The sequence below is a fragment of the Centruroides vittatus genome, unplaced genomic scaffold, assembly GCF_030686945.1.
Source record: "Centruroides vittatus isolate TY-2023 unplaced genomic scaffold, ASM3068694v2 contig_301, whole genome shotgun sequence".
NCBI lineage: Eukaryota > Metazoa > Arthropoda > Arachnida > Scorpiones > Buthidae > Centruroides > Centruroides vittatus.
This window is the reverse complement of record NW_027121927.1, coordinates 1,560,665-1,826,125: the sequence shown is the minus strand read 5'-3', so window position 1 is coordinate 1,826,125 and position 265,461 is coordinate 1,560,665. Positions and strand designations below refer to the sequence as shown.

The window sequence follows — 265,461 nt, the reverse complement described above, 5'->3', positions numbered from 1 at the left end:
AATACACAGGACAGACGACAGTAAGAATTTATAGGTGTTATAGGTATAGGTGCAATTTTTTCAAATTGCATCACAATAATAATATGTATGATGATGGGTGATGATTGACAACTTAACCAGATTAATCTTCTAATAGATAAAGAATATTGTTCGGCTTTTTACAACCTGTCCTCCTCCACTATTCCTATTTTAAGCCAGTCTTTATTCGACGCCTTGTCCGCTGAAAGAGTATTTAAATCGATTCTTTTAGTTTTAAAATATTTCGTACGTATTAAATTCATTCAGAATATTGAAGGCGGTACTTTACGTTTTCGAAAGGTTGGTGATGGACGACGGCATCCGTTATTTAAAGTGTCCGCTATTTAGAATTAAATATAATAGATGTCCTATTTGAAGAGTCTGGGGATTAGAAAAATGCCCGTTAAGTAGAGGTGACGGCTATTCGGGTGTCTGTTAATGGATGTTTCACTGTGTTATGATTTCTTGTTTACAGAACTGTCATAACTTTGATAGATATTCGTAGCCAAAAAAGATTTCCAGAAGCATGTTTAGAGTGAGAAAGTATCAACTTTTAAGTCACCTTATATTTTATTTTATTCATAATTCCACCTTATAATCTTACGAGTTAGAGCATTCCGTTCTAAACATTATTGTATTCTTATGGAGAAATTATTTATTTATAAGTAAGGTGTCAATCTAGAAATTTAACTTATTTTCATTTTTAACTAATAGTAATTACGAATAAAGGCGCTGTTTGCTGCAGCGGCATAATTTAGAACTAATGCTCGCTCAGGGTCTAGACCAGTGATTCCCAAGCTTTTTCGATCCGCCTTTGTTCCATAAAGTTATATCCAACGCCCCCTAATCCATTTTCTCTTATGTATAAAAGTCTTGGAAATATTCTTAGGAAAACTTTTCTACGAACTTCACACTTTGTGTCACCGTGCATTGTTCTCAATATCTGGAAACCATTACATACAATGTTTCTGAGACTCCAAATTTCATTATCAACAAACAACAGACAATTTATTACTTCTAGCCCATAGTATTCTGAAAATTTAGACGAAACTTACGAACGATATTTATGCCATCAGTAGCCTAATGGATAAATCCGCTGAACCAGTGTTCAGCGGATTTACCCGTCCGCGAGTTCGTTCCTTGCCAGCGGGCTGTCCACGTAGAGTTTTCCGCGTTATTTTGCGTTTGTAGGCTTAATACCTAAATAAGACCAGTTTCCCTTAAAAAGTCCCTCTCGGCAGATCGCCCATAGGATGTTAGCTCGTGTATTACGAGCATGATGCTGCTAAATTTTGGTGGTTAAAGGTTAAGGTGGTAAGGTGATCAGGTGTCATATCTCGAGAAGTAACGAATTTAAAGAAGATTTTACTCATTATTAACGTTTATGATTTTTTTTATTACAAAACTTTTCTCTATCATCAAAATGAAGCGATTTGCCATTTTATAGCCCAATAATAATAGTTTTAATGATAAAATCTCACAACAGATGGCGCCAAAAACAATTTATTTATTATTACAGTCAATCTTCTTTTCGAACTTAATTCGTTCTTAAAAGTCGTTCAGAAACCGAAGCAAATTTTCCCATATGAAAAAATATAAAATGGATCAATCCGTTCTCGACCCCCAAAACAAAGCCCTTTTATACCTTTGTAGCTGTATTTCATCCATAAAAATGACTATAAATGCAATATAATATTATATATAATAATATAATATCATGTATATCTATATTCTATAGGTATATATTAAAAACAAAATGTTGCGTCCGCGAGTCTGAAATAGCGTTAATTGCATTGATTATAGAGAAATTGTTAAAGCAAAATCGAAACGAAAGTTATGTAAGAAAAAACATCTGTAGTTATCTGTAGTTGACTCAAGTGCTTTTAAAATTTGAGTGACACAAAAAAGAAGCACGATATAACGAGGGACTAGTAATATATATATAATATTATATTATATTAATAAATTTTTATTATTTAATTTAAGCATATTTAAATACGAATTCTTGGAGATGCCATTTAAATTACGCGAATGTCAATTAACGCAGTTTTTATTAATTAATTTGATTCATGTTCGATTGCAACGCGTACCGAAAAACGGAAATAGTATCTTTTCCTCATCCGCATTGAAATCTAATTTAAATAGCAACGTCATCGATGATTCGTGTCGTGACGTCTAATGACACAAAGCGATCTCTGTGCCACTAGCTTCTGAATCTGTAAGCCTGCATTGGTTGGTCAGACCGTCGACTTTCTTTAACATAGGAAGTATAGGCAATTGACATCTGTGGCCGGCTATTGCCGAGTAGCTTGTTCGGCAAACGAGTTATCGTACGGCTATCGGTGGCAAATATGAGTTCAAAATTTTGTTCGTAAACAGAATTGTTCGAAACACGAGGTTTGACTGTATGATTAATAATATAAAAGTTTAAATAAAATTTTTCTATACATTAACTCTGCAGTAAATTCATGAAAAAATTAAGCCGATGACACACTTTTCTTCTTCTATATCAATGTTTCCCTACTCATGTACCACGGAAATATTAAATATTTCTAGAATTTTAAAATTTCATCTTTTTACCGCCGACAGACAGAGGTATTCATTAAAATGCCGACTGTTGGAAAATTTGCGGCATCAGTTTACTCCCTCTCAAAAGTTTCGTTCGTCTATGCGTATGCCGGCGTACCAGCTCTTTGGAGCTTCTACACTCGTTTCCTAATGCTAACTCCAAGCAGCGCCGGATAAAGGGGCGGGCAAGCCGGGCGACTGCCCGGGGCGCCAAATTTTGAGGGGCGCCGATATAAAAATAAAATATTTTTTTACATTCATTATTTTTTTAGATTTTATAACTTAAAATTGATCATTTTTCATGAGACATCGATTTTTTAGCAAGCAATAAATTGTTTTTTCTTTAATAATACTAAATAAAGGTCACACCGCTAATTATTTTATTATTGTCAACAGATATAAATAATATTCAAATTATTCAAAAAAAAAAAAAGATTAATAGACAAAAACAAAAATTTACTAATTAAAATAATGAAACCTAAGAATTTTTATGGCTTTTATCACACAACATTGATGCAGACAAATGCTTTTTAATCTCTAAAAAGTTTATTTTTATTTATTTTGAAAAGATAATTTGTATTCAGTATCACGTATCACAACAATCTACTCAAAAAATAGACGAAATCAAATTTATAAATTACAAACAGCAACAAAATTATGAATAGTCAAAGTGATACTGGGCGCCTGTCATACGCCTTAATGGTTAAATAACTTTGTCTTTCTGTAAACTTTGCATTAACAACACTTGCCGTGCTTTAAATAAATAAATTTTTTACACAGTTCTTTATTGTGTAATTTTGATTTTTTGCCTTTTTTTTACTTTTTTTTTAAATTTGCAGTAAATTTGTATATTCTTGTATGAAAGGGCGCCAAATTTTGTTTTGTCCGGGGCGCTCAAAACCCTAGAACCGGCCCTGACACCAAGACACTACCATTCACAGCCTAATATCAAATTTCGCAAAAAGCGACCAAGTATTTAAACTCGGCATCCTCGAAAATCCCTTAAAACACATTTTGTGCAGACTGGTAACCTTGTATTATGTAATTATCCTATTCGAATACCACCATACTGCTGGTCTGATAGAAAGAAAAGACCGTTGCGGAAGGGGTTCGAAGTAATTCGACCAAAAGTAGTCGTTGACCTCCCAGAAGAAAGGATGTTGTGTTTGTTCTTGAAGGAACGTACAGCTCGAGCGGTAAGAGCGAGGTTGAGGCCGAAGTTTTAAACGCGAAAACGTGTACGTCGGACGTTCGGTGCCGCTTTCCTGTAAGCCTAGAAGTTTGACAATGGTGTTTGGAAAGTCAGTGGAATCACGCTCAACATTCCAAATGCCATTGTCAAACTTCTAGGCTTACAGGAAAGCGGCGCTGAATGACCGACGTACTGTACACGTTTTCGCGTTTAAAACTTCGGCCTCAACCTCGCTAATAACTACACTTTATTCCACCATTATCACGATATATTTTTTTGTCACTCCCTCTGGTGGTCGGGATACAATTATATTATGATAATTTTATGTTATTATTTTTTCATACAGGTAGGGTACATAACAATGAATGACTACTAACTAATATTTGAAGAGATCCGTATTAGGCAGGTTGTGATGGCCTCGCATGTGATCGAAGTTGCTGACCTTAACATCCGAAAGGCTTCGTATGACTTGTTTAAATAAATAAAAAAATCTTGTAAAAATGCGAGAATAATTGTTTATATGTGATGATAGTGTTTATATTATTGCAACAGATTGGATAAAGTACGTGGGAAGTATGTTCTCGTAAATATAGCGTATATAAAAAAATTAGACCTATAAACTTCGACTGTTATCTGCCATTCCTTAATCTCGAGAAAGGCGTTAGATATACGAAAGTCGAGACCAGATATGGAAGGCTTAGAGTCCGGAAGTCACGTTACTTCATTCAAAATATTCCACCGAACAGAGTTAGATAGACAACTGGCACGACTCTATTGCTAACAGGAAAATACGATGTACAGGAGCAAGACACCACTAAAAGAATTGAGAACATTGTTACGAAAAATTGCAGCCTGACTTTGTGACACGCCACAATAAATAATCGCTGGTTAGAATTAGTTTGGTTTACTTGGTTACGATAACGCGACAAGGGAGCGATCTGCCGGGGGATGCATCCCAGGAAGACCTTTATGGGAAGCTGGCCCCCTATTTAGGTGTTACTAACGTGAAGGAAACAGAAAACTCCACGTGGCCAACCCGTTGGCCATGCCCGAACCCACGACCAGTGTTCGGTGGTTTTATCCACTCGGCTGCTGGAGGGCACTTATTAGAATTAAAAAAGTACCGTTCAGAAGTGGAAAAACCCGAGTTGTTAGATGTGAAAAATTAAATAATTATATACTTACTAGGCTATATGCTACCAATCGCTGTAATGATATAGCGCGTCTATTTTGCGCTATATCACTGTCGCAATAATTATGTGAATATAATATATATATATTTAAAATTATATTCTGTTTTGTAAGAATTATATTTAGTTTATTATTTTATTAATTTTTGCCAATAGATGGCGCTACATATAAAGCCAGCAACTCGAATGTAGATAGAACTTGGTTGATTTGTAAAAATCCAATCAATACTTTGGGGTGGGATATACATTATCCATGTCAGATGTATGTAAACCTAACTGCTGAGTTTCGTAGCAATTGGTCGAACGGCCTAAGAGTGCATAGCCATCAAACAAACATTCTCATTTATATATATATATATATATATATATTAAATTTAGATTCTTAAATCTTGTAAATTTACTTTTAAAAATTCATATCTGCAGAGGCTTTTGTACAGTACATTGGAGCATGCGGGTTTTTAGTGAGGGTTCTTTTCCCAATCCCCAAGGGGACCCGAAATTCCATTATCAAGAAACAACAGAAAATGCACGACTTCTAGCCTATTCTGCAAATACTCGTATAAAGAAATTTTTCCATTATCCCTTCCATGGGTGTCCCCAGAAAATTTTCGAGGCAGTAAAGCTTGGAGACAAATATGATAAGTACATCAATAAATTTGTTATTAAATTTTAGGGTATTTTTGCAAGTAAATTATAAAATACTGTATTGCATCAATATAAAAACAGATAAAGCGAGGTCTCATGGTCGAGGATGTAAGTTACATATGTCAATCAATTTTATGATTATAATTTGTGGAAATTTTTTTACTCATCTCAGAGTCAGACAAGTACTCCATTTCCCCCCTCTGCGGACGCCCATGATCCTAAGCAACTATTTTTATGTAGTTATTTCGTCGTATGTTGACCAAAACCATATTCCTTGTTTTCAAGGCCAAATTAATTCTAACAAGTGCAACCAGTAAATGTATAAGGTGAGGACTGAGCCACTCCACCATACACATCGCAACCATGCATTTACATACGCCCCAATCCATAAAAACAAGAATAAAAATATAATTTAATTAATATTTTAAAATAGGATTACTAATTATTATAATGGAAATATTATGTGCGAGTTTCAGTGCATTGCAGTGATTTAACTCTTAATTAACAACCCAGTAATGTCCAATGGAAACATTTTAAAATTGGTTTACATACAGAATCAAAGTATTTACTTTATTGTGAAATTACTATCTAATTTATTTCCTTTGATAAGATAATTTGGTAGATAAAAATTCTTTTAGTAAATTGTTTTAAAATCAATTTGCGAAAAAACATGTTCGTTGGAAACTGTCTGTGATTTTACAAGTTTTAACAGGTTCAATTTACTCCTGTGTGTTCTTGGCCTAAGGCCAAGAACACACAGGCGTAAAATTGTGTGGCAGAAAACTGAATCAAAAATCGGCTTTCGGTTTAATTTGTTTTACGCTATGCCAGAACACACATACGTAAAAATTCTGGCCGAATAGGAAACACCACTGCCACTAATAGTGCTAATTTTATTAATTTTTTTCCTCTCATAATCTATCCCTTTGTACCTTCCACTTTTTCTCTGCTATAATATAAAAAATTTAATTCAGATAAAGAACGTGTATTCCGAATTCAGATAAAGAACGTGTGATTTAAATACTAGGCCTATATATTGATTCTACTAGACCTGTTTGAAATTTTGCACCTATAGCCATCCATAAATGTTGTTTAAATAGTGTCTTTATACATGACACTGATGTGGTCGAACAGATTCGATAAACCCGTCTATTTTATTTATTTTTCGTTTTTTCGAGACCGTCACAATTATTCGCTTGTGCCAACGATAGATCTGACACCTAGTGGTATTAGCGCGAACTACATAATGGCGGCTGCTATGGGTATAAAGTAGTTTGTTAGAATAGAAAGTGTTCACCCTTGCTAATATTGTGTTGTGTCCTTTGTCAAAACTGTATGTATGTTATCGCAGACGTACCGCCAGATTTCTTCTAGTCATACCCACATAATCTTTTTCGATTCCTAACTGTTGATTTTCAAATGGAATTTTATATACCCCAGCTTTACCTTCCTTTTTTACGCTGTCTTTATCGTTCCGTAGCAAGCTACAGATATTAGGTGCTCTTTTATAGATCATTCTCGATTTTTATAAGAAAAAGAGCACTTGATACAACGTTGACAAACGACACAACAGCACAATATTATCAATTATAGCACAGACTGAAGGAGCGATTGCAAAATGGGAAAAGGCTAAAGTCATTTAAACCAGTGTTTCTCAAACTTTTTGGACCGCGACCTCCCTTCTGCACTTAAAAATTTCAAAGGACCCCCGAAGAATAAGTATGTGTCAAAAAGCATCCCGGAGGGAGGGGGTTAGGCTCGTATTTAAATATTTATATTATTTTTATTGTTTATGTGTGCAATTTATTTAAGTAAAAATTATTTTATATATTTTTTATTTCTATTATTTCTAAACATGAATCCATAGTAAATTTATAAAATATTTGAAAAAAATTGATCTGGCATCAATTTTTCAGCGACCCCCCAAATATTTTTCACGACCCCCTTGGGGGTCGCGACCCCCACTTTGAGAATCACTGATTTAAACGGTGCTCTCTCCATCCATTGCGTTGGAGAAGGAAAAGGTGAAAATTTATAAAATTAAAATGAAAAACCGTTGCCTAAATGCTATGGATGCTAATGCGCTTCCGAACAGTGTGGAAATATATAATAGAAAAAAGAATGACACTTAAAAACCCTTAAATCTTTTCTTTTTACTTAGCTTTGTTTTCTATGTTTTATTTGTTTATTTATTTATTTAATATACACACTTCTTTCAATTTATTTTAAAGTTAAATTATTTTATTGAATTTTAAATATGTAAAATATTCGAAAACGGTACGTTCCATTTTGGAACATTTATAATATTAAACCTGACGATGGCCTATATCAGATAGAGTGAAAACATTTGTATAAAAGAATAAAGTTTACCTAGGGAACCCCAATGGCCGCGCTTCCGGTAATCTCGACGGCAGGTGATGTTAGAATTTCGGTGTAGGTGGCGCAATTTATAAATAACACTATCGTATGCAAATTTTTTGTTTTTCGTGACGGCTCGACTGCTGCGAGTGGTTTTTTTTTCACCAGTTAAACATTTTTGAAGAAAAAATGCCACTTTCTGCTATTTTTAATAGTAAATAGGTAAGTTTTTATTCCGTGTACTTTTCGTGATGCAACGTGCAGCAAATTTAATAATTCTATCGTATTCGTAATTGTTGTAAGAAGTTTTTTTTTTTCTTTTTTTTGGCGACAAAATGGAAACTGCAAACATTAATTCTGAAAATTTTTCGATTAATTGTACCTCCGGTCGTTTCTTTAGATTAATGTACTCTGGTTTCGATGATTTGGCAATAGATAAGAAAATACCTAGTGATGTGAAATTTGCAATATTCTCGAATTTGCAACATGCAGAAGAGGTATGCGACAAATGTGGGAAACGTCGTAAATTAATGTATAGAGAAGATAAAAACTCTATCGATGCGATGTAATGTTTGCAAGACGAGTTATTCAGCTTTCCAAGGAACCTTTAAAGGGAAATGTGGTCGTTTGTCGTGGGAGAGTATTTTGTCATTTATCTGGCACCTACTGTGTTTAGAATGTTCGCTAACTGTTGCTGCTGGAGCTTCGGGAATCTCCAAAAAAACAGCAGTCGACTGGGTAAACTTTTTACTTTTTGTTATGATGGTTTCCATTAATAACCTATGTACTTTTAAGATTGGCGGGATAAATAAAGTTGTGGAAATAGACGAAACAGCAATTGCAAAGAGAAAATACGAGAAAGGTAGAAAATTGAAGGGGACGAGGTGGGTTGTAGGAGGTGTGTGCAGAGAAAGGTCCGGAATCGAGCCGAAATGGAAAGAACCGGAGTCCGTTCCAGCTGCTCCACAAAGCGACGAGTGTAAGAAGGGAAAAAAAGTAAGGCACATTCGTGTGGCGAAACTAAAAAACGTGTAAAAATATCAAGTAAAAAGAGAAACATCAGCGATAGGGATCGCAAATCAAGGGAAAGCGAAAAGAAACGGAAAGGAAATGTATGACAGAGCGTCAAACACGTGAGTAACAGTTTGTTTTATATTTCATAGCTAGCTGAACTTGCAAAATAATCTTAAAACATTTATTTTTTACTAATGTAATTATTATTTTTTCAAAAAATTATACATACTAATTTGCATAATTTTTTGAACATAGTACGCGTGCGTAGTACAGTAAACAAAATGGCGACCGGAAGCGCGGCCATTGGGGTTCCCTAGGTAAACTTTAACCAAGAATTTTAAGCTCAGCAAAATTAGCTGTGGGAAACTGAAGTGAATTGTTTGCTGAGAAAGAGCTGGATAGATATGAAGTTATCAGTTTTGGTATTTCCTGTCCTTCTGTAAGACATCTTTTTCGATCAGCCACATATTCTAAAATGTCACAAAGTGTAATCATAGTGACTTAAACAACTACGAAATCAACTAGGATTAATGTCGGATACAAATGCGAACAAAACGTTTTGACTACAGAGAGAAAAGTTATTAAAAAGACAACACACAGGTAACTCTCGTACATTGTCAAGCACGCTATACCCTTTGTGGCAGCCATTTTGGTCGACTCATACGCCACCTTTATTTACTGGCACAAGCGAATAGGGTTGACTTTCATTGCCGCCATTAGAATAAAAACCACGTGTCTACTTTGACGTCACAGAAAAGACTTCTCTTAAAGGAGGAATTTTGGCGTAAAAAGTAGACATGCTCTACTCTTTTTTTCAGTTCTGTTTCAGCGAAAATTTCAGAAAAATTTTTACGCATGTGTTCCTGACCTAAGTCGTGTTTTGGTACGTTTTATCAGTACCTGTTGACATTTGCAGATGTGCAATTGATGTTATTTGTGTTGTTACATATATTACTTATTCTTTAGGAGTAGGCTTAATAAGTTGGTAAGGTAAAAAATGTAATTTTTATTGTGACTTTAAAATCCATTTTTAAGACATTTGCCCATATAAAATTTCTAGAAAAAACAATGAATGTAATCTAACATGCCTGTACTAAACATTCAATAAAAAATTGTGTAAATTGTTTTGCTAAATAATTATATATTATAAAAATCATAAATATTAACAATAATAAATGAATAAATATCACGTTATTTTCTTTAATACAATATTGAAGATTTTCATGATGTGCCTATTGGACCTTACTGGTACAAAAGCAAACTAGGTTGTTAATTAAGAGCTAAAAGCGTTTTTAATTTTTTTCATGTGCTGTATTAAAATTTTAAAATCAAAATCTAAAAAAATATAATCAGAATGTTTAGTTATAAGCTATTTTAAAAAAATTATTCAATTTTACTTTTCTTGCTTGCGTTCTATGAGCACTAACAAGTAAGAGGGCCTTTTAATCAAGCCCATCATGAGTTCGGCTTGGCCAACAATGGTGCCGGGTGGTGAGGGATGGCCCGACATATCCAGGACGGACCATCCCCGTAAAATTCGTTTTCTGGATCGTCTAGATTTGCCCCCAGATCCTCTAGAGCAGTATACGGCACTTTAACCGCTCGGCCATCTGGTCATTTACGTTTTTGAAGCGGAATGTGGTGGAGTGGACGTTGAAATGATAACACTAATCATTTTTAAGTGTTCTTTAATCCAGTCGGAGAAATCTGGTAACCTACGGGACACAACGCAATGTTCAATAATTAATGTATGTACGGAGAAACTGAAAACACTATTCACTCAGTGTACAAAAGTCAACAAGTTAACACGTAAATGGTGGTAGTGGTAGATCAATCTTACAGAAATGTCATCGTTACTCGTTATATATGCACAAGATTTGCGGTTCTCTGTCTACAAGGGTCATTTAGAACGCGTTTATGCATTGCTAAATGCATTAGCAGTCTGACATTAATCGCGTTTCTTCTCAATTTCAAAAATATTATAGAAATGAATGCACAACCTCATATGACAGGCATTACAAATTTTATTAAAAGTATTCCATGATTACTTACACTTGTCAATAAATAAAATTCTTTCCCCAGTCCTATTTTTGGACTTAAATCACACTTACCAATAGCGATGCGGATCTGAGAAAGTGTTCTCATTTAAATACATAAAATATTCACTGATACTCATCGATATATTTAAACATTTCCATACTTTTTGATATCGTATTCCTATACAAACATACACGTTTACAATACTTTTATGAAATACGTTCGATATACATTATTCTCGAAATGAGAACGTACTTTACACAGTCCACAGTTTCGAACAATTAGTATTAAGCCAGCACTGTAAGGCACTCGACACTAGTGCCACTCTCGTAAGGGAAAATTATGTGCACGTTTCCAAACATAGAACTGTTCTTTTTCACCCTGGGGAATAAAAAAAATCTCTTCTATTCAAGATGGCCAGCGATGATCTGTACTTAATTTACATGTAGCTGCTTTCTTGACTAGGATATTAAATACTGTAAAAAATGGCAGTGTTGAAATTGACTAGCTGGACCATCTATTGCTTATATTCTTTCGACGGTAGAGGAGAAATAATAGATTATTCCATATAGGATTATTATTAATAATCTTAAAAATACCAATTTATAATTATGAATTAATTAAAATTTGAAAATTAACCATATATATATATATAAACAACACATTAAAATATCAATGAATTTTTAACCAATTTAAAGCAAAAAATTACTTCTAATCAAATTACATAACTCGCAATATCACATCTAGCACAAGTGTGTTTGATAATTTTTGGGCCCCACATGGATGATATTCATTCTCCAACAATCTATACCATATTACACAATACCAAAAAAATATGATTCTTTACACAGTATTCGTACCAACCATTAGTTAACAAGACTATTTTACAAGTATTTGGAACAGATATATTTTGTAACTACTTAATGTACATAGCAATCCACAGTAAGATGTCTGCTACGGTTTTAAATTTCAAAGATATGGCATTAATGATGATAATAGTGATTGCTTAAAGATATTTCACCGGAGACTAGATTCGAAGTCTTTCGAGATTTTAAAAATAGCATAAATAGCAGTTTAATTATTTGAAACCCAAGAATGAAAATTATAACTTTTCTTAAAATTTATTCCCATTTGGGATTTGTAAATCATTTTCCATTCGTTACTATTACGTTATTCAAATTAAAAATTATTTTAATTTAATGGCATTGTTCACTCGTTGAAAAAAGTTCGAATCTAACTCCAAGTTCCTTAAAGAAAGACAGCACAAACATTGAATCTACACTATTTTGACAAACTTGAAATTGTTTGTCTAAAAAGGCATTCACTGACACTTCAAATGACCAACTGTGAAAGTCTTTCGGAAAGAGAATAAATATTGAGCTATAGAGGAATATGCACGATTCTGATACGACACTTTTACAAATACTAAATTACTGGAGAATAGATGAAAGGAAATTATAAAATTAAATGTGTGCTATTTAAGAAATATACTGCAAAACAGAGATTCTGTTTGATTTGAATATGCTCAATATCTTAGAAATGCAATAGTTTACTTCACTTCCAAGATTAAATCTTTAATAATCTTGCTCTCTTTTGTAGTATATTCATAGAAATATTCTCACTGCTTTTACATCGTAACAATTTTGTAAAGCATCTACAATTCTAAGCTAGAACAATTCTAAATATTAGATTTATTTAAGTGACAAACATTTTGGAAACAATTATTAAACCTAAGGTTTGGTAACAAAAATTTGCCAACAAATTCTTTGGAGTTTAAGAAATAATTTGATATTATTTATATTTGATACAATATATGTACTATTACGACAACACTAACTTTTAATCACCACCACATTTGAAGTAAAATATATTTTTTCTTTCTTTTCTTTTAGTAAAATATGTCTAATTGGATTACATATTACTAGCAATAAAAACATTTAATGATACCTTAAACAATCTGATCTACTTCACAGCAAAATTGAATAGTTAAATATTTTTCCAAAAGAGTTTGTGATTTTGTCGCACTATTCAATTTACCTTCAACACCAGAAAATTCTTAACAGTTGTTATCCACACACCAAGAACTTTTTAAAACCAGATTTGGCCTGACACATGACAAATTTTTAAGTTTTCATAACGAAAAAACTGAAAGCCATTGTATTATATAACATAATAAATTAAAACATTAAAAATATACATAATTTTTTATATAAGCCAAACAGTTTTCATATATTATATTATTTATAAACACTTATATACATACATGCACAGAAATAAATCCTTTACATAAAGAAATATTTATCACAATTTAAAACTTCTGTTGGCAAAATTTGTCAGCTCTACAGATATTTTTTTTTCTGAAATATTTCAAATTTTTTGACAAAAATATAAAGACAGTAATCCTTTCACTAAGAACCAGGTAATTGTCATTCTTGTTTATTTTAATTCATATATTAGCCAATAATATAAAAAAGTACTTTTATATAAATAAATAGCAGACATAATTATTTAAAAATAAATAAGAAATATTGCAAAATGTCAAATTTGATATATGCAATTAGACAAATCAAATAAATAAAATTGTGCTATTTAAAAACAATGTGTATATTATAGATTTTGTTTTTGATCAAATAGTTTTTAATGAAATGTCTTGCAAGATATTTTGACTAATATCGAAGATTCCAAATTTTAGTAACCACAATATCTTTCAATAGAGATTCAACATTATAGATTTTTTTTAACATTGTTTTACACATTAAAATATATTACAAATCACACTATATAACTTCATTCTGATTGCAGCCAATAAACTCAAAATTATACATGTAATAATTTATTTTGGAATAACCATTGCTGTGAAACACAGTTTCACAGACATTTACAATAAATGAATCATAACTCTTCAGGATATTTTATGAAAAGCTTTCATGCATTAGATGCACTTACACAAGAAAACTTCACAACCAAATATTGCAGTAAGAATTATGGAAAAAATAATTTAGAAATTCTCTCTCTCTCTCTCTCATTCTATAAAGCAAGCAGTTCTTGGAACCAATATATTTTTCATAAAGGACTCTATTATTGTGCATTTAAGAATAAAGTACACACATCAATCTTTCATCCTGAAATCCAACACAGTTACAAGTTTATAAAAGTTAAATATGAAGTTAACACTTCTCATACCCAAGCCCCAAAAATCCATTGTGATGTTAAAGAGGAAGATGTTTGATTTGCTTTTTTCTTTTGTATGTTTGAGCAGCAAACTTATTGGGGCACTTGTGGGAACAAACATAGTGATCTTACTACTATTTTTTAATTTTAATAGCAACGCCTGTCATCTAGCCAATGATAACAGCTTATATCTATAATATAAATAAATCTAATATCTTTCTATATTAACCATTTAATAATAAACAATTTAAACTATCAATATCAGGAAGTGCATGAATAATTCGTTTCTTTTTTCCTAGGATAACATTGCTAGTTTTAGACTAAAGAAGTGCATTATAAAAAAAGCATAGTTAACTAACAGCTAGACATTCTTTGTTATTACTTTGCTTATTCTAATGTTTGAAAAAAATTCTATATTTACTAAAGCCATTAATTTATTAAACCTCTACCTTTAAAATAAATTTTAAACAGTCATTCTAAAGTAACATGTTAAAAATTTCTGGTTAATAAATCAGAGTATATGAAACGGAAAAAACTAACACGTTTGATATTTTTACAACACAATCACAGGCTATAAGAATCAATTTGCTCGTCCAGAACAACATCCAAGTCCATTTTATCTCCATTAAAGCACATCGGAAACGATGGCAGTGAAATAGTTGATATTCTAGGAAAGTACATCTGTAATGTTATGGAATGTTATTAAAATTTTTCTTAATCAACATTTAATATAAACAGGTAGTAATTAGACATTTTTTATACAAACAGAACAACAGAAAAATATTTACGAATACTATTGTACATTTATATATAGATAAAAAAAGTTTTATACGATCATCGAGGAAATAACAAAACATCAAATAAAGATAACTATACAATATTTACCAAAATACTATAGCATAATACTGTATTAGAAAACATTCAAATTAATTCATTTCAATAAAACGATCACAGAATTATTTTGCTAAGCTACACAATATGGAAGCACAGAATTTGCATCACATACTTCCGAGCAGTGTAAAAAATGAAATCTTTCAATATAAGACTAATCTTGGGCAGTGATCAATGATAGAGAGGAGCAAATAAGATAAAAAGTTCATTAATGTTATATTTAACTTTCACTTTATTACAAAAATATTGCCATCTGTTTATATTGCAAGCAATGAAAAAGAATTTTGTAAGTATTTGAAATAGCAATATTTGTATATCATTTGCTTTGTTTTTACAGAAATATAATTTCATTTATTTTTAATTTTAAAATTTTATAAAAAGATGATATTATTATTGTTTAATGTCAAAATGATAATGTTTAATAAAAAAAAAAAGATAAAATAAATAATGGAAGAAAAGTTTCATTAAGAATCTTAATTTTCTTATAAAGTAGAAAAATACTATTAAGAATGTAATAAATAGTTGTATTAAAATCTCATTAAATAAAACAGAGTGAAAGTTCATAATACATACAAATATGTATGTATATACTTATATATATCTCTCTATATATATATAACATCAATGAACTTCCATTTTATAGAATTGAACTTCCTATAATAAAACAATGTTAATTAATATCAAACATTTCTTCATCTTCACTATGAGACTCGTTTTCATAATCATTATTCCATTCTTTTCCATTATTCAATTCATTTCTTGAATCCGAATGGAATGAAGCATGCAATCCACTAGATGATTTGATGTTATGTTTCAGAGTATTTCCTTCCTGAGTTGTATTATTGTTACATGTGCATGGATGAAGCAGCATTGGATAAATTAGGACTTCATTATTTGGTCCTCTGTATATGGTTCCACAACAGGTTTTCTCTCTAAAATAATTAAAAATGTTTAAATAACCCCATTAAACCTTTTTATTCATTAACAAATGTGATTTTAAAATGATTATATTCTAAGCCAACTTCTTTTTTGTACTTCTTCTAGTCATATTAATAAAGTCTTTCTATCTCTCTGATTATACAGATTTCAAATGATTTCAGAGAGATTCTAGAAGAGGACTTATTGTTAGTGAAGGTTGTATTTGGTGCTCCTATAAATATAGTATTTGGAGAGATGAAAAGTTTCAAATATTAGAGATTCTAACTTGTATTTAAACAAAATTGTTTTTATTAAAATATTAATGATAAAGTTTCCAAAAATTTTTAGCATTTCTAATTTTAAAGGTTATTACTCCAATAAAATAAATTTTTGTTTGAATATGCTATATTCTGTCAGAATTTATACACAATCTATTTACCAGGTATTTTTATTATGGAAATCTGATATTTAAAAAGATTAAACATTTCTATTAACTTAAACAGTTACAGTAGAGCATCGTTTATCTGAATCAATTGGGGACTGGGGTTGTTCAGATAACTGATTTTTCGAATAACCGATTGTGTACGAAAAAATATATTAACCTATCCGATGTTAAAATTTTTCTCCATTGCATGTCGCTTCATGTTGAATTTTTGTCAATTTTAAGCCTAATGAAAATTTTTATAATAATAATCTAGGATATTGTATCGTTAAAAATTATTTCTTTATTTTGTACAAACAAATGAATATATTGAAAAATATGAAAACAATAAAATTATACTTTAGAAGTTAATCTAGTATCAAAAACGTTCAATTCAGCACAACACAGTCTGACTGGAAAGCTTTCGGTTGACCGGCTTTTGGATAAACAATGCTCTACTGTATTTATGTTAGGGATTATCATACCAGTGAATATTAAATTAAATTTCTTAAATTTATTTTATATTTAAGTTTACAAAACAAAGAGATTTTATAATAATTAAATCAGTTAATGTTACCTATGGTAGTGAACATGGCAGCTCGTCTCTGATTCCAGCAAGGAAACAGTTGAACGCACGTTCTAACCTAACCTAACCTATTCTAATAAATTACCATAATTGTTGCCAACCAAATTATTAGAATAGAGGTAATTTATTAGAATAGGTTAAGTTAGATTAGAATGTGCATCCCCACTGTTTCAGAGACGAGCCGCCAACAGGTAACATTAACCATTCGCTACCACAGGTAACATTAACCATTAAATCTAATACGTATACACAATACACCCAAAATGCATTTCAGAATCTAAAATAGTCCCTCTTCACTTGGTCTTTCAATAAAGATCACAAGATAAAAATACATAAAAATTACATTAAAAGGCCAAAATAACCATGAAAACATCACAATTAAAAAACTGATGTTATCTCACAAGTGCGGTACAATAAATTCTTTTTCATGTTTTCTGTAACCAAGCCAGCCATAGAGAGTTCTACACACAATTAATTACAATCAGTTACAGACCACTTTAAATATCAAACAATAATGTAATGGACACAATACTTACAATGCTCTAAAGGATCAACTGAAACATTACACCAAATAAAAATAATATGCACTTTTAGAATCAAATCCCGGGGAAATAGTAGTCACAATACAAAAACTTACATATTTATACTCCATTTTACATCATCAGTTTACATCAATAATGTTTAGTTTTACTAATATAGCCATACCAACTCTCATCTATTTTTAAATCCAAATTATCACTAATTCTCTTTTCTTTTTTAATATTTATGCTTATTAATATTTGTTTCAAATTTTATTGCTTTTCTCAAATGTTTTTCTATTTCACATTCATTTAAATTACAGTGTTTTGCTACTGCTGAAGTTTGTGTATTATATTTTATTGCATTAATATGTTCTTTTATTTAAACCTTTAAACATTGCTTTGTCTCACCTACATATATCATTCTGTCATTGCAATTACAATTAAATTTATATGTAACATTATTTTTTTATAAATCATTTATCTCTCCATTTAAATTATTTGGACATATATGTTTTTGTATTTTATTATACTGATTAGGTACCAATTTTATATTAAATTCTCTAATTCATTTTTTATTTTTTTAATCATATTGTTTACATACTCATTACCATTATTATTAACATTATATTCAATATGTTTCAGCCAACCCTCCAGAAACTTTTTGGATAATGGTTTAATAAATAAATTTTTAAAATGTCGATAATTTGACTTTTCTTTTTATATTCTGAAGTAGTTCTATTTATAATTTTTTGTATAAAATTAATAAAAGTGTTTCTTTTTATAAACATAGGGGCATATGATTAAAAATCTATTACCTTATCAACATTACAAGATTGTTTATAGTTTTGTATTTGTAACAAGTTAGCATGTCTTGACACTGACACATCCAAAAAAGACAATTTATTGTTAATTTCATCTTCAATTTCAAATTTTATATTATTATCTAATTAATGTTATATATAAATTTAATTGTAATTGCAATGACAGAATGATATATGTAGGTGAGACAAAGCAATGTTTAAAGGTTTAAATAAAAGAACATATTAATGCAATAAAATATAATACACAAACTTCAGCAGTAGCAAAACACTGTAATTTAAATGAATGTGAAATAGAAAAACATTTGAGAAAAGCAATAAAATTTGAAACAAATATTAATAAGCATAAATATTATAAACATATTGAAATTTTAAAAGTTAAAAAAGAAAAGAGAATTAGTGATAATTTGGATTTAAAAATAGATGAGAGTTGGTATGGCTATATTAGTAAAACTAAACATTATTGATGTAAACTGATGATGTAAAATAAAGTATAAATATGTAAGTTTTTGTATTGTGACTACTATTTCCCCGGGATTTGATTCTAAAAGTGCATATTATTTTTATTTGGTGTAATGCAGTGGTCCCCAACCCTATGCCCGCGGGCACCATGGCGCCCGCCAATCGTTTTACGTGTGCCCGCCACTGTGCGACCACGATAAAAATAAAAATATTTCGGTTTTCAATAAAATGCTATGTAAAAGTTTTTTCACTTTGAATGATTAACCATTCAAAAGTAGAAATGGCGTCCAACACAGATGAAAGCACAAAGCGAAATGCGACTGATCTCTTTTTCCCCTGCGCCAAATCTGCACCAATTCAATTTCCCATACCTGAAATGAAGTAAAACTGTCCGTTCTGAATACCGTAAAATCAAAGTAGGAAAACGTGTAGGGCCCGTAACTTGGAGTGACCTAAAAATTTCAGCAGTCGTTAACTAAAAAAATGGTCAACAGCCATCCGTGTGTCAGAAGTAATCTCCGCCACGATATCTCTCGCACCATTTAGAAATATTCCTGGGTGACACAACGATATCCGCACCGGGTGTCACCCATGCTAATGTCACATTATATAAGATTTGTTTAGAAGCAACTTATTTAAATGGGGCCCCAATTTAAATTTTGTCTAGGGCCCGCTAGAGGCTTAATCCGGCGCTGTTAACTATGTCCAAATATAAAAATTCACCTTGAAAAAATAAATGGTGCCTGTCGTCCAGCCGGTATTCTAGAATGTGCTCTTAGGTACAAAAAGGTTGGGGACCCCTGGTGTAATGTTTCAGTTGATCCTTTAGAGCATTGTAAGTATTGTGTCCATTACATTATTGTTTGATATTTAAAGTGGTCTGTAACTGATTGTAATTAATTGTGTGTAGAATTCTCTATGGCTGGCTTGGTTACAGAAAACATGAAAAAGAATTTATTGTACGGCACTTGTGAGATAACATCAGTTTTTTAATTGTGATGTTTTCATGGTTATTTTGGCCTTTTAATGTAATTTTTATGTATTTTTATCTTGTGATCTTTATTGAAAGACCAAGTGAAGAGGGACTATTTTAGATTCTGAAATGCATTTTGGGTGTATTGTGTATACATATTAGATTTAATGGTTAATGTTACCTGTGGTAGCGAATGGTTAATGTTACCTGTTGGCGGCTCGTCTCTGAAACAGTGGGGATGCACATTCTAATCTAACCTAACCTATTCTAATAAATTACCCCTATTCTAATAATTTGGTTGGCAACAATTATGGTAATTTATTAGAATAGGTTAGGTTAGGTTAGAACGTGCGTTCAACTGTTTCCTTGCTGGAATCAGAGACGAGCTGCCATGTTCACTACCATGAAATGTTTAATGAAATTAAGGGCAAAAAACAATTTAAAAAGATATTTAATTTAATATTATATATGTAATTTTTTAATCAACAATTATCACACATGTTAATTGTTGATAATTAAACATTCATCTTATTTTATATATTATTAAATCTATATAATTAATCCAAATTATGCAATGTTAATATGATCAACTAAACTTAAACTTAAATTCAATATACAGTCAAATCTCTGAAGTTCTTCTCTAAACACAAACATCCACAGAGGATAAAAGGAGCAAATTGCCCTGGCCCTGAGGAAGTAGAAGCCCCATAACATTATTTTTTTATTTAATGCTTTACTTTGATATAATAATTTAATTTGCTAGGGCTCAATATGTATTGTGCCCCAAGTGCCCATTTACTCTGGATGGCCCTATCTCTAACATGCAAAGAAGTCCTAAAACACATTTGGATCAATCTTTTATTGGTAGACTATGACCTGTGTTCATAATTTTTCTTGATCTTTGGTGCATAATTTTGTTTAATTTGTTATTTCTCGTGACTAAACTAAGAACAAAATATTTCTATCACATCAGGATATAAAAATAAAAGCAAACTTATTATTAACTTTATTTAGAAAACTAAGTCAATTGTATCAATAGTAATAAAATATGAGGATAACAATCTCTGGAGTTTTAATTCTCAATTTTGTTATAATAGAATTTTACAATCAATAGAGAATTTTGAAATAATGACAATTCAATATATAATGAAGACCCATTTAAATTTGCATATTTTCAAAGAAAACTGCTAAAGAGAACAGCTGATTTGTTGAGAAAGATTAAGACAGCTTGCTTGAACAAAAATCCACCTAGTCAAAAATAATTTACAAGACATAGTTGTTGATGCCTTAGGCAGCAGAGAGATGTTTCTCTTGCAAAAGCTGCCTCAATTAAGAATTATTGATGGAGTAGGATATTTTTGCATTTTATCCAGTGGAGACGAAGTTGTGATTCTTCATAATAAATCTTCTTTGCATACCTCTGGAGAAACCAAGCAATATTTTCTTCAGAAATCACAGGAGTTGAAAACAATTTGCATTGCCACTGACAAGATATCAGTTAAGGCATCAGATGCCATTCTTATAATTCCTATTCTGTTGAGTATGTGAAACAGAGTTTTTCCCAATGCAGATCCAGAACTACTGCTGATCTATTGAAAGTGTTGTAGGTAGAGTGAGCAACAATTAAAAGAAGGAATTTCAAAAAATTTACAATTCCTGGTAAAACAATGTAAGATGATTGTTTAGGCTTAGCAGAAATATATAGATAAAATCAAAAGAATTCAGAGGAAAATAATGACACAGAAAGAAGTACGTAACTGCTATTATTGTAAAAATCCTCCAAATCCATATGGAACAATTTTTTAAATCTTATTCTTACAGTAATATTGACCATATGAAAAATTGGCTATTAATTTTATATCAATTATAAAATCAATAGTGAATTTTCATATCTTCAAAATACTGTAAAAATAAGATAAATAAAATAGAAAATTGTTTTCTTTTTTAGATATACGTATACGTACTTAACACCTTACTCTTGCCGAGAAAAAATAAATATATTTGCAACAAACAAACAAACGTTTTCAGCCTGCTTCACAGGCCATCTTCAGGCTTGGAATACATTTGAAATTAAAATTCCATCCATGGAATACAAAAATTCAAATTCAAAATTAAATAAGGTACAATCAAAATAAAATATTGAATAACTAACATAAAGCAAAAAATAACAAAAAATATATAAAAATGTAACAAATGAATACGTAAGCATTAATAAATGCAAATTTCTAAGACATACAATAAAACCACTATATTGATTGGTTAGAGCCCTTATTAAACTTCTTAACCATAAACTTCCATGCAGAGGGAAGACTATCTGCGTCCCTCGCATTAAGACAGCCTTCTTGTAATCTACTTCTAAAAATCTGCAACTTTTCCGCTGTCAAGGCTAATGATGGAGACGATAAAGGATTTATGATGGCCGCCTGATTCCATTTGACCGTAGCTCCTGGCGCTTGCGCCATTTGGGACAAAACTGTTGCATTAGACCCCTTTCTGATATTATAACTATGCTCCTTGATTCTAATTCCTAAACTTCTAGTGGTTACTCCGATGTAATCTTTTTTAACGCCCAATTGCATGTTTTCATACGGAATTTTATAAACTCCTGCTTTCTCTTCTGCCTTTATAACATCTTTATCATTCCTGAGGATTTTGTATAAATTAGGGGCCCTTTTTATAAGCATCTTCGAACTTTTTCTGTGTGCTATTTCTTTCATGACTGTATTCATACTTTCATTATATGTAAACTTTACAAATTTATTGGGAGCATTCTTAAAACATCCTTTCTTGATGTTGTGTTCATATTTCTTAATTATTCCTAGAATTGTACTTTTTTGGTAACCTAGGGTCCTGGCTACATTTATTATTCTATTTATTTCTTTCGTCCTGTCTTGTACTCTTTCGCAATACAAGACAGGACGAAAGAAATAAATAGAATAATAAATGTAGCCAGGACTCTAGGTTACCAAAAAAGTACAATTCTAGGAATAATTAAGAAATATGAACACAACATCAAGAAAGGATGTTTTAAGAATGCTCCCAATAAATTTGTAAAGTTTACATATAATGAAAGTATGAATACAGTCATGAAAGAAATAGCACACAGAAAAAGTTCGAAGATGCTTATAAAAAGGGCCCCTAATTTATACAAAATCCTCAGGAATGATAAAGATGTTATAAAGGCAGAAGAGAAAGCAGGAGTTTATAAAATTCCGTATGAAAACATGCAATTGGGCGTTAAAAAAGATTACATCGGAGTAACCACTAGAAGTTTAGGAATTAGAATCAAGGAGCATAGTTATAATATCAGAAAGGGGTCTAATGCAACAGTTTTGTCCCAAATGGCGCAAGCGCCAGGAGCTACGGTCAAATGGAATCAGGCGGCCATCATAAATCCTTTATCGTCTCCATCATTAGCCTTGACAGCGGAAAAGTTGCAGATTTTTAGAAGTAGATTACAAGAAGGCTGTCTTAATGCGAGGGACGCAGAAAGTCTTCCCTCTGCATGGAAGTTTATGGTTAAGAAGTTTAATAAGGGCTCTAACCAATCAATATAATGGTTTTATTGTATGTCTTAGAAATTTGCATTTATTAATGCTTACGTATTCATTTGTTACATTTTTATATATTTTTTGTTATTTTTTGCTTTATGTTAGTTATTCAATATTTTATTTTGATTGTACCTTATTTAATTTTGAATTTGAATTTTTGTATTCCATGGATGGAATTTTAATTTCAAATGTATTCCAAGCCTGAAGATGGCCTGTGAAGCAGGCTGAAAACGTTTGTTTGTTTGTTGCAAATAAATATATTTTTTCTCGGCAAGAGTAAGGTGTTAAGTACGTATACGTATATCTATAATGATTTGCTGAGTGCTTTATAATATTGTTTTCTTTTTTTCTGTTACAAATTTTTTCTAGGCATCTTTGGAATGTTTGAAACAACTAACTTTTTCTCTTGATATTCTATAGGACATTTATATTCAATAAAATTTTTTTTCAAAGTTTATATAGGCTAACTTTTCATTTTGTAATTGCTTAAATATGTTGAAAATAGTATATTTTACATTAGCGAGGTTGCGGCTGATGTTTTCATCTCTAGAACATGAACATTGAACATCTCTATCCTATAAGTGGCACTTGACGTTCATGTTTTAGAGATGAAAACTTCAGCCACAATCTCACTATTATATATTTAATTTGTACACAACAATCCAAATATTTAAAAATGTATTCTGAAAGTTCAATCAGAAAAAACTGATTTTTTCCAAACACACAAAATGCAATTATAACTGCTTGATTAAAATAACAAAAATTATTATGAAATGTTTCTGGTATCATTTTGGTCTTTTCAGTGTACGAGAAAAATTGAATATAAATTAATGAAATTGATTATTTACAAAGTAAAATCCAGTTATATGACAAAAATAGAGTAATAAAATGAATAAAAATAAGTAAAAACTAAAAAAGTTTAATAAAATTTAAAATTTGTTTATTAGCATGCTACATGAGAAAGTGAAATTGAATGATTAGTATTATATTAAAAATATATAAAATTTGATAAAACTTCAATAAAATCTTTGTTAGCTCTCTTGAATCCAAAAAGCAACTCCAAGTGCAATCTATAATGCAAGTATCACCATTGAGTATATGGAGACAATGGTTTAGGAAGTAGTGGAGATTGATTTGTTCAAAATTTTACAGATTAAAACAAGAGCTAAGTTTTAATTTGTCAACAACTGATAATTTGTTAACCTTTTTGCTTTCTCTAATTATTTGTTCTTGCTTTGCCCAAATTTTCCCCTACTTGTTTGTTTGAATTTGGGAGCAATTTCTCCAAAATATAATGATACACCCACGAGCAAACATGTGAATGTTTGCTTAAAAGCCATATGTATACTTGTTTTATAAATCAAAAGCAAGAGGTGAATAATTATGTAATTCTAGAATTAACACTGATTTGTCCTAAAATACCTTGGCTCATCCAATGCTCATTGCAATAAAAAAGATAAAGTTCTGTGAGCAAACATTATATCAATGGTCCTTAAATATCTTTATTTAAAAAATAACAAACTGATCCAGAAGAACTGATATAATAAAAACTACAAAGATTTTTAATTATATTAACTAAATAAACTTCAGCTTTGTCCTTATCTATAATCTCTTCCTTTGTAAAATAAAATTTGCATGATAGAAGGAAGTCTGAGAGAATAAGCTAATTTAAACAACTTTGAGAAAAAGTTTTATTGTAAACACTAAATATTTATCTGAATAGGATAGATTACATTATAAAGATTATTATCTTGAAATATATTTCATTGGTCAAAAGCATTTAAGTATTAATAACTTCATAACCATAATTTCCTGCAAATAACACAGGTTATCTGTCAATTTAAATTTGCAATTAAGACCACACCCAACAGTTTTTCCTTCATCTAAATTTACTATGTTGAAGCAAATAAAAGCTTGTTTTTCTGAAATATAGATTAACTATTTGCCAACATTCCCTTGTATATACTAGTTTAAATCTGATTGTACTGTACAAGAAATAAAATAGTTAAATAATTACAGTCATCAATAAAACCATAAACAATATATACTGTTTGAAAGTCAAAACAATTTATAATATAGAATTTATTCTGAGTTATATTTTTTAAATAAGATAAATATTTATTATACAGTAGCCCATCATTATATCGCTCATTTGGATATCTCACGTTATTTTTTTGTCTTCCAAATCAAAACTTCAGTTATATCACATCATCTGATACATCACTATTTCGTTTGTATCCCCTACATGTGTGATCTGATGAGTGACTACTGTATTTTTATTTTTATCTTTCTCTTAATTTGTTTTCCATTTTATTTTCATATTATGATAATTATTATAATTATTTTTTGCATTTGTTTATTTCTCTTAATTACAGGTTACCTGAAAGACAGTAGCCATATGATATATATATATATATATATATATATATATACAGTAGAGCATCGATTATCCGACTTAATTGGGGACTGGGGTTGGTCGGATAACTGAAAAGTATGAAAAAATACATTATTAGTATAGTGTATTAAACCTGGTTTAAATACTAGCCCCCCTTTCATGGTCGAGCCAGTGCTGCCAGCTAAAACATGCAAAAATTTAAGAAAAATAATATTAAAGTAGCCAAGACAACCAAATATTGTAGCGCCACATCACTAGCGGAAATTTGAATTTGCCGACTAGAACATGGTCAGTTAACCGATAAATCGGTTAATCGGGGGTCGGATAATCGATGCTCTACCTGTATATATATATATATATATCAAATATTGATACTTTATATAATATACATACATGCAGAAGATTTAAGCTATATGAATGAAATAAATTAATGTTTTTGAACTTCACATGAAATGATGTTTATGAATTGCAATATAAATATCAGCAAGTCCTTACTTAATGTTTCTTTTTTCATTATTTTGTTACAACATTGTTGAGGAAAGATACAAGAGCATTTGTAATCATTTACAATTATTTTTGTTGATCTTTATAAACAGTAAAATTGATTCTATAAGGTGGAAAATATATGCTGGAGGCTGCAAACACAATCCAAAAAATAATGTTGAGTAAATTTTTTTTAAGTCTGATAATATAATTTACATTCTTTATGTGCATTCTTTTAATACAACTATAGGTTCATATAACAATAATACACCAGACATCATTTAATGTCAAAGTAAATAAACATGCCCTGTTTGCATTTACCATTTTAAATTTATAGAGAACATACTACAGGTTCATTTCAATCACCAATTGTTTGTTTTTGAACTAAATGATTATATGATGTGCTCTTTACAACTTTTACTTTGAAAAAATTCTTTATTACTCATCTTTACCATTCTCAGTGATGAGGATTTAGCTCTCCTCCTCATACCACCCATCACCACTATGACCACAGTCACTCACCAATTCCCAAAACTGGATAAATAATTATCTTACGTGTTTTCATTAATAAATATGATAAATAACACAAAATACCATACGAAAAAAATCTAGTAAAAAATCAAAAATATGTTATGCTATGAGTATGCCAACAAACATCAGTAAATATTCTCAAATATAAACTGACAGTTCAGACACTCATGAAACCTTTAAAAACAGCAAGAACAATTTAATTACAAATGTTTTCAGTCATTTTTAAAGAATACAAAAATCAACTTAGTGAAAATAGAATATGAAGGAAAATTTTGTGAATGTAGAATAATGGTTGGTTTAAATTAAAAAAATAAATAATACAATAAAATAAAATTACCAATAAACACAGATAAGTAATGAAAAAATAAACAATATAAATAAAAATTAAATTACATATAAGTAAGCAATGTATTTCTGTTCTGTCAACTGTACTCACACATGTCTCAGGCATATAACAGTTTGTCCTGCGACGGCCGGATGGCCGAGCGGTAAAGGTGGCAGCCTACCGCTCTGGGGGACCCGGGATCGAATCCGAACGGGTCGAATAATCCCCAGGAATTTTTCGGGGGGTGGTCCGTTCGGATATGTCGGGCCCCGTCCCTCACCACCCGGTCGCCCCATTGTGGGCCTGGCCGAACCCATAATGGGCCTACTAAAAGAGGCCCTCTTAGTGCCCACAGGGCGGAAAGAGTTAAAAAAAAAAAAAAAAAAAAAAAAACAGTTTGTCCTGCATCCACCATTCTTGGTAGAAATCACAATTATATAATTTTATTATTATTAAAAAAACACTTTATTCACTTCTTACAAAAAATGAAAAACGTTGTGTAAAATTGATTACGAATATAAAAAATTTTTTATGATTTTATTTAAATAAGAAAAAGACTTGTTTTAAAAATTTAATTTTCTTAAAGTGAAGAGGTGGGAAATTCAAAATAATTTAAACGAAATAAATCATGAACCCTGTGATAAAGAGAAATCACTTATTGCATGCTAGTTCTGGTACAGCATGGACCCATTCAAGGTCATTAGATTTCTTCCCAATCCCCTGAAACTTATAATGGGAGCAATGAAATTTTCACAGGGGAAATTAGGTCGTTGGTGATGAAAATTTTTGAAACCAGACTTTAACTCTACGGAGATATTTTGATATACTTCCAAAAAATGTGGCTTTTCAAAATTCCGTGTGCCAACTGAAAATGAAAATTTGCAGTTAGAGAGAAGACATGTCATAGATCATCAATCCATCAAAATTAGCAGGATTATCATCTCTCCACATACTGTATGTAGCCAACAGCAAAGAATACAATGAATAAAAAATACATGAATTGCATGCAGTTTGCTGCACAGTCCAAAACCTCCTGTACATGATATCATGTAAGCTGACTGACAGTTCTTTGCCCCACCCCACAGCATCAACTGACTGCAAAGGGTTAACCAGATGTTGCACAGGTCAAAAAATTGGGGGTTTGTGTATAGAGACACAATCACAATCATTTAAGGCATGAATCTGTCTTTGAATTATTAGAAGAAGGGTAAGATGCAAATGAATAAGGCAAGCAGTGCACTCAAAGTACTCACATTGCAGTTGACACACTTGGCTTTCTTGAGCTCTCTATACAATCTTTTCTTATTCCTTTTGAATTTTTCTTTCCAATGATATATGTTTCTTACATTTCTGTTCATAACAACTATTAACCTTAATTTTAAATCCAGCTTAATATTAAAATATTAAGCTTTCTATATCTGAAGCAGATCTATTATTAGATCAAAAATGTTTTTCAAACTTGAATTAAAGCTTGTTGGATTTAAAATTAAGGTTAATAGGTGTGTGTTGCAAACAATTCATCCAGCATTTGTATCATAATTTCTGTTCCTATTTCCTTTGCAATTTTTCCAACATTATGAAAATTTTCTTCAACTCTGCACAATTATCAGCTTATGACTACAAATTCTATTTTATTGGTTATTATTGCTAAATAATATTTTATTTTAGATCCTGTCATTCTGTACAAATCGACACCAATTTCATCATCCTATCTCTTTGTGATCAAAAGTTACACTGTCCAAACACTGTGCAGCATTGCTATTTTCAGTGTTCATGTGTAACTGCTACACTACTCCCTCACAGCTGCACACCCCACTACCCACCATTTTAAATATGGACATGAACCCCTCTATCCAACAAATTTAAATCATTAGATTCTCATTTATAGTTTATGAGATATAAGAGTGACAAATCTTGCCATTTTCTTGCTCTCTCCAGTTTTCATAGATGATCTATACCAAACTGAATTTAAAGATGCAGCAGATGGATTCTGCAATATTTGTGAATTCCCTGACTTTTGATGCCATTCCCTGCTAAAAATCTTATTGCCCGATTTTCCAGATCTGCACAGACACTGTCCATATGAATTGTAGGTGACCTTGTTTTATATACTACAGGCCTTATTTGATGCCCCATCTTGTATCTTTTCGCAAATGCAAAAATTTATAAGATGGAGAAACAATACTTTTTATATATTTCATTCAATTTAAAACACACATTCTGTCAGTTTATATTTGAGAATAAATGATGGTGTTTGTTGTAGACAAAAGAAAACATTCATAGCATAAAATATGTTTGGATTTTACTGGTTTCTTAGTGTTTTTGTGTTATTTGTTGCATATATAACCAGTGAATTGTGGTTAATATAATAAACATGATAAGTATAAATCACATTTATTTCAATCTTTTATATTAGAGAAATTTTAGGTCATCATTTAAAAGTTTAGTGATGTTTTTGTGACCAAAAATATGCCATAGAAACTTAACTCTTGTTTATGTCATTTAGCCTTTGGTAAAATTGATTTTATTTTTTTGTTGTTTCATTTAGTGTTGCAGTTTCCAAGAACCTATTGATGATGCTTAGTGAAGACTTGCTGTATAAAAATGTTTTAACTAATTTTACTAATCAAAATTTAACAAGCTAGTAATTAATTCTAATTTTAATTATTACAATTATTATTAATTCTATTATTGCAAGTATATTTTCTAAAACCTACATTAATAATTAATTGTATAACAATATAATCTATCTTCATAAAAAAAATTATTAAATTTATATAATTAAGTTTAACATTTAATATACTTCTGCAATTCAATGATACTGATTTATTATATTATATATCAATGTAATTATTTTTTGTTATATGTCTTATATAAACATATACATACATGATGCATATCCAGAATGTAAGTTCTGATGGACTATTAAAAGCAAACAACAATTTAGTTTCAAATCATGCTTATTGCAAAGGGATGTAAATATCTTACACTACTTTTTGACATAGTTTCAATTATTAGTAAGTCACTTGTCATAGTGAGGCACCAAATTTTGTATTCCCACATCATAAAATTATACTACCTTCAATGCAAACCAGGGCTTCTTTGATGGTTTTCTCTTCTAAGACTTCAGTCAATGCACTCAGATTGCATATGTATACAATGCATTAGTGATAGGGAGGAAGCTCAAGAGTAGAATTAGAGAGAAAAGGAACCAACATTATGGAGAGAACAGCAGAATGGGAAAAACAAAACAAAATGGAATTTATTCCAACTAAAACAATAGGAATAGTCCTCAGTTGCCCAGGTGTTCCACATCTTTTTAAAAGAGTACCAAGCATAAAACTTAAAAATCGTTCTATAAAGATACAACAAATAAAATATCTCTGAGGGACACTCAACCATAAACTTCTCTGAGTCAAACATACAGAAACAGTTACCAAACATATAGAATTCATCTTTCAATCCTTTTCAAAAATAACTAAGAGCACCTGGTGCCTGAACTCTGAGGCTATGAGTTCTATATATAATTTAATTTTCATGCCGATCATAACAAATGCATGCCTAGCTTGGGAGGAAGCAGTCTCAAAAACATAAAAAGCAGAAACTCCTGGTAGCCCAAAGGTAAACTCTTCTTATACTTACAAAGGCTTATAGAACATCTCCCACAAAAAGCCTGGTTCTCTTAGGGAAACCACTCTAAGAGAACCAGGCTTTAATGGACACAGTTATTACATTCATCGCACAAAAATGGACTCAAACGTAGACAAAATTTTATTAAAGGAATAAACAAGTACAGGGCAGAAGACTTTGAACAACAAATCCCCCTTTAACATCCCAAATCTGGGAGAAAAAGTATATTTTCAAGAACAACCATTTAAAGAAAACAGAATGTATATACATAGGCTTACCATAATATTTTTTTCTCAAACCTGGACAATTTTGAGAAAATACTCAACACAAAAAAACTCAAAATACTCACAACTTTATTTTCTGTTGTGAGTATTTTCTCAAAATTGCCTACTAGGATAAGTACCTATGATTGAAAAGGCTATATAAAAAGTTAACAAAAAACAATGAGTTAAAAGCAATTTTTAATAACTCATCTGAACCTACCTTATTATTAAAAACTTATTAATATTTATCACAAGTGTGAACTTTCTTTAAAAATTCTTTGTCACTTAAATTGGTACCTTTAAAATATGACAATATATTTAAGGAAGTTCCTATTGCTACTAAGCTTGCCTTATGTTTCACACGTTTCAAGTGATTTTTAATGTCCGAACACCCACGAGTACTAAAAATTCTAAAAAATACAGTTCTTATTTCACTTCCTCAATATGATCACAGAGTTTTTTCAAAAATGGATAAACCTTTTTTCAATCATCAGTAAACACATATTTTTTGGAATTTTGGAGATTAAATTAATTTAATGTACAATACAAAATAATCGCAAATGCCAACTAGCAATTTGAACGCGACTAAGACAGAACATGCGCAACAATAACATGACCAGTGTAAGTGTTGTAAACTCTAATTGAAACAAAATATCTAAAAAATGAAATAAAAGTATATGGCTCTCATAGGCTATGTGCTATTATAAATTCTGTGAAAAAATATCTGGATGAAAAAATAAAACATCTAAACAACGTACTTCACTGTATTTTACGGACTGTAAGACACACTTTTTTCTTCGAAAAGTTGCTTCCAAAATTCAGGTGCGTCTTATAGGTATTTTAAAAAAAAACTGCCTAAAAATTAAGGTGCGTCTTATAGTCTGTAAAATATGGTAAATGTACTTAGATCTAGATACAAAATATTTAGATTGGCAACAGTGACTGTAACAGAAGAGATTATTTAGTTGCCAAATCACCATTTTATGCAAGGCTACACTATTTTTACTTCTTGTATGTTTGGCAATTTTAAAACTTAACCCAATAACTGGGACAAAATGACAAACTGGCAGGGACCACATCATCAAACCAGGACAATTCCGGTCAAAATGGGACATCTGGTAAGCCTATGTATACAGACAGTTAAAAATTCAAGATTATATGTTTTGTCATTTATGAAAATGGAAAAGAAACCAAGAACAACCAAATAAAGTTGTACAAAGATTGTAATGTTATACAAGCCAAAATTCTAGCTATTGACACAGTGAAAAAATATTGACACAGAGAAAAAAATAAATTCTCTAACTCAAGGATTAACTTGTTTTCAGATAGTAGAGCAGTAATTTTTACAATATTAAACAAAGAAACACACTCAATTACTAACAAAATTAACAGGCTTCTACAAGCTTCAAATGACGACTACTCACTGAACTGGATAAAAGCACATAAAGGAGATGTGGGAAACACAAGAGCTAATGGAGCTTGCCAAATTAGCAGTGCTTGATGAAAACAGAAAAACTCCAATGGCTCAAAGTTAACCACCACACAAGGCAGTTTCTTACAAACCATGGATATTTTAATAGATATCTCCATCACTTTGGACTCTCAGAAAATAATAATGTGTACCATCTGAACTCACAGATGGAAGTGAACATTATCATTTAGACTGCTTAATAGTAGAACAAGAAAAAATAGAACTTAAAATTGTTCTGCAAAAAAAAGGAATTGACTGGCCTTGACCATGAAATATTTTGCTGGAAGAAGAGGAAACATTTCAAAAGTTTAAGAAACTTATTCATAATTACTACAAGAGAATAGAAGTATACAGAATGCTGACCCAATCCTAGGAAAGCCATCTAGGGAACACAGAACTGAAACAAAAATCTTCGATTAGACTTTGTTTTGACGAAAAGCAACATCTTCTCTAATAAAACACAAACTTGTTTATCAGCACTCTTTATTCTTTTGTTAGACATTTGTAAATCACCTTTATATTGTTATTACCTAGTTGTGCTCAGCAGTACTGGGTATGTACAGTTTGTACCACAAATAAAAGATTGACTGATTGTGGAAACTGATTAAGAAGGAACTTTTTCAAATGGAGGAACAAATGGAAATCACTTGGTGCTAGGCTGGGGTTATAGGGATTATTCCCATGATGTGCCACTGTGCTGTGTATCAGTGTTTGTTTTGTTATTAATTTGTCTGTAAAAGAGTTTTCATTGTTTGTAAATAATTTATTTTGTTGTTTTCATAGTGTACATGTTTTGTATCATTTGAATCTATGTGCTTTGGCTGCGAGTTTCTGTTTTAATGTATCAATCTATTCTATAATGTGTGTGTTGTGATGTTCATGTTTTGTGTGTGTTTTTATTTTCTTGAAAATGTTTTTGAGCTGTTTCTTTAATTCAGGTGTTATGTTGTTTTTAGTGTATTGTGTCAGCCTGCCTAATTGCTGTCTAATGTCTAATGTCATTTATTTGTGTTTCTATTATTATTATTAGCGGATGGGCCCGGCATTGTTTGGGCAAAAGTAACGATAGCGAAGATTAAGATTATTACGTTATAGTCAATCTTACCCATTTTCACAGAATGCAAGAATTGGGTCCCCCTGTTTCCAGACTAATTAGAGAATTTTTAGATGGGTCTAAAAACATCTTCAATTTCCCGCAAAAACGAAAAAAACTGCATCTGCGTCTTGCACATCGCTTTCTCTTAACAATTCCATTGTTACGTAACACTTTTATTGTTGACACTTCCATTGTTGTTGGAAGTGTTAAGCCTTATTCCTGTCCCTCTCCCCCGTGGGGAGGAATTTCGAAAAATCCCTTCTTAGTGTGCGTTCTCGTGACATACCCTAACTGTGTACCAAATTTCAACCTTCAACTCCTTACCGTTTGGGCTCTGTGTTGATTATTATTATTATCAACTCGTCTCGATTATATATATAGATTATTAATACAGTTGGATTCTTACTGAGATATAATATGGTTAATTAATTATTAATTATCCATATTATAACCAAATAAGAATCTGGTTTTTGCTTTAATATAGTTTTTAATATTTTATTAAAATGCAAGTTCTTCCAAAAAAGAAGAATGTCAATCCTTAGCAAATATAGTAGTAATATAAAATGTACTAAAGACAATAAGATAACAAAATTCAGGTGTACCCCAGGTTGCAACCATCAATGTTAAAACAAACCACAAATACAACCATCTTTATAATTGTATTCCTGCCATGATCTGACTTATCCATCTCCACCAAGAAGACTGTTCCAATAGCTTGTCCAGCCCTTGTCCATTCTAAGTGCTGCCATTTGTCACTTTTGCATCATGTATCCAGGTGTCTTGACAAACACCAAAAATGTCTGAGTTTTAAAAAAAGTGACAAATCATCAATAATTAATTATTTTTTTTAATGATATAACCGATTTTATAACCAACAAACGGAAACAGTCTGATAATTTAATTAGCAAGTCATTTATAACAACATTCCAGAGTAGGGGTCCAGATACTGAGTCTTCAGGACAGCTTTCATTTAGGGGGCATGTTTTTTAAACAAAGCCCAATCTAAGCTCAGCTGTTTTGTCTTTTAATAAATCCTTGAGCAAGTAAAAAACATTCTTTGGTACTTTGGTATCTCTGATAAGTTTTAAAACTGAGGGCTACCATGCATTGTCAAAAGCACTTTTGATATCTAGAAATATTAACAGACAACAACTTTTTTTTCTCTTTCCTTGCTACAAAATATCACACAATTTAACAAGGGCATCCTCTGTAGAATTCTGGGGTGAAAAACCATATTGGTCATTGCTCAAACACTTTCTTCAAATAAAAAAATTGTGAGAGAAATGACAATTCATTTGATGGAATGCATTATGTACTGTACATAACCTGAGGTATGCCTGTATATTTAAAAAAGACAAACAAAACTTACTTTTGCCAATAAGTAGTATCAATGAATGAAAAATTGAGTGTGTTTTGAAAGACTTTTAATTTATCCAATTTTTGAGGATTATTGCATTTCCTTTTCTGCAATGGTTTTTCTTTTTCCAGTTCTTCATCCTGTTCTTCAATTATACCAGAATCCTCAGAATAGTTACTTGGAGAAGGACTAGGTGCTTGACTATGTGACAGTGACAGATTTGATGACTCTGATAAACTATCATCACAAACTGAAAATATTGAAATAAGTTTTGAAATTAAATGAAAATGTAAAATCAATCTTTATCATCATTTCATTCAAAATATAAAATAATAATTTCACTTTTTTTCATTTTATCGTAATGCACAGATACTGTACATATAGTCTATAATAAAATTAAAAATTTCTTTTCCATCTAATTGGATGGTACTTAGTAACAATAAGAAATATTATTGTTTAGTTCAAACAAAAATTGCAAAATGGGAATTTTATACTAAAAATAAAAAAACTGAAATTAGTTCTATAGAGAAAGTAGAACCTTTGAAACAAGGCCGAATTCATACTGGAATAATTGGTTCTAGTTTGATGACCCAAATTCCAGTGTTTATGGCCAGATCATCCAACATGAGGACAAACCATTCACATTTCTGTCCAGCAGTGGCATTACAAAAAGTCAATATTGCTTCTAACAGTTAGAAGTGTATTCCAATCATAATCATTTAAATAACACCACAAAACCTTCAAAAAATTATTTAATAATCTATAACCAGCTTTGTGAAGATTCAGAATCATAATTAAGTTTTATAGAATATTTTAAGAAAAATGATGTTTTGTTAGTTGCAAAATCCTGCAAAAAGTTATTAGCTGCAAAATCCGTTACTATGTTAATTGTAACATCCAGAAAACTAAAAGGTTTTTTGTTGACAAAAATTATTATTTGATAGTTTATATAATCTGCTTATATTTAGTAAATATTAAACAATTCAAACTTTTGAAAACAATTAGGATCAATAAGTGATTTAGTTTGTAATATAAGTTTGGTATATTTGAACAAAAAATTATCTAACAAATTGAAATAAATATTAAAGCTGATAATATGATAGAAATTAAATCAACAATACTTAGAATTAGAAAAATAGCTATGGTCAACCTGTTTGTGTATTGTTTTTCAAGAAAACTGAGAAAAATATCACAAAATAAACTATATCAGTAAAATTATTTTTGAATTTCTTTTAGAGTGAATACACTAATCACAAAAATATGGCATGGCACAAATTAACACTGTAAAGTGAATTTGTACATGTAATTTTTAACAAAGAAGTACAATTTACTATAATATAATATGTTTGAACAAACAATAAATGCAAAGAAGAAGCAAAATAGTGCAAAATTAAGTCATGTACTAAAAAGTACTAAAAATCTTACCAAGTTTTTGTTTCTTTTTTTTTGAGAAAGCATTTTCACACATTGATGTTACATACTGATATAATCTGCTGAAACTCCATTCCATTCATATGAAAGAATAGTCATTCAAAAAGTTAGCTCCCACTGATAGTAAATAGTGAAAATGAACAAGAAACCAGAAAGTGAGTTTTGTTCACTTAGAAAATTAGTGTGAACATGGACATGGAAAACATGGAAAGCAAAATTTTTCAGTGTTGAATTGGAGGAATGATTTGATAAACAGAAAATTTTATTGGAAACAGTATCAGTTGTTACATATTATTCATCATTTTTTGCATTTGCTAGCAATTTGCTGTCACTGTGAACTAAGTTGAAATGAATACATAATTTGTCTTTCTACTTTTATTTAAATAAATGCTTAAAATTTTTTCACTTTAACACAAGTGAAAAACTGCTTTAGAGTGCTGAAAAATATAATGTTTAAGTACAAAATCATACAAATGAAAAAATGTATAACTGAATGGTTTTATAGTGGAGAAAGTACTGTGCAAATATGTTTTGCATGGTACTTTCTCTTTTACAAAACACATTACATAAAATATACAACTAAGAAATACATAAATGGAGTTCAACTGTACCAAACTGCTCATTTATGAAAATATTCATAAATTGTCCAAAACATTCATTTCGGGAATGAGATCTATGACAAATAACATATTTCTTGAATTAAGTAAGTTTATTTGATAAAGTCATCCTATGTATTTTCATGCAAATCCTTACATGTAAGAAAGCTCATGATAATATTGCATATTTTTGTATTTTCAATACTATATACCTGCAGTTTCCAATCTTTTCTAGCCAATGAAAGCAAACTTGAAACACTAGGGAAATGACTGGACGCTGTTCCTTAAAAAAATCAACATGCCAACACATTTGAAATATAAAATAATGGTATGCTTACATATACAGGACTGTTGAGTCAATTGGTAGGATTGGTAAAAAAAACAAGAATCTGACTGCAACTCCTTTTTTATGTACTTTATATTAACTTCTTAATAGAAGCATTAACCTCCTATCTTGCATTGCAGAAGGCTCCTATAATGAAGATCATATTTTATGACAATTCCTCTACTTCATGATCTTTCTTTGTATTCAGTAATTATTATTGATTTTCTTTCAGAAATTTATATTCAAATATATTCTGTGTTAGCTAATTCTAAATTTTTATTGCCAAACGACCAATACAAAATGGCTATGACAACTCTGGTTAAATCTAATGTTTTTGAATACTTTACTATAACTACAGCTGGAAAATGAATGTCAGTGTTTGGTTGATGATGATGATGATAGTGATGATAATAAAACCCTCTGAGAAAAGACAAGTACTTTCAGTTTTGATAGTGATGTTTGATGATTCACTTTAAAAAAGTGATTAAAAGGTAGTCTGAAGATTCTCTTGATAGTAATGAAATGCCATTCTGGGTTAATGTAATCAAAGTATATTTTAAATTACTATTTAGCAATAGGAATCTGAGTCACTCTTTCTGAAATTTTATGAGTCAGAGTTGAAGTCAGGAGGACTTTGTCTACAATTCCACAACTCTGTACTGTACATGAGAAAAAAAACTGGAACAATATATCAAAAACTTTACAAAACACTTTTTTCCTCCAGAGCCTTCATTAAGTTTCACAATCCAAACATGGAATGTTCTGTATAATAAGCATTTTGAACTAATACATTCTAGAAAAAAATCTAGATTCAATGATTTCATATAATGCCAAACTCTACCAGATTATCCATCAGGTTATTTTAAGGCTAAGATAAATAATTAAACAGAAATAAATTTGATTAGAGGTAGGCAGTTTGTTCTGATAATGTATTTTAAATGCTAAAAAGAAGCTTAAATTAAATGCTCATTACTAGCAAAACTCATTTAAACTAATGTGACTATTGAGCAATATAACAGAAAACATCTATCTTAGGGCATAATATGACATGCTCATGATTTCCCAATTGTTGTTTTGGTCTGAAAATGGAAGACTCAGAAATTATCACATTATATTTGAACAAGTATACTTAAAAAGGTGTATCTTACAATCAAAGAAATACAATGTATTTAAAATCTTATGTACTATATTTGTAAGGTTGCCAACTAGAGAAAAATCTCTTTGAGGGACAAGCTAGTAAAAAATTGGGGACTTTCATATGAAATAATTTACAATGGCACCTTGTACTTCAAACGCTTCTGAGTTCAAACTGTGCATGAAGTGAAAAAATGCACTCAAAGCATAAATTAATCGTTTGTGTCCTAGCATCTCTCACTCTTGCATTATGCTTGTATGTTTTCAGTGCTTTTTTTCACTTTATTTTTGATGTGTTTGGTTATATATTATATTGTGTGCTATTCTTCAATTTTTAATAATTTCTTCCTGCAATTTTTCTTTGTTGAAAGCTTTTTGGCACCCCCATACATCTTGTATCCTTTAGTTCAAAATTACCCAAAAGGAAGTTTTTAAACCACATTTGATATGTTCGAAATTTACAAGCATTTTTACCATACATAACTAAAAACTGTAGTGTTTCAATGGTGTTATATCATTTTCAAAACTTGTAAAGCCTGATATGCTTTTTATCTGAAGATGTTACAACTTGATTTTATTTAAACAAAATGTAAAATTTAATGAAAGAATCTAAACAAAGAATAAAATCTTACACTATCTATACAATATGCTAAATTTCACAAGTGTTATAATTAAATCACACATCTATGTTAAGATGCTAAACTTTATCATGTGGAACCAATAAATGCACAATTTTCATTTTATTATACAGTATTTATATATTTTTACTTTCCCTGCCATACAGAGGGAAAGTATGGCAATCCAGCAAAAAATGACCCCTGCAGATTTTTACATTTTGGACTTAATTTTGCAGGGAGGTTTGTTTATTAGGGGGATTAATGCTATTAAATTTTGGTGATTAAAGGTTGAAAGGGTGGGGAGATAATGCAGGTCATGTGTACCTTCAGCAGGATGGGACTTCATGATGATTTTACTGATTATTGGCATTTACAATCTACCATATAAAGCTGAAAAAATGGACACTCTCTTTCTGTCACAGTATGCCAAAAATGGCCACTAGGGGCACCCTAGCTATTATTTAAATTATTTTAAATTAACAATACAAATTATTTTATATTTTTACAGTATAATACTCAGTATATTATTATTTTTATTTGTAATTTATTATACCATCCTGCCGATGCCTGAATCTGGCCTTTCAACTTGTTTTTTTTTTATAACACCATCCCTACCCTCAAAATTAAGCTTTTAGCCATTTTATAACAGTTAAAAATAAAAAGTGTTTTAGTAAAATATGATAACAGATGGCACCACCAAATGTTGCCAGAAAAGTTGAGTAACTTGTTACTGGATTTTTATTCATAGTTTTCATGTTTTAATTTCTTATTAAGGCATTTCATTCTGTTACTTTTACCTTAAATTATGTGAATTTGCTGTTTTAAATTTATTGAAATAGGTATTGTTAAGAGTCTGGAATGGATTTACTTTACTTTCAACTATTTTTAATGGGAAAAAATACTTTCAAACTCCAAATTGTTCAAAACTGGATGACTTCCTGGAATGAATTAAATTCAAAGTACAAGACCCCACTATTTCATTTTCATAAATATGTTTTTATATATTTCTTTAATAGTATCATTTAAAAATTTTTTTGTGGGATTTTCACTTGTCTTTGCATGTTGAGGGATTTCATTTTAAAATGCATGACAGTCCTGCACAATGTGGGATAGTTGGCAATCCTATATATTTGGTATACATGTTTATGATAATGTGTGTATTCCTTATATATATTAATTTCACAAACTCAAACTTTTTTTAAAAAATATGGAAATACTCAGTCTTGTCCAAAAATGAGAAGCAGGAAAGAATAGAATGACTGCCTATGTATGACTTAAATGTATCTAACAATATTATCAAAAAATGGATCACTTGAAATCAGTTAAGGCTGCCAACTTTCTTGATAGTCTTGTTCCATATCAATTCTGAACACTCTTGTAGAACAAAAACTTAGTAATTTATTTCCAAATGTTTGCATTACCCCACAAATCTTTTGATGCTGCTAGTAATTGTGACTGAGAGATCATTCAATACTTTAGGAAGAGTGATCAATTCTGTAATCAATGGTACAGGATCAATTATCAAGCTTAGGAATTCGTTCTATGATACCTTAACCAGAAAAAATAACAAAATTTTAATAACAACACTTTGTTCAAACATTTGGCAGCAGAAAAAAAAGAAAACCTCATAATGATATGTAAGTGAAGTACTTTGAATTTACATAATAAAATTTAGATCATACTGTTATTATATAATTATTATTTTTCCAGTTTTATATTAATTCAATTTAAGTTTATCTTTGTTGCTATTATAGATGTATTACTACATTGCTCAGGTTTGCTGTTATATAACATGTGATAATCCAACTTACTGCATAAACAAATAGTTTGATCATACAGTGGAATTCACTTATTATGATCATTTTGAAACTGCAATTTATGATGATAACAACAAGCTGATAACATAAGAGAAAATAAAAAAATTTCATTATTGAATTCAATTTATTACAAACAATTATGACATTTGTACAATTTATATTTATCACAAACTGTACACTTAATACATTACACATTTATATATGCTATATTTCTTATATAAAACTGTTTTTGAAAACAACATAAAATTTATTTGAAAAACTTATCAAGTGTTGTCTGTAATTTGTTTGCATTTATTAGCTCCTAAATATAATTCTCTTAGACATAATGTTTTCTGAAGTTGCATCATATTCTATAACTTGTAGTTACATATTTAAACATTATCTAATATAAAAAGTTCTTTTTAATAAAATATCATAACAAATGGTGTCACCAAATGTTGCTGGGAAAGTTAAGCAACTCGTTACTGGATTTTTTTTTTTAATAATTTCAACACATCTGAGACATATCTATGTAAAAATAGTTAAGTATTATTAGCTAAAGTAAAACATATTCTTATTTATTTATTAATGAAGATTAAACTCCTGTTTTTGTACATAAAAATATTAAACACTTTTTTCCCTGGAGTATTGATTTTACTTGGAATTGAGGAAATTATCACAACTGTGATAATTCCTCAATATCACACAATATGCAGTTATGAGAACCTGGGCTAGCATTTTTGTATTTTAGGTAATTTAATTATTTAATATTTGTTCAAAGAGAAGGGGAAAAAAATGATTTAAATGAAGATGACAAATATAAGAGGAAGTTCACAAGATTTTCTCTTTGATAAGATTTACTTCATAAGTGACACATCTTCAGGAAAAACCTACTCATCAAAGGAGTTCCACCAAAAATCAGAGATTGGACTAGCAGTCAGCTAGCTCTGTGCACAAGTTTACCAAATTTGGGCTTTGGAATGGAGTGGGCAAGTCCCCAAATAAAAGAAAAGGTGAGAGGAGGATAAGAGAGAGTGTTCCTTTATTCATTCATCAAGGTGGTGACCCTCCACCACAGTGCTATGGCACCTTTGTCTCTCAGTTTCCACGAGTATCCATCAATTGCTCACTGCTCTAAATACAAGAGCAGGATCCCACCATTGATAATTTGAATACATGTATTTAACTCTACAAGTTTGAACTATCCAATTACACTTCCAAGAACAGATAAGTCCCAAACAGGTTCCAAGAACTCCTCCATCTAGACCTCTATGACAACTACCACCAAGACTCATATAGAGATTGCTGGATATTGAAGTGAAACAGCAACTATTTATCAATGCATGAAATATGTGTAAGCTCTCTCTCTCAGTGATAGGCATGTAAGGTAGAATTAGACTTATTTACTCGCATATAAGATGAGATTTTTATTCATTTTTCACTGCTTCAAAAACCTAGGTTGTCCTATATGTGCATCAAAGGATTTTTTGCATTTTTGCAATAATTTTTGTGAACTGTGTATTCACATTTTTTACCGGAGGCTCACCCTCTTGTGTTTAAAAACAAAAGTATTTATCTGGGTCATTTGAATCATTCTTGTGTATTATCAGGAGTAAAGATGAATAGCAATAGGAAAAGCAAAGCTTTTGAATTGAATTCCAAATTGAAATTCCAAAATCACATGGGAGCTTCATATAAGTTTTAATCCATTCCCACATGAAAACAGATGATTATTCAGAAATCAGAATTCAGAGAAACTCAAGTGTAATCGACAGAGAAGGGATTCAACTATTAATAATTGGCATAAAAGAAGAAATACTGGCATACATGAAGAAATTATGCTGTTGATTTTACAAGATTTTTTCTTAAAGTTTAAAATGCCAATAATTCCTGCAGGTCAATGTGTGCATTTATGTGCATTTGATGTTTTATTTGTGCTTAAACAAAATAAAATTAGAATCGTATTAATAAATCTTATTTTCTTTATTTTGATCTTTACACCTTGTCCTATACGCACGATTATCTTATAAGCAAGTAAATATGGTATATTATTGGTTTATGATTTTATGCATATGATAAGATTTAGTAAAAACTAGCTGTACAGGATAAATATAAGGTTATCAATAAATAAAAATAAACTTAAGAAAAATATAAAATAAAAACTATAAAAGTATAACACAAAAGCCAAATATGATTATAAAGGAATACATAATTCAGGAATTTTTATGTCCTAATCTTTTTTCAATGATGTATTTCCAAACTGAAGGTAATGCATTTGCATCCCTTGCATTTAGGCACTGTTCTTTGATCTTGCTCTTGTATCTCTCTATTTTTCCATATTCATAGCAATGGTTGGAAAATTTATCTTTTAAATAATGTTTGCTTCATCCCACTTTATAACAGAGCCTTCCATTTATTGAAAAAAACAAAATGTTTTCAACCTTTAAAAAGGCTATCATCATGTTCTACTGGTAGAATGCAAAAAATTGAACAAGTTAAATTTAAAAATGTTTGTTGCATAAGAAGTTTGCATGCACAGTAACACAGTAATGTGTTATAAATTAAAATTAATACGAAAGAACAAAATATAACATATACAAAAAAACTTCTAAATAACTATAGATAACAAAAAAATCTTATAAACAGTTCGGTCTTAGTACTAAAATCGAACTGTTTATAAAACATTATGTAGTTGTTAAATGCATTCAAATACCACCCTCCAGGCATGTGAGATAGGTGCCATGTCTCTGTTATTAATAGCCATTCCTCTAGAGATAGCATAGTATATCTCAATATTCTCAAGATATTTTAGATGTGATGGTAATGAGTTTCAATGCAGTAGGTGAGCTCTATCAAAATGAACCTCTACATCTTTGTCCATTGCATAGGCAGCCAAGGCAGTATCCCGATTATAGTAATTGAGTCCTGGTGTTCCTTGAGCTTTGTCTTAAAGGATCTAAAGGTGATGCCTATGTATTCGTATTGTCGATCAGCCCTATGGTCGTGCAAAAAAAACTGTAAATACTTCTGACAGAGACTTTTCATCAGGATGGTCCTTGTTGTTTCTAAGTAATGAAAAGACAGTCAGAGATCTCTTGTACTTAATTCAGATTTCAGATTGCTGCCCAATCTTGAAAACACCACTTAATCATTAGCTGTAGGTGACTGTATGAAAGGACTTGGTGTCTTTGTTGGTTGATGCTGCTATAGGCTCATCAAAATATTTTATACAAGTGCTGATAAATTTGCTTTGATATCCAAGCATCTAGACAATATGGTAAATGCATTGCATTCTCCCTTTGTCTAAAGATGTTGTTAGAACAATGGGTAAATGTTCTGCGACTAACGCCCTGAAGACAGCCAATTTGTATTTCGGGGGTCATGTGAGCACAGTGGAACAAAGTACAATTTGTAAGTAGCTTTACGGAAAACATCCAAAATGAAAACTGTTACTTGAATTGATGGAGAGATCCAAAAAATATACCTGCTCATTGCTATTCAGCTCCAGACATAGTGTTAGACTGTAGAGGTTGTTATTATTGGCCTCAAGGAAGTCATGTAGGGGTGGTTCACAAGAACAAACTATTAAAATATCATTGACATATCTCAAATACAATAAGATGCTGTTCTCAAAGGATGGTAGAAAGTTTTTCAAAAGATCTGGTTGCAATTTTTATATTAATTCATCACTCAGAAATTTGAATATTTTTATTTATGAATATGATGTATTTGTGAGTAATTATTTGTAAGAACAAGCTTATTAATTGTTAAATTGGTATCAATAAACATTGCTTGAAATTATATGCAAATTTCAAGTGTATGTACAATAGAGCATCGATTATCCGAATAACAATCAACGGAAACATTGGTTAACCAAAAGCATTCCAGTCGGCAAATTCAATTTCCACTAGTGCTGTGGTGCTGCAATATTTGGCTATGTCTTGGGCTAATCCAATATTATTTTTGTTGGTGTGCGTGTTTCAGCTGGAAATACTGGCGCGATCATGAGAAGGTAGGGAGGCGCCAGTATTTGAACAAGTCTTCTTTTCCCATTGTGAGTAGTGAGCTTTGCTTGTTTTGTGTGGTGTTTTTTTTCTGAAGAATGTGTTGGGATGTGTGTTGTGCTGAATCGAAACTTTTTTGATACTAGATTAACTTCCGAAATATAATTTTTTTTTGTTTTTATATTTTTCAATATATTTATTTTGTTTTTGCAAAATAAAGAAATAATTTTTAACCATACAATTGCCACGATTATTTAAAAATTTTAGTTAGGCTTAACATTGATGAAAATTCAACACAAAGTGACATGCAACAGAAAAATTTCAACATGGGATAGGTTAATATATCTTTTTGTACAAGATCAATTATCCAAACAACCCCAGTCCTGAATTGTTTTGGATAATCGATGCTCTACTGTATAATTTCTTTACAGACCTTATATTCAAGCATCTGAAATTTTTAATTCAATTTTTGTTGTTGCATCACTCTAAAATTAATAAATAAATATAAATAAATCATTTTACTTACCCATAACATCATCTGATAATCCTCCTGAAGATGGGATTCTTTCTAGTTTCTCTTTTATAAATTTTTTCTCTTGATTTTCAATCTTTTTGTTTTTTGGTTTGTTACTTGATTTAGTTCCAGGACCAGCTCTAGCATCTACCACCTAATGAAATAAAAACTGATAATTAAAATGTATTCAAATTTTACAATTTCAAGTAAAAAATGTAACTTTAATAAATAAATGCATACATGTATACTGTGTTTTCTTGATTCTAAATTGCCTTTGAATCTAATATGCATTCAAGTTTTGAGATGTCGAAACTCAGAAAAGTTAGTTTGCAAATGTAATGTGCACACTGTATTGAAAACAGCACAAAAAGTTAATGTATTTAAACAGTAATAAACATATCTTTTGTAAAGCATTTTATTTTCATGTTTACAGTGCTTCATGATGTCCACATTTTCATGTGAATTTAGTTAAGGCTCCATTATCAAGTACAAAGGATCTGCAGATCAATACAAAATCATAGTTAAATTTCTGTACAATCAATATTTTAACAATGAGATTTCATGTCAATATGCACAAGAATTAAAATTGCCAGATACATATCACACTGAAAAATCTGTAAACATGGTGTTCAGCATAGTAAATACTTCTCTGCTTAAACACAGCTTTATGGGAGATTTATCTGCTGGCATCATTCACAAAAGACCACCAAATTATTCAAAAACCAAAGTAGTGAGAGAACATGTACCACATCTATATTGATGTTTACATCATTTGCTTTTTCACTCTGTTAAACAAAGGGAAAAAGCAAATGACAAGACTAGCTTTGTGCCTGATTCTAATGAACACCTCATTTTTGAGACCAGAAAAGACCATAAAAAAGATTCATATTAGAATTCAAGTAAATATGCTATATTTATTTGCCAATTAGAAATTTTCTAAATTAAACAATGTAAAAAACTTGAAATTTCAACTGTTTTATTAGAGTCAAATTAATAACACAAGCATTCCTCAATGTTTTTGAATCCAAAAGCTATCCATATCTAAAACTATTTAATCAAAAGAGTTAATTTAAATTTTAAAAAGTTATTCAAAAACAATAATACAAATGAAAAAACAGAATTATGTAGTAATATAAAAAAACAACCAAACACTTTCATGGTAATGAAATCATTTAATACCAGATTACTTCAGGCTGTAATGTGGTTAATTATAAATTATTTATTCAAAAACAATTTGTACTAAATGTAAGCAATCAAACCATTATCTTATATATAATCTGTAACAGTTGTCCTCCTCAGTTTAGCAAACCTTTTGCAAAGCTACATTATGTATTAAATATAATTGCCAGGACAAATTTACAGAAAAATATATATTTCTTAAGACTATACATACTAAATGATCAATTCCATTTTGTCCTTTCACACGCTATTGAAAGTAATGACAATTCCATGGCGAAGTCGACCTTTTATTGTAGGCTACTCGTTCGCCATACAATGCAAAAAGTTAAAATAGTCCTCTAGCGGTGGCTTACCAATAAAAAATAATAAGTACATAAGTAAGCCACTGCTAGAGGACTATTTTAGCTTTTTGCATTGTATGGCGAACGAGTAGCCTACAATAAAAGGTCGACTTCGCCATGGAATTGTCATTACTTTCAACAGCGTGTGAAATGACAGAATGGAATTGATCATTAGTATGTATAGTCTTAAGAAATATATATTACACTATGTATTCTTTGCAACAATAAAGCTGTGTATCAATTGATTTTATTTTCAAGCAAATTGATGTATTTGGATGTAACATCTTCATAGCATCTTGATAACTCACTATTGTCATCAATTGCATGATTTCATATTCTTTATTATCATCTGCAGTTTCATTCTCTTCTAGACCACTGTTAATAAATCAGTTGTCATTAAAAAGTTCTTACCCATTGTTATATTGATTGATTTCCAGCCATTTGTTTGCTACATTTCTTAAACATTTTCTTAACCAAGAATTTCATAATTAAATCATGAATTGAAGTTAGAATTACTTGTACTTCATTTTCTACCACAATTTTATTAGGCCACAACTTATTCCAGCACGAGACAATGCAATAAATAACATTTTAAATACTAAATTTTTTCCTAAACTATTAAACATCTGCATCAGTTTTCATTATTAAATTTTGAAAAAAGATTGGTTTGTAGAAAAAAAATGTAGCAAACAAATGACTGAAAATCAATCAATATAACAATGGGTAAGAACTTTTTAATGACAACTGATTTATTGACAGTGGTCTAGAAGAGAATGAAACTGCAGATGATAATAAAGAATATGAAATCATGCAATTGATGACAACAGTGAGTTATCAAAATTCTATGGAGATGTTACATCCAAATACATCAATTTGCTTGAAAATAAAATTGATTGATACACAGATTTAGTGTTGCAAAGAATACATAATGTAAAAAAATAGCAATGAACTGAACCTCAAAAGAAATTTCAGGATATTCTATTGTAAATTCTAACGTTTTCAATCTACACAGGAGATCTTCCACAGAATTCTCTAAATTGGAATGTGGAAATGGAACATTTTAAAGAATTCTCTCAAACAATTTTTTCTTTTAAAATAATTTAAATTCTAGTGTTCCCTTTGGTATAAGGATTGCCAGGTATAAGATAATTGTCCTTCCTCTTTGAAATTAATGCAACAGCCGCTTTTTTCAGATTTGAATATTTTGAGAGCTTCCAGTGTCCTTATTTGATCACTGGAAGCTCATGCTTAGATCATTGTATGATGAAAGCTTGGTCTAGATTTATAACATTACGCTGAGAGACAATAGATTCGAGCATGATCTTGAGTACATCAGGGCGACCACGCAATCAAGGCTGGCGGAAAACAAGTATAATATTAGTAAAGGAAAATACAACACCGCCCTAGCCAGATATGCTGCAGACAACTACATTCAAGCCCATCTATACCAAGCTTCATCATACGATGAACTAAGCAAGACGATCAAATAAGGACACTGAAAGCTTTCAAAATATTCAAATCTGAAAAAAGCAGCTGTTGCATTAATTTCAAAGAGGAAGGAAAATTATCTTACGCCTGGCAATCCTTATACCAAAGGGAACACTTAAATCTCTTCAATATAATTTTTTATTCAAATTATTTTAAAAGAAAAAAATTATTTGAGAGAATTCTTTAAAAAAATTCTCGTTTATACGTTTTTCAAATAATTCTTAAAAATGTTCAATTTCCGCATTCCAATTTAGAAAATCCTGGGAAAGATCTGTGTAGTCAAAAATGTTAGAATTTACAATAGAATAACACAAAGTAAATGTGTTCTACTATTAACACTGTAGTGAGTAACACAACATCACAACAAAGCATGCATGGGCACCTGCATCAACTTTAAAGATGGGAAGACAATCGTGCATGCGTGGAGGTGTTCGAGGAATTAGAACGGAGCCAAGTGGAGGGGTGAAACGCAACATGTACTATGTTCATATCTGGGAAAACATCATTCTGGCAGTCTGGAGGGGGATGACATTTAGTTCTAAACCTGAAGAAGGCCTTGGTGAAGGCCAAAAATGTTAGTTGGTTTTCTGTCGAATACAACACTGTTAAAAGGTTTTTGTTGTGACGTTTTACAATAAAATATTCTGGAATTTCTTTTAAGGTTCAGTTCATTGCTGTTTTTTATGGTATATTCCAGGCTTGCCAAGTTTGAAATAATGTAGCTTTGAAAAAATTAGGCACATATTTTAAACAAACATGGTTAGTTGCACTGGGTCTCACAGACCCATGTATATTTTCTAAAAATGTGAAATCACAGAAATTGCATCAATAAAACAAAATTTCATTATATTTTTAATTTTTGCATTTTGCTTTTTTTCTAACAATGTAAAATACTCATGGATTGCAGAAAATGTGTGTGCGTGTTTGTTATTACTTTACTGTACTTTTGTACTTACTTTACTGTAATCTGATTGTGGAAAGCAATAAACTAAGCACATCAAATTTCACTAAGCTGTAAATTATGTCAAGTTTCATGGATTAACATCAGGTTTGTTTGTTACAGGAGATTGATGGGCTGTTTCTCAAAGTCAGAGATGTAAAACTATTATTTTAGTGGAAGGTTGTTAGTAGAGCCAAAAGTCATCCCATTTCTAATGTAAACAAACCACAAACTGTTTTATTACCCTGTAAGCTGCCTTCCCAGTTAGAAGTCTGTCAAATTTCAATGCTAATGTTTTATTGTACTAAAAAAAATGTTGTTTTTAATATTTAACAGTTGTGTCAAATCTGATTACAGGGTATCCCCTGCTTAATATGTTCTTGCTTAACTTAGGATTTAATTAACACTGCAAAAATTATTTACAACAATCCCTTTATATACATGGCAGAAGTTTAGTTAAACATGTCTTTAAATTTTCTATGCATAAACACAAGATAGGCCAGAAGATAAGACCTATACTAAACAAGGCTATATCTCTTATCTATGTTGAAAACAGAATGCATGAAATCCTGCATGGCTTTCTCAAAGGCTACCAATATACTATCTCTAACTCATTAAAGCTAATAAAGAATAAATAACATCTCAGTGATAAATACCAAGCACTTGGCAGTACTTAACTACACCTTTATGTACCCCTCTATATAGCTTGAACTGTGCTTTTGTGAATGGAGGAATGGCTTTTCTTTCCAGCACACAAGACATGGATAGGCACCACCATGTCCTAAACCTGGCACACATAATTAGTTATTCAATGTTCTTTTATTTTTAATGATTGTACATATATGCAGAAATGAAGAAAACCAATAAGAACTTCATAACTGGGTACCTCTGGAACATTGTGAACATTGGACAATTGAAATAAAGGTCCTCAACAATGAACAGTGCATAAGATTATATGTGAGATATGTTGAGGACATTACTACATAGAAAACCAAGACGGATATAGAACGTTTCCCAAACATTCCTGATTGTTTCTGAAATTTAGCAACAACTGTAGTCTAACTCTGGTATTAATCAGTCCAGTAACACATGTGTTCAATTCTTAAATCTTGATTTAGAACATATAGGCAAATGCATAGTCACAAGTCTACTTTAATCCCACACATCAAGCTGCTCTTATTCCAGCTAACTCATGTGAATCCGGAGATATAAAATTGTGGTCTTCAATGTGCTCATACATAAAGCATAAACACACTGCTCTCAACTGAAAGACAGACAAATGAAATCATATTAAGAAGAGATTGCTGTAAAACACAGATAGAAAGCTAGCCTGATTTCTAGAATATCTCAAATTTTAGAAGAAAAAATGCTTCAGCAGCTGAATTGTAAAGAATATTCTAGGCAACCTATATTCTATTACATTACAAACCTAAGCTCTGTAATCTCTATGCAAGAACAACTATAAACTTAAAATGCAAAGTTGCCTATATACAGTGTCCAATAGCATTTAAGTTGTTAACCAATAAGAAAGATAAAGTAAACTTGGAAACTGCACCCAGGTATATAAAATACTGCTAGTAATATTAGATTTAATACACAATTGACATGTGGGTCTACTTGTAGGTTGGTAGCATATAGAATTAAAGAACACATCTATGACATAAAGAAGCTTCACATGACTGCTCTGACTCAATTTGCATCAGATCCTGAAATAATATCATGCTGTGCTGAAATTAGACTTAAGGATGATGTCTGATAGAACAAAACTTAAAATAGCTGAAACTGGCACAGCCCTGTCAGTAGATTTTAACAAAGGTTGCATTAATAACAAGGATAGGTTAAATATAGCACAAGCTTGGCAAGTTATGCTGAATTGAACAAGGAGGCATAAATTAATTTTTAATATCTGCATTGACTTGTTATAATTTCTTATCCAGATTTAAGATTGACATTTGGGATTTTTTCAAAAACACATTTTGAAATACATTGAAAATTATTCAAATTATTATTGGCTGAATGATTGAAACTTTTGTGAAGTTTCAGAATGCCTAGAACAGGATATTTAAATAAGTTAAAACATATGGAAGTGCAGTAGACCATAATTCTATTGTTATTTCACCTGAAGAGGGCCTCTGAATAAAGTCAAAAATATTTATGGTTGAAAACTCAATGTATAGTACTAGAAATTGTATGGTAAGCATCAATTAGTTGTTATTCTGTTCTCACATTGTTTCAAAAAGCTTAACAGAATAAGAGGTGTGTGCACTCATTAGTGGAAAACTGATCAAAATATCTTAACTATAGTGATTACTAATGGTGGTTAAACCTGCAGAGCAAATGTTCCTCATCATGTCATCAACATGGAAATCAGTCTGTTCAATACAACAAAAACTTTGTCTCTGGCAAAAAAAGTTGTGTTCTCCATTATAATGTCCAATGCATCAAACTCTCTTAGTATCTGGAAAAACAGAATTGTTTAGATCAGTTCAAGATAATTGTACTGTACTTCTACAGCCTTCTTACTGACTAAATCTTGCTCTCAAATTTGTTGAATTTTTGACCAAAAATTCACAGACAACAACATTGTGAGCAGATGCATCATCATGGTGAAAAATCCATGATTTTTTTCCACCACAAATCAGATTATTTTCTATAAACTGCTTCACAAAAATGATGCAAAACACCTCAATAATAATATTCTTTGTTGACAGTTTGACCACTTTGAAGGAATTTGTGATGCACAACATCATGATATCAAACAAAACCATCAACAAGACCTTGAATTTTTATTGACTTCAATGTCATCTTTTTGGTCTTCACCTTTTGATCACCTTTCACTTGATTGTTAGATGTTTTGGTGTCAAAACTGTAGATCCATGTTTCATCACCCATAATGATGTATTTTACAAAAGACACACCTCCAGAAAGCATTTCTTCAGTCACTCAAACATGTTGTTTTTGGAAAAACTTCAACAGGACAACTTGAGAAACAACACACCACAAGTCCAAATGATCTTTTAAAATTGCTTTACAAGATCCAAATGATACTGGAACATGTTCAATATTACAGTTCCTAACTGTTAAATGATGATCAGTGAGCACCAAATCTCTGATTTGAACAGTACTGTTCATCAGTTGAAGTAAATGGTCTAACAGAGCATGGTTCACCTTCGACATATTCTCTGCCTTCCTTGAACATCTTGTACTGCTCAAAAACTCTGGTGATGATAATCTATCAAAAACAAAAGGCATTTTGCAGCATTTCCATTTTTGTAGTAGAAATTCCATTGCAAAAAACAAAATTTAATGCACATTTTTTTCTCAATTAAAGTTGACATTTTGAAAAAAATCACTGGTGCACAAATTCTTTACATACAAAACAAGCATTTATTTGCAAATGAAAACAGAAGATGATATGTGGATTGCTGCTAGATGTCAATGAAAGTCATAACAAATGAAAAAAACAGTGACAGCATTCAAACCTCTTGCATGTGCACAATTTAAATGAACCATGCCTGACACTTTTTGATCATTGCAGTAAATGGTACAAATGTTTGCAGAAGTATGTAGTTATCAAAGATGTTAAATTTGAGAAGTCTTCTTTAAATACTTGTATTGTTAATGTAATAAAAGTTATATTAAAGGTTTGACATATTTATTTTTGACTTTTCTGTTTTCTAATGAAAATAATGACTTGAGTTCTTTTATTCACATATATATTGAACTTTGATGTATAAAATTTAATTGCAACCATAATAATCTAATTTATTTATAAACCAGCTACTTTTAAGATATTAACATTAATCAAATGAAAACCAAAGCTTCTCTAAAAGAAAAACTTGTCTGCTTTCTTAAAAATAATATGGTAACATAAAAGTTGCATTCCTAGTTCAGTATTATCCTTCTGTGAAAAAAGCTTAATATAGTAAATTATTTTAGAAATTACATTTTTTAATTAAAGTACGTAAACATTTTAAATATAAAACATTACACTTGATGAGAAAATCATCATATAGAGAATGTAGCCTAGTCGAAATGTGATCGAGTTCTAAAAACATCATACATCAGATTTTTAGTCTCAGCACTGATTGGTTTTATTCAATTAAGGTAATGCACCATATGAGTATATGCCAAGGGAAAAATATCTCCAGAGGGTCATTTATGGAAAACTGGCTCCTATTTAGGCATTACTAACATGAAGAAAACCTGGGAAACTCCACATGGCCAGTCTGTTGGTGAGCCCAAACCCATGATCAACTATCAGTGCTCAGTAGTTTTATCCACTCTGCCTCTGGTGGTGCCTTAGCACTGAAGCATATGGATATTGGACTTTATCTATGTCTACATACTAACAAAACTCTCTTTGCATATTTGTTCTAAAATATCAATAATATTTCATCTTTCATAATTTTGTTTTTTAATGATATCAGAATCATCATAGCTAAATGGAAAATGAATTGTTCATTTATTAAAAAGTTTATTAAACAACTTCCTTTCCGATTCATTGGTTAATTTCCCATAAGAAAACAAAAATAGATACTCACATGATGCCAATTCCTGTCTGTTCCAGGAGGTAACTTTCTGCATCTCTTCACCAACAACACACAGGCATTGCAGATCTCACCTGACCGTTTCTCTGTTATGCTGAAGCATCTATCAAACTCTGGCTCATACTTCTTACTGTCAGTGAAACGAGAACTTGAAGACTTAGCTTTACAGATGCAACAGCCATTGGCTGAACGATATATCTTGGGTTTATGAAAGCTAAACATCTCTTTGCTTGAATAGGCTCACTCCAATACTAGTCAAGATTCTGAAAATGATAATGATAGTGTTAGAATCATTAAAATTATTTAGGATACTGAGAAAATAAGCTGCAAATAGCCATTATCAGTCAGTGTTAAAAACTAATATCAATATGATATTAATAAAAATCATCAACAGCATTTTAAACATGTTAATCTATAAAAAAAATTGTTGATACATTTAACCCAATTCATATTAAAACTATGCATGGAAAAAAATACTTAATAATCTTCAGGAATCCAAACTTTATTAAGATTTAGTGTTTTTCAAGAATTGTTTCATTTTCATATCTAAATATATAGAATACCAATATATAATGCCAATGTTAATCTATATTATGATTAAATTGTGTTCGCACATCGTACACATATGCAAACATAATTTTGAAGAATATAAGAAGTGATCCTGAACTAATTTCACGAGTGGATATTTTCAAAAATAGATGAATCACATTGCTCTGTAGTGAAATATGACATCAAACAAAATCTTACATGACTAAAGATCATGTAACACTACATGGATGATAATTCTTTCTTATAGTCATCAGTTTCAATAAAATTTTATGGTTGTGTTGTAGTTATTTGAACTAAAGTTCTACAAAAGCCACAGGGCCCACTATTCAGACATACTCGAGAAGTTTATGATAAAAGCTTTTCTACAACTATTAATTCTTACAGAAGACTAATTCATTGAATTTGTGGCAGTATTGTAAGGAACTGAGTCCGAACGTTATTTTTATTTTATTATTATTTCCGTTTTATTATCTTTTGTTTGGGGTTTATGTTTATTTAGGACGAAGGTTCCCCACCACTCTCTTGTTAGTAATGAAAAATGAAGATAAAACAACTCACGGAGAAATAAGCGCCGTAGGAAAAATCTAGCGTACTTGCGCTGCCCAGCGGAAGTAACACTCCGCAGAAAAAAAAATGGAGGGGGGAGTCCCCACAATCGCTAGTAGAGAAATACTTGATAAACCGTCTTAAACATCCCAGAAAATTATGATAAATATTTTGTAAACGGTTTATAAGCTTTGTCGGAAACTTAAAGCTGCCAGAAAAGAAAGTTAATGTTAGCAACTAAGTATGTAAATAAGGGGAGTAACCCAGCTCAAGTGTGACGTCACCTCACAGTATAAAACCCGTACGTTAACCGAAGAAGGAGAGGTGATTTCCAAACCGAGGTGAATTCCAAATCGAAGCGACTGTGAGAGCGAGGTAGATTCGAAAGCGAAGTATTTTCTGATAGAAGTCCAGATTGATAATTGGACGATCCAAGGTGTTAAAGAGGAGTTCGATTGACGATTTGACGATATCGAAAGTATTGAGGAAATAGTTTCTTCGTATAGTGAGGTGACGGATAGACGTTTAATTAGTAAGAGATTTTGTACATAGTTTCTAAGTATTTGATTGTCGAATTTCAAAGGGGAAATTACTATTAAGTTAAGCTAAGTAGCTGAGTTTATTGTCAGGTTGACTTGTTGATTTTCGTTAATAAATTTTGTTTGGATTATTGACATTTGTACGTAGTACATTCTAGTTGCTAATTAAATATATTTGAACTTTTGATCTGACTTGATATTTATCGTTGTTATAACTAATTTTTCGGTGCATGCTTAAAAGCCCAGGCCTGGCAAACTAATCTCGAATCCGCGTAAAGTATCCGTTAGGTTAACGGAAGTTTCACTGACTGTAATTATAGTCGGTTTCCTAAGATACTAAAAAAAATAGTACTTTACAGTATAATTAGTTAAGACATCATCTACAGAGCTTTTGTTTTTTGATTCTTGCATGCAAGAGGTTCTTTTTTTACATTTATAATTTCATCTTATCATTTTAAAACTCATTATGTACAATTTTTAAGGTGAATTTTAAAACAGTTTTTATTCTAATCACTCCATTTTTAGAAAGTACTTGTAACATTATAATCACATTTTGTATTATTTAATCTAATGTAGGTTTTAATAAAGACTTCTTAACTGAAATACACACACTCCTCCACTTATGAACAAGTTAGTGGATCCCAAGTTTTGTTGTAAGTTAAAAACTAATCTATAAAGTACATATTGTTAATGTTTGATACTTCCAATGCACTTAGAATACATTATTCTCATTTACCCACTCACTGTTGCTTGGTTTCAAACTTTTTTTTTTCACTAATACACTTAGTTTTATAATGCCAAGTTTAGTTTCCACAGTAACAGAGCCACACTTCTTGCACTTATCTCCACTGCTAGATTTACTATTACATCTTGGATGCATTTTTGAAGTACTAATCATAAAATTTATAAAAATTTATAAAAATTACAAATAAAAGCAAAAAATGCCACTACTCCAACATTACCAACGTTGATGCCATCTCACGTGTGTCATGGAACATCAGAATTCACACAAAATGAAAAATGTCAATACACAATAAAAATATATCCATAATTATTTATTATTGGTTGAAAGATTGACTTTAACACCATCACACAATCGATAAGACAACTTTAGAATCTGTCAAAATTTAAATTTCAGACCTACAGTCAAATGCTTTTGAAAATATTTCAAACTTGCATTAACATTTTTGATGTTAATGAAGTTTATTTTCCACTCTCTGTAATTAAAACAAAATGTAAAGACTGAAAATAAAATAGCAATGATTATAAGTGCATGGTGCAATGAGCCATTATATTTTAACTGTTTTTATGATAAATATCATCCAAAATGCTGTCATATTATTATGAAATGGTCATCATAAATAAATATATATACAATAAATATTATTTTTTGTGACAAAACTTTAAATTGTTGAAAATCAATTTTTAAATTCTTGATATTTTATAATGAATAATTAAAAATGGCATAAAAAATGTACATAAATTTAAAAATGATAACATTAAATTATAAAAAAAAATCTTGCATACGGTTATCAAACCTACCCAAAATCAGAAGCTCTGCATGTGACACCTTAAGTAATCATGCTATGCCATGAATTCATGAATCAGTCTTCCTTATAGGTATTAATGGTTGTAGAAAACTTTTATCACAACTTTCTCGAGAATACCAGAATAGTGAATCCTGAAGCCTTGCTAGAGTTTAAGTACAAGTAAATAAAACACATCCAAAAAATTTCATCAAAATTGACAATTACAAACTACCAGATGTTCCTTTTAAGTGAAATATTCATTCACACCCTGTTATAAAGCAAATTTACTCTGCAATATCAAATCATAACCATAGGGATATGATACAATACTGCAGAGTAACTTTGCTTTATGCAAAACTCTCATAGGAATATCACAAAATTTCAAAAATTAAAACTGCTGATTTTATCCATATAAATATTAAAACTTAAAATATTTTATGTTGAAAATGTCCACTTTTTATATTAAGTTTTTGTTTAAATAAATAAGAACATTTTTTATATGATACTAACTCATTAATTAATGTGTCACCAAAAATTGTAAGCATGCCAATAGATCAAAAACATTGATAACTATTGCAATAGATAAATTTCACACAGCAAGTTTCTGCTAAAACCAAGTGAATCACATCATTTCCAACAGACTGAGACTGGAAAGTTTTTAGATGTTCTAAACCTGAAATCACTTTTAGAAATATTTTGTTTAAGCTATAAGTAAATAAATAAACTTTTAAATTTAAGGTGGCAACATATTTACCTGTCTTTCATTAAACAATAAAATTTAACCAAATTAAAAATTATCTTAATTATTCTGGAAATAATCTTAATAGATTTATCAATTTACATTATATATATTTATTGTAATGCAAATGGCAATGAAGCAGCAACAGACAAACACAAACATTTATTGAGTTAAAGAAACAAACTAGCAATATTTCAGATTATAAGTCAAAAGGAACATGAAACAAAAGATAATTTTTTTTAACAGCATTTATTCTCCAGAAGAACTTCAAACAAAATGTTTTTACAAATGCTTCCATTTGAACAATATATTGTTCAAAGCTGAAACTTATCCCAACATTAATCAATATCATACTTTCCTTACATTTTCCAGCAATACTTTATTACAAATAAACATTTTTGGCCTAGTTTACAGGCCTGCTTCAGTTTAAAGGTTGGATATTCCAATTTTAGAATAGTCAGTATAACATTTAAGGTGTAGAAACTGAAGCAGGCCCATAAACTGAGCCAAAATGTTTGTTTCTAATAAAGTATTTCTGAAAGATATAAAGAAAGTGTGATATTGATTAATGCTACATTTGAACATAATTTTTAAAAAATCAGCACAGTCTCCTCCCATCAGATGAAGTTCCAGCTGACAAAAATCCTTTTGGTAACATTATCCTCCTTAGGATGGCAACAACAAACACTTCAAGATAACATACTGCTTCATATTGATGATATGAACTACTTCATGAGAGGTTTGGCATCTTCCAATGGAAGAAGTGGCTTCAACTTTGTAAGTGATGTTAGTAGGCTGACAAAATACTTCATAGAGACTGAAGTATCAACACAAGCTTTTCAGAACATCTTGATCTGCATAAGGGAATATAAACTTATATTAAACCACCTGAATGATCCAATATCAGGCAATAGTGAGCATCTTAATATTGAATATCATAGATTTGTATGCACTTGGACCAGATTCCCACTACTTTTCCAAATGAATGTACATAAATGCAGAATAGTTCTTTGATGTATGCACTGCTAAAAGTAGCAAGGTGTTCACAGGAGCTACAGTATGACAACTGTAAAGCATTAAAATAGTAATTATCTCATTGCTGTAAGCTAATCCCACTGTCAATGCTTGACATCCATGAACATTACTCACATTTTAGTTAGTTTTGTTAATATGCTTGATAACTGTTTGTCTAGATATAGTAGTCATCATTTTTCAATATAGTGTCAAAGATGGAAAGATTTCTTTAACCACGTTAACAAGATAAAATTGGTTTTTATTGCTGATTAACATGCTTTAGCATAAATCATAATTAAAACATCAGCTATATCAGCAGCCATATAGACAGAGCTGAAACAATCACGTGGACAAACCAGGGCAGATTTGAAGGTGGCACCACAACAAAATACTTTTTAAGATGTTTAATACTATATGATAATTAAGATAAACTTTACAACAAATAAATGGAATTAAATATATTATTGCTTATTACCATATTTTACAGCATATAAGACAACTGTTGTCCCAAAAAAAGAGTTCAAAACAAAGTCCTGCATCTTATATGTCAGGGGTGGCCAACAAGTCGATCGCGATTGACCGGTCGATCGCCAAGCCAATTTTGGTCGATCGCTAGCGATGTCTTGACTTAATGTATTATATTTGTAACCTAACGCAACTGTATGCATGCAGTTATGACTCGACTCATAATCAGTGAGTGCACTTCGTACTGAAACAGCGTATAAACATAGTATGTATTTCACACTTCTCCCCCCCCACTTAGACTATGCCTATGACAACAAGTCGATCGCAACACATTTTTCCGATAAAAAGTAGATCTTATGTGCACAAAAGTTGGCCACCCCTGTTATATGTGAAGCTGTGATTTCCCATAGGCTAATAAATTCCCAAATGGCCTTCAGTAGGTTACGGGTAATCTCTACCTAGCCCAACTCTTGAATAAAATTATTATTATTATGTTTAATTATATAATAATTATTATTGTGTTGCCAGAATGCATCTTACAAGGTGTGTTCCATAAGTAATGCAACCAAATTCATAAAAAATCATTTATTGAATGTATTCTTACAATTAGTCAAAAATCTTAAAAATAGCACCCTTCTGCATCAATACACTTGTGAAGGCGATTTTTCCAAGCCTGGAAGGCATTCTGCAAGGCCTTCTCCAGAATGTCCTTTAGAGCTGATGTAACATAAGCCTTGATGTTTTCAATCGTGTCCCAATGTTTTCCTTTCAAGGCCCATTTTAAATGAAGAAACAAAAAAAAGTCGGCGGGAGCCAGGTTAGGACTGTAGGGAGGCTAAGGAACCAATGGGGTGTGGGTCCTGGCCAGGAAATCATTGACAACAAAGGCACTTTGGCTTCGCATGTTGTCGTGATGAAATTTCCACACGTCCTTGATGTCGCTTCGGCAGCGTGCGACCCTCCTTTTCATTCTTTTGAGCACTTCCAAGTAAAAAACTGCGTTCACAGTGGTCCCGGCAGGTACGAATTCGTGGTGGATAATGCCTCTGACGTCAAAGAAGACAATGAGCATGATTTTCATCCTGGACTTGCTCATGCATGCCTTCTTGGAGCAGGGTGATGCTGAGGTGTGCCACTCCAAACTCTGCCTTTTTGTCTCAGGGTCATACTCAAAGATCCATGACTCATCACCAGTGATAACTGAGTTTTAAAAATTTTAATCATTTTCACACATTTCCAAGAGCTCTTGCACCAGAGCATTCACATGTCCTTTTGTTCGTCGGTCAACACTTTTGGGAACAGTTTGACGCACACCTTTTTCATGTTTAAATCTTCAGTCACAATGCGATAAATGGTTGTTTCCGTCATGTTTAGAGTGTCTGCTATCAATTGAAGGCTCAACTGTTGGTCAGAGTTCAAACAATCATGCACATGCGTCACATTTTCATCGATTTGGGAGGTTGATGGACATCCACTGCGAGGTTCGTCGGTGACCTCCTCTCGGCCATCGGAAAACTTGAGATTTAAACAAGTAAATCATTCCCAAAGGCCTACTGAATTAATGTAAAGGTTTTGGTGGCAGACTTTTCAAGTTTAATGCAAAATTTGATAGCATAACGTTGCTCCACAAAATGATCCATTGCGTCGTGTTACATTAACTCAAAACAGGGTTCACAGGAACGAATGTCCTCACCCGCCGGCAGCTTGGAGGCAAATGAGACCGGGTGAGTTTTGAAGCTAACACTCCCCGCCACCTAGCACAGCAGATTAGAATAAGTTACAGCATATCATCGCATCATGTAAAAATTGGTTGCATTACTTATGGAACACACCTTGTACATGCCAGATTAAATGTTTTATGTGCTCTTTGCATATAGAATCCCCCTGGCAGAAGTATTTGAACATGATGTAAAAAGTAAAATTGCTTAGTTTGTTTTCTTGTAAAATGAGCAATTTTACAAGAAAATAAAGATGTAATGTTTAAAACAAAAATATACATTTTATTCATTGGGTTATTAAATGTTTATCACTTTAATTTCAAATGAATGAACCATTTTCCCAGAAAAATATTTTTATATAAAGCAGTATAGGTAAAAAGTGTTTGAACATACAGGAAGTAGAAAAAAGTATTTTGTACAACAACAGTAATAAAGGATCACATGCAAAATAACAGAAGTTGATATTTTGTTGGTCCTCCTTTTGATCTTATTACAGCTTTTATATATCTTGGAATTGCCAAAATTAATTCACGGTTTCTGAAGTTATTTTACTCCAACTAATTTTAATGGCATTCTTAAAGTTCTTCATCTTTATTAGTTAGTGCCCTTTCAACAACCAGCATTTTCAACTTTGCCCATAAATTTTCAATAGGCTTAAATCTGGGCTATTTGTGCCAGGTTAATGTTCAATGCCTTTATACTTCAAAAATTCTTTAACTTGTTTGACTCAATAGCATGTGGCATTATCATCCTAAAAAAATGCCAGCAGCATCAAGTGATTTTTGATTGTTGGAATCAAATTATCCTAAAATTCCCTCATACATGTTTGCTGTTAGAGTCTCATCAAGAATAGGTGTATTTCAATATCCAATAGCTGACTTGCAGTCCAAATCTTTAAACTTGTTGGAAACTTAGTGTTCATATTCAGGCAGTCTTCCTTAAATATCTGTCATCTGCACTTCTCAAAACAAATTTTCCTGCATCACCACACTCAACACACATGACTCAGCTGAAAAACTGACCTTTTCCCAGTCTTCTACAGTTAAATTTTTTTGTCTTGTCTTGACCATTTAAAATGATTGTTTTTGTTCTTTGGTCCAAAACATTTTGTTTTGGCTTTGCAAATGAAAATCCCATGTCATTCAGTGTGTCCTCTATCTTACTGTTCTGTTACAAACATTTGTTTTATTTTTCTTACATTTTGCATTTGTTTGTTTGGAAGATATTTTTTGATTTTTAAACATATTTTTCAATAGGTGATCTTGAGCCTTGTTGGTTTCACATCTCCTTTTCTTTAAACTTTTGCTAAGTATAATTTAAAATTCCTAAAGGCACACCAACACACATGGCAACTTCTTTTTGGTTTTTCTATCTTGTAACACAGTGTTTTTCAACTTTTTTTTTACCTCTCAGCACATTTGAATCTATAATTAAATTTCCACAGAAAAAATCATGATTTAAAGTTATGTTTGTAAACATTCTATTGCTCTTTATCTATACCATTTAACATATTTCTTTTTGTCTATATTTTTCCTTTCCCTAATTTTGTCTGTATTGCTCCTTAAAATAGCAGCAGGTTAATTGAATTGGAAGGTTGGATTTCCCCCATCTTTGGTTAAGCAAGAGAAGAGCAAATTATCACACAGGTGTTAATTACGTATAAATACTGCCATATTTGCAAGCGCTTTCAATGTGCTATAAAATGTTGTCCTCAAGCAGACACAATCTCAAATAAAATTTTTTGAACAAAGATTTTGAATTAAAACTATGGCATTAGTCCTTAAGAACAAACTAAACTTAGAACAACTAAATGTAAAGAATTTAAATTGACACGTGCGTGGTGACAATGCACATGATGCACATTCACTATGTGTTGAATATGCTCTGAGAAGGAGATGAAGACGGTGTTTTAATCTTTTATACAAGCTGACCCACATAGCAGGCAACTCAAGTGAGGGGAGTTGCACGGATTTAGTAAAATGGTAAGGAGGGCCTCCCAAACATACACCAGGTTCCTCTGGTCGCAATACCTGAGCATTGTGACATGATCCCACAGCAGGGTGTGTTGGTGTTGTAACACCATCCCTGTTAGTTCAGTGTCACACCTGCCTGCCCTGATGGAATGTTGGTGTTCAGAGATGCAATAAGATAACATTCTGGTTGTCGCTCCTAGTGAATGCGAATACCAGATAGTGTGTTTTCTAATGGGATAGAATATATCCTGGACTTCTCTAGTATGGAAGTAACATCCCTGTCATTGCATAGCAGACAGTAAGTTTGATATTGATAGCAGTTTGTGTGTAAGGCAATAGAAAGGCCATTCTAATTAAAGGGGCTATAGCTGCATTGATGTAGTGCTGCAGATGGTATGCTGTTGCAGGGATTAAAGGGTATAGAACTAATTCACACAGTACTCTACATATGTACAGGTTTCACATATAGAACAGTTTTATATAGCTGTTTACAGATCCATAAAATTTTCCAGAGGACAAATTTAGTCTTTTTTTCTTTTTAGTTATTTTAATAATTACATAGTATTTTTAGGTTACATTAAACAAATAAAACTGATAAACAATGAAATGTTTATGACACAATTTAACCATTAAAATTTATAAATCTAAATAAATTAATATTGTCGTATACTGTAGGTCTAACTAATAATTACAAATAAAGGAGCAACATAAAGAGAAACTTATACAGATTTATTCAAAAAGATATAGTTTATTTGAAATAAAAATCTAAAATTTGCTCTAAGGGATGGAAACACATTCTGACATCATTGGATGGAGGAAGGTTAAATATTGCATATATTCAACATGAGCACTATATGTTGCATGACAAACATCAAAACAATAGTGTATTTCTTGCCACACATGAATCAACTAGATGCTACTTATTGAATTTCAACAATTCAATGTCTCAGATCTTGAAGAGTAGGAGGCAGATGGAGGACAAATACCCTTTCTTTTATGTACTCCCACAGATAAAAATTGTAGGGAATAAGGTCTGGTGACATGAGACCACAGATGATAAACAAGATCTTGTCCATCTCTTCCAATCCAATGTCCTGGAATGTTGTTGTTCAGATAACACTGGACTCCAAGTGGAAGTGAGACAGGGAAAATTTTCTTGCATGAAAATGAAGTCATTTGAATCTTTTTGAAGTTGAGAAACAGCCAGTTTTGTAGCATGTCAGATATTAAAATGCAGTCACAATTTGCTTAGCAAAAATGAAAGGTCCATAAAACTTTGCTTAGAGAAATGGTGCAAAACACATTTAGCTTTGGAAAGTTTCTTTCATGTTTGACGACAATGTAAGATTCACAGCCCCTTGGCGGTCTGTAAGAAGTTTGCCGATGGGCTGCCAAATAATGCAAAATTTCCTTCAGAATATAATAAAAAGAAAATTGATGTATAACCTAATATCATATTGAAAAATGAAATAAGAAAAATAAAGTTTTCCTATTTAGTTTTTTTATTTATTTTTTATTTCTTCCTATATACAACTCTGTTAGTACAAAAGAAATAAATGCAAATATGCTACTTACACCACAGTATTTACTTCTTTTATTCCAAAGCAATTCTAAGAAACTATCAATGCTTGGAATTTTAAAAATAATTATGAAAAATAGTAGGCTTAGTAGTAGGCTTTGAAAATTTAAATATTTTTGCAAAAGACATGCAAAATCTTTACGACAAGTTGTGGGTGTTTTAGTTTTAGCATCGACTTTGGATCGATTTATCGACATGTTTCTTATTTTATTTTTTGTTAAAAATTAATGAATTTTCGTGCTTAATTGTGAAGTTTGAATGTTATTTAAATAGATAATGAAATAATAAAGTTATGATTTACATTTATTATATAAAAAAATAAAGCAATAATAAAAAAAACAATTTATTATAGATAATTTAACAAATATAAATTATTAAAAAGGGGGGTCACAAAAAAATTATGAGATATTTGGTGGGCTGCAAGTATAAGAAGGTTAAGAACCACTGCTTTAAAACATTCTACAGATGTATTTTGCCTTTAGCCAAGGCCTCATCAGTGGAATTATATCAACCACTTTCTGGTGGCATTTTATACCATGCTATCTTATCCCAGCATGCATCCAGTGCCATCCCTTTATTTAAATTATTATTATTTACATATTTTATTATACTACAGTGTATAGTTGTTTTACTTATTACAAATGGTTAAAAGTCACAGTCTTTTGTCCTCAAAGTTGGTAAAGATTGAGTGATTCAAAAGAAAAATTCACATAAAAAGGAGTTAAAGAACATTTTTAAAAAATGTTTTAATATCCTGCGAGCGCTTTCAACGTATTTATAAACATCATCTTCAGGTAGAACCAGAATAAAATAACTTTTAGAACAATTTTTAAAAAATTGGAACAAAAATGGCATTAGCCACTTAGAGCATAACAAGTTTAAAAATAAAGTATTATTTTTAAACTTATATGCGTAACATTATCTCGCATACACCTTACTGCGCAGAGATCAAGAACGGCTAATGCTGTTCTTGATCTCTGTGCACTTGATATATTTGAGGTACGTGGATGACATTCTTCTGGCGTGATAGGTTACAGAGGACTCCTTTCTGATTTTAGAACATCCCCTGATGAATGTATACTCCTCTTTCAGCTTCAATTGGGAAAAAATCACATTTTTAGACTTGGATATCTCCAAGACCCAGGGAGGTTTGGCATTCTCTGTATACCACAAATTTGGTAGCATTTCCCCAATTAGCCCTGTCATGGCCTTTCAGCCGTAATAGTACGTTAATGCAGCCGTAGCCCCTTTTAATCAGAAGGGCTTTTTTGGTGCCTTCCACACAACATATTACCAACTCTGAATTGGGGATCATCCGCATAGCGGTATATGCGGCAGGACATGGCTCCACTAAATACAACCATATTCTAAACAGAGTTAAAAGATCCCTTTTCCCAGCTACTACCTTACATGCCCAAAGGACTGGACAGTAGTCCACCCCTCTCTGCCATTTTGTGGCTGCAATAACTGTTGGCCACGCCTGTCCTAGTAGATAATGGCACCAGTTGTCAACTGTTTAAAGCTGTTTGGACTTTGATATTTTTTATTAGGATATGTAGTAACACAAAAAGAAAAATTCATATATAAATATAAAGTTTGTTCTATACTTTTCATGGAAAAAAATAATTTTTTATTAGACCTTTGTTTATATTATGAAAAAATAATAATTTAATCACAGGGTTGTTCACCTAGTAATTGACCAGCAGGCCACACAATTGTTTATATTGTGGTTGACAACTGGGTTTTCCTTCATTAAGAACCTCACAACCTTGAAACTGTGAAAGGATAAATGAGTTCTATAATGGGCATTTTGTAGAAAATATGTACTTGAAACATGGAGTAAGTTATCTTCTAAAGACCTGACAATGCCTCACTATAGAGCTAGTGGAACTGCATTGAGCGCCACCTGTACGCAGGCAAAGGAAACTTTTTCGGAAAAACATAAGCGTCTTTGGGTTAGATACATACTGAGACACGGTGCTTGTTTTCGGCCTGTGATAATGAAAAACAGCTTTCTGCCAACAAAACTTCAAAAAATAACTGTTGTGTGGTCGGTTGTAGTGTTACCTATATGAGCCGCCAAGTACAAAGTTTTATTCGTTCCCGCATGAATAATAGGCCTACCCTGGGACAAAAGAGAAATGGCTGACTGCAATTTAATTCCTGAGGTTAATTACATAATGATGTGTTGCATTCTAACCAATCTCCAATCTCCTGTTAACCTTAGTTGGCTCTATTTTAAATTTAGTTCTCTAATGTAAAGTTTAGAAATTTTCTTTTTTTATGTTATTTTGTTAATCTGACAAATATTAAATGGCATATGATGTGATATTTGAATTTACGAGATCTGTGGAAGAAAGGAGTAAGAAGCAAAATTAGTATTTTGAGGAAATGAGGATAAGAATTTCCCTATTAATACAATATTAACTATTGCTAATACTGTATTAATAGGGAAATTCCTATCCTCATTTCCTAGCCTATTAGCTATTGCTATGATCCTTATTGAAGTTCCTTTATATATATGGTTAGTTACAAATTTCCTTATTTACCATGAAATAGATATATAGTTTACTTCTTCCACACCACCCTTTAAATTGTACAAAATTAAGAGTATAATAAATATAATAATATTAATACTGCTCAGTCCCAATGATCTACAGTCACTTCTCAAGTTACGACCATTCGCACTTATGACGAAAAATTTCATTAAAAAATTTTTTAAAATGTATCAATTTTTTACAGGTTTCGTGGAATATATATCATATACATATATATCTTGCACGCTTTTGGTGATTGATTGCGTCATCTTTAGTTTTGTTGTGTAGTTAGTTACCCTTCGCGTGTGCTTGTGTAAGATGGCTAACTGTTTTGTTGAAGTACAGTCACTTCTTGACTTATGACCATTTCGACTGTAACATACAAAATTCATACAGGATAAATTCATATGTTGCAAGAATGCTATTATTCCTCAACAACAATCAAATGAACAAAATGATGAAACAAAAGTAATGAACATGAAGTACAGAACTTTAAAATTATCACATTGAAAAATCACTGGTAAGATCATCATCATCAGAATCTTCCTCACTAGAATGTTTTTGTATGGTTGAAGCAGATGATGGTTTCCAAGTGTAACATTTTATCATTGTTGCTTTTAAGAACTCGATTTTGTAGTTTAATTTTTATTAAATTTAATTGCAAAAAATACGTTCAACTGCTGCACTTGAATGAGGAAACAATAAAACCATCTATTTACTGCCAAAGTAGAAAAATATAGAAATATAGAATTAAAATAAATGTTTTGAAAGGTACTAAATTGAAAAGAAAGATATTAGGATTTCATAAATAGTACTAGGAAAATGGTGTTGGGTATCTTGGTACTAGAACAAGTAAAAAGGTATTAGATTAGTACAAAAGTACTAGGTGAAACAACACTGGTGCTGCCTTTGTAGCCCTGATTCTGTTACCCGGCGTCGCCGCTAGAGGCGCCTCAATCTAGTTTTGCCGTTCCTTCCACTAGCTCTATATGGTCAATTACCAGCAAGTGGGCAATAAGTTTTTTCATTACCTTGAGTGAGGCAACCAGTTATTCTTACATATTGAGAAAAAGGGTCATCTTATGATGCTTCCTGCAAAAATGGCTTGCCTAAACCTGTTCCAATGAACTAATTACGCACGGATTTTGACTTACATGATTGACTACTGGAAGCGGTCAGCAATAGGCACCCCGCCCTATGTTTTTCATTTATGACTATCAAAAAATGTATTATTACACATTTTTTAAGGTTATAGATTTAACTCCACAACAGTGAGATCCTTTATCATTATCATTAGAAAAAATCAAAAAATATAAAAAAATGAACTGGTAGCAAAAGCAATAGTGAAAAAATTTTTATTAAAAATTTAATATGATACATTTATGCTAAAACTGTTATTTTCTGATTCAGTAATATCTTTAGTATATTATTACTAAATAGTATGTTTGATATTTATATCAAAAACTGGAGAGTTACACTCAATAAGAGTTTCTCTATCTGAAAATGCCTTTTCCAAACTCTTCTAAAACATTCAATGCTTTCTGTTAGAGAGTTCATTTGTAAGGAACTGAGTCCGAACGTTATTTTTATTTTATTATTATTTTTCCGTTTTATTATCTTTTGTTTGGGGTTTATGTTTATTTAGGACGAATGTTCCCCACCACTCTGTTGTTAGTAATGAAAAATGAAGATAAAACAACTCACGGAGAAATAAGCGCCGTAGGAAAAATCTTGCGCACTTGCGCTGCCCGGCGGAAGTAACAGTCCGCAGAAAAAAAAAATGGAGGGGGGAGTCCCCACAATCACTAGTAGAGAAATACTTGATAAACCGTCTTAAACATCCCAGAAAATTATGATAAATATTTTGTAAACGGTTTATATGCTTTGTCGGAAACTTAAAGCTGCCAGAAAAGAAAGTTAATGTTAGCAACTAAGTATGTAAATAAGGGGAGTAACCCAGCTCAAGTGTGACGTCACCTCACAGTATAAAACCCGTACGTTAACCGAAGAAGGAGAGGTGATTTCCAAACCGAGGTGAATTCCAAATCGAAGCGACTGTGAGAGCGAGGTAGATTCGAAAGCGAAGTATTTTCTGATAGAAGTCCAGATTGATAATTGGACGATCCAAGGTGTTAAAGAGGAGTTCGATTGACGATTTGACGATATCAAAAGTATTGAGGAAATAGTTTCTTTGTATAGTGAGGTGACGGATAGACGTTTAATTAGTAAGAGATTTTGTTCATAGTTTCTAAGTATTTGATTGTCGAATTTCAAGGGGAATTACTATTAAGTTAAGCTAAGTAGCTGAGTTTATTGTCAGGTTGACTTGTTGATTTTCGTTAATAAATTTTGTTTGGATTATTGACATTTGTACGTAGTACATTCTAGTTGCTAATTAAATATATTTGAACTTTTGATCTGACTTGATATTTATCGTTGTTATAACTAATTTTTCGGTGCATGCTTAAAAGCCCAGGCCTGGCAAACTAATCTCGAATCCACGTAAAGTACCCGTTAGGTTAACGGAAGTTTCACCGACCGTAATTATAGTCGGTTTCCTAAGATACTAAAATTAAGTACTTTACACATTTTTATACTTTAGAATCTCAAATTTATCTCAAAATTTAGTAACTCTCAATCTTTATCAAGAAATCTGAGCTAGTTCTTTGTCTACAAAACCGTTTTTCAGCTGTAGAAACATTAATTTTATGATTGCAATTGTTTTTGGCATTTACAACTTTATGCACTTGCACAATTTTGGCATTTACAGTGTTATGGCTCTAACCCTGTTTTTAAACTTTTTTTGTTTCCTTACTATCATACTTAGGTGTTTGAAATTAAACCCAATGTTTTATTCCAAAGTGTAAATTGTTAAAATAATTTTTATAGCATTTGATTAAAGTTTGTTCATTAGAAAAAGTGTTTTTTCTCTCTCCTGAAAAGTTTGTTTTTTGGCGTTTACAACATTATAGCATTGCACGCTTCATATAATAATTTGAAAACATTATTATATGAAAAATCACATTTGTAAATACAAAAACTTTAAAAACTATAGAAATTAGAAAAACTAAACTGGTAAAAATAATTAGTTTGGTACTTCTAGTGTTAAAGACATCTATTTTTTGAGTCAGTAAGTAAACTTTTTCTATTATAAGAAAAATTTTGAAAATGTAATTTTATATTTTTACATTTACAGCCTTCAATAAAGAAAAACAGACTAGACACCTTAACAGTAAATAATCTTGAAACATTTAAATGAATGATCTTTAGAAAGGTTAAGAAATGCTAAAGTAGAACAAAAATTTTAATAGAAAATTTGGCTCAAATAGTTAAATCACATTTCATAAATACATACAAAATTTGCAATAAATATTTGGGAACAAAATTTAATGTGCACAGTTCTCAAATATTTCTTGTAAGGCAAAGTTATGAGAAAAAAACAAGAATCAGTATTTGGCATTTCCACAATTATTTATAATTTTCTTTTTTGTGTATTTTGCTTCTGACAATATTTGTATGGACTGGTATCTTACACTCATAAATCTTAAATAGGTCCAATATTCATTGGAAAAATTTATCTTTTCTAACAAAACCTGCATAGTGCCCCCACTCCTGTATGAATATCACACAATTTAATTGTCTGATTCAAATTTTCGTACCATGTCCAATTCTATCTTCAATTCAATTGTTCCATATTCAATTCTATCAATATTATCTTATTCTATTTTAAAATTTCTTTCACTTGTAATTTGACAATGATTCATTAAATGGGTTAAAAAGATTTGTTTAAAATATTTATTCACTGTTAAGATATGTAATTCTTCTTTATAATTCTACCAGCAAATGTTTTTATCTCTTTTACATAACAAAAATTTTATCTTAATTTTTATTACATTAGGATCAAGTATCTAGTGTTAGGAACATTTGCTTTAATTATAATTTAATATGCTTTCAAAATGACAAAAATCTTCCTTTATTTATTATATAGCAGAGGTGGGCAAGCAAGAGTTCAGTGGGAGCCAAAATGTAAGTTTTGCAAAATGCATGAGAGCTGCAGTTCTGTATTATCATGGCAGATAGTATGGTAAGGCGGGGAAGGATAGGGGTCCCCCATCTGGGTTGAGAACTTGTTTTATAAGAATAGATTTGAAATGTCAATTTAATTTATTGCACCAACTTGGAAATAAATTACCAAATATTACATATATATAATTACATATTTTCACAAAATTGTGAAAATAAAATTGTAAAAATAATAATAAAAAGCAGAAATTAACACTTTCAGCAAGAGCCGCATGTAACTCAAAAAGAGCTGCATTTGCCCATGTCTGTTATATAGTATCTAATTAATAGTAAATTTACATCTCAAACAAATAATTATAAAAAATGTAGAAAACAAATATTCATTGTCCCATTCTTTTTTCTTTTCTTTAAAAATGTCTTCAAAAAATATTCAACTACTTAAAGAAAACTAAACTTAATGATTACTTTCTCCAATTAAACACACACATCTATTGCAGACTTTTTATCAAAAATAAATGTTTAGGTCTAAGAAGTGGTTTTGTCTTGACCCTTTTAGCACAATATAGTTATAGCATAGTGGCTGTGACAATTCACTACTATTGCTCTCAAGATTACTACATTTAGTAATTTTCTGTCCAGTTGGACTACTTTTTAATGAGATTAACAGGAATTTTTCATCTTTTATGAAATTTTTACCCAGTTTAAGCTGAATGTGTATGTGCAGCTTGAGTACGACTGTTTGACTGACTATGTACAGGTCAAAATTTTCTACTATACTTTAGCAATCAAAAAAATAACAATTCTATTATGGATAGAAAATGTCTGATACCAAAATGTCCCATTCTGTTCACAAAGCTAAGTTTCTTAAGTTTCTGTTTGTTTAATTTTAAATACTAAAAATATTCTTAAAAACAATAACATTTTATCTTTGCCAGACATCATTTGCATTCCATGACATTTTTAGTCATTCTATATGAACATAAATATAAAAAAACAACAGATCCAAGAAATATGATTTTCCAAAACTAGATGTATATAACATTCAATTTTTTCATTTTAAAGTTTCTTTGATTTTTTGGAAATCCTTCAGAAAATCTTAATGAAAATTTTAAATAAAAACTTGAAATATTTTAAAATTTCCATTTTTACAAGTGCCCCAAAAACCCATTCATATAAGACAGAGTTCACATTGACACAGGATAATCTACTGTCACATTTAGCATACATCATATCATTTACTAAATACATAATAGTACAAGGGTCGTTCAAAGTTAAACGAGACTTTTATTTCTATAGACAAAAAGGATTGTCCAAAACATGTATAAACTACATCAATTTTTCAAAATACTCTCCATCTCTATGTAGACACTGTTCCCAGTGGCAGGGTAGGTCCCTGATATTTTTCTTGTAGAAAGAAGTGGGCTGACATCATAACAGCACAGGACAACTTGCTACAGTTCATCATCATCAGTCCGGAATTTTGTTCCTGCCAGATGCTCTTTAAGGGGCCCAAACAAATAGCAATCGCTGGGAGCTAATCACCTTTGATACAAAACTGATTCAGAAGCTGCTCATATGTCTCCTTGCGTACCCATTTCTGATTGCATGTCAGCTGACGGCAAACCCATCTGGCACACGTCTTGTGGAACAGTAAGTGCTTGTGGGCGATTTTCTCAACATACTGACACTGACAGACACTTCCTCTGCAACGTGTCTCATGGTTACTTGCCAGTTCTCCAGGATAACTGGCTCAGCTTGTGCGATATTCACTGGCCTTTCTGCAGTTGGACAAACATGTCCATGTGCTTCATTTGTCATCGGCTCTCGTCCTTTATCAAATTGCTGACACCATTCGTACACTCTTGCCCGTAATAGCATTTGTTCCCCATACTGTGCCCTCAATCTTCTTAAAATTTCAGCACATTTAACCTTTTCCTTCAAAAGAAATTTGATTACACATTGCTGTTCCATTGTTGCAGACACATAACTTTCTGCCACGATCGCTAAAACTGTATGCATGCACAAAATACATCATGCTTGTTACTGAAATCATGGGATGGATAATACTACTCTCTCTTTGGTTTTATTGTGCTATAGTTACTTTTTGAAATTATAGGCCCAAAAGTCTCATTTAACCTTGAACGATCCTTGTAGATGTGTATTTATATAGATAAACAGTACTGGTTATTCAGCTATATTTTACAGCATCACTCACATAAAACAGCAAGTGGTATTATCAAAAACTTTTTAGTTACTTTGATCAAGATGCTAAACGATTCAACGAATTGTTTTTGTTTAGATAACAAAACTGGAAGATAAGAAGACACAGAAACACTAATAGAAATTGTTTCAGTTAAACAAAAATTGGTTGACATATGAAAACATGCCTGTAGATAAAAATTCCTCTTAGACACTTTTCTGGAAGGAACCTTATAAAGAAAAATAGGATTGACTATTGGGCTTATATGGTCCAACTGAAAGGAATACAAGAAAAGCAAAACATTCAAAGCAGCATCACTCCTGTCAATTAATTCACACAGTCTACCTGTCTATAGAGTGGCACCCGACAGAAACAAAACACACCTCCAAATTACAAAAACAAGGCACATCCAAAACCTAGTACGGTCCCAGAACCAAGCAACACAACACAACCAGAGATAACAGCATATCCAATGACTCGATCCAAGACCCAAGATGTCAGATGAGCCTGTTCATAATCTCTCTGGATGACTAAGTGACAAATCACCACCTCCCTGCTGAGCAGGCGTCGAAATGCTCCGATTTACGACGAAAAAATTCGAAATAAATCTTTCGGGTGACATTTTTAAACGCGGCGATTAAAAAAAAAAAAAAAAATAGAAAAAGAAAAAAAAAGTCGAAAATCGGAGATCGCGACTGTTAAATGCGACCTTCGAGTATTAGCTTATCGACACAAAAGGAACAATAATTTACTGTTTAAGAATTTTTTGTCTGGCGATCTTCGATGAACCGAACGCATCGCGCTCGGAGTAATCGGAAACTGAAAGCGTAAACGCCGTCGTCTGAATAAGGCAAAATTAATTGAAAATTTACGCATTAAATAAATTCGGAAACAAAATTTGCATTAGGAAGTAGTTAAATACGTTAATAAAATAGAATAATAAATCGCGTAGCATTTCGCTGAGAAGACATGAAAGCGATTATAAATGAAAATCCGACGGAACGCATCCCGACGCTTTAATAAAGCGACGCGATTGAAACTCGTATTACGATGCGATCGTCTCGATTATTATTAACGTTAAAACAACGAACGATTGTCGGATAATAAGATAAAACTTGGAAATATTTGTTCACCTTCGAACAGATTCTCGACTCCTCGCAGCCAGTAGTAGATGATGCTCGACGGTCGACGGTGCTGCACCACCGCAAAATACGACGCCGACTACTTTAAATATAAATTTATTCTATTAACTCTTTCTTTAGTTTTATCGGAAAAATTCTCTAAACTCGTCGAAAATTTAAAATCTACGTTCAGCTTTATTTTCCTTCGTATAATTCGAGTGTTAAATTTCTTTAAAAAATCATAATAAAACAAAAATATATATAAACTGTCTATGGTTGAACGGTAAAATAATCGGAGAGAAACAAATAATCGATATTAGATTAGCTAAAAATGATTGATTTCCCATTTCGAAACGCTGCATTCGATCCGAAAGATGCCACAATTAGCGGAAGACAAAAGATCACGCTTCCCAAGTTTTATGTTTCTTCCTATACACTTATTAAGCCAATGCTATATCTTTCGTAGAAAATAGACGAAGTTTAGTCGAGATCAAATTGGTAGTCGGCATTTACGATTATTTTATACTGTATATTGAATTTATTTAATCTCCAAAATGCAAAAAACAAAAAAAAATGTGTGTGTTTACTGTTGAATTAAAAAAGGATTATTCGGTTTTGAAAAAGTTTATGTTTGTATTGACAAAGTCAAATGTGAACTAGGCTTTTCAGAATTTCAGTAACTCGTGGTGGGCGTTCGGACATTACAAATCACTTAAAATGTGCGAAACATAAGGCAAGCCTAATAGTAGCGGAGGGAACTTCCTCAAAAATATTGTCATATTTTAAAGGTACCGATTTATTTTCTGTTTTGAGTATTTTCTCAAAATTGTCCAGGTTTGAGGAAAAAAAAATGTTATGGTAAGCCTACCTACCTATAGGACTACACAGTTCTTCCGCTATAATCAGAAAGTCCTCCCTTTTAATACGCTTTAAGTTTAACATTCTTCCGCCATCAGATTTCGCTCCGTAAAAAAAAAAAAAAAAAAAGACTCTTACCTCGTCTCCAATGCAGCACTCACTTAATCCTTGCGAAATCTCAAACATAAATCCATTCGTAACACCATACCACACCACCTGCAGTATATTGGTTAACGGCCGGATGGCCGAGCGGTAAAGGTGGCAGCCTACCGCTCTGGGGGACCCGGGATCGAATCCGAACGGGTCGAATAATCCCCAGGAATTTTTCGGGGGGTGGTCCGTTCGGATATGTCGGGCCCCGTCCCTCACCACCCGGTCGCCCCATTGTGGGCCTGGCCGAACCCATAATGGGCCTACTAAAAGAGGCCCTCTTAGTGCCCACAGGGCGGAAAGAGTTAACCAATATACTTTTTTTTTTTTTTTTTTTTTTTTATCTACTTGGCGAATTTTTTTTTTCCGGCCTGTAATCACCGTCTCCGTGAAACGATCTTGTCGGCTGCGCCAATTAGGAATCCACCTTGTCACCGTGGATACTCTCCCATAGGTTCGTCATTCCATAAAAACCATACCAATAAAACAGAACTTTCTTTAATCGACTTCTGTGCAGTTCCAGCACTGTGGGAGCTCAATTCCATTACACAAAACTGAGTCTTATTATTTCCCTATTCTCGTCGACAAAACTCTCCGATTCGTTCCTATCCGTTCTTTTTTCCATCCCATATATTTTCCCGCCTTTTCCTTTTAACCATTGTTCTAATGAATTTTTGTTTTTTAATTATCTCTTCTGATTGGTCGAATTCGGATCAAGTCATAATCGGGGAGTAAATTCTGAAATCACTACACACTAACTAATTGTTCTCTTGAACGAAATAAACGATGCAGATGGCAGACTTGGGCGATTATCATCCATCTGAATCTGCAATATCCTTTGGAATTCTCTTATATGGGAACACTGTCATAGGATCCACTCATTGGCCACTGGCAGAAAAATTACACAAAACTGTGATACTCACTGTTTTTCTGTCATAAAAGTTCTTATATGCTTTAGGTCCCAGAAGTTTTAGAGTTTTTGGACAAAATACAGGGGCAAATCCTGGCCAAAATTTTTGGGCATGCGGAAAGTTGTAATAAGAATAATAGGTCTATCTCTAGCACCAAGCAATAAGACGGCCGGATGGCCGAGCGGTAAAGGTGGCAGCCTACCGCTCTGGGGGACCCGGGATCGAATCCGAACGGGTCGAATAATCCCCAGGAATTTTTCGGGGGGGTGGTCCGTTCGGATATGTCGGGCCCCGTCCCTCACCACCCGGTCGCCCCATTGTGGGCCTGGCCGAACCTATAATGGGCCTACTAAAAAAGGCCCTCTTAGTGCCCACAGGGCGGAAAGAGTTAAAAAAAAAAAAAGCACCAAGCAATAGGCAGAAACGTTATTTGGTGTAAATAAAAAGTATGGACTATTATAAAGTCCATTATAACATGAAATATATTATAATGAAAAAGTATTAAAAATTTATGATAATAATTCAAATTTTGTAGACCCTTGAAATGATAACCGCTCAAGTCTTTTCAAATTTTGTGGTCCCAGGGCTTAAGCCCTATTAATCTCTGTATAGATCCGCCTTGTACACAATACATGTATGCTGACTGGGTACCGCAAGCTTTCGATACAATCTGGCCGTGTTAAATGCTTCGAATGACATCATGCGCGTGCCCCTGTTTGCTGCGGAAAACCTCCACATGAGCAAGCGATCGAGTTTCCGCAAGCATCGCACTGAATATTTGTTCTCATATAAAAAGTATATTGACAATCAAAACTTTCTCTTAAGCATGCGGTGCATGCTAAGCAAGCCCACAGAATTCGCCCCTGACAAAATGACATCCCTGTTTCATTTACATTGAAGATATGGGAAAGGTTTTGCAGTATATCCTTTCTGTAGTGGGTTAGTCAGATATGGTGCTATCCCTATGTAGTGGAGAATAAACGTGGGAAATTTTTTAAGTATTTTCCCACGCGTTTTTTCCCATTACCGTTTTGGAAAAAGATTTTGTAAACAGTTATATCTAGTAAAGACATTTTTAATTGTCAAATAATTTCTTTTTTTATGTGAATTGTTTTTGCGGTAGTTTTTGGCGATATCCGCAAAAGAATTTTGCGGATATAGCCGTCGTTCACAACTGTCACACGATCACCCTTGACAGATATATCCGTTCGTCACCGCAGAATGGATATCACTTGCTTGTTCTTCTCTCAAATAATTATTTAATTCTTGAAACTAATTCCTTATCATCTCTTCTGAAACTGCTGTTCGAGCTTTAGATATCACTTTTGTATTCTTTACTGCTACCTTTGTGTGCCTTTTTTAGAAAAAGTTCTATTTTTTTTTTTTTTTTTTTTTTTTTCCTGGGCGATCATCATTAAATGGGTTCTTTCGTTCCATATCTTTCATAACTTTCTGAACTGCATATTTTACTTCTTCAGAATGCATGGGAAAATCCAATTTTCCAACCAGTCTTCCTGTAGTTTAGGTAAGGTAGTTGCGAGGCCCATTTTTCGCTCTATTGGTACTTTTCCATGTAATTTATTTATTAAAGTTTTTTTTATTTAATACAATGTTAAATTCTTTGCTAGCCTTATTAGCACTCATTTTATTTTCACGTACTGCTTCTACATCTGCATACAAATCTTCTTTACTATATTGAAAATGTCTCTTTCTTTTTTTTTTTTTATTTCCTTCGTCTGCCATTTAATTTATCCGAATAAAAATAAATTCAAATAATTTTTTTAATTGTTAATTTCAAACCATTTTAATGTGCAGCAATGAATGACCACATAACTTTGAACCATGGTCACTTACTGGTACAAATTAGTTTTTCGGTCATCCACTCATGCATTAGTATGAAACATCTAAAAATTTAGAATTTTGTGCTCAAAAATGAAAGTAATGCCCACGATTTTATCACCACTAAATGACCGAAGTGTTCCTTCACTGGAGAAGAATCATTTTCAAATCCAGTGAATGATTAACCTCCCCCCGCTATCCACACACCTTTAAAGGTTAGAATTAATTTTTGTACTAAAACCATAGTTTAAATGTCTACAAAACTATTTCTTTACTCAATGCTTAGGAAAACCAATAAACAATTATTTTAAACTATTACTATTACTCTTGCCCGCTAATAAACATTAATGTTATTTTTTTTTTTTTTTTTTTTTTAACTCTTTCCGCCCTGTGGGCACTAAGAGGGCCTCTTTTAGTAGGCCCATTATGGGTTCGGCCAGGCCCACAATGGGGCGACCGGGTGGTGAGGGACGGGGCCCGACATATCCGAACGGACCACCCCCCGAAAAATTCCTGGGGATTATTCGACCCGTTCGGATTCGATCCCGGGTCCCCCAGAGCGGTAGGCTGCCACCTTTACCGCTCGGCCATCCGGCCGTCACATTAATGTTATTAAGAAGCAAACACAATTTATTTGCGCCAAGGAAATTTGTTTGGAAGTTGATTAAGCTTATTAAAGAATGTTCATAAAAAATATTAACAAACTACAAATAACAAAAATTATATACTTTCTACAATTTCACTATTTGTTTTGTATTAGTCACTTATTTGTTAAACCTTGCCTACTGTAATAATTGATTTTGTTTAATAAACTTATTTACCATCCTATCTTCTTTAAAATACTATATTATTTAAAGGAACCAAAACAAATATTTTAATTTAAAAGATTTTATTCTCTTATAATGTACAGTTGGCAATGCAGAGCAGTTTGTACTCAGAGTCTCTAGGCTTAAACACACAGTCCTATCCGTAATCTCTCAAACGTCATCTTCCTTCAAAGAATAAATATAAAATAAAGAATATAGGCGTGCCAATCTTCGTCCTATAGTGTGATTGTCCTTTCTGCAATACGTTGTTATTAAAGAAATTAACTCATTTTCATGAATGGTTCGCTTGTATAAGACAGGCGAACCAGTCATTAAATATTCATCGCCTAAAATTTATATATAGTCTGTCATAGAAAATGTCTTGTTCGTCTTGCTTTTTGTAAAAACCTACGATAAATCGATAATCGATTAACGAACAATTCGCATAGCGAACACAATCTTGGAACGGATTATGTTCGTTAACCGATCACCCACTGTATAAATATTATTTTTATAAAATAATCCTTTTTGAAATATTTCAAACCGATCGATGCTTTCACGTAACACATGACGTAAAAACGTGACGGGATCGTAACACGTCACGCGTTGTTAGAAATATAATCTAATAATACGTAGCGAATTGTTACAATGTATTGTTGGCCTTTTCTATTGTACGAGGCCATTGTTAAAGTATAATTTTTTTTCGTACGTTCCGCGTTTTTCTTTTCTTTCAGATTTCCTGGAAAAATTGCGATCAACTAACCTTCAGTAAAGAAAAGCGAAGAGGGCTCTCTGTGTTCCGTTTCTTTAAGGCCCGCTCGGGCGAGGTTAGTAGACGCCTCCCGTTGGTGTCTTCTGACTTCATCCGAGCAGGTCTTAAAGGAACGGGACACACAGACACCAACGGAGATGGAGAGGGTTATCTGTCCTCTCCATCTCCCGTATAGTAAGTAATTATAATTAGTAAATACTGTAATTATAAATATTTTCATTGTGTGAGTTAGGACGAATAAAAGTCGACAAGAGATGTCAGTCACTTGTGGAGTGACATTCTTTTCAACTCTTGGTGGAACTCTGAGGTAGCCACCTCCACGTGGTGAGTTGTCGTTCGTCTGGAAATGACGAAGGGTAAGCGAAGAGCTGCTTGATTTCTTACAATTGATTAACAACTCTTTACACACTCATGAAAAAGGATAACCCAAATATAATATTAATAAAGTGCATCTGCCATTCTCTTCATTTATCCTGTTCACAGCATCAGAGGAATCGCCTGGAAATATAGATTATTTACTCAGAAAAACATATAACTGGTTTCATAGCTCTGCTTTGGCCCACCAGTGGCGAAGTGGTTCTGTTCCCTGAATACTGGGAGTTCGGTCGTGGGTTCAGGCCTCACCAGGACGGGCTGGCCACGCGGAATTTTCTGGATTCTCTCCATGTCTGTAACGCCTGAATAAGGGGCCAGTTACCCCTAAAAAGACCCCCTGGAGGTATTTCCCTCTAGGCAGATCGCCCAAGTGTTTCGTTTCCGTAACTTTATACCCTCTTACTCTCACTCAGTGAATGGCTGGCCAAAGATGGGATTACTGCTCCTAAAAAATTAATTTTAATAAAAAACAAAATGAAAGTTTCTTTATCATCAATTTTAATTTAAATGTAATACTGTTTTAAAGTAATATTTACTCTAAAAACCTTAACGTCAGTCAAATACAGGTATAAGAACATTTATGCTACTGAAAGAAGCCATATTGCATGTTTATATCTTCAATACACTGTTGTACAGTACATAACAAAATTATAACCTACAAGCAATCATCTTTGTATACAATGTATACAGTAGATTTATATACTTACATCAATACATAAATTATATTTATTACTTTCGTTAATAAGTGACGAGCCAATTCTCTCTCTCTCTCTCTTTTTTTTTTTTTTAATATTCCGAATGTTAATAATTAAAGTTGTTTTATGTTGTGCTCTAAAATTAGATTAAATAAACGTGATAAAATTATACGAAACGTCTCGGAGAACAAAGGTATATATACCGTCGTCGTTCACCAAGCAAACTAATAGCGAGGTTGAGGCCGAAGTTTTAAACGAGAAAACGTGTACGTCGGACGTTCGGTGCCGCTTTCTTGTAAGCCTAGAAGTTTTATGAGGAATCATGTTCTTGTAAGCCTAGAACATGATTCCTCCGACTTTCCAAACACCAATGGTGTTTTGGAAAGTCGGAGGAATCATGCTCGACATTTTCGCGTTTAAAACTTCGGCCTCAACCTTGCTAATGTCATTTATTTTTAAAATTATAAAAGAAATTATGGTTTTCATTTACTTCGTATTATCATTTTTCTTTGCGTAGAAATATAAATAATAAAGATTTGAACAAATAAAAAAATTTGAGTTTATTTTTTAAACTTCAAAAAAAAAACATAAAATATGTACAGTATAACATTACAAAAATAAATATTTTTAAAAAGATGCTCTGGATCAGCAATAATCTCAATGGTTTCTTCTGAACGATAAGGATGTGGGATATAATATACACATTTACTGAATTTTCCACTAACAATGCCAAAGGCTTTCCACATTGCCTGATTTATAGATCCCATATCAAATGTTATAGCGTTGACAATTAATCCCACATCTTCACTATATTTAATTATATCAAAAATTATATTTTCAAAAAGGCATAAAAAGGGCGATAGGTGTTTTAATTTCATTTTATATCTTCGTAAACGATTTTGTTAAACCAAAATGCTTATACTTTCATATCGGGTCAGTTCGGAACCATTTCCAGTAACATAGCGCCACAAGTTCTTTAATTACAATCGCCACCCTTATGTTTACAGTTGCCATTTGTTCGGAATTTCAGCTATTTTTTAAAAATTGTTTGGAAATGTTACGATAAATGAATAAGGAGTTGTATTTATTAGCTCTTCCCTACTTCTGATGAGTTTTCCTCATAAGAAGTAGGACCATAATTGTAATCCGCATTGTTTGTATTCTCGCTTGTTTACGTCTGTTTTTGTATGTCTTAGCCAGGCTCTCAGGGGCGGAAGGGTGATAAGAGGCGGATGCTTGATATATCCGGAACGGACCGCCATGAAAAATTCCTGGGGTTACTCCTCCAAACTCATTCTCGGATCTCCAGAGCCATAGGCTAAGGCCTCGGTCACCCGACTGTCTCATCATCGTCGTCGTCATCGTTATGAGAAGAAAAAATGTTATCAAGGTTGATTTTAGGTTTTCTTTTGCTCATCAGTTTTTTCAAGTTTTTTTTTTTTTTTCAAACTGAATTTGGAATTTATTCTGAAAATTAGCAACCTACCTGCGCCATCCGGCTGGCCATGCCATAACATAGTAATTATTTAATAAAAATGTTTTTTCTGAGATAAATTTTCTATTAGAATATTTAGTTTTCAATTAGGATGTTCATGTTCTGATTATTTTTTCTTGATCTTCAATCGATATAAAACAGCGTTTCTGTGTACTCGGATTTTTATAGATATTCTTATCTATAAAAATAAACTACGTACACTAAGAAGGGAAATTACTATTTCGGAAAGCAAAATATGCGTATACAAACAAATTCATTTTTGGCGTACGTTTGACGTTTTTCACGACGAACGAGCGAGTGAATTTGACTTATTTGACAAGTTGGCAATTGGTATCGGTGTCGTCGGTTATTTATCAACAACTTGCGATTTGCTTTCTGTGTCGTCGGATATCATACAAAGTTTATTCAACATGAAGATGGCCGATGGAACTAATATTTTGAGGCGTAACAGGCCGGGAACGAAAGCCGAGGTACTTAATAATTTCCTCGTAAATCATAAATACTGGCGTTTCTTTATTTCGTAGAAGTACATCGGCAAATGCTATCTGTTTGCAATTTTACCTTAATAAAATGAAATTAAATCGATAAAATTACGAATAGAGTTAAAAACGGAAAAATACAATTGAACAATGGGTTAATGTGGTATTGATGGTGGTAATTATGCGATTAATGTACCATAATTAGTTCTAGTTAGAAGTTTTGACGTTAGTTAACTTATTGCTAGAGTGATCAACTTAGACTGTCATTTTGACAGTCAAGACCTTTTGAGTTATTGTATTCGTTTGGTTTCTTTTATATTTTTGACATACTAGAATATCTTTTTAATGGATGAATGTTTTTTTGGAATAATTATGGCTAAAAAAAGCAATATATAAATTGTGAAAGAAAAGTTAATAACATTTTTACAAGGTATTGATTGTCATCTGTTTGATGTTGTCCATAAACGATGTCATGCCCGAAGGGGCAGGGGGAATTAAGAAATGTGACAATCTATGACAAGGGATGGGGAGGGGTTTTAGGACAGTGTGTTGTCACTGCTTACTAAATTTACAATTTGGGTTATGGGTGGATGTTGTATAATAAAATTGCACAAATTAATTGTTGTGTGCCTTTGCTTGCTTTTATTCTGCAACTCTCGGTATTGATATTGCAAAACAACTTAAAGGTGTCACTCACTATGGGCATTTGCATGGGAATAATACACTTAATCCAAAAAATGGTGAGCAGTAGGCAAAAGGAGACTAGAATCTTACAAGCTTTCTTCTCAGCAATTTTCCCCACACCTTCCTGTACAGACTTGCTTCTACCTCCTGTACTTCTTTGCTTCAGACACACATGCACATTTCTTCATTTTCTTTCTGACACAACACCTTATGTTCTTTCAGATACTCTTCCACTTGTTCCAACCAAGATTTTCTCAGCCTTTCCCAGCTGTGCTTTCCATCCATTCTCCCCATGTATACTCTTCAACAGTTCTTTCATTCTGTCAACATGGTAACCATTGTAGGGTTGATTCCTCTGCCTTTTCGATCACATTCTCTTCCAGCACTTGTTCATTTCTCACGTAGTCTCTCCTTGTTATACCTCACATTCTTCTTAAATACCTCATCCTGCATGCAGTAATATGACTCCTATAACTCTTCTGCTCTTGTACATATATACAAACAAAACGTGAGGTTAATGTTACCTATGGTAGTGAACATGGCGGCTTGTCTCTGAAACAGTGGAGATGCACGTTCTAACCTAACCTATTTTAATAAATTACCCCTATTCTAATAATTTGGTTGGTAATAATTATGGTAATTTATTAGACTAGGTGAAGTTAGGTTAGAACATGCATCCCCACTGTTTCAGTGACGAGCCGCCATGTTTGCTACCATAGGTAACATTAACCAAACTGGATAATTCATCATGTCCAGGACCGGTGATAAATTATGGAAATTGATCAATTATAGAAAACTCTAGGAACTATAATTAAAACACATTTTGAAATACTTTTGTAGTTTTAATTAATGCAATATGTAACTTATAATCTATTTTTTACAAAAACTTTTTGAAAACATTTTATCTTGATTTATATGTAAGGTAACTTAAAAAAATACCTTACATACTTTAAATCTTGCCAGAATGTTAAAAAAAATGCTCTTTTGTCTTTATATGTGTGTGCATATTACATTTTAGAAAACCGCATGTTTTTTTTGCATTCCTTTGATTACTAAGTTAAGCACATGCCACATTGTGAATAAGTTTGGAATTTCCCTCCCATTTTGCTGTTTGTATCATTAGATGCATTTTGATGATGATATCATCTTTATCTGCTTCTTCATTGTTTGTTCTAGTTCATTACTCATTCTATTATTTCATTGTTGTTCAAAATTTCATATCCCAAATCCAAGCTATCCACATTCAGCTAGTCATTTACATCATCTTGTTCTATTTGAAAAGTGGTGTTATACATCATGCAGCAATAGGGTGTGTACTTTTCAAAACCAATATGTGGCACTATTATTGGGTGTATGGATACATAGCTTCCTGTTTCATTAGTTATACTGTGTTTACATTGTTTAAAAGTTTTTTTACTTATTTAGATATTATTGAAATGCCAGTTAATTATTGTGTCTTGGTGTAATGCCAATAATAAAAAATGTCCAGGTTTGAAATTTCACAAATTTCTGAATGATCCAATAAGAAAAAAAATAGATAGTAAAGATAAAAACTCTGTTTACTGTTTTTATTAGTTATGAAATGAATATTTGGTTACTATTTGGTATTTGGCCTATTCTATTCGGCTGAATACCTAAAAACAGGAGTAAGAAATAACAAAACACAGTAAATTAATCATTTTGGTATTTAGATTTAATGTTATCGGGTTAGTGTTGTTTGTTTATATTAGTTATAACTTATAACCTGCACAAAATGAAAAACAAAATAATATTAGTCACATGTATTCACAATTTATAATTACAAAGATCAGCACATGTACACACCTATTCGTTTGAGAATCATCATACATCTGAGGGTCTGACCCTGCCTATCCTTCTTTTTAAGTGCTCATCTTTGCTCTTCCCTTTCTCTTTCCTCTATTGCTCTTGTCCAGTATGCCTATGCATACATCATAATGTGTGCACACAATACTTTTGATTTGTCACTTTTCTGTCGTAGATTTCCCATTTTACAGTTACATGACTCATAGCCTGGTTATAATGGAGAAAAGAGACAGATAAGACATCGGTATAAGTCACCGTTATGATTTCACAGATTTAAGACAGCTAGGTAGCCTGAACGGCCCCAGGCTTTTGCCTGTGCATGCTAAGTGACTTTCATTACAAGCATTTAGCTTTCTGAAGTCTATGAGAACAATTATTTGGCATTGACGGCTGTGAATTTTTCATCAATAAGCTGCCTCAACTTGTTTGATTATGTTATCAACTCAATTTAATATTTATTTTCTCATTTTCACTTTGCGGTCCTTCTCTGTTCTTTTTTGTTATTTACACGTGTAGGTCATTTCATTGTTATCCACATTTGATATCATCACTTATCACATACTGCCATGACACTCATGTCTGTCCGCTACAACTGTCAAGAATTAATGCGATTGGCGAAGCGTAGTGACAGTAGGTCAATAGAGAGCAGGTCAATAGAGAGCAATCCATGCCATAATGCGGTTTGCGCGCCAATTTTCGTACGTGCGTTAATCAAGCCGAATAGTTTGGCTGAATATTCGGCTACTCGGCCACACTCCTAGCCGAATATTCGTTGCAACACTAGTTTTTTTTCATCAGACATTTATTTTGCTTTCATTAAATAACAAAATTATATTAATTTATTATGTATTTGCCACTATTATATATGACCTACTCCCATCTTCCTGGCAGTTTACCAATTCCTTCCTTGTAAAATGTGGTTGATTCGACTGGAAGAAATTTTCAACAGCTAAAATTTTTGAGAGCTAAAAAGAGTTCTTCATGTACCCAAATGTGGAAGAAATTTACTCTCTATCACAACATTAGTTGAGAAAGGACTCACTTATGAATCTGATAATGAAAAATGTCTTCTAAGAAGAAACAGACAAATTGTGGATAAAGGTTTAAAAGTTGGAAGACTGTACCGCATGCTTATGACTGTAATAATCCAAGAGGGAGAAGTACATGTAGTGAGTGCCATTGACCCTTTTCAACTGTGGCACGAAAGATTGGCACATCAGAATAAAAGACATGTAAAAGATGTATTAAAGCGAATGGGAATTGAGGTGACTAATAAATGTGAAGATAATATCTGTAAAGGCTACATGATGGGAAAAGTTCATAAGTTACCTTTTAGCAAAAGTGAAACTGTCACTCAAGAAATAGGAGAATTAATTCATGTGAAGGACCAATGGAAATTAGTTCTATAGGTGGCTCCAAATACTACATCCTGTTCAAAGATGATTTCTCAAATTTTTGAGCTGTAAAAACACTAAAGGCAAAAGAAACATCACCTGACCAAGTAAAGAACTTCATAGCATATATGGAGAATCAAACAGAAAAAACAGCTATTAGTACTGTTAAAATAATAGAATAACTTACTGGAATATAAACGTAAAAATGAAATCAAACACCTTAGTATTTCCATTTCCACCTTAGTAAATTTAATAAAATAAGAACATTCTTATTTTATTAAATGTTCTTATTTTATTAAATTTAATTTGTTGCTGGAAATACTAAGGTGTTTGATTTCATTAGTACTGTTAAATGATGTGAATTTGTGAATTAAAAATTGTCCAATTACTTAGAGGGTAAGGGCATCTGTCATCAGACAACAGTAGGATATTCTCCTGAACAAAATGGAAAAATAGAAAGAGATAATAGAACAGTAGTTGAGCTAGCAAGATCCATGCTGTATGCAACAGGACTTGACAAAAACTTGTGGGCTGAAGCAATACATACAGCAGTTCATGTCATAAATTTGACAGGAAAAAGCAATGTCACAAACAGAATCCCAATTGAAGTAGTAACAGGAAAGAGAATCTGCATTAATCATTTGTGTGTATTTGGCTCCAGATGTTTCATACATATTCCTGAAGTAGAAGACAAAAATTAGACCCAAAGAGCAAGGAAAGAATCTTTGTAGGGTATGATCAAAATATAAAAGGATACAGAGTTTTGGTTGGAAGAAAGATTGGAATCTTCAGAGATATTGTCTTTGACAAGGAACTAACAGCAACAACACAACTGAAAATGATGTGGATGAAAGTGAAATAAATAATCATCCTTGTTATACTAATGAAGAAACTGAAGTACAAGTGCAATTGCAACCAGAAAAATAAAATGCAACAAATGGCAAGAAAAGACTACAAAGCAAAATTGAGAAATAGAGAAACTTTAAAAAGTGTAAAACCATTTCAATTACATGAGCTGCCAAGTGCAAACATTGCTGAGATTGCAGAACCACTCACTTTGTTTGAAGCAGTGTAATCAAATGAAAAACAACATTGGCTAGCAGCAATGAATGAAGAATTTTGCGCTTTAATAAAGAACAAGACCTGGGAATTAGTGACTTTACCAAAAGACAGGAAAACTATTGATAGTAAATGGATTTTTAAAATAAAAAGAGAACCAGATGGTTCAGTTGAGAGATATAAAGCTCAACTAGTGGCCAAGGGATATACACAGAAACAAGGTGTTGACTATAAGGAAACATTCTCACCAGAGGCAAGGTTTGAGACAATCATCACTGTTCTCTCAATAGCAATACATCAGGGCCTCTTGTTAAAGCAGTTTGATGTGAAAACAGCCTTCTTGCATGGAGATCTGAAGAAAGAGATTTATATGAGTCAACCAGAAGGCTTTGATAATGGAACTGGGAGATTTTGCAAACTAAACAAGAGTTTATATGGTCTAAAACAAGCACCTTGATGTTGGAATGAATGAATACACACATTTCTATTTAAAAAATTATATAGGTTAAGTCAAACAGACCATTGTTTGTATATCAAAAGAACAGAAAAAGGTCTGACTGTGTTAGTACTGAATGTGATGATAGATTAATTGCAGAGGAAGTACAGAATCTAGAGAAATTGAAGTCATAATTTGAAATAGTAGAAGGAACACTTGAGCATTTTCTAGGAATTGAAATACACATCAAAACTGACAAAATTATATTGAGACAAACTAATTATATTGAAAAGATCTTACACGAATTCAATATGGGTGATTGTAAGTCAATAAGTATACCCATGGAAAGGAAAAGAAAAGAAAAAGGAAGGAGAACAAGTGCATGTATCTTACAGAGACGTAATTGGTACACTACTTTATCTCGCAACACAAACCATGCCTGATCTATTCTTCTCAGTGAATAAATTAAGTCAGTTTCGTGAGCATTCCCGTCTAGTACATTGGACGACTGTTAAACGTATTTTTCGCTATTTTAAAAGGGAACTGTGAACCATGGATTGGTGTTGATGGGCAATGGAAGTAAATTACTTGAAGTATTTAGTGATTCTGATCATGCGGGAGATCTAGGTGATCGAAAATCCACTACTGGATATGTAGTTAAAGTACTGGGAAACACAGTGGGTTGGGCAGCTGAAAGCAAGCTACTGTTTCAGTGTCCTCAACTGAAGCAGAAGTGATAGCTGCAAGTGAATCGACAAAAGAACTTCTGTGGTTCAAGCGCCTAATTGTCGACCTGGGATTCGAGTGCAATAAAACCTATATTACATGTGGATAACCAAAGTGCCATATGCCCTAGCTAAAAATCCAGAATTCTTAATGAGGACAAAGCATCTGGACACTAGATATTACTTTGTTCGGGAAAAATTTCATGAAAGAGAATTTGAAATTAGATGTTGTCAAAACAATATTCAGCTGGCAGACATCCTAACCAAAGCTCTGCCTAAAGCAAACTTTGAGCAGATCAAGAGCAGGTTGGGAGTGGGTTAGAAAAGATTGTTGCTCAGAGATTCATGTTCTCTGGTTTTTGACTTAAGAGAAATTGTTGGGAGAATTTAATTTAGTAAGTAAAAACCAGAGAGAATGTGACGGGGCGCTGTAGTTAGTTGGCAAGTTAAAGAAGCTAAAGTGGAGTATGTTAAGCATAACTAAGTCTCCTGTATTGGTTTGTTTAATAATTTATAAGTAAAGGCTGTTAGATTATAACTGAAGGTTCTCTTGTGTGGAGCAAAGTCTAACATTAACACATCTACAAGGTAAGCAGGAGTTGTGGGTTTGAGTTTGCTCTAGGCTGATTGTTTTTTCCATAATATTCTAAATTATTTAATAAATTATAATTATTAAATTTAATAAGAGATGGCACCTAATGCCTACCTTTAGTAACAAATTACTTAAAATTTAAATAATAGTAGTGGAAAAATAGCCAGACACATTACAGCAATCGTTTGGTATTGTTTAATATCAGATTTTGAGATGTTATATATATGAACATTAAATTTAACTTTTAAATAGTTAATTGATAACTAATCAGTTTAATTTTGATGATTATTTTAATTTTCTTAAGACTAAATTATTAAAAAAAATATATATAAAACCCATAAGTTTATACAGTAGAACCTGGATTATTCAAATTCCAAATTAACTGAAGTTCAGCATTATCTGATACAAATCTATAAGTTCTGTACATAGTGACTTGACCAGTGATTGACCAATTAAGGTTAAGATGTAGTTCATTATTCTGTATGGTTACTATTTTTTCTTAATTAATGAGAAGTAACTTGCATGTATGCAAAAAGTATATAGTATTGTTTTATGAAAAGATGACAAAATCTAAAAAATGTGTGTGTGAATATTAAGCATGATCTTGTGAAGTAAAAAAACCCAGTAGATGACCATTATCCAAGGTCCTTTTCCTATCAACCATTGGTAGGAAGCCATATACAGTCTTTTTCTGATATAAAATGTCATCCATTAATTTTGTTCATTCACTGGCATGATTTGACATGTTAACTTAGAATTTCAGTGAATGACTTTGGTAGTCATTCTCTGAAATTCTTGTTATTGTGTCAAATCATGCATGTAGCTAGTCATTTCTGGTTGAGTCATCCTAGGCTACTTCTCTTGTAATATATAAAAGCTTTGCCATGAATTCATTGAGTGCTTAATTACTTTCAATGTTGACTGTACTGAGTATTGAAATGACTGCAGAATGTTGCAGCAAAAAGAGAGGAACTACTACAAAACAAAAATTACAGGCTTTTTAAAAGTTGGAAATAACCTATGTTACAAAATGATTGATTTCTATTGCCTTTTATCATTTAACTTTAGTTTCAGACAAACCATTCATATTAAAATATAATAAAACTATACATATTTTTATTCCTAAAACTAATGCTGTATAATAAATGATGTAAATGAAGACCAACATTTAAAACCAGCAGAAATTAACACAAAATACGTAAAGTAATAGCCTTTTCCAGCAAAAAGTTTTTATTTATCTAACATTTTTGGCTATCTGTGTAGCCATCAGGATCAGATACTTTTAAATAGAATTCTTTAAAGTTTAAATACAGTGTTCCAAACAAGAATTATTTAAAATATAAAAATTTGAAAAACAAATAAAGCAAAAACATTATAAATTACGGATATGGATAAAAGTGTACAATAATCATGAAATTATACAGAATAAAATAAATAAATAAAATAAAACTAAATATTTGTTTTAATCTTTGGAATCATTGTTGCTGGAAAAGCTATTACTTTATGTATCTTATAATATAATAGAGATGGGTTAATAATAATAATAATAAGCAGAGAGCCCAAATGGTTAGGAATTAAAAGTTGGATTAAAGATTACCCTGAAGAACTCTGCTTCTACTGTAGTATTTTAGATGTGGTTTTTTTGCACTTTTGTGGGAAATCGAACATATTTTTAGACCCATCTAAAAATTCTCTAATTAGCCTCAGAAGAGGGGGGACAAATTCTTGTACCTGGTGAAAATGAAAAAGTTTGGCTATGTTAGATAACCTTTGTAGTTATATAAACCAAATTCTATAATATAATACAATAGAAGGGTTAAAGTATGAAATTAGCTAATCTTAATATTTCTTCTTATTTCTTGCTCAGGCAATGCCGGGCTTACCAGCTAGTTTTACAATAATCCAGTTCAAGATTAACATATGTAACACAACATAGTAATTTTACTAATGAGTAAAAGTTTTTTCGTTTAATAGTGAGACTAGTAATCTGTATCATGTCTTTCTTAATTATCTGCAATAAACAGAGACCAAGATTAAAATGATTCACTTTATTCACCTATTTGACAAAGCATTTTGGGTTAGTATTATCTAATCCTTTTTCAGGCTCATGTCTCCAGTGTCCAAGTTGTTTAATTTGTCTGTTTATTGCAGATAATTAAGAAAGATTTGATAAAGATCGCTAGTATCACTATTAGAAGAAGAAAACTTTTACTCATTGTTATATCTGTTCCATTTTAATAATAATTTTATTAAACAGTTTATGAATTTTACTAATGTTTTTGTCTTTAACAGCCATCTTTAGGTAAAATACATAGAAAGTAGAACAAACAAAAACTGTGCTCATTTCAGGTGTTGGTCTTCGTTATGAATTCTTCCAGTTTTTGAAAAATAATTGAATAAATGATGTAAAAAAAATGTTTTTGATTCAAATCATTAAATTCACTAAGGGATGAAAAGGGGCTTCAATAATGCTATCATATGATTTCTTTTTATTTTTGTAATTTTTAATCTAAAATGGCTGTGGCTATCTATTTTATTTGAGTTTGGTTATCTGAGGTAGCATCAGTTCATATTACCTTGGCTAATCAGGGTTCTACTGTATCATTAATTTATATAATTTGAATAAATATTTGATATTTATGTAAATCTGACACATTATTATATATCTTTAGAATTTCTGTCATTGGCCAGAAGAGTCATTTGAAGAAATGGATAGTACTTTAGCTGTTCAACAGGTATTTATTTTTTAATAAGCATATAATAATGAAAATAAATCATCTAGTTTAAACTGTACTTTTATGAATAAATATTGTATCAAATTATATGCTAGTCAAATTATAAGAAATGTTAAATTTAAAAATCAATTTCTCAGATTTTATGAAATATTATTATTAAACATTGGATTAAACATGTTTAACAAATGTTAGTTTAATTAATGTGAAATTAATTTCTGCATTAATATTTTAAAAATAAAGCAAAAAGATAATGCCATTTTTAGTTTTGATTTCATTGTTACATAATGCACTTACATAATTCTCTACTGCTGTCACCTGTATTGGTGACAGCAGTAGAGAAATGACTTTCAAAAAGTCAAAAATTCTTTTAATTAATGATTTTGGGAATCTTATATCCAGTTTCAGAAACAATTAAAATTCACTTTGTATAGATATTTAGCCCATCAAAAGCAGGAATGACAGCTAATTACCATTCATAACAAAAATAAAAATATAAGTCTGAAACAAAAATAAGTTTGAATCTAAGACGTATATTACTTAGACACTATAAATTTTTTTTTTCTTTGCTACAAAAATTCTCAAAGCAAATTTCAGTTGAAGCTGAGTCTGCCTCTGAAACTCATATCATTGGATATTATCAACATAAAAAATTTAAAATTTTTTTAATGTTATTTTCAGAATTTCAGAGGGCCACTTCTGTTAAGGCTAAGTACTATACCATACAAGTAGAGTCTTCAAATACACCTTTAGTGAAGAAAATACACAAGCATGTACTTGTGTGTACAGTACATCACCATCCTCAGCTATTTTCTTCGCTGATGTACTGTACACTTGGATTAAAAGTTGTTTAATGTTTTAAACTTGTTTATGTTTAACAAATGTTAGTTTAATTAATGTGAAATTAATTTCTGCATTAATATTTTAAAAATAAAGCAAAAAGATAATGCCATTTTTAGTTTTGATTTCATTGTTACTTTGAATTGTATTTAATAATTATTAAATAAAAATGAAACTTAATTAATTAATATTGTTTTATTAATGTTAGACTATTATGACTATAATGTATTAATAAGATTTAGTATACTGATTATTAGTTTATGTATAAGATAGCAGTCTGTCTACCTTCAGAAAAAATTTTACACAGTTGATCCTCTCTAATCAATCCATGTTTGTTCTCAGGACATATATGTGGTGACAATTAGAAATATCAACAAAAGGATTTTTATTGTGCTGTAATTTTCAAATTGCAGCACAATAAAAATTCTTCATCTAGCCGTGTTCTCAGGATAGTGGCAAATGATAGTGGAAATTTATAAGTCTACAGTTTTTAAATTTAAATTTCTGCCAAATAAATAATAATTATTATATTATATGTAGAATATTATTGAATCATTTAATTAGCCTTGTTACAGCCCAATAAATAATCTAGCAGTTTGTTTGGCATTAGTAATTGAATTTGGTTGATGTATATGTTATTGCTATGAAACACTTCAGAAATAAAAATTAATCCTTCTGTTATCCAAGGGTGGAGATCCTAGCATTGGATAATGTTTTTGTAAATACCCCACCCTCTTGTAATGTGTTGTAATGATTACTTTCATACTCACTCATCTATGTCTACATTATGTAATTTATGGACAAACCTATGTTTGTGAAAAGAATAATTTTAGAATAATTGTGTTGATTGGCAGTGTGCAAGAAAGATACTTGAGATAAAATTTTGAAAGGCACAATAGAATAGCCCTGTAAAACAGAACCGGATATACCGCCCTTCTTATTGTCCAGAATGGAATTCATTTTCATCATAAACAATTATAAAACAGAAAAATAATTAGGAAAATATTTAATAAATGAATAACTACTATCAAAATATATGCATAAATTATAACAAGCTTTTAAATTGAGAAGGGAGTGCTGTAAGGACTTTAAATTTTTTATTAAATCTTCCGAGAGAAACAGTGGTGGCACTTTTGGTTTGTAGGAGTGTGGTATTAGATTTGTATGATTGGCAGAATATAGATTGTTATAGTTGAAACTCTGATTTTGATTGGCTCTGTGACATTTTTTTAATGCTTATTCCTTTTTGTATATATAGATGGTATTGGTGAAAGTTTTTTCCATCGTGTATGTTTATCTTGAGTAAGCACAAAAATACTTTTGGTAAAATGACTGCTTACTAGCATTACTAAGCGTATGTTGTCATTTTAATTTGACCAACTTTTATACTGAAAATGCCTTCTTGCTCAGCTTTTGGTTGCACAATGCACTCAGGAACAAAATTTAATGAGTCATATTAAGTTTCATTATTTCCTGAGCAATCCAGAGAAGAGAAATTTATGGATGGCATCAATTACTGTAGCATTTATGAAACTTTTTAATCCCAAGGCTCAGTAAAATGTCTGATAAAATTCTATGAATCAGTATGTTAGATAGGCCTAATTTTTTAAAGATATATGTGAGTATTGCCAACATTTGGAACATATTGTACTATTGCAGTATAATATTATAAATTTAAAAGCATGTTTTGAATACATAGGGAAATAGAATTAAATTGGAAGAAAACTATTAAAAAGTAAATCTTGAACAAAGTTTCAATCTTTATTAATTTAAATCTGCCTACAGCCCAACCTGTCCCATCATAACAACCACAGGTTGAGAAACACTGCTCTATTACAAATAGCATTTCAGCAGTATGACTGCATACCTCTCCAGTTGTGTAATAATGAAGTAACTTATTTAAAAAAGAACTTATGCTTTCATATGCTTTACTTTCTACTTGTGAAATGTATGTTCCATTTGTATTAAACAATGACTTACCCAGCCATGGCATAAACAATGTCCAGCAAGAATTTTGTCATCCTTTTCACAGGTGAACCAACACTGATAGCTATCTGTTTTTTCATTGATCATTGGCCAGGCTCTTCTCCTCCATGAAACATCTAAATTCACTTGAATATGTCAAAATATCTCAAATTTTCCTGCTGGCAAAATAATTGTAAGCATTTAAACTTTGATATGCTTTTAATGACTCAGCAGTGTAAATTCCAGGAGATGTAATCAAATCAAAAGGGTGATAGTTATATAAATTCCCATACATTATTTTTTGTAATGACTCATTTCTGGGTTTCTGGAAAATCTGGAGTTGTAAAATATCAAAGGGATTGGGGAGAGAGTCAGTAAGGCACAAGTTTAATTTCAAGAGATCTGATTTTTTTCTTCATTAGGGAAATTATTATAATAAGAGCCAAACATGGTAGATCTTGAAAATTAGAAACTTTAAAAATACTTGCTAGAAAAATTTAAACACTAAATTCTTTCATTAATAAATATAAAGGACTTACAACACCAGTTTGCTACTAATCTCACTAAAATTAGAAACAAGCAGACTGGTGTCATCTTAAACTATAGATGTTCTTCTGCTTTATTAATATTTATTGATAAAGGTCAAGATCTATAGTTGTAAATTCTTTAAGAAGTAACAGATCAGGCAAAATGCATATAGTACATTTAATACATTTTATACATTTTAATTCTGACTACTTAATCTTGACTACTTAAAGACAAGATTTAAGTAGAAAAGAATAAACAAAAAGGAAGAATGTGTCAAATTGTATGGTTGCTGTGGATCGCGAGTTTAATTGGAAATGTAAAGGAGTTCGGAAATACAGAAGTTAAAGTGTCGTTTAAAGGCCTGCTGAGGAGGGACGAACAAGTCCGAAACACAAGTTTAAAGTGTACGTGTTCAGGTGAACTAAATAAAAAAACATTATTTTTGATCTGTAAGACTAAATATCTGCATCCATATTTTCCAGTATAATAAGTCCTGTTAATATATAAAAAGTACTAGTATACAAATTAAATTTAAATTAATGCATATAATACAGAATAAATGCAAGAAATATTCATAATAATAATAATTTTCCAGTGGTCATCACTTGGTCAGGGTGGGACATCCCAGTAATTTTACTGATTCATAGAGCAATGCCAGCTGGAACACAAGCTCCTGGTAGGGAAAGGTCTATGGGAACAAATGAAGCTAACAGTGATCACACGCACATTCTGTGGAGATACTTCCATTGTAGTAATCAGGTCTAACTGTGATACTGGCTTGGATGTCACTTGGGTTAACCACCTAGGTACCATACTACAAATATACTCTACAGCAATGTTAGAAAATGACACACACAAAATATACTATATTCTTCTTTATCTTTGCCCTTTCCCATGTTTAAATGGGGTCGATGTTTCTTTCACTAATAAGTTTCCTCTGTTTCTCCCTGTCAAGGGTTTCTCTCTTAAGTCCCTTCTGATTCAGATCTCCACCTTATCTTTCCAATGCAGTCTTGGTCTTCCTCTTACCTTATACTTCCTCTTTCCAACATAATATTCACTACTTCACTCTACATGGCCAAACCACCTCAATCTGCAATCTTGTATCTTCCTGCTTAAGAGACCCACCTTAACAGAGCCTTTAATAAAATTGTTCCTTATTCTATCCTTCCTTGACATTCCACTCATCCATTTTAGCATTCTTATTGCCACCTCCATCCTTCTCTCTTTGACTCTCATAAATGCCCATATCTCTGCCCCATATGACATTGCAGGTTTAACAACTGATTTGTACAATTTACTTTTCGGTTTGCAGCTAACTTTCTTGTCACATAACACCCCACTCAACTTCCTCCAGTTCAGCCATTCATACTGAATTGTATGTTGCACTGTGAGTCCAGTCCTCTGCTGTCTCAACAATGGCCCAAAGATACTTAAAACTTGAAACCAAAGGGAGTTGCAGATTTTGGATTTTAATATTGCACTCGTCCCTGCCATTCAGAGTCATATAAGCTGTTTTAGTTCTGTTAATCTTCATGCCCCTTTCTTCCAAAACTTTCCTCCAATCTTCCAGTTTTTCTCAGCCTTGGTTTGGGAAGGTTCACATAGCACAATAAAATTTGCAAACAGCATACTCCACAGAGCCTCAGACTTCATGTCACAAACCAACACATCCATTATCAGGTCAAACAGATAAGGGCTAAGAGCCGATTCCTGATGTAAACCGACATTAACAGTGAAAGTAGTGCCCATGCTACTCCTGTCCTTCTGTAGTGCCCACATTACTCCTAACTTCAGTCTCCACTCCCTCATTAATAAATATATCCCTCATACGTTTCCTTGATGAACCTAACATATTTTTCTGGAACATTCTTTCCCTCAAACATCTCCATACCCCTTGCCTTGATACCCTATCATATGTCTTTTCTAGATCTAAGAACACAATGTGCAAATCTTCTTGCATTTCCCTGTGTCTTTCCATCAGCTGTTTCAAAGCAAAGATAGCATCAGTCATACACCTTCCTGGCAAAAAGTCAAACTGTTCCTTTCCAATCTCAGATTTCTGTCTAATCCTTCTTTTGACAATTTTACAGTTTCTCTCTTCATAGTATGAGACAATCACTTTATACTTGTGTAGTTTTTTCAATTCTGTACATCCCCTTTGCCTTTAACCTGCCCTGTGTTATTCCCAACATATCTGGGAATCATGACCTCTGACCTCAAACGGTTGACCCAAGATATCTTGTTTCAGCATCAGAATGTTTTTGAAACCAGATGTCGCTAGTCATTATAATTTTTATATTAAAACTAACTTTTGAAATATAATTTTTTTGGTTATTACATTTATTAATATATCTATTTGTTTGTGCAAAATAAAAAAATAATTTAGGACAATACAATAGCCACAATTATTCTTTTCAAAAACATGTCTGTAATTTTCATTAGGCTTAACATCAATGAAAATTCAACATGGCATCACACACAATGGAGAAAACTTTGAACATCCAATAGATTAAAGACTGGCCCAAGAATACTTTTCCTCCATTCATCTAGGATCTTCTCTTGCTGCCAGAGTTTCTTCATAAGGTCTGAGGATCAATCCCCTCCTTAACAAAACCTTTCCAAGCCTCAACCGGAATCTGATCTGTGCCTACTACTTTCCCCATCTTCATTTCCCTAAGCACCCTTTCCACTTCTTCTCTACTAATATCTTTCACCATTCCTTCATTTTTGCCTCTCCATCCTCATATGAAGTTCTGGGGTTTTTCTCATTCAATAAATTCCTAAAATATACTTTCCATCTTTCCTTGATCTTTTAGTAATCTTGTATTACTACTCATTTATCATCATTAAATTAATAGAGGTAAAATCTTTTGATACTTTATCTCTTGCTTTGGCAATTCTAATCAGCTGCCTTTCCTCACTTTTCCTTTTAAAAACTTTGTAAGACTCTTCTAAAGCCTTTGCTTTTGCAATAGCCACTGCCTTTTTAGTCATTTTATTTGCCAACTGGTAAATTTCTTTTATCTTCAGGCCTTCCCATCAAATCCACCTTTTATTTGCCTTTTTTTTTGTTTGTTTAACTGCAACTTGTACCTCAGCATTCCACCACCAAAGTTCCTTTCCTTCTGGTGAACTCTTTCCTGAAGTTTTTCTCAAAACCTCTTCTCCAACTTTCAAAATGCAATTACTTTTCATCAGCCATCATGTTTGCACATCATCCAGGAGCTGAATTTCTTTTAACACTTTTATCTTAAACTTTTTTCTCAATTCCTCCTCTTTCAATCTCCATCATTTAATTCTTTGTTCAATCTGGCTAACACCCCTCATGCCATGCCCCTTAGGAAAGTCACAATCCACCAGAAGAACTCGTGTTGTGCAACAACACTTTCTCTATTTAACTCTTTACAGTTTCGCTCTTCACTAAGATGCCTCCTGCAGCACAAGAAAAAATTAATCTGGCTAGATCTACTCCCACTCATGTATGTAACCAACTGAATCACTTTCTTCTCAAAGTATCTGTTAACTAGTGTAAGGTTTAAAGCCACAGCATGATCGACTAGTCTTTCTCCCACACTCCATCTCCCAAACACTCTTCTTTCTGTAATCTTCCTCTTCCAACATGACCATTTAGATCACCCCTAAAGATTAACCTCTTACTCACAAGAACACACATTATAGTTTAGTCAAGATCTGTCCAAAAGTTTGTCTTCTCTTCTTCTTTACTACCTGGCTGAGGTGCATACACACACACAATCATAATGAAGATTCCACCAACATCCAACTTAACACTCATAATTCTATCACACCTTCGCTCACAGACTCTCTTTTAGATCTTTATCAACTATGATACTAACTCCATTCCTTCCTCCCTCATTCGCGCCACTCATAAACAGCTTGTGCCCTTCACCAAACTCTTTAGCTTTATTTCCTTTCTATCTTGTCTCTTGCAGATACAAAATATTCACTCTCCTTTTTTGCATAAGATTGACTAACTCTCTACTTTTCCTATTCGGTGTTCTGATGTTTAAAGTACCTAGTCTTATACTTGTCATCGTCTTCCTCTTCTCTTTCTGGTCTAACTTCTTTAGCTGAACCTGTCCCTGGTTCAGTAGTTCAAGCTCATTTGACACAGTTTTCAGACAACATGACTGTGCATTGCATGCAGTGTATGCCCTAGTCGTTGTAACAATCATAGTAAATCAGAACAATGATAACAATAACGACAGAAATCAAGAAGACCACAACGACTATGAACAAGAAGACCAAGATGATGATGATGATGATGATGAACAATAACATACACGACGATGACTACTATGACCACGATGACTACAACAAAAATGGGAAATATCAATAATTATGATAATGACCACAATGACAAACACAAAAAAACATCTGTGGAAGATGGATAGGGTGCTTATTGTACCTGTTGTTTTCTCCTCTACAGGTGTCATACCACACACTACACACAAGCCTGGGAATATTACAATTGAATAGAAACACATACATCACACTACAGAAGACCACTATATTGAATACATGTCATATTGTTAGGAAATTCCTGAATACAGACACACACTGATAGATTTATTTAATTTTTTCGTTTTGTTTTGGTTACCATGCTTTGACTCTGGTTTGGCATAGTGCACAGCCACCAGTGTCAACTGAGTATAACTCACTAAATCCAACATAAAAGTTGGGAATTAAAATCAAGCCTAAAACAGAGTCAAATTTAACACCAAAATGCAAAGTTCAACTTTAACAAAAACTAAAAAAGCTACAATCTGATACCAGCAATCTAAAAAACACGAAAGAAAAATATTAAAAAATGCAAAGATGAAAAACTATCTGATAGAAAAATACTGGCTGGATATGATGAAAATTAATGAAACTTTAGAAATTGTTAAACAACAGATAACAGGAACTGCAAGAAAAATTGAAAGGTATGAAGCAAGAATCGTCCAGTACAAACAAAATCAACTGCATCAATCAGATCAAAGGTGGTTCAAAGTCTAGACAGAAGCAGAAAAAAATAAATTCGAAAGGTCTAAGAAGAATGAAACCATCAAGTTTTGGAAAGATGTTTGGAGAAAAAAAATGATTATAATCTTGATGCAGGATGGATAAAAGAATGTGAAAAGGAATGCATAAAAATCAAACGATAGAAATGGTCATAACAGCAGAAATGATGAGAAATCAGATGAAAAGAATCGAAAACTGGACATCGCAGGAAAAGATCAATGGCATGGATTCTGGATAAAACATCTCAAAAGTGTGCATGCAACCATAGCTATAATGTTTAATGAAATGCTACAAAATGGGGAGAAATCAGTAAACTGGTTAATCAAATGTCAGTAGCAGGAGATCACATCCAAAAATGCTTCGTCTTGCTTTTGTACTCCTTTCAAAATCTGGATCATTCACTATAGTTTGATCAATGATTTTGGTTATTGTTACCAAACTTTTAATAAGGAAATCTGTAGCAAGTTCTTTGGTTTCTTTATTTTCAGAATCACTATTTTCCAGTTCTATATGAATTTCTTGCTCTGCCAGTTCTCTAAGGTTGTTATTGGTAAGGCTTTCACCAGAAACCTCAATATCCTGCTTATCTACATCTCCTAATCCAGCTGTATTGATTAGGTTGACAATTTGGTCAACAGTAGGCTCTTCTTGTTGAGAATCTTTGGATACCTTCAGCCAAGCCTTCTTCCATACTCCATTCATGCTTTTATCAGTTAATTCTTGCCAAGCAGAGCTGATATTGCTTATGGCATCCATGATGTTATATTTTTTACAGAATTGCACTAAACAAACAAATTTAGGGGAAGTACAGCACTACGACAAATTGCCACCTTTTGTTGATTGGTTCATGTTTGGGAATAGAGTAGAGTGTCGTTTATCTGAAAGCTGATCAACTGGAACGTCAGTTAACCGAAAGCTTTCCAGTCAGACTTTGTCGTGCTGAATTGAACGTTTTTGATACTAGATTAACTGATTCATATATAATACAATTACAGTAGAGCGTCGTTTATCCGAATCAATTGGGGACTAGGGTTGTTCGGATAACTTATTTTTTGGATAATTGATTATGTACGAAAAAATATATTAACCTATCCCATGTTGAAATTTTTCTCTGTCATGTGTCGCTTTGCGTTGAATTTTTGTCGATTTTAAGCCTAACGAAAATTTTTATAATAATATCGTGGCTATTGTATCGTTAAAAATTATTTCCTTATTTTGTACAAACAAAATAAATATATTAAAAAATATAAAAACAAAAAAATTATATTTTAGGTTTTAATATTTTTTAATATATTTATTTTGTTTGTACAAAATAAGGAAATAATTTTTAACGATACAATAGCCACGATATTATTATAAAAATTTTCGTTAGGCTTAAAATCGACAAAAATTCAACGCAAAGCGACACATGACAGAGAAAAATTTCAACATGGGATAAGTTAATATATTTTTTTCGTACATAATCAATTATCCGAAAAATAAGTTATCCGAACAACTCTAGTCCCCAATTGATTCGGATAAACGACGCTCTACTGTAATTGTATTATATATGAATCAGTGAAATGCTGCAGTAATTTGAATCAGTGTAAATTTTGATATTTTTTAGTCTGCAGGCAGACCCGTTATTTCGAATCGGCATTAATTAAGAAAGCACTAAATGAGGTCTTACTGTATTGTTAGTATACAGTATATGCTAGTTATAAGGTTAGGCTGTTTTGCTTTCCTGTCTTAACACAGAGTGTAGCAGAAATATCATTCATATGGCTGTTTCCCCCTTTCTGGATTTGGTGATTTGACTGTCAGAAAGTTTATGGCACCTGTGCTTCTTTTATCTTCATTCTGTTGTTTCCACTTGTACTAACAATGGATATTGCCCTTATGTCCCTTCCAATTTTGATGAATTTTGCCCAAAGGTAGTGTTTCATATGGTAAAACAGTCATCCAAACTATTTCATTCTATGGGCCATAGTAAGCAAGTTATGACCTAATTGAATATGGAACTATTATGCATGATGGATGAGTAATATATACTTTGGTCATGTACTGATATGTTTGAGAAGAGAAGAACAGAAAGAGAGGGTCAATGGTGTATTTGTTAGTTATGCCATGATATTGTATTACTCATTAAAATACCAACACATTTTTTATTTGGAGAGAGAGAGTAGTTTAATATCAATGATGATAATTTTAAGTATCATAAATAGTTTATCCAATCTATCAAATCATTAAATATCTTAATAAAATTTGTGAGATCTTGAGATTTTTTTTATATGAAACGTTTATTTATATAATTATATTACAGTTTATTCAACAAACCATAAGGAAAGATCCTACTAATGTTGAAGAAATACTAACACCGCCTGAAGGACAGGATGAAGGTGTATGGAAATATGAACATCTTAGGTAAACACTTAAATTTACCTTTGAAAAATATAAAATAAAATTTTAGATTTTTTAAAGTGTGTTATGTTATTCAATTCATTTATAGATAATTAATTTTCTTCACAAAAATTTAACTAGCATTAAATTGATTAAGAAGAAAATGTTTTTTTTTTTAAATAGTTTTTTGTAAGTTAATAATCTATTAATATAAAGGAGTTTTGTATGAAAAACTTTTAATATATATTTAAGGAAACCTGTTTTCATATTCAGGAAAATATTTTTAAAGATATAGTTTATAATGCAAATTTTCTTACCCAAAATAATTCAGGTAACAGTGTTCTTCAACCTGTGGTCTACTGGGAAAGTATTGGAATCATGTCAAATTTGACTCTCCCAGTTTTTTTTGCAAATTGCCACATTTTGAGACCTGAATCCAAAAAGTCAAAAAAATGGCAAAAATAGTTTCATGGCTGTGTCTGTGTATCTGTTGGCATCTATTTTGCTTAATATCTCACGATGGAGTAAAGATTAAGAAACAAAATTTTGTGTGGTGGCTTATGTATGAGGGGGCATTGGATGCAATTAAATTTTAGTTGTTTGATGTCAAGAGGGTGAAGAGATAGAGGGGTATCATGTGTCATGTCTTGAGAGGGATAGGACTTAATGAAGATTTTATTTATTATTAACATTTTCACTTATAAAACTCACTCTAAAATTAAGCTTTTTGCCATTTTATAATAATTAAAAATATAAGTTTTTTATAACAAAATATCATAACATACAGCACCACACACAATATTATTTATTTAGCTTAACAATATAAAAGTTATTTTTTAAAAATAAAAACTCATAACATCCAGGAAAGTTACATAACTCATTTCTGGATTTTTTAAACCTCTCATGAACTTATAATCTTACAGGTATAATAAGATTTATTTACTGTTTTTTTGCATTAATAGATTATATCATTTTATAAACGAGCAATTATTTATTATGATTAACCAAGTAAGGTTATATTCAAATTTAAATACCTCTGGAAGCAAAGATTTGCTTGGGGTCCAGGTGGCACAACTGGCAAGCATGCCACATGGCATGCACAGGCTGTGGGCTCAAGCCCCACTCTGAGTCAGTTCTTTTATTCCAGAAGGTTTTAAATTATTTAATAAATTATTAAAATTATAATTATTAATTTAAACACCATGCCTCTCTCTAGTGACAAATTGCTTTATATTAATCATTTAATTTGCCAAATTCTAGCATGATCATTCAGGCAATAGTTTGTTGTGTCTATATATACTCATCAGGCTTTAAGATGTTTATTATATTTATTGTGTCATCATCACAATGTACCTGTACATCATACTTTCATGATAACAGTCATGCTGGTCATCTATTTAACTCTGTTGTAAAGAGAAGTTTAAATTGAAATCACACGACTTCCAGTTTAGATCAGAAGTTTGTATAAAGTTAATCAGGGTCTTCTGCCCCTAATCTTTTCATATCTGGTCTTGATTTTCATATATCTAAAGCTATTCTCAAGATTAAGGAAGGACAGACAGCTGACAGATGGATGACAGTTATAATTTATGTTTGTAATTTTTTAAATTGCACCCCAATAATAAGAACTTTCTCTCTTGAACTATGATATAATATACAGTCAGTTCAATAGTTTGGAATAATCTAACTCCATCAGAAAGTGCCAATCTTTGAATGACAATAAACTAGATGAAGTAAAAACTTATGAAAAAATTAAATAAGAGGATATTTAGCCTGGTCTTTTAGCTATATTTTTATCTAAAATAATTAACTACTAAATAAGGTATTAAAAAGTTACAATTATTTACTTAAGTGAATGATATTCAAAAATTTAGAATATTTGAAATCACCTTCAAAAAGTTTAGAATATTTTATTCTAATTGTTGGTTACAATATCTTTATTATGAATCAGATTTTATTCTTTTAGGCATACTATCAATAAGTGATTGGCATTGTTCAAGACTAATTTCAGACCCAGTTTTTGAAAGTTTTTCTTTTAAATCGTATTTATTGGCTTAGTTAGATTCTTACAGTTATTTTTTTATAAATGGACCAAATATTTTCAATTGGGGTTAAGTCTGGCAAATTTCCAGGCCAATCTAACAGCTTTATTTTTTTTAGATGTAAACTATTTTTTGGCTTGTTTTGCATGTATGACATTTAGCTCCATCCTGTTGAAAGATTACATCATCATAATGAGACTGATTTTCCATTGTTGGTCTGAGGGAGTATTCTAAAATATCACAATATACACCATTTATTGTCTCATTAAGAAAAACCAATTTTCCAAGTTCATTATAATCAAATTAACCCAAACTATAACTTTAGTGGGAAAGTTAATGATTTATTGTAAACAATCTGAATTGTTGGATTTCATACTTCAGATGCCAAACTTTTTCCTCCATTATTTAATTAATGCCAATTTTTTTATTGTTTACTTTAAAATATAATTGTTTTGCATCCTCGTGAAAGAACTTATTTTGCTCTCTCTATGTGTCTTTTCAATTGTTGGGCTTTTGTTTGAAGTTTCAATTTGATGTTCAGTTCCTGTTCTACAATGCTTGTATTTTGTATCGCTTAATTAGATTCATTTGAAGGCTGGCAATATATTCTGTTGTTATGCCTTTCTTCAATTCATTCAAAGCATTTAACTCCTTTCTAGAAGTTTTTCTGAGTTCTTTTTTTTCTATACTTGTTTTTTGTAGAGATTTTTCAGCATTGGTTTCTCTTACTACAGGGTGGTTATAATTAAAGTTACCCTACTCAGACCAGTATAGAGCTTGTTTTCTTTGACACATTTTGATGAAACTTGGTATATACATTATATGGACCATGTGGAAAAGGAAAATGCAAAAAAAATAATTAGTTCAAATTTCTACCACTAGATGAAAAAATGGCGCATGAAGAAGAAGAAACACAAACTGGAAACAAGCAAAAGGTTTTTATGACATTTGCTCAATGTGCAATCCATTTGTCTCAATCACATGTTCAAAGTACTGTACCTTACAGCGTGTTCAACAGTAGCTCCACAGGTTTCTTGAGAAATTGCAGCAATATGGTGTGTTATGCTTGTTTTCAATTCAGGCAGAGTTTGTATGCTTCCTCTATAGAGACCAATCTTTTAGATATCCCCGTAACCATATGGACTCGGCCTGAATTGAAAGCAAACATAACATGCCATATTACTGCAATTTCTCAAGAAACCTTTGGCGCTACTGTTAAACACACTGTAAGGTGCTTTGAACATGTGATTGCACATTGAACAAATGTCATGAATAAAAACCTTTTGCGTGTTTCCATTTTGTTTCTTCTTCTTCATGTGCCATTTTTTCACCTAGTGGTAGAAATTTGAACTAATTATTCTTTTTGCATTTTCCTTTTCCCCATGGTCCATATAACGTATATACCAAGTTTCATCAAAATATCTCAAAGAAAATCGGCTCTATACATGTATGAGTAGGGCAACTTTAATTATAACCATCCTGTACTTATGATGTTACATATACAAATTTGATTTCAGTAAGATTTAGGCTTCTTGTATAATCTCAGTAATCCAATCTTTTTATTAATCTGAACTCTATACAATAATTAATTTGGATTAGTGAAAATGCACTCTATATATTTTATACAGATGAATTAATAATACATTACATTGTGATCTGATATATTCTAATGATATTAATTTAATTTGTCAAGTTTTAGCAATATTATTATTGTATTTGGCTTATAATTTTCAATTTTATAATTTCAGAACTTTGTTACTGGATATTAATATTCTGTATACAAATTTAGTTTTAAAAATAAATTTATTTCTTACAGACAGTTTTGTATGGAACTGAATGGATTAGCTGTCAAATTACAGGTAATCTATCATATAGTTAATTATTTGCATAAATCATTAGTTGACTAATAATATAAAGTTTTAAATTTGCAACTCATTTTTTAACTTAAACATTGTTAAACTTTTTTGTAGAGTTTTAACTTAAGATATGAAATTAAAGGAAAGGTTAAATTCATGATGACAAATTGTATAACAAAATAATCTTACAAGGAGAGGACCTGAAGTGAAAATGCACTTTTTTTTTTTTTGACAGGAATGGGTTTAAAATGTGCTTTAATGAGTATAAAACCCTAGGTTATGTGCAGATGGGTTTTTGTTTCCTTATAAAATGGATTTAAATATTAGAATGTATATGAAATATTTCCAACATGTGATAGTCAACATTTTGAGCAACAAGGATTTGCATGGAGGAGATACTACTACTTTCAATTCCTGCTGATTGAAAAAAATAACTTTCTTTTTTGTTTCCATCTATCTTTTGAAATTCTATTCATAAATGTAATTAATAAATTATAAATGATTAATATTTTATACAAAATATTGTCACTGAATATTTAATAATAGATGTATATACTGTCAGATGTCATTGAAATCTTTTTTTTTTTTTATAATGCAAGTACTTTCAATGATGCAAAATTGTTGTCAAGATTTTAACACTCTCTGACACTGTACATCTAGTATTATATCTAATTTGGCATGGACTTTGAAATACTATTTGTCATAACTGAATATTTATTTAGTATTTTTTAATAATTTAAATATTTTTTCATTTTATACATTTTTTAAACTTACTTATTTTGTGAAGGTTATGCTTTTCACCCTTAAATTTCTTAAATCAATGCTGATATTTTCTGATATGCAGAGTTTTGTGGTATTATACAAAAATTATTTGTCATTGTAACATAGCTTTTTCTAAATTCATATAACATAAATTTATATAAGCTTAAATAATTTGAATAACTCATTTCAATTGATGTTAATAACTCAAGTTTGATTAAATTAGACTGTTTAATTTTATGTAATTAACAACACTTATGAAACAATAAGATTTTCAATAAAAAGTACAAAGTAAAAGTTGCACTGTAATGTGAAAATAGTACTTTGAAAACTGATATTACTTATGACTCACATTTATTCTTTCACATTCATATAAATGATTTAGTGATGTACTGTACTGTACATGATGTGATTGCTAATGACAACTGACATTCTGCCTACATGTATATTCACTAATAATTAAGTAAGTAATTTTAGTAAACATAGAGAGAATGGAAAAATGTTCAGTTTCTTCTGAATTATTAAATAAATATTTAAAATATTTTATACAAAATATTAATCATTTATGATTTATTAATTATATTTATGCATAAAATTTTAAAAAGTAGATGGAAAGAAATGAAAAAAAAATGAACTCAAGTCTTCTATGCAAATTCTTGCTGCTTGGACTCATGGCTACTGCAAGTTATGATGGTAGACATCATATGTTCTAGTGTTTAAATACATTTTACAAAGAAATGAAAGCCCATTTATGCAAAGTAATCTAAGGTTTTACTACACACTCCAAATGCCAACAATTTTTGAATTCAAAAACTGCATTTCTTCTTCTGGTCATCCCCTTCTTAGAAATATCAGTTATATTAAATAGATCTCATGTCTTTTCAATTTTATAATAAATAGAAATTGTTTTTTGAAATATTTACAAGTGTCATAAATAATCATCAGAAAAAACCTTTTAGCAGCAAGAAAATTAATTATGTTGAATTGTTGCAAATAATTTTTTTAATTAGCATTATCAGATAACTGAAAATCAAATACCAACAGAGTAGAACTTATAAAATGATGTGAAGAATGAAATTAAAAATGAAAAAATGAAAAAGAAACTTTAAAATTGGATACATATGAGTAAGTAACAGATTCAGCTTTTTTTTTATAGTTTAGATTTCAATGCCCACTTCTAGGCATCTGTTCTGTTGAATGTTTGGTTATCTGATGGTCATTTGAACAAACATTTGCATTAGTTCAACATAATGGTTAATTTTCTTGCTGCTAAAAGCTTTTAAATGATTATTTGTGGGTTTTTTATAGCAGTTTAGTATAATTTAGTATTTGAATAATCATCCTTTATTGCATTTTTATTGATACTGTAGGTTGTATAAGTGAGAAGTACTTTGCCCTTTAAGGTTTATTGTGCACCTTACAAGAAATTACTTCAGAAATCTGATCTACTTAAAGTAAGACAATAGGCATATAAAGGAAAGCTAGAAAATAATGCCAAGATTTAAAAAAGGAAAATCCAGATAAGGAAATCTGCTCAAGCAAAGATATGCATACTCACAAATGAGATGCAGAAACATCTTAGCAGAATCATAAAAGCAGCAAAAAATTGGAGAGGAGACTTTCAGTAAGGACTAATGCTTACAAAAGTGACCAAAAGGGTCAGTCATGATGTCACTAAAAGTGAACACAATTTTAACCAAAAGCAAAAGCAAAAAAATCAATAGTTTGTATGGAAGACAGGCTAGCCAAAACTGTATTACTCTGCTTTAGATTAATTTTCTTTCACTGGTTTAAATGACTAGAAATAGTCCAGGTTTTTACATTTTTCAGTAAACATATTGGAAGAAATAATAGCTGATTTGGGCCCAGCAAAGGGATAGAAGCTTTTACATTCTCTGTTTTGCCATTAAATTGGCACTTACATTGCCAGCAATTCTTCCATGCTATGATACCCAAGAGAAAAATACTATTGTGAGTAGTCAGTTCAGAGAGAGACAAACAGCACTTCCAGACAGGTGGTATTGAAGTGAACCAACAAGTCATGGATGGGCCTTCAAGGTGGCTGACTGTCAGAAACAATATAGATAGCATTATTAAGAGGATATCTATGTAAATGAATGCAAACATACTAAATAATAGCTAACAGCTTAGCTTGAAACATGGTAAGGAACCTGTCTATGTGTCAGAAATTTCTATCTGAATGTTCCCCACAAATGCCAGCCAGCACCATTTCCACTATTGGCTTTGAATTCATTTGCAAACCAGACTAAATTTTATGGACAAAAAAGGTCATCCTTTCTGAATACTGATCAAGTTAATTAAGAAAAGAGAATAAATAGTGCTTATCAAAACTAGACTTTGTCAAAATTCATCAAAAAATGTCTTCTTTCAACATGTCTCTCAGCAGATAAATGAGCAAAAGAACATGGTATAAGCTGTTGATTACACTCGAGCCTGTAGAACAGAGAACAATTGCTGATCAGATTTAATTGTTTTGCAACAAGCATATGTTCTATGTTACTTGTGTGCAATTTAAGCACACAAACAACATAGAAACTTATACTTGGCAAAAAACTTCTCACATGTATGCTAACAAACACAATATTATGTAAGAAATAGCAGCAAAATGATTTATTCACTATGTACAACTTTCACTTTGCATGTGGTCCCTCACAGCTATGAGATATCTGATGATAAATTTTATAGTCATCAGAGAACATTGATTCAGCTATTGAAGATGTGTGCATTGTTTCCACCAGACAGTATATATCCATTTTGTATATCAGATTTCAGAAATTAGGGAAATAGTATTTATTATGTAAATGTGCAATATTGTAGAAGTTTCATATTGTCATCTTATTCAAATACAGATCATCATATTGATCATTCTTCTCATTTGTTATTAATCTGTTTACCATTATAAATTATATTTTTCCAACTCTCCAACTGTCTGGTAAATTTCACTTTTGTAATCACAAGCAAATATATTACCATCTATGATTAGTTTGTTATATTGCAATTTGGTATTCTTAGTTCCTTTTAAATGCATTTCTTTTCCATACAGTCTTAGTTTGTTTCTGACAGCTCTGGTACTTGTTGAATAGTCATCATTAATTAACATTTATGCCTTTTAAATTACTGACATTTTAATAAACTTTTAATTTATCTTTAAAATCAAACAGTTCATAGATAATCAGTCTTTTTATATTAGGTTTAAATTTTCCAATTCTAAAAGCACATTTAGTATTGACATCTGTGACCTTTAATTTATCATTGAAAAGCTTCTAAACCTTAACTGAACAGTTGTCCAATTTATCATTGTCCTCTATGCCTGAGATTACAGTATTATTCCTTCTTTCTTTATTTTATAATTTCATTAACTTTTTATGCAGATCATTACAGATTAAATTAATTTCTGTGTTTGAATTTTCATCTTTAAAATATACTTTTTCTCTGTCACTTTCAAGAGCAGATAGCCTAGATTTGACATCTACCAATGCTGTATCTATATTCTCTATCCATGCTTGCATTCTGCCTAAACAGTTCAAAAGTGTTTCTGATTTACTATATGAAGAGGCTTGCAGGTTCAACAAAAGTCTAATTCCTTCTTGAATGTTAATCTCCTTTTCAGCACTTATACAGGGTGTCTCAAAAAATGCATACACACTTTAACAGCTGATAGCTCAATTGATGTTTTTTATTTCAAGGCTAAACCCATTAGGATTAATAATAGAAGTCAGATTAAGCTTTGAACAAATGAAATTCTTTCTAAAATGCTACTGGATGTGTGAAAATGCAGTTGAAGTGCAAAGACAGTTTAGAAGGAAATTTCAAACAGATCCACCAATGTGACTTTCCATCACTCAAATTAGATAAAAGTTTGAAAGTGGGGCACCCCCACACACTATCATCACAATGTTAGATCCTATCTTGATGAGATCTTGCCAAACAGGTGGATTGGACGAAGGGGTTTCATAGAATACCTTCTGCGTTCACCAGATCTCACACCACTAGACTTTTTTTTATTGGGATACTTAAAAGACAAAGTTTACACTGTGAAACCTGCAGTTGTTGCTGAATTGAGAGCAGCCATTGAACAAAAATGCACAAAAATGCACACAAATACCAAACAAAATGTTTTATGATGTTTGAGATTCCATTGCTTTGCATTGTCAGTAGTGCCTGGTCCAGAATGGATGTCAGTTTGAAAACAGGTGTTGACAAAACAATTCAAAATGTAATAGAATGTACAGACATTATTTTAAATGAAATGTATTTTTAATAAACACCGACTTTATAATTCTTTAAAGTGTGTGTACATTTTTTTGGGACACCCTGTATAAGACAAAATCAGTTGTTCCATTGACTCACCTGTAACATTTTCTTTGCTTCCCATTCATTTTCTTACATTTTGTGGTGATCCTTTTTGATATAGTGGTGAAAAAGTTTTCTTTTTCTGAGACTGAAACTCTGACATTTTCCAGAAGAAAGGAAAAGTGAATCAGATCAAAGAGAGCAAAAAGATTGATGCCAACAGCTCGCAAATTTTAACAGATTATCCTTCTACTGTTTGTTTTCTGTCAGCCAACTAACTTTCATCAAATTATATACATTAGAATTGTTTCTTTAATATCATGTTTGATAGTAAAGAAAAAGTAGAATTCTTTAATATTAAACATGAAGAAAGCATTCTCTAAGGTAGGAATGGGCAACCTTTCTCTATGTAGGGGCCGCATTTTAAAACTTTTGAACTGATGCAGGCCTCATACAAGAGAAAAGAGAAAAAATTCTGGTAAATCACAATTATTTATTCATAAATAATTATAAATTAGCATATGTATAATTAATTTAGCTTCTTGAACTAATTTAGCTTCTAAACATAATATATCGGAAATATTTGATTAAATATTAGTCACTGCTAGTTTTAAATTAGTTTCAATGTGTCTGTTAGCCGGTTTCTTTTTTAATTTTTACTAAATTCATTGCAGAAAAACTATTCACAAACATAAGTTGTAGAAAATAACATTTGAATTTTGCTGCATACTTCCTTAAGCTGGGAAATTGATATATTTATTTATATTTAAAAAATGAATAAATATATCAATTATATTTATTCATTTAAATGCATTTCAAAATGCATTCAGTTCATTTAAAGACATTTTTGCAGGCTGCATGTGCCTTGGGGGCTGTTGGTTGCCTATCCCTGCTCTAAGGCTTGGAACACAAGTGCACAAAAAGTTTGTCTGTTGTCAATATATGCTAATGGAATGTCTAAGAACATTGACAAAATCATTCTTCTACAGTATGTCTGACATACATATGTAATGTACAGTACATTATATGCTCATATGTTATCTAGGCAACATCTGTACAAAAGTATGTTCATTGTAATGGATATACTTTTTACACTTGTGAGTTTCCTGCTTAAATGTCTAGCTCATATTAAGTGTTGTAAAGAGAGTGAACCCAATCTCTGATTGCTTCCAAAGCCAGTTTTGGAACAAGAGGAACATGGATACAAGCTGTTATTTATTATGTAGACTATTTGAAAATGGACTATGTCTTGTTTATAAAATTGTACTGCCTGCTGTGTTACCAGCTTAGAGGTATGAAGGAGTACAGTACATGTCAGGAGTTGCAATTTGACACAGAGTATTAGGTGCCCAAATGATGCACACACAAAAAAAACCAGACTTGTAGGTAGTCAGGGGACCAAGAACTGAGTCAAAATAAAATACAAAATTGTGACACACACTACAAACAGGCAGTAGTGCAAGATTTGCACATGCATTGCTGGTTGGAAAGTTGGAAATGGGAACGTTGTGAAATCAAATTTTGACAAACATGTGCATTGGGAAGTTCAAAAAGTGAATGTTGCTAAATCTAATTTGACAAACGAATCTTTGAAAAAACCCATTTACCTGACCTGTCTTATTCCTCACATATCTCTGGTCCCCATGTGCTGATCTTGACTGGTTGACCCGAGATATTTTGTCTCATTATTGGAACATTTTTGAAACTAGATGGTGCGTTTTTACAATTTTATATTAAAACAGACTTCCGAAATATACTTTTTTTTTTCTTTTTACATTTATTAATATATATATATATTTTGTTTGTGCAAAATAAAAAAAAAATTTCAGACGATACAATAGTCACCGTTATTTTTTCAAAAACAACAAATTTTTATTAGCATCGACAAAAATTCAACCCGGGACGACACACAATAGAGAGAAATTTCGAAATTGGATAGATTAATTTTACCGAAAATGGACGACCTCGTGGTCGTGGCCATGGCCGATGAAGTTTGAACGATTGCACTCAAAACCAGCGATACCAAAGAAAATTGGAGAATGAGAACGCTTAGTAATGAGTTTCAGAGACAGTCTTGTCCCAAATATGGCTTTGCCATTTTACTTGTTTTCTGATAAAAGGCAAAGGTTCAATTTTGAAAATGTATTTAGTGTGATACTGTAACTATTGACTATTCAGCAATTATGTTTAATATCAATAAATGATTTAAGTTATTGTTTTCTTTGTTCTTCGTAGTCATAAATCACAATTTAAAAGTGCATATTTAAATGCATATTTTGGGCATTTAAAGTACATGTATGCATATGTCAGTGATTATAAATGCATAAAGTTTTTCGCCTTAGTTATCAGTTAAAGTTAATTAACACCAGGAGATAGCAATTATGTTTATTTTTATTATAATATCAATTGTTAATAGACAATCTGTCTTTTTTTTCTTATTTAATATATATATATTTTTTAGAATGAATGTAATCCAGAAACATGCACTCAAATGACGGCAACAGAACAATGGATATTTCTTTGTGCAGCACATAAAACACCAAAAGAATGTCCTGCTATAGATTATACTAGACATACTTTGGATGGTGCAGCCTGTTTGCTGAACAGTAATAAATACTTTCCTAGCAGGTAGTGCTAACTAGTATTAATATTTATAAATGTAAATCAAAGATACAATAATTATGTAAAAATTTAGTAATTATCAATATTATTTTTATATTTAATTATAAAAATAGTTTTATGTATTTTATTTATAATTTGGAATAAATAGTGACAAAAACTGAAATTGTTGGAATGTAATTTTCAGTGTGATCATAATTAAAGAGTGGCTGTTCAGTGCTCTTTGTAGAAAGAACTATTTAGCCAATCTCAATCAAATTTTGTATACACACTATCCTGACTATGCAGTTTTCATTTTTGAGGAAAAATTTTACTTCAAAATTCAGTTGCTAGTGCAAAATTTGGTGCTGCATTCCTGTAATGTACATATTATACAGGTAACCCCCATATAACATGGGAGTTATGTTCCAAAAAATTGCTGTGTTATGCAAATCCGTGTTTTACGAAACAAAGAACTAGTACAAAAAGGGGGGGTTAGGTTCCTAAAATTAAAAAACATGCTATTATATTTTCATAATTAAGATAAATATCTTTATTAAAATTTCCTTAAGAAGTGATACATATTAATATAAATTAAACAATGTTTTCGTCATCATCACTAAGCACTATTAACCAAAAATTTGTAATCTACGTAGCCAAAAAAGAGAGACAATTAAAGTCTTAAAGTATACTTGTAGAGGTGTGGATAAAGGGTTCTTAGGCATTGAACTGGGGTGACGGAATAAAGTAAATATGGAATAAGGAAAAACATCTGGCAACACAAAACAAGAAGTGTCAATCTGGCAACACTGAAACAAGTTTTGAGAAGGACCATGTGTATTGACAGAAGATGGGAAAAGAAAATTTCATACTGTACTTAAGTACTAATAGTTCACGACAATTATGCATGAAATTTACGCATGAAGATCTGATAGTACGTACATGCTTGACGAAAAATGTCAAATGAGTTATCTTTCGCACATAAAAGCTTTATCACATTTATTGAACTGTTGTACAGGGATTTCCCTAATTTCAAATTAGATTTGCTTTTAATGATTTTTATTACGTTTCATGTTGTACGAGGGTTTTACCCAATTCTCGAACTGTGTTAAAATGAATCTGTGCTATAGAAGTGCTGTGTTATATGGGGGTTACCTGTATATGTTTTATAACAAATTTTGGGTGTAAAAGGAGTTAGAAACATTCTTCACAATTCTGACAGTTGAACAATCATGGTACTTACTTAGCCTGATTAGGCATTACTTGTTAAACTCTTCTATTAACGAAACAGGAATGCTAGCTTGGTACTTAAGGAATTTCAATACTTGAAATGTTTATAAAGTTCTTTTTGACTATTAGGAATTTGATGAAAATGATTTTGCATTTTGAAGAGACTAGAACTTTTGCTGTGAAACAAGGACAAGATTGCGAACTGATTGGTCATCTGAAAATGGAAGACATTATTATTATAGTAATGGAGCATAAAATTCTCACAAAATGTGACAATGGAAAATGAGCATATTCAATACTTAGGCAGTAAAAATTTCTTTATTATTATAAGATATTGGCATACCATAGAAGTAAATTCTTATATGTTCAATACTTAACTGTAACAACCAGTTTTTTTTATGACAACTACGGAATGGAATGTTGCTGGTGACTAATTATACTTTAATTTTTAATGGTGTGTACTACATAATGTGTCATAATTAGTTTTGATTTGGATTTTCAACTGATGTCAGAGAATAAAACCTGGTATTCCATAATTTAGATTCCAAAAGCATTATAGAATGAAGGTGTGTTCAAATTTTAAAATGATAAAGTACTAAAAACACTACAAAAGCTGGAAAATAATATAAACACTCAGACACTTTCTATACTGGATCCAGCAGAAACATTTATTGAAGAACATTGGACAATATTTTAATTGTGTGTAAAACTAAGCCTAATATTGGGATGCTAGTACAAGCTTTTAATGATAAATGTAGTTTAACTCTTAAGTTAGAACAGTCTAGTCACCACCTAGTACCTAGAAATTGAACTATGCAATGGAAGGGTCTGCACATGGGTTTATCATAAACCTGAATACCAACCTTTTTTCATTCTATCAAACACTAATGACCCTAGAAGCTATAAAACAGTGGCATTTAAAATGTTTATAAAGTGTGCTCACACTGCTGATAAAGATACAGCACATGAGATAAACTTTATTAAAAACATAGCTGCAAAGCAAGGTTACAGCATGAGATTCATTGCCAAATTAGCTAGAAATATACAGTAGAACTGAATGTAGTCAACAATTTATGCAAGAAGCAGCAGCATATAATACAAGATTGGACATACCTATAATCCCAGGCTACACATAGTATACTCTAGAATAGCTAGAGAGATAAACAAAGATATTGTATATAAATGAAATTTGTCAGTCTTTTGTTTACTAACAAATGGAAACGATTCTAACAGCAGACAGGGCTCTAGGTACATAAAAAATTCCATTTCTAGATACCAGGTTCAACCAATGCCTTGACCATATTGACTTGATTTATGAATCATTAATTACCAAAATAATGGAGCATATGTATGACATCTCGAAAATGAATTAAAACATTGCTATGGCTAAATTTGCATGCAAGCCCAAGGTATCCCAGTGTTGGGATGAGGCTAAGCTTCTATACATCATCTTTGATTAGGGTTTCTCCAATGGGATCCCGGCTGTTTTTTAACCCAGGAAATTCTTCTCACCCCAGGAAACCTCACAAATTTCTTAAAAATTCACTTTTTTTTTTATTTTGTGTTAAAGTTGAGGAAATTTTGTAAATAGAAAGTATAATTAACCCATAAACTGTCAGAATACATTTGTATTTATTAATTTTAAGCTTGCTTATTAGTTTTTAAATTTTTGCTCATTATGGCATGTCATATATTGTCAATGATCAATATGTAGCCTATTTGTCACAGAACTCTGAAAATTCTTTGTCAGAACCTGTAATATCTGGAATGACTGTGCTTATGATGTCTTAATTTTTAACCATGCCAGTAGCTTCAATAACTGCATTATGCCAGGTTGTGCAAATTAGGCAAGGATACAAACGAGTACGATGTATGAAAGTATGAAGTTTTTCTTTATAAACCTGATTATTAAAGCCAAACGACCTGCCGAATTATTGGGCTATAAGCTTGATTTCGCTATTAAAGCAGCTGAGGTAGACAAATCAAGAATACAAGACAGCAAAAGAAATACTGTAATGCATCTGGAAAACGAACTTAAAATATTTCAGGCTACAAGTGAAAAAACACAAAACATTTGTCTTCTCTTAAATGCATTAAATGCAATTCCACATGCAACAATTGCAAAAAAAATGCATTCTCGGTAGCAGGACTTTTCTTTAGTAAAATAAAAATCAAATTGAATAATCAGAGTATTTACCATCTTTGCTTTTTAAAATTTTATTATAAAAATTTACAATAATATTTTGTATTATGTTTTATTTAAATAATGAAAATTACCTTCTAACTTGGAAGTTTGATCTAAGTTCATTTTTTTTTTCTTTACATTTTCAACTCAATTCAAAGGCATTTCTTTTTGTAAGCAGTTTCCAACAAACTTTAATAAATTTTTTCTATTTGTGAAAATTTCTACGTAATTCAAATGTAATTTTTAATACATATTTTACATAGCATTATTATTATGATGATTTTGGAGGTTGCAGAATGTGTTAAATTACTTTAAAAAATGAAAAATAATTATATAATTTGATTTTAAGATTTATTTTATATCTTAAAAATAATTAATTATATCCTGGGATCCAGGGAAACAGTTCACTTTTTTCCCGGAATCCCAGGACAAGCAAAACACTAGGAAATGAGAAACCTTATCTTTGATATACAACTAAGGATAACAGAAACTATTAAAATTTATAAAGCAATACTCAAGGGAGGTTGCATTAATTAATAGAAAACATTAATCTATGGCAAGTATGTCAAACAATATGTTATTTCCAACTGTAGTGAACTTAGGATTGTTGTAAATTGGTTGTAAATTGTCTCCTCAATTATGAGTTATTAGTGTGTGTTACTAGAAAAAATTTTAAATGGGTCGGATAATCGATGCTTTACTGTATATATATAGGACAAAGTTGATGATTTTGAAGTAAACTGAAAACATTTTTTGATGATAAACTTACTTTTGGTTGCCTTAAACAAGTAAGTACAGTGTTGCATTCTTATGTGATGTTATTGAGTTTTGTTCATTTTGATGAACATAAACAAGTAAATATAATGAAAAGAACATACAGTTTAAAACCATTTACTAAAGATAACATTTAATGCATATTTGGCATGATAAAGTTTACATTCCCAGACTTGGTACTTGGAATTAGACAAATGTTTTTTTCACAATTAGTGATTCACACATCATGCTAATATTTCTCTATTTATATGATTAATAGTTCAAAAATAAAGAAAAGTTAGTAAAAAAAAAGATTTAGTTGAGTCTTTATGCATTTCCTACTTAAGTGTTTTCAAGCATTAATTACTCATTATTAGGAACCACATATGCAGAATAGAATAAATATTATTTCAGAACACACAAATTTAAATCTGTTTGTATGATTACAATAATGTAATATTTATCATAATCAAATTGTACACAAAAATGAAATATTAAATAAAAGTAACATGAGAGTGGTGTAAGATATAAGTTTTAAATATGAATTTGTTTTATTCTGAAATAATTTTTATTCTATTTTGAGTATGATTCTTAATGATGAGTAATTAATACTTGAAAGTGATTGCACTCTTTCTTTTTGGTTTAGTTATTCCTACTCCATTAAAACATTTTCTATTATAAATTTTAAATTTATTTAAACACTTTTTCTAAATTCATTTTTCTTAAAATTTAGTGCTGAGAAATAATTTTATGGAATTTATTAGTGGTTTATATTGGGTAATTTTGTAAGTAGTGAAATAATTTTAGAGTAAATATTAAATGTGACATGATAGTAGTGTATTTAGTATTTCTTTTAAAGCATCAAAACAAATAAAAACAAATTTATTATTTTTTTTCAAATAATAGGGTTAGCATCAAAGAGTCATCAGTAGCAAAATTAGGTTCAGTTTGTCGAAGAGTTTATAGAATATTTTCTCATGCTTATTTTCATCACAGAGCAGTATTTGATGAATTTGAGGTAAGTTTTGGAAATTGCTTTTTAATTAGTAAAATTAAAATATTTATAACTTGCATTTATGTTAAGTTATTTAAAGGAATAAATAAATCATACTTGTAATTCAGAATAAATGAATCAAATTCAAAAGTTTTAATGTTTTAGATTAAAGTATCTCTCCATCCTCAACTTTCACTTATTATACAAACAAATCAGAATGATTTAAACATTTTTGAAATAAAATTTTTAAATTTAAAACACAAATAAAATAACAACCTTTCCAAACAATCTGCCAGGTTATTTATTGGATTATATTAAATTAATCTTAATGTAGTCAATTAAATAATCCAATGGATTGTTTGGCAATATTAACAGAATTGAGTTGTCATATATGTTATTAAAATAAGAACAATTGAATTAAAAATTTTATATAAAATTGAAGTATTCTGCTGAAATAATTGCACATGTTTTAAGAAAAATTTTACTTTTTTGTGAAAAAAACAATTGATTGAACTTCACAACATTCAGACATTCAGTATTGTCAATGCCATGCATGTGTCTTTTGCATTATTACTATTATAATGCTAATATAAACATATGAATGGAATGCCAAATAATTACTTTGGCATTCTAATAGTGGAATTATTATCCATTTCACAGCTTTATTTCATGAGTCTAATTTTGGCATTGAAAGTCCTATTGAGAGTGGTCAAGTTCTCTAGCCTGAAGAAGACATGTTGAATATGGCATGGCTGAGAAAGGCTGAAAATGTAACTAAAAATTTGGTTTGTGCTGGAAGTTTTTCAATTTCAGCACAAACCAAATTTTTAGTTACATTTTGAAAAGGCCTTTTATTAACCCTATAAGATAGTAACAGTAAGATAAATTCATTCCTTGAGTGAATTTATCTTACTGTTTCAGTTAGTTCACATTTGACATATTTTCACGTTCTATTTCTCAAGAAACTAATATTTATTTACTTACTCCTTCTAACATGGACTTAAAAATAAATCCTACTAGTAAAATACATTTCTTTATTTATTATTCAGTTATTATGTAAAAATATTAGCTCTGTTCTATTTATTTGTTTGATCTTAATCTCAAGGTAAAACCTGCATATTAATACAATTTCTCCTAATTCATATTCTGCTCAATATTCATGATAGGTTTTACTGTTCTAATTAAACTTCTAAACAAATTAATTAATAGATGAAATGCATCACATTTTGCATAAAACTTGGGTGAGGTGAGAGCACTCAGCAGTTACAATGAACCATTAGAGTGATACTGGAAGAAATATAAGCTTCCAGTAGAGCCATCCATGTCAGTAAGGTCTTTGGGGAGAAATGAAGCAAAGCTGTGAACCCACAAGGGCAGCTAAATAGTGTGTTTCTCATGTTAATAGTAGTTCATTTATAAACACTTAGCTTTAAGTATAAAAGCATACCCACTTCTGTGGAGGAAACAAAAATGATAGTTACATCCAACACCTGTAACTATACCAGAAATATCCAGCACAAAATGGACTTACTGAAAATAATGAAAACAGGCATTTTTAACAACTTTTAAATTGTCATCTTCAGGTTAAAAACAGTCGAACATCACCATGTAAATTCAAATATCACTTTAACTTGAAGATGACGAGTTAAAAATTGTCAAAAATATTTGTTTTTATTATTTTTAGTAAGTACATTTTGTGCTAGATATTTCTGGTATAGTTGTGTGTGTTGGATTTAATTAAATCCAGTTTTACTTACAAGGGGACCTTACGGTCTTGGAAATTCAGTTCGGGATGAGACTTCGCAGGTTAGTAGTATACCTCAACGGTGTCCACCCAGAAAAATTTTAAAGCGCACTAGCCAGAAGATTCAAAAAAAAAAAAAGGCTCTAAAGTTTTAAGTGCAGCTTATATACCGATCGATTTTACAGCATGGCAACGTAGCGAAATGGCTGAATCTGTAGCGAACTTTCTTGCCACGCAGGTGAGCTGGGTTCAATCCTACTGCCGCCTATTTTTTTATATTTTTTTAATTGCTTTAAAAATTGTAACTTTTAAAATAAAGTTAATGACCTAAAAATATTATTAATTAAATCATAAATAATTCTACTTTATTTATGAAATGACTGTTACAGCTAATTAAAATGTGAATTAAAGATATTTTATTTTCAAAAAGTTACATAATTTCAAATGCATTTGTAATGGAGGTAAATTAAAACTTTAATTATCACTATAACAAATTTTCGGGTAGGGTTTTATTTATATAAAAATTTTTACAATATCGTCTTTATTTGTCAATTTTTTATTTTACATACAATCACCAGAATGATAATTATCATAAAAACATTGTAAACAAAAACTATTTTGACATCTTACAATTTATGAAGGACGATTGTTTACACGAACAACCTTTTTTTAAAAGATCTATTGGAAAACATATTTGTTTGTTTACAAGAAGCAACCAGTGACTTTGGTTCCCGAGTTCAAAAAACAGTAAATGAATATGCGCAAAAATATAAAAATGTCGTAATAACGTCTTCAAAATCTGGGAAACTAGCAACAGGACTTTATATTGACTTTCTCAACCGTTGTTTAAAGTCTTATGTGGGAAAAGAACAGTTTCTATTATTGACTCTTGGGATGGACAAACAAAGTTTGAATTATATGATGAAATCTTTCAGGATGACGAAAAATCATCGACTTGTACAATTAAAGTGATTTCACCAAAATGTACTCCTCTTGTTCAACCTTGCAACATATATTTTTATAGAAAGGTAAAAAATCTAATAAAACATATACAAAATTGTGTGTATCTGATTGAAAATAATAGAGAAATAAACTCCTGTGAAGACTGTATAAAAATACAATCAATAGTGCATCATCAACCGTAATTGCCAATTTTTAATGAAATGATCCGATACGCCTGGTAGGCTTACAGGCTTTCTGATGAAAGAGAAATTTTTATGAATGTAAACGAAGTATGTTTTTCAATAGATCTTTTAAAAAAAGGTTGTTTGTGTAAACAATCGTCCTTCATAAATTGTGCAAGATGTCAAAATAGTTTTTGTTTTCAATGTTTTTATGATAATTATCATTCTGGTGATTGTATGTAAAATAAAAAATTGACAAATAAAGACAATATTGTAAAAATTTTTATATAAATAAAACCCTACCCAAAAATTTGTTATAGTGGTAATTAAAGTTTTAATTTACCTCCATTAAAAATGCATTTGAAACTTTGTAACTTTTTAAAAATAAAACATCTTTATTTCACATTTTAATTAGCTGTAACAGTCATTTCATAAATAAAGTAGAATTATTTATGATTTAATTAATAATATTTTTAGGTCATTAACTTTAAAAGTTATAATTTTTAAAACAAAAAAAAAAAAAATAGGCAGCAGTAGGATCGAACCCAGCTCACCCACGTGGCAAGAAAGTTTGCTACAGTCTCAACCATTTTGCTACGTTGCCATGCTGTAAAATCGATCGGTATATGAGCTGCGCTTAAAACTTTAGAGCCTTTTTTTTTTTTTTGGAATCTTCTGGCTAGTGCGCTTTAAAATTTTTCTGGGTGGACACCCTTGAGGTATACTACTAACCTGTGAAGTCTCATCCCGAACTGAATTTCCGAGACCGTAAGGTCCCCTTGTTAGTATGTAATTATCATTCATGATACCAGCTCAGATGTTGCTCAGGTTAACAATGTCTGCATTTGTGGTTTAGACAATCACTTGCATTGAAAAAAAGCTGATGTAATCTTTTTTGGTTACTGGTGGCAAATGCAGAACTGTCCCAAGTATGGCTTTTGCATCACAAACACATTCACTGCCTCTCATACATCAACTCACAAGGGGGAAGTGAGAGATCATACATGGTCATTATAGATTTCAGTAATACTGTTTGTTTGGATAAACCTTGGTATGAACCTTTATTGAGCAAAGGGACAAAGTGTGCTGCTTAAACATTTTTAAGAAAATTGGAATTAAAAAATTCTGAGTGACTTGTAAGTTTTGCTCAATGGTTCATGCCAATGTCAGCTAACCTTTAGAATAATAGTTCTGAAGGTTGAGAACCATTGTCCTAAGGCCACAGAACACCATTCATATATTTTTTACTTTACTATGTGGAGCATTGGTATCAATATATTCAAAATTGATAAGCAATTCCATGTTCTCTACTCTCACAAAGCAATGAAACAATAAATTAATAAATTTTATTGTATTGTGTAAAATAGTAAACATGGAATTGTCTATGACTAAAGTAATATGTTGTAGTATATTGGAATAAATTTGCAATAAATTTTAAAAAAAGATTTTTTTTATGAAACATAGGTTTTTAACCTGTATTCCACAGAACACAGGTTCTCTGACTCTACACTCTTTTGTAAAATGAGTTTTGGCAGGAGGAGACATCTAATGCCACATACTCCACTAATATATGACAAATCCATTGAAAAACAAGAAACAAACAAAATTTGATCAATTTTTAAAAGTATATGATTTAAGTTTACACTGTTTTACTTTTAAATATTATTCAAAAGTATTATACATATAGTAAATTATGTAATTCTTTACAAAGAAATTTTATACAAATTCAGTTATACAGTGTTTATTTGTGCTGTACCCATAATTTTGTGACAATTAAATTTACTTTGAAATAAATTCAAAAATAGTTTCATTTGTACATTTTTCTCACTTATGTGATATTTTTCTCAGTTTCCATGAAAAACATTTATAAAATAGGGTTCAACTGTTTTATTGGAGTATGCTATTATAATTTTGGATTAAAAGACTAAAATTATTTCTTACTATTGGATCTGATCATCAGTCACAAAATCTACCAGTTTTGCTTTCTTACATTGTCCCTTTCATTATAGAGAGACATGATTGCACATTAGCTTACATTTCTAGCATCTGATGAGCTATTGGTTATTGGGATCCAACTAAGATGGAACAGTCTTTTCATTATAAACTTTTTATTAGTTCCAGAAATTAATGTTCTATCAGGAACCAGACCACTGCTTGTCTTGTCTTGGTTTTTTGCATATGATGGATTTATTAACATAACTAGCATGACTTTTTTTTTCTGTTTGCAGAGTGAAACTTGCCTGTGTCGTCGTTTCACCTCTTTCGTTACCAAATATAACCTAATGTCCAAGGACAATTTGATTGTGCCCATCCTGGAGGAAGAGTCCAACACAGGAGAGAGTGAAGCCTGAATCGTACTCATCAACTTGCCTGTGTCTCTTTCCTGCCAGTGAAAGTATGGTGCCCAGGAGAGAGGCATTTTGGCATTGTGAACAGAAAGGCAGATGTTATTTACACCAGTGAAACATTAGTGGAAAAGTAACAGCAAGGTCAGTCAGAATCTGGCCAAATCTTTAGTCCAAACCAACCTTCAATAAAATCTCATTTTCCTTATTAATCCAACAGACTCTTTCCTTTTCCACAAATACAGATTGCCCATCATCAGTAACTCTGGATCTGGGGTCAGTGTCCTTTCCTCTTAAATCACTGAAAAGGAAGGACTCTGATTACTGTCCAAACATTAATTTTATGTTTGATGCGTGAAAACACAAAATTAAAATGATCAACATTGACAACTGATTTTGCCAATATTCTGTTTTGACTCAAATTATGGACAGAGAGAATTTCTTTAGCTTATTGTTAATGCTCAGTCTGCCATGATTTGCATCAGTCTTTAAGTGTCATTTATTATTAGTTGAGATATGCAATGGACCTACTCCACTGTATTTATCTAGCACTAATCTAATAATGCATGTTTTTCCAGCAATTCATTATGATGCTTGAAAATCAGAAACTTGCTGCCTGCAAACTAAGGTATTTATTCCAAAAAAGTGATTTATACATCAGAAATATGAATAATAGTCTGTGAATAGTAAATAAAAAAGATAAGGAAAGATGACCAGATGCCTAAAAGACAGGAATTTCCAGCAAGTTTTTTTTTTTTCATTTTGTCACTAAGATGTTTGAAGTGATAAATGTGTATTGATTGAAACATACACTATAAGTTTATATATGTTTGTTCTGATCAACTGTGGCATGTTGGCAACCGGAGATTTATATTACGTGCATATTGCTTGTAAATTTGGAGTCTGCTCTGTATTGTTTAATTAATTAATTCAATATTTGACAGATGCTGGTCTTAAATTAAGGCTTGTTTGTAGTCAAATATAGTTTGGTACCATCACTACCAGTCCGTAGTTTCCTTAAGTTCACTGCTAGATTTCAAATTATAGATCATTTGACACTTGATGCTAGACCATTTTGTTCTATTTTTAATTCTTTATTAGCTTTCTTTGGCAAACTTTTCCACAACTTTAGACAATTATCAGTTATTTTTAAAATAACTATATTGTTTGGTATTAAAAAAACTGATTTCTTATAAGTATTTATACCAGTTTCAGATCTGATCTTTACCTAATTCTTCGCTTATTTTGTTTTTATAATCAAATTTTGGCAGATAGCTGAGTTGGTGAAAACATGATTCTGCTATTCTGAGGGATCCAAGTTTGAGTCAGGTCAGAAATGTCTGGAATTTTTATTGGCAATTCATTCAGGACATGTGGATGTTGTTTGTCCCTTACTAGTTGCTGCTGCATTGTGAGTTTAGCTAAATTTATGATGGACACAGAGAAAAAAAAAGGCCATTCTGGCATAGGACAAACTAGTAAAAATCAAATTATACATCAAAGATATTAGGATAAATTTATTAAGGCAGTACAAAAAATTCTCTTCTCTGTTAATTCATTTGAACTATTTCCTTCTTTCCAATTTGCACTACAAATTTGTGTCTAACTGTACAACTCCAGAGTCAAGCAATATTCACTCTTTGATGTTTGATTCATTATCATGTTACTCTAAATGAGAAACTGACTAGAGTTTGACTATAAGGTGTAACACCACATTTATTAACTTTGGAAATGGCTAGCAACCTCAAAACTTCATGATATCAGTAGACTGTAAATATCTCTGATAGCATGAAGTTTTCTCTCTGTCTAGTCATGATATTTGTAAATAGTAGACTTAATTCAGTCTACTATTTACATATTTCCTAAAAGTTGACATTTATAGTCAACTGTTAAGAGAGATTTAATTCAGTGGATTCAGATTTAGTGGAAACTTAATGTGACCAATAAAAAGTTGACCATTTACCAAAATTATCTTAAAGGCATATTCATACTAGAATTGTTCTGTCATACTCCAAAAGAATGACAAAAAGACAAATGCATATGCACTTGTATAGTTATCTATTAAACAGTGCAAAGCCTTAAGCCTTAGCAAAATGGTCACACTCTTGGATTCATGTTTTTATTCATGCTATTATAAAATGTAGAACTTTTTATGGTGGATGTGACATTTTTATTTACATCTTCACTGGTTGATAAATTTTTCTCCATTGCTGCTGTTTGCCATTAATAATCAATTATTATGGTAACAGCTATTGGAGACAGTTGGACTGGATGATTCTAGGGTGAATTTACCTTTAGCCAGCTACCATGATTTTTAAAATGTATGGATTCTTGTTGATGTGATTTTTATTGGAACTACACCTCTTATTTGTGATGACATAGTAAAAGGTTTGGCAAGATGACAGAAGTACAGATAATGCCTCTTATACCGATAATTAATTCAACATGTTTATCATACTGTCATCTCTTACTTGTTAGCTATTATTATTATTTACTAATCTTAAATTACTCTCTTTTGCAGTGTTTAAACATGTTAGGATCAATTAGCTTATAATTAATTTATTTACACAAAGTTTGTAAACTGGTAATGATTATAATTTATGTTATGTGCAGTAATTTTTTTATATTTTAGAAGTACAGATGAATATTTGTTACAGATTAATGAAATCTATATAAGTTTTGATAATTTTTTTTCTCTTTCATTCAAGAATTGAATAAATTATTTTACTGATTTGCTCTAAATATTCTTATATGTTAATACAAAACTTAAAATATACTTTTAAAAATAAAGTATCAGTTAAGAATTTGGAATCTTCCATGAAGTTTTCTTTCACATATCACGTTTTTATCTGTTACCACCAATGTCTGGATGGCCCAAAGCAGTAAAGGGAACAGTATTGTTACTCTGGAAAACCAGCTTCAAGTCTCTTTCAGAAAAATGAGGAATTTTTCATAGATATAGCTCTGAATATATGGCTGAATACTGAATAAAGCAGCTGAGTGAACATCTTAGCTGTTCACTCAGCTTCTTTATTGTGGGCATGGCCAGACATGTATGGCCAGTATGAAAAAAAAAAGACGTAATGCTTTACAACAGGGGTGAGCAACCTTTTTAATCAGCGGGCCAATTTGAATTTTAAAATTTTTTGGCGGGCCGCACATAAAGTAACACTTATTAATAATTTACAAAACTTTATTTATAATAAACATTAGAATGAAAAATTATGAAATTTAAAAAAAAGTAAAGATTTCATATACAAATTTTAATGCAAAATAAAAACAAACAAGAAAAGAACAGAAAAACAAATTTACTTGAAATTTTTAATGAGAAATTTGGAACTGTTTTTTCAATACAAGCTGATCAATATCAGCCAGAATTGATGAGGTAGCTACACGTACACAGGTTTCTAATCGTGCATCACTCAGTCTTGATCGGTGGTCATTTTTTATTAATTTCATGGTTGAAAATAATTGTTCGCAAACATACGTACTTCCGAACAGAGACATCATTTGCTTTGCATTTTTCGTCAAAAGCAGAAATTTCTCAGGGCTCACATAAGATTTATAAAAATTTTCGATGTTTACTGAGAAAAATACATTTTTTAAATCGGTATTATTCTGCATGTCAATCACTTCCATTTGAAAGTCTTCGGGAACTGTATCCACATCGATATTAAATGGCGAGGAAAACATTTTCATGAAAACCGCTGTCTTCTCAGCTTTGAACATTTGGAATCGTAATTGAAATTCATTGATTAAAATGTCTATATATTGTGCGTATTTTTGAGAAGTAGTAATGTTTTTCTAAATGTGGAAAGTGAGACACATTATTCTGCAAAAGATGCTGTTTCCACAATTTTAATTTGCCCTGAATTTTATCGTACAAATTGTGAATAAACTGTCCTTTGCCTTGAAGTTCCACATTAAGATCATTCAGATGCTGAGTCATGTCGATAAGAAACCCAAAATCGCACATCCATTCTTTATTACCAAAATGAGGAAAGGCATATCCTTCTATCCAAGAACAATTGTATTTCGCTTTTTAAGTTGTATACTCTTTTTAGCATTGCACTTCTACTAAGCCAACGTACTTCGGTATTAAAAACCACATCTCCATATTCAGTTTCTAAATCTTTCAGGAATTCTTTAAATTCACGATGATTTAACGCGCGCGACTTTATAAAATTGATTAGTTTAATTATTGGTACTGTGACATTTGGCAAGCTCAATCGTTTTGCACACAAATTTTCCTGGTGAATTATGCAGTGGTTAACGAATATTTCCCTTCCTGTGACCTTCTTAATGTCTTGAAATAGCCTTCCCGATACTTCTACCTCCATGCTTGACATTGCTCGTGCTCCATCTGTCAATATACCAATAATCTTTTCTAATGAAATTGAAAAATTTTCCAACGCAGACTTTAGTTCATCGTACAGGTCTTTGCCGGTTGTAGTCCCTTGCATTGGAATCAGTGAACACAATTCTTCGGTAATATTAAATTTGGTGTCAATACCACGTAAAAATATAGCCAGTTGTGCTGTATCGCTAATATCGCAACTCTCATCAAGTGCCAAAGAACAGTATTCGAATTTTGCAATGCGTTCACGAAGCGTTGTTGCTATGTTCTCGGACAAGTCTTCAATTCTCCTTGCAATGGTGAATCTTGATAAATTAATGTTTGAAATAATATTTATTTTATCAGGAAATGCTATTTCTGCAACAGCAGTCAGACATTCTTTTATCATCTCTCCATCCGCAAAGGGTTTCATTTTTTTTTTTGCCAGTATTTGACTGACAACAAAACTAGCCTTTACTGCCTTATTTGATAAAATAGCTTGATTTTTAAAAATAGCCTGTTGGTTTCCCAAGTTTTTCTCCATTTGATTAAACTTATCTATCCGGAGTTGTCCTGTTAAGTTTTTATATTGTTGTTCATGTTTTGTATCGTAATGCCTTTTTATGTTATATTCTTTTAATGTCGACACAGTCTCTGAGCGTATTAAGCATACAGCTTTATCTTTGACGAAAGTGAAAAAATAATCAAATTTCCACTTTTCTTGGAAATGCCTGTGCTCATCCGCAACCTTCCGTTTCTTTTTTTTTGCTTTTTCGACATGCTATTATGGATTAAAAATTTGAGTTAAAAAAATTTGTAGGAAAACTTAATTTTGAGTAAAAAAACTCTAATACTACCTTTTTGACAATAATATTGCACTCACGCCTTTCAAGAAACATAAGAATTGCTAAAATTGCTAGTTAACAGCTTACCAGTCCAACTGATTGTGTGACAGAAGCAAACACAAACAAGCACAGACGCAGCACGTTCGTATTGCATGTTTAAACAAGTCGCCGACAAGTGAGTAACTTGTCACAAAAAATTGTTTCGGTTTAGCATGTACTACCATTTTATTATAATTAATTTTATAACATTATATTGATGGGAGAAAGTCAATAAAATAAATTCAATTTTAAAAATTCTTGGCGGGCCACATAAGCATGTTTAACGGGCCGCAAGCGGCCCGCAGGCCGCGTGTTGCTCATCCCTGCTTTACAAGATGAGTTTAAAAAACATTGCTACCAAGGTTTAAGTTTTATGCTCAATGGTGGCAAAAACAAAACAATCAGTATTAATGCGTGTTGATTGTCAAGGTCAAAATGCAACTTATGGAAATTTGTTTTGTTTTGCTGTTCATACAAGGTCTGTCCCAAAAATAAGCATACTGATTTTTTATTTATGACTGCAGCTTAACACATCATTAATAGGTATTTTTATGTTGCTAGATATCTTAGCAGCATATATTGACCTGTTTCAAGTTGATTGGTTAAGTCAAAGCAAATGTGCACAATCTCTGTTTCTTGTAAGATAGTGTTTTAACACATTGTTACTTTTGAAATGAAGAACAATCTCAAATGTTACACTCAAAGTTTTGTGAGAACCTCAAGATAGTTGCAACTGAGACATTTGCAGATTTAACAAAGCTTATGAAGATGCCACTTTATTGAGAAACATGGTGTTTAGATGACACAAAGATCCAGGATAAAGACAATGCTTATTATTATTCTTTTTATAGCTGTGGAATTGTGCACAAAGAATTATTACCTTCAGCACAGACAGTTATTCCGGTTTTCTGTAAAGATGTCTTGGAATGACTTTGAAAACAAATCAAGCAAGTTTGCAGGGACATTGCAGAAGATTGGATGCTGTATAATGTGCATGCTCACACAGCACTATCAATTTGAGAGTTTTTGGCCAAGAAAAAATCCCCACATTCTCACAACCTCCCTACAGCCTGGACCTAGCTCTGTGTGACTTCTACCTATTCCCTAAGATAAAATTCAACTTGAAAGGTCATCATTTTGGGACAGTGGAAAACATCAAAAAAGTTGTAACTGACAAACTAAAGACCCTTACAGAAAATGACGTCAAGTATTGCTACAGCCAGCAGAATAAACTTTGGAACCATTGTGTGACCTTGCAAGGGTCCTGCTTTGAAGGAGACCACTTGTAGTTTGATGTAACTCTTGTGTACTTTGAAATAAAAAATCAGTACACTTACTTTTGGGACAGACCATGTATATATTGGCTTTTAGGCTCTATTTACACAGGCTTTTGTTATTGTTACTAGCATTGTTTTTGTTCGTCTTTCATAAAGCATTCACACCAGACATTATCTTTGCATCTTGTTATATTTTGTCACTTGAATGTTGGTCAAACTTTTATGTTTAATTCATTGTTGTGATGGTACTACAACAATCAATACAAACTTCTCCAAGTTCTCTGCATTACCTAATAAGGTGTAGAAAATTTATAATCGACATTGAAGAAAAGTTGTGGCTTTACAATTTGTCTAGGGAATAAACATATCTATCAAAGAGCCTTAATTGAATTCCAACGACATTTAATTCAAAATAAAACTTTTGGACTAATATTTTCAATCTGCAAATGGAGATCATCTTCAGATATGTATATTTGGTGATGGAATGCTTGAATAGAATAATGACGGTTTTTGAAAAATTAAATAAAATAATTCTCAAATACATAAAAAAATAAAAGTTAAAATTAATTAATAATGAGGTACAAAAATAAAAATTAAACTAAAAAGTAACCAATCGAATTATATAAATATAAATGAAAACATTCCATTATGTCATAATGTTACATCGTAGCTGGTCACGTAATCATATTTACCGTGTCTAAAAGTAAACAAAGCCTGAGGCAAGTCACATGATTGGACCTTCTTCAACTTCCGGTAGAACTGGAAGTTGTGTTAATAGTCAATGCGAATCCCAGCAGTAATGCCATCTTTGGCTAGCCATTTACTGCCTAATTTTCTGGAACCAAGTTTAAGTTCAATTAAATTATTTTAAAATATTTTTTATAAGTTTTTTCTCCCTTTATAAAATTCTATACATAGGATCTCTTTAGACAATAGGCTATATATATAAAATATATTTCAAAATTATTTTGTATGGAGCATTATCTTCTTATAAAAACCCTGTCGAAAATTTTAAAAAAATCGAAAATATTTAATTTAAATATAAATAAGAGTTTTTTGAGTAACTGTAGACAATAGTATTGAGTAAACAAAGCAAGAATAAGCGAGGAATGTTGCACTTTCTTCTCTAAAAAAAAGCGTCAAAGAAATGAAGAAGAAAGTCGAATTTAATTTAGTTTTATTTATGAACAATAATATATCCTAACAATAATTTTATGAGACAATATAGTTATTTAAAGAAACGTGACTGATACACACGATGTTTTTCGCATCTATTAACACAACTTGCACGTTCTACCGGAAGTTGAAGAAGGTCCAATCACGTGACTTACCTCAGGCTTTGTTTACTTTTAGACACAGTCAATAGGAATCGTCATGATGTTCATCTTTAAAGATCTCCATTTGCAGATTGAAAACATTAGTCCAAAAGTTTTATTTTGAATTAAATCTCACTGGAATTCAATTAAAGCTCTTTGATAGACCTGTTTGTTGCTGAATTATTCCAGCCTCCCAATTGGTGTTAAAATTCCATTGTCTAGGAAAAGCTGTAGAGTGATAGAATAATAACAACAGTGGCGTGCCATCACTGGAAGCGGTGGAAGTGCTGCTTCCACTTTCCAATGACCTTCCCTTGTATTTTATAAAATATAAATTTTCATATTTTAACGTACTTTGAATTAATTAAAATTAATATTTTATTATAACTGCATTATGTATCTTTTACAAATTTCTATACTACATGTGAAAAAAACGATAAGATTTGCTATCGTATATTCGAATAATTCAGTGGCGGAAGGAATGTCGAAACCGGGTCAGTTTCCAATCAGCCAGATTATATAGGCATTGGCACATGCGGTTTACAGAGCACCAACCTCACCCGATTTAGCTGGTAGAAGCAACACACGCGTAAAGCCCTGGTCACACTAAAACAAAGCGGCTGGCGATCAGCCGCGCAGGCGACTGCAATCGCAACAAGCGCGAGTCGCGCGCGTCTTCTCGTGGTCACACATTGTTCGTTGACGTTGCAACTCGGAACACGTGACCCTATAATAAACCAATAAAATTACAGTAGCTTGTTTTTGTCTACTTTCGTGAGTTTACCGACATTTTACGTTCTGCTTCAGAATATTTACGGAATTTTAGTTACTTTTCTTATTAAAATAGCAAGCAGTTCCTTTTCTGAAATGAATAAAAGAAAAAAGGCGCTAATTTTGTTAGAGCTGGCGAGAATATACGAAGAGAAAAATAAGAAAAAACGTTCATACTGGGTTAAAACTTGGCGAAATGAAAATCAACGGGCTAAACAATCGTGCTTCACCAGCTAATGAATGAATTAAGGCTTTCGGATGCTGAAGGTTATAGGGGATATATCCGTACGAATATAATTTAGGCGAAACGTTTCGTAGTTTGGCATATCAATTTAGAGTGGCCCATAATTCGATATTAGTCATTATCCCAGAAGGTTTGGATGCTATTTAGAGGAAAGCTTGAATGATTTAATTCATTTATAATCGATATATTTTTTTCTCTTATATAAGCATTTATTTTATTCAATTGTATATTATTAAAAGTAATCAAACTTTTTAAAATAAATCTAACAAATAACTTTTATAAATTCAGATTTGATTTCTATCAAATATAGCATTTAAATGTACTGAAACTGAGTTAATACAAATGTTATAATCAAGATATGTTGACAAATATACAGCACAAAGTATGACGTGGCACAAAGACGTTTTCTGATTGGATGCGCGTTTGCAACCGTCGCGAGTAGAACAAACTTTTTGTTTCTAGTTGCGGTTGCAGTCGCGCCGGTTTTCGAGGGGGGATTACCAGTTAACCAGAAAGATTAATTAAGTTTTTTAAGAAACACAACCTTTCCATAGTAAAGGCAGATAAATCGCATCAACTTGTTATATTAACAAAAGAAGAATTACAATTTAAGAAAAATGAAATAGTCACGTCTGACGAATATGAACAGTTGCCAATAGATCCGTTAAAGGAAATAAAGAAAAATCTTACAAAATTAATGAAGAAATATAAGCAGGAAGTCCCAAATCACCAGGTAAAAAAGATACTAGACTTTAATAATATACGATATCCAAAGTTAAATTTAAGAATTAAGACTCATAAACCTGGTAATATATGTCGACCATTGGTGGATTTTAAAAAAACAGTTTTATATAATCTTGAATATTACTTGAAAATTTACTTGCAGAAAATCGATAGATCACTCTACAGCATAAAAAACACAGATGAATTAATTAATGGACTACTAAAAGGTAAAATTAAAAAAAGTCATTGTCTTATGAGTTTAGATATCAAATCCATGTATCCATCGATAACACTAGAAATGATTAAGGAAACCATAAATAGATATAATATACCTGAGCACATTTTAATTTTTATTGAATTTATATTTAAAAATAATTATTTTAAAATTTACACAGACTTTTACCGACAAAAGAACGGAATCTCGATGGGATCGGTTGTCGGACCAAAACTGGCTGATATCTGCATGATACCGATTGATGAAAATATATCACAGGCTCCAGGTATAGAATACTACGCACGTTACGTTGATGATATATTAATTATATATGACTCACAAATAACTTCATCCCAAGATATTGAAAGCTATGCAAACAGTTTGAGTAACAACTTAGAGTTCACCAGTGAAGAAGAACAAAATCAGGAATTAAATTACTTGGATATTACTATATTGAGAAAGGAAAACCGATTGCTATTCCGTAAGTACGAAAAATTATGTAATACAAAAAAGACTATTAATTACAAATCATATTGTCCCGTAGAAATTAAAAAAAACGTCTTTACTATGGACCTTAAAAAAATAGTGAACAGGACATCCTTACAAGAAGACATAGATAAAGAAATAAAACAACTTTTTAAAAAATATTTATTGAATGATTATCCAAAGAATTTATTATGTAAGTGGTACAATCAATTTGTAAATTACAGATATAATGTAAAGAATCATATTGATAATATTATATATGTTAAATTTCCGTATGTACATAAACTTTATGAGAGATATAAATTAATTTTCAAACAGTATTCTATATGTATCGTGGCAAAACAAAAAAACAAATTGTTGAATATAGTTAATGTCATAAACAAAGATAATGCCAATATGTTAAACAAACTTGATGTTGCAGGTGTAATTTATAAATTATCTTGTACTTGTCCACAAACGAAGTCTTACGTCGGAGAAACCGGAAGGAAGTTAGAAGTACGTTTAAAAGAGCACGAGGCAGCAATAAGATTAAAAAGAGAAGAATCGCCGTGGTACCTACATTATAAAAATAATTTTTGTAACATAGACAGAAATAATATAAAAATACTTTATAAAGAAGAAGATTGTTTAAAACGTAGAATAATAGAACATTTTTGTATAAAAGAATATGCAAATTTAATCAATCTGAATGACGGTATGCAGATAGATGCATGCTGGGAAAACATCATCCAGCATAAAAGGAACGGAGGTCACCAAAACTTAACTACCCACTGATGAGGCTTGGCGAAATGCATTTGGGGAATAGAACCAATAAAATTATGAAAAAAGTATAGCATCTTTTCGTTTCTGTTTATTTGTTTTCTTAACTCACTCGAAGTCGGATTTTAAAGAGTAGTTTTTTCTACTTGGTTTTTAACTTAAAGTTTTTAGAATTGAAAATTTTACCGATCCCATTGGCTTTTTAAATTATGTATGATAACTTTTTTATTTTTCGTCTCCGGTCTAAAGATAGGGTACCGTTGAACTCATCTCGGTCCCCTGAGTTCAAATATATAATCAAAGTCCTGAAATTCCATAGGTGGTAATCTATAGTACACCCTTAGGGGCCACAGAATAACCCATTGTTTAACGTTCTGAGTACGTATATACGTAATAATAGCCGACTCACGCAGGGACCACGTATGATGATCGCTATCGATATGCCCCAACATGGCCGCTGCCACACAGAATCACTGGAGCGTGTCCTGACCTTATACAGACCTTTGCGGTGACAGCACAAACTAGTGACATCTAGTGGTTCGAGAAGAGAACTAACACTGCAGACTATGTAAAATCTAAGAAAACTTGCAAAAATGCAACGAAATAAATATTTTTATCATCTTTTTGTCTATATTTTATGATTTTAAAACATGAATTATAATTTTATTTAGTAGGAAACATGGATGGATAGTGATTTAAAGAAAGGAATAATACCAATAAAACAAATCAAATGCAATAAGAGTCAGATTTTTTAAATTAAAATCTGAGGTTTTAATTTAATTTTATTAAATTGAAACATTTTTTGAAAATAAAACATTACATACGTGAAATCTTTAATTTAGCATTTTTTGTTCTCGGAGAACTTTCGGATGAATCATTATTTTTTTCACATGTGCTTTAATAAGGACTTTAAAATATTTATCTGCCAATAATTTGATACAATTACACCTTTAATATTTGCATTTTTTAAGAAATAATTAATTAACTTACTTGTAACAAAAATATATTAAAATTGTTTTGAAATATTGCTGATATTTCTGAAGATAATTTTTTCCCACACTTGTTTGGATACAGCATTCTGCAATTGTCGTCATATTTTTTCATTTCTATGTGAAAATTTCCCATATCGTAATCATTATTAAAAGATGATAATACATTTTTACATTCGGTATGGAGTAATTTGCTGCATGCCCATCCCATCACATAATGCTCTGCATTTGTTTGTGCTACATCATAACCAATTATATGATTGTCCTGGCCACACTTTTCATTAACATTAACTTAGTGATTTGCTGAAGTGTAATTTTGATGTGTTATCAGAAATGTTGCAGCATCAATTTCACAATTGCTGTCATCAGAAGCAGTAAACAATTGATTTACCATTACACTTTTTAAGGTACTGCAGAATTTAGTTGCATCTGGGGTTACATTGATACCTCCCCTTCCCCGAATAATTGAAAATATGTTTTCTATGCAGTCTTGTGTAAGCCTTCTGGTTAACAAATATAGAAAACCATAATCATTATGTAACTCTGACCACAGTAACTTCAATGCAATGATAATATCTAGCCCAGGGCTGTCTAACTGGCGGCCCGCGGGCCGTATACGGCCCGCCAAATTATTTTTACGGCCCGCGAGTACATTTTACTATGAATAAATTTATGTTACTAAATTATTATTATTAATATTAAAATTATTTTACTATGTGAAAATTACGGCCACAATGTTCTCATTAATATATTACGAATATTTTAAAGTTTTCTTTTTAGTATAAATAAAATATTTTTTTAATTAACATAAACTGACTTTTTATTTATCAACCTTCTTGGCCCCCGAAATGTTTGGTGAAGAAAATATGGCCCGCGGGCTATGATAAGTTGGACAGCGCTGATCTAGCCAGCCTTGGATACAAAATTTCAAACATTTGCCTTTATTTAAGACTATCAGCTTCCTCAAACATTCAATAATTTCATCTAGCTTTTGCATATGTTTTGAATTGTTACTTAAAGGTTTTCTATACTCTTTTGGACTTTTGCAACTAGAAGAATTAAATATATCAAATAGTGTGTCGCACATTTCAAGAAATTCTGCTGTGTTCACAGCAGCTGATGGCAGAGAATTGAATGCTACATGCACTAAGATTCCAGAAGCTACAGAGTGACTTAGACTCTGACAGCTAAACATACTCTCATACATGAAAATGGGGGAAGTGTGATGCATTTTTTTGTCAACTTTGGAGCCAATCTTGGAATCATTTTGGAATCTTTATGATAGAATGTTTCTATGTGAGACCAGTTACATAGTTTACCATTACAAGAGAGGTCATATTTTTTAAAATTGTTTCTCACTGATTTAATCAAATGAGGTGAATCATGAAAAAAATAGATTTTTTATCATTAATTTCAATAAATGGTTTTTCTGCAGTCACACTTAACAACTTTCTCATTTTCATGTTATTAGCACCTTGGTCACAAACAATTGCTTTAGGAACTAAACCTACTTCCTGAAGATGCTTTATAATATTGCATAACAAATCTTTGATGCGATGTCCTGGCATAGCATTTTTTGTTAGATAGTAACCAATTATTTGTTTAAAATTGCAGTATAAACCTTTAATCATAAATACCATAGCTTGGTCGCATTGATGACGGGCAGATGCTTCAATTGTTTGTGATGCAGTATCTTCACCGAAATCTTCATAGGCTTCTAAATAATCAGTTTGAAGATCATATGACAATGATGACTTGATGGAATCTCATCAAGCACCAATGAAATCACTTTTTCCTCTCTCTTCATTTTCTTGGCTTTTATTTCTAATAAACTTAGAACCAGTTTATTTACTCCAGGCTTTACTTCAGCATTTTGTAACTAGCTTCTTAATGACCTAGTACTGGGCAAAGAAAAATGCCTTTGCAAAAACTTGTATTATCTAGTTGAGCAATAATGTAAAGCCAAAGCAAAACCCTTATCATTATGTGAATATCTTCGGCCCTGAGCTTTACGGTTCTTTAGTTTTAGTTGTAAATTTATAAAGTTTCGAACAACACTATCATCATCATTATTTTCGCAACTGCACTTTGATCATTCTTTTTGCAGTTGCCATAACTTTGTTTTCAGGCTTTTTATCAATAATTTGTATTTTAACAATTGCTTCTGTGAATTTCTAAATTTTTTTGCTAGATTTGAACAATATTTTCTAATGTCTTTTGTTGAAGATAGTTCATTGTTACTTTCCTGGGCAGCTGTTGCTACAGTTTCTACATCAAGTGACATTTTTACATTTGAAGGTTTTTCTAGTTTTCTTTTTTTGGGGCTGCTTCTCATCATGGTCTGCTTGGCATTATAAATTAATAGCGAGGGTACTGCACCAGGCCAGATTCTGTAACATATGTAAAACAAGTTTTTAGACAAGTGCAGTGATAGGAAACTAAATAAAATCTATGTGTGCACACAGGGCCGGATTAACCCACTTTGGGGCTCTAGACATTTTCTTCTTATCGGGCCCCCTCCCTCTCCCACAAGAAATAGAGCGCACAAAAAATATAAAACAATAAATGAAAAAACTAAATAATCTGAAAAACTAAAACAAATCTTAAATCTTGTAACCAGTTTTTATGGATTTCGATGCTAAGGTTCTTGTTAATATTATTTTTGTAAAATTAATAGTAAAAAACACCATTAAATAATAAGTAAACAAATAACAAACAATTTTACATACCCTTGGCTTAAGAGATTTTTGTTTCTAAAATCTTTTTCTGTAAAATGGTCGGAACACACGACGTAATTTTTATTTAAATATTCCGGCCCTTTAGTTTTCAAAATTTCATCTAAATCGAACTTTCTACTCTTATTCCACTGAGTGCATCTGAAAATCAATATAAACACACGTTGAATGGTAAAAATATTTTAAAGGAGGAATGTTGACATAAATGAAAACAATCTAACTGCTTATAAATTTACTTACAATTGTTTGTTTTTAGGGAATCTGTAAAACGACTTGCGATCACTTTGTATCTTATAATTAAAACAGCCATACATAGCACAAATAATCCCTCTTCCGGCCATTCTAATTAGATATAAAATTGAGATATAAAAATGTTCAAAACTTTATATATACTCAAATATTCAAAAACGTCTCCTTAAAACACTCGGTACAAATGGAGTGAAGTGTAGTTATCTCCTCGAACCCCTAGATGGCGGGCAGAAGCTTGTCGCCAGTTTTCAGCAGAAGTTTCCACTATTGTCGTATAAACTATTTGGAAGCAACACACGCATAAAGCATCCAATTTTATATCTCGGACCGGTTGTAGGCTGTTAGCCGCTTGCCTGCTAGATATTCAGCCGTCCTTGCCCGATTATGTGAATCATGAGTAGACTAGATCAACGGCGGACAACCCCCGACCCGCGGGCCAGCTACGGCTCGCGAAAAGTTTCTATCCGGCCCGCGAGATCTTTAATAGATTATTGAATCAATAATCTATTGAATCAATTGAATTGAAGTCAATAATCTATTAAAGATCTCGCAATCTTTAATTTTCGAAAACGATAAGAGAAATAAATGTAGTAATTAACTTTTTATTTATTTATTTCATATTTGCAGACTAAAAAAATTACAAGCCACAAGAAGGCGTCAATTAACTACTACGGCCCGCGGAAAAAACGTAAAATTTATTCTGACCCATGTTATAAAAAAGGTTGCCTTCCCTAGACTAGATTTATAACTTAACCCAGCCGATAGGAGTTTACTGGCATGCTTTTATGATAGTTCCGTATAGTTGACAGGAGTTTTAAAAAAAAATCCATTAAAATATTTGATATATTTATTCTGCGTTTATTCTGGGGTGTACTATAGATTACTCCCTATGGAATTTCAGAACTTTGATTATATATTGAAACTCAGGGGACCGAGACGAGTTCAACGGTACCCTATTTTTGGACCGGAAACGAAAAATAAAAAAGTTATCATACTTTTTCACTTACCATACTTTTTTAATGCATTCATGAAGTTATAGTTGCTAGTACTGCCATCTTGCGGTAAAGTCTGCAAACCATGACGTAGGACTACGGTCATCTCCCGGAGGGTTAAACACGCGATACGAGAGCGAAGAGAGCGACGCGACTTCCGATCATCGCGCGATCGCCATTTCGGTTATGGCAGCGAACATGGCGGCCCGACTGACCTCTCGTATGGGCGCCTCTACACGCCGCCATGTGCTAAACTAGTGATCGATTCACGGTAGTTCTTGAACGAAGTAAAAAAAGGGGGAAACGTCTACTAAAGGCAATTTTAACGGCAAGCGACGGGACTCCCGATCGCGATAGCGAGGCCGACTTAGCGGAGAGCGACGCGACTCCCTATCATCGCGCGATCGCCGAAAAAGGTATGATAACTTTTTTATTTTTCGTCTCCGGTCCAAAAGTAGGTTATCGTTGAACTCGTCTCGGTCCCCGAGTTCAAATATATAATCAAAGTCCTGAAATTACATAGGGAGTAATCTATAGTACACCCTTATTCTGCTCTCTCATCTTATATTACTTACGGATTTCAATGTTAAACCGGTGATATTACGATTTAGTATGTCCCATCTGTAAGGGGATGCAGAAAAAACGTGTACAATTCTGTACAGTGTTAAAAAATTAACTGTTACTTTGGCAGCATCATTTACAACCAAATTTAATGAATGAGACGTATAAGGTACAAAAAAGCTCTAGAATTTACAAAAAATATAAATTATAATTAAAATTATAATTAAAATTATTTTCCTTAAATTTACGATTTATATATCCATTGTCATAAAAATTTCTTTTCACTGTTTTCCCAAGACTACAGATATTCAAGTATAAAGTAACTGGTTTCGACTTATTTCTACTTAAGAAGTAATTAAACAATTAAGAGATTAGGGAATTGGGGACATAAATAAAACCCTGCCGAAAAAGCCAGAATTTTACTTAAACAAAAGCTTAACCGAACCAATCTCTAGCCGAGTACAGTGGGGACTGATTTCTTCGTAATATTAGGTAATAAAGACAGAAATTTTTCCAGTTCACTGAGAGTGACCGAAAAGTTGTAAATTTTGGAAATTTCCGTGAACAGTCGGTCCTAAAACGAATTAGTTAGAAAACGAACGACAGCAATCTGTTAAGTTTGACATATTTAGATTTTTACAGCTATGGTGAGAAACGTTTAAAATCTACAACAACCCTGTGGCGTCCTTTGATATATACTAGTGATGCGACAAAAGAGGCATTTGACATTGACCGGTACCGGCACCCTCGGGATTTGGCACGCGCACACCTACCTGGACCGTCTTTGATTCCATTCATTAGCCCAGTGGTTCCCGACCTTTTCTAGGATGCGGAACACTTTTGTGAGCAATTTTCTTTAGCGGAACACTTACTTAAGTTAATATGAAATATATAAGCTTGTCATCAGTTATTTTATTAGAATTGAGCAGTTATAATTCAAAATCTCTACTCATATTATTAACGCCAATTCTAAGATAGGAAAAAATATACCTAAATAACTTTAATGGGAAACTTGTGCCTGATGTTTTTTACATATTTTATTCAGTTTTTATCATTGCCTTTATCTTATTCGAAACAGTAGTACACTCCGTAAATGCGAGTCGTACATATATATTTAAGTTTATAAAAATTTTATGATTTTAATTTTTTGATATTCGGCGGCTCGAATACGATTGTACACTTTCCGATTTGCGACTAAATCTGCGGAACACTTGGGAGATGCTTACGGAACACAAGTGTTCCGCGGAACACCGGTTGGGAACCACTGCATTAGCCACTCGTAGGGAGCTACAGTATTTCACTAAGTGGATTGTTTTAAGATTTAAAAAGTAAAGAATATTTTGTTATTTTTATGTACGTTTCTTCACAAAGTTATATTTAATTATAAGTTTCTTTAAAAGGATATTCATACAATTGAAGAATTTTTTGTAGTAGGTATGTATATTCATCACACAGTTTGTTTTACCAAGTAAGTTTTTCTGATAATTGTAATTTTAGCCCTTATATCGTGGCTAGTGATTCAAAAATTTATTTTAAAAAAGTTTTGGCTCAAGACCATATAATGAAAAAGAAAACATTATTAAAAGAGAAAGACCAATGCCTAAATTAAATATAAATACGTCAACAAAAAAATTTCGACATTTTGACGATAAAATTTATGACGAATGACGATTCTTTCGTAAAATTGAAGCAATTTGGAAATCAAAGCGGAATAGAATTTAACATTGGTAGACAATATAAAATAAATATTGAAAATTATAACAAGATAATTACTATTAAAAGATATATCTAAATTAATAGAAGTTATATGTTTTTTTCTCAAAGCAAGAGTTGGCATTTAGAGGGCATAGGGAATTTATTGAATCTAATAACGGAGGTAATTATATTGAACTTTCTTATTTATTAAGTACGTCAGATATTCTATTGAAAATACATTTAAAGAAGTATACGGTTTTTACTGGCTTACCGAACAAACGAATACGAACGGGCCCTGACGCGCAATTAATTGATTGCCCCTGTAAGTCGGCTTCTTACAGAAACACAGCTTCCCTGATCATCAAATGTCACGGCACGCCACTGCAAAATAGTTTGCTTTAAGACAATCAACCGTTCGGACGTCCTGGGCGTCGATGTGGTTCTTTGATCGTCGATCGAAGGTGGCCCCGGGACAGTGGCGTTGACACGTCTGTAAGGCACGGGGAGACTTCGTCCGTTGGAGTCGGGGACACTGTCTAAGTTCGAAGTAGCACGGGTTACAGGTTGGCACAATGGACGAGAAATTGTTTTTTTTTTTTTTTTTTTTTTTTTTGCGCGTTGATGCATGGCGTTTTGGTTATTCGGAACGTTGACCGGGTGCGAGGTGTCCTCGATTGTCGGAGATTATTTCAATTTCCGTTCTTTCTTTCGTCCATGTTTGTCCCTCGTTACTAAACGTAACGAGACTCTTACCCGGAGAGGGAGAAAAGTCAAAATCGAAGATGAATTCGACCTTCCACCGATCATAGGACGACTTCCTTCCACGATTTATGGTTTCTGCCTGGCAGTTTGATATAAACAATGGGTGTCCGACTACAAACGACTTTTACCTATGCTTTCTTAAACTAATAAATTTTTCTCTAAATTAACCGTTTTTTCGCGTCTTTCGTGACGGGTCAGACCCGTCCGGTACATGACATTTCCATAAAAGTTTTAAACAAATACTGGAAATGACAAAAATAAACAATTTATGTATTTTAATTCTAAAATGCAAATAATACACACACAATACAAATTGATATGATACAAACAATAATAGAAAAACTTGTTTCTTAACTCTATTCGGCGATTTTTTCTGCAAAGTCGTTAATTACTTTATCATAAAAGTCGCTGGTCGTCGACTCCATCAACGCTTTTTCTATCGAAAGGAAGGCTAGCGACGACAATTTTTCCTCCGATCGAGTGTTCCTGGCCAATGTATGAATTCTCTCCGTGGTCGAAAAACTGCGCTCAACAGACCCACCGGTAGATGGTACCGTAAAAATTAATGATATTAAATCATATAATTCTTTTAGTACGTCTTTGTTCGGATCGACATTGATTATAATATGTTTTATGTCTAAGAGTTACTTGTCAATATAGTCCGGACACGAATATAAATATTGCGATTCGCTACGTAATTTAGATAAATCGAAAAATTTCCCATAAAATTTACTTAATTTAAAGAATTAAAACACGCTTGGAAAAATTGTTTTTCATAATATTAAAATTATTAACATCTAAAAGTGATAAAAATTCTAAAGATTTTATGTCTGAAAATCTGTCAATATAATTACAGTATAATTAAAAGAAAATTATAATTAAATATAACTTTGCAAAGAAACGTACAGAAAAATAACATTGAATACTCTTTACTTTTTAAATCTTAAACAATTCACTTAGTCAGATAGCTCCCTTAGCCATTGGGAAAGGGATAGAATCTTTGGAAGCGTTACACGTGTGTAGCTTCCACCAGCTAAACCGGGTGAGGGCGGTGCTCTGTAAAGCGCATGCGCAAATGCCTATAATATGGCTGCTTGGAAGCTGACCCGGTTTTGACAATACAGCGCTTCCATTCTAATTACTGATCGAATAAATTAATATTAACTGTAATTAATACGGTCAAGTATCGATGGAACAATTCTTTATTCAAGAAAGTTTTACATAACATTTTAATTATATACGAATTAACAATTTAGGTATTGAAATGAAGTTGTTATAATGAAATTCATTAAGAGGAAAACGTGTTTCCAACAAACTTATAAACTCTGTTCTGTATATTCGAAACAGAAAATTGCAATTAAAAAATGTCAGCAAATTCAAAAATATTAAATCTTTTTTTTAAACCATGCGCTGAAAATACCGAGATCAACGGAAATTATACTTTTTAATATAATTATAAAATTTGAAAAAAATTATGTCTGAATATGAATATTGTAATGTTTTAGAGTTGAAACTTTTCGGGAATTCGAAAAATATGTCATTTAAATTTTAAAACCAGTTCTGGTTTTATCTTTCATGGTTATACAAATCTATAGAAATTACAACTTTCGCAGGAAAATTATTTCTAAGTGTGATTATTGTAATGTACTTTTAGATCATGGTTTTGAATAAATATCTCTGGGCTTAATTAACATTCACATGGCTTTCGTCTGTTGTGGGTCCAAAGGTGTGCAATTAAGTGAGTGTTTTGTGTAAACTTCTGTTTACACTTGTTACAACTGTAAGGCTTTTCTCCTGTATGGATTCTTTCATGAATTTGCAAACCTTGTTTAGTTCTTCCTACAGTGATTACATAAAAATTTCTTCTGTTCCCTTTTCTCTGCGATTAAAAAAAATTGTTTTAAATAATATTTTATCGATGCATAATAAGTATCTTAAATAAAAACAATAGTATGTCTATGCATGTTCATACACAAGCTGAAGCAGCGCTCTGCTAGCGTGCTAATGCTATTCTGTTCAGAGAAGTATATGCATGCTCAAACAGGTTCAAGCATTGTCCTTTACAAATTCTGCGTTAATTTTTCAATAATAGTGTAAATATTTTTAGCTTTTAGACATAAACAATATAAATACGATACTCACTGTAAATTTTTAGAGAACGAAAAAATCGATACGTGAAATTTTCTATTAATTTTTTGTTCGTCATGCCATCAACATAAATGTCTGGAACAAATTTCATTAAATACCTTCCGGTAAGAATTATTAACATAGCTTTCTTTAAAAAGAAGGAACTTAAAACGTTACCATATTTTAAATCTAGCAGCTTGTGAAAAAATCCAGCAACGAGTTTTGTAACTATTCCGGTCGTTGCTAATTTTTTAAAATAATTTTTTATATTTTTAATTATTATCGAATGGAAAAAAGCTTAATTTTGAGGGTATAGATGAATTTTACAAAAAAAGAAAAGAAGAAAAAAACTGTAAATGGCTAATAACGAGTAAAATCGTCATTAGGTCCGACCCTACTGGAGATACACACGGCCCCCATTATCTCCCAACCTTCTCGAACTTTAACCACCAAAATTTAATTGAATCAATTACCGTAATACATGAACTCTTCCTGCAAAATTCCTAAAATTTTCGACAAAAATCACAAAAGTTATTAGGCTTCAAACAGGATGAACAAAATCGTACAACACACACATTAACATCCATACCAGCAGACCCCCCAGAATTTCTTCGCATTTCTCGTAATTTCAAAGTCCCCCGAATCCAAAAACGTAAATATCTTGAAGGGTCTGCATATAAATATATATTTCTTTGAACGATCGCAATACTTTCTCGCTGCTATATGTAACAGCCGAGAAAGTAAAAATACTCCCCCTCTCTCGAATGATATATATTTTATTAAAATGTAAGACTCGCACGAGAAAACCTTTCCTTGTTCGTTCCACGTGCAAAACAACGTGTTTCAAGATGACAAAAACGAAGATTTCTCTGTAAAATAATTAACTCTTTGTGGTTACCGTTAAGGCAATGACAAGAAATATGTTTAGAAAAAGTGAATGTTTATCCTTATTAACTTATGAATTTATGTAAATTTAAAACAGGATAAGCAAAAAGTTGCAATGGAGAATGTTGTTGCTAGAACGAATTTACAAATTGTCTGCAATAATTTAATTCATTAATTATACATTAATATAATTGTGAAAAATTTGATTTATAAATTGCAAAAGTTTCTGTGAAAATATCAATATACCGATTGATGAAACAATAAACAAACGACAATACAAATAATAAGAATGTAATATAACAATCGGTTGTCTCATTTAATTGTTTGGCTTCAATTAATGCGGAGAGACGAAATACGCGTCTCTGTGGACTAAATGGGGGCGGAAACCCAAATCCTCCGAGCTTACCTCCTCGTGGTGCCCCCGGGATATCTCCTTTCTGCCTCACTCTCGTGTGATCTGACCAGGAAGTTTTCTTTTTCGTCCTCTATCTTTAACGTTCTCTTCTTTTTCTTTAACTTTCTCTCTTCGTCCTGGTTGGTGTGGGGCAGTGGGTCAGATGGGAATATGCAAACAAGGCAGGGGGTACTTTCCCCGTCGTGTCTCCTCCTTGTCGTGGTGGGGAGGCTTGGTGATCTGTGCTGCAGTGTCTCGATGGGATTTCTCGTCAGGGTGTTGCGGTCGGATCCAACTAAGAGAGAGACATGCCGATGCCGAGCAGAAAAGTATAGTGCAGAGGTAACTTTCTGCCTTATCTTTGAGTACGCCCTGTCAAAAAATTCACGAGCCTGGTGACAACCACTCTTTTATAGATATTCAGTCTTTGGTCCTTGTAGTCCTTCCAGAATATTCTAAATGTCAGTGTGTAAACGAGCATCAAGCATATTCTAGAAGCAAACTTGAAGCATTTTCTAGACATCCTTGACACTTTCTAAGCTTTTTAATCCAGCCCATCCTAGTGTTTTGATATACAGATGCTGAGTATAGAAAAAAAGTTTGGAATACTGCAAGTAACAAATACATTAGTTAATTTCAATACGTAAACGGGATAGAATTTACAAAAACCACACCCTTGTACACAGTTTCTATTGAGATAGATTCCACTATAAAATTCAAGTTGGAAAAGTTTTATTATTAATATATTTGTTGCAGTTTGTTATTTAAAAGAATATATATATTCATTGAAACGAATAAGGCAAATCGATTTATTGACACAAAGAAAAAAGAAAGAGCTCTAGCAATCGCATAATGTAGTGATTTCTCAATGCCGTGAATGAATCAACATTTATTAGGTTATATACACTCGACTTGAATTTTATACGAAAGCCACCTTTTGTACATACAACTGACGAAGTTATCTTTCTAGTTATAAACAAACTCGATCTAAAGCGGTCTTTCGATGGTCGGACATACGAACAGAACTAAAGTTAACAGATGGCGCCTAACCAAGCGCGGTTTACAACAACGAATATGATTAATCTTAACACTCCTCCTTAAAAAAAAGTGTTCATTCACATAAATTTTATTCTTCTCGTCTATTATACTTCAATGGTTGTAAATACCCGCGATAGTTCAAACTTTAATTAAAAATAGCTTATTTTTGTGTTATATCCTTAAGTTTAACAATAATTGTATCACTTAATACGACTACTCCTTTATCTTGCACTCTGTCTTAATTATATCCTCATATTCAGTGGTGATATTCAGCGGGTTCGCACAGGTTCGGCCGAACCCGTTGTTAAAATTTTCAGTTTTCCGAACGGGTTCGCCCGAACCTGTTGGTAAAATTTTCAGTTTCCCGAACCTTGTTAAACACACGTAACGTTTCTCAGTGGTTTCGTTTCTTTTAAAAAATATATTAAAATATACGTATTATACTCTGTAACACTACTAAACTAGAGCCTTATAACCGTTCGCACCGAGCATTTCAGCATTTCAATCTAGATTGTGAGCAAGGTCGGGGACTATGCCTTGGTGCGATCTCTCGACCGTTTCAATCTCGACCGAAACGAGGTTTCATCGCGATCGATTCAAGAGAGTTCTTGAAACTAGATCCAGTCATAAGAGAGATCCCACAATCTCACGCGCGCGAGATAATACAAGATGGCTGTGGAACACGTGTCGGGCTATGGACAGCGAAATAAAAAGGATATTGTATTTCGAGAGATGATGACATCTGTCTATTATCAGCAGTGCCATTCGAGGTGAAAAATTTCTCTGTCTGAAAAAAAAAGGTCGACAGCACTAATATACTATTGTTACCTGGTCCTGGCCCAGGGCCCCTTACGTTCCAAATACAGCACTGATTATTAGATATATTGCAAGAAAAGGTATTGTATTTATTTCTAGCCAAAACTTCCATTTTGTTTGTCGGTGATTGTTAGGGAAAAATTTTCTGCTAGCGAACCCTTTGTTAAATATTTCGAACATCACCACTGCTCATATTCAGTATCTTAACTTTGACATTTCTTCGTGTCATATCTAACACGTTTTCATTTAGGGTACTGATTTCGGATAGCACGTAATTCTACAAAAAGAACTTTTCTTGCTTTGATCTTTTAAATAAAGATCACTAATTACGTTGTCAAGTTGACCACGAATTTTTCCACTACTCAGTTTTAAATCTCCAATGTCCTTTTTAAAATTGTTATTTTCATTATCTCTACCAACTTAAACCGAAAAATTTGACCCTATATCCAGATATCAAAATTGAGCATTTCCGTAAAACATATCTACAGTAATTTCGCCTACCTTTCATGTCAAGGCTAGGCTAATTTTAAGAACAGGTTAATAAAAAATGTGAAATTTTAGCGTGACACGATTCTTTACGTAACTTATAAGATAAGCAGTAAATGATATAACCAGGACAACAATTGTGAAGATTTCTTTTTCCACTATGACATACTATTAGTAACAATATTTTTTGACTAACTTAATTTTCTTATTAACTTATCAGTTTTTAGGCGTTCTTCTCCATTAACGCTTATAACTTTTATCTCATTCGAATAATGCTATGATTATTGTTATTTTTCAAGTCTTAAACTTAACTACAAACGAAACGAACTTACAGCGCACTCCGTCGTATCATTTTCACTCGGGTGACTTAAAAAAAAGAGGTTTGTCGTCGTAAAAACATATTTGCAACAACCGGGACTATCTGATATATTTACTTTTTATTCTTTCCGCACTGTGGGAATTAAGATGATCTTTTCTCATGCCCAACATGGGTTCGGCTAGACTAGCCGAACCCATGTTGGGCTTGAGATGAGTCTAGCCGCTAGACTCACATTAGGGCAGCCGGGTGGTGAGGATTAGAGCCGACATATGTGGGCAACAACCGAAAAATTTGAGGTTTTTCGACCGCCCGATTCGGACTCATGTTCCCAAAAATTATATTCATTTACGCATGTCTCCACCAAAAGAGCTAGAGATATCGCGAAGACGGCTCGAAAACGAAAGAAAACAATTTTAATTATCAGGTAGCTGGCCGGATGACCGAAGTCCGCTACTCACGGTGATGGTCGGCCATTCTATCGTAAATAATTTTCCGCTGGGTGTCTCTTAGGTAGAAAAAACCCGCCGGACTTTAAAATAATTCTTCCCGAAATACGCCCAATTTATTTTTAAACGCCAAAAAAAAATTTAGGGAAAGGAAAGATAATTTCGTGGAAAATTATTACCGGACGAATTTAGACTTCGGTGGAAATTTTTACGTTTTTAATAGAAATTTCGTTTGACGTCGCGTCGCCGGCCGTTCCACCATTTTCGGGAACCTCGTCGTGTGTACGTCGAGTGCGTCAATGCGGTTTATTTACCATACGATTTGTTATCGATAATGCTGCCGGAAATTTAATATCGCTTTTATAAATCGATCCGGGGACGAATGCTTGGCGTGGAGACCCCGAACGTTAATTTTGTAATTTTTCGTTTTTCGATATCGCAACTTAAAGGTAAGATCGGCGCTGTCTTTGCTTCTCATGCTAAGCCTAATGCCTATTGTGATATTTGCTAACAAAAACCAGAAACAATTTCGGGATGAAACGGAATCGCCGATAAAAGTGGCCGTCGGACGTGTGGCCGGATACGTACGCTGTTTACCGTCAACCCCGCGGAAGGGGCCGTCCTTCGGCCGAAAATCGCCTTTTTCCCGGGTTAGTTCGAGTTCGAACGAGTTCGAACGCTTTAATCCGGTTACGCATTTACTAATGGCTTAATTATTAACGTCGATCGTGGTCCTCCCGAGACCCCGACTTTTCTCGCTCGGTCGACCGGACTCTCTTCTCTTCACCATTCGCGTAGTTGCCAGGTTTAATTCTCCGACCGATCGAAACTAATACTGTGGCAATCGGATAAATCCAGATTAATGATAGAATTAATATGGCGTAGAAGATTCTCCGATTACGGTACATGTTCCCTGTTACGTTCGTGTCGTAAAATTAAAGACTAATCGAAATCTCGTATTCTCTGCTCACCATTAAGGAAATTTCTGCGTTTTTGTAACTTGAGCGAAAATTACTTAAAGAACGGTGAAAGACGTAATCTGATTCGTCTCTGTTATAAAATAGTCTTAAAAGTCTCAGTCGAATAAAATCACTAGGTTTAAAGCCATCGCACGATGTACGCATACCGGACGAAATTAATTATTTATATAAGGTATGTCGATTAAAGACTACGGATGCTATTTTTTGACGCGACGGACCAGTCGTAAATATCAAGATTGCGTTATTGGAGGGTAAGACCCATTTATCCACCACACACTGTCACTTGGTCTGGGATTACACTATAATAGTTAAGGGCCCGTCCCTTTGTCGGTATCATCTTCAGGATATGGCACGTGACTGGGTGGGCGGCTGACCGGAGGGAGGGTTGGGAGTGGGACTATTTCGTCCTCTTCGGATTTGGGACATGTGGGATCTGTTCTAGAGTTGCTGATTTTTCTCCTCTGTTTGGAGGGTGGGATCCATAGACTGCTTTTGGTTATTTTTCTTGTTGGGATTTCAAATTCTGTATTAATGATGCACTTGTAACAGCTTTTGATTTGACACAGTAAAATATTGTGTGCTGTGTTTTCAGTTTGTTAAATTTGGTTATTTTGAATTGTATTTTTACCATGTGTCTGTGGATGTTATAACAATTATGACAAGATTAGTGTTATTTATAAATAGCTAGGACTATTTTAATGTTCAGGTTTATATTGCTGCTTGTTTACTTTCCTATGTTGGCAGTTATTCTGGTTATATATTTGTTAAATATAGAGATGGTGTGAGTTTTATTGCACTGTCTTGAGAAAATAAAATTTTTGCATAAAATACAATGATTAATTCTGAAATTTTTCAATGTTTTTTTAATAATAAAATATCTTATTGGTTATTAAAAGCAATATTCATGCATAAAGACTCTTATGTCAACATTACAAAAGAAAATTGTAAACCGTTATCAGAATTCTAATAGCTGGGGTAATTTGTATATTTTGCATTAATCGGACTTAAATTGATTAAACTCTGTATCAGTCTTGTATCATTCTATTGTATCAGTCTATTTCTATAATTGTTTAAACACTAAAAGTGAAAATGCTTATTCATGTAAATAAGTATCCAAAAATGGCATCAAATACTTTCCTGACAGACAGTTCTGTATTGTTGCCCAAATGCTGAAATTAATGGTGTTAAATGCTGATTTCACACCAAGTCATATAGTTCAGTGTATGTACACTCTTGATGTTTGTGGATGTTGGTGTTTGGGAGTTCAATCGTTTGTGTTCAGAGATTTATGCTCCAAAATTTCAACTTTTGTGAAAGGTTTTGATCTTTTAGGAAATGGGAGATTATGTACTACTATAAACTGGAGTTGGCACTTGCATGAACTAGATGTTTGAGCTGGTGCAATGTTAAAAGATCACTGCATTCACTCATTTGTATGGTCTCTGTCATAACTAATGTTTTGTTTATTTTTTTTCTTTTGTTTTAACTAAAATGATTTTTGCAACACTATAAATCATTGTGTGGTATATTTATTTAATAAAACCATTCATTTTTCTGAAAATTTTTTATATCAGCAGTAATATATAAAGTCTTGGAAGAAATTACAAATTTACCATTGAAAATGGAACACAAAGTTTGAGAATTTGATGTTTATGAAGGATTACTTGGTCCCAATTATTCATGAATGTGGAGAGGATCAGTGTATATTTCTCTCTTTTTTGAATATTTTCCTCAATTAATGGATTCTTATCCAGTTTATTGTTATTTTGTTGGCGAAAATACTCTTGTGGCTTTGAAGACAATTAAATAAAAATACTTTTGGATGGCTGTTTTGCCTTTGGATTCATTTACATATTTCCATACATATAGCCATTTCTTGACTTGTAAATTCAATTAACAAGGAAAGGTAACCAAATGACTGACTAACTTTTAAATTCTGATAAACTGGAGTTAGATAATTCTCCTAGGTATAATTTTTCGAACAATATTAACATACACAAATTCTTGGTTTTTAGTTAAAAGTTTGAAGATGTATCACTAAATTTGATATGAAACAAAGGTTTTGCATTTAGACAAGACTAAACTAGATTTATTGGTTTGAGACATTTCACAAAAGCTATAAACAGCTTCAGTCAATCTTTTATAGTTGGGAAATTTACAATAATGTCAATCAGATGAATGAGAGATGATATCCTAATCAAGGATACTATCGAAAAATTGACAGTCTGAATATAATCAAACTTGGATTTCTCATGTTAGTAAGAATAGGATATACATGAATAAACTCACTCAACTTTGTTGCTGGAATGGCATCCTTTAATCCTTAGTCACATCTTCAGAAATGAAATAATTTATTTCAATATGTGAAAATGTACAGTATAGGAATAAAGTTTTTTCTTATTATAAAATTTTTTTTCAAAATCTGTTAGTAGTATTTGGTTTGTGCCAAAAGATAAAAGAAAATAAAATTTTTTTTTTTCATTCTCTTGTGTTAGCTAGTTTTGAAGAGGTGATACAACTTTTAATGAAAGAAAAAGTGGCAGCCATATAGGAAAAAGTGGTGTGCCCTACTACATCAGTAATTACTGTTGAAAGCAGTTTTAGATGAGAATAACATATTCTCATCTGCATCCTGTCTGATCACAAAGGTATAACAGGATGATATGCAAGGTTTAAAGAGACAGGAAGTATGTACTTTCTTAAATGAATTGATTGACCATTCTTTAGTTGATTGTTGATGCTATACAAGAGGCTTTCAAATGAAGTTCATATGTGCTGCTTATGAGCTTGGGATTTCTCATTCTACAGTGAAAAATTTTACAAATAGACTTGACTTGTATGGATATGAAATATAGATCATCCAAGTGTTGAAAACCTAATGTCCTTGTCACAAAAGAATCATAACAAGCAGAAAGATTTTGCATTGCATAGATAATGACAATGATTAGCTACACAAACTTTTTGATTGGTGGGCTGAATTGACAAATAAGTCATAGGTATGCTTAACTGCTTATCTTGTAACTTATTAATATTTTAATTTTGAGCATAAATGTTATGATAAGATTAATCATTCTGGTTGTTAATTTGGTTTGGCCCCTCAAAAATTTCCATGGCTCCCTAACGCACACATGTTAATCTTCAATGCCCTTATTTTTTCACATTCGTAGCATAACATAAAACATCTATTTATCTGAAGTTAATAACAGCTGTACTAAAATTCTGATTACAATAAACAAGGTTTCTATAAATGTACAGGATGTCAAAAGTCACTTAATACCCTTATAAAATCAAACTGAGTTGGGCAGGAGAAATTTTGGTATGATAGAAACATGTTATGACTAGGGAAAACCATCTTTGTCTATATGTCAGCTGGACTGTCACCATCTTGAATTCACCTGAAAATGTTTAAATGGGAATGGGGTTATGCAATACATGAAATGAGGCTTGAATTTCAAGAAAAATGCAATGGTGAACTTGATTTCCACCTAACTTTAATCTGTGAAAAGTTATGAAAATGAATATAACCCTATTCTCCTTTTCCATGTGTGTTTTAAACAATACTGGGTTGCCTCTAGCATGTGAAGAATGATTCCAAATCATCCTGATGTTTGGCAGAAGGAATTCACATGATATTGCAAATAGTTTTAATCAATGATATCTCTGTAGAGATCTTGTTTTACATGTGATAGTTGCACACTTACTGCATAAGTTCTGAGAGACTGATTAGTTGAAGATAAGCCACAATGTGCATTATATGAACTTTTCTTTCCAGACATCAAAGAGATCTGTTCCTCACACATTAGAGGCATCCCAGCATTGTTTAACTCACATGGAAAAGGAGAATATGGTTATATTAATTTTTTTTAGCTTTTCACATATTAAAGTTAGGTGGAAAACAAGTCACCATTCCATTTCTTTTTAAATTCAAGCTTCATTTCTTGTATTGCATGATTCCATTCATTTAAACATTTTGAGGTGAATTTAAAATGATGACAGTCCATCTGACACATACACAAAGATGGTTTTCTCTAGGCATAACATGTTTCTATCATATCAAAATTTCTCCTACCCAACTCAGTTTGATTTTATAAGGGTATTAAGTGATTTTTGACTCGCCCTGTATTTTAACTTATATTAACACTTCTTCAAATTCTAACTCAATTACTTAGTACATAAAATCTCACTAATCTCAGAAGTTAGTCCAGCAGTTATCAAAATTATCACCTTTCTAAAGTTTTTGACTTATTCTAAAGGTCTTCATGACAGCAGATTTAAAAATTATTCAGTTTGAAAGTAAATTTTTCTGTTTAGAGATTCAACATTTATTCAAATTTTCTCTGATGAAGACCTTCACTTGCACTTATAGCATCTGGGTTCCCAAACAACAGTAGTGCATCATGATTTGTTTACTTTATGGTGGTCTGGAAACATATTTAATTAATTATTAAATCACTTTTGCAAGTAAAGCTTTTGAATAACTGCTCCATTAATTTTTGATTTATAAGCTCATGATCTGTTAATACAAACTGGAATATCATATGCAATGAATGTTGCATATGTTATCAGTTGTATCATTTTCATTGTATTCACTTTTAATTATTAATTTGCAATTTAAAGTACTATCACACTTACTTTAGTAATGTAGGCATGAAGTTAGTCAAAAGAAAATACTCAATCTTCCTTACACACCGGTGATTCAATAAAAAAATACACTTACGTAAAACCAGATAACCGGAGTGGTTAGTATTCGGGTCGCAAACGTTTTCGTAGCCTCTTCTAGGCTCTTCTTCAGGCTTAGTAGTAATAAATTCGAATATATTCCTTTTTGAAAGAACCGAATTTCGAATTCCGTCACGTGAAAACGTTCCAACATATTTTTTAAACTAAATGATTGCCGTTCTGTGTAGCGCGCATGCGCTTCAGTTCTTTCAAAAAGGAATATATTCGAATTTATTACTACTAAGCCTGAAGAAGAGCCTAGAAGAGGCTACGAAAACGTTTGCGACCCGAATACTAACCACTCCGGTTATCTGGCTTTACGTAAGTGTATTTTTTCAAAAGAAAATAATGATTACATTGAAGTAACGGAATTCACACCTTTATAAAATAATATGAATTTTGTAAAAAAAACTGTCATGAGATTTTAGGACTTGGGTCTAGAAGATTTTAAATTGCTTGGGTTTAAATTTTTTTTTTTTTTACCTCCTGGAGATGTTTTAACTTCAGGGCCATGTTTATCCCAATTGAAAAATACTGGTTAACAGAGTTTTGATGAATTTTATATATGCAAAACAGTTCAATCTTTAATAAAAAAAGGCAAAAATAAAAATATAAACATTCCAATCTTGAATTAATCTAGCAGATAGGGAAAATTCTGTTATAAATGTTTTCAGTCTACTTCTAAGACCTAATTCAGGTTAAATATTCAGAAAGGGAATGCTTTGGGCTACAACATTCCAGAATGAAATATATCCCATTAGTTATTTTTGAAAGGTTTAAATTTAAATTTAACCATGATTCTTCTATTCATTCCATTTTGGAATGTTGTAGCCCAAAGCATTCCCTTTCTGAATATTTAACCTGAATCAGGGGCTGTCTCTGATCTCTCATCTCTCATATGCCGGTCTCTGAATTGGCTAATCCGAATGATTAGCCAATCAGCAACCAGCTTACGAGAGACGGTGACCAGAATACGACCCCAGGTCTTAGAAGTAGACTGAAAACTTTTGTAACAGAATTTTCACTTATCAGCTAGATTAATTCAAGGTTGGAATGTTTATATTTTTATATAAGATGTTATTCAAAGCATTTTTAAGATTGGACCAATTTCAGTAAAATATTTAGATTAGATCAGTCATTCAGCAAGTGTAATCAAAATCAGAAGAACAAGTATAAAACTTGTAAAAATTTCATTTCTAAGAGCCACCCCAAACTAGCGCTTTGCGAGAACAAAACGCTAGCAAACATGTTCTAGCACAACCAATGACGTCAAAGGCTCTGCCCCTCTCTTCTTTCCCGCACAGTTTTTCCTTTGCTAGCGCAGTGATATGAGAGTATGCTATGCTCGCTATTCACAGAATTCAACAGCAAGAGCAGTCACGCTAGCAAGAGAGAGCGGGCAAGATAGATGACCACATAAACATGTCACATGTGAAAAAAGAAATAATAGAATTTTATCAATGTATGTAAATTATATGATTAATACATTCAGTATTGAAAATAGTATAAGCATTGTATATAAATAGTAAATGGTTATATATAAATAGTTTTCGGATAGTTAAGCCTAGTTAGGCTTAACTAGTAGGCGTCTTTCCCATGCTGTTTCAAAGTTCAGAACGAAACTGAAACAGTTTAGAACTGACTGATTACAAGTATAGGCTATAATAAAATCTTTGTTCTACAGCCAGTCCACATCTGTGGAATGCACGTCATGTGGACTACGTTACGCGAGCAAACATTGTGTAGTTTTTTGGCTGCTTCATGCTCGTGTAGCTTACCTAGCAAAAGTGGCTCATAGCCTCATGGGAAAAAAGGCGGGGCTTGGGAGCGTGACTGAGCATATGCTAGCTCCCACTTCCTATAGTTTGCGGTGGCTCTAAAAGCTGCCTGAATGTTTATGTGGAATCCTTCCACAGTTAATCGAGCACTTTGAACTTTGGAGTCTAATGCAAGTAATAGGATATGAATATAATAGACTAAATTTAGAATTTTTGATGATGAAATTTCTAACAACTTTGGTTGCAAAATATTGATTATTAGTAATTTTTTCGGAATAGTATAAGATTTTGCTGAAAATATTTTCAAAATTGTTTTTGTAAAATCAAGAAATAAGATTGAAATTTGCATTTGGTTTTGTCACTATCGAGAATAAACATCATCTGATATTGCTGATATGGTATACAGTATAGAGCAAATATCTGTCTTCCAGAAATATAGAATTACCAGAAAACTGGCTAGTTTTGAATTTGGTGGGCTGTAGTTTGTCACATGGCTGGTTTTTTTTTTTTTTTTTTGTTTCTGTGGGTACACATTGCACAAGACCTGTTGCAGTGTAATTCCAGCTTCTAGGGTATTAAAAACAGTTTTCTTCTTTACTGTTTTCATTTAATTTTCATCTTAGGATATATAAATTAGACTGAATATGTAGTATTCTGTATTTTAAGAGTTTAATAATGGTCAAACAACAATGTTTAAGAAGTGTATTAATTCAGCATTTTCCAAACTTCTTGATAAAGTGGAGTCCTTAAGCAAGGAAGTTTTTTCTTGCAGAGCCCTCACTATTCATTGGCATCTTTTGCTATAAAAATGTACAATTGACAGAGAAAGAACAAGGCTATCAAATTCTAATGTTTTACTTTTTATTATTATTTCATTGAATGATTAAATTAATAAACAATTATACTTGTATATATTTTAATGAATAGTTAAAAAACAATTATACATTTTATTTTTATCATTAAATAAAATGTCATTTATACAAATGATGTGTGATAAGGGCAAATGGCTATTGTGTAGAGATATACTGCTGACTCAAATAAATAATTGCTTGCTTAAAAGTAGTTATAAAATAAACAAATAATACATTTGATTCATTAACCCTAGAATTACTTGTGGAGCCCATTTTGGGAAATGCTATATTAATTTATATCAGTTAAATACAATGTTGTTCTTTACTTTTCATTATTTGTTTTATATTTTAAGTTTATATTTAGTTTGTGTCCAGAAAGCCAGAACCACTTTTGGTTCTAAGTTTGTTAGATATTTGGTTCAGTACATTATAATATGCAGTACATTTTAAATCTAAAAACAATTTTTGAAATTTTATTTTAAGAATTAAACAATACAGATGGATTCTTATTGGGCTATAATATGGCTAATTAATTATTATTATTATTGAATTATTAAATACAAATAATAATATAATTTAATATTTATATTATTATAATTCATTTTAATGATGTAAATTAAATTAATTTATATATGTAATTAAGAATTTATTATTATTATTTACAGGTTTACCATCTCCAATTTAATATGAATGTAAACATTGTTGAGAAATGTTGAATATATAGAAGTGTTCCTTCAAATTCACTAAACAATAGTGAGTATCATTAAAGTTTATTAATCGAAATGTATGAGAGGCAATCTATTCTTAAAACATTATGTAACATTATATATATATATATATTATTAAAAATTTGATAGATTCAAAAATTGAGGAATTTTTATTAAAAAAATTGTATATTAAAATTCAGTGTTCTTCAAAGATTTTTTATACTTTTGTGAAAACTGTACTTGTCATAAACCACAATACTACTACTCAAACCTTTAAAAATGCAATATAATTTTAATTTCCAAACCTCTTCATTTGAATTTAATTAAAAAAAAATGTTTTTTAATTGAAATTTGTTTCAATTAAAAAACATTTTTTTTTGCAGAACACAACTACTTTTGTTTCAATGGAAGGGTTTACCTGCAAAAACGAGGTGTCCCAATGTGTTCTCACTGTCTGCTATATTGGCAGAATTGGTCATGAGACATGTGGAACAGTCTTTAGTTTCCCCCTCATAATAGCTTACTCATTGACATATTTGAGGTACATAGATGACATTCTTTTGGCATGGCAGGGCATGGAGGATTCTCTTCTGGCATTAGAACAATACCTTGCCAGCATATATACATCTATCAGTTTTACCTGGGAAAAAGAAATTGGGGGAAAAATTGCCTTTTTGGACCTGCACATCTACAAATCCCAGAAAGGTTTGGAGTTCTCCGTCTACCACAAGTTTGGTAATATTCCCTCATAATACCCCCGGTGTATAGCCTACCAGCCACAACAGTATGTTAATGCGACCAAAGCTCCCTTATTCAGATGGGCCATTTTACTATCTTCACACAACATCTTATCAACACCAAGCTAGAGGCCATCTGCACAGCAGTATGTGCGGCAGGATATGGTCCTGCCAAATACAACCATTTACAAAAAAGAGAGTTAAACAGTCCCTCTTCCCTGCCACTACCTTGCGCAGGCCAAAGAACTGGACAACACTCCATCCTTCCCTCCCATTTTGCGGCCACCTCACAGCCCGGATTTGCTGGATATTTAGGGAAATGCCTTTCTCTTACCCATAGCCCCATGCTCAAGTCTGAGATGACTCTTATGTAATGATAGGGGTGCTTTTCCATCCTGGAAAAATCTGATGTATATTCCATTTCCTTGCAGGCTATCAGGGCTATACACCCAATATATAAGTGCGACCACCAGAATGCTGGCTGATCGCATATCTGAACACCAATGTTATGTCATAGTAGGCAATTGTGATACCGAACTGTCCAAGTTGGTGGTACAGCATCACCACACACCTCTTTGGAATCAGGTGGCAATGCTTGGACATTTTGAGGAAGGGAGCCTGGTGTACATTTGGGAGGCCCTCCTCATCATGCTTGCCTCCTTGCAACTCTCCCACCCTTGAATTGCCCGAAGTTTGGATTAGTTTATACAAACATTTAAAAAACATCAACAATAACTCTGCATCAACTTCCCCCACCTTCACTGCAAATTAAGGTGCATGTGCATTGGTGTTACATGTGTTTTAAATTAATGTTTAATTTTACATGTTCTTATAGTTGTTCTTCTAAATGACTTTTGCGTTTACTGCATCATATATATGTTAAGGCGCATGTGCATTGTTTTTATGTGTTTTCAAATTAATATTTTAAATTTACTTGATCTTAAAAGTTTTGTTCGAAACTGCTATTGTCATTATTGTTTAAATTAAAAAACCCATTTGAAATCTGTTTGTTTTTATAACTGCCTGAGGATGACGTTCATAACTACGTCGAAAGCGCTTGCCTGCCACATATGAGCCCCAACGTAAGAGTTGACTTAAATAACACCAGTCTCATAAAAATATCATTCAAAACAGACCACATCAGGGCCTCGGAGACCCTTAAGATTTACAAAGCAACCAAATTGGGGAATTGTATTAATTTCAAAGATAGTAATGTAATATCTTATGCGTGGCACTATACTTGTGATGAGCATCTGCATTGGTAGTTATATATTATTCCTTGGAAGATAGACCACATCATTATTATGAAAGACTTCTGTCTAGTAAATTATTTCAAAATCTTTGATTGTTACTACATACTGGAGAATATTAATTTTTGTATTCAAAAAACGTTCTATATTCTTAACATTCCATTTTTGCAAACGACAAAGAACCTGATGAAGATCTTGGTTAAAGATCGAAAATGTTAGTTCAGTGACTATATTCGTTTTGTATCGGAAATCTAAAGGTTGTGGAAGATATATTTAAGCCTGCTGAAAAGTAAAAAGTTCCTTAAAACGCTCCTTAACGCCTGCTGTTTGATTTTTCACTTGAATTAGAACAATTGTTGGCATTACATCCACAATATGTATGTAAACTACCTTACAAAATTTGTTTCTTTCTATCATAAAGAGGTTGTTTAAGATTGTTTAAGACAACCAAAAATATTTTAAATTAAGATTATACTGCATTTTTAAAGGTTTGAGTAATGGTTTAAAGCTATTTTAAATGGTCATATTGCTTGACTAGTTTTTTTTTAGATGAACTTAATGGAAAAATAAGCTTTTTGACCAATTAATAGAAATAATTTTTAAAAAAAATATTTCCATTTTTTCAATTTGTGTAATTTCTTATGTTTAAGTAATTAACTCATATAATTTTGTAATTCACCTAAATTATGTTGAAACTTGAAACATTTCTGACAGATTCAATCTCATGACAAGTTGAGTTAAAGTGATAACATATTCTGCTTTTGTGACTTTCATCCCACTGTCCCTGGAGAAGTTTGTTATGACATTTGAATTTTCCACTTTGTTACTAAGTTTGAAAACTGAAGATGTTTTGACAAAATAATAGCTATTCAATAAAGCGAAGTAAATTCACCTGAACAAAGATATTCAAACTGTACTTTAGATTATTAATGTGAAATTTATGCTAAAATTTACTAACTAAAAACACTAATAGTTGGACATGTTGCTAAGTTGGAAAATTTACATTCAGTTGGGATTTGAAGTTCTTATTTATCTATTTATTTATTACATATACAAAAGGAAATGTCACAAGACAATTGATATCCTTTCTCCGAAAATAACACACTTAACAAAATATTAAAATACAAATGATAACAAATTTTATTTTTCAATTAGAGTATTTTTTAAGTGCAAGTTATTTATGACTAAAATTAAAGTTCTGGTTTATTGAGATGTGTAAGATTAGGTCTTACATAGAAAGTTTAGAAAGCTGAGTAAAAAGTTTTAGTAACTTGAAATTTTTCAGCATAATCTCAGTATAGACAGACAAATGATTCCATATAAAGGATTCATTAAAGATGTTTATGTGGGGTAACCCATATACTTTGATACAAAGTAATGGATTTAGGTCTCTGCAGATGGTTTCATCTTTACTTTTGATTTACACTGGAAAATCAGCTGCTCAAAAGGTCTGGGAAAAACTCTTGGTTTTAAAAATATTGTGATTGACTTAATGCATGTAGTAACTCATTCAGTCTACTTCAGGGTCACCAAACTTTTTCGATCATCGACCCCCTACAACTTTTCGAAACCTCACATTGACCCTCACCAAAAAGTTTGTGTTACAAGCAAAAAAAAAAGCTCCTACTATTTTAATATATATATTTTAATTTTACATTTATTGTATATATCAGGGGTGGCCAACTTTTGTGTACATAAGATCTACTTTTTATCTCAAAAATGTGTCGCGATCGACTTGTTGTCATAAGCATAGTCTAAGTGGGGCGGGGAGGTGTGAAATACATACTATGTTTATACAATGTGTTTCAGTACGAGGTGCGAATCCGAACGGGTCGAATAATCCCCAGGAATTTTTCGGGAGTGTCCGTTCGGATATGTCGGGCCCCGTCCCTCACCACCCGGTCGCCCCATTGTGGGCCTGGCCGAACCCATAATGGGCCTACTAAAAGAGGCCCTCTTAGTGCCCACAGGGCGGAAAGAGTTAAAAAAAAAAAAAAAAAGTACGAGGTGCACTCCCGCAAGCTATGGGCAGATAAGCAAAATATATGTTCAAAACTATTTTTTAGTTTTTAAATCACTTACTAAGTTTTCAAGATATAGGCTCATAAAGAAAATAAATTTTCAGACCCAACTTTTGATATTTGCAGCTGCGAGTTTATTCCACATAGGCAGAACCTAAAAAAATCTATTTTTGGATACTTTTTCAAGATAGATTTTTAGTAACTTAAAATATAATTTAATTTTTTTATCAATTGCAATGTATAAGTTGTGGTACTATTTGTTTGTAAATATGAAAAAGTTGTTATAAGCATGCACGGTATGGCTAATAATTTGATTACAAGATTTCACTTTCGAGATTTTTTTGGGCCAGGATAATTTATCATGGAAGAATGATATAAGATTTTTAGACTTATTTTTTGCTAATCTGTCAATAATTCACCGAAGTCCACCTCGTACTGGAACACCCTGTATATCTACCTACGTAAAAAGCAACATAATTGTTTAACGGGCCAAAAAACTCACGTCCAAGGGAATTAAAACAACATGAGTAATTATTAACAATATTTATTAATTCAAATTAGCTACAGATAAAGACAGATTTAGAATTTATTTTATTACCTTGACATTAATGGGAGGATTGAGTTCACATGTCTCTAACCAAAAAATCATAATTAGATGTATATCCTGACAAAGATGATAATAATGAGTCTTCAGTATAGGAATCAGTCAGGACAAAATGTTGTTTAGTCTTCGTTAACTTTAAGTATGAAAATGCCAATTCACACAGGTATGAAGATCCAAAACAAGAATAAATATATTTGCTACATTTGGTGATACTGGGATATTTTTCTCGGTTGACATATTTCCAAAAATCCAAAAATATAGAGGTCTGTTGCCGAAAACGCTCAGTTATCAAGTAAATAGATAGGTAAGAAACGCCACAATTTAATTTAAAACATAAATAAAAGGTACTTACATTTTAAACAGAAGAAAAATTGAAACTCAACGTTGTCACCGTGGATAAATAATAATGATTATTAATAATAATAATATTGTTAATACTAAAGAAAAGAAGTTACCGTATGACAGTACCAAATATTCAAGCTAAATGGCTATGTTTTCTACGAGTCCAGACAACTGCATGCATATTGTTTTTGCGCGTTACGTTCACGCGTTGCGTTCAGTTACAAGTGTAACACATTAAGTCAAGACATCGCGAGCGATCGACCGAAATTGGCTTCGCGATCGACTGGTCGATCATGATCGACTTGTTGGCCACCCCTGGTATATATGTTAATAATAATTTTTGTAACTGACAATCAATGAGATGGATAAGCTTGATGATCCTTAGCAAGATTAGCAATATTCGGTTTAAAATTTGTAAGTTTTAGTTTTTTCATCGACCTCCAAATAATGTTTTATTGACCCCTAGGGGTCAATATCGACCACTTTGGCAACCCCTGCTCTACTTTGACTTCTTCACTTTCTACTACTTGATGATGGACCTAAAAAACAAAATATTTTTGCTACTGGGATAATTTGAGAGAATGGTTTAGCATTGCCCTCTAAGTTGTATAAATTAATAGCAAAAAAAAAGAATGTGGATGTTCATAATTACAGATTTTATATGTTTGGAGAAGTTACCAATATAAGATGGAATGACAATAGCATAATCACAGTGGTCTCAACTACAGTGACCAGATTTATGGAGCTCCAATGCAGCACATTTATTGGACTATGTGTACACATGTGCACTAGTGTTTCCATAAAAAAATATACTCTCTTGGAGTTTGCACGACTACAAAATCTGAGAGTTAAAACTTAAAACTTCAAGTCAAAGTACCATGCATAAGACAAAACCAAATTTTATCCTGCATTTCATATCACATCAATTGTATAAGATGACCCTCCCAAGTTCTAAACTTACAGATCAAAAACAAAATTGGGGAAGTTCCAAATGAACAGAAAACTGTGCACATATTGCTAAGAATAAATTAACTGGAAAGTAAGGAAGCAATTGATTTATTTCTTTTGAGAAATGTTAAGCCTCAGTTACATGGGCACCTCTTGTGAACAGTGATGTTCACAAGAGATGTTCTACCAAAAATTTATCATAGCCTATTGTTGAATGTGTTGATATAACTGTAAGTCATAGACATGGCAGAATTGTTTGAATTCATTATTGCTCATTTATTTTTCATATATGTCAGTTGAAGATAGATAAAACAAAAGTCAAACTATAACTTTGTTAAGAATTAATTACCTGATAGAAATAAAGTAGTAATAATGTAGCCTTTATGTTTGAATTTTAACATAAAAGGAAATAACTGTTGTCTGTTTATGAAATTATTTTGTGGTGGTAATCAGTAATCACATACTAGAACTAATCCACTATAAATTATCTTGATTTCTGTGTTTGTATTTCCCTCAATAGATCATTTTTAAAATGTGAGACTCTTCTGCTTTTTATTGACATAAGAAACTGGTAATGGCAAATTAATAGTATATAAATATACAGGCCTAGGAATTGCTCACTTTTCTCACTTGTACTCACTTTTCTGAAGTCTCCTCACTTTTCTCACTTTTTTGGTCATTTTCACATGCCTAAAGATGTGGGATAAACCAAAAATAATTTTAAAACCGAACGATCTGCCGAATTATCGGACTATCGGAATAGAATGTTCTGGAAGAAAATTCGCGGCCCAGAGCGAGACTCAAAATTGCAACTGCCCGCTCAGTGTTATTACATTACAGGAAACAAAAATTTATTTTACGTATATAAACAAAATTCTTTATGCACTAAAAAATCCCTCTCATTACAAATTCAGAAGCCAGTGTTGAGTAAAGTTATGCACTCATGCCATATTTTCATTATTCGCCAAAATCTACCTTATCCGAATTGCATTTCCTTCTATGGAGTTTAAAAATGAGTATTCTAAGCATCCCTGCGTTTTTGGCTGTTTTCTAAGAAAATCACTAAAATCCTTTTGCAGGGGAAAACACACTACGCGGAGGGATTAATCTCTCAAGCTGACAACACTGCTGCGGCTTTTAAATTCAAAATATATAATTATTAAAATTAACACGAGATAGTAGCGTAATCTCCTACCACTAGACAAATTATTTCGTTTCTGACCATTTAGTTATCCTTGTTATAGCCCAGTAATTTGGCAGATTATTTGGTTTTAATTAACAATCGGGTTATGGAGTTGTCGTTTACAAAAATATTTTTTTTACTTGATTTATCTTTAAATAATTTCATAAACTTGAGTTAAATAAAATTATTTTAATGATTTTATAGCATATTGTTAACGTTAAATCACATCTACATCTTCCGATAAATGTATGTTTGAAATGACTACAAGTATAATTATTCCATATAGTAAGTATTATTTTCATAAAATGTGTGATTACTTTACTTGTGAAATATCCATTTTTTAATCTTTTCTCTTATGCTGATTATAATTGTGCATTAATTGAGAGACTAAAAAAGTAAACGAAAATGTAAATTCATATTTACATATAAAATTTACCAAATAAATTAAAATATTCGAAGTTTTGTAAAAAGTACATGTGATTGCTTGTGAGAAAAATTTTCACACACTTCCCGAAAGGTTAATAACGTTGCAACGATGTTTGTTTTTATTCATCTGCAGGAAAAAGTTCCTTGTTATTTGTGAAATCATTAATAAAATATTATCTTACTTATATTATTTGGAATATATTTATTTCAGATTTATTATTTTATTTTGAAATCAATATTTACACATCTCGAAGCATTAAAAAATAAACAGTTTCTGATAATGATAAATATCCGAGTATAGCCAAATTAATGAAATCAGCATCGAAAATCCCGTTCCCACGAGAGAGAAAGTCAATTTTACGCCGGGCACTTTCTTCTGATAGAGCATCAGTGTTGGAAAGAATGCTAATTCACTTTTGATTGTTAAGGAGGGACTAAACATGTATGACCAAAGACTCCACTTTGTACCCATTACAAAGGACGACTGAAATTAGCTTCCTTGGCGCATAGAAATTATCAAGAACAATTGGAAAATGAAAAGAAGTTAAAAGAATAAGAGAAACGGAAAAAAAAGCACAGAAACATATTGAAGAACAACAAAAGAAAACTGTTCGTAACATGAAGATTATGGAACTGCAGCTGAGTTTAAACCAGAAAAAATGTAGAAGAAAATGAAATACATGCGACAGGCCAAGTTTTGTTAGAAGCAGCAAATAAAAATCTGGAAAGGCTATTAACAGCAAGAACATGAATGAAGTACAAGCAGCACGTGTGATGCTTATTAGTGTTAAGTGTTCAAAAGCAAGAGGAAGTGAAAAAGAAGAAAGCTGAAAACATTCAGAATAATGTTAATAAAGAACATCATCTTTCATGACTGATTATTTACAGAAGCCAAAGACTTTTCAAGTATTCATGGTTTACTGGAAATACAGTAGCCATTCGTTATTGGGAGACAGAAAAAAAAAAACGCGATATAACCGAGTAATAAAAATTCTGGGCTTTTACTAAACAGATTATACATTCGATGGAATCTCTATTCTTTCATCAGCAAGTGTTTTTGATATAAAATAAGCTTAGTTTTTCAATCCTAAATTTAATTTGTGGTTATATCGAATTAATTGACGTTTACGTAAACATCGATACCATGAACACCATTTAGCATTTTTGTTTCTTTAACAATGACATTGAAAGACAAATACTGTTGATATAAAAACAAAACATCAATTGCGATTTTATTATACAGTACTATATAAATTGCTTATTAGAAATTCGTGTAGTTTATATTTTTCAATAAAAATTATAAATGCTGTAATTGAAAATTTTAAAAAATAAATATTGAATATATAATAGAACATCAAAACTTGTAAAATTACAGAGTAAAAATTCTCTAAAAAGCAAAGTTACTACTGTATAAAAATTTTAGAACTTTTGTTCAGAATTAGAGAGATCTTTTCCTTACACATTACCAGTGAATTTGAAATTTCACACCTTTATGTGAATTGACGCAATACAGTTAATTCACATAAAGGTGTAAAATTTCGAATTCACAGAAACTTGTAAATGAGGAGACAGTACTTAAAACTAATAAATAAACAACTTTTATATCAAAAGGAAACAAATGACAATTGATCTATCTACATGTTCTGCATATTTAGCTCTTTCTGATATTTCGTTGCAAATAGAAATTCAGTGGCAATTGGTAATTTAAAATTTATTGACTCAAATGCTTTTAAAATTTGGGGGACCAAAAAAGCTCGTTATAACGAGTGACTATTGTATTACAGTATATACAGGAAGTTTTAAAATGTGTTTAACCATAACAGAATAAAAAGAAAATGATAATTTTTACTGCTATTTTGCTGAGTTTTCCTTCTGTGTTTTCACTTTGTTTTGTCACTATTGCCCTCACTTTTTATTCACTTTTTCTGTATTTCAACTCACTTTTCTCACTTTTTCAGAGGGGAAATAGCACTCCCAGGCCTGAATATATCTAAATATATAAAATTACTTGTCCTGACAGACTGACTGGGTGACTGACTGATTCATCATTTCCCAGAGCAAACTGCTGAACCTAAGGAGGTGAAATTTGGTACACAGTTAGGGTATGTCATGAAAACGTACACTAAGAAAGGATTGTTGGAAATTCCCCTCGCAGGGTGAGAGGGAGAGGCTTAACCTGAAGAAAGGCTTCTGCTGTACTATTTTAGATGCAATTTTTGGTTTGAATTACGTTTAGTCTTCATTGAGTACTTAGGCGTATTAAATTGATAACATTTCAGACATTGTTATAAATACTTTTATATATTTTGATTTTTCAACCAAATGTTCAAATGATTTTAAATTCAAATTTGTTATAGCATATTGGTTTGATTATAGAACGATTGTAAACGTTCCAGAAAATTTATCAAATTGAAAACAGTTCATTTGATTCTCAGCATTTCTCATCATTCTCAGGGGTAGGCGTTATGTAACAATTACTATGGTTATTGAAATACTTGAATATAAATGGTGTTTGCTTGCAAAATCCATGTGGGCAAAGTCACGGGTAACAGGTAGTCATCTATAATATTGCCCTTATTTTCATTCATAAAAGGTTTTCCTTAGAATCAATAATATAGTGACATTCATGATGTAAACTGGCCTTTTGAAATACTTGCATGAATAATTGAAACATGTTAAAAATTTGAATTATATATTTTGGTGCAAGAAAAACTTTCTCCATTAACTTACCATTATTATTTGTCATAATATTGTTACTTAATGTCTGTTATTGTAACAGCTAGGGTTTGTTGGTTTTTAAAACCGGTTTTTTGTAGAAATTTGTATAATTTGAAAACCGGGTTTTCCCAAGTAAAAAACCTGGTTTTTGAGCCTATACCTAAAACATAAAAATTAACTAATTATTCCAACTCACATCAATCAAATGTACTGGATGAATGTACTTCTTCTGATATAGCCTTAATCCTTCCAGTTAATTTCTTTTACGTTTGTTCTAACGTTTTCGGCCCACCCTGGGCCATCTTCAGGAATATAATGAATGAACGTGTAGAATTAGAACGTATACATCGAATGCCTTCCGATTCAAATTACTGTGAAACGGTTAAATTTGTTGAAGGAACATTCTCTCGTGCTATGACGCTAAGGCACGTGAGAAAATCTCGGTGAAAATTTACTACATAATCGTTGAAATGAATGCTTTACGACTCAAATATCTTGTGATTTCCCTTCATAGCAGTATTTCCACGCTTGTGAAATGCTAGCCGCATCTTTATAGTTAACGCATGTGTTTTTCAATCCAGCCTTGTAAATTTCTAGTGTTTCCATTGTTCTAAGCTGGTCTGTGCGGTGGGTGAGTCTTATGATACGAGCATTTCCTAGATCCGCAGTGATACCAGGTTCCGTAGTTGCCCGCGCCAGGGCGGTGGTATATTTGCGTTTCTCTATGTCGTACCGGTGTTCCTTCAACCGTTGTTGCAGGGAGCGTTTTGTAGAGCCTACATAGACCATGTTATTATTAAATCTGCTGTCCCACATAGGGATCTCATACACTCCTGGAGCGTGATTTAAGTCTATTGGGTCCTTTCCATTGCGGAGTAGGTCATATACCGATGGTGGCCTACAATATGCCATCTTGGTTTTTGTGATGTTTGAAATTTGTCTATATATTCCATCAAGGTGGCTGTTATAAGTTACAACTTTCCTCCTTATGTTGTTATCCTCCGGCCCCACCACTTCTGCGTGCCTGTTGTTTTTGTTCCCCTGCGCGCACGTGCGTGCGATGTTATATATTAGGTTCTTGCTGTACCCATGCATAGTTGCCATTTGTTGTATGTGTCTGAGTTCCGTTAAGGTATCCTCATACTTCATATTGTGCGTGAATGCACGTTTTGTTAAGGCTCGGAAGGCCGCGATTTTGTATGTATACGGATCTTCCGAGTTGGAGGGGATGAATAATGGTACGTAACAATCTTTGTAGAAGACCTTAAACAAGATTTCATTGTTATGTATTTGTAGTTGTAAGTCGAGGAAATGTGCCGACGAGTCGCTTTTTTGATCTAGTTTGAGGGATAAGCCATATGGGTTATTGTTTATTGTGTTTAGGAACCTATTAATGTCAGGTTCATCCTTCCATATGATGATGATATCATCGACATATCGCTTATAAAGTATGATGTCGGAACCGAAGGCCGGAATGACTTTATGTTCAAGTTTCCTTATTACCAGTTCACATAGGTCTCCGGATAGGGGGCTGCCCATTGGAACCCCTCGTTTTTGTAGGTAAGTCTTATTACCAAACCGGAAATTAATTTCCAGAAACCATTATCTGGGTTTCTATTGTTGGTTTTACTTATCTGGATTGCAGTTTTCCATCTGTAATATTCTTTGTGGACGTCCGGCAGTCCCGTTATGAGGTATTCTACTTCTGGCATCACCCTCTCAGGTTGTATAAGCCGATCCTTAGGAGCGTACATGGGCCCATGTTCTAGCGCATTGATGAGGTAATGTGGTGGGGAGATGTTGTCCCAGCATATCAGTGCGATGTTATGTAACGGCTTTATGTTATAAAACATAAAGTCAATGACTTGTAAATGACTTTATGTTATAAAACATAAAGTCATTCCGGCCTTCGGTTCCGACATCATACTTTATAAGCGATATGTCGATGATATCATCATCATATGGAAGGATGAACCTGACATTAATAGGTTCCTAAACACAATAAACAATAACCCATATGGCTTATCCCTCAAACTAGATCAAAAAAGCGACTCGTCGGCACATTTCCTCGACTTACAACTACAAATACATAACAATGAAATCTTGTTTAAGGTCTTCTACAAAGATTGTTACGTACCATTATTCATCCCCTCCAACTCGGAAGATCCGTATACATACAAAATCGCGGCCTTCCGAGCCTTAACAAAACGTGCATTCACGCACAATATGAAGTATGAGGATACCTTAACGGAACTCAGACACATACAACAAATGGCAACTATGCATGGGTACAGCAAGAACCTAATATATAACATCGCACGCACGTGCGCGCAGGGGAACAAAAACAACAGGCACGCAGAAGTGGTGGGGCCGGAGGATAACAACATAAGGAGGAAAGTTGTAACTTATAACAGCCACCTTGATGGAATATATAGACAAATTTCAAACATCACAAAAACCAAGATGGCATATTGTAGGCCACCATCGGTATATGACCTACTCCGCAATGGAAAGGACCCAATAGACTTAAATCACGCTCCAGGAGTGTATGAGATCCCTATGTGGGACAGCAGATTTAATAATAACATGGTCTATGTAGGCTCTACAAAACGCTCCCTGCAACAACGGTTGAAGGAACACCGGTACGACATAGAGAAACGCAAATATACCACCGCCCTGGCGCGGGCAACTACGGAACCTGGTATCACTGCGGATCTAGGAAATGCTCGTATCATAAGACTCACCCACCGCGCACAGACCAGCTTAGAACAATGGAAACACTAGAAATTTACAAGGCTGGATTGAAAAACACATGCGTTAACTATAAAGATGCGGCTAGCATTTCACAAGCGTGGAAATACTGCTATGAAGGGAAATCACAAGATATTTGAGTCGTAAAGCATTCATTTCAACGATTATGTAGTAAATTTTCACCGAGATTTTCTCACGTGCCTTAGCGTCATAGCACGAGAGAATGTTCCTTCAACAAATTTAACCGTTTCACAGTAATTTGAATCGGAAGGCATTCGAGGTATACGTTCTAATTCTACACGTTCATTCATTATATTCCTGAAGATGGCCCAGGGTGGGCCGAAAACGTTAGAACAAACGTAAAAGAAATTAACTGGAAGGATTAAGGCTATATCAGAAGAAATTAACTAATTATTTGATAAAAACATTAAAATTTTGAAACAAAATCATCTGTGGCATAAAACAGGAATATTGTTAAATACTAAGTTTTATAAAACTAACTACAAAACAAAAAAATTCCCCTACGCCTAAAATTCAGCCAATTCTTCTCAATTCAAGCTCTGAATGAGACGGTTGGGACCTTATCAGAGCTGTATAGCATATCCATAGGAACAAAAAAGTCAAAGGAACCATACTTCTACAAGAGACCCTTTGCGAATACAGCCCCCCAAAATTGGGCTGTGTGAGATTGATTACATAAATATCTTCAAAAACTTGAAAAAGTGACTTTGTCCAGCCCTAGGACACTAAACAAGTAGTTTTTAGTATTAGAGGGTACAAACAGAATAACGAAAAATTTTGATTTATTATTTGATGCTTTAAAGACAATTAAACCCAGCTCAGTAGCAAGTGAGAGAGTTTTTTCTATTTCTGGCAATTTTGTCTGCAAAATACGGACATGGTTGAGCAATAGATCTATAGACGTTCTTTGCTTTCTAAAATCATATTTTCTTAGGAAAAATAAGAAATAAAATAATATTTTGCAGGCATTCATTATTATTTGTTTTTTTTAATGATTTTCTATGGAGTAAATTTTATATTTTATTGTAATCTTTTAGCATTTTTTTTTTTTTTTTTTGGTTTTCTTTTGTGTAGACGTTGGTCAATTATATTTTGTTATATTCTTAAAATATTATAAATATTAAATAAATTAAAATAAGTTGTAAATATCTCTTATTTCCTTTTTTTGGGTAAAAATTCGAAAACCGGTTTTAACCGGTTTCATAGAAAAGTTGAGATTTGAAAACCAGTGTTTTAAAAAGTCAGTTTTTGTATAAACCCTAGTAACAGCAATGTATAACAATGAATTGTCACAAAACACAACAAAATGAATTGAACTGATCTGATATCATAGTATTGTCATCACCACTTAATTTGACTCACTTAATTCAAAACCTCGTTTAGTTCGAAGCACTTCTGATACCCCAGATGCCTTCATGGCAATTCCTAATGTTTTTGTTTGTTTAGTTCAAGCTTGCTTTTCTGTTAATTTGAAATGGAATTTTGGTCTTAAAGCAAATGTTTTCTCCATTAATTTAAAATGATGTGAAATTGAAGTATCATCTATTGACACCCAACCACTGTTTACAGGAGGTGGTCTAGTGTGGCAGGAAAAACGAAATGTAAACCAAGTCAGAGTTCGAGACATCTATATTTCTCAAGGTCATGTGACATCACTGTGAACAAAATTTCATTAAAATTAAATTAAAAACTGTTTGTACATTTTTGTTAAGAAAGGGAACTGATAAAGCCAACTGAAGTGTTTTTTCCAGATTTTACACAATAAATTATCATCATCAATTAAAAAAAATACAGTAAATGAGCAGGAATTTTTTCTTTTTAAATTACACTTTCTTATGTAATATAAATGATATAAGGTGCTCCACAAATGTATGTAACTGCTGCAAATTTACTATCTGAAGGTTAGGACTTACACATATGATGTAGCTACCTTTCTTATATTGTTCAGAATTTAAGAAAGTCTTTCTTAAAGTCTGTTAAATGGCATGATGGAAAAAAACACTTTTATACTTTGCACTTGTGAGAAAGATGGCAGTTCTGTACTTATGTGACAGTATGTAAATTGACTTCCTTGCTATTTTGCAATTAGCCCCGAATTAGTTTCCTAAAATTATGTTTTTATAAGTTAGGTGCTGAATTACACATAAAAAAAAAATCTATTTATATGTATTAGTGCATGTTCTGACCTTAAAAGATCAATTTTTTGAGTGGTTCTATACTTTTGTGAAGCACTTTATAAATGATGATATAAATAATATAAATGATAATACTGTAAAACTTAATGCAGTATAATATACATTTTTTTCAGATAGCTTTCTATTTTTGATTGCGTCTGAGATTTATAGCAGTCCTGAATGAAGTTGCTTAACTTGTCAAATGCTTCAAAACTGCTTTGATGTACTGTACATTCTTGCAAGCACTTAAAGCATCCAAAACTCTTATCATGGAAAGTGCTTCTGATTGGGATGGACACTGGAGTAGTGATTGCATTATCGGTATCCAGTTTACCTTTATATTGGTAAATTAGGAAAATTATACCCCGGTAAATTTACCGGTAATTAACTTTTTTACTGGTATATCGGTAAAATACCTTTAATTAACCTGATATTTATTTTCCTAAAATTCCATTTAATCTCACCCATACCATAGCGAAAAAACAGGGCAGGTGGTGATGGGTCACTCCATTTGTAATTTAAAGTTACTAAAAGGAATTTTCTAGTCTGTTTGTAACTCAATTTCCTGTATTGGGAATGTAAATGGGTCTTGTTTTTGCTTTTGAGATAGCTGAGATGCAAAAGGAAACTTCTTACGAAGTCTTAATTTAAAATAGTTCATAAATATGTGCTGACTGAAAACACGACTTTCATAGTAAGTAATATTCTTTTCAGTTTTTTTACAAACATTATCAATGTTTGTCATAATGGAACAATAATTGTAATTAAACTGGATTAAGCGAAGACTCATAGAAGCTTGTTCTTAACTTTGTCTGTTTCTTGTTCATTGGTGTGTTCTTTATTGATGCTGGAGTCAGATTTTATAAAATTCAGATATCAGAATCTTTATTGTGAGATTAATTGAAACAAAAGAACACATTAATAAAGACATAAAGATAGTTATAGATAAAAACATAAATAAATATAGTAAATATCATTTTTCCTCATACAGTATGTTTTGCATTTATTGTAGTAATGAGTTGTCTAAACCAGGGGTTACCAAACTACGGCCTGTGAAGTCAGTTCATCTGGCCCGTTGCCACACTGTGCCACAAATGAGCTAAAATATAATTATTTATATGGAAATATCATAGATTGTAGATGAACTTACTATGTAGAAAAAATTAAAATAAATGTAAGTAAAAATGTTATAATTGGTCCAATCTGATTTTTGCATCTGACAGTAATATAATTTTTAGGAAAATTAGTGAAATGAAAAATTCAGCGACTTTTTGTGGCTTAGGATATCAGAGCACTTTTTGTGTAAGTACCTTCAATGAAGCTCACTTGGCTGACAGTTTCTAAGAAAAGCGATTACGAGCTTGCTGCATCAATCGTGTTTGTGTTCATAAATAAATATGCTGGTTTTCTTTATTTTTTGTGTATTCAGTATACCATATTGAACAAAATGGTTATGTGGCCTGCACTTGTCATTCTTTCTGACCTGCTGTGAAAAAAGTTTGGTGATCCCTGGTCTAAACTGATAGAAAACTTGAAAATAAATGGTTGTTCAATAATTCTCTCAGTAATTCAGTTTTGTTTTAAATTGTTTGTTAATACGAATTTACCAGTAAATTACTGATAAACTGGTAATTCTGAATATAATTACCAAATGCCTGGTAAATTTGCGATCCCCATACTGGGGTATCTTTTCCTTTTTGTTCTTCATTATCTTCTTTTTTGCTGTTGCTTTCTTTTGCTTGTTGACAAGGATCTTGAATTTCACTAAGAGAGGCAGAAGTTTCTAGTTCATTATCCAATTTGACAAAGTCTTTGAAATTTCCTTCCATGTCTTCACAAGAGAATTCTTCTCATTCGGGGCATTCGAGAGCCATATCATCTGCAACCACCTCCAGTTCCTGGTGAGTCAGACCACTTTTACAGAAGCAGTTTTTAATTATATCATGTATCACGGTTTCCCAGGAAGAAGCAATGTTTCTAAGTTAATCTAAAGCTATTCATTTTCTTGCAGCATCAATTTGAACATTTCTATGCTTAATTTCTCTTAATCAATAGCATACTAAATGCTACCAATAAGCAGATTTAAAGGCGAGAATTATTCCAGCACGGTGGTTGAATTCATAGCCAAAAATGTACCCATATGGACTCCAGGATGACTTCTCTTTGATTGTGGGCAGTACATTTATCCATGAGGAGAAAAATTTCCCTTTTTGTGCCATTATTCTTTAGTCCAGTTGAAGCAACAACCATTTGTGAAATAACTTGTCAGTCATTCAAGTATTTTTACTGGAAGCAATATCACATGGAATATGAGAAATTGAAGTCATGATGCGTACTAAAAACAAGCCATTTTCGATGCTACGAGCACCACCTATTGGATTTTCTAAGGACTTATTGAACGACCCTCATAATTTGTGAAATCAAAGATTTACTGGATGACAACTATCATCACATCAAAAACATGAACAAATACAAAATTAATAATCAAAATTCATCCCACATATCTATCATAAAAGGAATTATACAAATTACCATCTTTTTAAACACTCCAGCAATAATTTAATTAATAAAGACATTTTCGATCGTCAGTTAAATGATAAAATAAAAAGAACATTACAGAAAATAGAACATAATAAATTAAAATTATGAAAAATAAGAAGTGCGCATGCGTGTACAATATTGTGCACTAAGGGAAATAAATACAAATAAAGATATAAGAAATAAATATATAAGTAGCTCAACAGTTTCACGATAGTCTCTTAATAATTACAGTCTAGCTTCATAAAACGATTTCCATGCTCCATTAGAAAAACAACGATAGCACTGTTTTAGTGTCTTACGCAAACCAACAGGAAGTTAAGGTTATATGGGACCAGGCTTCCATTATATAAATTTGAAGTTTTTCAGGATATTTGATAGAGTGCTTGTTAGACGTGCATCTAATAATGGAAGCCTGGTCCCATATAACCTTAACTTCCTGTTGGTTTGCGTAAGACACTAAAACAGTGCTATCGTTGTTTTTCTAATGGAGCATGGAAATCGTTTTATGAAGCTAGACTGTAATTATTAAGAGACTATCGTGAAACTGTTGAGCTACTTATATATTTATTTCTTATATCTTTATTTGTATTTATTTCCCTTAGTGCACAATATTGTACACGCATGCGCACTTCTTATTTTTCATAATTTTAATTTATTATGTTCTATTTTCTGTAATGTTCTTTTTATTTTATCATTTAACTGACGATCGAAAATGTCTTTATTAATTAAATTATTGCTGGAGTGTTTAAAAAGATGGTAATTTGTATAATTCCTTTTATGATAGATATGTGGGATGAATTTTGATTATTAATTTTGTATTTGTTCATGTTTTTGATGTGATGATAGTTGTCATCCAGTAAATCTTTGATTTCACAAATTATGAGGGTCGTTCAATAAGTCCTTAGAAAATCCAATAGGTGGTGCTCGTAGCATCGAAAATGGCTTGTTTTTAGTAAGCATCATGACTCACTAGACAGCTGTGAGAGTCTCAGTCATATCCATCACGTGGTTTCATTTTTATTGTTGATTGAAGCAAGAAACTTTTGTTTGTTTAGAAAAATGGAAAAAAGTGAGTTTTGAGTGGTGATTAAACACTTCTATTTAAAAGGCTTAACATCGAAAGAGATCAAAGCTGAGTTGGATGAAGTTCATGGCACATCTGCTCCTGTGTTTGCAACTGTTTACAATTGGGTAAATGAGTTTAAACGTGGCGTACATCCACAAAAGATGAACATTGCTTGGTTCAGTGGAAGTGACTACTCCCAAAATGATTGACAAAATCCACGATTTGGTTTTGAGTGATTGACGAATCAAAGTGCACGAAATAGTTGAGGCCACAGGCATATAGCAAGGTACAGTGTTTTCAATTTTGCATGAAAAATTGGGTGTGAAAAAATCTTGGTAACATGGGTACCACGTTTGCTCTCAGTGGAGAATAAACATAATTGTGTGGTTGTGGTTGACTCTGAGGCGATTTTGGCATTTTCTCTTCACAATCCTGGTGAGTTTCTGCATTGATACATAACTGTGGACGAAACGTGGATACACTACTACACTCCAGAGACAAAGGAACTGTCAAAACAGTGGGTTTTTGAACGCGAAAGGGCTTTGAAGAAGGCGAAGACAGCAAAATCAGCTGGGAAGGTGATGGCCACGATTTTTTGGGATACATGCGGAATCATCTACACTGATTACTTGGGAAAAGGAAAAACAATAACTGGAGAATATTATGTGTCGTTATTGCACCAGTTGAGTGAAGAAATCAAGGAAAAACATCTTCATTGGAAAAAGAAAAAGATCTTCTTCCATCAAGACAATGCGCGAGTGCACACCTGTGCAGTTTTGATGGCCAAAATCATGGAATTAAAGTTTAAATTATTACAACATCCATCATATTTCACTGGATTTGGCCCCCAGTGATTTTTTTTTATTTCCAAACTTAAAAAAATGACTCGGCGGACAATGGTTTACGTCAAACGAAGAGGTCATCGCCCAAACAGATGCCTTTTTTGAAAAGGACCTTCCAAAATCTTACTTTTTAGATGGCTTAAAAAAATTGGAGAAACACTTGGAGAAGTGTATAGAGCTTAAAGGAGATTATGTTGAAAAATAAAAAAAAATCTACCTAAAATAATTCTATCTTTTTCTAAGGACTTATTGAACAACCTTCGTATTTGGAAGATGATATTTTGGAATGTTTGTTCAATTGAATGCAGACTGTTTCTGCCAGCTGGAAAAGTTTATGGTAGTAGAAAATTAATTGTTTTTTGATTAGTTTTCAATGACAGTTTTACAAGAACTAGATTTGGTACAAAAGTAAAAACCAGAAAATCAAGCAGAAATAAACTTTATTGATATAAACAAATGTTTTCAACAGTTTTAAACTGTCATCATCAGGCTAACAAGAAATACAATGCAGAAGGTAGAACATAATTTTGAAAAATGGACATAGCTTCAGTTTAATTGGTCAGAAGAGACTTTATATATGATGTCATCTTATCCGGAAATGTTTATTTAAGACATGAGTGTTGGATCAAAAGGAAATTTCAAACAAAGACTTCCAGGCTCTGGAGGTTTTTGCTTTCCTATAATTTATGGCAGTGTTTTTTGAAAGACACTGCCAAAAAATAAAATCATTTATAGAAATCCACTCTAACTTCAGCACTGGGGTAAAATCCACATTTCCTTAAACCTGTTACCTGCACGTAATGCGTAATGACATTCAATCCTGTTGAATTTCATACGCTCTGTTTGGAAGCATTCCTAAGGTAGTTGACCCGAGGAAGAACTGCATGATAGTTCGAAAACATTTGTCACACGCTGTATTTCGTATACGCGTTACGCATCGTAACAGGTTTAAGGAAGTGTGGATTAAAATCATTTAGTTCAATAAATTTTATTTTTGTTTATTTTCTGGTTTTTTGTATTTATTTTTGGTTTATTTTCTGATTAATATATGGTTTTAACACTATTAATGATGGTATAAATTGTAGTATGAAAAAGTATAATTTTTAAATCTTTACCTTAATAAGTGATTTTATAATTTTTATTTTAGTTCTCTGAGAACAGAACAATCTTTATAACCTGCAATCTGTTTGATTTTTGGACATTTTACTTTTATATGCATTTCTAGGAACACATTACATTCAAAACTCAAAGTCTTGGAGACTGTCTGCACTATATTTTGAAACAGCACCACCTATATCCATGTAAAAAGCTGCAAATTTTATGAAGTATATTATATATCCAGGCAATTACATTAATGAAATAAATAAATAAAATAATTTTAAAATCTTTATCTTTTAATAATTATCTTTTTAATTAAAATATCTTTTGAGAACATGAGAATATTCTAAAAGCTCCACTGAGTTCTAAAATCTTTTACTCTTGTACACTACATTCTTCTTGCTCTTAATCTGAAAAATCTGTAGTTGTGACTATTTTACTGTAATAAAATATATTTTACTGTATTTTGGTTATAATGTTGTTATTAGATTATGAAACCTTTATTCTAATTAATATGTCATTGTATAAATTCAGAAAAGTAATTTTTAATTATTGTTTCAGTGATATCATCAAATATGCTTGTGACAAAGAGGCGTTTAGCATGTCCTCAAACCGTTCAGCATCTTTGGGATGCTATAGCATATATTCGCCAACAAAAACAGATTCCTAATTTTGAAAGAATCTCTGGTTACATGAAGAGAATTCATAATTTGAATGCTACTGATGTGGAACGTCAATTAAATTTTTCTGTTCGTGATGAGTTAGTAAATGTTAAAAAAAGTGTTGGTTTTAAAGGATCAAAAGTAGGTGTAGAACAAGAAGGATATAGGATACCAGAAGAAATTCCAGTAAGTATAAAACTAAATTTAAAAATTTCTAATTCATATAATCTATTTGTTGCTAGCATTATTTTCATGCTGATTTAATGATAGCAAAACTAGTTTGTATTTTATCTTCATTAAAAAATACTGGAATTTCATTTATAAAGTTCATCAGTTTGCATTTTTTTTTTTTTTTTAAATGATAGCAAGGCTGTTTTTTATATTTGCATATCTTTACTATTAATGATAAGATTTATTCAAATTTGAAAAGTATTTAACAAGAAGATTATTTTCTTTGAAGATTTGTATATTTTTAAAAATTAATCATAAGGAATTTTCAGAAAATATATTTATTTATGATTATGCTCTCCAATTTGTTTAATTATTTCTAGGCTTGGAGCAACAATTAAATTCTATATCTAAGAACTTTTATATTTGATCCTGCCATAAACATTTACTTCTCTTCCTTTCTATAAACAAAGACTAGCTGATTTGACTTAGTTTTCCTGCCATAATATTGTCTCAGTAGTTCTTCCAGCAATACAGCCAAATTTCCAATTATTTACTTTATATTTCTTCACTTTTGACTAACATTGAGTTTTTTTTTATTATTATTATATTTATGAAATGAAAAAATAAGACAGTTTTGTCTCAAACATTTTTTCTGAAAATGCCATCATTGACCATAAAATGATCATAAAAGTTCAATGCACAGAGGAAAATGATACTCTGGAAATAAGAAAATATCTTGCACATTACAAAATATTTTTATTAACCTTTAATTCCTAACTTCTTTTGATATAAATTTAATTAAAGGTAAAAAATACTTAAAACCAGTGATGTAGGCAAAATATAATAAGAAGTTGTCACAATAATCATATGTAATTGATGCTGGACTAACAAAAATTGTTAGTTACAGCTATATAGTATTTTTGTTCATATAAACTCTTCTGGTGTAACCTATTTGGTGATGATTTTAACTATTGTTTAATTAAAACGTTCAAACTAAGCACAGTTCTTACTGATGCAAAAATACTCTGCTTGAAAAAATTTATTGTTTGAAAGACTTCATATAGGACATGGCTTCATAGATCACTATGACACCTTTGATAAGTGTGTATTTGAAAATGAAAACATTTTTGAAATAAAAATGTGAACATAAGTGTAATGTTTACATTTGTTGACACTGAATAGTCAGCTGAAAATTATCTTGACAAAACAGATTGTAATAAGATTTTGTCAAGAAGAGTCCAAGATACTTTCAAGATCATTTTATGGTCAATGGAGGTACTTTCAGCAAAAATGTTTTGGACAAAACTGCCTTATTTTTTCAAGTTTAATTCAAATCTAAATTAAAAATTACATGTTCCAATTAAAAAAATTCCAACCTTCAGCTGGATAACCCATTTCCAGCCAGTCCCAGAAGTTGAAAATATCACCATTTGATAGAGTGTACTTGATATACTCATTAAAATTTTTAAGATTTTAAGTGAAATGTGCTTCCCTTCATTTTAAAAGGGATCTATGGGTCTGTGGTCTCTGCCACCCTGTATTAGGTGCATTTCCTCTTATAATATTGAACTGTTGTATTCTTATTTTAAAAATAAGCAATCATCTTTCCACATTATTTACCCTAGATTATATTGTTTGTATCAGAAGTATATTCTAATTTCTGAACTAATAAAGCAAGCAATTAGTAGATGAAAGTCAACAAATCAGCAAGAATAGATTAAAAATATAAAGCAAGCATAGTAAAAAAAAAAGAAAATAAAGATACTCAAATAAATAATTATATTATAGTTTATTGCTGTATATTCATACAAAATATTCAATTATTTCAAACATAGCAATACATAAACACACAAAATATCATTATTGCATACAGCAAGAATTAATTATTACAACAGCTTCTAGCTTTAGAGTGCTTGTATGGTTGCACCTGTCAAACATGTTTATCTTGAAAATTTCTATTTCAAAATTTATTGTTTTCCTGTGTTTTCAACATAAATTCAATGTATTTTTCATGTTTATCTCAGATAATTACAGACTGAAGTACAAATTCAAAGTTTGTCAACTACATTTTGATAGCATAAATTGTAAATTGAGAAGCATTTCTTGCAATGCAATACATAGTTGAAATTAATACTGCTTTTCTTTGATTGGCTATGAGTTGGCTTTTGTCTTATTGGTTTAAGAAAGTCAGCATCAGAAACTATTGACAAACTATTTCTATTAAGGTATATCAAAAATATTTTATTTATACCTAATATAGGTATGTACTGTACTTGCTATTGTAATAATAAAATACCATACATCTAATAAAACCTATTACAGTTTACTGTGTAGAAATGTCTATATCTCATTTATAAGAAACATTATAAACAACTTATTTCTTTATATTATAATTAATTTGAAGCATTTGGGGACACTGTAAAGAATGACAAAATTGTTTCAAAATGTAACAGTATTGCAACTTTTATTTAAATCCTTTTCCTTTCTTATGTACAAAGCTAACATTCAAGTCTAGCATCTAAAGTGGAATAATTTCTCAAAGAATTTCAAACTATATACCTTTTTGGGTTTTTTTTAAATAATACTTTGTTGGGACAATGATGAGGCAGTCCTTTAATTTAGAACTGAACTTTATTTTAATCTAAGACTATATATACACTTGTTGATACATCCATAATTTGGTGCCAACAGAATAACAACAGGTTTCTTCCTGGCTCCTGCTGTTTCAGCAGAGTGTTGCCAGTCCATATACAGTTTATGACATCAATACTTGCTTTAGTTTCGCATTCCCAACATACTTCTCTTTACTTAATGCTGAAGAATGTTATGGAGGGATTTATGAAACCTAAAGTGTTTGTTTCTCTGATCAAAGTTAAAAATATAAATGAGAGTGAGAATTTTTTTACCTGCAAAAAATTAATCTAGTTTTGATACTCAGATTCAGTTGAAAAGATTAAAATGAAAACTTGATTTATTGAAATTTCATAAGAACTGTAAATCAGTAATGAAACAATTTGTTTTGAAGTTCACTTTTAACTTATTCAGTTATGTTAGCTGAGACTTGCATTGACCCAGAAATTATCAGTTCAAACTTATATTTAACAAAAAGAATATTTTAGACAAATTGTTTTAAATTTTAACAGAAAAAAAACATATAACAGATTTAAGAAAATGAATAATTTCGAAAGTGTTTAGAGAACTTGAAATGATTTCATATGTTCTTGACTAATATGAGTATGTGCTTTGTAAAATACTGGATATACCTAAACGAATGCCCTGATTTAGAAGAGTTTTTGTAGACAAACCTCAAAAGATGCAACAATGATGTGGGATCATATGAGTATCTCTTAGTTTCATTTCAGTCATATGGCATGACAATTACAGACATGATGACAGGCAAAGAAAAAGCATTCTTTGTGTTGGAATTTCATTCCATGAAATCAGTTGTAACTGTCCAGTGTCATCTTTGTATGAAGTTCAATAAAAACCGATCAGTTTTGGAGGTTATTTGGTGATGGTACGAGCAATTTGTGCATACTGAATGTTTATGCAAAGGCAGATTTCCTGATAGAGGTACGTACATTGCACTACGTGTGGGATGAACTAGGCTATCAAATTGATATCTGTAAGGTGATGAGAGGGCTTATATTGACATTTATAGGATATGTAAGAAACTTTTGTAGAAAAATTTTGCCTCAATATCTGTGTATGTATCACTGTCCTATGTTAAGTGCACTGTAGTAACACTTTTTGGAATCACAGACATCATTTAGGTACTACATTCTCTATGTTGATCACTTTTTCAAAGAGATTGTAGAGAAAAGTTACAAAAATTTTTTAGAAGTTGTTAAATTATATTAAACATTTTTCACATGGAAACAAATGTAAGCTGCTGATTTTTAAATAAAATTCTGAATGGCTTTTTGAAAATAGGCAGTAGGTCTGACATTGCAAAATGTCATTTTAGATAACAGAGGAACAGCATATTATGAAATACCCCAAATCCTTATATACTATACATGCTAGAAAGAGACAAACAACAAACAAAAAAAATGAAAGCACTGCAGAAGATTATTCAGTTTTTAAAGAGTAAAAGGCTCTGGAAATAGAACAGTTTGAATACAAATGTTTTAAAATTTTAGACAATATCAATAAAGAAACTGTAATTTTTGAAGAAGAGATTACAATTTTGAGAAAAAAAAAATTGTTTTTAAATAATATAAATAGATTGGAAGAAGAAACTACACTGTATATAATATGTATTATTTTTAATGAAAATTTTTAGTTTTGGGCTCAGGACACCTTGAAATGTCAAGAAATGCAAAAAAATTCAGGGGTAATTTCTGTATTTATGGATGTGTGTGTGGGGAATGATTTTGTTTATCCTGTTTGAAGCTTAATAACACCTGTGTTTTTTGTCAAAAATTTCTGAAATTTTTCAGTTTGTTTATTAGGGGATTGAAGCTATTCAATTTTAGTGGTTAAAGGGAGATTACAGATTACAGGAGGTCATATCTCGAGTAGGTTGGACTTAATGATGAATTTCCTCATTATTAGCAATTACAATTTTTTATAAAACCTATCTCTACCCTCAAAATTAAGCTTTTTGTCATTTTATAATAATCAAAAATATAAAAAGTTTTTAATAATAAAATATAACAGATGATGCCACACATGCAGTTTTAAATGTTGTTGGGAAAGCAACTTATTGTTGGATTTTTATTCTAGAAATTTTAATTAAAACCATTAAATAAATCTTTTCTGTTAGTTTTTATATACAGACTTTTTGAAATCTATAAAAAATTATTTAAAACATTTAACTTTGCAATACGTAATAAAAATATCTATTGGAACAAGATCTAAACACTAGTTAGCCTAATATATATTTAAAGTTAATTCACCAAATAATGTCTAACTGAAGAGAGGCCAAAGGTGCCTGAAATGCATTTTGAATTTGTATTAATGGTAAAAATATATATTATTGATTGATAAACTCTTCATAGAAAATTGTCGGTGTGATAAGCCCTACAAAACAATTGTGTGTGATAGCACAAATATTGTAATATTATCGAGCAATTATTGTGACATTGTCACAATGCCAAGCTGCAATTTTTAATCATATTTTTAATTTATTTAATTTAAAATATTCGCTCTCCACCTCAAATTATTAGTAGAGTCTTGCTTCTGTATAACATACTTTTCTTTTAACAATAGTTATGCCAGTCATCTATTAACTGCTTTCAGGGAAAAAGATTTGAATTGAAATAACGTGACTTCTGGTTTACATTGGGAGTTTGTATATAGTTAATCGGGGTCTCCTGCCCATATGATTTTCATATCTTGACTCGGATTTCATTTATCTAACTCTGTTCTCAAGATTAAGGAAAGACTGATGGACAGACAACAGTGGGAATTTATAGATTATAATTTTTTTAAATAGCCTAACTAGCCTATTTTTTCGAATGTTTTCATTACTTATTTTAAGTCTTGAAAAATTAAGATTATCAGAGAAGTTTTTTCAAAATTGAATGGATACTCTATGTAGTAATCTAATAAAATATTACAATAGAAGTTTTGTTAATCTGGCAGATTACAAAAAATGTAAGATTACTAGATGTATTTTCTCTAAACTTGATAAGTTACATGCAATCTGAAGATTGCAGAATTTGCTGTATATCTTATATTAATGCATACTTTTGCATGCTTCTGATTTGCACGCTCTTTAATCAATTGGAAGATTATACAGTACATGACTATACTGTGTTAAGATTGACTGAAAAAATGAATAAAAATGTCAATTAACACATTATTGTAGAACAGTGGTTCTTAACCTTTTAGTGATGAGGGACCATTTATCAAAATTTTTCTCTTGCCATGGACCATGAGCTGTTTGGCAGTAATATAAGTTCTTATAAGGTTGTTCTATAAATTAAACATGTATAAAATTATTCAAAACCAAGAATATTATATTATTTGCAAAAATGTTACATTAATTATATTATTTTAGTGCAATTTTTGTAACTGCATAGTGTTTACCAACTGCTGGATTCTTTGTTCAGTGCTACTCAAAGCCAAACACATGTCGGCACTGGCATCCAACGGATTTCAATGTTTATTTTTAATTATCAAAAGCACTGAGAATCCTTGCTTGCATAAATATGTGGTTGAAAATAAAGTTAGGTACTGTAAGGCAATTTCTCGAATTTTAGAGAAAGCAATAGCTTTATGGCTCCAAAAATCGTCAAGATTAATTCCTGTCTTGAAAGTATCCTTGCAGTTACTATCGTGTTACATTTCAATTAACTCTTCTTGTATTTCATCCGGCACCTCGGAAATGTTGACTATGAAAGGATTGTGGATCAGTTTCCGAATAATGCATTCCAGGAGGTCTTTTAAAGGAAACTGGCCCTTATTCAGGTGTTACAAACGTGGAGAAAACCTGGAGAACTCCACATGGCCAGTCTGTCCAAACGCAGTGGGAACCCGCGACCAAACTTTCAGTGTTTAGCGACAGAACTGCTCAGCCACTGGTGAGCATCTCAACACACTGTCAATAATTGGGTTCAATGTATCAAACGCAGAAAAATTCTCTCTTTCAACTTTGCTGATCAATAGGTCGATTTTAGCAATAAACGTACTAATTTTATCTTCAAATGCAAATATATTGCTAGTGCCTTCCAATTTCATATTTCCTGACCGTTGCAGTTGAAGGTTCAATTTATTTAGTTTGTGCAAAAAATCCACTAAATAAGCAAAATGTATTTGAAATTTGAACTGACAAAACTCGTCGTCAACTCGTTGTCATTTATTTAATAATTTTAGGATGACTTCACAGACCACTTCGGGTGCTTTCAGGGACCACCAGTGGTCCACGGACCACCGATTAAGAACCACTGTTGTAGAAAATCAACATAGCACACAATAGTTATTATATGCACACACTGATTTATGTGAATATATGATATTTTCAGAATTACAGGCTGCATGATTTGATAGGTAATGCTGTTAGAAAACCAAATATTTATAAAACATTTTGTTTGATAAGTTGCATGGATGTTTCGTCACAGTGAAAACGTTTAAAATAATTCTAAACTTCCATAAATGAATAATAATAGTGAGTATTAAACCACTAAAAAGTTTTATATAGTACTGGTACAAGGAAAATAAATATACCATATATGTATACAAAGCAAAGGACTAACTTTTTTCCCTTACTCAATACCTTCAAAATCACTGGCTTCACTATTAAGAGACAAACAGTTTCATCATTTTTGTTTCTAACGATTTGTTATTGAGGCTTATTTATTCCATTTCTTTCTCTTCTATTCAAAAAATAAAGGATGAATAGGGCCTTAGCCCACTGACCTCTCCCAAAATCTTATTGGTCTCCAATTTTGATTTGTACAAACTTTAAGGCCTGGGAACTGAAGGAAAATTGGAAAATTATAGACCAGTTGTTAATTAAATTAATTAGGTCCAGATGACCTGACTGACAGATATGTGGTATCTCTTCTACTTTTCTCCCTCCTTTACAACTATCAGCCATAGGAGAGGTTGTAAAGGAGGGAAAGAGAAAGAGATATCATAAAAGCTAATGTTAATCTGGCATTTCTCACACCTGGACTACAGTTTTACAAAGGGGTATGCAGACCAATACATGGAATTGAACCCAAACTCTAACACTGCTCAGGTGGCATGATTGATTTTAAGGCAGTCGATAGCACTTAAATATTTTATCATTTGTTAGGCTACATATTTGATAGGTCACATTTATGTTATAACCATTAATATTTCTTTGATGAGCTGCAGCTTTAACATTCTGAAAATACAGTAATAATTACCATATTTACTGGCATATAACACAATCTCTCATATAGGATGAGGTGTGACTTTAAAAATCAAAATAAAATTAGATTTATTGATTCAATTCTAATTTCATATCAAATGCACGTAAATGCACACATTGTCCCACAAAAATTTCTGGTGTTTCAAACTTTAAGGAAAAATCTTGTAAAATTGACAACATAATTTGTTGATGTAAAGCTGGACAATCAGGAACCCGTTTTTTCAATTTTTAACAGTCAAATCCACTCTCCATCAATTACATTTATGAGTTTCTCTGAATTCTGATTTCTGAATAATCATTTGTTTTCGTGTGAGAATGGATTAAAACTTATATCAAGCTCCATGTGATTTCGGAATTCAATTCAAAAGCTTTGCTTTTCTTATTGCTATTCATCTTTACTCCTGATAATACACAAGAATGATTCAAATGACCCAGATAAATACTTTTGTTTTTAAACACCAGAGGATGAGCCTCCAGTAAAAAATGTGAATACACAGTTCACAAAAATTATCGCAAAAATGCAAAAAATCCTTCGACGCACATATAGGTCAACCTAGGTTTTTGAAGCAGTGAAAAATGAATAAAAACCTCGTCTCATATGTGAGTAAATATAGTATTTTTCAAACATGTACTGTATGTATAGGGTATTCACTGAAACATCTGTTCAGCCTCAAACGAGATCTTTCCAGCATTGCATGAATATTTGCATGTGGTTTATTTTTATATTTGTTCCAGTGCTAAAATAGCCAAGGAAATCAATATAAGATGATTTAGCATAACATACAAATAATCTCTGACTATAAAGGATAAAGACAACATTCCAAAATTTATACAAAAAGTGAGCTTTATTTTGTTAAGAGAACATGTTAAATGATTGCCTTCAGTGGCAATACAAAGATTTAGATGGTCACTGTTATCAAAGCAAAAGGTAAACCAACCAAATATTAGATAAATTAGATTGCAATTCATTGAATATTCAGTATACTGTATAACATATATTCAGTATATTCAGTAACTTATAGTATTTACTATAACATTGCATACTAGCAAATTTAAACGAGGATGTAGTTTTAGATCATCATCATTGATTTGTAAACAGCCCAAATTGGAACTAGTTATTTTGAATGACTTTGGACAAGTCTGACTGCATATATTATATTACTTAATATAACTTATACATTATAAGAGTATTTAATTATTTACACTAATTTTAAATATTATTCCAAATAATTATAATTTTTGTATCATAAATGATCATTAAATCTGATTTATTAATATTAATTAATCTAAATACTTAATTGCAAAATTTAGTAGCCCCAATAAAGTCTGACAAATTTGGCAAGTATTTTTTAATGTCAACTTTTCCAGTATCTTTTGATCATAAAACAAAATTATTAGTTGCAACAATTTGTTTTAAATTATAATTTCAAACTTATTAGTATAAAAAAATTTAATGTAATAAATTGTTAACATCATATTTGCATAGTAATATGAAATTTCTTAAATTTACACTATTGGATACTGGAACTTTGTAAATAACCCTTTCAGAACATTTTTATATAGTAAGTATGATATTTAGATGCAAGAACAAGCATTTTCGACACATATCTTAGGTATAGTGTCGTAAAAATTTGTTCTTTCATCTAAATATTGTACGTTACTGGATAAAAAGGTTCTGAAAGAGAAATTTCTTATTTTGAAATACATGCTTTTATTAAGAGAACTGTTTGCTATTCTAGAAAAAAGATGAACATGATTGGTATTGTTTTGAATGCCATCGAGGTGGAGAAGTTGTTTCCTGTACCTCATGTCATCGTGTTTATCATAGTTTTTGTATTAAAGAAGAAGTTTCTTCAGGAAATAAATTTGTTTGTTCTGTTTGTAAGGTAAGATAAGTAAATTTATTTTATTTCAATAATAATAATAATTGTAAACACTTTTAACCCATGATCACATGTGGTAGCAACAATTTTTCATAACTGCTAGGTTTTTGTGGGCATTTTTCACTAAATTAATTTACTTAGCTATGCTTACATGATATCTTCATGCTAAATACTATTTATCTATTTCCATAATTTATATATGTAATTATTTCTGTATATTTGCAAGGCTATTTATCTAACAGTGTAAAAATTTCAGTCAAAAGAATTTTTTTCACTTATCATAGGTCCTCAAAACCTGCTGTAGAAAATCATTACCTTATGCATCAAATTCTGTACAAGTTTTCATTATCATATGCATAATTCAACAATTTTTACTTTAATATCATTATAAATGATGTTATGGGGGGATCATATATGATTGCTGCAAGAGTAGTCATGACACAACTTGAAACAACCTTGAACACTTGTCTCCATATGATAGCCTGAGATAATATGGCCTTTAACAATATACAGTCAAACCTGTTTTTATGCGGTGGATAGGGACCGCATAAAAAAAGTCTCACGTAGAAAATAACTCAAAACCATACGAAATAGAATTTATTGACAACAGATGTCAGCACTTGACTGCATCGTCTTGTCTATCGTCTGTTTTACATATTTTTGTCCAGGTGGTGTTTTGTTGACTTAAAAAATAAATTATTTCATTTTTCGCATATTCATGCAATAATATTACTATAATAAGTTTATTTAGCTATAATAAGTCAACGTGAGACATGACAAATTGCACGAGACTAGTCGCCAACTATACTGCACAAAAAAAAATTGCATAAAAAACCGCACAAAAAAACCGCATAAAAACAGGTTTGACTGTAAATGTTTTTTGGCTTTATTTTATGCTCAAAAAATACAAAAAAGTCATTTTTGGTCCTGAGATATACCATGCCTTTCTGCCATTTATTTCCAGATGAATTCATTTCACATTAGCCTACGCCACTGCAAAGTTTAAGGGGCTCCAATAGGAAACCCTGTCAAGGATATTGTTCTGTGAACAAAACAGTATATTTATGGCTTAAAGTGACTCTCTTTTTTAGCTTTTTTAGCTTTTTTTCATAGCTCCTCTCTTTTTTAGCTTTTTCTGAGAAAAACTCACTTTTTTAGCTTTTTTCACTTCCCATGTGAAATTTTTTTTTTGTAAATGCGCTCAGGAGCGAAATAGCGACCAGCACGTCCCCATATGCCTTATGGACCGTGCGCGACATGATAAGGCACTGTCGTATACACATGTAGTGTACTACATTTATATAAACTAACAAAACGAGGAGCTTCCCAAAGCTTGATACTCTGCACATGCTGTAGGAATTTGCACGTGGGTTCTCCTTGCTTGTATCCTTGTGAAATATCGATCTCCGCGGCACTTCGATATAATCACGCTGCATTAAGACATAAGTACACTTCTAGTTCAGTGTTAAGAGTGATTTTTATACAGCATTATTTTTAGCATTTGTATTTATTTAAGTGCAGTGGACAAAAGAAAGAAATAGATTTTATTTAATACTAACAGTAGAAACTCATGTTTTAGCAACGGAAAATCGTATAGAACCCAATACTTTCTGAAGTAAGTTGCTAAGCAAACTTCTTCCCAACCGCCTGCTATTCTTTAGCTTAAATGATGACATTACTCGTTTTTGACTACCGTAGAAAAACCAAAAATAATGATTGTTGAGCAATAATAAATTTGATTTCTACTGTTATTATTAAATAAAACGTTGTAGGACACTCGTTTCAAAGCTTGTATCTTTCTAGCACTCTGTAAAATTAAAGATCGAGCGAATCTCGTGCCAGGAAATACAAGATTTTAAACTAATATCCTAAATATTAATAACTTCTGTAGAGACAATCTTTAGACAAAGACAAAAGTTTGGTTTTAAGTGGGTGCTTATATATTTGGCATGCACCATGGTTTTCTGTATTCTAACGGTGTCCTTCATTTTCCATTTCGACAGAAACTATAAAACTCGTCACGCACGTGCGCATTCGAACAGCTGCGGTCAATCCGGCACCAAATTAAAAAATTAATTTGTAAATATTTAGTGTCAAAAAACCGCTATTTTCACTTTAATCTAGCTTTTTGATATGCTTCTAGTTGAACTCAGTCAAAAAATTAATTTAATTATAATTTATTGAAGATTTTAATTTTTTAATATTAGAAAGTAATTAGCATAAATTACATGGTGTCATGTCTCATCTTCGCTCCCGTTCAAGTTTATTGTCCTATACATGCGCCAATGTTCGTTTTTACTTCTGCTGGGGTTTTATTTCAACCTCGACCGTTTGGTTACGCAAAGTGGGGAGATGGGCGTCACGTGATCGCATACCTGACTTTTTACAAGTTTCCTTACCTCGAAAGAAACTTATATTTTTTCTCGATTTTAATTATTATTAACTAACTTTTTTGATGGATTCTTATATCCTTGTATTATCTAAAGTTGCAGATATCAATGCGTAAAACTTTATTTAAAAAATTGTTTTTCTTATATTTTAAAATTCAAAAATAAATTAAATATCGGAAATGCTAAACTATAAGTACAGTGTGTTTTACATTATCATTGCGAACAGATACAGCCAATTATTTTATAAACGTATTTATTATTTTAATTTTTATAAATTATTTAATTTGATGCAACATGATCAATTAATTACTGTGGCGCTGTCGCATCAGGCCCATCCTAGTCTCGTGTAACAATTAATTAATTTTCGTAACTCTCACCTGACCGTCTCGTTCGTATGCCAGGTTTCCTGTCATATGTCCAATCAAGCAAAAAGTCCACTAAATCTGTCTTTAGATTTTATTCACACAAAACAAATCAACTATTTACATTATTTCGGTTATAAGAACATTCCACTATGTTCCCATGCCTTTTGGAACTTAACAACTTTTTTCTTGGTGTTGCCAACTCTCGACAAAAAACCAAAATTCTTGCCATCTAGTGGGATGAATGGGTCAGGCGCGTTCACATGGGCATAACCAGGAAGGAGCATGGGTGGGCACGCCCCCCCCAGTTAACGTGGTGCCCCTCCCCAGAAAATTCTTCTTCTTCTTCTTATTCAATTTAATATGGAGATTATAGCCTTTGCGGCTCTTTCTCTGACCGACGTTGCCAGTTGCTAAGCGAAACGGCTAGTGAGGCTAATGTAGTGCTCCAGCGCCGCCACGTGTTGACTAGGAGTGATGGAGGCCGGCGGCCAGTAGATAGGTGTCAGCGTGCGCACCAGAGACATGTTTAGGGTCATCGTGTTGCCTAGGTCCTTGTGGGCTATAGTGTATTTGGGGCAATGTAGCCAGTAATGAAGTGTAGTTTCTGCTGCGCCACAATGGGGGCACCCCGGGAGTCGTGTAGATGCCCGTGAGTAAAGGAAAGCATGTAACGGGGCCGTCTCGGTCCGGAGCCGGGCCAAAAGCATCTCCGCGTGGCGAGAGTGACGTGCAACTGTACCTCCAGGGGGCGAAAGGGCGTAGGTGGTCCTGGCCTTTGTTGCGGAGCACCGCTGACCAGGAATCCGTCAGGGTGCCAATGGTGGTGTCCTGCAAAGCCCGGGTGAGGTCGCATGGCATGAGGGGTTTCCAGATGGAGCCACAGATCGGGTCCCCAGAAAATTACAGCCTCTAGGCCCCCCATAACAAACTCTGGCTACACCAATGCGCGTTAATTAATATGGAGGCGAGACTCGATTCAATTACTTTTTCATTTCAGATGTTAATTACAGTGTTACTTTAATGTAATTTTATACATAATGTATGTTTATTATAATTAATAAATCTATATAAGAATAATATCTGTGTCTAATAAAACAAAGCGATTATAAAAATAAAAAGCGTGCGTTCCATCTCGATCTTTTGTAAGCGAAATTTTATGATTTTAATTTTTAAAAAATGAGATTTTTATTTATAATTTCTGTAATTTGTTCTATAAGAGCAAAAAACTAAACTTATCAAATATCAACTCTCTGTAAATAATTTCATCATTTACTTATTAACATCAGATTTGTTAAATTTCATGGGATTGTATTATTTTTCAACTTCAGGGTAGTAGAAAGCTTTGTATATTTTCTCCCATAAAAGTAATAGACTCTGCCGGTTCCCCACTGTGAAGGACAACAAACTGCTAAATGTTTAATTACATTGTTTTCATAAACTCTCTTCTCTGTCAGTTGTGGGTCGAATGACTAACAAATTGTTTTATTGTATTCAGGGGAATAGATTTGTGAGACTAGTATTACCAGTAATGAATTCTGTAATTTTATTTTTAATCATTTAAAAAATATTGATAAAATTACCAAATAAATGATTGGGTCACAATTACTAGTGGTATTGCTATATAACAGACATGGGCAAATGCGACTCCGAGAGCGCATGCGGCACTTTTTGAGTTTTATGTGGCTCTTGCTGAAAGTGTTAATTTCTGCCTTTTATTATTATTTTTACAGTTTTATTTCCACAATTTTTTGAAAATATGTTTATTAAAAAAATTCAATACTTGTTTTATATTATATAATAAAATCAAGGTACAGAACTGCAGTACAGAGTAAAAAAGTACAGAACTGCGGCTCCCATGCATTTTGCAAAACCTACATTTCGGCTCCCGAACTTTTGCTTGCCCACCCCTGCTATATAATGAACATGCAACCCACTGATTCTGCCAGAAGTTGTTTTTTTTTCTTCTTTAATTACATTTTTTTTATGAAGAAATCAAAAAATGTACCTTGAAATAAATGGCATTTGAAATTTGGCATGTTATATGGAAACACATTCTGGTAGTTATGTTACTATTCCATTTGCTTTGCTGTGTAATGGTGGGAATTCTGTATGGGGCACATGAAAACTTAATGCGGGCATGTTCTGGCTTAATGCAGTCTTACTGGTCACTTTTCTGGAGTATAAACTCATCCTAGCTATTTTCATATTTAATCTTATCAGTCCACTTAATAATCAATCTAATATCATATGCAATGTTATTGATACAAAATATGTGTGCGTTTGTGTGTTTTTTTAATAATGCCTGTTTTCGTTCATTTTAACACTATTAGCTTTTTTAGCTTTTTTTCAGTGTGAACTCTCTTTTCTCACTTTTTTTTATTGCCATGACTGCTTTAAGCCCTGTATCTTGTAAATTAAATAACATATGACATTGAAATTTGGCACATATAGAGAAGACACATTACAGGATTTTTCAGAATCATGAAATTTGAAGAATTGTAATTATGCACAATGCAGTTATGTATGAGAAACTGCTGCATTATGCATGCTTGTGTGTTAAGAAACGGCATGTGATCTCAGGTTAAAGGCTAGAATATAATTATGAAATAATAAAATATATTTGAAATTAGCTAATTTTTGTAAAATTCTGAAAAATGCATTTTATATTTTGTCAAATCTTATACATTCTTTCTCTCTCTCTCAGTTTTATTATAATTAAAAGTTTATGAAACATGTTATAGTTATGAATCTGACTGGATCATCAAACTTAAGATAAAATTTGAAGGTAATAGTTATCTTATTAAATGTTTACATTATAGTTAAACATTTAATTCTGCCTTTGTATACTAAAGGAAATTTAATAGTATTATTTTAATATAATTTGTTTTGATGTTATTTTTTAATCCATTAGTTATATCTTCTTATTAATTAAAAAGAGGATGAACAAGTAATAAGGAAACATTTTAATATAGATTTATTCAATCTTTTTTAAATTCATTTTTGCATGAAATATCTGTAATCTCTGGCACATTCTATACATTAGAAAGGCAGTGGAAAAATTTTTGCCATCAGTTTTTTGAGTTTTTGTTATTAGTCAGCTATAATTCATAGTAAGCTTTAATGTTGATGATATTGGTTTATTTTTAGATTTCCTTGTTATTAACTTTATGTTGCTCTTAACTTAATGATTTAAATAGTATTTCTAATGTTTGTAACTTTACCATGTTTTAATTTTTGTTTTTGGTTTCACTTCATTACTTGATGTTAATATCCATCTTTGTTCTATTTGAAAGCTTGATGTTTTTATTAATATCTATTAGGAATTTTTGTTTTGATATTTGTTTTTTATCTTTTGTCAATGTTTTTGTGATATGATAACAGATATTTGTTTTGAAGTCTCTTTGTGTAATTCAAGACTTCAAAATCATTTATTTATACAATGTTATAATTTACAGCACTTTTTTTTACAATATGCATTTCTATTCTTTGTCTCTATCAGTTGTCACTAATGTAATTTATAAATTAATTCAAATTAAGGTAAAATGTTTACAATTTTACAAAATTGACTTGCATCTTATGAGCTGCAAATGGTAGTGATGAGTCATATTCAATACAATTAAAACTTTTTTTTTCTCCTTTAGAAATTGTATTTAGTAAAAAATGCTGTCTTTTTTCATGTTGAAAACATTTAGTAAAAAGCAGTATAACAGAAAACTAGAAAAAGTTAGTTTCCTGAAAATGAACAATTACTAGATAAAATGTACATGCATTATCAATATAGTAGCCTACATTAAAAAATAAGTAACTTTGATTTTTAAGATTGTTAAATTGTAAGATGTTTTTAGTTATTTGTGAGAGTTAGCATTTAACAACTTTCTGAGTCTTCCTGGATTTGTAAAAAAGGTGCTAACTTTTATATAAATCCAAAAATACAAAATATTTTGAATATGGCATGAATGATATGGTTTTGTTTTATCAGTTTTATGGACTTAGTTTTAAAAACAAAATTGGATTATAGAAGTTTGTGTGTATTAAGTATGCAAATATAAAGTCAAAAATTGAAAATAGCTTTTATTTTTAATTTTAAATCTTTATAATCTTGTAAAATGTTTGTTAATTAAAACATAAAACACATGCTATTTATATAACAATTTAGTATAAAAGCATATTTTATAAAATTATAAACATTTCATGATGATAGATTTCTTACAAATGTAAAAAATGAATTACTTGAAAAAATATAATTGTGAACAATGTAAAATTGTTTATTTAAGAATTAAAAAGTTTTAGTACTCTTCAGTTGCAATTTGATAAAAACAAATTTTAACCAATTACAATACAAGCTGCTAGTGCTTTTGCTTGTCTTGGTTGTGTGTAAGCAGCTCGTCCATCTAGCAAGTTATTGATGGATTTAGTGATATTTCAAGTCAGTTGCTGATTTGACAAAACTTTTTCTTAATTAAATAGAAGACAAAGTCTGTTAGAAAAAGTCACTTTTTATTCGGTTTTGCATTCTGCAATACATTCCATGATGTCTTGATCCTTTATTTTGGGCTATTTGGTCACCAAAAATTTTTTACAAATTCCTTAAAATATGAAAAAATATATGGTTAAAAGATAAAACACTTTAAAAATTATTGTGGAAGCAAAAACAGATGTCTTATCACTCTTCCATCCATACTACATTGAAATCATACTGTTGCTTGAACCTTTCAAGTTCAGCTCTGATTTTTTAAAGCACTTTTGAAAAATCAGCATTTTCAACAGAACATGAATGTGGACAAAAGGTAACTTTTTCAACTGGCTTTGTCTTCAGTTTTAATTAAATCCAAATGATCTGCTGAATCAAGATATTTTTAGGCTAAGTTAATAATTAGTTACTAATTAATTTGACTAGAGTTAGGTGTTTATGCTGCCATCTTGTATGAATTTTAATAATTATAATAAATTAATTTTTAATTTAGAAATTTTGGGAAGAAAAGAAAAGAAAAATCAGACTGGTATGGGATTCAGATTTGCAATTCCTGCTTACTGTGCAGATGAGTCCAATCTTTATTTCCAGAACATTCTGGATGGGAAGATCAGATAGAGATCCAGGCAGCATTACTGGCAATGCATCTGCATGGTATGTAGGAGTTGTGGTTTGAGTCCTGCTCTAGGCTGAGTTTTTTTCCAGAAATTTCTAAATTAAAAATTAATTTATTATAATTATTAAAATACATACAAGATGGCAGCATAACCGCCTACCTCTAGTTAAATTAATTAGTAACAAATTATTAACTTAGCCTAAAAATAGCCTGATAATTTGGCAAATTGTTTGATTTTAATGATTAAATTGAGTTATGAGTTGTTATTACTTCAATTTTATTTAATAATAAATTACTATCTGAAATTATTTTTAAAATTTAGAAAAAAGTTTCAATCTAACAATTTTTTATACTGTGAATTTTAGATTGAAAATTTACAGTATAAAAGATTGGTAGATTGAAACTTTTCAACAATCTTTTCTACAAATCAACAGAATCAACTTTTTTCTACAAATCAATTTGCAGACTCCTTTCTAATTCCAACTCTAAACAAGTGTAATTGTTACTAAGAGTCTAGTTTGCTAGACTGACTCCAATCCTGCTTTTAAGGAAACATTTGAACACATCCTGAATAAATTTATAAAAAATTGTTATTTATAAATTTATTCAGGATGTGTTCAAATGTTTCCTTAAAAGCAGGATTGGAGTCAGTCTAGCAAACTAGACTTAGTAACAATTACACTTGTTTATAGTTGGAATTAGAAAGGAGTCTCCAAATTGATTTGTAAAATTTTATTTCTTTATATTTGAATTTAAATTGTTAGTGAATAAAATAAATAGTCTCTAAACCAGTGCACTTTCAAGCTTTTATTTATTACCAACATCTGTAAGGTATGGATAGAAACAAGTGCATCAAATTGGATTGGTGGAAATTTTTTGGTATTGGGATTGTATTATCTCTAGTGAGAATATAACAGCAAATTACTCAGTTATAGAAGTATGTGGGGAATCAAAAAGTATTGCTTCCTCAGTCACCACAATTTTATTAATGAACAGATCAAAGTAAAAATAACATAACATGTTATTTTTGCTTTAATCTGTTCATTAAAACAGGAGCTTTTAGGTTACAATATAATGTATTGTAACCTGAAATTTCCTGTACATAAAGCTACTGTTTCATGTAGTCACGATTACTTTCAATACATTTATGCCATTGTCTAACCCAAGTATTAAATCCAGTTTGGAAAAATTCTAGAGTTTGTTTCTTGACCCATGACTTCACAGCTGATTCTTCCAAGTTTTCAAATCTGTAACAACATAGACTGTCCTTCATTGATCCAATTAGGTAGAAGATACCAAATATCCATGGTGCCTCATCCACTATACAAGCCAAATCAGGGTTTTATGGTAGATGAGGCAACATGGATCACTCCATTTTGGCAATCACCTGGGTTGTGAACAATGACATGAGTGGTCTTGCATTATTGTGATAGAGCTGTATGGAATGAATGACAAATAATGAACACACTAACCTTACATTTTTTTCAGCAGGATGATGACAAAACACAAATCTGCTGGGAGAAACATAAGGTTAGTTTGTTTGTAATTTTATTTACTTACCTTTATTTTATTTACTTTCACAAACCTGTCTGGTTTGTGAAAGAGAGGAACATTTAGGAATGAATGTCTTTACATGATGTCTTTGTCCTGGATTGTGAAGTGTCTGTCTTCTTGAATCAACTAATCAGCACATTGTCAGTTCTCATCTGTGATTGATATTGATGGATGACCACTTCTTGGCTTATCTGCAATTTAAGTTTCTACTTCTTGAAACTTCTTCACTCCACCTCACACATTGCTAATGTTTGCTACAGTGTCTCTGTAAACTTTTCAGCTGATTATGAATTTCCTTAGGTGCTCAACCCTGTTTGATCAGAAACTCAATTACTGCTTTTTGTTTTAGTCTCATATCCATGGTTGAAATTGCTCAGTATGAAAAACAAAAGCATATATTTGTAACATCTTAATTTTTTTTTGAGAGCCTGGATAAATTTCATGTTGCATTATGTAAATGAGAGTTCTGTTAGTGCCAGGCCTGGACTTTACATGTGCAATAAATGATGAAAATTGTTATGAATCAAAAAATCCGAAAAATAAGTACTATATGTATGAATAAAAAAAGGTCTATTTATTATTCTAAGCCTGAATATATACAATAATGAAATAAAGAAAATTCAAAAATATAATAATAGATATTTTATTGAATCAAAAACAAATAGTAGAGAGTCGAAAATTGGAATCAATTGGGGACTGGGGTTGTTCTGATTAGTCATTTGTTCCGATTACCCATTATGTACGAAAAAATACATTAACCTGTCCGATGTTCAAATTTTTCTTCATTGCGTGTTGCTTCGTGTTGAATTTTTCTTCATTGCGTGTCGCTTCGTGTTGAATTTTCGTCAATTTTAAGCCTAACGAAAATTTTTATAATAATAATCAAGGCTATCGTATTGTTAAAAATTATTTCTGCCTTTTGTACAAACAAAATAAATATATTAAAAAATATAAAAACAAAAAAAAATATACTTTAGAAGTTAATTTAGTATGAAAAATGTTCGATTCAGCACGACACAATTCGACTGAAAATTGTGCCGATTACCGGCGATTCCAATTACCAGTGTTCCGATTAACGACGCTCTACTGTATGTACAAAATACTTTGTTGACACTTAGGGGCTTGAAAATTATTAACTTATAACTATCTTATTATTATCTTCACAAAACCAACAAGAATATTTGAAATTGAACTATATCAAAAATTCACAAAGAATTCTTACAACTTAAATTCACCTAACTGTCACCAAGAACTTCTACATCATCACAGAAACTTGAAAAGCCGTTCCTGAAATCTCACCCAATCTTTAGCTCCACCTCATTTGATCTCTAACTTCACCTCCTCCTTATAGTGTTGTTGGTGATGTTACATGAATATACTCACTTGACCCTATTTACAAACTTAAGTCTCTAACATTAGTTTGAATTTTAGTAATCATTTCTTTATTTCTTGTTATCTCCCTTACAATAATTTTTTTTTTTTAATTTTTGTTGTAACTCTTGGTGGCAGTTTGGGGTAGGAGATCATTCTTTTAACTTCCAGTGGAAGTCTTCTCCTAAGATGTCGTTTCCAGTTCAGTGACATAATTGGTTGCTGCAGCAGTTGTCATAGTAAGGTTAGTTTTAATTTTTTGGAATATTGCCTAGGTGAGGTGTGGTAGTCCATCTTTAATGAAATAAAATGCCCAAAATAAATAGAATAATGAACTAAAAATAATCTCCAAACAAAAGAGAATAAGTCGGAATCTACTCCTTACACATTAAAAAGACAAAGATTTTAATGGAACGTGGACATTCATAATAACTAGTACTAATAGATCAAACATTAGACAGGGAGGCATTACTTTTTGATTCCCTTTATAAAAGCATTAACAAAAAGAGTTACACCAAAAGTATAGGTATTTTTGGACCAGATTAAGATAATTCATCTGGATATCAGATTAATGCTGTAGAGGGTAATACTGTTCAGAGGGTAATGAGGCCTAGGGAAAAATACATATTTGGAGGTCCTACATCAAATTAAAGTTGTGTAATATATAGTATGTATTCATTTGTGTAATATAAAATCAATTAGTTTTAAGACAAAAATTTTTATAAAATTTAAAATTCAGTTCATGTATATTATTCAAATATTGTTTTTTTTATTTTATCAACATTGTGTAGGCTTTTTTTGAGGCCCAGAGAAATTTGCACCTTTTGTCTGGGCATTCATGCTCAAGAGTAGGAGAGCTATTAATTACATCTTATCAAGAGCTGTTAGTAAATGTACAAAATGAAGGAAACATTTTTGACTTGTTTACTTCAAAGTTAAAAATCCAGCAATTAGTTGCTTAACTTTCCTCACATTTAAAACTGCATGTGTTGCATCATCTGTTAAGATATTTTATTATTAAAAACTTTTTATATTTTTAATTATTATAAAATGGTATACAGCTTAATTTTGAGGATAGGGATGGATTTTATAAAAAAAAAATTGTAAATGCTAATAATGAGGAAAATCGTCATTAAGTACAACCCTACTCGTCATGGCACATGGCTCCCCATTCGCCCAAACGTTAATCACCAAAATTTAATAGCATCAATCCCCCTAATACACAACCTCTGAAAAATTTTAGAAATTTTTGACAAAAAGTGCAGAAGTTATTAAGCTTCAAAAAGAGTGAACAGAATCATTCCACACACACAAACACACTCACTTAACATTGCTGCATACAGAAAAATTCCCAATTTTTTGCAAGGTCCTCTATGTCCAAAAATGTAAAACATATTTTTCCTCTGCTATATATGGCAAAGCTGGAAAAGTAAAAATCAGGTTTAGATATCAGAGGGCAAGATGATGAATGTTTGATACACTCTTTATGTAAACAGTTTTTGACACATTTATTTATTTCTATGTTTATTTCTGTTAAATTTAAGCAAATGTTAAAATAAATATCTGTATTAAATTTTTTATTTTATTTCTTATACTTTTTAATGCTTCTGTTAAAAATTGTGTTTATTTTACAAATATTATAAATCTACAGCAACTGTAATGGCAGATGTTGGATTTATTTGAGGATGTTAATACAGTACGATTTCTGTAATCTGACACATGTGAGTCAGGAACAGTGTTGAATTAAGGAGAATGCCAGATTATTGGAAATAAGATGAATTCAAAGGTTTAATCATTCAAAAAGGGAATATTTGTTTATTTACATATTATTAGTGTATTGTATTAATCAAAAATATAATATATAGAATAGCAAAAAAAAATATGAAAGAAGAGCAGTCAATTTGATTAACCTATGATAACAAGTTTATCAATCTGTAATAATCTTTAATTGTGCCATGTTTAGTGGGATCTGGAGTTTTGAACTATTGGGAAGCTTGTCTGAGTTAACAACAGTATCATTAATACTCAAGTTGACTAGTGTTGGGTTATTGGATGTGTTGAACTAGTGAATGGCCAAATTACCAAGATTGTGCTGTATTCTGTTGTTTAAATGTTAAGTGGATCTGGTGCTGGAAAACATCAGCTATATTATTTTGAAAACATTAATCCTTCTAAAATGATTAAATCTTTTGTTTTCTGACTATACAGTCAAACCTGTTTTTATGCGGGGGATAGGGACCGCATTAAAAAAAATCTCACGAAACTTCACAAATGGCTGTAAATAATAGTTTTCGCGACACAATTAAAAAATATTTTTTTTATGCGGTCCCTGTTGACTGCATAAAAAAAGTCTCACATAGAAAATAACTCAAAACCGTACGAAATAGAATTTATTGACAACAGATGTCAGCACTTGACTGCATCGTCTGGTCTATCGTCTGTTTTACATATTTTTGTCCAGGTGGTGTTTTGTTGACTTAAAAAGTAAATTATTTCATTTTTCGCATATTCATGCAATAATATTACTATAATAAGTGCATTTATGCTATAATAAGTTTATTTAGCTATAATAAGTCAACGTAAGACATGACGAATCGCACGAGACTAGTCTCCAACTATACTGCACAAATTAAAAATTTGCATTAAAAAAATCGCACATAAAAAGAGCGCATAAAAACAGGTTTGACTGTATTAAGATAATGTAGCAGTCAAGAAATGTAGTGTTTCTTTGTTCATGATATTCTAAAACACAATAAAAAAGTGGTTTGTCTATGAAAATAATTTTGTTTCTGAATGACATATTGGTAAATCAAAAGAATTAGTGAAAAATTCAATATTTTATATTGAAATCACTTTCAATATTATTGATAGATTTTTATAGATAAATACTTAAATGCTTAAACAAATGCTTAAAAATATTGCATATTTGTGTGTTTATGTTAATTGAATTTATTGTGTATATTTGTTCATTTTAATTAATTGAGATACTTGATAACCTTCAAATATTAACATTTTTACAGATGGTGAAAGGACCAACTCAGTTCAAAATGAAAAAAGAAAGTTTAAATACATTACTTGGATATACGTGTCTTAGATTAAAAGAAAAGGTAGAAATTTATTTTTGAATATATTTTAATTCCTAAGTTTGATACTATTTTATTATTTGTATTTGTAATTGTTTAATTGAAATAAACAAAGCAAATTGGAAGCAAACAATTTTGTTTGCTCTCCAAGTATAATGCATATTCTCTGTAATTTTATAAGTTTTGATATGTTTGTATGTTTGATATTTGTTTTTTAAATTTTTAATTACTGTATAATTTTTATTGAAAAATATAAATTACATGAATTTTTAATAAGAGATTTATTATGAAATATAGTACTGTATAATAAAATTTCAACTGATATTTTGTTATACAAATATACATCAACGAAACCCGATAAAATAAGTAAATACACACACAATGGCCATAAATGAACGAATTAAATTTGGTACAAGAGCTAGGCATTAGGCGCCATCTCTCGTTAAAACTAGTAATTATAATATTTTAATTTAGAATAAACTGGAAGAAAAGAATCGGCCAAAGCAGGATTCGAACTCGCAACTCCCACTTACCGTGCGGACGCATTACCGATCTCCTCTTCCAGTATATATACCGGAAGAGGAGATCAGAACAGAGGTCCCGGTAGCGTAACTGGCAATGCGTCCGCACGGTAAGTGGGAGTTGCAGGTTCGAATCCTGCTTTGGGCTGATTCTTATCTTCCAGTTTATTCTAAATTAAAATATTATAATTACTAGTTTTAACAAGAGATGGCGCCTAATGCCTAGCTCTTGTACCCAAATTTAACCTGTTTATTTACAGCCGTTGTGTGTGTATTTGATATTTTGTTGTTTATATTGACAGTATTTCATTGTTTTCTTATTTTCTTTAACATTGACAAATATCATTGTTAAAGAAAAATAATGCTAAATGTGCATTCGTGGTATTGATGTTTGTGTAAACATTAAATTAATACAATACAACCACAATTAAAATTCAGTATTGCAAAACTAAGCTTATTTAATATCAAAAATACTTGCTGATGAAAAAATAGAGGATGGAGATTCCATAGCATGTATAATCTGTTTAGTAAAAGCCCAGAATTTTTAGTACTCTGTTATATCATGCTTTTTTCTTTGTCTCTCAAGAAGCGTGATATTTTGTTATATCACGCTTGATACAAAGCTAGAGGTATTGTACTACTGTATACTTTGTCATTACTTGAGGGAAAGAAAGTAAATTAATAGAAACAATAAGTATGAAACAAAAAATATTGATAGCCATATTAAGAAAGTATAATTAATTTTTATTAAAATATATTTTTAAGATATATTGAAAATAATTATAAATGTATTCCTTAAAAAAAAAACTTCATAAAATAAAGAATTTTAAGTAAATGAGTGCAAACAAATGTTATAATAAATCTGATTAAAACAGAAAATAAACTTAATGCATATTCAATATATAGTATGTGTAAAAAATGTATGTTTGGATTTTTTTTATATAAAAATTTACTTTTAGGTCTAAAAACAGTGATTTTTATTTACAGTTATCTCTTTGTAGTTATGTGAATGAAAAAAAATTCAATTTAGAGGTTTGTTCAACTATATATTTCATAATTGAATTATATTAAATATTTATCTAATTCTGATAAACAACAGTTGCAGTATAATTTTTTTTTTTGTTTTGGGTAAGTGGCATTGCATGATATCAAGAAGGGAGAAAATGACTTCTGCAAGAGAAATGAATCCAATTTTAAATACATTAATTTATTAAACAAGTTAAAAGTACTGAAAAATATAAGGCAGTTGATTTATTAATATTTTTTCAACAGAAATATTACATTAGATTTTCTATATGTCTAGATAAGTTTTTTTTACTTATTTTTATTTTAGACAAGAGAATTACATCGAATGCCTCATCCAGATGAAGAAAAATGGCGTCATGATTTTCTTATTTATGAAAAAATGGATTTAATAATGATGGAAGAGAAAACAAAATCAAATGCCTATAAACGATTAGAAGAATTTCAAGCTGATGCACAGTGTATTGTTCACAATGTTGTGATATTTTTTGGAGGTAGTTATTATGCTACATTGGTAGAAAAAGTATCTTTCTTAATTGAATGATATAAATTTAAGAAATAAATTTTATAATTTAAAAACAATAAGCCTTTTCAAGAAGTCATATAACTGATTTATTAAATATACCCAATTCTGTTTTTTTTTTTTTCTTTTTTTTTTTTTGAGGATATGTGATTTTGATTTAAGATGATCTGGAAAAAATTCAATTTTCTTTTAATATTGTTTGTTTTGATTTAACATGTTTCAATAAATATGCTTTTTTAAAAATCTTAATTTGATTTTAATTGTAAGAAAAAAATATTCATATTTCTTTTTCTAGAAAATTGTTTGTTCCAAAACAGAAATTTGAAATTTACATTTAAGGCTGTTGCAATGCTTAAGAAAATTTTTTTTACACTTTTCACCCTGTAGTTACAATAAGGCCTTTTAATCCTACTCATAATGGTATATCTGTCAGGCCCACAGTAGGAGTGACTAGGAAGTGAGGGATTGGGTCAAACATACCTGGGACAGACCATCTCTGAAAAATTCCTATAGTTTTTGACCATCAGGATTTGATCCTGGTTCCCAAGTAGTAGATTGACATCTTAACTGCCTTGGCCTCTGTTTGTCAGTTATTATTTGGCTGTCTTTTATAATTTATTTGAATGAGTGTGGTGACAATAAGTCTTTCATTCCCACTTTACCCCATGATTGAAGCAGTCAGAAAAGATTTAATTCAGAATTTGATGATTTTGCTTGTATGATTGCATTTCTTTTAATGTTTTTTACTACAGTATACCTTTGTACGCTGTGTGATGTTAAAAGCTAGAGGTATTTTGATGTTTAATTGAAAAAGTCAAATAAAAAATAAAATTAGAGCTGTGAAAATAATACAAATCTATTAAATTTTGCTGATAAGTTATAATTGTCTTTTCTCTGATTAATTAAAATTGAAATATTTTGTTTACACACAATTTGATAATATAATAAACAAATTGGTTTAAAAATCAGTAATATGATAAACAATTAATTTATTAAATTTATTAATTGGTTTATCATATTATTTTTACTGATTTTTAATATCTGGAACCAATCTTCTGTTTTCCCATATGGGTAGTATCTTTTTTCTGTGTGGATTTTTTGGGAATTTATCTACTGTGTAAAAACTTAATTGGGTATATTTCAGTTTTGTGTTTCTGTACAAAATATTTAATAGTTATATTGTATGTTATTTAATTTTATGTATGTACTAATATTTACAATTTAAATTTATGAATTTTAATGTATTGTAAAAATGTGCATCATATAAAATAGCAAATTTTAATTATTCTAAAATTCACATTAAGTTATTTTTAATACCACCTATTTAATTTTATATTTTATTTTGTGAATTGTATTTAAATTTGTTTGGTATGCCATTGTTGCCATTTATTCTTTTAGAAACAGTTTTGGACTAATTTAGTCCAAAATCATTTCTAAAAAAAATATAGTCAAACTTCTTAATACAAAGTTGAAGAGACTTAAAAATAGCATGTCTTATTAATAAGGTTTATATTGAGTGAACTTTATACAGTGGAACCTCGCTTAACAAGCATAATTAGTTCCAGAATCTTACTCTTAATGCGAAACACTTATTAAGTGAAACAATTCTTCCCATATAAATTAATGTAAAATATGATAATGCATTCCATGCTGGAAAAAAAATAACTCAAATATTTATGTATAATGTTTATTCAAAGAAAATTATACAATATACATTGTTAAGGAGCATGAATCATCATTTATCTTTTCTTTTAGCACAAATGAACCAACATGCGAATTCAGTTTGCAGAGAACATAACAAACATCGAAATAATATGTCTGATAAACACGCCAAATGATATGCCAAACTCTTGGGCTATGTAAAGGCTATAATTAAATATTAGAAATTAATTAATTTGACTAGAGGTAGGTAGTTATGCTGTCATCTCATATTAAATTTAATAATTATAAAGAATTAATTTAATTTAGACATTTATGGAATTTAACTTGGAATTGGTCATTAAATTTAATACGAGATAGCAGCATAACTACCTACCTCTAGTCAAATTAATTAATTTCTAATATTTAATTATAGCCTTTTTACATAGCTCAAGAGTTTGGCATATCATTTGACATGTTTATTATATAACAAGCTATGGTTGTTGATGTTTATATGTAATATGTCCGAACACAGGTTTGGAAAAATGTGAAGATGCTAGCGGAATGAGTGCTAAACACATGTAGTAGCATGCGCACAATCCGGGACTTCCCCTCTCCTCGTCAGTCATTATGCGAAATGTCACAAATTAAGTGAATTATTTTTTTACAATTTGCTTTGCTTGTTATGTGAATTACTCGTTATGAGAGGTGCTCATTAAGTGAGGTTCCACTGTACTTAAAAATCAATGGTTATACCATCAAATATCAAAAGCAGATTTTTCTCTTCATTATTTCACTATGTTTTGTCTTGTTTGAATATGTTTAAAAATAAATACAAGGGCTGTTTCCTTTTCAACCTCTGATAAAACAAAGACAAATGTAAATAACAAAATGAATTTATTATCAAAAGTTAGGTACAAACATGGTTACTTTTCAACATAATCACCGTTAAGATTGAGGTGTTTGTCTATGAGCTTTGACATCCCCTCTTCATAGAATGTTGCTGTCAGTGACTCGAGATGGGCCCTAACATTGTTTTGAAGATTGCATTAGTCTCAAACCTCTGTCTTCCTACCCACATTTTCAGTTCAGGAAAGAGGTGGAAGTCTTCACACATTAAAAAGTTTCAAGCTGAGTGGAAGTCTGAAAGATGGAAGTCTTCACCACCTTTAAACACCCAGCGTGTGACCCCGATTTAATGCTGAGCGATCTCCATTTCTTTCCTGAACTGAAAACTTGGCTAGGAGGCAGAGATTCGAGGCTAATGACAATCTTCAAAACAATGTTAGGGCCCATCTCAAGTCATTGGCAGCAGCATTCTATGAAGAGGAGATTTCAAAGCTTGTCCACAGATAAACAAATGCCTCAATTTTTATGGTGATTATTACTTTTAATAAAGGAATTAGAGGGCTGTCTGTCATTTAACAGCTGACATAGCCCTAAGTAAGGAAATGGAAGGAAAGGGGAAGAGATAGAATGTAGCATGAAATGGTGAAGAAAGGAGGAAGGAAAGTAAGAGTGGAATGAAGGAAAGGGGAGGGCCCATGAGTACCCACAATGCATAAATCAAATAACAATTACAAGTACAAATAAACAAAATTAAAATACATTTAGTGTGACTAGGTAGTTTTGCCTTACAATGGAAGTCTAAAAAACAGCTGTTAAAAACAAACACACAAATTATTAAACTTTGTAGAGGATTTTGAGACACTAAAAGTGTTCTGCGTTACTGCTGTAGTTTTATATACTAGTTGGTTGGTTGTCTTTCTGAGTTGTAGTCCTCTTCTGGTGTTGCTGTTATAGTTGATACATTGTTTCAAACCTCTGAAGATAGGTTGGTGTAGCTTTGATGCACTGTCAGTTTTTGGTTCCATTGGACAGTTGATTATCAAAAAGTAACTTCAGTAGAGCGTCGTTAATTGGAACGTCGGTAATTGAAATGGCCGAAAATTGGAACGATTTTCAGTCGGACTGTGTCGTGCTGAATTGAACGTTTTTGATACTAAATTTACTTCTAAAGTTATAATTTTCATGTTTTTTATATTTTTCAATATATTTATTTTGTTTGTACAAAATAAAGAAATAATTTTTAACGATACGATAGCTTCGATTATTATTATAAAAATTTTCGTTAGGCTTAAAATTGACGAAAATTCAACACGAAGCGACACGCAACGGAGAAAAATTCAACAGGAAGCGATACGCAACGGAGAAAAATTTGAACATCGGACAGGTTAATATTTTTTTTCGTACAAAGTCGGAAATTGGAACAAATGACTAATTGGAACAACTCCAGTCCCCAATTGACGCCAATTTTCGACGCTCTACTGTATTTTTGTACTTAACTTTTGGTAATAAATTTATTTTGTTATTTACATTTGTCTTGGTTTTATGGACCAATGGGGCCCTCATAAATAAACTTGTGTTGCTTCAAATATGTTAAAGTACACTTTATTGAGATACAGTGGCTTGAAGAAAGCATCAATACTTATTTTTTGACATCATTTAAAGTTGGCAGAATGACAATTAAAGCTACAGGATATAACAGGCTGTCTTAATTGATTGGGACAAACTAAATCCAGGAATTGGATATGTGTAAACTTACAATAACTTATTTGCTTGGATTTGAATGGAAATAATTTGTTTTTAAATTTAAAATTAATAACTAATTACAGTATTTTATATTGTAATTTAGTTGTTTTATTATTTCTGTTGTTAAAGCAATTAAAATTAAAAACTAACTGGTGTTTTTATTAAGAATTTTATCATAAAACTGCAGATTGTTAATCAAAAATCTTTTAATCTTATTAACTACTAATTTATAATGTGCATATTAGCTATCTTAACTAATTGTTCAGAGTCGTCTTAACATTCAGAGTGCTAATTATGAGAGAGAGAGTGCAATTTTTTGAGTTGGAGTGAACATTGTTGGTGTAGTTTATATCTGCATTGCCATGCACATTGATAATATTGATATTGTAAGTGTTCTGATAAAGTGAAAAAAATGCACCCCAGTCATGCTATGGCTTGTGTGACTTCAGAGAAGTTGAAATCAGTGTGCTTTGTATTAAATAACTTAATGCAATAAACATCTACTATTAATGCTGCAGTGAGTAACACAAAGTCACCGACAAAAAACCTTTTACAGTGTTGTATACGACAGAGAACCAACTCTGTCGTATACAACACTTTAAAAGGTTTTTTGTCGGTGACTTTGTGTTAAATGACTTAATATAATTAGTATTGAATTATGGGACCTTAAAATGTTTCAATTACATATTAACTGATATTTTGTATTAACTGAATTGATAAATGTTAAAATGCCTATCCTTTTTAATGGTATCACAAATCTACTTTGCATGAATGTAGACTTCACATAAACTGATAACATAATAATGAGGTTTGTATTTGTGGCAAAAAAGACTGGTCTTCTGGCAAAGAAGACTGTATCCAGAAGCTAAGAGCAGTTCATCCAAACATTATCATTATGTGGAAAATAAAACATTATACCCAGATTTTGGTTTACTAGTTTGTAACTGAATTGGATTGGTAACATATAGTATTACCTAAATATATTCAAGATTAAGGATATGCTGTTTGGGCTTAATGAGGATTAAATATCTGAGCACTTGCTTTTTTTTTGTAACATATAATTATTTTAGGACTTCATTAAAAAGAGTTGCTATTCTACATGGTTTTAACAGACTTTATGTACTCTTCACCAGCTTATCTCTATATCTGATATATGTATACATATATACATACACAACCAAACTAAGTCCTTCATTTTGAACTCCATGGCACTTGGCACACTCTTATAGTACTTAGTTTTTCTCTTTGCAATCAGTTTCCCTATGGTTTGATCTCTATCTGAGGGACATCAAACGATACTACTAATACATACAATGACATCTTATTTTACTACTACCACAAACCCTTAATTTCTTCAGCAAATTAATTTCTCTAATTAACTAATAAATGTATTTTGCTACTACCATTAAAAAATTGGGTTCATAGGGGGACCCAGATGCAATTTTATTTCTGTATATATGTCTATAATTACATCATTTCCACATAATGCTAAACTGTGCATGCAAGTGATTCTTTGAGTATTCTAATAAATTGAACATATTCAAAGGGAACAAATAATTTCAAGTGAAGTTCTTTTGAAGAAATTCCATTTAGAAACCTGGTATTAGTTAGTTAGATATTAATTTGCTAGAGAAATTAAAGGTTTTTTGTGGTAGTACTGAAACTCCAGTTATTTGCTTATTAGACATTTGATTGTTTCTTCAGTCTTTAGACTACCATTTTTCTATACTTTCTACTCTTTAATTGTGTCTTATTGCTTAGTTCTTAGTTCTTTGTCAAGTATTGTCTCCTGCTTAGTTCTTTGTCGAGTATTATCTCTTGCTTTCCACTCCTTATCATCTCTCTTCTTCCTTTGTACACCATTCTATCTCTCCATTTCCTTCCTAGGCTAAACCATTTAAATAGTGACAAATTTGTTGTTAAAAATGTTAATTAAATATTTTGTTACCTTAACATAGCATTCACTGTTATGATATTTGAATATGATGCAAACTTTTACACAGTTCTTTAAGAAATGCACTATGTATTTATCTTGTCAATAATTATAAATTTAATTTTATACTTTATTTTAATTTATAAAAATACATTTATTATTATTTTAAACTTATTTTTTTAAATATTAAATTTTAGTCTTTCCTTTACATTTGTTTAAATTTCCAGTTCATAGTGGAATGGCCGATCTTGCTCGACAGATGCTTCGTGATTGTATATATGACCTTGGAGAAATCAGGCAATGTCGAGATTGTTATCGTATGTCTAATGAAAAAACAGACAAATTCTGGTTCTGTCAACCTTGTGTAAGTCTAATTTATTATCTATTTATTAATATTGAATAATCTAGTAGGATTTATAATTGGGCTGTATTTTGCCAAATTAAATATATAATTTGGCTAGTTTTTATTATTTTACATTGTAGAGTAAATCATAATTTTTACATATTTAAGAATAAAAGTACACTTCTCAATCTCAAGACAGTTTAATTTTTGTATAAATAGTACTTATTTCCTGTAATAATCTTTTTAATTTTTTTATATTATAAAATAGTTAGTTAATGATTTCTGAAATAGTTACTTATGGTGATGAATAGAATTAAATAATCTAGTTTGATATCAATATTGTGTATACTGTTAAACCAGTTGTTACTAATAATTTTCTAACCGTGGTTATTTTAGGTAAATATTTTAACTAACAAATTTTGAAGGACTTGTGTAGAAAATGTAATCGTAATTTTTACATATTGATATTGCAACATGACTTCCAATTATCATTCTTTGAAAGAAAATTAGGACTTTTGGGTGTTTCACTGCTGTCATTGTCTTTGTATGTGATTTCTCAATTGTTTCAAATATAAAATGAATTGTCATTGAGAGCAAGTACCAATCTTTTTGTATTTTTAAAAATTTTTTTATAGTTTCATATAAACTATATTATGCTGATTTTTCAGTGTACATAACAGAAGAATTGGCCACAATTCTAATTTTATAGTAACTAAGGAAGAATCTGAACTTTGTGCACAATAGAATGAATATGTATAATCGTAATATGTACAATTGTATAATCGTAATATATAATTAATAGCTAGTTCAATTGAAGTTCAGGATGGTAAGAAGAAGATCTGTTGATAGTATAAATTTTAGATATATTGTACAGTACATCCATTAGTAAAAACTAAATCTAAAAGTACTTTTTAATTGGAAGCAAAAGAAATTCTTTAAAGTTAAAAACTTAGTACATATATACACTCATGTAGAGAAAAACAATTGTGTGTTATCAGGATGCTAGTACCTGTTCTGACAATTGAATCAAATATTTGATAAGTTGAAATCGCTAACTAAAAGAATCTTGAAATTATTTACATTGCAACAACTTATTAGGAAATTATGATGAATAGAAAATACAGTAGAACTTGGCTAAGAAGTTTTTACAGGGAACTATTGGGTTGTTCGGAAAGTTCGTAGCGATTTTTAAGAGAAATAAAAGAAATTGTTTTAATACTAAAAATATACTTTTATTCCATTATGTATGCGCCATTGTTTTTAATGACGTGTTGCCATCTATGGGGCAGCTTCATGATACCCTCTTCGTAGAACTTTCCAGTTTTTTCCGCGAAAAACTGATCCACGTGGTTTTTGCAAGCTTCCAAAGTATCAAAGTTTTTATCATGAAGGGAATTTTGTAGAGAACGGAACAAATGGTAGTCAGACGGGGCAAGGTCGGGTGAGTAAGGGGGTGGGGTAAAACATCCCAGCCTAGTTCCAATAATTTTTGGCGTGTTCGTAAAGACGTGTGAGGTCTGGCATTATCTTGGTGAAACACAATGCCTTTTCTATTGGCCAGTTCCGGACGTTTTTCTTTAATTGCCATGTTCAGCTTATCCAATTGGGAACAATACTTATCAGAATCAATTGTTTGATTCTGTGGAAGCAGCTCATAGTACAGGATTCCTTTCCAATCCCACCAGACAGTGAGCATGACCTTCTTTGGATGAAGACCGGCCTTTGGAGTTTTTAATGGTGATTCATTTTTCTTACCCCACGATCGTTTTCGGCTGATGTTGTTATAAATGATCCACTTTTCATCACCTGTCACTAAACGCTTCAGAAAAGGGTCATTTTCATTTTGTCTTTCAAGAGAATCACAAATGGAGATGCGATCCAGTAAGTTTTTTTCCGTTAAGTCGTGAGGTATCCAAATGTCATAACGATTCATGTATCCGAGCTTCTTTAGATGTTGAAATACAGTACTGTTTGATGACTTCACTATGTCTGCAATCTCTCGAGTTGTGTAATGAGGGTTTTCATCCAATAATGCTTTGATTTGGTCCTCTTCAATAACAGGAGGTCTTCCTGAGCGAGGAGCATCTTCAAGGCTGAAATTACCCGTTTTAAATTTTGCAAACTACTTTCGAACAGTTGATTCTGATACAGCACTCCCACCATAAACATCACATATCTTTTTTGCTGTTTGTACAGCATTTTTGCGTTTACGAAAAAAGAAAAGAAACAAGTGTCGATAATGCACGTTGTTCGCATCCATTTTTGCAATGAGCCAAATTAAACGTTATTTGAATAATCTTAACGGTTTTTTTGTAACGGACGCGTCTCAAGGTCATTTATCGTAATATTCATTGGTTTGTACAATTCTAATCATTTTTGCGTCAATCGGTGTCTCAACTGTCGGCTATCAAAAATCGCTACGAACTTTCCGAACAACCCAATACTTAAGCAGAAATGAAAATAATGAATTTTTTCTTTAAATAATCCATATTTATTGAATATTTATGTATTTATTTATTTTGTTATTGATACAAGTACTTTCATACAAGGGGGAAAATAAAACAAAATTAATAAATAAGCAGCCACATAATGGTCTCTTAATTGTACTTAAACAATATAGTTAACACAAATAATATAAGGATTTAACAAAAAAGTTATGCAGTTTATGTAACATTATCTTTAATATATTTTTATCATATAAATAATTCTTTAAAAAATCACCAGTGAGAATTTCTCTCTTTAACAATATGAAACTGGGCATGATGCAAAAATGTGTTAATTTACAATCATGATCAGTAATACAATATGGGCAAGAATGTCCCTTAGAAATATCTATATATAGACCACTAAACATAATCCAGTATTTATTAAGACATAATTACATTAACAAACTTTTCATAGGAAATCCAATGTTATAATTTAAGTAAATGGCAGTCTGCCAACCTGTGTTTCTTTTATAAATATTATGTTGCTGAACTGAAACATAATTATATCTTGATTTCATAATTGATCACATCTAGTTTGTATTATATCATGCAAATAAGTTCTGTGAATGATTCAAAAATACAAAAGAATGGTCTAAATTATCAAAAATGTTTTTAATTGATGACACTCAATTTCTCTTACTTTTCTTTCTTCAATAAAGAATCATAAACACAATAACATCGATCGTGATGAGGAAGATCAATAATCTTAGACCAAAACAACAAAATATTTTTAAAAATATTAATTTCAAGTGAGGAGTCTCCCTAATTTCAATCTTACAACAGAATCAGGCACTGAACATTTGAGCTTAAATAATCATATGAAATGTCTTAATTACATTTTCTCAATTTTCTCAATAAGATCTAAACGCCAAACTGGAATCAAAAATGTCAATATAGACTTTAACGTAACATCAAAAAGTTAAACAATTGCTTTAATAATGTTCATTCTGATTTTTGCCTGTATGCCAAAAGACAACCTGTCTTCTGTAGTATATCTTTCACTATTTTATCCAAATGATAATTAAAAACTCCAGAGGAGGAAAAATTCAATGCTAAATATTTAAAATGAAGAACAAAATTAATTTCTACATTGTTAATAAAAAATTTTATCAATTTTATGAAATCTTCTTCCATTATGAAACACCAATCATTTTGTTTACTGAAAATTAATAGAAAGGTAATTTCTTAACATGCAATCAGATAATAAAATCAGTTTCTTCTGTAAAGATGACTTGAAGTTTGCTAATAGTAATACATCTTCTGAATATAGAAGACAATGCAACTCATCTGTGACATTTTGGTAAAAACCAAAAAGATCAGAACAATGAAATATCTCGGAAGATCATTTATAAGCAAATTAAACAACAAAGGGCTTAGTGGTTCTGTTGTAAACCTCTAGTAGATATTACACAAGTAGAATTAACAATAGCTCCTTTTATTTGATAACTAGTAGTAGAAAACAAATTCTTAAGCAAAATAATGAAGGATCTGGAGAGTCCCACATTATCAAGTTTTCTCCACAAAAAATTAAGATTAACATTATCAAATGCCTTTTCCAAATCAATAAAAAGTGAATAAATTTTCTTCCTCTTCCTTGATAACACACATTAAATTAAACCATTAAGAATGAAAGTATTATAAATTGTCTCCTTGCCCTGAACAAAGGCACCTTGAAATATTGATGCTCATTTTATTCAACCATTTTATTATTGATTCAATAATAAACTAGTAAACAGTTTTGTAAACATGTTCAGCAATGCCATTGGGCAATAATTAGGTGGATTTTTTGTAAATCATTTTTAATGAAAGTTTCTCCCATATCTTTGCAAAAGCTGCAGCATATTTAATTTTATTAAACAAACTAAGAATTTTTAAACAGACCATTCTTGGCAATGATTGAATAAATTCAATTTTTACTCCATCTGTATCAGGATGAACCCTTTTTCGATCTTTGAATTGCCATTTTTAGTTTGTCAAATGAGAAAGCATTATCCAAAAGAGAAGAAGAATTGTCATAATTCATAGTCAGCAAGACACTGACTATGAATTATAAAAACACTGCTATTATAAAAATTCAATTTTAATAAACTTATCCATTTATCAGTAGAAATCTGACTCTCTGCAGTCCACTTAATGTACACTTTATTTATAATTATCCAAAAGTCTCTTGATGACCTTGTAGTTTATAACCATTTACTTATATTAGTCCAATATTTTTCTTCTTAGCTCTACATAGTGAACAAAAACTAATTTTATAATTAAGTTAATATATTTGATTAATATATTTAATTAAATTCTCATTCAAGTGAAATCGGTAAAACTCCCGCAACACCCTATTTTTCTCTTTTTTCACAATTTTACAGTCTTTATCAAACCATCCAAAACCAAGTCTGCCTCTTATCCCAAATTTTGTCACTAATCTACATTGCCTAGCAGATTTCCAAATTAAAGTAATGTTATTGAATAAGTTAATATATATTGTCAATAGGATCTACAATGTATACAAGTTATTAACTGCTTGAGTAAACAAGTGTGTTTTTTTCTTCTTTTCAAGTCAATCTTTCCTGTTGTTTTCTTTGAATAGCATTATCTTGTGTTGTCAAACAATAATTCTAGTACTACCAAAAGATGATCTGATGTAGTCCTCAGAAATGTAAAAATCCTAAAAATACTTTGTCAGTCCTTCACTCAATACTAATAAATCTCTCACTGATGTTTGCAACTTTGATATGTATGTAAAATTAGCTGGGGAATCTTGAAGGTGAAATTCATTTACTGTATATAAATCATAGTCTTTAACCAATTCAATAAATTGGTCACTCTGCTTATTGTTTACCAAATCTTTTGATAATTATGAATTCAAAATAAATTTTCATCAAATATTTCCATCAAAAATACTATCTATTTTCATGCCAATCCTGGCATTTGAATCACTTAATAATAGAAGAACACGATCAAAAGAATAACTAGAAATCAAATCTTCCAGATCAGCCAATATGTTATTAAAAACAGGTATATGCAGATGATAAAATAATAATTAAATTTCAAGAATTGCTGAATTTCTTTTAATTAAAAATTAGTTTTGTAACGATTAAATATTGCATTGTCTTCAGCAGAACTGCATCTCCTAAATTCTCATTTATACAAAGAAGACCTCCTAATGGTCTTCTTTGATCTGATGCCTTAGTTGACAGCTTTTCAGATACCCTCATTGCTGGGTAAATCTTATTTATTTTGATTTAACTGGAAAAGTAAGCCATGTCTTCATTAGTCCCAAAATTGAAAACTGCAGAAGATAATTTACAGAAAATGGTTAAATACAAAATTATAGAAGATAAAATAGAGTATAAGAAACTTCAGGCTGTTATTAGGAGAAAGGTATCGCAAGAAAAGAATAACAATTGGGAGAAAGTTTGTAATACCATACCAACTTATTTAAGTGGAAGACGAAATACTGAAGCATAGAGGATTTTGAAAAATTTAAGAAATGATAATAAGAGAACCAATACTATTTGAATTAATAAATATTGTTAATTATTACTCATGTTGTTTTCATTCCCTTGGATGTGAGTTTTTTGGCTCGTTAAATAATTATGTTGTTTTTTACATAGGTAGATATACAGGGTGTTTGAGTACAAGGTGCACTCCCGCGAGCTATTGATAGATTAGCAAAAAATAAGTCTAAAAATCTTATGTCATTCTTCCATGATAAATTTTTCTGGCCCAAAAAAATTGCGAAAGTGAAATTTTGTAATCAAATTATCAGCCATTCTGTGCATTTTTATAACAACTTTTTCATATTTACAAACAAATAGTATCACAACTTATACTTTGCAATTGATAAAAAAAACTAAATTATATTTTAAGTTAATAAAATCTAGAAAAAGTTCAAAAATCAATTTTTTTTAGGTACTGCCTGTAGGGAATGAACTTGTAGCTGCAAATATCAAAAGTTGGGTCTGTAAATTTATTTTCTTTATGAACATATATCTCGAAAACTTAATAAATGATTTAAAAAATAAAAAATAGTTTTGAAGATATAGTTTGCTTATCTACCTATAGCTCGCGGGAGTGCACTTCGTACTGAAATACAGTGGATAAACATAGTATGTATTTCACACCTCCCCTCCCTACTTAGACTATGCCTATGACAAGTCGACTGCAACACATTTTTAAGATAAAAAGTAGATCTTATGTACACAAAAGTTGGCCACCCCTGATCTATCTAACTCCATTCTTAAGATTATCAAAGGACATATAGATGGACAACAGTAGGAATGTATAGGTCTGCAGTTTGAAAATTGCAGCCCAATTATCCTTAATATAGCCTGATAAATAATCCAGTAGATCATTTTATACATTTTTTTTCAGATAGTGTGATAGTGTTATAAATTAAATTAGATTTTAAGATAACTTATGTCACTTAATGTTGTAACTACTCTATAGTCGAACAATGAATATGATGAAAGTATGATAAATGTTTCAGTGAATCAAATTTGTATATTTGTAATTTGTAAATTTTTAATATTGAAATTTATTTTAAGTGTCTATTTTGAATTCTTTCTTAGCTTGTAATTCTGAAATTTAAATTATTTAAAATAGCTATTTAATTTTCTATTATCCATTATTTCATTTTAATTTTAGGATCCACCTCATGAATTAGTATATGCAAAACAAAAAGGATTTCCTTACTGGCCAGCTAAAGTTATTCGGAAAACTAATGATATGTATGATGTAAGGTTTTTTGGTGGCTATCATCAAAGGTATATTATCAATTTTTATTTTTTCTAAGCTCATCTTGGTTTACCAACCTTTATAACTGAATTACTTTTGATAAATTATTACATTATAATATTTATATATAAAGAGATTATCTTATAAATAAAACAAATACCTTACAAAACTCCAGCAATAATTTAATGTAACCAATAACGTTTTTGATCTAGTTTAATGGATCAAAAATGTTCAGTTGCTCAAATAGAATGCAAAAAGGACATACTAAAATATATACAAAATTTAAAGTTTAAAGATTTTGATAAAATAGAACATGCCACATTTAACTGCACAACATCAATAAAAATCCATACAACAACCAAAATTTAGATGTTAAAATGAAACCGAAATTATCTGAAAATATAAATACCTATATATACAATCTTATTTGCTAATTAAAAACAAATACAAACAATGTTATGTTCATATAATGATTTCTACTTTAGACAATGAGAATGCATTCTGATAGTTAACACATCTATGGTCTCTTTGTAAATTTTTAGGAATTCCAATTTGTTTTAGGCTAATCATGTCATTTACTGGTCTAATGATCTCAGTGTTGCCCCAAATGTCAGGTTTCTTGCATATGCTGATAGAGCAATGTTGGTTAGATCTTCCTTCACAGTCCATTTATTTCTTTAACTCTACTGTTGAGGTTCTGTATGTTTGCACTGATGTATTTCAATTCAATGTTGAATTGATTGTCCTATATAGGTATAGAATAAATTATTCTATACCTATACAAGATCATTATACAGGACCAATTAAACTCTATTCAGGCTGAAGTGAGGAGGCTCTTTATAGGTTTATATGTAACATTCAGGGTATACTGTTCTTTTGGACATTTGTCTCTGCCAAAAAACCTGCTGATAAGACATGTTTTTGATGACTAGCTCAGTTTGTTTTTGACAAGCAAGTTATTTAATTTCTTTCCCCACTTAACTCAATTGGCATCTGATCTTGTGCCACTGATGCCTTCTTCTCATGTTTGCACTTGGCAAGTTTCTCACAGTACTGTTAGCTTTTATTTGGTGTATTTGTACTATTTTATGCAGATGTTTTCTTAAAAGACTATCTGTATTTTTTGACAGTCAGGCTACCTTGAAGTCATTTGACTCTTTTGGTTCTCTTAAGCATTTGTCTTAGGTATGCTGTTTGTCTGAACTGGCTCTTATAATAATGTTTTTCTTCTGTCATGGATGACATGTTCATTGAGGATTCACAAAATGTATGGATGTCAGGATATGAGATAATTGCTGGCAGTGTAAGTGCTGATTTACTAGGTTCTTCTTTTGCCTTTAGTGTTTTTACAGCTCAAAAATTCAAGAAATCATCTCTGAACAGGATGTAGTACTTGGAGCCACCTATAGAACTAATGTCCATTGGTTTTCCAATGTCCACATGAATTAACCTGTCCTGTGTTATTCCCGACATATCTCTGACCTCGAATGGTTTGAAATATAATTTTTTTGGTTATTACATATCTGTTTTGTTTGTACAAAATAAAAAAATAATTTTGGACAACAATTATTCTTTTCAAAAACATGTAATTTTTGTTAGGCTTCACATAGATGAAAATTTAACATGGCATCACACACAATGGAGAGAACGTTGAACATCGGATAGGTTAACTGAGTGACAGTTTCACTTTTGCTAAAAGGCAACCTATGAGCTTTTCCCATCATGTAGCCTTTACAGATATTATCTTCACATTTATTAGTCACTTCAATTTACATTCATTTTAATACATCTTTTACATGTCTTTTATTCTGATGTACCAGCCTTTCATGCCACAGTTGCAAGGGGTCAACTGCATTCACTACATGTAATATACTTCTCCCTTTTGGATTACTACTATCATAAGCATGTTCTACAGTCTTCCAACTTTTAAACATTTAGCCACAATTTGTCTGTTTTGTTTTAGAAGACATTTTTCATTATCAGACTCATAAGTGAGTTCTTTCTCAACTAATGTTGTGATAGAGAGTAAATTTCTTTCACATTTGGGTACCATTCTTTTCACCATTCTTTCCTACTTGTCATATGATCAGCAGTTGCACTATCAGCAATCCATATATCTAGTTTGGATTGCAATTGATTTCTTCCAATGACCTATGCTTCAGTTTCTTTTTGCTTTACTGCACTAATATTAACTCTTTTTTGCACTTTTTGGCAATGTGTCCTTTCTTTCCACAGATTCTGCAGATAGTAAGACATTGATTTTGTTTGTGCCTTGGCTTATCGCATCCAAAACAAACTATACCAGTTGTTGTTGTTCCTCTGTTCCCTTTTGAGTTTTTCTAGTTACCCTTTTTACTGTATCTGCTGTTACATTGTAGAGCCTCAGCCTGTCCATCATCTTTTTCAATCTCTCTGCTTAAGCCTGGACTCTTCCAGTTTTAATCTTGCCATCAGAGTCTCAAGATTTCTTCTGTTCTCGTCCATAGATTCTCACACTGTCACAAAGTGTTTCTGTTCTGAGGGAAGGACTGTGATTATTTTGCATACCACTTAATCATCATCTTCAGTTTTGTCAAAGATTCTCAGTTTTTCTCTTATTCTTTCTAATCTAGAAAACAAAGATGTTATAGATTCTCTATTTTCATATTTAAACAAGAGATATTCCATTAATGCAATTTCCTTTGACAGATATGACTTTTTCTCATACATGATAAGCAGTTGGTTCCACATCTCATTTGATGTCTTACAATTTCTTATTGCTGAAAGTGCCTCTCCTATTACTGTACTGCCTATTACCAATTTGGAAGTTTTTCTCTCTGGACCAGATCAACAAGTTTTTCTCATATTTTTCTTTCTCCATTGTACTAACATGGTTGCCAGGGGTTTTGGCTTTTTATGCATTCCAGTTACAACTTCCCAGCAGTCCCTTGTCTAGTAATATTTTAACTTGAAACAGTTTTCCCAGTTATTTTTATTTTTCATCAATTTTTCTATATTTATATTCATTGTTTTCATCTCCAAGTATTTAGCAATTAATTTTAAATGAGCTAGAGAAACAAAGAAGCTGACTTACATGTTGTAATGGTGGCTCTTCGTTGAGTCTAGTCTGGCACGACAAAATGGTGAGTCAGATTTTCTTGACAAATCTAATGACTTCTGTATTGAATCTTTAGTCACAATCATTCTCTGTTACTGTGTTAAGGTTTTGCCATGTTTCAAACAAGTAAAAACTCTTTCAGAGTATTACTCTAACAAACTTGTCAGTTATCATAAAAAGAATACAAGGAGACTTAGCTCTGCTTAAACGTACACTTTCACTTGACTTTTTAACTCTGGCACCCAGTGATGACAACACCCCCTCAAGTTCTTTCTGGTTTTTGCTTACTAAATTAAATACTGTTCCCAACAAAATTTTATGTAAGATAAGATATAATTTGAGTTGATTATTCAACTTTTAAATTAGTTTAATTTTATATACTTGAGCACTGTGTTGGCCTCTTTATTCATAGATTTATTACATCATCACTGGACACAAGATCAACCTTAGAAAATCAGTTTATTTTCCCAAAAAAGTATGCATTTGGGAAAATAAGTTGATTTACTATGGCTGATCTTGTGTCTAGTGATGGCGTAATAAGTCTATGAATAAAGAGGCAAACATAGTGCTCACAAGTATATACTGAGGCTAGACAAGAAGTGTATTGTAGTAGTTTAATTTTTTTATATGCATAATTTATATTTTAAATACATTAAATTTGTTTTTTCTATTTTAGGGCAAATATAGAGAAAGAAAACATTAGACCAATAACAACAACTCTTCAACAAATGTCATTGAAAAGGACAAATTCACTTAATAAAGCATTAGAAGAATTAAGACATCATCAACAATTAATACAAAATAAATGTAAATCTAATGTAACTCAACAATCTTCACAACCTATCTCTTCTAGTTCTTCTAAAAAAATATCAAGATCTCGAACACGAAAATGTTCTGAATCTAGTGAAGTTGTAGAACAAATAAAATCAGAAGAAGTTTCAGATTTTGAGATGGCTAATAGAGAAGCATCAGATGAAGAATCTCCATCATCATCTTCACCTAAAGTATCACGTTTAAATGTAAGAAAAGAATTTGATTACTTTTTTAAAAAGAGAAACGTTTACTGGACTGTAAAACAAATGTACTACACCTTTTAAGTATCCAGTAGGAAGCTTTATTAGATTAAAATTGTTAAATATTTCGTTAACTGACGAAAGTTGATTAACGCAGCCGAAAACGTTTTTAATCTAATAAAGCTTCCTACTGGATACTTAAAAGGTGTAGTACGTTTGTTTTTTAAAAAGTATTTGAATGTCAACATTGATATTTTAAAAATTGATTTCAAGAAATGAGCAAAGTTTTAATAAAAAATTTTTAATGTTAATGGTAGCGACAGATAAGTTTATAATTGTTATAAACAATTTTATAAATTTAATTAACAGCCACTATTCATGTTCTTCATTCTCATTGTAAGACCACTTACTGTCATACCTACATATAAAGTAATGTGCAGTTTATTCTGTCATCACATAAGAGAACTGCATAAATTTTTGTTGAGTTAATACAAGTTAATGTATCACTCTAACATTCATTCTGGTATTAGTTTTTTTTTTTATTGTTCCCAATAAGTGAAAAAATATTGGACACCATCTATATGCAATCATAACATTGGCTACTCTGGAAATTACCTTATGGATTTTGGACTGGACCATACAGTATGTAACCACCATCCATTGTCCCTCCTGTGGTGGAGGAGAGCCTATTCCTAGGAAGTAGATATTGCCATGACAGTGTCTTAATAAAGTTGGAGGATAATCATTCTGTCTTGCCATGGAAATGATAAATTGCAATTCTTCCTCTTTATCACTCTCTTCAGAACAATGTATGCCAGCTCTCTTAATTTCAATCTCTCGTTAAAAGATGCAATCATGGGTTTCTCTGAAAAATTTTTAAATATTGCCACCATTTCACCAGTTTTAAATTCTTTCACTACTTCAAATTATTCATCACCACCAGTTTTACTTACTAATTAATGCAAGTGCTGGTAACCTTATTAGTTTGGCACCTGGAAAGCAAAATAACATTCACGAATTTGCTTTTTGTCTTTATGTTACAATGTGCACTAATTTTTGGCTCTGTGGAGGACTTATCACACACTATTGACATAGTTGAAGTAATCACACAGGAGTCAATAGACAGATTTATTATGATGATGGTGTGCATTCTGGACAGGTTGTCTGTCCCTCTTCAGCCATATTTATTACAATTTGGTGGATATACAGGCATCTACAAAATTACAAGTGGTTTTTTGTTACAAACATTTGGGTTTTGGATTAAAGTACAGTAAGACCCTGCTTAGCGCTATCTCAATTAATGCTGATTCTTTATAACATGGTCTGCTCAAAGCCTGAAAAAAAGCTTAAAATTTATGTTGATTCAAATTATCACTGCATTTCATTGATTCATATATAATACAATTATTCCCAAACATGAACCAATCAGCAAAAGGTGTCAGTTTGTTGTGTGGGAACGCCGGGGGGAGACGAAGTCGTACCCCCTTTTTTCAGCAAACAGGTCGGCAAGACCCACCCCACTGTCAAGGATGGCTTAATTTATCGCGATATCCCGTTTATCGGGATCGGTAATTTAATTGTCAGGTCGAGTGGAGGAAGTGTGGGGTCGTCGATAAGAAAAACGGCAATATCCGTAGTAGCAGGACAACACAGATAAGATTTATTAGAACAGAGAATCGAGTACATCGACGCGACGCATTCCGTCCCTAATCGCGGGAGAGAGAGAGCTCACAATTGTTAGGGGATTCATACCTCTCGGCTATCGCTTATGATCGAGAAGGTTCTTCGGGTCGGCTGAAGGTTCTTCTAGCGTCTTCCCTGGCGGTGAGCGGCAGGATCGGCTTCGAGGCGGAGGCTCCGGCGTCTGGAATGGCCTTCGTACAGGACTCGGGTCAACGGGTCGTTCCCTTCCTCCGACCTCTTTCTTAGATCTCTTCCCCCTTTATATACCCCCGGTCCCTTCCGTAACGATCACCAATCGCGATGGAGGGTGGTGACTTGAGTTCCATGACTCAGGTGGGATCTGGAGAAGGAGGGAAGCGGTTTTGACGGCGGAAGACTGTACATCCTTCGAAGCTTGATCGTTATCGCGAATCTCGATCGTTATCTCCCGAGGGGATTTGAAATAATGAAAATTTAAACTCGGACCGGCTCAATTCGGTCCTCACAGTTGTAATGCCGCATTTTTTTAAAATCTATATTTGTTCGGTGCAATTTTTGAAAAGAATATAACATCATGGATGCCATAGGCAATATCGATATCGCTTCGCAAGAATTAACTGATAAATGCATGAACAAAGTGTGGAAGAAGTTATGGCGGAGGTATCCAAGGATTCTCAATGAGAAGAGCCTATCGCTGTATCGTTAGGTTGACAATTTGGTCAACCTCATGATATAGCAGGACTAGGAGATGTAGACGAGCAGGATATTGAGGAGTTACTGCAGGTTTCTCATGAGAGCCTTACCAGTGACGATCTTCAAGAACTGGCGGAACAAGGAAAATAGTGATTCTGAAAGTGAAGAACCCAAAGAATTTCTCTACAGATTTCCTTAGTAAAAGTTTGGTAATGATAACCGAAAGGATAACGATAACTGATCCAGATTTTGAAAGAAGTGCAAAAGCAAGAAGAGGCATTTTGGATGCAATCTCTTGCTACCGACATTTGCTTAATGAAAGAAAAAGAAAGTGACAAATGATCATCGCTAGACGAGTTCATCGCAAAAAACAAGAATTTCAGAAAAGCCAGGACCTTCATCACAAAAAATGAACTTTATGTTTGTGTGTTATTTAACGTATATTATTATGCAAATTAATATAAAAATAACTTAAAATTAAAGTAAAATCTGTTTATTTTTTGGGAGTGTGTTCCCCTTTCCGTATTTACTCTGTGTTAAAATGACCTCGTTTAATGCTGTTTTGTTTAGTGCTTTATCATCTAGGAACATGTCCCTGCATTAAGGGGGTCTTACTGTAGTACAAAATTACATTTTTATACATATATAAAAGGAGCATATTATTTTGTTGTTGATGCATGGATGACTTCATTTTTGGGATTTTTCACAGATGATGTAATGTGTTTACAGTACAAATAGCAACCAGAGATTATAATTGTTGCTAATGAAACTTATTGTGAAGTAAATACTTTGGCAAATGAACATAATAGGAAGCTGTAAATAAGATAACAGTTAAAAAATAGGAGTTGTTTTAAGAAAGGTTAAGTACATTTTAGCAGACAGTCAGCTCATATAATGTTCTCTACTACAGAAATGATGCTACTGTAGGGTGTATCCAGTGTTGGTGATATAAGTGTTAGCTGCTGATTAATGGGTATCACATGTTTAACACATTAACCACCATCCGTCGCACTGGCGGTCATACTTATTAGGGCTGTACAGAACCATCCAACCATCCAACATCGCTATAACCAATGTAGTTTCACTTAAGGTTAAGTTATTCTGGCTTTGTAAGATGATGTTTTACATCCTAGTGGTGGCCTTTTGCACACATCTATAAAGTTGGCTCCAACCGCCAGCTGTCATATGTCCTCATGAAGTGGTTCGATAGCCAGCGGTTGTAGTGAAACTACATTGGTTATAGCAACCTCGGGCAGTCAGATGGCTCTGTACGGCCCTAATTAGTACAACCGTCAGTGCGTCAAATGGCGGTTAATGTGTTAAGTAAGGGTGCCGATGGGATTTAGTTGTACCTGTGTTTATTCTTACATTATCATGGATTTTGATAATTTTTAAATGTTTTTATAATTTGCACTTGGTATAATTAGTTAAAAATATTAAAAACCAAAAGTATTTCTTTTGGTTTTTAATATTTTTATATATAATTAATATATAATTTTAATATATAACTAATCTTCATTAATATTGAAATTATGGAGTACACAGTGTTTAGTGAGTGTTTTCAAGGTTGTATTTTATTGCATTGATGTGTTTTTTAAAGCATATTTTTAACTTTCTTTTGGTTTACCAATATAAGTGTGGTTATAACTACAGGAAAATTTATAAACCACATTGTTTTTTCCCAAACTATTGATAATAGTTATATTTTTGTACAGAACTCAGGAATTAAAGTTTAAATTCAAAATGAATTTCAAAGATTATACAAACAAAAGTTTGAGTCCTTATTTCTTTATTTTCTCCCTTTATTCCATTCAGGAACCACTGTGCAGCTGGCTCAAACTTTTGTTTGTATAACCTTTGAAATTCATTTTGAATTTAAAATAGTTTTATTGTTGCTTAACCTTTTTGGATAGTGCTCATAGTTTCATATTCATACAAAAGTAACATGTTAAGCTGTCACTTACAAGCTGATGTCCAGACATTTGGGTCCCCAATTCAAATGAAACATGGTGAGCATGTAACCTTAACCTGTCCTGCGTTGTTCCCAGAAATTTTCGTGTTGACTTCATTGACCTGCGTAAGCAACCCTGAATATTTTCATCTCTGCATCGGAACGTTTTTGATACTAGATGTCGCTATGCATCATAATTTTTATATTAAAACGAACTTTTGAAATATAATTTTTTTGTTTTTGTATTTTTCAATACATTTATTTTGTTTGTGCAACATAAAAAATAATTTTTAATGAGTAATTTCAAACACATTTGAGCACAATGTTTAAACAGTATTTCACGTTCTGTCACATTCAAATTTTTGTTTTAGTCTACTAAGAAAGATCAAAATGAGAAAAAGTCATCCTAAAAAATTATCCAAATTTTCCATCAATCAATAAACATTCCCCAATCTGAAAATGCTGGGCATCATTGTAAAAAACTGCCTTTGGTTCTCAACGTCACTTCCTACTTTTCTGCTCGAACTTGCCATGTGACATTATGAAATCGCTAGGATGTATATACTTTTTGTTTCAGATGGATTGATCTGTAAGATCAGATTAATCTATGTCACATGATACAGATTGCTTCTGTCTTGTTTTAGATGATAGAAAGTACAAAAGTAGAATCAAATTGTATTTACACTGTGAATAAATTTGCTCACAAAACAACAAAATGGGAGAATGCATGCGATGAATTCTTGCCATACAATCTAGCAAAATTGTCACTAAATACTAGCTTATCGGATATTTTAATAATGATGTTTTTACTTCTCATAAGTTTTAAGTGCAGTACTTTGCATTGTCGACAGTTAAACATATTTTTTTGCTGTCAACTATAAGCTTGACTTTAATTATGGTGGTTGCCATCTTTAATCTTTTTTATTCAATTTATCTTACCTTCCATTCATATTAGTTTAATTGTGATCCAGTTGAGGCAGTTGAGGGCATTTGTATACATGGATTGAGATTGATCAGATTACTATAGTTTGTTTGTATACAAGATTTGAATGATCAGATTAATCTTTGATCAGTTTGATTCAAAAAGTATATGCATCCTAGGTGTGTGGTGCACAGGACTCCCGTTGTATGGAAGCTTGACATTTTGCTGTTTTTCTCAAAGTGTGATTTGTGATTCAGTTTCATACTGAATGTCAAAACATGCAGACTATTTTTACAAAAATTTTATCATCCAGCGAAAATTTTAAAATTAAAAAGCAGACTAGAGTTTTTATCACCACTTGAAATCGCCAGTATTATAATTTTATTGCCATTTTAATAAAAACATTGCCAAGTGGCAATTTTGGTGCTATGTAGTGTGACCCCTGCAATCACAAAGACTTGGCAAACTTATCCAATGCATGATGGTTCATTTTCAGATAAATATACCACTGAGAATGATGCATAGTCTACTTAATCTCTATATTTTAAAAAATATAAATACAGGTATACCTCACCTTACATCGGTAATTGGTTCCATGAGAGGCGACTTAAGTTGAATTTACTTGTTACTAGGCTAAACTACAAATAATCATTCCCAGTTCTGTATTTTATTTATAAATGCATTTTTAATAATATATGGTTAATAAGAATCTATTTTAAGCTTACAAACAAATAAATTTTAGTTGTTAATATAGTAGAGAAAAAAGTAATCTAAATTTACGAGTACATGTACGTGTACATGTAAATGTACAATTGTACATGTTTACAATTTTGTGATGTTTACAGTACATCATGGACTCTTTATTTGTGAATGTGGATTGCTCTAACACATTATAAAATAAAATGATTTTGTAAGGTTAAATAACAAATACAGTTATTAAAATTATTTTGCTACAGTAGAAAAAACTAATTTGTTAAATTTATCGATATTTACATTCAATTTGTTTATTTATATCACAGACATAGATGGCTGTGGATCGTCAGCATCAACAGCTGATTCTGATATTTTGATTCTGATTCTGAGTATTTTTATATGATTATTTTATATACTTTTATTCCTATTTATTGTACAGTAACATGATTTTATGTGCTTTTAACGCTTTTCTAGTGATATTATGACTTCAATATTTGTGACGGACAGACATAAAGTCGAATAAAATGACTTAAACTTGATTTTTATTTTTCCATGTATTTTTTTTTTTTTTTTTGGACAAACAATGTATAATTGAGAATGACTTAACTCGAAACAACGTAACCCAAGGTATACCTGTACATAAATTTTTTGAAATGATGTTACCAAATTATGTTTGTATGCAATGTTAAAATTTTCTAGTTTTGCAAACAAGAATAGGAAATCTGCTATTGATTGCAAGAATAGAATGTAAACAAAAATCTTTAATCCAGCAGATTCTTAACTTGCTGGTTTTTTGAATTTGTTTATATTGTCTATAGTCTATATTTCAAATTTATAATCTTGCTATACATTTAACTCACTACATGAGGGTGGACTAATAATTACTGATAAAGGTTTTCAAAGCTTTTCTGCTTCATTTTTGTACTGTTACTACTAAAAGTTTTATTTTTTTATCTATTCAAATTATTAAAATCTGAAAATAAAGCATACAGGCTTCAAAAAACATTTATTACTAATTTTTAACTCAACTTTACCATGTGAGTTGGATGTAAGATTATAACTCATTCTATCAAATAGTTTGAATGAAGTTAAAACTGAACAAAGTTTAAGTGACACATTTGAAAATGAAGCTTAAAAGCTTTGAAGATGTCTATGAAGTATTAAATTTAAACAATATGCAGGAAATAAATCATATTCAAGCATGAACAAATAAAACAAAAGTTGATATTAAATTGCTTAAAAATTTGATTTGTTACTTATGAAATTTTTGACAATATATCTTATCATAACATTACATGTAATATTCAATTTTTCAAGTTTGTTTATAAAGTTCAATTATTGTCTATACTTGTAATATTTTTATTTTTGTGGGAGATCTTTAGTTAATTATCATCATAACTTAATATATTTATTTATTCAAGAATTAATTATAAGTTAATTAAGTTAATAGAAAATATTTTAACTATTATTAATTCAATTTAATGTAAAAAAGTATGTCATTCATTTGAAAGGAAAAGAAGAATGTTATTTGTACATCAGTAATAAAATATGTATTATTTTAGGATACTCCTCTGTCAGAAGATCATAATGTAGTATCTTCATCAAGTCAAGAAACACCAGTTGCAAAAGTAACAGTTGCAACACAGACAAAAAAGGTAATAAATTAAATGTGTATAAATTTTAATATTAATGCCATTTTATTATTAATACCATAAATAGTCTTTTAGGGAATAATTGTTTCCTAAAACACTATTTATGCATTAATTTGCCCAGATGAGCTCAAGGTAGGATATCCATCTACTAGTCTGAGAAATCTGGATATTTATTTGATCTGGATCGTAATGAATTTTATGAGCAGTATTGGTCAGGATGTTTCTTAATTTGACTGCAGATCAAGTGCCCAAAGTGGGCATAATTGAAGTTGGTTCATATAACCCTCAATGTATAAATGCCCACTTTCATTTATAAGCCAGTTATTCAGTTTATACATCAACATATTCATCTCAGTTGAAGATAGATATTATAAGGATTTTTCTTGTTATGCATTATAATTTATTTCGCGAGGGTTGAAAGGCATGTGACATTGTCTTTCTGCACAGTGGCTATTATTGGAAGAAACATCAAAACTGAGTCTCATCTATGCAAGGTTTATGGGGTATGATCCATTTCCATTTCTGCAACAAAGTGAAATGATTAATGCTAAGAAATATTATTATGAAATTGAAACAATGTAAGATAAACTATGCATTAAAGAGCCAGCATTGGTGAATAGGTGTGGTGTATGGTGCAGCTGCACGACAATACCAGGCCACATGTTGGAAGATAGACGATAAAAAAAATTGATAGAATTGAACTGCAGAATTTTCCCTCATTCACCTTATTTTCCAGACCTTTTGTCAACAGATTATTACGTTTTTAAACATCTTCATAGTTTTCTGGAGGGAATCTTCAGCAAAGAGGACATTGTAAGTAGTGCATTTGATGACTTTTTGACTTCTTGTTCTCCTGATGTTTATCATATTGGTGTTATTACACTTATATTGTATTGGGAGAAGTGTACTTGAGTTGATGGAGACTATTTTGATTAGTTTAATATATATATTAAATTTGATTAATAAACCTTCAAAGTCAAAAATAAAAAATGGCAATTTCATTTGCTTATACAATTTCATATCTAAGTTTTAAAACCTATTAAAACTGTTTTTAACATTAATGAATAGTTACTAATTTAGTTATTGAAATTATTTTATTTTCATGTTTATTTATTCTAATCATTATTCAAAAATGTAGTTTAAAAATGCTTTGTTATATTGTTATTTTTTTTTATGTATGGGAAATTGAAAAAGCAATACTATAGTCATTTCCTATTGTTTTAATTTACTGCATTTGTATTTGTGTCTAATTAATATAAATATAAAAAATTAATTAAAATAATAAGTATCTATATAAAAATTTAGCAATAAGTAAATATAAATAAAATGTTTCTAATTTTATGCTTATTTTTAACTAATAATTTTTTATACAGTTTGGAGGAATGGGAAAAGAACTGGAAAACAACAATGAGTGCAATTGTAGTGCAAAATATTCAAAAATATTCAGAGATTTTAGAGAACGATTAGAAACTGAACATAAAGAAGATAAGGAAAGGTCTTTGAAGGATCTGACAGAAAGGGTAAGTTCAAAATACATGTAATAAGAGCATATTAATCAGTTCACAGCTGGTTTATAACAAATATCCATTGTAAAATTACATTTAGCTATACAAATGCATTAATGAAGCATGTAGTTTGCTTTGCTATTCAAGTGTCTGCTAGATTCAGGTTATATATCACTGATTAAATCTGAACAATTAAATTATAACACATTTAGTTAAAAAGCAAAATGACATCAGAATCCAAATAGAAGTTTAACAATGAGCAAGTAAATACAAATTGACATTTAGGAAAGGTGGTTTTCCAAGAGATAGTAATTCAATATATATTAAACTAAAAATGCAAAAGTTAATTCAGGATGTATTTTATGAATAAGAATATGAATTCCTTAAAGTTTTAAAATAAAAGGATGGATTTTGTCTCAATAATTTTGCATTGGTTTGTGAGAAGCCGGGGGCAAAGAAGGTTCCCTTTAGACCGCTTAGTTGGCTCCTTTTTTCGAAAACCACTCACATTGTCATTGGATGGCTTATCGATATGTTGTTGTCAAGATTGCAAGATTCCTTCGACGTCAGGAACTTGACACCAGTTAAGATAGGGTTAAATGTGTCCTAACTTGCATTTTGTAATTAAATTCTGAGTATGAGGTTTGAGTTGACTGTTGAGTGGGGAGCGTGATGAGTAAATCAATAGGGTGTCCAGTATTCCGAGAGAGACAAGCAGACCATTTAACAAATATGACAAAAGTTTAATATAACTATAATCTACACGACTACACAACTAAACTACTCGCATCAGCAAAGTCGTTCCCATTCTATGTACTGTACATGGAGAGAGAGAGAGAGAGAGAGAGAGAGAGTCTACATATGAGCTAACACAATACCTCTAACAAAGAGATGTTGTCTTTGATTTCTCCTGGAGGAGTATATGATGTCCTAAGGTGAGCTATGGTCTATATCTGCCTGAATATGGCGAGACGGGTGTCTGTCTCTAGGGGTGTGTCCGCACTGTATGGAGAGGCTAGTGGCTGGCAGGTGGTAGAGCTTCTTCTATGCTCTGGGCTGGTCCATTCTGATATGGTGTCTGATGATGTCCGCCGGTGTCCTCCTGGCTATGGCATCGGGGATGTCCACCTCAAGACTTGAGTTCTCTCTTTTTATTTTCCCTAGGCCTGGGAAAACCCATCAGGTGATTGGATGTTTGGAGACAAAGTTGCAGGTGTGAGGTCAGAGATTGCTGTCGTTGATGCTAAACTGTCATTTAAATGGAACTGACAATACCATATTTGGTTCATGACCTGTAAGATTTCATCCTATTTACTTGTTTAAAGGTTGACTTTCCCCTTTTCTAACAATAGGTTGTTATATTTCTTTAGCAATTATTGATGAAAGGGGTGTCATTCAATCCATTTTTTGTGCCATGTTTTCTTAAAGATTGCAATGGAGAAATAGGCTAAAAATTTTCTTAGATTAGGGCAAAATCAGGTCTGCCATCTCACAGGTTGATTGATTCACCCAGCTTCAGGCTGTTTGAAAATTCTTTATTATTTTATTATCTTTTAAGTAAATGAAGACATTAGAAGCTATTTCTGCAAAGAGAATGTTAAAAGGAATGATTTTTAGTTGTAAAATTGATAAAAGTCTAAATGTTTATACTAAGCACTCTAAATTTTTAATGTGTTAAAAATTACAAAAATCTTTAAAAATATTTTTGTGAAAATGGCTTCATTACATTTTAATATAAAATAGATATTTTAAAGAATCATAAAAATGTTCGCAGTTGATGAAAAATTCACAACAGAAGTCAACTCTAGGGAGGATAAACTCTGACTTCAGCAGTGGCCTACAAGTAAGTGTGTTGTGAAGTTTATTGTCTGTGGAAATTTTTCATCAGTTGTGAACATTTTTATGGTTTTTGAAACATTTGTTTTAAATTTGTGTAAAGTAAGTTTTTGGAGAGTGATAAATTGTATGTTGTAGAATATTTCACAAAATATGATTTTATAAGATTAGTAATGAATTAAGTCAATAATTCTGATTGGCATAATATCTCCAATTTTATTTATGAATTAAAGATTAAAAACAAATTTATTGTACTAAAAAATGATAGATACAGTGTTCCCATGCAACTGGGAAATCAGGGATTTTCATTAGTGTTTGGAAAAAGTCATGGAAAGCCAGGGAATTTGTTAAAAATTGTCAAAAAGTCAGGAAAAGTCAGAATTTGTTTCCTTGGTTGCCTTGTTGATTTTGTTTTCTTACAGTGTGGCTAACTAACAAGGGGAGGGCACGACCTGAGAAATTCACTTTGGGATGAGACTTGGTATATAGGTAGTACTCCTTTAGGATGTTCAATCCTCAAAACAAGAAAGCGCAATGGCCAGCCAATCTTAAGAAAAGGCCTTTAAAAATTCAAGCTCAGCTTATGTACTAATAAGTTTTGCTAGGTCAGCAGCTGCTGAGCAGCTCAGTTGACATCGTTGTTGGCTACCGCCAAGTCGTTCACGGTTCAATTCTCGGTCTCAATTAGTATTTTTTTTTTCTTTCTAAAAATTTTTTAAAATAAGTATTTTGAATATATATAAGTATTAAAATTTTATTATAATAAATTATTTCATTTAAAAAAATGTTTAACACATATTACATGTCGTTTTAATTATAATAATACAAAATAATTAATAAGTATTAATAATCATCATCATCAACTGTTGGTAAACTGATAGTATCTTCATTCACAGACATTTTACTGTAAAATATTGAAACTATTTGTATTATGGTGTGATATATTACGGAACACTATGATCCTCTTCCAAATCCAAAAGTAAACTGACACTCCAAATATCAGGTCAGTCCATAAGTCCATGTGCATTTTTATGACCTTGAGAAAAATCTTGTTTTGCTGTTGAAAATGTCAGTCTAATGTGATACTTTTCACACTGAAGTGTTAAATTGGATCTCATTTATATTATATAAATGAGATCCAATTTTGGAATTGGAATTGGCTGTTGGAATTGGAAACATTTTAGTTGTTTAGTTTTGTTAAAATGGAAGTAAAGGATGAATATAAAAGACATGTTTTATACTTTTTATTTTTAAGTGGTGAGAATTAATAATAGTAGTAACCTTCAAAAAATTTGATACAATAGAATAATAAATGAAAACTGTTGTTTCATAACTAATTATTTATATAATTAATTTTTTTGTATTATTATAATTAAAATGACATGTAATATGTGTTAAACATTTTTTTAAATGAAATTATTTATTATAATAAAATTTTAATATTTATATATATTCAAAATACTTATTTTAAAAAATTTTTAGAAAGAAAAAAAAAATACTAATTGAGACCGAGAATTGAACCGTGAACGACTTGGCGGTAGCCAACAACGATGTCAACTGAGCTGCTCAGCAGCTGCTGACCTAGCGAAACTTATTAGTACATAAGCTGAGCTCAAATTTTTAAAGGCCTTTTTCTTAAGATTGGCTGGCCATTGTGCTTTCTTGTTTTGAGGATTAAACATCCTAAAGGAGTACTACCTATATACCAAGTCTCATCCCAAAGTGAATTTCTCAGGTCGTGCCCTCCCCTTGTAAGTGTAGTTGTCTGCAGGCAGCAATTGTGGTATTGTGGTACAATGCAACTTATAAAAAGAGGTGCAGAATATTTTCAGGATCCAAAATTTTACCCAAACACAAATTTTCCTCAAAATTATAGCACACAAAATTTACAAGCATACAACATCAATTGTTGTTTTTAGATTTTAAAACTGCTGTATTAATTATGCAGTGTTATAAGTTTGAGCGAAAAATCTAATACTTTTAATAATCTAATGTTGATAAAAAATTTTTGAAAAATTGTAACTTTCTATCTCTCAATTTACACTTTCAATTTGAGTGCAGGTGTTAATAAACTGATGAAAAAAAATGATAACAGTGAACCAAAAATGATAAATAACTTAATATTAATTCAAATGGTGTTGTTTATCATTTTTTATTTTAATAATTTTGATTGCATAACAAAACAATTTCTGATTTCTGAAACTTTTTCCCAGTTTATTAATATTTGATAAAGTTTGGAAAATTTATTAAGGGACAAATTTAATAAATTTATACTTTTGTACATGGATTATACAGAATTTTTTATTAATAATTAATGGCTTTCTTTTTTTCAAAGCTATGAAATTTTAGTTATAAGTTAATAACAGGTTAAATTATTTTTATTTAATAAAACATTTTATTTTTATGTAGAGAAGACATGCCATAATTCTTTCTTTCTTATTTTAATTTTACTAATTCATTAATTATAAAAAAATATATAACTGTTAATTAGAAAAAGTAACCGGTTAAAAAGTTGGAGAAGCATGGAATAAGTCAAGTGATGTTTTATTTTGTTAATGTGACATACTGTAAAGGACATGAGGATCAGGGAATTTGTACAAAGTTTGTCAGGGAAAGTCATGGAATTTAAAACAAAAATTTGAGTATGAACTCTATAGATATTTTTTAATCTTAAATTCCATTGGAGGAGAATTCTTTTATTTTGATACTTATCAAATAATTTTGTAAAAGAATTGAAAATAATGTTGTCACAAATAATTGCTCATTATTGTCACAATGCCAGGCTACAATTTTTAATGATATTTTTAATTAATTCAATTTTAATTATATGCTCTCCACCTCAAATTAGTAGTCTTTCCCTGTGTGTCATATTTTCCTTGCTAGCAACAGTCATTTGCATTAGGAGAAAATTTTTGAATTGAAATAAAGTTACTTCTGGAAGTTCATACATAATTATTGAGTGTCTCCTTTGGGACCCTTAGAATTCTCTTCACTTGCAGCATGGCTAGTGGCTCAATGGGGATGTGCCTGTTTTATAATCGTAATGTTGGCATTTTGAATCTTAGTGGTATCAATGTTGTTTTTTTCCCTAAAACTATAATTTTCACTTTATGATTGGTATTTTTAAATTTATTATACTATCAGAGAGAAAAACTGATTTATTTTTAGAAAACTACAAATTTACAACAAACAGGGTTATAAAACAATAAAATCCATCTACACTGCTGGCCATTAAAATTGCAACACCAAGAAGGAAAGCAAATAAAAAAAAGATATTTATTGTACATAAACAGTATGGCATAAAGACAAAATAATTAAATTTGCAAGCAATTTGGAGGTTTACAGGGGTGCAAAATTATAGAAACTGTTGCCACCCCTGGCAGCTACAAACAGCCCTTATCTGGTTAGGCATGGAGTCAAACTGGGCTTGGATGACAGAAACGGGCAACTCATTCCATGTTACTTCAAGTCTATGCCACACTTCACCAACCATATTAGCTAGAGAGGGGTTGCGGGGCAGTCTTTCAGCAACCCATGACCAGATGTTTTCAATTGGTGAGATATCTGGAGACCGTGCAGGCCATGGCAACAATTGAATACCCTCTGTATCGAGGAAGGTCAAACATGTGGTCTTGCATTATCTTGTTGGAAGATGGCATTTCGTAGGCCTCGAAGATAGGGCACAACCACTGGACTTAAGATATCAGAAATGTACCGATCTCCATTCAAATTACTGTTGATCCGAACTAGAGATGTGCATGTCGTGTACCCAATGGCTGCCCATACCATCACATTAGGTGCAGGGCCCTATGCCGATATCGAATGCAAGTAGGCAACGAGCGGTCTCCTTGGAGCCTCCAGACACACATACGGCCATCAGAATGCTGCACGCAGAACCAGGACTCGTCTGAAAAGACAACATTGTGCCACTCCTGTATCCAGCTTTGTCATTGGGCGCACCAGAGTTGCCGTCTCTCTCTATGCTACATTGTCAAGGGAAGCCAAAGTAATGGTCGTTGTGCTGACTGCAAACGTTGTCACATCGTTTGAGCGGATACTGGACGTGCTGCAAACAAGCCCATTTCCTGACTAATGGTCCGTGATGGGGTTGTACGGTTTTGCATGGCCAACCTCACAATGTCTGTCCTCTTGGGCATTAGTCATGGGAGGGCATTGAGATCCTGCATGCCGTTCAGTATGACCCTCAGCAACACATCGATTCCATATTCGCATGACAGTGGTTGGATTTCGACCAGTGCAAGTGGCAATATCACGGAACGATAATCCACACTCTCAATAGGCAACGATCCTGCCTCTATCGAATTCTGACGCTTGCTGGTAAGCATTTCTTCTTCTTATTTGAGGCATAACATGATATTCTGATGAAACCCTGACCTTACAAAGCAATTTCCGAACGAGAAATCCACTGCACAACTTTTCTTTTATGCAGTGTTTCAGATGTCATTTGTCCCTCCTGCATCGTCTAAATGCGCTGAAATACTAATCATTTGCATGTCCCAACCTCTTCTTCCTTTCATATGATTCTGATGTTCATACGATCATTCCTTCCTGTTGTTGCAATTTTAATGGTCAGCAGTGTATTTAAAGTAACAAGTGCTACCTAACAATATTTATATAAAAACAAAACATTTTCTATACATGCATGTATACGTCATACTTACTCTGGCAAAAAGACATTGTTTAATCTAAATGTGTCTATAATTGCATCTTTGTTTGCTAAAGAATGAAAGGATGCTTTTGATATCTCGTGCTAACATCGATAGCATAGAAATGTGTTCTGCAGAAGACTCATTGCATGACAATATTACAGATTTACATGTTGTGAAAGCATCCTTCCAAATTAAGACCCAATTGCAACTGAAGATTCTTCATCAATTTCAGAAATTGCAAAGGCAGTAGGAAAAAAAAAAACATTAAGTGCTCTGATATTTTCCAATATGATACAATGTGAGCGATTCCCTCCAAATTAGTTGTAGATGGAGAAGTTTTTTAAACATTAATCAAGTTTGTTTTTCCTGTGACATAGTATGTAAATCTTATTGTAAAAATCCTCATTTATTCAATGCACACCTTACAGAAATGTTTATTGTTTTACATGCTTCTACAACAATTATCATCTGCAAAATTGTGCTCCTGGAAAGCAGATTTAATAATGTTATTATTAACAAAATTAGTTTTTAATAATAATTTTGTTTATATCTAATCCTCTTCCCAAATAAATTATAAATTAATGTTAGTACAGATCCTATATGTACAGTACATGAATATTCGAAAATAATTTTAAAATAAATATAATAAATATAAAAATACCAGGAGAAAGAGTTGATTTGCGACACAATTCCACAATTGCCCAAATTGGCCATAACTAAGCTGGGTGGGTAATTTTGAATTGTGAATATACTGATATTTTGAACAATGTATAATGAGTTTTTAATCAGACATTTCAAATGCATAATTTGAGAATGTACTGTATATATCAGTTTATATAAACATTCTTTGACAATTGTCAGTTCTAATTATTAGTTTACATTTTTTATGGATGATCTTCACTTGTAATTTTCAATAAAATCTGAAAATTAAATTATACATTTCATTGAAAATATAAAATATAGATGAATATATTATTCGCACAAAATTTTTCCCAAACTGTAGCCGTAATATCAATAATATAAGGGTGGATCAAATGAAAACAGAACAGTAGCCATTATTTATTTTCAAATGTAATCACCAAAATTACACAAGCTTTTGTCCCACTGTTGCACCAAGCGGTGAATACCTTGTTCGTAGAAAGAGCTTGGCTAAGATTGCAACCAGTTTCAAACAGTGTCCATGACTTTGCTGTCTGATTGAAAACATTGACCCCGCAATGCTTTTTTTAATGGACCAAAGATGTGAAAGTCACATGGTGAAAGGTCCAGGCTGTATGGTGGGTGTTCCAACACACTCCACCGAAACTTCGCAAGCATGCTCAGTGTGCGAGTGGCTGTATGTGGCTGTGCATTGTCGTGGAGCAAAAGCACTCCAGAGGACAACATTCCTGGCCACTTGGCTTTGATTGCTGCATGCAAACATTCCAGGGTATTGCAGTACTGATCAGCATTGATTGTTTGACCTTGGGCCAGGAACTCAATGAAAAGCTGGCCTTTCATATCAAAAAAAGAACATGAGCATGATTTTGCCCTTACTCTGCATCATCCTGGACTTCTTCGGTGGTGGGGAGCTGGGATGTTTCCACTGTTGGCTTTGTCATTTGCTTTCTGGTTGGTAGTGATGGCACCAATATTCATCACCTGCCACAACTCTGTCCAAGAAATTGTCCTCAGCATGATATCAGAGAAGATGCTGCAAGGACAATTCCGTGCGAAGCTACTTCTAATTGACTGTGAGATTGTGTGGCACCCACTGTGCACTCAGTTTCCCGTAATACAGTTTCTCCATAATGATGGCATGAACAGAATCGAAACTCACGCCCACCTCCTCACTGATGTCCTTTATTGTGTGTTGTCTGTTTGCATGGATGATCTGGTCAACTTCATTCACCAAAGTGTCCGTGATGATGAGGTGACTTTGACCAGGTCGCGGATCATTTTTCAAAGAATCCCGTCCCTCGCAGAAACGCTTGTGCCAGTCCTGCACACGAGTCACTGACAGTGAGTGTTCTCTGTACACTGTTTTCAGTCGCCGATGCATTTGACAAACTCCAACACCCTCTGCCACTAAAAAACGAATAGCACCACGTTGCTCTTCTTTAGTCGCAAACACGACACAGACTGATTGCCTGCTGGATGACACTCCTGGCCGACTGCCAGCTCATACTACGTGGTTGTGCGCACTTACCAAGGGTGAGTCCATTTCTCAATGGGGTTTCTCCTGTTTGACCTCCCACTCTACATCTCCGCACACAGTTTTGTTACACTCACATACATATACACCGAATTATGACCACTGTTCCGTTTTCATTTGACCCACCCTAATATTTATACTAATCTTTTTTATTTAGTAAGCTTTGTTGGTTTGGATTTGCATGTAACCAACAGACTGAAACAGTCAAATGGTTGAGACCTACTATATTGATCAGTCTATTGCCCAAGGGTCCTGGGACCGAAAGCAGAAAAGTAACCCCAGGAATTTTTCGTGGGCAGTCTTTCCTGGATATGACACTCCATCCCTCATTATGTGACCATTTGCACATTGCATGATAAATATGATTAAAAAGACCTACTTTGTGCCTTTTGACTCATCACTCTCTTAAATGGCAGAAAGTTAAGAGATGGGAAAGAATTCTGGTTAGCTACATCAAATTTTCTGATCTCACATGTCACATTCAAGTAGGGGCGGTAAAAAGTCTTCTGAGAATCAATTTCACTGACAGATTTTTTCTTTTTTTATCACATCAAACCAAACCTTCCATATAAATTCAGTTGACCCTGGGAGGTTACTAGTGACCAGATTGAGAATTTGGGTCTAGATTTTGATTTATTGTTGTCACAAAGGCACATTATACAGAAAATAATTATTACTCTATTCCTTTATTGTAAACTGTGTGTGGCTAATAACGCTGCTAATACATACATGATATAATCTGTATTAAATTCTTTTGTGTTAAAATGTCGATTGTATTTGTTTTCATTACTGTTAAGTATTTTTAAGGATATTTAGGATTCAGTAACTTATATGTTAATTAAAAAATGATTATAAATAAATAATGGAAATTTTGAAGATTATCTGGGTAGTAATAGGAAAAGTTTTCAGTTTCATAAATACAGTAATAATACTTATGCCAAATATTTTAAGAAAGCAAATTTTAAAAGAAAATAGAAATTATTTTCATCTCAAGTAACTAAAACATGAAAGTAATTACAAAGTACTTATTAAACTATAAGTACTATCAAAATATATGAGGGATTTTGACGAAATTTTAAATCAAAATAGTACTTGATTTTTTCGCTTAAATCTTTAAAGCGACAGAGAAATAATCGAGACACTTTTGGTTTGTTGGAGGGCATTATTAGACTTGATGATTGTCACAATCATGATACATTAAGATGCAAACTTAGAAAGGTTGAAGTAGAGAACCTTTTGCAAAATTGCCAAACCTGAGAAATTTGCAAAATTTTCACATGTGCTACCACATTTTGGGAACATATTATATACACACTTTAGAAACCTGATGAATTATCTTTACGAAACACAGAAGAAAAAAATATTTACGTATACTAGACAGATTTCTTGGTATATACAGGGTGTTTCAAAAATGGCTTTACAGCTTGAGGGCGAGATATTGGTGAACTGATAGATATAATTTTAGAACATTGATATGAAGTCAAACACTTCAATTTTTATGCCCAATGGTTTTTTTATGGTTCAGTGTGATTTCTATTTGTTATGTGGCAGACATCCCATCTGTAGTCAGTTTCTTCTACACAGAGTGCAGCATCTCCAGTGTCATTGAACAACTACAGTGGTAATTTGAGTTTGAGTTTGGCCACATTTGGAAGTAAGGATGGCATGTACTGTACATTCGACCTTTAACAAATCCCCACAAGAAAAAAAATTTAAATGTGTTAGATCTGAGGAACAAGATGGCCATGGCACAAAACATCCAGTTTCAACAAAATTCCTGTGCTACAAGTAAATTGTAGGTCCATAGGTGGTTCCTTGTGATACTTAGGATGAAAATTTCTTTGAACTTGTGTAGCAGACTTTTTTTGAACCAAAACACACAATAAGTTTGCTACACATCACTGTAAAGCAAACTTGATATAGGCTGATCATACTGTAATGGAAGTTTTCAGTGCAAAAGTTTATGTAATTAAAACTTGATGTGTATGGCTAAATTTATGCATTTAAAAATACTGTGCACATTCTTTGAATAAATTTTTATTCTCTCCAAAGTATGTATGGATTTATATTGCAGAGATAGGTGTTCCTTGAAATAGGATGTTTGTTTGTTTATTGCATTTTTATTTAGTATTGCTCTAGTCACTAAAATTATATTCTATTAAGTTAAAATATACAACTCTGCAAAGATGTTGGATATTCAGTTTTTAAGGTAAACCCTGGGTTGTGTGCCGGACAAAAGTCATTGCCATGTTACAGGTTTCTCACCCCAGATAGAATCAATTCCGTCTTTGACACATGATATATAATTGGTTATACTATATTTACTCACATATAAGACAAAGTTTTTATTCATTTATCACAGCTTCAAATTCGTAGGTCATCCTATACATGTGAGCAAAAGATTCTTTGTGTTTTTTGCAAATAATTTTTGTGAACTTGTATTTGCATTTTTTACCGGATGCTCACCCTCTTGTGTTTAAAAATAAAAGTATTTTATCCGGGTCATTTGAATTGTTCTTGTATATTGTCAAGAGTAAAGATGAATAGCAATAGGAAAAGCAAAGCTTTTGAATTGAATTCCAAATTGAAATTCCAAAATCACATGGGAGCTTGATATAAGTTTTAATCCATTCCCATGTGAAAACAGATGATTATTCAGAAATCAGAATTCAGAGAAACTCAAGTGTAATCGACAGAGAGTGGATTTGACTGTTAAGAATTGGAAAAAAAGGTTCCCGATTGTCCAGCTTTACATCAACAAATTATGTTGTCAATTTTACAAGATTTTTCCTTAAAGTTTATAATGCCAGTAATTTTTGTGGGACAATGTGTGCATTTGATATTTTATTTGTGATTAAATGAAATAAAATTAGAATTGTATTAATAAATCTAATTTTCTTTATTTTGATCTTTAAAGTCACATCTCGTCCTATATGCAAGATCATTTTATATATGAGTAAATACAGTATATGACATTTTTAAAATAAGCCAGGACGATTAAATACAATTAAAGAAAAAAATATATTTCTCTTATAGACAATACATATAAAATGTGTCTTTTATCTAGACGTCCTTTCTCACGCAGTTGAGGGATAAGACAATTCCATGGCAGTGGCAGCATGTGTTGCCACCGCCAGAGGGAATTATTGGACTATTTTACATTGTGAGGCGGACGAGAAGCCTCAAATAAAAGGTTGACTCTACCGTGGAATTGTCTTATCCCTCAACTGCATGAGAAAGGACGTCTAGATAAAAGACACATTTTATATGTATTGTCTGTAAGTGAAATATATTTTTTTCTTTAATAGTATATGACATTTTATAATGTGTATTTCTTTATATAAGAATATATTTATATACAGTTATTTCAAATTTAATTATGTATTTGGTAATTCAGTTACAGAAAGAATTTGAAGAGGAAAAGCAAAAAGCAGTTTCTTCAGCTATGGACAAATTGCATCGCGAGATGGAACAAGTAAGGCGAAAAACAGAAGAACAGCTTCATACTGTTCATCAGCAACAAATACATAAAATGATGGAAGATCATCATCAAGAAATTTCTGATACCAAAAAGAAACAATGGGTGAGAAAATATTTCAGTTTTAAATACACTATTAAATATCATCCATGTCTATACTTCCCAGCTGTACACGAATCTTTTATTGGTGGAATGTGTATTTCTATTGCAACCATGTTTAAATTCAAAGCTTTCTTAGAACAATTTAATTGCTTTATTTTAATTTTTATCATTGTCATTTGGTAAAATCGTAATTTTTTTACAAAAACTTAAAGAATATCTGTGGCGTGTATTTTCCACCACAAGTTTTGCCGGATGGTACACCACCAAATTAAGATTGACAAAACTGGGTGTACTTTTCTACGATAGCAAGAATTTTGTAGTTTATATTCGGATTAAAGATAACAGGGTAAAATATTAGGGTATTAAATATTTTTAATGAAAATTATGATATAAAAAATTCTATAATTTGATTAAAGTTGAATAGTTCAAGTAAAAATAAGTTTTTTATTTCTCCTGTCACTTTTGATGGTTAAATTATTATTTATAGTATAGAGTAAAAATATAGTAAATATTTTGAAATTACTATCTTAGTCATTTTTTTATTTTGAAGAATGTTTATTTTCAAATTAGAATGTTCTAAGCAAGTGTTACTGAAAATGGTGGTCCATGAACTGGTATCTTCTTGCAGAGTTTTCAGGAAAGAGATATGATGTGAAATAATGCCATATTTTCAAAAACATATAATATTGATAATTATATCATACAATATGACTATATAGAGGTGTATTTAATTTTCAGAGTAAGCTGATTTTTTATATCCTGCAGTATTCATTTTCTTTTTTGGTGTTTAAGTGTGTAGTAGATGAGACAACTGACAACCTTTACTAAAATGTTTTATTAATCTGGTTAATAAAACATTTTAGTAAAGCATTTCGGGTGTTACCTCTCTTCAGTGCCTGCATGGTACTGAAGAGAGGTAATCACATAAAATGTTATAATTTATATCTTTAAAACAAAAATATATGATTATGTAGGAAGAATCCAAGGAATTCTTCCTATGCACAAATTTGGTGCTTTTGGCTACTGGTTATTACAAAGACCAGTGGATTTTTTCCATTGAACTCTCCAATGTGTTGCTATTGACTTCTGACTTAAATTCTGGCATAATGATGTCATACCGACAGTTTTCAATTTGCACTCCTGTATTACAATTAATATTATTTTCATTGTTATTATTTCTACATGTTCTTTAAATTTTATTTTGTGTGTTTTTCCTACGTGAATAATTTGAACATTATTTACTATATTATCAATATTATATTTATTATTTTCCGTATATAGGTATCATAGTGAATTACTGTTTTGTAGTTGTATGGTTGCCTGTTGTTCTTTTATCCTGACCTGCAACTTTCTTTTTGTTTCTCTAATGTATATCATTTGTGTTTGACATGTACTGGTACCTCAAATCTTGTAAATTACATTGGCTGTGCTCCATACATCTCTGTTTTTTGAAAAATTACATAAAATATAATTAAGAAAAAATATATAAATACCTTTATGTATTTATAAAAAAGCAGCTTACACTGAAAGTTAAATATTAAAAGTATATCATACCTTTATGACATACACATATCTAAATATGAGGATACTGTTATATGAGATCCCTCATACTAGAACACGATAAAACAGTAATATGGCAAAAAATATGATACCAGTCTCTAGTACATTTTGGGAAATGTATTCCCAATCCTCTAAATCAGCTATTTTGAGAAGCATTGCTCTATACCAGGGATGGGCAACCTTTTTCTACGTAAGGGCCGCATTTCAAAACTTGAACTGACGTGGGCTGCACACAAGAGAGAAGAGGGAAGAACTGTCGGTAAATCACAATTCTTTATTCGTATATAATTATAAATTAGCATATGTATACTTAATATAGCTTCTGGCACCGATTTAAATGTAATATATCGGAAATATTTGGTTAAATATTAGTCACCGCTAGTTTTAAATTAGTTCGGATGTGTCTGTTAGCCGGTTTCTTGTTTTAATTTTTACTAAATTCATTGCGAAAAAACTTTTCACGAGTATAAGTTGTAGAAAATAACGTTTGAATTTTTGTTGAATATATCATTAAGCTGGGAAATTGATATATTTATTCATATTTTATGCCACGCGGGCCGCAAAAAATATTACTGCGGGCCGCATGCGGCCCGAGGACCGCGGGTTGCCCATCCCTGCTCTATACAATGCTCTATAATGCTCTACTGTCGTGTTTACGTAAATATTATTGTTTGAAATATTTTGTTTTCAAATTAAATTGTTCTTCTCATCCTGTTTGAAATCATGATGTAAGTACAGTAGAGAGTCGTTAATCGGAACGCCGGTAATCGGAACGATTTTCAGTCGTACTGTGTCATGCTGAATCGAACGTTTTTGATACTAGATTTACTTCTAAAGTATAATTTTCATGTTTTTATATTCTTCAATATATTTATTTTGTTTGTACAAAATGCAGAAATAATTTTTAACAATACGATAGCCTCGATTATTATTATAAAAATTTTCGTTAGGCTTAAAATCGACGAAAATTCAACGCGAAGCGACACGCAACGGAGAAAAATTCAACACGAAGCAACACGCAATGGAGAAAAATTTGAACATCGGACAGATTAATGTATTTTTTCGTACATAATGGGTAATCGGAACAAATGACTAATCGGAACAACCCCAGTCCCCCAATTGATTCCGATTTTCGACTCTCTACTGTAGCTAGAAGAAGATGATTAAATTTTTAAACATGATGTAAGTTTTACTTATATCAAGTTTGTAATCAAAATATTTTTTACAGCATACAGTATTTATAACACAAATATAAAACAGTATTTGTGTTATAAACATTATATGCTGAAGATGAATTTCAGTTAAGGTCAAAAAATATTTGGTAATTTCTGCCGCAAAATATTCAACAATTGTATGTGGGGAAATATTTTTCCCGTGTGCAATTGATCTATTTCCTCCAGTTCGATCTGTCTAAGAAGCTAAAACCTGATTGCCCTAATGAGACCGATGGTGATTCTATTCACAGTTTGCTATAAACAAATTTTATGTCAACTGAGGAGCTTGCTAGGATATTAAATTTTGGCATTCCGACATATATGTATCTCTCGTATAACACGGTAGTTACGTTCCGAGAAAGTGCCGTGGTTTGCGAACAAAGGACTAATACAAAACATCGGGTTAGATTCCAAAAGTTAACAAAAGTACACTATTCGTATTCGTTACTAAGAGAAATACGTTTATTAAAGCAATCAATAATTAACTAACAATCACAATTAAAAGTACTATATGACGCATTAATATTAATTTTAGTTAAAAGAAGGCGTTTTCTTTTTTACAATGTATTGTCGTCATCTGAGCTTTTTTCTTGATCTTGATCACAAATATCAGTAACGTATTCATTTTTTTTATTTTTTTATTTTTACCATAAATTTTTTTCTGTGTATGACAGAATAAAAATAATATCCATCAGACGAAAATCTGCAAAGCATAAAAATATGTTATTAAACGAAAATTTGTTCTAGCGGGTCGCGACAGCCAAACGATTTTTTTTCCAGAATTGTTCAGGTTAGGAACAGTTCTAGTACCGAGATACTGCTGTATTTCGTTCGTCATTTGTACGAATGACCTACTGTTAAAAAAAAGGTTAGTAACACTTAAAAGTGTTTATTTAAACTTTTTTACTAAATACGAAGATTAATCTATAAAAACAAAACACAGTGACAGTTTTAAAGACTAAAATCTGGAAACAACGACGACGACACCTGGTTAATAGGAAAGCTAGGACAAGGAAGAAAAAAATTGTATTATCAGTTTTTATTATAGTAAATTTGACGAAAGACATTTGAAAATTTGACAAAATTTGAAAATTTCAATATTTAAAATCCGTGGGCAAATTTGAGATAACACAAGTGCTTACTTGAATTAAAAAAATATATATATCGAATAAAGGACCCCAATTTTCGAACCGTGATATACGAGGAATACTTTTATTCAGAAAATTGGATATTTCCAAATTTAAAATTTTTCAGGTTTCGTATTTGTTAACCGATAAGAACAAAATGGATTTAGAATCATATGCAACTACTTGCTCAACTGACTGGCTAACAATACATTTTGACTGCGGGCTACAGGGATGAAAAGCGCATTAACTATCATAGTACCTGGCGTATGATTTAGCATAGGACCAAAGGAATGATCTTTTACGAAATAATTCGTAAAATGTCATTCCAACGAACGTGCAGCATTGTCAGATGAACCGGATAATTCGTTAAAAACGTTCAGCTTCTACTAATTGAATAAGATAGTTTTCGAAACATCGCGATAATGCTAACCATAGACTTCATCGCCAGATTCAGGAAATGGAAACTTGAACTTTTTATCGTTATCCTTAACCTTCTGATTGTTTTATTCTATACAAAACAGCTCAAACAGAAAAAAAAACCAAAAATGTTTAAATCTGGATAAGCTGTAAAAATCATATGAATTCATTTTTTATGAATAAAAACCTATCAATTTTTACGACAGAGTATCCGAATATATTATCGGAACTTTGGAAACGTTGGAAACCAAAAATGATAAGAAATACATTATTGATTAAATAAATTACTTTGTTTATTAATTAGTTGCTTTTTATTATTATTATTTTTTATGTATAAAAACATATGGAGACTTGCAGTTAGCTAATAAAACATGTGACCGCTGATCATAAATACGCTATAACCATAATTCTTACGAAAAATATATATGTAACATTTAGGAATAGTCACAAGAGCTACACAATAGGATAAGAAAACCGATGTTCGAATATTCGTAATTCAGTTTTGTTGAAACGAAGCAAAAAAGTAAATTTAGAGCAAACTTAAGGCATATTGATTATAACTAATACGCTATTGATATTTTAATAGATAGGGGAAGTGAGCTTTTATTCGTTTGACGTAGACGATGTTTATAATACCGACGTACACAAAAATAGAAACATACTTGTTATTTCAAAACGTAAAATGATAATTAGTATAAAGCCACCTGTAATTAATAAATTACATAATAAAATAATGCAGTTTTCTTGTTTCTTTGGCTAGTGTTACAATTGCGAAGCAGAAGCCATCTACCACTGTTGTTGGAACACTTCATACTGCAGCGTCGACTGTCAGCAGATCCACTGGCACAAGGAGCACAAACGGACCTGTCGTCGCAAGCGATAGTCGTCGGTCGTCCCCCCGCGGTCCCTGTTTCGTTGATCGTCGGTTCCCGGTCGAAATCTCCCCAACGCCGGCTCAGTTCATTTTTAGCCCGCGCAGTCCCAAGGCGGGGAGGGTCCGGGCCCGACTGAAAATTGTCGATTTTAATCTGATCGGTAACGCATTTACTAAAGCCACAGTCGCCTTCCCTTCGATCGAAAGAGTGGAAAGGCGACCACCGTTCTCCTATTTTGTCTACGACTGGACATTTCCAGATATCCTTTAGTTGTTCGTCGGTGTTCTCGTTTTATGAAACCAGATTGTACGTCTCTTACATGGGTACATGTAAGAGACGATCGTCGAAATACGACAGGTGGGACCAAAATTCTGTCTACAGTCGATTGGAAAGAATAAAGGGATTTGCCCGGCGAGCATAGTTTGGCGGCGGAGGGGCGAAATTTCGTCCGGGACGGCACCGTCGAGCCCCGGCGGAAATTTCTAGCACTGGACAGGCAACTGGGGCGGAGCGCGGGTGTGGGTCGCAGCCCTCTGGTGGTCGAACCGGGCGTCGAATTAGTATATATAATATATAAAGGCCGAGGATATATTTTTCTTCGAAAAGCATTTAATAGAAATCGTCAGGATAATCGGATATTTACGTCTTCGATATTCTTCTCTTCTGTCCCCTCGACATGTTCCTTTCTTATTTTTGATCCGCCTCCTATATTTATTCTCCCCAGTAAATCGATAGTAAATTAAAGCGACCCTTTTAAATTCTTTCTTTTATTGTCTACCGACGTAAATTTTATAAGTAATTTATAAACGAGCGAAAATTATTTTAATTTTCACTAATAAAAGACGGAGAAACTCATTTCCGGATGTCTCTTTTTTTCCATTGTTTCATTATGCTTCTTATCCATGCCGGTGCAATCACTAACTTTTCAGTTTTTATTCAGGAGCCCTTTATCCCAGTGACTGGATGTCAGATTGAAAGCTGCGCATCTTTCCAGGATTTAGTTTACGGTGGTCCACGGAACCTGAAGATGCTAACTCGCGCGTATTTATTTCTAACTAAATTTGGATGCGCGCTTTTGTAAAATACAACGTAAATACTGATGAAAGCACAAAATGTGGAAATATTTTCCGAAATTTTTGCCGAAATAGAACAAGTTTTACTTTTTGCGCATTAAAAACTATCTGTCAGTATTCAGTGGATAAAACTTGTCTTTTTGGGCGGCGAGGACTAGCTATAGTCTATTTCACATTTCAAATGGAGCTGACATACTGTAGTTCTAATACAAAGAAGAAAAATAGTTGTGTGTATAATATAGTTTAAAACTCTAGTGGAACGAAAGATGTTATAGAGATGACTTGAAAATTCAGACGTCTGTGAAGTTATATATGACATTTTTATTTCATCATTGTTAGTTCTTGGAGTTATAAAGACTTATTTGTGTATATACCATGTTTACGCGTATACTTTTTTCTGAAAATATTAGTCAAATATTGGAGATAAACAACAGCAGTAGTGAGGAATTAAATAATAATGCGAAATGAGTAGTCATTGATCATTTCTCATCCAGTTCTTCACTGTTGCTGTTGTTGACTCGTTATCAACTTTGTCATTGGAAGATTTGCCCAGAGGCATCGTCTTTACTTCCATAATCACATTAGATTTCGATATCATTTCTTGGGGTATTGACATCCTGTAAACATTACATTTGCATATTTGACATGACACTTCCTTCAAGTGTCTACTGGTGTCATTTCCGAAAAATTGCACTTTCATTTGCTATACAGCTGCCACAAATGTACTTTAAAGAGGCAGTTGATTGATACATTAAGAAATTCAGCATATTGCTTCTTGATATTTCCATCATGTCTCAGTTTTTTTTTACACTTTACACATATATCATTGGAAATTGTCAATCACCAATATAGAATGGCAAAGTAAAAACGTGTCTAGTCGCAAAAACCAAAGTGACTAACCAGTCGTGAAAGAGATGTTCCATCATCGACGATTTTCTTGAACCTATACCAAATTTCCCTTTCAGAAGTATTCTTTATTTAAACACCGCAAACAATGGTAGCTTGTTTTCATCAGCAATGATGGCTAACATGATGATACTCTCTTATCCTTACTTGCAGTGTGTTTTCGCCTGCATTTCGAAAATTAGTCATTTCATCAGCATACTGATAACTTCCAGGTTTTTTCCCCCAGATTGTACCTCTCATCCATTTTTGAATTACTTTTTTTCGGATAGTTATTTAATAACGTCCGTATCTAATGGTTATTATAGCCAAATTCAATAATTATATATACACGGACAAAAAAAATCTATTCACTCTCGTCTAAAATAATCCCTTTCAACTTCATTAAGACCAGTCATCCCTCTTTCCATTTCAGCCATTGTAGTTTCCCAATTGCTCTTGTCGTTTGGAACATAACTAGGTCCATTCTTTAGCACTCTCTACATTTTTTGGTACCTCAATCTGGTCCCAAAGAATATATGGTGTTACATTACTTTTTTGTTCCTTGGGAGTTTGTTTCTTTAAAATCCACCTTATATTTCTGCAATACTTCCTTTCCAGGGTATTTTTTACTCAGTCCGTTAGTCTTACCACCTTATAATTGATTTCTTTTAACCATTCCGGATTTTTCTGGTTTACTGTGTCTTCCAGCTCAATGCACTCCTTTAAAATTCCATATTTTTTGTTTTTTAGAAGCCTAATTGATCTACGTAAACATGCCTCTTAGAACCTTCCTTTTAACGCACCGCACTCCACTGGTACGCTAATCCTGTGTATGGACATCGGAAACACCTTTTTGTCAGCACATTCCTTAAGGAATTTCAATTTGCAGCCAGTCTTAACTAGTTTCAATGCAATCTTTCTGTATATCTTATACTCGTTGGCCGGTGCCGCCATTGAAACTATCTCCATCTCCTCATCGGTTTACATACAATATTAATAACACCAGAACACTTGCTGAGCCTACTGTACCTTAATATTCAAACGCTTTCAGCCTATTTTTTATAGGCCATCTCAGAAAATACTGTTCTACAAAACGAACACAAAGCTTTTAGAATACTCGTTAAATTTAAAATTTTCGAAAATCTTTTAAAAGTTATTACATTAAACGGTTAAATATTAAATAAACAACAAATTATTAATACATTATATAATCAAACAATGTAAAAATAAACTACTATAACGAAAATACATTAAACCAGTTAAAGCATAACTGCCACAACCTTTTACGGGTTTTTAACTCCCATTTCTTTTTCTATTACGTATTTCCAGGCCGTTGGGAGAGCATTAGCGTCCTTTGCATTTAAGCACTTGTTCACTTTACTCATATATATCTGTTTTTGCCATACCTAACGCAATTGTCGGAGAATGAACCGTCTTAACTATTCTCGCTTCATCCCACTTCACACTCGCTCCTTCTGTTTGTGTCATGACTGCCAAAACGGTGTTGTTATGTTTTCTATTCACGTCGTACTTGTGCTCTCTTATACGTGTTGCCAAGTTACTTCTAATGATTCTAACATAATCTTTTGTCACTCCTAACTGCGGATTTTCAAAAGGAATTTTGTAGACCCCCACTTTCTCTTGCATTCTCACTTCATCTTTATCATTCCTTAGCAATCTGTATATGTTTTTATGTTTACATAATTCCTCCATTACTCCCTCTATCTTCCTATTGTATGTGAACTTGTTGATCCTATCTTCCCTATTATTTCGTCTGCTTCCACGATGTCTGTAACTGCTGACCAATCCTTCGATTGTGGTTGTTCTGTATCCTAAACATTTTGCCACCTTCTTAATTCTGCTAATCTCTCTAAGTTGTTAATCTTGTACGTTGGTGCAATACAAGAAGGCCCTTTTAATAAGCGCCTTAAACGCTGATATCTTGTACCTAAACGGATCATTTGACCATGCTGGTATATATAGTGGCGCAAACGTGGGTTTTAAGTACACTGACGTATTCACTCTCGTTTTACAGATAAACTCTAGATCACTTTTCACGGAGGAAACTTGGCTTCCTTTTTAAATGCTTGACGATTTTTTTTTTGGAGTCTACTCAAGGCGTTCTTTTCTTAAATCAACTAGCGAAGATTTTTATCGTTGACATCATATTTCTTCTTGCTGCTCTCTTGCCATTTTCTTTGTATGTCACATAACTTCTAAGTTGATTTTTCCATATTACTTACATGTATTTGATCTATAATATGTGGCATTTGTTACAAGAAGAAATTAACAAGGAATAGTATTACCAGCTTTGACAAGACTTTATTGCCCCGAGGATATGTTCTTCAAGGATGGTCAGAACAGATCCAGAGAACAAAAGAGTTTGGGGATGATAAGATTACTCTGTTGTGTTTTTGCCATGTTTCTTAATACTTCAGTTTTGCCTCGTTAGTATAGTAAATGAAGACTCAAATCGTTTCAAATTTTCTTTCTGAAAACTAGTAGAATGCAACTTATACATGCCTATATGGTATTTTGTTCCAAAATAAATCGATACACTAAACTACATGATATTTCAATACATCCGTTACACTTAATGATGTCCATGGACATCATTAAGTGGGCCATGATGATGTCCATGGACATCATGGACAGTTTCCACTTAATAAGTTATTTTAATAAAATATAACAGATGGTGTCACACGCAGTTTTAATTGTTGCCGGAAAAGTTAAGCAACTTGTTGATGGATTTTTTCAACGTCATCTGCAAGTGACGCGTGCATAATCATAGGTTACAGTCAGCCTTAATGGTAAGTAGAGCAAACAGTAGAATAAAATAAAAAAATGTTTTTTAAGCTTTTGCCGAATTAAACTACTACGTATAATCAATGATAGAAGAAATGAATCGAGGAAGCGATTTGGTTGTTACAAGTTTATTGAAGGTGAGTAATGGGACCTGTTCTGCGAACAAGGATTCAAATGAGACGAAAAATAGGAAAGTAGAATATCCCAGTCGTCTAATCAGATCCTACAGAAATTTCAATCTCGTTGCACTCGTGATTAGTGTATTTTGTTACGGTAAAAAAGGGAAGAAATAATATGAACTCGCTCTGTATCAAATTCTCATAGATGGAGTACTTTTACTTAGTCTACACACAATGTTAAGATGTTCATTTAAGTCAAAGTGCCATAACTCTTCATTAACGTTGTTGATAGATTCTTGGAAACCGACTTTAAGTGAAACGACCCGTAACGAAATTGATTTTACCAAAGGCTAATTGATATAAACAATAATTAAGTTCCTATCGAATCTGGTCAAAAATATCATCAAACTTCTAAAGACAGCACTTCTTGGATATCAAACGTTGAGATCACTTTTAAGCTATACATATTAATGATGTATTTTTAATGTTTCCGAACTAAATAATACTTATTAAATTGAAATTCAAGCTTTACAAACTACTACGAATATTAGAGAGGACAGTTTTACTATAAATTACTACGTCTTACTACGTTTTACTCTAATGTTGATTTCACAAAAAGTAGGTCAGACAAGGACCGTTAGACTGATGACGTAGGCTGTCGCTTTTCCAGGTCGCATCGGAGCTCTCGCGATAGCGTGATTTACAGAAGTCACACCTATTTTTTTTTCTGACGCGAGCCAATTAGGAATATTAATTTTTTTTAACCAATCAGATGATGGCGAGAGGTTTAAATTCGATTTATGTCGATAGATGGCCCTCTAAAATTTCATATTTATTTTAATTTTCTCTCGTTTATTGTAATTTCTCGAGAATTAAAGGATATTCCAAAACAAAGTTGGAGAATCCAACTACTCGTGAAAATTCTACGACTTCACGAAATGATCCAGGTATTTTATATGAATTTTTTTGCGGATATAGACGTCGTTCACCAGTGCCACGCGATCTCCCTTGACGGATATATCCATCGCTCACTGCTGAGTGGTTAAGAAAGATTAATAAAAAATAATTATTATTATTATTTACCCATTGTATGTTGTCAATGTGGATACAGGCTCACATAATTTGAAAAAAACCATAAAAATGCAAATTACATCAATCAAATTTCAAAAAAAATAATTTGGTAATAGTAATATTGGCAGTGGCGAAGCCAATTGTTATGAAATGTGTTAAACTATTTTTGTGAGACAAATTAGATAAAGGTTAAAATGTGTATACTGTATGTATGCACATCATGTGACTCTTAAGTTTTAAATCGATTATATTGAAAGTATACATGTTTCATAGTATTAGGTGGCTGTTTATAGTTACGCCGGTTTATTGGGGTATTATTGATTGTATACGAATTCCATCCGCATAAATGGAAATGGAATTCGTACTCAGTGGTGCTCGTACTCAGCAGTGGATAGTGCCCGTCGTCTCCACCAAGAGCGCCGTATCTAAGGTCACAGCCACTCTATGTAGTATATTGTAGCCGGTTGATTGCCCCTAACTAAAATAATGGACTGGTAAAGTGTAAAGTGAACATAAATCACGCGTGAGCTTCGCTGCTGATTCTTTCTGCGATTCTGTTTGACTTAATTAAAATTTTATTAAGGATTATTCATTAGGGGAAATACGTACAAAATGACATATGGTTTTATTTTAGGTTCATAACTCTATTGGTAAATCACAGCACTGTCATATTCTACACCAATCATCTTTGGTTCTTTACCTATGAAATATAATAAACATTTATAATATAAAAATAATAGAAAAAAATAGTTTAATTGAGATCAGCCAAAATCCATTTTGTCCATATGCTATGGACAAAATGGCACATTACGTAAGGAAAAAATGACATACACGTAAAAACTATAAAATTACTGACAAAGTTCACAAATGAAACGCTTGATTCTTTTACAAACGTCAGCGCAAGAAGCGTGAGCCGAACGCAAACAATTTAAGCACCGTAACCAGTCTTCTCCAGGCTTAGATCGGGAAAAAAGATCATTGCAATATATGCATGGACAGTCCTCTTCATCATCATGAAAGTTTTCAGGAAAATTTTCTTTTTCACTGTCTTCTTCAAGTAACGTTTCGTGTCCTTTTCTCTGGCAGAGGTTTGGGCTCATTTTTTGATTTAATTGCCTTCATATTAGGAGTAGAAGTTAAAACTAAAGAGGTTTGTCGAGTCTTTGGCTTACGTTTTCCTTGACCACTTATAAAACGTCCTTTTGGGATTGCAGAAATCTCCTCAATAGACACAGCAAGAGTAGAGGACGATGGATGTTCTTTAGTAGCAGCAGATGAATGATATTGAATTGATTGAGTTAAAAAAAAGTTCTTGCTCAGTGTTTGCTGATAGAACCTGAGATGAATTATCGGCTCGTTGTTCGGTAGGTGCTGTTATTTCAGCTGTATTATTGTCGTTAGGTGTGACGGCACGGGATCTCTGTAGCTGATATTGAGGTGGTGTAGTTGCAGCAACCTGAAGAATGTTGGATACAGGAAGCGAAAATGAATCATCTTGCTACTGTAGATGGCCCAGCTATGGAAACTAGACCAGGACTTGTTTGCTGATGACGTTGCTCATTGGAGGTGTCTTTCAGCAGTGGTTTGTTTGTAGTCTCCGCAGGCTCATACATATAATCGGGAAATATTTCAGGATTTAGAGGCCAAATACCAGTGCTTTTAAATCCATGAGAACCATTTCGCACTGTAGCTACCTTGCCATATGCCTTGTTGAAAAGGCCGGTTATCTGAAATTGTGTAACAGGATGTGTTTTCAGCCACTTGGATATTTCTTGGTTAAAGTAAGTCTTCAATGGCGCGAAAAATGAAACATCAAGGGGCTGCATGCTCTTATGGACATAATGACATACATAATGACAATATGGTCATTATGTCCGTTGCCTATGTATGTCGTTTTGTCCATATAACGTTATTAAAAAAAAAATTATAAAATAAATACAAAGATGATATTTTTAATGGAAAAAGTTACTTAAGTGCAACAACAAATTCTTGAGGGATGAAATAAATGCTACACAAATAGATAAAATAATGAAAAACTTACCATCTATACAAAAAACTTGTTGCAAGGAAAAAAATTCGTAACGTATCAACGCTTGTTGTCGGCCATGACACCCGGGCGAATGAGAAGAGTGCGTTCACGTTTTGACAGGTTAGTAAAAGCCGCTCGGATAACGAGGTGTCTTGGTCAGTTGCGCGCTTAAGACCGCCAAATTCGAATTATGTTGCCTATGTCTTTTTGTACGTATTTTCCCTACTTTATTATATAAAAATGACTAGTATACGGCAACAGACACTCGCGTAATGGTACGATTACACCCATTGTCACATATGGATACCCAAGGCAGAGTTAACCGGCTTTCGGATAAACGACGCTCTACTGTAGTTAATGTGTTATATAGTTAATCCTGCCTCTAAGTTTTACATATCTGGTCTCGACCTTCGTCGATTTCACTCCTTTCTCGAGATTAAAGGACAGACACCAGAGGAAAACAGTCGTAATTTATAGATCTAGTTTTTTTCAAATTGCAGCCCAATAAATAATAAAAGAAAAGATTGACAGTGTTTGTGAAAATATATTTGAAGAGCAATCATTTTAGCAACAAATTATAACTCACAAATATACATTTATATATATAGGCCTACACTGATTCCCCATGTTTTTGAATAATTAGGACAGAGAAACCCTTCATGAACGTCGAATTCTCGAATATTGAATTTTCGATTTGAATTTTCAATATTGAATTTGTAATTCTTTCCAACACTACATGTATTACTGCTAATTTTAAAAATCTTTCAGAAAAATGAATGGTTTTATTAAATAAGTATACTGTCAGAGCCGTAACTAGGGTATGGCCAACGTGGCTCCTGCCACAGGCGCCGATTTAATAAAGGCGCCAACGAGAAGGAATAATATGTATTCGAAATTAATAACACAAAAAAACTTCTATAATTATATTTATATAGTATTTATTATCTGTAATTTCTACGAACATATATTTCAGAAATAAACCATCATTTTTATTTTTATTTAATAACAAAAATTAAAAAGGCGCCATTTTTATTCTTGGCTATAGGTGTCCAAAATCCTAGTTACAGCACTGTATACTGCATTGTACAATGATTTATAGTGCTGAAAAAGTTATTTAAACCAGAAGAAAAAATAAATAAGCAAAACAGTAACGTAACTTATGACAGACACCATACAAATGAGTGAGTGCAGTGACCTTTTAGCATTGCGCCAGTCGCGCAGGCTCCAACTCCACTTTACAGTACCTAATCTCTTATTTCCCGAAAGGTCGAAACCTTTCACAAAAGATGATGTTTTGGTGCATAAATTTCCGAATTATCGAAGACGCAGTTGGCTACAGTTCATAGTTAAAGCTTATCAAGACATTAAACTTAAACCGTTTTACAGTATTGTCATTATTGTGAGTATAAACGCCATTGCGTAAATGGATAATGAAGGAATGCGTTAATGATTGCTAGACAGTCAGTGATAATGTTTTCGTTATCGACTCAAGTTATGAGTTGTTATAGTTCGTGTCGAAAATGTCGAGACTGTCTTTTCGTAAAGAGAACACGATATGTGACGTAAAGGTACCATGTGATCTCAGATTTATCGAACATTCGTGCTTTCTTACGTTTTGGAGACTTAGATCCTTAGTCCTGAGATTGTGTGAACTATACAATAGTTGAATTCATTTAAAATTGAATGTGATTATTCGTGAACCAGTTTAACTTTTCCGGTGTAAATGTAGTAGGCCTGTAAGGAATCTTGAATTTTTGAATTGAAATTTTTAAAAATCCATATTGCCGTCAGAAAGTCGCTACAGTAAATTCTATTTAAAACTTCTAGAGCCGTTTTCAAGTATGCTTCGCCCAACCAAAATTCTCGAAAAAAACTGTACAGTAATATTCTATTGTTATTGTTAACAAAGTACTCTTCCACAATTAACTCGGAACATGAAGAATATTCATTAATTGGGACTCTTTTAAAGTGATAAGTTTCCTTTACGGAAGAAGTAGAAATAATATAGAGTGAACAACAATTATCAAAATAATTAGCTAAATCATAGCCAGATATATATCAATCATAACCATCAATCCATCGTATCCATCGTCGATGGTTTTCAAACTGCATAGCATTACTCTGTAAGCACAGAGTAGTTCAGCAATTTTGGAAAAGTATTACAATTCATCAACCAATAAGTTAACAATATTTGAAAAACATCGCCGATACCCCCAACCAATCCGTGTACACTAGACATGTTATCATTCCAGTAACGAATCGGAAACGTGGTTGTGAAGATCTTTCGGGAGTACAGTGAGTAACGAGAAGACATGGACAGGTTTGCTTAAAGAGCCCGAATGCTAACAATCGAAAGCTAATAGAATTTTATAAAATATTCTAAATGCAATGTTTAGGAAAATATAGCAACAGAAAATTAAACTGGTGGCATTTTCTACCTAACTTGTTATTTCGCGTTTCTTCTTGACAACAGCCAATGAAGAAACGTCAAGTGCCAACAGCAGTGGTGTCATTCAGCTGGTTCACGCCACTTGTAAAAACATTGTTGTAAGATATAGTTTATATAATTCATTTACAATTAGTTATTTCTCCATCCCAGCATATAGTTTATATCTGTTAATTTATGTCAATAATAATCCACAAATATAGTCAAATACAGTATTAAGTTTTACGAATATTATGGAAGCAATAAAACCACCGATGATTACCAGTAGTTAGTCATGGGTTCACGTCTCGCCAACAGACTGGCCACGTGAATTTTTTCGTGTTTTCTTTACGTTAGTAACATCTAAGTAGGGGCCTCTCAAGAGACATCTCCTTCGGCAGATCGCCAATGTGTCGTGTTGCCGTATACAAATAAACCTATCAGTTATACTGCACTCAAAATAGCAAAATTGAATATAAAATCAAACTCTTAGACCATGGTCACATAACTACCATTGGATCGCCCAACGAATGTTACATATTCTGTCGATTCAACACCAGTGTAACCAGTCTTGAGGTCATACACGTTCGATCTTCGAACGTATATGACCTCAAGGTCCTAGCCAAGATCAGCTTAGAATGTTGTAGGTCTATTGGTTGTAATGGACGCGTTGCCTAATAAAGCGGCTTTAATACAGCAGGATAAGCAAGCCAATGACTTAGCCCGTTTTATTTGAAACGAACTATATCATTTGTTGGTTGAAGTTTAAAAACAAACTTTAAAAACAAAAAGCCTAAAAATGTTGATTTCGTTTTTCCCCTGTATCCGCCTTTTATCAGAAACAACGAACTTTCACCAAGAATACTCAGAACAGAAAATCATTTTTTTGTTAATTAATATTAAAAATTATCAATTTTTCTCATACAAATTGATGGTGTATGAACAGAAAAAGGCCTGAAGAGGGATGATAATATTTGTATAAAAACGCCAGAAATGCATAGCTTATTTTTTGAAAATAGATGATCGTTTTTCTATTCTGAGTATCCTGATGTAAATTCATTGTCTCTGATAAAAGGCAGATAAAGGGGAAAAACGAAATCAACATTTTAGATTTTTTGTTTCTTTGTTCTTAAAGTTGCTTTTAAGCTTAAACCAACAAATAGTATTAAATCCGCCGCATTGTATATTTTATAACGAACTGTATCATTGGTTTGCTTACCCAGATTTATTAAAGTCGCTTTACCAGGCAACGCTCCCAATATGTAAGTCGCATCCTTTTCAGGAATTTTTGTTTTTTAGATAAGCGAACCGGTATTGAACGAATTAGAATGGACGGCAAGATGCACTAGACTAGTGTTTTTCAACCTTTTTCATTGAGTGGCACCCCTGATTGAAAAATAAAAAATCGTGGCACCCTTGACTGGCGGCGGATCTAGAATCTGAATAAGGGGGGCTAATGGGGGCAGATGAACTTTTTGCGAAAACGAATATTATGCGCAACGCTGGGGTGTGGTCCGGGGAAGGGACTCCCTTCCCGAGAAAAAAATTTCAAAAATTGACAGTTTGAAGTAGCATTTTAATGCAAAAATAGTGTTTCTACGTGTTCAATATCAAAATTTAAGTCCATTAAATTTTGTCGAAATACTGACAATGAGTTATCTCGAACTACACTTAAGTAAATTTCCAAGAAAATGCCTAAAAATCCTAAACTTTGTGACACCCCAATCGTGGCGCCGCGGCACCCCGGCTGAAAAACACCGCACTAGACGATAAAGACGGATCCGGGAGAAAAATAAATTAACACGTTGTCTAAATTGTGTATAAATCGTAGTTGGGCAGGCCACAAATATTTTGAACATTCCAAATATTGAAAATTAAACTTATTTCTATCATTTTTAAGCGCTGTGTGAAATGTCTGCTGACCGGATTTAGCCCGGGAACATAATTTGGAGCATGAATAGCGTCCGCGCTCCCAATCTACTGAATAGGCCTACTCGTTACTTATGACAATAATGTAATCAGTGGAATATTACGCTGTCAAATATTACTGTACTGGACAAACTCGTATAGTGTGAACCAGTTTTTACCTTTTGGCATGGTTTTATGAAGATAAACAAACCGTTTCGGCCGAAGCGTATGTTTTCTGTTATCACTGCCACTGGACGTAATACTCCCCACAACGGTTAGGGACAACGACAGGTCAGTCTGGGTAGATCGGGTGGAACGTTCAGGTTCATTTCAGATTAATAAACAAAAAGCGCTTATTATCCCAAAACATTAGTCGGTAAATAGCGCAATTGGACAATTTAAACGATAATTACAATAATAATCAGCAGTTAAATTTAAAATTTGAACAATCAGTGCATATCATACCCTTATTTGGAAACATAAGAGGAATTTAATATTTTAATAATAATATTATTTTTTTTAATAGATAATAATAAAAATAATGGTATAAATAGTCTTTAATGGAGAATGCGGGAATAATTTATAATTGAAGTACGTGAAATCCGCCATTCATAAATTTGTAGACGAAACAGGTTAGGAAATTAGTAAAACTTGTCAAGGAACATATGCCAACAATTCGCCTAAATTACGTACAGTGCAGTCTCCTGTTTTCCAACACGTTAATTATTATAAATGTAGTATAGATTAAAAATATGATTGCAATATTGGGTTATAAAACACAATAATTAAAAAAAAACTACTACTACTAGAATATATACAGCTAAAATGACACGATGATTTAATCAATTTCAGTATGAGATATCATTGAATATTTGGTACAAAATCATTTATAACGAGAAAAGTTATTTTCAATGGTAATAATGAAAGTAATGGTGATTGTAAAGATCCACTTTTAGCGTCTTAGGTCGAAAAGCCACGCGACAGAGATAATTAGTCCCACCTGGGGTTTGGGGGCTATAAACGGCCGGGAACAACAAAGAGAGTAGCGTCTCCGTTTATGGTACACGTCAATGTGTTTGCCACGTGTTGGCCGACTTGTAAAACGTAAACAAGGGACGGACGCGTTTGTAAGCTACGTCGTTCGGAGGAGGGCGGACGTCTTTGGAAGCTCCCAGGGGAAAAGAAGGACCCTATTGGTCGCAAGTGGTCGCCGTAGAATCCCTTAAAAGGTAAGGGTGGCGAGAGAAACGGGGAGAAGGTCGAGAGACCGGATACGTGGTAGTCTCTGGCACTAGGTAAACCTTTGAGGTGTAGAGAGAGTGTTCTCCTCTTAGAAAGTCCTCTGAGAAGGGTTAGTGCAGAGACAGGACGGCCACGCGGTTGAGCCATCTCCGAAAAGCGACCTGAGTTCCCCGGAGTATAACAGTCCCCAATAGACAAGCCGACGTGAGATACCACATCCTTGTTGCATAGTGTATGTAATGTTGTCGAACTTGTACATCCTGTAAATATTTGTTGTGTAAATAAACTGTAAATATTCACTTGCTGAGTGTGGAGGTGTAGCTTTCCTCGAACCATCTTACGGACATTCTCGAGTCATAAAACCCAACTCGAGACGGATCATCGTAAAGATCGTAACGGATTACGTAAGGATCTTCACTGTGATAAAACAATAATTTTGTTTTATAACAATGTGAATGTGAAATAAAAAGAAAGATAAAATATAGGCTATATTTTAGTCGAGCGATGAATGTTAAGATGTACAGTGTCACGTAATTAACGAATACGTTTCAACACGCGAGAAGGAAATTGGAGTTTGGTCTAACGTTAGGCGGTGTAATAAAGTCGAAAGCGGTTTAGGTGTTTGACTTGGTGCAAGTAGTCGGTGATTTCTGAAATGGAGAATATTACCGTAAAACTGAGGAGCCTGAGGAATAATAGTTTATCTGATAAAAGATCTTTTCGCCTCAGAGCGAGAAACCTTGGTTGGTAAGAACTATTGACTGCAATTGGTACAGAAGTGAAGGAGAGCACAATTCGAGGTATAAATGAGTAAGAGAAGTAATTGGAAAATATTAGAGGTAGGCTTGCGGATTGCGGGCAGAGAATTAGAGATTAGTACGGCAAACTTACTGCAGCCATATCTCAGCACTGGGGATCATTTCGGCCTTTTTTTGCAA

General features: G+C 31.8%; 3 protein-coding genes across 5 annotated transcripts; 2 read left to right on the top strand and 1 right to left on the bottom strand.

Annotated features, from left to right (window-relative positions):
- Nucleotides 1–10,991: 10,991 nt before the first annotated feature.
- LOC136972774 (SIN3-HDAC complex-associated factor) lies at nucleotides 10,992–74,433 on the bottom strand. Its single transcript, XM_067267418.1, has 5 exons — nucleotides 74,345–74,433; nucleotides 53,795–54,063; nucleotides 45,315–45,456; nucleotides 34,898–35,135; nucleotides 10,992–16,016 (listed from the first exon to the last, which is right to left on the bottom strand). The coding sequence occupies exons 2-5, from the start codon at nucleotides 54,020–54,022 to the stop codon at nucleotides 15,755–15,757; spliced, it is 870 nt and encodes a 289-aa protein (XP_067123519.1). The 5' UTR covers nucleotides 54,023–54,063; nucleotides 74,345–74,433; the 3' UTR covers nucleotides 10,992–15,754.
- Nucleotides 74,434–82,510: 8,077 nt separating this feature from the next.
- Mob4 (MOB kinase activator 4) lies at nucleotides 82,511–125,051 on the top strand. The gene is made up of 7 exons (XM_067267422.1): nucleotides 82,511–82,703; nucleotides 92,099–92,161; nucleotides 102,819–102,919; nucleotides 106,754–106,796; nucleotides 114,328–114,494; nucleotides 119,539–119,650; nucleotides 124,723–125,051. The coding sequence occupies exons 1-7, from the start codon at nucleotides 82,644–82,646 to the stop codon at nucleotides 124,843–124,845; spliced, it is 669 nt and encodes a 222-aa protein (XP_067123523.1). The 5' UTR covers nucleotides 82,511–82,643; the 3' UTR covers nucleotides 124,846–125,051.
- Nucleotides 125,052–150,575: 25,524 nt separating this feature from the next.
- LOC136972743 (zinc finger MYND domain-containing protein 11) lies at nucleotides 150,576–252,410 on the top strand. 3 transcript variants are annotated; one of them, XM_067267359.1, is made up of 14 exons: nucleotides 150,576–150,792; nucleotides 159,337–159,424; nucleotides 180,662–180,948; nucleotides 190,519–190,665; nucleotides 199,996–200,034; nucleotides 204,450–204,536; nucleotides 206,367–206,550; nucleotides 212,970–213,106; nucleotides 220,216–220,334; nucleotides 224,079–224,421; nucleotides 231,899–231,991; nucleotides 233,362–233,508; nucleotides 245,591–245,776; nucleotides 250,852–252,410. In XM_067267359.1, coding segments are annotated over exons 2-14 (1,893 nt in total). In that variant the 5' UTR covers nucleotides 150,576–150,792; nucleotides 159,337–159,423; the 3' UTR covers nucleotides 250,975–252,410. The 3 variants fall into 3 exon arrangements, with proteins under 3 accessions (XP_067123460.1, XP_067123459.1, XP_067123461.1); XM_067267358.1 differs by having other exon boundaries at nucleotides 199,993–200,034; XM_067267360.1 differs by lacking the exon at nucleotides 199,996–200,034.
- The last annotated feature ends 13,051 nt before the right edge of the window (nucleotides 252,411–265,461 follow it).

What these genes read in the sequence shown, in the direction of transcription:
- LOC136972774 (XM_067267418.1), bottom strand. Translation starts at nt 54,022, where the DNA reads ATGTTTAGCTTTCATAAACCCAAGATATATCGTTCAGCCAATGGCTGT. An exon ending in CAGACAGGAATTGGCATCAT is followed by an intron (nt 45,457 to 53,794) that starts GTGAGTATCTAT and finishes TTATTTCATTAG; the next exon opens with GTGGTAGATGCTAGAGCTGG. An exon ending in GATACTACTTATTGGCAAAA is followed by an intron (nt 16,017 to 34,897) that starts GTAAGTTTTGTT and finishes TAATTATTTTAG; the next exon opens with AGAGAAAACCTGTTGTGGAA.
- Mob4 (XM_067267422.1), top strand. Translation starts at nt 82,644, where the DNA reads ATGAAGATGGCCGATGGAACTAATATTTTGAGGCGTAACAGGCCGGGA. An exon ending in GTACTTTAGCTGTTCAACAG is followed by an intron (nt 92,162 to 102,818) that starts GTATTTATTTTT and finishes ATTATATTACAG; the next exon opens with TTTATTCAACAAACCATAAG. An exon ending in TGGAAATATGAACATCTTAG is followed by an intron (nt 102,920 to 106,753) that starts GTAAACACTTAA and finishes TATTTCTTACAG; the next exon opens with ACAGTTTTGTATGGAACTGA.
- LOC136972743 (XM_067267358.1), top strand. An exon ending in TTGTTTGTTCTGTTTGTAAG is followed by an intron (nt 190,666 to 199,992) that starts GTAAGATAAGTA and finishes CATTTTTTTCAG; the next exon opens with CAGGATGATGACAAAACACA. An exon ending in TCTGCTGGGAGAAACATAAG is followed by an intron (nt 200,035 to 204,449) that starts GTTAGTTTGTTT and finishes ACATTTTTACAG; the next exon opens with ATGGTGAAAGGACCAACTCA.